The following is a 270,000-nucleotide window of genomic DNA, read 5'->3' on the forward strand; positions in this document are numbered from 1 at the left end:
GTCAAGTCATGTACCCAATTGGCATTATGGCATAAATGGACAAAGGAAGACCAATGCCCATTCCCAAGATGGGGCTCTTTAAAAGCCGAAATTATCAATAACTTGGCATGTCGATTAGAACAACGGACAAGTGATAAATTAAAACCAGAGCCAGATCTTGAAGTGTGGAAATTGTGGGAAGAGGAGGCCTTACAAATAAGTGAAGTAGCTAGAAATTTGGTGAAACAGAAACTATTAAAACTAGAAACACAGGTAAAAGAGATGCAACCACCAGTGATTGGAATTGCTCCTGCCTCGGTAAAAGCCTCTGAGATTGAAGTACAAGGACGGGAAGCTCAGGTAAATAATGAAGGTGATTCATCTGCATATGTTAATAACACACCAAGATTGTATCCGAACCTTGAAAGTATGGGGCTGATGGCCACAGCCTCTGCTTTCCCGGTTCAGGAAATAACTCCAGCGGGACCAGGGGTGCAGGCTCAGTCAGTGTACCGACCATTTAAAGAAATTGAATTAAGATCAATGAAGGAGAGAGTATTAGATCAGAGGGGAAATGCAGGAGCAGTAAGGAATTTAATAACGCAGTGGGTTGCAGCACATCGATGCACCCACAGTGACATTGGGGTGCTATGTCAAGCAGTGTTGTCTCCATATGTGTGGAAGAGAGCTCGAGAAGCTGCCGAGTGGACAGCAGACGAACCAGCAGTTTGCACCGAAGCAAATCGGCGACATAAGCGAGGGCGCCTGTATGAGGAGATTGAGAAGGCCTTACGACCACCAGCATTAGATTGGGATAAAATCTATGAAACAAAGCAACGTCAAGGGGAGCGGGCATTCGAGTTTATGGATAGATTAATGTTGACACTCTTACAATATGGGGGGTTTCAAGTTGAAGCAGACATACCGGAGCGAACGGTCACTAATTTCGTAATGGAAGGACTTAGGCCTCAAATTAAAAAACAATTGAAGTATGTACTGTTAGGTTGGCAGGGCAAGAAAGCAAGTGAGATTTGTATAGCAGCTGATCAATGTATGGACCGAGCGGAAAAACGGGAGAACGCAAAGGCAAAAATGAAAGACGAAGTGTTGCAGATGGTGTTGCTCGACAAAGTAGCAGACCAAAGAAAGAATAAGGGTTGGAGAAAGTGGGGGCTGGAGGGAGATGATTCAGATTCGGAAGAAGAAGAAGCGGCCAGGAGATGGGGAAGACGAATGAGAGGTCCACAAAGACCCCCACCAGCAGCACAGGATGGACGGCCCAAGAAATGGAGTGAAAAAAACAAAGGTTGGACGCGAACGCCACCACAGACCCGCTCGAGGACGGCAGCAACACAAGAACAGGAACAACCAAGTCAATCACAAGGATGTTTCCAGTGCGGGCAATTGGGACATTGGAAAAGACATTGCCCCCAAAGAGGACGACCGGAGATCCAACAGGAGGGAGGATCGGGACAACCGCAAAATCGTAAGTCATATTGACACACCGCGGGTGGACCTGTGTTACAAGGGGCAATGTTGACATTAACACCAAAAGAGGAGCCGACCTACTCTTTGGATGTTTCAGGTAAGACACTATCTTTTTTAGTTGACACGGGAGCCACCTACTCTACTATAGCAGCCAAACAGCTGCCACATGTTGAAAAATCCAATGCTGAAGTCCAAGTAGTAGGGTTGGGTGGTAGCATACAAACATTAAAGACAACAACGCAATTACCAGTAAGATGTGGACCTTTACAGGAAAAACATGCATTTCTTCTCACAACCACCACACCGGTGAATTTGTTAGGTAGAGATTTGTTGTGTAAGTTGGGATGTAAAATAGCATGTACGAACAAAGGGGTTTTTGTGGATATTCCCCAGAATAAAGCACAGTCAGCAATGATGCTGTTAAATGACATCGCACCCAGTTGTTTATTGGTGGAGGCTGAAAAGACAGCCGATTAGTGAGGCTTTGATATGTTTAAAGGAAGTCTTAGCCGAAAGTGAGGAAATGCAAATGTGGCTAGACAATGCACAAGTAATGACACACATCTACTATGACCCTCCACATTGTACAATCTATTATGATGCGAATGGAGATGATGCTGAATTTGCAGAGAAAATTGCTCCGTATTTGGGAACCTACAATGATCTTTTGATTTGCCGTTTGATGATTGGTAAGGAAGGTGTTGCAATGGAGGTAAAGCTCACAGAACAACAAAGGCATTTGACAAAGTATCCGCCGGGAGTAACTTCGCATGTGACAATAACCACAGCAAAAGATTATCACCCGAAGGATTTGGGCTTTATGGTTTATCGCCTACAGGGGGCAGTAGCGACCTGCACAACAATGATGTTGCATTGGCAGGTGCACAAGCTAGCGAACGATGAAGGGTGGATTTGTGATTTTGAGGAACAGGTGTTATTGGGGACAATTGAAGAGGTTGATTTACCACCTAAACATGAGAGGGTGATGAAAACGGTAAATGAAGGAGAAAACGCAGAAGATTTGAAAGAAAGAGTTCCACAAGAATTGTGGACCCGACATGACAATGATGTAGGCCGTATAATTGGGGCAACGCCCCTCGTGGTTAAACTCAAACCGGGAATGCCTTGGCCAAATGTGCGCCAATACCCCCTGCGAAAGGAGGCGGAGGCCGGGATAGCACCAGTAATTGAATCTTTGAAGGAGCAAGGGATAATTGTAGAAACTTCAAGCCCATGCAACACGCCTATACTGTCAGTGAAAAAGCCACAGAAAGATAAGTGGAGATTTGTTCAGGATTTACGGGAAGTAAATGAGGTGATTCAAAGTATCCACCCCGTGGTACCGAGCGCAGAAGGGGTGATGACGTCTATACCTGCAAGTTCCACCCATTTTACTGTAATCGATTTATGTTCGGCATATTTTTCTGTACCCATTGATAAAAAAAATCCCAGTTTTTATTTGCCTTCACGTATAAAGGCCGTCAATACACATGGACTGTTTTGCCTCAGGGGTTCGTGGATAGTCCAACATTATTTTCGCGTACCTTACATAAGGACTTAGAAGATGTTGTCTTCAAGGGTAAATCAGTGCTGCTACAATATGTGGATGATTTGCTCATTTGCTCCCCAAACAAAGCAGCGTGTGAAACAGATACGCTGCAGCTGCTCCAGGCATTGGCAAGAAAAGGCCACAAGGTGAATAAAGAGAAGTTGCAATTAGTCAAGGAAAGGGTTAAGTATTTGGGACACCACATTTCGCAAGGAAAGAGGGAATTGGATAAGGGGAGAATAACTTCAATTTCAGAAGTGCCATGCTCTCCTCGCACAAAGAAAGAGATGATGTGATTCTTAGGTATGGCAACCTACTGTAGACAGTGGATTGTTGATTATGCAATTCTGACAAAGGAACTGTATGTTGTGGTGGGCAAAAACCAGCCCAATGTAATTGAGTGGACTGAGAAGATGGGGGAATATTTTACCAAATTAAAAGCGGCACTCTCGACAGCTCCCGCGTTGGGGCTGCCAGATTATGAGAAACCATTCTTCCTTTACTCTCACAAAACTAGAGGATTTGCGCAGGCTGTGCTGACACAATCCCACGGCGACCGCCAGCGACCAATTGCATATTTTAGCCGAAGGCTGGACCCGGTCGAACGGGGGTTGCCTCTTTGTTTGCAAGCAATGGCCGCAGCGAGCTACGCAGTTAAGCGCACGGCAGAAATCGTGATGGGTCACCCCCTCACGCTAAGGGTACCCCACTGTGTCGCGGCTTTATTAACCCAAAAGCAAACACAACATTTAACCAACACACGCCTGATGCAGTATGAGACGACTCTCCTACACCAGCCAAATTTGCAGATTGAGAGATGTAATGTTCTTAATCCTGCTTCCTTGCTGCCAACGAAAGACGATGGCGATGCTCACGACTGCACAGAGGCAATACAAGAAGTATCCACCGTGCGCCCGGATCTCAAGGATCAACCCTTGGAACACCCGGACCTCACCTTGTTCATCGATGGTTCGGCCTATCGTGGCCGAGACGGCTCGGGGCATGCAGGATACGCCGTGTGCACCCATAGTAAAGTTATTGAAGCGAGACGCCTGCCTGCACATTTTTCTGCCCAGCAGGTGGAGCTGTGTGCCCTGATAAGGGCATGTGAACTATCTGCTAACATCGCGGTAAATATATACACTGACTCTAACTATGCTTTTGGTGTGGTATATGACAAAGGTGCGATATGGAAAATGCGAGGGTTTCTCACCTCTGCAGGAACACCAATAAAAAATGGTGATTTAGTTTCTGAGCTGTTAAAAAGTATCTCAGCACCAGCAGATGTCGCGGTAATTAAATGCCGCGCACATCCGAAACTCACTACGGATATCGACAAAGGAAATGACAAGGCGGATAAAACTGCAAAAGAGGCGGCTAGTCTGCCTATTCCTTTGATAATGCCAGCACGACTACCGAAGGAACAAATTAAGCTGCATCAGTATAGCTTGTCAGATATTATTGCAATTCAAGCTGCAGCATCGCTGGATGATCGTGACAAATGGAAAGCTGCAGGAGGGACAATGGATGCAGACGGACTATGGTCTAATAGGGGAAAGGTCATAGCACCTACTGAAATCCTACCGTGGCTTGCACGCATGGCCCATTTAAATGGACATGTGTGCAAGAGGGGGACTGTGAGACAGGTGCAAGAATCCTGGTATGCACCAGGAATTGGGGGGAGTAGTAGAAGGGGTGTGTAAGAGTTGCCAAATATGTGAAAAACACAACCAGCAGAAGGAGGGAAAAACAAGAGTGCTGGGAGCTCACCCAGCCCCTTGGGGACCATTCACGTACCTACAAATAGACTTTATAAAAATGCCTCCATCAGGCGGGTTCAGCAATGTTTTGGTAGTGGTAGACATTTTTACTAAGTGGGTAGAGGCGTACCCATGTGCAAAGGCTGATGCCGCTACCGTGGTAAAGCACCTGTTAAAAAGTTTTTTCTGCCGATTTGGCATTCCTCATAAAGTGTCTCACGATCAAGGAGGACATTTTACGAGGGAAATAACACGGGGGCAGCGTGTAAAGCACTGGGAATTAAACAAACATTTCATTGTGTTTATCACCCAGAGTCAGCAGGTGCTGTGGAACGGCAAAACGGAATACTGAAGAACAAACTGGCTAAAATAACAACGGAGACGGGGTTAAAATGGCCAGAGGCATTACCTTTGGCACTAATGAGCATGCGATCGACAGTAAACCGGAAAACAGGGTTATCCCCCCATGAAATACTAATAGGAAGGCCAATGCGGCTGCCTGTGACCGCCCCCACAAACATGAATAAGTTGGATATTACAATGATGGACGAGAACTTGCTGACATTTTGTAAACAGCTTTGCAGGATCGCAAGGGCGATACACACAAGGGTAAAAGAGGCCCTACCCGAACCAGTGGAAGAGCCGTACCACGCCTTCCAGCCGGGAGACTACGTTCTGATAAAACACTTCACGAGGAAAACAGCCTTGCAACCTCGGTGGAAAGGACCATTTCAGGTACTGCTGACTACTCCAACTGCGGTAAAGTGCGAGGGTAAGACGGCTTGGATACACGCCACACATTGTAAACTGGCTATACCAGCAGAGACAGGGACAACATGAACAACACCTATCTTACCATGACTGTATTTTTTGTGCACTTGGATGCACGTGGGCATTTTACAATACGAGCTGCATGCGTTATAATGAAGGAAAAACTGATGATGAGAGAACTATGGGTAAAAGAAAGAGACGAGAACTAATCCTACATAAAGAATTGACTGATCATCCACTGAACACTTACCTGGCATTATCCCTACAGTACGCTAGGACAATGAACAAAAGGGAGTGTTGGGTGTGTTCACACCTTCCACATTCCTCAAAACACGGATTACCCTTGTTTGCAGTTCCACTCCAGGGGGAGAACATGTGTGGGTACATAGTCCGTAGACAAGATAGACCAGTTTTAACTAAAGTAGAGAAGGCATCAGTGGAAGGTAGAATAATAGAAATAAAAAGTAATTGGGAGAAGGGGGGTTATAATTGCACGAACTATGAGCATTGGTATTACCCTAAGTACAGAACTATTAAGCAAAAGGCTGTGGGACAGGGCCCGGCAAGAGCAATAAAAGTAACGAATTATGATGGATTGAAGAAGGGGGAGGGATTAGAAAAGTACCCCCCACATTTTCAGCTCATGCACAAACAAATTGGATTGATTTGTCGAGTTAGAGGACACGGGGGGGGGGGACCCCATTTAGGAGAATCAACATGCCAGTATTATGCTAGACATGGGGATGAAATGGTGACCATAAAAGGGCGAATTAATGGAACAACCATACCTGTAAAAATCGAAGTAAATAACCTGCTTGAACCTCAGGCACCCCTAAATGGTACATATTTTGTGTGTGGGTATAAGGCATACTCATGGCTACCAGTGGGATGGAGGGGATCATGTATTTTGGGATTTATACTACCCAGGATTCGAATCACTGACCAATCACCCTTTGTACCACAGGTCAGATCGAAAAGAGCCATTTCAGAAGTTGAGAGGTTTTTCATGATTGCATTCCCCTTTTATGGAGCAGGCAAAAGTGCAAGGGAAATTATCAATTTGGCAGCATCTTTGGAAAAGCTTGCTAATACCACCAGCGAAGGATTTCACAAAACGAGTGCCGAGCTGGTAGCTATACGGACAACCGTGATGCAAAACTGCATTGCTCTGGATATGCTTTTAGCAGAAAAAGGAGGGACGTGTGCGGTTATAGGTGTGGAATGCTGCACATACATTCCAGATAATTCAGAAGAAATTAATAATTTGGCTGAAAATATTAAAGCTGAAGGTGCAAAATATCATGATTTTAACAAGGCATGGTCAATGGGATCTTGGTTGAAGGGAATATTGGGGAGTTGGGGAGCCTGGATAATCCATTGGTTGTTTATAGGGCTCATGATCTTCATAGCAGTGATTGTTGTCATCACTTGTATTAAAAATCTAATCAGGGAGTGCGTGAGACATTGTTCTTCTACAGCAAAGAAAACAACAAAACCGGAGACGGTCCTGGGGAAGCCTGCTGTGGTTGCTGTGGTCAAACCGCTGCCAACACCTCCGCCGTCTCTACCCTCCCCGATAATTCACTCTGGTTTTCCTCCCCAACCCATAGACCCTGAAAAGTACTGTGAACTTAATGGGACTGTTGACCCACTGCTTACACTCACATTGGATGAGTGTCTCGACTTGCTCACACCGATGACGAAGATGGAAAGAAATGTTATCTGAACATTGCCTTGTTGGAAAATGTTGGGACTTTTCTTTAAAAATTTTCTTTCACTCTGGCTTGCAGTTTATAAAACTGTTTATTTATAAAATAAACCAAGTTTATTTATAAAACTCTGGCTTGCACTCTTACTTGTTGTTTATAAAAATTATATTCTTGTTTGCTGATATTCTTTTTGTTGGTTCATAAAGAACACAATATATAGATTCTTACTTGTTGTTTATAAAAATTATATTCTTGTTTGCTGATATTCTTTTTGTTGGTTCATAAAGAACACAATATATAGATTCTTACTTGTTGTTTATAAAAATTATATTCTTGTTTGCTGATATTCTTTTTGTTGGTTCATAAAGAACACAATATATAGATTCTTACTTGTTGTTTATAAAAATTATATTCTTGTTTGCTGATATTCTTTTTGTTGGTTCATAAAGAACACAATATATAGATTCTTACTTGTTGTTTATAAAAATTATATTCTTGTTTGCTAATTCTGACTTGTTTATAAAAATTATATTCTTGTTCATAAAGAACCATAGTTAGTTGAAAATATATGTATCTTTTTGTGTGTGTGAAATAATTTTGTGTAAGTTGTTTTTGAAAGGTAATTTTTGCTTCCTCATGACCTATATTCAAGTTATAATTGTTGAAATGTATCCACTATTCTATAGAGGGGTGGGGTATTGATGGGCCGGTCGGGATGGTGGAGGGGGGCTTTTCTATGAAGCAAGAAAGTGCGGGCGGAGCTTTCGTGACGTAATGACCCACTTGGAGCTACTCATAAGAGTGGACCACTTCTGGACGAGACTCCCTTTTACCACCTTGCCGCTCCATCAAGATCCCATCTCTAAAAAATATTATAATTGTGGTGTTCCTTTTCCACTATGTTTCTAAGTAACAGAGGGGCAAATGTGGAGCTGTTGAACAGCTCCCAAGATGAAAGCAGCCATTTTAACAGGATTACCTTTTCTTAAAATTGAATGTAGCATTTAATTGAGGAAGCCAAAGCATTTAAGATGCTCTCAGTAAGCTACCATTTTTGACTGTTGGTAATCAAAGCCAGTCGGCTATATATATATATATATCTCTCTCTCTCTCTCTCTCTCTCTCTCTCTCTCTCTCTCTCTCTCTCTCTCTCTCTCTCTCTCTCTCTCTCTCTCTCTCTCTCTCTCTCTCTGTCTCTGTCTCTGTCTCTGTCTCTGTCTCTGTCTCTGTCTCTGTCTCTGTCTCTGTCTCTGTCTCTTTGTCGTGCAGCTGAACATCTGGCTTTCTTGTTGGCCCTTGTAACAACATTCTTTGAGCCTTGGGCTCAGAGAAGCCCAATTATAAATCAGCACTATTTTGGTATAGTTCAAAGGGGAACATCTTGTAGCAGAATGAGACGATAATATATATTGTGATAAAGATCTGCCTGATCAATAACAGATCTTCTTGCTTGTGAAAAGATAAATGCTTTGTCAGGCCAGGAGAGAATATTTGCTGGGGTGTTGTTACTTTCAAAGAAACCAGATGAGCAGGAAAAGTATATATAAAGTAAACCAAACTGCTTGCGGGCCAGAGTTTTGACTGAGCTGGTATACTGTAGGTATTCTGTGCCTTTCTACTCTCGTGTACACTTTTGATGCGCATTAAACGCTCTTCTCTACGACGATTGGTGTAGTCATTGCTTGATTGCAGACCCTGATCTCGACATATGTTTGTAGATTTCCACCACTCCAGTGTGCGAACGACCGCCTTTAGCTCAATTGCGGCCGTGCACGCCCACCAAACGTGGCAAACTAGTCGCAGCCTCCAGATCAATGCGGAAACCCAGGTATGGGTGTTTTTCACACACCATAAACCAGCCAACTCTTCTGTCCACGCGCTACAGGGTCGATCGCCGAATTGTCGATGTACCTAATTATTCGCGCGGACAGAAATGCCGGGAGTTTATACCTCGACGGAGCCTGCACGAAAACGAGCCACTTAAGCAGCTCGTTCCGTATGCGATTGCCGAGCGGTTTTATATCGCCAAGCCCTGTCGGACCAGATGTATGTTTTATCGGCTTATAATAATCAGCCAGTTAACATTCCGAACGCATCATGGCAGTCAATGGCAGAAAGTGACACAACGAGCAGGTTAACATTCAAAAAATGGGGTCATTTATTTTAAATGCACATATGCAATGAATGGGGGGGATGGGGACAAGACATGAGCAAAAACCTACAGCCGATGTCTATTTATTATGTACACGCACTTAACAGTTTGTTACTTATGGACAAGGCGCCACAGACTTTCATGCAAAACCCCAGAAAGAAAGAGCCGGGCTCGTGAGCCTTTATAACTGCTCGGAGCTGGGATGACCGAAAGGGCTCTGATAGACTGAGCGGGCTACCTGGCCACCCTCGTGGTGACTCGCTGGGTCCTGGTTCGGCGACCCTCGATGTCTGTGCCCGGACCCCCGAGCTCCGACTGGCTCCCTTGGTCATCCGGCCTCCACTGCGGCTTGGTCTAGCCAACGACGCGCTGGAGGAGGGAATGGGTCTCGCCTCAGGCCTCCTGGTTGCGCCGGCGAACCCCCAGCGAACCAACTGCCCAAATTCCGAACTCTCCGGCTCCCAACGGGGCGTCTCTCCACTCCCACCGCCAACCGCAAGCCACGAACTCCAGACTCCAGACTCCAGACCCTCTCCAACGGCCCAGCCCAACTCAAGCCCAACTTCCAACTCAACTCAACTGGCTTCTCGGCGTTCCAGCACGGCTCTTTATCTGGTTCGGAGGGTGCTCGCTCTTTCACCTTCGACCCTTCACCCCCGGCTGGCTCCGCCCCTCTCACTTTCGATTGGCCAGCTCCTTCAGAGGGTAACGCCGTTTTGATCCGATCTTGCCGTCAAACGCGGCCGTGTTAGAGATCATCGTCAAGACGTGTCCGTGTTAGAGATCACCGTAAAAAATGCGGCCGTGTTGGAGATCACCGTAAAACGCGGCCGTGGGTTGTCGTTGTTGTTGTTGTTGTTATTGTCGTTGTTGTTAAAATAAAAGATAGAGACAGAATAACGGCTAACTGAAGATGCACAGCCCGGCACACAAATAATTCCCGTTATATATTGGTGGGGAAATCTAACCTGGAACACACACTTACCGAAATAACTGACCTCTGGGGAACCTTTATGGTGTTCTGTGAATTTCCACAACCGTAACACTACCCCCTCCCCTTTTTACAGACTCGTCCCGAGTCGTCAAATTTTCATGTGCCTTCATGTGTAAGTTCTCCCCAAGTACGATTTACCTTCGGGTCCCTGAGTGCGACATTTGGTGTATCCTTGTCCCAAAAGTAAATAACCTATGGGCTGTGTAACTAACCAAACAAACTCACTCATACAGACGACTTAACTGCAATTGCCCGCGCTACAACAAACCCGCAGGGGGAGCAAAACTTATTTACAATTTTACCTTAACTTAACCTTATACATTTTACACTAAACCATGGCCCAGGACTGATGGACTTTGTGGGAAGAAGGGGCATGGCAAGGTTAGTCAGTATATGAGGGTGAGCGCTCCACAGCTGAAGGTCGGATGTCTTCGGGGCCTGTTCAAAAGGCCCCGTTGTCTGTCACAGAACCTTTTTCATGTCTTCAGCTGCTGGAGGCAACTCACCCCAATCTGGCATGCCATATGCCATCCCACAGGCCATTCTTGAAGCAGGGAGCCAGGCTGCCCAAATGCAGTCTCTGGCCCATGTAATAAATGCAGGAATGAACATAAGAAGGTAGCCGGCTGCCCAATGCAGTCCCAGGCTTCCCTCTTGAATTGAACTGGATGACGCAAGCAAACACAATGGTCGGTAGGGCTGCCTGCAGGGCAGTCCCAGCAACTTGCGCGATGATCCTGGTGCACATAGTGATGGATAGACACAGGGGCAAATGCAAACACAAGGGCTAGCAGGCATGGGGTCAAGGCAGAGGCAGGCAGACAAGGCATGGCAAGGCTGGAACAGGCCGCTGTAGCACAGACAGGCCGGCATACGAAGCTGGCCGGCCTCTTGTCTCGTTCTGGAGGTTTGTGGAGGGAGTGCGGCGGTGCCGGCCAATCTGAAGGCGGGCTCGGATCTATCCTACTGTCTCCCTCCCAACCTATCGCCTTTGCCTGTCTCTGTCCATACCCACTCCCTTAGTTTGCAAAACCAAATTTAGCCCATCTTGTTTTTTTAATCTTTCCTTTTATAATTGTCTCCCCAACCCCCTTTATTGTCTCTGTCCGGCTAACCTATCGTCATCCTAGCCTCCTCCCAACCCCTACGTTCCCTTCCTGGAGGGGAATAAGGGAGAGCTGGCATCCTGTCTTGAGGCTCAATAAAGCCTCAGAATGGCCTCCCCAGATTTCAGCGATCTAACCCAAGGTGGGTCCAGCGACCTAATGAAAGCGAAGGGATGGATGGTGCGGAGGGGTACATTTCCTATCTACCCTAACATTCATTAACCTTGAACTACCCCGGGGCTTTCAACAACCGCCTCTTGCTTAATCTATTGGTTCTACCAACCAAGATTCCCGTCGCCTGTGTTGGCATCCTCACAAATTTTGGCCTTGCCCTCCAATTTTCACTCGTGCCCTTGCACGGTCTCATGGCTGGGCCGCGTGGCTCACTTGGCAAAAACTACCCCCTGCCGATTCTCCAACCATGGCACCCCCGGGCCCTGAGACTGTCTCCGAGCCTACCAGCTCCCTAAAATCTGGGGAGTGCCCTCCTCGGCTACTCCCCCTCGACGCTCACGTGGCAGGCTGGCGCCACAGGCCCCTTTCCCCGGGTGTCCGTGCCTATGACACTGCCCACACAGCCATTGGCGCTACGGGCCCCGCTTCATGCGGGCCCACCCGTGCCCACTACGCTATCCCGGCCCCTCTTGGGCCCTTGGCCTACCGCGGCCGACTAGTCCGGTGCCCAGGGTGCCCACTAAGCGATACTCACCATTCGCAGCCACGCTCCCAGCCCATCAACAGGACTCCTGCACCCCTCCAAACGGGTTTCGAGCCTACATTCGCACCAACAGCAAAACGACCTCCATATTGTCAATTTGGCTAACCCACTATCTCACTTTACTCTGCCCCAGGGTCCCTTGGGTGGGAATCACTCCTCCCCCCAATCACTCATCGCACCATGCATACCACATTCACTCCATGCACACTCAGGCCCGCTGGCCCTCACTCACTCAACATGTTTCCTTTCAATTCTCATCTCTCACATCGTTGAACACTGCCATTCTTCTTCCTAAATCCCCTAGTTACCTCGTGCTCCCTCTTCGTCCCTTACACTATTGCACATCCTTTTAACTCTACGTAGCTAAGCTACGTCCCCACTACACATTCAATGCCTGTCCGTGTCTCCGAAAATCCATTTTCCCATTCTCTAAATCTAACCTAACATTCCCACTATCTAACCATTCCACGGGCCCCATGAGGACTTGTCCCTGCCCTATGAAGCCGGTCTAACTAAACTAACCCTTCCTGCTAGCTCGTGCCTTCCTGTGCCCTAAGCAAGGGGGTCTTCCACCCCCTGCCCAGGAATCCTGTTTAACCGAATTGGCGAGGCTTGCTTTCTCCCTTTTTTAAAATTTCCTTTTGCGCACCAGCGCGGCAATTCACAACCTGCGCTCTTTTCCCGTGACGTCATGGCAGCTGCTCGCGTTTCTCGTTCCTTCCTCTTGGATGGTAACATCCGGCAGGGATTTCCCTTCTGCCGGATTCCAACCATACGTGCAGCCACGACGTCACCCTGCGCATCCCAAGCAAGCCTCACGTTTCGAGGGGTTCCCCACGCGAGCACATGTGCTCTGCTCGCCCGTAACCCGTACCACGGAATCCCCGATGACGTCACTCGCACCCCGAAACCGCACGATTTCTCGCGCAAGCCAGAGCACGCGTAACGCATCGGGGAAACTGCTTCGCACGCTCTGCGAACAGAACGCGCGGCGCAGGCCACACGGAGCTTTACAAACACGCTCGAACGGAGAACCCGTCCGATCCAAATTCACAATCTCCAGCCTACCTTCTGTCCGTCCGCGGGATCGGCTTGTATCCACCGCGGGCGTTTCCGGACCGGATTTCACTTGCACAGGCGTGCACGTGGCGGCCTCGTGCGAAGCACAGCACGGACCCCACGCGCACTGCTGTGCGAATCCGGCACGGTCCTCGAAACGGCTACGGCCGCGACACGGCCCTTGTCTCTTGTCTGGCGCCGTCTTCGTCGCAATTCCACGCACGCACTCCCACTTGCTATGACGCTTACACACCTCGCTATGACACTTTCACTCGGACACGCGGTTGCGTGTTCCCACATACCAACCACCATCTCCCTTTAATACCGCGACCTCACACACGCGGTTCCTCTCACACACGGCCTTTCACCCATGCTATGCGCGCGTTTCAACACGCATTTCGCCACACTCGTAACCACACACCGGGACAATCACGCTGGGAATTCGCGCCACCACAAGCGCTCCAGGGGCCTCCATACCCCCCAAGCTCCGCGTGTACCCGTTCACAGCACTCGCCCCCCCCCAACCTCGCAAAGCTCAACCGGACCCACCTGGTCGTGATCCGCTTCAAGGGAGCATAGCGTCTCCCTCCGTTCCTGAAGGAGGCCATCCTGCTGCTCCTACCAGTTCACGGGACATTCCACAAGCTCAACCCCATTTTCCCCTATTACTCCCACGTGTGTGTGCTCGTCAATAGTTTCGTCCACTTCACCCCGTCTCCTCTGTGCTGTGTCACGTGATTGGGTTTTCGTATATCATGCCTCGCCCGCTAGGGGTGGCAGGACTGTGCTTCTGGTCGCGCAATAAAGCGGAGTAGATGGTGGCCCGCGTGCTTCTTGTGTCCCACCGCACCTAGTACACACTACTTGGCTGACGAGGATGGGATCATACGGACTTATGCCCGTTTTCGACGGGGACGACTTCGAATCGTTTTCAGAGCAATTGGAATGCTATTTCCACGCGAACGATGTGGTCGACGAGAGCAAGCAGAAGTCAATTTTGCTCGCTTCGCTTTCGCCGGAGCATTATCGGCTGCTGGGTGACTTAGTGGCGCCGAACAGGCCCCGGGATGACGGGCTGGCGTTTCGGGACATCATGGAGAAAATGAAAGCACACATGGCGGTTGAGCAGACTCGCGGGGATGTTCGAGCCATCACCGGCCACGCGGGGTTGCGAGCGCCCCGGGACGCGCGCACGACCTTCGATGCGGGTCGGACGTCGCCGCGCGGCCACGCGTGCGGCGGGGTGACACCGCGGACGTGTTTGGGATGTAGAGGTCGACACCTGCGCCGTGCATACCCGTATAAAGGCAACGTGTGTTTGAATTGTCACAAGGTGGGTCATTTGGAGCGTGTGTGCCGTGGGGCGTCGCCCACCGTTAAAGTCGTGGACGGCGATGTGCTACGCGACTCGGGGCGGAACCAGCGGCCGGTGTTGAGCCTGGGTTCAGTTGGCCCGACGACGGCGCGCCCGATGACGGTGGAGGTCGAAGTGAACGAAACGCCGATCACGTTCCAGGTCGATACGGGAGCAGCGGTGTCGCTCATCGGCGAACAGACCGCGCGTAGACTCAACGGCTTGAAGCTTATCAGGTCAAACCTCTCGCTGTTCACGTACACCCGCGAGAAGATAACGCCAGTCGGGATGGCAGACCTGTCTGTGCGGTACCAAGGCCAGGTCGCCACGCTTCGGGTGTACGTCGTACGGGGGAGGGGTCCGTCTCTCCTCGGCCGAGATTGGATGACCCGCATCAGGCTAGACTGGGCCACAGTTCACCTTGTGCAACCCGTGCCGAGCCAGTGGGAGGATCAGTTGGAGGAGATTCTTCAAAGACATCAAGGGTTGTTTAGAGACGACCTTGGGAAACTCAAGGGCATGGAGGCGAAACTCTTCCTGAAGGAGGGGGTGATTCCTCGGTTTTGTAAACCGCGTCCGGTGCCGTATGCCCTGCGGGACAAGGTCAAGGGTGAACTGGATAGGCTAGAGGCCTGTGGAGTGATCAAACGGGTGTCATGCTCGGATTGGGCCACCCCGGTTGTCACGGTGCTGAAACGGAATGGGGACGTCCGATTGTGCGGGGACTTCAAATCCACAGTTAACCCGGGGCTCAGCGTGGAGCAATATCCATTGCCGTCAATCGATGAGATATATGCGCGATTGGCGGGGAGTCGATACTTCACGAAGCTAGACCTGCGTGATGCATATTTTCACCTGCCGATGGATCCCGGGAGTAGCGAGCTTTTAACAATCAACACGTGTCAAGGACTCTATCGATATACCCGACTCTGTTTTGGGATTGCTTCGGCCCCAGCTTTGTGGCAGAAAGCCATGGATCAGGTTTGCATTGGCCTGCCCGCTCAGACCTACCTGGACGATGTACTCATTGCGGGGAAAACGGCGGACGAGCATCTTGCGAACATTGCCCGAGTGCTGACGAAGCTAGAAGCGTGCGGCCTGCGCTTAAACAGGAACAAGTGCGCGTTCTTCAAGCAGCGCTTGGAATACCTCGGGCACATCATCACGCCGGAGGGGCTGTTGAAAGGTCCTCGGAAGGTGGAGGCGATTCAGCGCATGTCACCGCCTCGCGACAAGACGCAGCTGCGCACGTTCATTGGTATGGCCCAGTATTACCAAAGTTTCGTGCGCGGGCTCAGCTCACAACTTGCGCTGCTGACGCGGTTGCTCAAGAAGGACGAGCGCTGGATTTGGGGGCCTGCACACCAGGCGTCGTTCGACCGCGTCAAGCGGCTGCTCACAGAGGATACGGTCCTCGTGCACTACGAGCCTGCGCGTCCGCTCCTATTGGCATGCGACAGCTCTGCATATGGCATCGGGGCAGTGCTCTCCCACAGGATGGACGATGGTTCCGAGCGGCCTGTTTGTTTTGCATCCCAGACCCTGTCCACAGCAGAGCGCGGATATGCCCAGATCGAACGGGAGGCTCTCAGCCTCGTCTGGGGTGTGCGGAGGTTTCATCAATACCTGCTGGGTCGGCATTTCATTTTACAGACGGATCACAAACCACTTCAATTCATCCTGAGACCCGAACGCGGAGTGCCGGTGGTAGCAGCCGCGCGAATACAGCGGTGGTGTCTGTTTCTGGGTGCTTACGATTATGATATTCAGTTCCGAAGCACCGAGAAGCATGCTAACTGCGACGGGCTCTCACGCTTGCCGTGTGCGGAGGGTCCACCTGCGTCTGAGCTGGGCGACCGGGTCGACGTGTTTGCGCTGGACCAGGTCCAAAGCGGGCCGGTCACGGCCAGGCAGGTCGCGGTGGAGTCGGCTCGTGATCCGGTGCTTGCCCGTGTCGTCCAGGCGATTTATACGGGGAATTGGAGCGATCTGCCTTCGACACCGGCATTTCGACCTTTCACGTCACGCGCAGCGGAGCTGTCGTTGGTCCAACGGTGCATAATGTGGGGAATGAGGACCGTGATTCCACCGAGGTTCAGGCAGCGGTGTTTGGAAGAACTGCATGTCAGTCACCTGGGCATCGTGAAGACCAAGAGTCTTGCTCGTAGCCTGTTGTGGTGGCTGGGGTTGGACAAAGACATTGAGCAATTGGTTAAGCGTTGCACCACGTGCCAGACAGATGCTGATAACCCGCGTCGAGCTTCGGGTCTCTGGCCTGTGCCAGACCGAGCTTGGCAGAGGGTCCATGTAGATTTTGCGGGACCGGTTAATGGCAAGATGTTTTTGATCGTGATTGATGCATTCTCGAAATGGCCGGAGGTGGTAGTAATGCAGCATACTTCAGCAAGCATTACGGTAGAGAAGCTGCGGACGATCTTTGCTAATAAAGGGTTGCCGGAGATCCTGGTCTCTGATAATGGTCCGCAGTTCATCGCGGGTGTATTTGATGAGTTTATGCGCCAGAATGGTATTCGACATCTAAGGTCCGCACCTTATCATCCTGAGACGAATGGCCAAGCTGAGTCGTTTGTCAAGATGTTGAAGCGGGCTTTGCGCAGGGGGGGTGTTGCACCTGTGCAGACGGTGGTCGATGTTTTTTTGCTCCATTACAGGAACGCAGTTCATCCTGTCACGGGTGATTCGCCGGCCATTCATCTCTATGGACGGGCTTTGCGGTCCAGGCTAGATTTGCTGCGACCTGGAGGGTCGGTGAGTGGGGCTATGTCGCGTCCGACGCGGCTGCGCAGCTTCGAGGTGGGGCAGCGGGTGATGGTACGCGATTATTTCCACGGTTCCAAATGGGTGCCGGCGGTGGTCTCTGGGGTGCTGGGGCCGGCGAATTGCATGGTGCGGACTGATGGTGGGGATGTGTGGAAGCGGCACGTGGACCAGATGCATGATCGCTGTTCAGCGTCACCCCCCCCCCACACCTCCCCGAGCCGAACGTTGCGGTGCCCCCACCGGTAGTCTCGCCGGCACCTGACGTTGTATCGCCGGGACTGGCTGGGCCGGCGCCGAGGGGGTCTTCGCCTGATGCCGTCCTACCCGGGGACGTCGGGCAGGCTGGGCAGTCGGGGGTAGCTGGTGTTGCGGAAAGTGCGAGTCCGGCGAGGGTGTCACCTCGACCGAGCCGGGAGGCATATGAGCCTGGACTGTCTGGTGGCGCTGCCCGTCCGAGGCGGGTCAGGGTGCGGCCGCGGTACTTGGAGGATTATGAGTGTTGATGGGTTTCTGATGGTCATGTTGTGAGTATCCGTTCGTTATGTGACGGGTCATTTTACGGGGGGGGAGTGTGCTGTGTCACGTGATTGGGTTTTCGTATATCATGCCTCGCCCGCTAGGGGTGGCAGGACTGTGCTTCTGGTCGCGCAATAAAGCAGAGTAGATGGTGGCCCGCATGCTTCTTGCGTCCCACCGCACCTAGTACACACTATCCTCTATCTCCCGTGTCTCTGTTATTTCTTTTAACTCCTCTGTCTCCCTTTGTGTCTCTGTTAATTCCGTAACCTCGTTCATTACCTCCATTTCTTCGCTTGTTATCCGTGTCTCCGTCACCATTAATTTTGGTGACGGTGACGAGCAACGTCACCGGTGACGGTGACGAGCAACGTCACCGTCACCGTCGTTGTCACCTCCATGTGTCTCGTCCTACACGTCTCCCGAATTATTGTGACGTTGCTCGTCATGACCTCGCCCGTCTTTATCGCGGGCCGGACAGCCGTTGCACTCCCTCTCGTTGGTTCGATTGTACTGCCACGTGGTGTCGCCATTTTGTGCTCCGTCGTTCGCGTTTCGCTACGCGCAATTGCCACGATTGCCTTTTGCCCAGCCTGGAGATTCAGCCCCATGCACTGCATCTCATCCCGCAGTGTCTGCATATTTGCATCCAAATTGCCGTTCATCTTGCACGCATTTGCATCCATTTTGTTTTCCATCACTTGTCTATTCGCATTCATCATTCTTATCAACATTTCCCCCAACCGGTTAATGTCAGCCGACCCCGACCCCGGTTGGAAATCGACAAATGATTAATTAATAATTAAATTAATAAATGGAAAGAACTTTTTATTTTCTGAGGCAAATGAAAGAATAAATTTCAAAGCAAAATCAATCAAAATGCCAGGAAAGAGACAAAGAGCAGATGCTTATCGGGGGTTGACTTGCTTATAGCTAAACACAGACATGGGTACCCAACAGATCATTCCGGGGGGGGGGGGGGAGGAAGAATCGTCTCGCTCACCAGAAAGTAATCGTTAAGTGAAAACGTCCTGAAATGCGTGCGTGCGTGTCACGTTCGTTGCCAGCACCCAGCTTTGCCGTGCACCCTCTCACAAACAGCCTTGAACGCCAGTCGAAGTCTGGAGGGCACCTGGATCGTCTATCGTGGGTTTAGACCCTGGTGTTGTTGGTGAGCGACACATTCCTCACTTGTTGGTGGCGCTGCTCACCTCCACACGCGCACCACACGCTCGCTTCCTTCTCCTATTTTGCACGCTTACACCCGCTTCTTGCTCGCTTCTCAAGCTTACTTCTCATTCTCTACTCCCTCCCTGGCTTTCTTTTGCCCCGCTTTCTTTCACCCCGCTTTCTTTCACCCCCGCTTTCTTTTGCCCCTGCTTTCCTCTCTCCCACTTTCCTCCTCTGCTTTTCTCCTCACAGAACGTACCTCCCGTTCATTTTATATCTCCGGGCCATCTCCGTGGGTGCAGTCCGCCCCAAGCTCACCCCGCCCCACTTGCGCACGGTTTCCATGACGACCAGTGCGCTCTCACAAAAGGCGGGCGTCTGAGCTTGCAAAAGAATGTTGCTGAGGAAGAATGAGGGCGGGCTTCAGAGCTCGTGAAAGAAATGTGTGTAAATGTGTCTGTCGTAAAGAAAAAAGCTTCCCATAAGAGAGGGGATCTATCCTTTACCCTTCTCAACGCATCACATTTAAGATCCCATGAGACATGGGGATGGGGCTAATCTGAACATGCATTGAAGGAAATAACTGTCTGAGGACCTGGATGTGTGGATGCATTCATCAGACCGGATTCTGAAATCCGTAACAATATATATATATATATATATATATATATATATATATATATATATATATATATATATATATATATATATATATATATATATATATATATATATATATATATATATATATGTGCCGCCTTCAAAACCATGAAACGAGTGTTTCTTGCATGTTCCAAAGGGTAGCACGGCAGATAATAAAAACAATCACTTTAAACCTTTTGATCAATTGAGAACCAACCAGGTGAACCAGCGACATACAATAGAAGGAATTTTAAAAGTGCAATTTATTTAAAACCCACTGTTAACATGCGCTAATATCTTTCAGTGAGAATGCAATTAAAATTCAATCACAATTCATCAGTCGCTGTAAACTTCCACTCAGGAAGCACAAGTCACGGTCAATGCTTAATCAATTCAAAGTTACACACACATATTTCAATGCAGTTTCAAATACCTCAACAATTCCTTGCAAAGGCAATTACTCTCTTGACAAAGGCAACTTTACATTCACGTGTTAATACACCCCCTTTTCCAGGATTCATGCCCTGAACCAACGTTAAGATCTTGCAGTGTCCGAACGTGCAATTAAACCTCTTGCCGTGTCAAACGTGTGCAGATCTGTGAAGCTTTTGCTCTTTATATTTTGATGAAGCAAATATGAACATGAATGGTCGTACAGAAACAAACCTTGCAGATTATTAGCAGTCAGCTATCAGTGTAGAGCATGCAAACCTTGCAGGAATGCTCATGCAGTATGGATCTCACCACGTCTCGAGCTGAACCGCGAGAAGGCGCGAGGTGGAGGGAGAGATGCCCTTGGCGCATGCTGTGTTGGCCCTTCGTGAGCACAACCGATCGGCCAGCAGGTGCTCAGTGCAAAAGCTCACGAGACCGTCACTGCCTGTCACCCACTGTGCCCAGCTCTCCACCATTCCAAAGCTCCGAACGGTGCTAGAGCTGGATCTTTGGGTCAACTCCAAGATCAACACCAAATCACATCTGCTTCTCCTTCCTTCGATCTTACTCATTTATTTCCTTCTTGCCTTCTCCTTGCCTTCTCCCAATCGCTCCTCACCTCACCTTTTTATGGCAAACTCACAAGGTCAATCTCACAGCAAGGCGACACTGTCTGAATCCAAAGATTAACCACAGCTTAACCATAGGCTGAGAGCGTCGTTTTCATCACAAAACTTTCACCCAATTCGTTCACGCCATGTAATTGACCAAAGCATTCAGCCTCAACACCGGTCATCTTCAAAGCTCTGTTGACCATCTCTCGTCCTTAATGTATGCCGATGTCTGTGCATGAATCCTTTGTCCCACTTTACATCTCATTTAATTAATTCACTGAAAATCGAGTTGACTTTTGTCCCCGAATTATTAGAATCATGTCTTTAACACAAAACTTAGCATTTCCAATCATATCGGATTTATTTTGGATTTACTAATCCATAACGATATATAACACATTGTAAGCAATAACGAACCTGCTTCCCCCATTGTCTTGGGTCGCTCACCTGCATTTATTTTTTAATTTATTTATTTTCATTTATTTCTACTTTCATTTGCGGATGCTTTTCGACGGTTCTGTGATTTTTCCCGGTGTATCTTCTTCTATATCCATACGCACGCGAAATAACCGTGCTTCCCCATTGTCTCGGGTGGCTCACCTGCATTTAGTTTTTATGCCTCCGCTGACAAAGTCACCGGAGGCGTTATGTTTTTGGGTTGTCCATCAGTCCACGTTAATTTTTTTCTTTTCATTTATTTTGTCAATTCTTTTTCATTTATTTATATTTTCATTTTCAGATGCTTTCCAATGGTTCTGTGATTTTTCCCAGTGTATCAGCTTTGATGTCTTTTGGTGCACAAAATTTCAGCTTTCTACGTCACCCGGAAGGTACCGAACATTAATGACATTCAGTCAATGAGTGATTGGAATTAAGATCTTTATATACTGTACTAGATATATATATGTATTACAACCATTTGGACCCAAGAGCCGATTTTACAAGTGATGTCCAAGAATACCAACTTCAGCCTTTTCCACCAGCTCCTCACCCTCAAATTATGAGATAGTCGTCGCTGATACGTTTTCATGCATGAAAACTGGAAATGTGTTTGAATAACTAATAAATATCTTGCATATATTTTAAATTCAACATGAAATGTCCCTGAAAGTTCATCACCCAGTTTCATGAATCAGACTTGACTGCATTTTTTGTGTACTTGAGCTGAATGTGCACTCATGCTGCATTTGTGTGATGTCATAATGTTGATTGATTAAGAAAATTTAATAGTGATTAAGTAGAAATATGCAAGTGGAGATTTGTGATTGAGTGTCCATAGTTGCTTCTGCAAAGTTTAATTTGGAACACAAATCGAGCTTCAGCAAAATACGTAATGGCAGGAGACAATCCAGTACTTTGTCAGATTATGTTTATGTGATAAAATTGACTTCTTTTTTTTAAAGATACAATAATGATACTTGTCAAATGCATGGTGGGTAAAAATAGCAATCCATTGACTTCAATCATTTATGATTTCCATTAATTATGAAGATTAATTTGTACTTTAATAAGCACAGATATGCATTAAGAAAATGAATTTGTATTTTAATGAGCAAAAATCTTTAAACGTGAAAAGACAAATTAAATAGTGGCGAAATATTTTGCAGTGCTTCGGTAATGTTATTGTTGCGGTTATGCAAAACCACATGCCTCTAAGGCAATGGCACCCAACATTCAGTGTTCCCCAGGCAGTTTTTTCATGAGTATTAAAATAGGTAGTCCTTCCCGTGTGTCGTGCGGGTAAATGGGACGAACTGTGTTGCATGGGACTCGTAGTTAGGTCTAATATATACCTCTTCAGTCCTCATTCTGACCTCAACATTAACCCTTTCCTTTTAGCCATTATACACAACACGCATGTAAGCACGCACGCCACTCAACAAACAATTTAGCCGGCACGCTGTGAATGCCTCCCATGTACTCAGATCACCTGCTTCGTTGCCGACAAAAGATCCTTCCTCGGGAGTTTGCATGTCATTTTTCCATACAAAAATACCTGCCAATTCTCAACCGACACCTCACTTCAATCCTCACCTCGCTCCACGAACCTCACCATCCTTACCCCAACCGCCTCCCACACACAGGGAAAACACTCTCGCGACAATTCGCACTTCTACCTTGCTACAATTCACCATTTTACTTCGAGTGCCACATGGCACCGGCCATTACCCTGCTGCCACATGGCACTCGACCATGCTACAAACACCACATGTCACCAGGAACGTCCTGGGTGAGCGTCATGCTCAATTAGTCATCAAACCATGGCAAGACTGCAAGGGACGAGGAGGACGTGGGAAGGGTGATCCAGGGACTTGATTTGGGTCCCGAATGTGCGTTGCGGCTCGTGCAAGAGCTCATAGGTAGTGGAAGAAGTCTGCTATATTCTACATCCAAGGAAGGATCAGCGCATGTTCGGGGCTGGGGTGTGTGCTCAGGGAGTGCAGTCCCATGTTAAGTGAGGAGCTCCGAGTTGTGCAAAGGTCAGTAGGCTTCTGAGCTGGTTTCTGGTCCTGGAGCCTGGTGGGGCATGGCTAAGACCGTTGTGGCCCAATAGAGAAGTCGGATTTGGGCCACAGCGCGTCGCTATTGAGACCTCACCCCACCCTTCGTGCGGAGCTAATAAAAGGCTTACAAAAAGCAGTGTGTGTGTGTGCGTGCGTGCGTGCGTGCGTGCGTGCGTGCGTGTGTGCGTGTGTGCATGTGTCTGTGTGTGTCTGCACACGCGCGCGTGACTGCCCTTCTTCGCTCCTTTCGTTCGTCTTTGCCACAGCCTGTACGAGAGCATGCGAGTGGGTCTCAGTGCCTTGCCATCATCGTGCCACCACTGGACCGCAGAGCCAGATGGGGTTGTCAACTGGCCGCATACGGTGGATCAGTGTGGGGCAGACGGTGACACGAGTACCTGCGATCCAGCGAGGAGAAGATAACACGCAGTATCATGAGGTGTGAACGCTCAGTCGGAGCGTCCCACGGAGGTACACATTTCACACATACAGATATTTACACAGTTAAGATAGGGACTTTCCTTCTCACACATCTATTCTACCATCTCTCTATACCCCCTTCTATTCCATCTACTGTGAACGCAATAGCCCGATTGTTCTTGGCAGGCTGGTAAAAAAAGGAATGAAAATACTGATACGCAATCACATTTTCCTCTCGCATGACACCGCACTCCTCATGTTGCATACATTGCACCTCCCACTCCCACATTTTAGGCACAAGTATCCTTCCCAACTGCCTCCCGCTAAGCGTCCTGGGCTGCATTTGTCAACCGACCACGCCAGGTATTTAGAGGGCGCTTACTCTCACCCTTTTCTCTCTTTCTTGACTATCTAATTGTGTGTGTGTGTGTGTGTGTGTGCGTGTGCGTGTGTGTGCGTGTGCGTATGCATGTGTGTGTGTGCGTGTGCGTGTGCGTGTGCGTGTGTGTGTGTGTGTGTGTGTGTGTGTGTGTGTGTGTGTGTGTGTGTGTGTGTGTGTCTGTGTGATGGCACCTGTCTCAGCATAAGTAAGACTGTAGAAGGTAGGTAGAATAACCCTGCTGTGTCCACTTTTGTAACATTGCTGTCTTTTGCCGCACCCCACAAATTCCTTGCTATCCCCTGCTGTACATACAATATAACCCCATTCACTGTGCCACATACCTTTCCTCGCTTTTGTATTAAATAAATGTACTGTATAGAAAAGTTCCCAGCTTGTTTTCATGTTTTCTTTCATTGGTCCGGCATGGCCCGCACCCTACTTTAGCTGGGATGTTATTCCCCAATGATGTTTCATCGCCGGTAAGTGCTTAGCAGTTCTGCTCGGCTGCATCTGATCTGGTAGGTGATCTGGTTTAAGCAAGTACGTGCCGAGGGCATGTTCCCTCATAATGAGACATGTGACCTAAAGGTAAACGGTCTTAGACGGAGGACCCTAAGTCACGCGGTCGAGTTATTGGCATTGGCGGTCGATCAGCGATCCACCTTGACACAAGGTTATTCGTGTGCAATGGCCTGCGATTCCGGTGAGTCTGGTGAGAACCCGAGGTAGTCCACCCATCGCGGTCTTCCCCCGACCCCGGGTCCAAAACAATTTGTCATATAAGTTTAGCAATGCGAATCTACCACTACTACAACTACTACTACTAATACTAATACTACTACTACTATTACCTATTTAATATCCATAAATAATCCTCTGATGTTGTTCAGCCCAAGTCTATCACAAATCAGCTGGCCAGGCCTGAAGTTTAACTGAAGGTGGCAGAAATTTGGAATTTGTTCAGAGTGCCGGTGATAACTTGCATACATCATAACACCTACCCTCATGAAAAATGCCTGCTGTCCAACAAACCTGCTCCTCTGCTGTTGCTCACCCTCTCTCTGTTCTATTCACCCTCTCATTTGCTCCAGGTCATCTGCCCTCTGCTTGGAAATCAGCAAACATTACCGCCCTATATAAAAAAGGTGCAAAAACAGATCCCTGCAACTACAGAACAATCAGCCTTCTCCCAATCATCAGCAAGGTGATGGAATCCATCATCGCTTCAGACATTAAATCCTTCGGCTTCTCCAATGGCTTGATTTCCGATCATCAATTTAGTTTCAGACCAGGTCACATGCTGCTTCTGCTCTCCCAACAATGGATGGAAGTCCTCAATGCCAGACATGAAATCAGAGCCGTATCCCTTGACATATCGCATGCTTTTAACACGGTGTGGCACCCTGCCCTGCTCACCAAACTCTCTTCCTATGGTATCCAAGGCCATCTTCACTCATGGCTCGCAGACTTCCTCTACTGTCGCAGCAACGTGTGGCCCTTAATGGAGTTCTTTCATCCTCTCTTCCTGTCCAGGCTGGAGTTCCTCAAGGTAGCGTTCTGGGCCCTGTTCTTTTTCTGGTTTTCATCAATGATCTCTCCGTCTCTCTGGAAAATCCTCTTTATATCTTTGCTGATGACTCCACCCTCTGCCGTACCATCTGTCATCCCTCAGACCGGCAAGCAGCAGCTTCTTCCCTCACTGCAGATCTGGGTAAAATCACAAACTGGTCCAACACATGAAACATGTCTTTCAATCCAGACAAATCTCACACTCTCAACATGTCTCTCTGAAAGGACCGTTTGGAACCACCCCCACCCTCATCCACTTTCTCAACAATCCTTTGGAAAAGTCCTTTCTTTCAAGCTTCTGGGTCTCACTATCTACCATGATCTTTCCTGGGAAAGCCACATTTCCATCCTGGCCTTCAAAGCCAGTCGCCGACTGGGAATCCTCCATCGTTCAAAGTCCTTCCTCGGCCCACTTGAGCTGCTGACCACATACAAAGCTTTCGTCCGCAGCCTGATGGAGTACTGTTCTCCCCTCTGGGCTGCTGCTCCTGCCTCCCACCTTTTTCGGCTTCACGCTGTGGAAACCAAGGCATTTCGGATCATTGGTGCCTCCCGCGATGAGGCTGAGTCTTTGGGCCTCTCACGCTCTCTCACCGCAAGCAGGTTGGTGGTCTTTCTGTCTTCTACCATCTCTTCTCTGGTCTTGCCCCCCCTTGTCTCTTTGTCTTGTCCCCTTCCTTTTACCTTTACCCTTGCTGTGTCTGCAATTTGTTCTCACCTTATTTCTGCAGGGTGCTCAAGGTCCACCAACAACCTCCTTCTGGTAAAACTACCAAAATCACAAATCACAGCTCACCTTCACTCTTTCATTCCTATTTTTCCCACCTTTGGAATAAACTCCCTCACTCTGTTCAATCCCATTCTTACCTCCAGGCCTTCAAAACAGCTGTTCACCACCACCTCTTATCGTCCCCCATCCAAATCCTCGATCAATTCTACCCCCGTGAATCCACCCCAAACCCACCTCCTTCAAATTCCCTGCTTTCCTTCCTGAAAGTCCCTGTAATGTCCATCTTGTATACCCCGTGTTCCCTGCCCCATCCCTCTCCCTTCCACAGATCTCCTCTTGTCTCTGTTCCCCACTGTTTTGTCCTTCCCACTCCCTCCCCTCTTGTCTCCTGCCCCCCTTGATGTGCGTTATGTGTTAGCTCTCATGCGAGCCTCGACAAGGTATACAAAAAAATGCAATGTTGATCTTTCAAACATCCACAAACTCATGATAGCAGAAGGGACACCAAACATACCAGCCCTCCGAAGGAAAACGTTTGTATAAATGTCTCCATCGTTAAGTCTGAAAAATCAGAACTACTCAGTCGATAAGGTCTTTGACCATAACATAATATAGTGGTACTCTCTCCTATGGGCTGGCGGCCCAGCATTGCATGTTTCATGTCACATGACCACCCCGCCCCCCACTCACCATCCTATGCACGATTTTTTTACACCCCTTTAATACAAGCAACCTCACTCAATGCTCTTGCAGGTTACGATGTCTCCTTTCACCTTCCCTGTCTTCACTCTTCTTCTGCATGCATTCCCTTGCTTATTACGTCCAAAAGTTGTCCCGCTTCCATTTTTTACCCACCGTCACCTTGTTCTTCTATGAGCCTCGATCTTGCAGAAAAAAACGTTTTATAATGAGCACAAAAAGAGAAAAGAGAGGAGTGAAGGAAACATAGTATGTAGATGCAAATAAGGCCATTGGATACGGTAGGGTTAATGGGGTTAGAAAAGATCATGGGTAGGAATGACAGATGAAATGGGATTGTGGTGCACTACCGACCCAAAGCCAAAGATAGATGCGTGTCATTGAACAGCCTCTGGAAGGCATTTCCACAAATGGAAGAAAAGACGAATGTCATCCTGGATTTTGGGAGTTTAACAAGTAAGAGAGTTACAAGAAGAACAAAGGAGCTGGGGAGGATCAGGGACTGAGAAAGTCCTGTCGATTCACTGATGGCAGTTAAACACCATAACCCATATATCTGACTATCTGATGTCCACAGGCAACGGGCTGAATGCCATACGCTAGGCGTTAGGATGACAGATTTATTAAGATGGCAGTGTAGCAAGACAGCGTGATGTCTGGGACGTCATTACGTCAAGGGCTAGGTTAGGTCTTTACAGTGGTGTGTTATTCATGACTCGATGAGAATTGCATTTTGCAACTTGAAAAAAAAAACATAACGTCTTGATCCCTGGGGACATAAAACAAATTAATAATAGTGTTACGGATTTCAGAATCAAGTCTGATGAATGCATCCACACATCCAGGTCCTCAGGCAGTTATTTCCTTAAATGAATGTTCAGATTAGCCCCATCCCCATGTGTAATGGGATCTTAAATGTGATGCGTTGAGAAGGGTAAAGGATAGATCCCCTCTCTTAAGGGAAGCTTTGTTTTTCTTTACGACAGACACGTTTACACACATTTCTTTCACGAGCTCTGAAGCCCGCCCTCATTTTTCCTCAGCAACATTCTTTTGCGTGCTCCAACGCCCGCCTTTTTTGAGAGTGCACGGGTCGTCATGGTAACCATGCACCAGTGGGGCAGGGTGAGCTTGGGGCGCACTGACCGGCGGAGACGGCCCGGAGATATAAAAACGAGCGAGAGGAACGTTGTGGGGAGAAAAGACGAGAGAAAAAGTGTGAAGAGAAAAGCGTGAGGAGAGAAAATCGTGAGGAGAGAAAATTGTGAGGAGAGAAAATCGTGAGGAGAAAAAGCGAGAGGAAAAAAAAAAAAGCGAAAGGAGAGAGGAAAAAGCAAAGGGCGAGAGAAGCAAGCAAGAAGCGGGTGTCTGACCAGCACCGACGAAACAATTCGTCTTTCCCAGTGCTTGGGCAAGCGAGCGTGTGGTGCACGTGTGGGTGTGAGCAGCACCGCCAACAAATGAGGCACGGGTCGGTCAACAACACCAGGGTCGAAACCCACGACGGACGATCTCGGTGCCCTCCAGACGTCGACTGGCACTCAAGGCTGTCCCGCGAGAGGGTGCATGGCAAGGCTGGGTGCTGGCGACGGACGTGACACGCACACACGCATTTCAGGACGTTTTCGCTTCACGGATTACTTTCTGATGAGCGAGACGATTCTCCCCCCCCCCTCCACCCTGAATGATCTGCTGGGTTCCCTTGTCTGTGTTTAACTGTAAGTAAGTCAACCCCCGATAAGCATCTGCTCTTTGTCTCTTTCCTGGCATTTTGATTGATTTTGCTTTGAAATTCGTTTTTTATTTACCTCAACAAATGAAAAGTTCTTTTTATTTATTTATTTTATTATTAATAAATTATTTGTCGATTTCCAACCTGTCCGTGTTTGACCTTTCCTTCTATTGGTCAAGCATTGTCCAAACCTAGATAGACTGGGAGGTAATTACCACAGATTTGACCAAAAAATCGTCGGCGCGCACCAGCAGTTAAAACGCTCGGCTGCCCTGATTAAAATATAATCAGATAACATTGGTGCTTTGCCGAGGGCGCGCTCCCCGCTCAGGTAACCACGTGACCTCTAGGTAAACGGAATAATTAGACGGCGGATACTGGAACTCATGGTTAACTGGGTGGCGTCCGTGGTTCTAAAACAACCCACCGTACCACAACGTTAATTGTGAGCGGTGGCCCCAGGTCCGGCTCGACCGAGGACAACCGGAGAATAATCCCCCTGAGTGACAAGCTGGTGTCTCGGTACCCCTGGCCGCAACAATATTGTTTTTGAGCGAATAAGTGTGCATAATACTAAAATTAATGCTGAAATGTTAGCAGTAAAGAAAATGTTTCTGGAATGAAAAGAATTTGCAAATATTGACCGTCAATAAACTGTATTCCTGTACTGTAAGCAGTGGGTTCATTGCTCGTATATATTAAAGAAGGCAGTAACTAAGATGAAGGAGAGATATCTGTGTGTGTTTGTATGTATATGGAAGACAAATATTGCACTTGCAGACAGGACTGTCACATCCTCACGTCTCATCCAATGGGCAACACACTCATTTATGCAATGCCTTGCCAGTGAAGCATCAGTCTAAAGGCTTATCCTCGAGTCAGGAATCAAACCCAGACGAGGCAGCTCAAATGCAGGTACGTTGCTTCTTAACTATCCTTTCAGCCCTCAGATGAGGAACCTCGGGAAGAGCTCTTCTGTGTCTGTAAAACACATGTTGGTGTTGAAAAGCTGTGAATACATTCTTTCTTGATAAACAGGTGCAATTTGTTATGTTCTCACTATAAGTGCTGTGAAGAGGGTGTTCTTGCCAAATAAACAAAGGGGGAAAAAGTAACTCCATTTCCACTTGGCTAATTTTTGACGATCAAAAATTTTAAATCATGATTTGCAATCTTAAACTGCTTATTAAAACGAAGTCGAATTGGGAAAAAGTCCCCTGTTAGAAAACATTCAAATTATGTCTGTTTTATCCAGGAATAATGTATTTTTTTGCATTGCCATCGTTTTTCTTTCTTTGTGGGTTGTTGGCAGGACACCCTAGAGGCCTTGAGGTTTGTGCACTTGCCCTCGAGCTGTCAAAACTGGGTTCAAATCTTGGCCCAGCTATAAACTGTCACCCTGGTGAGACATTAATGTCCATCAGAAAGATGTTAAGCCAGAGGACATGTCTGCAAGCACTAGTTGTTGTTGGACATCAAAGATCTCAAAAATTTTTGATAGGTGTCAGTAAATTATTGCCAGCACCCTGCACAAGTTCCTGTCGCCTTAATTCAAATGTCAGGCTTGGTCATTTGGTTCGTGAAAGACTTGAGCCAAAAACGTTCCCTGGCCAACCCGACAAGAAGGTGGAAATAATAGGTGCTGTTAAAATAATTAGTATTAATTTTTTTTTCAAGATTTGGCCTTAGACAGTGCCTCAAATGCAATCAATGACTGCAAGGATCCTTGACTTTTCGAGAGAACGTTTGGTGTCCGGAGAGAGGGCGGGGTGGTTTGGTAATATAGCAATTTCACAAAAAGTGTGGGAGTTGTGCAGTTTTGCGGTTTTAATTTTAAAAGTGCATAGTACATGCTTCTTGAGCCAAAGTGAGTGTCTGCACTAATGTATTATGCATTCAGTTAAGGCCCATCCATCTTTAATCATCAATTTGATGATGATGCAGATGGCAAATGTGGGCTCTTGGACTTTTCTTCCATTTCACAAGGAATGATCGTTTGCATGAACTATGGTAATTGTCATGAGAAAATATCTGATAAATGAACTTGCACTGGCCTGCAGTGCAAAAGGCCTTTTAGAGGAATTATCTCTGGAGACAACTGATAAGTATGATAAGGCTTGAATAAATTATTGTTGTGTAATATTTGCAGTGGTAGAACCAATCACAGCTGTGTTGTTAACGGAAAATCTAATGGATTGCAAAGCCTAATCCCAAAAGTATTTCTCTTCTCGATTTCAACTCCATAATCCTTTGATCAATTTGGTAATCTGAATGGCATTTCATAAATTTACGGCACAATATGCAAGGTAAGGACACCGTTCAAAATAATCCATAATATAAAAAGGCTTAACAACTAAACTATTCATGGAGTGATGCAGATGGATCATTTTTGGATGTGGTTTCTAACCCTAATAAGTCCAAATCAATGGATGTCTGGCACAAGCACTCAAGCAGCTGCTTGAGATACATAATTAATCCAAACCATAATTAGCTTTTCATGAATATGGATCTTGCTAATACTGAGAGAATTCTGATGGGAGGCAAATTTTTTTGGGGAATTTAGGAAGACTGAAAGGATTGAAGAGAATTTAGGGAATAGTAAATGTATCTGAGGGTGAGTTTGTGTTCCTCTATTGATTAGGAGCTAATTTTGTGGTTAAAACATGTCTTTAGTGTAATCAAAATTTCCAGTGGACTCTGGTTTAGGAAGAGCATAATTATTGGCACAAATAAAAGTTGTATTAAAACCCGATTTTGGGAAGTTTGTTCCTTATATAGATCCCTTTGAAGCTGAATCCTTCTAAAACCATCCAACATTTGTTGATTCCCTTGTGCCTAATCAAATGTGACAAATTTGATGAATACTTTGCAAAATATTCACAATAGTTTGTTTGAGTTTTACTCGAGTTACAAAGTCATTGATAAAGGACTGTTTATTTGAACTTACTTTTTTAATTGAGATAATTATCCGTTTTGAACTTTGTTACAGCTTGAAAAGTTATTAACATCCTCCCATATTTAATTCGGAACAGAATCGGAGCTTCGAGGTTATAACTAATACTTTTCATTCAATACTGTTGGTAGCATAGGCTTTCAAATAGAGGTGATCGAGGTTTTGTAATATAATTTAGAAAATAAAAAAACTGGAGAGATGTATTGAAGGTGAAGGCTGGAATGAAGGGTGGCGAGAGGTTGTTAAGCAGCAAGAAGACATTAATGTGAGAGGGAGGAAGGGCAAGACATCGTTGTAAAAGTAATACGTGTTCTCAAAAGTAAAATGAAATTTCTTAACATTAAGTGTGACTGACATTTCAATTCACTGCTGTAATACTACATTTCCTTTCCATCCTGCAGAATTGGTGAGTCCGTTGGCCATTCTAGGGGTTCCCTCTCGTGGAAGAACAAGGATGAATCAAAGCATCTATATTATTGATGGAAAAGCACTCGATGCTCAAGCAATACTGTCAACATGGTAAATAAATAAAGATTTTTCTCCAGTCTTAAATCTTGTGGCTTGTTTGCAACACACAAAAAGGTTTTTTTCTCGCTGAGGCTGCAAGTTCGAAAAAGTAATGAAGAGAATTGTACAAAACTATAATAGGAACAAACATGTAAGAAGGAGCCATACACACATTGGGGATGGAGAGAACTGGAGAAGTAAAGATATTGCAAATGTTGTATCTACATGAGTGACGCAAATATTGTGCAATTTTTTGCATACCGTTTACTTCCACTCCTGCCACTAGTTGTTGGTCTGTCAAAAATCTCAAAGAGATCCATTGAATATAACATAAGAGTGAAGTTTAATGAAAACAAACATGAAGCACTGGTAATTCAATGCCACTGTTCATTATCTGCATTCTTTGACAGATCTATCTCTATCTCTATCTCTATCTCTATCTCTATCTCTATCTCTATCTCTATCTCTATCTCTATCTCTATCTCTATCTCTATCTCTATCTCTCTCTCTCTCTCTCTCTCTCTCTCTCTCTCTCTCTCTCTCTCTCTCTCTCTCTCTCTCTCTCTCTCTCTTTTTCATTCAATCTCATCTTCAATTATCCTACCCTTCTTCCCGCCCATGGCACACTGAATCCTGTGGTGAGGCAGTTGCTCTGAAACAACTTGCCTTCTCTTCCTGTGAGGAAAATCTGACCGAAGGCAATCTCGGTGCATTCCAAAAAGTCTGTAACAAGTGTGTGTCCACCCTTAGGAGAGACAGAAAACAACATCTGTCCACTTTCAAGAATGAACATACAAACTTGTCTACCTCCTCTAAAACCTGATGGCACCTTGTGAAGTCCATCTCCGATGTATGCTCTCCTTCCATCCCTTCCCTCTCTAAAAATGGCACCACAGCCGACTCTGTTGGTGAGAAGGCCGAATGCCTCAATTTTTTTATTTGCTTCCAAATCTTGCATCCCCAACTCCTCACTCTCGGTACCCAACCTTGCCTGTCAAACTGAACTGCCCCAGACTCTGTCTTTTGCACCTGAGGTGGAGAAGGTTCTCTCAACCCTCAATTCTGATTCTGCAACTGGACAGGATGGCATCAGCTCACGTGTCCTACAAACCTGCTCTACTGCTCTTGCAAGTCCTCTCTTTGAATGAATGACAATATATAAACCCAGGAGGAGCTGTATTTAAAGTTCTGATATTAATGATAGAGAGGCAATCTTCAAAGAGAATGATTGGGTTTATTGCAGAACCAGAAACATTGCACACCAAGCAAAATGAATCCCCAGAATGCACTGTGCCCCACACCCTCCTTTACCAAACCACATGCCAGCTCTTCCAATCAAATGAACACAAAGTAAAAACAGCAAACTAATGTAATATTATTACATCTCCATTTTCCATAAGATGAAAAGTAAAGAAAACAACAAACTTTGATTTACATAGAAGAGGTCAAAGTAAAAAAAACAGCAAGCAAATGTGACACTATTACAACACCAGATAGCAAACTGAAGCCGTTAACATCATACAGACAAACAAAATGTTTATAGATGATTTTTTTTACAGCTCTGCTCCCTGTCAAGGCTGGAGTGCCCTGAGGCAGTGTCCTGGGACCAGTCCTATTCCTGATATTCATCAACGATCTCTCTGACTATGGAAAATCCACTTTATGTATTTGCTGATGACTCCATCATCTGACATCACTTTCCTCTTTCAGACAGGCATGCTACAGCCTCTTCTCTCTCTTAAGACCTTGACAAAAATCACAAGCTGGTCAGATGCTTGGAATTTGTCTTTCATTCCTGACTAATCTTACACTCTCACCATCTCTTTTTGAAAAGACCATCTAGCAACCCTCCTGCCCCCCTGCTCCCCCTCATCTACTTTCTTAACAATGCTCCTGTGGATGTTCAGTCATTCAAACTCCTGGGTCTCACTGTCAGCCATGATCTTTCTTAATCAAACCACATTTCAAACATGGCCTCCAAGGCAAGCCGCCGATTGGGCATCCTCCATCGTACAAGGTTTCCTTGGCACACTTGAACTTGTATCCACCTACAAGGCTTTCAACTACAGCTTGATGGAGTACTGCCCTCCCCTCTGGGATGACTCCCATGCCTTACATTTTGCTTAGCTTGATGCTGTGGAAACCAAGGCTTTCAAGTTCATTGGAATCTCCCACAATGAAGCTGAGTCTATTGGCCTATCACTTCACCATTGCAGACAGGTCAGTGGTCTCTCTGTCTTCTTCCGCCTCCTTTCTTGTCTTGCACCCTCTGCTTTTTCCGTGCTTTGTTCCCTCCAGGTTTCTGCAATGCACACACAGTCCACCATGATCAATGCCATTCTGGTGAAACGACCTAAATCCAGGATCACTGCTCACCTCCACTCATTTGTTCTTTTTTCCCACCTGTGGAACCAACTTCCACATCCTCTTAAATTTAATTCTTCCCTCCAGGCTTTCAAGACAGCTGTTCATCATCCCAAATCCAAAATCACGATCATTTCTACCCTCGTTAACCCCCCCCCCCTCACTCCAATCCCTCCTCCATCCAAATTTCGAGTTTCCCCTACTTGGAATTTCCTCCTGTATCCATTTTGTCCACCCCATGCATTTCCTCCCACACCCTTTGTTTGTCCAAGTCTCCCTCTCCAAGCATTATATTGTCATGAGTATGCCCCCTGGTGAGAGGGAACGGAAATAAAAACAGTGCATGCTGAGACCTCAAGCTAAAGAGTTCTTGTCTTTTGCACTTTTTTCATGGTGTCAGAAGGAAAAACGAAATGTCTGGATTAAAGTCACTGGGTCCAGCCACACAGGAGATACATGTGACAATGGCATTTTCCCCCAGAAGACCAAGATAAGATAAGCCTGCTCATGGACAAATTTCAAGCCTTCTGTGAGCCTAGAAAAAAACGTTTCCGTGTCCCGGTACCTGGTAAACTCCCATGCCCAGAATAAGAGAGAGAACTTTGATCATTTCTCAATGGACTTGCATAGTTTAGTGAAAGACTGCACATATGACTCACTGGAGGAGTCATTTATCATGGACAGAACTGGGTGTGGTGTCACGGATGACATCGTCTGTGAAAAGCTACTTCAAGTGGACAAGCTCACATTGGAGAACTGCATTGAACTTTGCAAGATAAGAGAACTCAGCAAGGAGAAAATGAAAACCATCACCCTGGCCATGTCTTCCAACGTCCATGAGGTCCACTGGACACGACCAGCTCAGAATGCTGGGTGATTCAGAGGCCCTCACCCTGGGGGCAACCCATGCATGTTGTTCGGTGATCGCCGACGACGCCAAAACTGCCTGCAAAGACCGATTGATGTGAGAAATGCGCCTATGAACACCTGCCCAAAAGATTCCCCACAGAGTTTGAAAAATGTTGGGCATGTGGAAGGACAGAGCATTTCATGAGGTTGCGTCGGTGCACTGCAGTAAGAAATGTGCAGGAGATTGATGCACAGTGTGATGCATCACTACACCATATCAACGCGGTCAGCCTCGATGATTATCGCAGTGAATAAGAGGAAGCAAGGTTCGATTTTGAGGACCTCTTTGTGGATACCCTCACCAACAGCAGAGTCAGTGACGTCAAGTGGATACAGACAGGATTCATTCGTGAGATCCCTGTAACATTTAAGATGGACTCAGGATCCCATGGTCAGGTCAGGTGTGGAAGCATGCGCCAGAGCAACGCATCACTGCATCCTCTTTCCGCCGTTACTCCAGGGACCTCCACCTGGTCATCCCCTCGGCAGATGCCTGGCCCATCCCCATCTCCTTGAGATGCCGATCAACCTGCTGCAACCATGAGGCATGTGGTCAGCCTGTTGGCCTCTTCCATTCACAAGGCTGCCTCGCTGAGAGAATCTGGTAAGCAGGATCTGCGTCAGGAGAATGAGCCACATGTCTATACAGCTGCAGCTGATGCTCGTGGACTATTCAAGCAACAAATCTCATCTGAGCCTATCTCAGCAACCGCTCGTTGGACACAAAGTCCGACCAGCAAGAGCCAAGGATTCTCCAAAAAGACCTGGTACTAAAGGAGTTAAGTCTCCATCTCAGATCCCTGGTTGGAGTCCAAGTCACACATCCGTAGAACAAGACTGAAATGACCAAGGACTTAAAGACTCAGACTTTCGTCCTCCTGCATAGATAATTACAGCACCACACCCCATGATCCAGTAAATCCATGACTACCCAGGCCCGACCTACACGTCTATCGACCTCTGGCTCGCAACATGCGGAGACATGAATATCATAGCCAAGGTAGGCGAATCTCTCCGTGACCTCAACATCCTTACCTCAAACAGGTACAGACAAAATAGCAGCATCCAAGATGTCATTGAAAGCCTGGATCTTAGTTTTAGCCAAGGAAACCCATAATCCTAGTGGCTCCGACTCCTCATTCAGCATCTCGAGGGCCCCCATAAGGATATCCAGCATTCTCGCAAAGATAACCATCAACTGCGAAATGAAGGTCAGAGATCTTGACATTCCCAAACAATGCAGCGCAGCTTGATCTCTCCGACATCCTCCCCAGAATCCAGTCCACACAAGCGCTGGAAAGTGTGAGGGCGAGTATGCACCCCAGACGAACTTCAGCAACAACTGGAAATAAGTAGGAGAAGGAACCACCACAACTCACAGCACTCTCAATACTAGAATATAGTTCAGAAATCAGATTGATCTGTTTTGGTGGCATACCACAAAGCCGAGAATCCTCTCGAGGGCATCCTGATTCAGTGACTCAAAAGCTTTGCAGAGATCAACATAGGCTGCAAGCAGCCCCTGCCAAAACTCTTTGCTGTGCTTAGTGAGGACCCAAAGAGCAAGGATACGGTCAATGGTTGACCTTTTTGGTGTAAAGACTGATTGCTCTGGGTGCTGTTGCCCAAACAGATGGTGGCGAGCCATATCAAGAATTATCCAAGCAAAGACCTTGTCTGGCACTGAGAGCAGCGTCACCCCCACGGTAGTTGTTGCATTTCTGGCGATCATGCTTCCCTTTCCAGAGAGGGACAGCAAGGCCCCTCTTCCAGTCAAGTGCTCTTCCAAACAGAGCACAGAACTGCATGCAACGACATGAGCACAGCATTTCCACCAGCCTTGAGAAGTTCATCATGGATGCCACAGATCCCAGGAGCTTTACCCCCTTTCAACTGGATCACCGCAGCCTGTATTTCCACAAATGAAGGCAGTTCACAGTTGATCGGAGGGTCAGCAATAGGGATAGTTACACCCGTGACATCCATCTCAACAAGTGGTGAATCAACCTGGTACAGATGCTCAAAGTAACCAGCCCAGCAGGCCTTCACTTCAGACTCCTCTGTCAAGAGTCCATCACCCAATGCTCTAACAGCAGCGCACCAAGGGACGGGCTTGGAGGAACGAAATGCATTAATTCCTCTGCAAGAAAATCACTTGACCAAAGATGATGCTCTAGCCTTTCATTCCTCACACATAGGCCTCCTTATCCACCCTCAGCACACGTACAATTTTATTCCTCAGCTTCCTGAACAGCTCAGCTTTGCAACTCTGGTTAAAGGTATCCAGTGTCCCTTATCATGGGAGTCAGCTTATTTGACACAGCCCTCAGCAACTCCTTGAGCAGGGCAACCATCAGAGCGACCAGACAGCAGAAGGTTTCACCACCCACCATGATTTCACCACTATCCGGTCTCCGAACCTCAGAGAGTGCTGCAATACCGATGTTCTAATGCTAGAGCTCAGATGATAGCAGAGACAGGTGATCATCCTCTCTTTGGGTAGGACATTCCAGGCACCCACCCGACGGGACCGCCTTATGTTAACTCAAAGAGACTGCTGTCTGGTGGACAACATCTCAGCACCACCCTGACACACATCACTGTAATCCGACCCAGGAAGGTTACCCCATGCTTTTCTTCCTGTCATCAAATAATGGGGGTCCTGAAAGCTTTGCCCCAATCCCATCATCCAGTAAGCTGCCCTGCATATGGCAGCTACAAAGAAGGTAAAGTGAAAGTGTTATAGAATAGAGCACTTCATTATCACTTCAGTGTTGATTTTTACATGTCACAAATAATTTTTCAATTGGAATAATGTTTAAATTGTTGTAGTTGTGCTGTGTCACGTGATTGGGTTTTCGTATATCATGCCTCGCCCACTAGGGGTGGCAGGAATGTGCTTCTGGTCGCGCAATAAAGCGGAGCTGATGCTGGCACGCTTGCTTCTTGTGTTCCACTGCACCTCGTACACCATAGTTGGCTGACGAGGATGGTTGAAAACGGACTTGTGCCCGTTTTCGTCGGAGACGACTTCGGATTGTTTTCAGAACAATTGGAATGCTATTTCCACGCGAATGATGTGGTCGACGAGAGCAAACAGAAGTCGATCTTGCTCGCTTCGCTTTAGGCGGAGCATTATCGACTACTGCGTGATTTGGTGGTGCCGAACAAGCCCCGGGATGACGGGCTGTCGTTTCGGGACATTGTGCAGAAGATGAAAGCACACATGGCGCTGGAGAAGTCATTACAGCTCGCTCGATACCAGTTCGATCGCCTCTCGAAAGGGGCAGAGGAACGCGTCGCTGAGTTCGTGGCGCGGATTAAGCATTCTTCCGTGGCATGCAAGTTCACGGCAGAGGAACGTCCAGCTCGGCTCAGAGATCGTTTTATTGCTGGTTTACAAGATGCGAAGATGGTTTCAGCGGTTTTACGGCTGAAGGGTGAAGCCATTACATTCGACTCGGCAGTCAGCGTGGCTACAGCGGTCGAGCAGACTCGCGGGGATGTTCGAGCCATCACCGGCCACGCGGGGTCGCGAGCACCCCCGGACGCGCGCATGACCTTCGATGCGGGTCGGACGTCGCCGCGCAGCCGCACGTGTGGCGAATTTGCCTCGCGGACGTGTTTGGGATGCGGAGGTCGACACCTGCGCCGTGCGTGCCCGTATAAAGGCACCGTGTGTTTGAATTGTCACAAGGTGGGTCATCTGACGCGTGTGTTCCGTGGGGCGCCGGCCACCGTTAAGGTCATGGACGGCGATGTGCGAGGCGACCCGGGGCGGAACCGGCGGCCGTTGATGGGCCTGTTTTCAATTGGCCCGGCGGCGGCGCGCCCGATGACGGTGGAAGTCGAAGTGAACAAAACGCCAATCACGTTCCAGGTCGATACGGGAGCGGCTGTTTCGATCATCGGCGAACAGACTGCCCGTAGACTCAATGGCCTGAAGCTTATCAGGTCAAACCTCATGCTGTTCACGTACACCCGCGAGAAGATAACGCCAGTCGGGATGGCAGACGTGTCTGTGCGGTACCAAGGCCAGGTCGCCACGCTTCTGTTGTACGTCGTGCGGGGGAGGGGACCGTCTCTCCTCGGCCGAGATTGGCTGGCCCGCATCAGGCTAGACTGGGCCGCAGTTCACCTTGTGCAACCCATGCCGAGCCGATAGGAGGATCAGTTGGAGAAGATTCTTCAAAGGTTGTTTGGCGACGACCTTGGGAAACTCAAGGGCATGGAGGCAAACTCTTCCTGAAGGAGGGGGTGGTTCCTCGGTTTTGTAAACCTCGTCAGGTGCCGTATGCCCTGCGGGACAAGGTCAAGGGTGAACTGGATAGGCTGGAGGCCTGTGGTGTGATCGAACGGGTGTCGTGCTCAGGTTGGGCCACCACGGTTGTCACGGTGCTGAAACGGAATGGAGACGTCCGATTGTGCGGGGACTTCAAATCCACAGTTCACCCGGGGCTCAGCGTGGAGCAATATCCACTGCCGTCAATTGATGAAATATATGCGCGATTGGCGGGGAGTCAATACTTCACGAAGCTAGACCTGCGTGATGCATATTTTCACCTGCCGATGGATCCCGGGAGAAGCGAGCTTTTGACAATCAACACGTGTCAAGGACTCTATCGATATACCCGACTCTGTTTTGGGATTGCTTCGGCCCCAGCTTTGTGGCAGAAAGCCATGGATCAGGTTTGCATTGGCCTGCCCGCTCAGACCTACCTGGACGATGTGCTCATTGCGGGGAAAACGGCGGACGAGCATCTTGCGAACATTGCCCAAGTGCTGACAAAGCTAGAAGCGTGCGGCCTGCGCTTGAACAGGGACAAGTGCACGTTCTTCAAGCAGCGCTTGGAATACCTCGGGCACATCATCACGCCGGAGGGGCTGTTGAAAGGTCCTCGGAAGGTGGAAGCGATTCAACACATGCCACCGCCTCGCGACAAGACGCAGCTGCGCTCGTTCATTGGTATGGCCCAGTATTACCAAAGGTTCGTGCGCGGGCTCAGCTCACAACTTGCGCCATTAACACGGTTGCTCAGGAAGGACGAGCGCTGGGCTTGGGGGCCTGCACACCAGGCGTCGTTCGACCGCGTCAAGCGGCTGCCCACAGAGGATACGGTCCTCGTGCACTACGAGCCTGCGCGTCCGCTCCTATTGGCATGCGACAGCTCTGCATATGGCATCGGGGCAGTGCTCTCCCACAGGATGGACGATGGTTCCGAGCGGCCTGTTTGTTTTGCATCCCGGACCCTGACCACAGCAGAGCGCGGATATGCCCAGATCGAGCGCGAGGCTCTCAGCCTCGTCTGGGGTGTGCGGAGGTTTCATCAATACCTGCTGGGGCGGAATTTCACTTTGCAGACGGATCACAAACCGCTTCAATTCATCCTGAGACCCGAACGCGGGGTGCCGGTGGTAGCAGCCGCGCGAATACAGCGGTGGTGTCTGTTTCTGGGTGCTTACGATTATGATATTCAGTTCCGAAGAACTGAGAAGCATGCTAACTGCGACGGGCTCTCACGCTTGCCGTGTGCGGAGGGTCCAGCTGCGTCTGAGTCGGCCGACCGGGTCGATGTGTTCGCGCTGGGCCAGGTCCAAAGCGGGCCGGTCATGGCCAGGCAGGTCGCGGTGGAATCGGCTCGTGATCCGGTGCTTGCCCGTGTCGTCCAGGCGATTTCTACGGGGAATTGGAGCGATCTGCCTTTGACACCGGCATTTCAACCTTTCACGTCACGCACATCGGAGCTGTCGTTGGTCCAACGGTGCATTATGTGGGGAATGAGGATGGTTATTCCACCGAGGTTCAGGCAGCGGTGTTTGGAAGAACTGCATGTCAGTCACCTTGGCATCGTGAAGACCAAGAGTCTTGCTCGTAGCCTGTTGTGGTGGCCGGGGTTGGACAAAGACATTGAGCAGTTGGTTAAGCATTGCGCCACGTGCCAAACAGATGCTGATAACCCCCGTCGAGCTTCAGGACTATGGCCTGCACCAGCAAGAGCCTGGCAGAGGGTCCATGTAGATTTTGCGGGGCCGGTTAATGGCAAAATGTTTTTGATTGTGATCGATGCATTCTCTAAATGGCCGGAGGTTGTAGTAATGCAGCATACGTCAGCAAACATTACAGTAGAGAAACTGCGGACGATCTTTGCTAATAAAGGGTTACCGGAGATCCTGGTCTCTGATAATGGTCCGCAGTTCATCGCAGGTGTATTTGATGAGTTTATGCGCCAAAATGGTATTCAACATCTAAGGTCCGCACCGTATCATCCTGAGACGATTGGGCAAGCTGATTCGTTTGTTAAGATGTTGAAACGGGCTTTGCGCAGGGGGGAGGGGGGGTTGCACCTGTGCAGACGGTGGTCGATGTCTTTTTGCTCCATTACAGGAACGCAGTTCATCCTGTCACGGGTGATTCGCCTGCCATTCATCTCTATGGACGGGCATTGCGGTCCAGACTGGATTTGCTGCGACCTGGAGGGTCAGGGAGTGGGGCGGTGTCGCGTCCGATGCGGCTGCGCGGTTTCGATGTGGGACAGCGGGTAATGGTGTGCAATTATTTCCACGGTTCCAAATGGGTGCCGGCGGTGGTCTCTGTGGTGCTGGGGCCGGCGAATTGCATGGTGCGGACTGATGGTGGGGATGTGTGGAAGCGGCACGTGGACCAAATGCATGATCGCTGTTCAGCGTCACCCCCCCCCCCACACCTCCCCGGGCCGAACGATGTGGGACCCCCACCCGTAATGTCGCCGGCACCTGACGTTGTATCGCCAGGGCCGGATGTGCCGACGCCCAGGGGGTCTTCGCCTGATGCTGTCCTACCCGGGGACGTCGGGCAGGCTGGTCGGTCGGGGGTGGTTGGTATTGCGGATGGCGCGAGTCCGGCGAGGGTGTCACCTCGACCGAGCCGGGAGGCGTCTGAGCCTGGACTGTCTGGCGGCGCTGCCCGTCTGAGGCGGGTCAGGGTGCGGCCGCGGTACTTGGAGGATTATGAGTGTTGATGGGTTTCAGGTGGTCATGTTGTGATTGTCCTTTCATCATTTGACTTGTCATTTTACGAGGGGGGGAGTGTGCTGTGTCACGTGATTGGGTTTTCGTATATCATGCCTCGCCCGCTAGGGGTGGCAGGAATGTGCTTCTGGTCGCGCAATAAAGCGTAGCTGATGCTGGCGCGCTTTCTTCTCGTGTTCCACTGCACCTCGTACACTCTAGTAGTGAAGTTTAAGCTCATTAAAAAAAAAAACACAGAATTTCACTTATCCTTTGCAGAGAGTGGGAAAATTATCGCAGGCATAATGCAGAGTGAGACATAGACCGGTGATCCGAGGTTGAGGTCAATCATGTGTGTTTTAATGAGTTTGTTTAAAAGGAACTTTTACCGCGGCATCTCAAATTGCATTGTTTGGATGTTGATGCGTTTCATGTCAGAGTTCCTTCGGCCTCGTGGAGGTAAAGAGGGAATTTGATTGAGGTGAGATTTACACAACAACAATGTGACTTGATGTACCAACCCATAAATACAACGCCGCATATTACATTACTTGTCACAAAAGGACACAGAGCAAAGGAGATTGGGCCGATGATTACGCGATTGAAGGGTTTGTCTAGACAATATTTATGTCAGGAATGGGTCCGAAAGTTGTATCATGTCAAACGGAACGAAGGGTGCATTTGGAAACAGCCTCGAGTGGATTCTATGAATGTTTTTGAATTGATAAATAAGCTACCATGTAGAGAGACTGATGCGAGTGCTGGTAACTGCCCCATTAACCCTGAAACAAATGTACATACACATTATGGGAAACAATGATTAGTTTCTGTGCTGCTCTAACAAAGGTTGTGAAAGAATTTGACTCGAAGGTCAAACAAGCATGACCAGACCTGGCTACGGAGGAACACCACGGCATCCAGCCCGGCAACTGGGTTGACATCAAGGTGTTCAAGTGAAGGAATGCACTGAAGGCATGTTGGACCGGATCCCACCAGGTATTACTGGTTACCCACATAACTGTCAAGTGAGAAGGTAAGCCAATCATGATCTCACTCATCTCACTACAAAAGGGGATACAGGAAGTCGTAAAGAGAAAGAAAGGCAATCTGCAAGTGGGAAGAATGTTACTGGAGGGTCATGACATATTGTTATGGATTTGGAAGCCTCTTGCACACAGACAGTCAGCAGTCCCAAAGTTTAGTTATTTCGTTAAGTATATGTGTATGTGTATAGTTAGAATCCATCCCCTGTGTCTAACGGGAATTTCATGTTTGCGATGCGGGTTTCTTTTAGAGTCAGGTTTTTTTACATCTTTAAATCTGCCTCCCAAACAAATCAAACCTTCGCGCACCGACTCAATTGCCCACGTGTTTTTGGCTGAAGTCATGGGCGGAGCCTCCATCGCCTCAGATCAAGGCTCCGCTCCGAAGAAGGGCATGGAGCGTTTCCTCCAGCCAATGGGAAGCCAGAATACCAGTACTCGCTTCGGCAGTACATATGCAAAAATTGAAACAACGACAGAGCCTCTTCGGGGGGCAGGCCACCGAGATGCCTTGACACACTCTGCTCCTTGTGCTCCCCTCCCCATCTTATATATTATTTCCGAGTTTGTGGTTTCGTGTCGCGCTATCTTCGACTTTGTTCTGCGCTCGAATAACATGATATTCGGCTTACATTATCTCAAAGACCATATGAGGTGCATGGGACAAAAAAAAGTTATATATTATTTTCGAGTTTGTGGTTTACTACTGATACTCTGCATCAGTTCCTTTCTCAATCACACCCACCCCAACATGTCGCACAGAGCGTGGGTTATGCTAGTGAAAAATAAACACCAATTGTTAAATGACCAGCTCGTTGTCTGTGCTTTCTTCCATTGACCAAGCACGGTGCGGGCTTGAGAAATAGTGAAGCCGTTTGTGCCGTAAATTGTTCATTTGGGTCCGGTGCGGCTTTGGTAGCTACCGCTCGGTTACGCCGGATCCGAGTTGGTAATAGCGATTCGGTTCGGACAAAGCCACACTGGGGTGTGGCTTCCCCGGTAGTTAAACGGCATGGGTACTTAAGTAAATTGGAATTAGACAAGTGGACCCTACCTCACGCCGTCGAAATATTGGCGACCATGGTCCTTTAAGCGACCCATCGACTCCGGAGTTATGACCTTCCATTCCGGTGTTCAGTGGGAGACAGCCCAACTGCTCCGTCTAGCGGTCGTCCTCGCCACCAACCCCCGGCCCACAACAAATTGGTGTCAGGAGTGCAATACGGACCCCTCCGCCTCCACAACGAAATTTACAGGACACCAATTACAACAAATTGGTGTCAGGAGCGGGATCGGACCCCTTCGCCTCCATAGAGAAATTCACGGGACACGGAACAGGGGTGTGTGGAGCAAACCCCCCCCCCCGTTCCCTCCAAATTAAGAGTGTTTTTAATTGTTCTCAGGATGTACCATGGCGGGCCAAGACGGGCTGAAGCAGGTGGGTTTAGACCTATGTTTAAGGGAATCCATGATCCAGGACGAAACCCCCATGAAGGAAGACATTTCCCTGCAGCCAAACCCAGAGGTTGTAATGAGCGCGGGAGGGGCAGCGTATAACCCCCCTCCCCCTCCGTCAAAGTCCCCACCTCCCCCCCCCCCCGATTCGATGCACCCTACATATAAGCCACTGCTAATAATACTACATGCTGCTAACTGGTGCTACAAGTCCCAAGCGGGAGAGTCAGGACATATGAAGCCATAACCACGTGACCACCACCATCCGTGACTCGGGGCTCCGCCCATACAATACATGCTCCGCCCATACACCACACCGCACACCATCATGGCAGATCGGCTCCGTCATTTGACATGAAACAAATGTTGGAGGTGTTGATGCAAAAGATTGACACGAATGCGCAAGTAGCGCAAGAAATGAATGCGAATGCGCAACGCTTGGAAAACAAAATGGATGAGATGAAGTATGATATGCAAACACAGCGAGGGGAAATGCAGAGCATGGGATTAAACCTGCAGGCGGGCATAAGAGGCACACTGGCGGCACCACGTGGAGGAACGACCTAGCCAACAGGGAGTGCAAAATGTGTCCGGCCCGGGATGGAGATGGGGGAGGTAGGGATGACGAGAGACGCCACCATAATTAAGGGGGAAACTGGTGAATTCGGACAGGGGGTGACAGAGAAATAATTATCAGAGACGGAAAACCAGGAGTCAGAAATTATAAAAGAGACAAAGGAGGGAACAACAGAGACAGAAACCCAGGAATTAAAAGAAATAGAAGAGACACAGGAGATAGAATGGGTAAAAGACAAAATACAGGAAATTAAAGAGCACGCACACATAGGATTAATAGGGCACAATGGGGTTGAACTCGTGGAATGTCTCGTGACCCAGTTCGAGCATCAAGTTAACCTCCCTCAGGAACAGAGGGAGATGGTAAGCTCCCTCGAAGCAGATCGCGACCATTTGGGTCCAGTCGAGCCATACGAGGTTGAGTGGGTGAATGATGCGAACGGGTCCATGCAGAGTTTGGGGGGGGGGGGTAGAGACCCCAGGACGCCTTGAGTTAACACGAATCCCCGATGTGATTGTCCCGGAGTGCGCGTCGAGGTGTGCGAATGGTGTGAGTGTCATGGCATGCGTGCATGGAAATGGACGACGGATGGATTCGGACGGGAGACGGGAATGGCGAGCCTAGTAGGCCACACGGAGTTATTTTGGAAACCGCGTCGGCTCCGCGGAATGCTGCGTATGAGGTCCGTTCCGTGTTTTAGGAACGGCCCAGGCGCGCACGACTCCGTGATCGGGAGCCGGCGCGGGAACGTCTCATGCGTGGTATGAAACCGGCACGTGCACGGTTAAAAGGAAGGTTGTTTGAATTCGGGAAGCACGGTCCCCATGTGAGCGCATGTGCGGGGCATCACGTGCTGCACACCGCGTGTTCTGTTCGTGGAATGCGCGGAGCGAGTCCCCGGGACGACATGCTCGGGGCGGGCCTGCACGGCAAGCCGCGCAGGTTCCGTGAGCGAGTGACGTCACCGGGGATCTCACAGCGTGGGCTGTGGGTGAGTGTCGCACGTTGGCTCGCATGGTGGACCCCTCAAAAGCGAGCGCTGATTGCGATGCGCAGGGTGACGACAAGGCCTCGATTATCGGCCAACGGAAGGGGATGTGCGTGTTGTAAACCGCCGCCCTGGCGACGCAAAGATGGCCGGACCTTGCTGCGAGTACACGATACCCCGGCCAGGATGTGGTGAACATCCTTGCCCGGGCAAAGGAGCACAAGTTAGTGGGAAGGGTTTAGTGCGAGATAGACCGGCTTCATGGGGCATGGGTAGTTGTCCATGGGGGCTGGTAACACGAGTTGGGGGAATCTAATTTCGAATTTAGAAATAGAAAGGAGACATGGACGGACATGGAACGTGTAGTGGGGACGTAGTTTAGCAGTAGAGTTAAAAGGAACGTGCATTAGGATAAGGGATGACGAGGGGCACAAGCTAGTTAGGGGAACGTAGCTAGCAGAGTGTCAGTGTGAATTGAAAGGAGAAACATAATGAATGAATGTGGGACAGCGGGCCCGAGTGTGTGAGTGGAGTGAATGTGGAATGCATGATTGGGGGGGAGGAGTGAATCCCACCCAAGGGAACCCGGGGTCAGAGTAATCTTAGTGAGTGGGTTAGTTAAATTTACCAAAAGGAGGTCATTTTGTTGTTGGTGTAGCACGAAGGCACGAAACCTTTTTGAAGGGTGCAGGAGTCCATAGACCGGCTGGGATCCTGGCTGTGGAAAGGTGAGTACTGAGTAGAGATCCACCCGGGCACCAGAGTGGTCAGCCAGAGTAGGCCATGGTTCAAGGGACCGAATGGTGTAATGGGCACGGGCAACCCGCGGAATGGGATCCGGAGCACCAAAATGCCATGTGGGCATCGACGGAGGCAATGCCAGGAAGGGTATCCCCCACGTTCATATGGAGTGGGTAGGCTCGGAGACAGCCTCAGCTGCCCGGGGGATGCCATAGTTTGAATTCGGCAGACGGGAATCCCTGCCAAGTGAGCCACGCTGCTCAGCCACGAAATTGTGCAAGGGCACGAGAGAAAATTTGAGGGCCAGGCCCAAATATATAAGGAACACCAACACAGGCGACGGGAATCATGGTTTCTAGAACCGATAGTCTAAAGAGACAGGAGTGTTGAAAAGCCCCGGGGATAGTTTAAAGTTTAATAAAGGATAGGACAGATAGGAAATGTGTACCCCCTCGCACCATCCATCTCTTCGCTGCCCGTAGGCCGCTGGACTCACTTTGGAAAGATTGCTGAAATCCGTGGAGGTTATTCTGAGGCTCCATTGGGCCTCAAGACAGATCCACCTGTCTCTTCCTTATTCCCCTCAAGAAGGATCTTAGGGGTTGGGAGTAGGCAGGTAGGATAGGTTAGCCGGACAAAGATAGTAAGGGGGTTAGGGACACTGGGAATTATAAAAGAAAAAAAATATATATATATATTAATCAAATAAAAATAAATTTAAAAAGGGGGGAAGTCTAAATTTTGTTGTTGCAAACTAAGGAAGTAGGTATGGACAGAGACAAGCAAAGGCGATAGGTTGGGGGGAGACAGTAGGGTAGGTCCGAGCCCATTTTCAGAGCGGCTGGCATCACCGCACTCCCTCCAGGACTTCATGGACCAGACCAGAGGCCGGCCAGCTTCATATGCCGGCCAGCTTCATATGCCAGCCTGTTTGCTGGTCCGCATTTGCCATGCCTTCACTTGCCTGCATTTGCCTTGACCCCATGCCTGCTCGCCCTTGTGGCATTTCCCCTGTGTCAAACATCTCACCATGTACGCCAGGACCATCCCAGCCAGTGTTTGCAAAGACTGCCCTGCAGGCAGCCACACCACAAGGACTGCATTGTGCAGCCCGTGCATCGTTTGTATCCCGTCCATTCTCCATCCATTCAAACGAGCCAGGGCCTGCAATGTGCAGCCCAGCTACCTCCTTGTTCTTCTTGCATAAAGGCCAGTTCAAATGGCTTGTGGGATGGCGCATGGCCTGCCGTGTTAGGGTGAGTTGCCTCCAGCAGCTAAGGAAGGAAAAAAGAAAAAAAAGAAGGTTCAGTGACAAAAGAGGAACCTTTTGAGCAGTCCCTGAAGACGTCTGACCTTCAGGCTGCTGTGCACTCACCCACACAAAACTGTTGACTTTGCTGTGCCTCTTTTCCCACAGATAACAGGTCCTGGGCCATGGTTAGTGTAAAAAGTTAAAAATGTAAATAATTTTTGTAACCCACTTGTGTGTCTGTCTCGTGCCGGCAATTTAGTTAAGTTGTCTGAGTGAGTCTGATAGTTTAGTGACGCAGCGCACTAGGTTATTTATGTTTGGGACACGTATAAAAATGTCACACTCAGGGATCCGTAGGTAAAATATACAAGGGGAAAAAACCTACACCTGTATGGCACACGAAAATTTGTGACTCGGGATGAGTCTATAAAAAAGGGGGGGTAGTGTTACGGATTTGGAAGCCTCTTGCACACAGACAGACAGCAGTCCCAAAGTTTAGTTATTTCGTTAAGTATATGTGTATAGTTAGAAACCATCCGCTGTGTCTAATGGGAATTTCATGTATGCGCTGTGGGTTTCTTTTATAGTCAGGTTTTTTTTACATCTTTAAATCTTCCTCCCAAACAAATCAAACCTTTGCGCACCGACTCCATTGCCCACGTGTTTTTTGGCTGAAGGAGTAGGCGGAGCCTCCATCGCCTCAGATCAAGACTCTGCTCCGCCAAAGGGCATGGAGCGTTTCCTCCAGCCAATGGGAAGCCAGAATACCAGTACTCGCTTCGGCAGTACATATGCAAAAATTGAAACAACTACAGAGCCTCTTCGGGGGGCGGGCCACCGAGATGCCTCGACACACCCCCATCCAACGAGGAGGCGAGTTACCTCAAGACGGACCACTTCCCACCTCACGTGAGGATTGAATAATAGTGGGGGCGATCCGGCTGGCAAAAAGGAAGAAGCCTCGTCGCCTTGTTTGCCCTCGTTTTGCCTGCTGGGATCGTCTCGCATTGCCTGCTGGCGTTCTCGTCTTGCCCGCACTTGCTCATCTCGTCTCGTCCGCTCTCGTGTTGGCTGGCATCCGTTGCGTCATTCCCGGTCCCTGGTGCTTGGTGCGGCGACGAAGGTGTGGGTTCGAGTCCCCCCCCCTGAACCAGCTCGTCTCGACCAGACCACACAGGGCGGAAAGGTGCCCGACCGAACTCTTACCCTCAGCTCGCCTTCCCTCCCGAGCTGAAGGGTCAAACAAAGGCCAACCGGCCCCATTTCGTGTGTGTGTGTGTGTGTGTGTGTGTGTGTGTGTGTGTGTGTGTGTGTGTGTGTGTGTGTGTGTGTGTGTGTGTGTGTGTGTGTGTGTGTGTGTGTGTGTGTGTGTGTGTGTGTGTGTGTGTGTGTGTGTGTGTGTGTGTGTGTGTGTGTGTGTGTGTGTGGTGCCCGTCCTGTAAGTAGAGACTGTTAAGTGCCTGTGTTCATTGTAAATTGCATTTCTTTTATTCAGATAACTCTGCTCCTTGTGCTCCCCTCCCCATTAAAAATAAACCCCAATTGTCAAATGTACCAGCTCGTTTTCTGTGCTTTCTTCCATTGACCCAGCACGGTGCGGGCTTGAAAAATAGTGAGGCCATTTGTGCCGTAAATTGTTCATTTGGGTCCGGCGCGCCTTTGGTAGCTTCCGCTCGGTTATGCCGGAACGGAGTCGGTAATAAGACTCGGTTCGGACAAAGCCGGCCAAGGGTGTGGCTTCCCCGGAAGCTAGACGGCGTGGGTACTTAGTTAAATTGGAATTAGACAAGTGGACCCTACCTCACGCCATCGAAATATTGGCGACCACAGTCCTTTAAGTGACCCATTGACTGGAGTTATCTAGGGTGACGACCTTCCATTCCAGTGTTCAGAGGGAGACGGCCCAACTGCTCCGCCTCACGGCCATCCTCGTCACCGACCCCCGGCCCACAACAATATGTGGCAGTGCTTTTGATTAGCATGTGCATAATCATGATAATATGGATAATAACAGATGGAACATTAATAGGAATGGAGGACATTATGGGAATGTCATAGAGAGCAGAATGTTTGGTAGGTCGAGAGTAGGGGAAACAAGGAAAGGGGTTGTGACAGGGTGCGCAGGATAGGAGAAAAGTAACCATTGAGGGACAAATTACTGGGACAAGGATAGATATAAGGAGATGAATGAATAATCTCCTGGAACCCCAGGTATCATTAAATGGTATATTTCTGTGACCTGGGAGGATGGAGTGATGGAGCACGAACCACTCGCTCAGGGTGACGGAGCACGGACCACTCGCTCAGGGTGACGGAGCACGGACCACTCGCTCAGGGTGACGGAGCATGGACCACTCGCTCAGGGTGACGGAGCACGGACCACTCGCTCAGGGTGACGGAGCACGGACCACTCGCTCAGGGTGACGGAGCACGGACCACTCGCTCAGGGTGACGGAGCACGGACCACTCGCACAAGGTGACGGAGCACGGACCACTCGCACAAGGTGACGGAGCACGGACCACTCGCTCAAGGTGACGGAGCACGAACCACTCGCTCAAGGTGACGGAGCACGAACCACTCGCTCAGCGTGACTGAGCATTTCACATTTTCTTGTGTATGTATGGAGAAGGAGGGACCACAACCTTACTTGCTTAAAGTAAATAGGTATATCGGCTTAGTTATAAGACTCATTATTTATTTAAATTATCAGATTTCACAACACATTTTGACACTTATTTAGTTCGAACGATATCCCATCCTCAAAACCGAAATAATATTTTGATGATATACTTTAGTCTGTGAGAGTAGATCGTGGAAAATCACATCATATAATGCATGAAATTGCTCCAAGCTCCTAATTTGAAAACTATAGTACTTAAAAAAACGATGTATACAGCGATTCGTAGCTATGATGAACAGGCATTCGATAATATGAGGGAAGAAAGTGGAAAAAAAAAGACTCGTTAAGAAATCGTTGTGGCCTGTTCCAAGTCGAGACATGGTTGAGCAGGCCAAAAAACATGGCGGCTTCAGACCTCAGCGAGGTTACCCAGGAAACGCCTTAAGACCCCAGAGAGCGAGGTGGCCGAGGATCGTCTGATGAAAGATATTATTGAATAAGGCGGTTAATTACTTAAAAAGGGGTGTTTCAATTAACCCAAACACCCAATTTTCACTCTTGCACTTCCTTGGAGTTTTCTTAGAATGCATGCAAAGTTTGAGGCTGCTAGGTTTTTTTTATAATTCTGGAGTTATGGAGACACACTGACTGACTGACACACACACACACACACACACACACACACACACACACACACACACACACACACACACACACACACACACACACACACACACACACACACACACACACTTATTCGTATAGATTTTACATCACATGACACAAATCTTAACACAGGGGATCCGTTTGCATTTCCTCTCCATCATTGACATTAAAGATAATTTTCACCGCATGTTCTGTGGGACATTTTCCGGAGGATTTGGGGGGTGATCCGATTAAAAGTGAGTGACTTCACACACTTCTTTCTACTTTTTCACATTTTTCTCTGTTGATTCAAAGTATTGCTTTTTCTTTTGTTTTATCTCTTTTACTCAATATTTCTCTTTCTTTATCTATCTGTCTCAGGAGAAGTGTATTCTTGCAGAATGTTTTCTGTAGGATTTACTTGGCTGTGCCTGGATGAGTTTGAGGATTGAGAAGCGGCTGAAACCCAAATCCTATCCAGGTTTTCCTCCTGATGACTCCAATGCAGTATTTGGTTTTCCGTTTGATTGGATTCACTCAATCTGAGAAAAGGAAAAAAGGAAACGAATTAACACTCTGCACACAAAGGCAACTTCACAATTTTTACAAGGGATGGCAAGACATTGGGGTCACCGTGTAGTTCCTTAGAAAACTTAGGCAAAATTTTGGCAGATGCAGTTTAACATGAGGAAATATAAAAGTGAAGCCGCAGGGAATGGAGAGTGACAGGGACAACTGACAAGAACACGAGCCACAGTCTGAGCATAAAGAAGTGGAGGAATTCCTGCCCTAACCTTAATCGAACGTCAGGCCTGGGCAGCGGGTTCGTGATAGACTTTGGACAAGGTTCCCCCAACCAACCACACAACAATGTGGGAATAATTGTGGCCGTCAAAGAAGAATGAAGAACCTCGGCTTGCTCATGAAGGCTCGTGTCGACCTGCGTCGGCGGACAAGTAAAACAGTGCAAGGAATCAACAAAACGTTCATCGAGGTATCCAAAAACCGCCATTGGAAGCAGAGAGATGCTGATGTTTCGAGCGTCGTTAACCCTTAAATAAATTAATACAACATGTTAATGTGTTTATGGGTGGACACAATGGGTCAAAAAGTCTTTTCCTTGTGTCTCGCTCGCCCTAAACCAGAATCCTCATCCGTGCCCCGAGCCATGAAAACACCTGCCTCGCAGCACAGCCTTTCGCAACGTCGTAGCACAGCCTTTCGCAGCACAGCCTTTCGCAACCTCGCCGCACAGCCTTTCGCAGCCTCGCAGCACAGCCTTTCGCAACCTCGCAGCACAGCCTTTCGCAGCACAGCCTTTCGCAGCACAGCCTTTCGCAACCTCGCCGCACAGCCTTTCGCAGCACAGCCTTTCGCAGCACAGCCTTTCGCAGCACAGCCGTTCTCAACCTCGCAGCGCAGCCTCGCAGCACAGCCTTTCGCAACCTCGCCGCACAGCCTTTCGCAACCTCGCCGCACAGCCTTTCGCAACCTCGCCGCACAGCCTTTCGCAGCCTCGCAGCACAGCCTTTCGCAGCCTCGCAGCACAGCCTTTCGCAGCCTCGCAGCACAGCCTTTCGCAGCCTCGCCGCACAGCCTTTCGCAGCCTCGCCGCACAGCCTTTCGCAGCCTCGCAGCGCAGCCTCGCAGCACAGCCTTTCGCAGCCTCGCCGCGCAACCTCGCAGCACAGCCTTTCGCAGCCTCCCGAGTCCCCCTCGTGGGCCTTGTTGGGAAAATCCGAACCCGCTCGTGCTTCTCTTTCAGTCATCACTTCCTCTCCCCCGTCCCCCACCCCCGCCATTTCCCCATATTTTCACTCTTGCTCGTTCTCTCTCTCCTCCCAGAGCGAGACTCCCCTACTATTTGACGTTGTCATTTAATCATCTCCGTGTCGTGCCTCTTCCTTTTCCCCCTCTCCAAACGGATTCCCTCTCCCTCCCCTACCATGGCTTCTTCCTCGTATAACCGCCATGAGAAGAGCCTCGGCCTACTCACTACCCGGTTCGTGTCTCTCCTACAAAGCGCCAAGGACGGCGTCCTCAACCTCAAGCAGGTACTCTCGGTCACGTGCACTGCCGTGCCGTGCCGTGCCGTGCCGTGTCGTGTCGTGTTCCGTTGATGTTTCACGCTTTGCGTCTGGCGGTGCCATGGCGTGCGTGTGTTTTGTTTGTTTGGGTTCAGCTACCATGCGGTGGTCGCCTGTTATCTTTTTGTCTTTCGTATCCTGTCAGATCATATAAGACATACAATATATGCCACAAACTATAATTTAATTTTAAATGTAATCCTTTTTAATAATCGCGTGGCACTCTGGCAACAAAAGACAATCCTGGTTTAAAAAAAAAAAGAAGATAATTTAACTGGTTTCGGTAACATTTACCTCAACGCTAGTTGCCTGTAAATTGAGCTCATGAAACATCCGTTAAAATAATCCAGAGCTTTACTTCTCTCAGTAAGAGGATAATAAAACACCACGTGGGTTGCAGTTAAAGGGCTCGTGCTATGCCGGTGATGGCGTTTAAATACGTTCGCTTGTACCGGAAGTGACGTCACTGCATGCAACAGGCCAACCCAATTCAGAGTCATCCTGAAACAGTAAAAATACTCATCTTGATATCCCAAATCTCAACCAACTATTCGAACGTTTCGGTGCAAAAATAAATAAAAATAGTACAATATTATTTTCACCAAATACAGATGTTATACAAATATGCTACATTGATCGGTTGGTACCTTACCAGTTGTATTTCTTTGTAATCTCGCACTGCTACTAAAAAGGCTTTTTGTACCCCATGATTTGAAGCATATGGCACATCCTTTTGTGTGCAGCGTTTTTAGCTGCTGGTTGCATCATTGGTTAGGGACACAGCTGTGCCGCTGATGCAGTGCCCCTATTACCAGTCCACTGGTGCTCATTTCGCCAACCTCAGAAGGATGACAGGCTGAGTCAACCCCCTGGTGTTAATTCAGCAGCCAACGGGGCTCAAACTCAGGACTCTCAGATCCCAAGCCACCACCCTAACTGCGAAGCCAACAGCAGGCTCATATGGCACATAGGCCAGAGATACAATTTACCAGTACAGGAATGACACACACACACACACACACACACACACACACACACACACACACACACACACACACACACACACACACACACACACACACACACTGCTTTAAACAGAGCATGATCAGTTATACCGAAGCAGTCTCTTGGCAAGGGAATAAAATCTTGGATGCACCCCTCCTCCACCCCTCATTCCCCCCATCTCCACGCAGGAATGTGGAATTTGGCCAGAATACCTGGCGATAGCTCGCCTACTCATTCATGATTGACACTGGAGGATCTTTAACGTCCATCAACTAATGCTGGCTGATGGGACACGTGGTTGAATGTCCATCCTTACCAGGATGACAGTTTATAGCTGGGTCGGGATTCTAACATATGCTGGACAGGTAATAGTCGAGTGTGTGAAACTCTAGGCTATGCTGCCAGCCCAAAAGCAAGATACTGGAATAACGAGGACGGCACTCAGAAGAGTGCATACCTCTGCCAAGTTGAACAGCTTAAGTTTTTGTATTCCACTGATAGGCCAGATCTGAATCCGGACCTCAACCAAAAACGAATCGAGTTCTTGTGACCTACCCAACTCATCCACGAAGGGTTTTTCTAATCTGTACGCAACTTTTTGAAATATCGTATGTATAGTTTTTGGCACCATATCTCAATGATGAAGAATCACTTTAAAATAAAGGAATGCGTTCGATCCGAATGCGGATTGAGATGTTCACCGAAATGTAATTAGTTCGTTCTTGTCGCACACTAACATGTCCACCAAATTTTGTCCGAATCCATCCACCACTTTTTTGAGATATTGTGCTCACAGACAGCCAAACAGACAAGGGTCTCTGTCTCTCTATCGAGTGCAGCCTGTACAGACAAGGGTGAAAATACAACCTCCGTCCACCTTTGGTGGCGGAGGTAATTAAAACACGTGTATAACTTTGGAAGCATGACATAATGAGTGAAGTCAATGGCATACCATAGCAAATTCCACGCTTCCCACCCAAGCAAAGTTGAAAAATGGCAAAAGGCTCCACCAGGAATGACCCAATATCAAATTCTGAGTTTAAAAAAAAAAAAATCGTTTTGACCCCTGTGACCCCAAATCCCTACTCGCTTGTGGCGTGAACCCGGGCGGTCAAATCCAAAAAATCGTTCCATGTTTCGTGTGTCCCCCAATGTTGATTGCGTACACGAAGTTTCATTTAAAAATGTTTTCAAAATGTGCCCATAATTGCATTTTTTTGGTATTTGAACTGTTAACCCCACCCCAAGGGGCAGGGCAAAAATGATACTACTCTCGCATCTTCTTGCCATGTGGTGGTCATAACTACCAAGCTTAATGAATTTCTCCCCAAATGTTTAGGACATAGCTTGACAAATGGACAGACAGACAGTTGGAGCCAATTACAATATCCCCCCGTTTTTTTTTTCAAAAAGCATGGATATAATAATGTGATGAGAAGTAAAGAAACAAAAAAAGTCCCATTAAATTATGAATATCACTTATCATATTTGGTAATTTAGTACATCTATAATGTCACCTTTTGAACTTGTGTTCAACAGTTCATTTTTATTGCTTCCTGAAATCTTCCCCAAGTTTGTGGATATTACTTATCATATCGAACCATTATTTTTGAAGTTATTTTCACTCTGCCATTTTTTTTATTTCCCGATTCAAAAAAATAAAACAAAATAACTTTTCACTTACATCCAACTCGGTAGAATGCATACCTCTGCCAAGCTGAACGGTTTACATTTTGTAGCTCACTGATAGGCCGGATCTGCATCCAGACCTGTATCAAAATCTAATCAGATTGTTATTGTCACCTACCAAACGCATCCACCGAATTTTGTTATAATCTGTCCACAACATTTTGAAATATCGTGTTATGTATCGTTTTGGGCTCTATGCCTCAATGCTGAAGAACGACTTGAAAAAACTAGAAGGGCACTCAGTAGAGCGCATACCTCCGCCCTGTAATGCGTGATCCATGAGAACGTATCTGGTCCAATACATTTTTGAAATATGCACTATATCATTTTTGAGCCCTATCTCTCAATGGTGAAGAATCACTTTAAAAATTCTAGTATCGGATTCGGATCTTCACCAAAAACGAATCAATTTATCATGGACACATACCCAACCTGTCCACCAAGTTTGATCAGAATTCATCCACAACTATTTGAGATATCGTGCTACATATGGGTTTTGCCCTATCTGTCAATGGTGAAGAATCACTTAAAAATTATCACATCCGGTTCTGGATCTTCACCAAAATTGAATTGGTTATTCCTTGTCACACACCAAACATGTCCACCAAGGTTTGTCGGAATCCGTCCACAACTTTTTGAGATATCATGCTATATATCATTTTTGGCACCATCTCTCAATGGTGAAGAATCACTTTAAAATTCCAGTAGTCAGATACGGATGTGTTTCTTCACCAAAATCTAATCAGTTAGTCTTTGTCACACACAGAACCTGTCCACAAAATTTCATCTGGATCCGTCCACAACTTTTTGAGATATCCTGTACACAGACGAACAAACAAACAAGCAGTCATAGACTGGTACTTACGAAATCGTCAACTTGACCTCTGAACTTGTCTAATAAAAGCTGTCTCTGGAGAAGGTCGCGACACAAACCAGAAGGTTCTACGATGATTCTGTACCAAACCATCAAAAATCGAATGTTTTAGATGTTTGACCTCACTGTGACCTTGACCTTTGACTGATTTTGACCAAAATCTAATCAGCGCTAGCCATCACCCTCCTGAATCACGTGGTGTAATTTGACATTGGTAGCTTCTTCCGTTCTCGAGTTATCTGTACCAAACCATCAAAAATCGAATATTTGCCCTCACTTATGTGGTTGTGATTTTTGGGGGTTTTTGTATAGTTACATGGTCTAACATCTAGTTGTTCTATAATGAGCATATAATTTTACTAAAATAAAAATTATACAACATACCAGTATGTTTTCTCACCTGTGATGTATTTGAGAATTCATAGATACCTGTGGGGCTTGAAAAGGGTTGGCATTTGCAATATGCAGAAAATAAATAATACTTGGCTGGCTCAGGGTTTTGTTCAAAAACAATTTTTTTGAAACTGTACACCATATTTATCATCATGGTGATGCGTATTGAATTTATTTGTGGATAACCGCAAAACCCATCACGTGCTGCATTTATTTGCAGGCGGCAGATACCCTTGCTGTGAGACAGAAGCGTAGGATATATGACATTACCAATGTTTTGGAAGGCATCGGCCTAATTGAGAAGAAATCCAAGAACAGCATCCAGTGGAAGTAGGTCTACAGACATGAAGTTGGCAAGTAATGTTAAAATAAGTTGTATTTGTCATCTTTACTTATTCGCCGTGTGTGTGTGTGCGTGCGTGTGTGTGTGTGTGTGTGTGTGTGTGTGTGTGTGTGTGTGTGTGTGTGTGTGTGTGTGTGTGTGTGTGTGTGTGTGTGTGTGTTTTATATATAGACCCACCCATATCTCTCACCTGTGAATAAAGGGAATAACCAATCAGCTCTCACCTAATCAATTAAACCCAGGTGGCTAGGATTATGTATATATAAATTGACTCCTCCCATGCTCTTATAGCCAAAGAAGCTGTATAAAGCAACCAAGAAGGGCTACCAAGGTAAGCCCTTTGCTGTTTCAAACCCTTCCCAGAGTTCCTCCACAGCTGTAAAGACATTCACAAGTACACAAGTGCTATACAAATGAGAATCCCAATGCTACACACCCCTCAGCTGCTGGAATGGTTTCGTCGCTTCTGGATGAATCATCAGCAACAACGCAGAGTGGGTCTTTCTTTATTACCTCCACCACTGAAGGTGGAAGGAGGTTAGGTTTTCACCCCTGTTTGTCTATAGTGTGCAGGATATCTCAAAATGTTGTGGACAGATTCAGATGAAATTTGGTCAAGAGGTTGGGTGTGTGACAAGGACGAACGGATTAGATTGTGGTGTAGATCTGGATCTGGATCCGGCTACGAGAATCTTTTATTTCATTCTTCACCATTGAGAGATAGGGCTAAACCGATATATAGCACGATATCTCAAAAAGTTGTTGACGGATTTGGATGAAACTTGGTGGGCACGTTGGAGTATAATATTGACGAATTGATTTGATTTTGGTGAAGATATGAATCCGAATCCAGATACAAGAATTTAATTTTAAAAGTGATTCTCACCATTGAGAGATTGGGCCAAAAACAATATGTAGCATGATATTTCAAAAATGTATTGGGCCCGATATGTTCTCCTGGATCAGGCATTGCGTGTCGGAGGCATGCACTCTACCGAGTGCTCTTCTTGGTACCTCCGCCACCGAAGGTGAAGGAGGTTTTTTTTACCCCTCTTTGTCTGTCTTCGATTTTTCAAGTTTTTTTAGTCAATCGATTTTGTGATTCTGTTTTTACTGTTTGGCTGTTTGTCTGTTAGTCGCCTACAGGTCACAATTTTAAACCGATCTTCACGAAACTTGACCACATGGTAGAGTTTGTCACAAGGAAGAAATCTATTGTTTTTGAGGTCAAATGGTTAAAAGGTCAACATAAGCCAAAGGCCAACAACTTAGGTGAGATTACTAAATTCCTTCATTTTCATCCGATTCACTTGAAATGTGAAGAGGATTTATATTTCAGGTCACTGAATTAAACCAGCCAATTATTTTTGAGGTCAACATAGCCCAAAAGGTCAACATAGTCCCAAGGTCAACAACTAAGTTGGGATTTCTAAAATCCTCAATTTTCATCCGATTGACTTGAAATTTGAAGAGGATATATATATATTTCAGGTCACTAAATTCAACGAGCCAATTATTTTTTATATCAACATGCACCAAAAGGTACACATCGGCCAAAAAGTCAACATAGGCCGAATTTCTAAAATTGCCAATTTTCATCCAATTCACTTGAAGTTTGAAGAGGAGTTGCATATATGGTCATTGAATTCAACCACCAATTATTTTAGAGGTCAAATTTGTTTTATGGATTTTGCAAGTATCGTGCTCTGCACGACATCTTCTTCTTGTTTGTTTCTTTGTTTGTCTGTTTGTCTGTCTGTGTGCAGGATATCTCAAAAATTTTGGACGGATCCAGATGAAATTTGATGGGCAGGTTTGGTGTGTGACAAGGATGAACTGATTCGATTTTGGTGAAGATCCGGATCCGGATCCGACGGCTAAAATTTTTTAGGTGATTCTTCACCATTGAGAGATAGGGCTAAACCGATATGTAGCACGATATCTCAAAAAGTTGTTGACGGATTGGGATGAGACTTGGTGGGCAGGTTGGGAGTATAATATTGACAAATTGATTTGATTTTGGTGAAGATACGAATCAGAATCCGGATGCAAGAATTTAATTTTGAAAGTGATTCTTCACCATTGAGAGATGGGGACAAAAACTATATATAGCATGATATTTCAAAAATGTATTGGGCCTGATATGTTCTTGTGGATCAGGCATTACGTGGCGGAGGTATGCGCTCAACCGAAAGCCCTTCTAGTTATTTATGTGATGACTGCTTTCGACGTTTGCACGTAGAACGTGCTTGGGAGCCTCGTTGGTTTGCATTTCTGTCTGCGCTGTCGCTGATGATTCGCCAATAAGTCATGAAACTGGTCTGGCAGCTGAGGGGGTGTTGAGTATTGGGATTCTCATGTGTGTGCTACTTGTGAATGTCTTTACCGCTCTGGAGGAACTCTGAGAAGGGTTTGGAGCAGCAAAGGGCTTACCTTGGTTGCCTTTCTTGGTTGCTTTACACAGCTTCTTCAGCTGGAAGAGCCTGGGAGGAGTCAATATATCTCACCATATAGAAAATGTGTTTGTGTGGTGTCTGCCCTCCTTCAAAAGGACGATTTAAGAACGGTTTTTAAAGGCTAATCTTTTTTACAAGACTGTGTATTCAGTACGGTCTATTTTGTCAGGATAAAAAAACTCAAAAAAACATTTTCCATTAAAGAGTAATTACATCTCTTCTTTTGGAAATGTAGACGGTGACTTGCAACCGGGCCTCAGTGGCGGTGTACAGAAGCATTTTATAAACAAGAAATCCAAGGCACAGGGAGGTGAAATTCGCTGTACGTGATGTGTAATGCGCGCAGAGTAAAACGGGTGTTCATTTACATACGTGTGGTGTCGAATAAATAAAGAAGATATAAAAACACCTGATGCTAGGCCGAGGCTTCAGGCTTTGGCACGCTCATGAAGCTGTACCCTTGAAATGAAAGGTCCCAGAAGATAAAGAAAATAGGGTAACATTTGTACATGTAGTGTTTTAAAGTCACACTTTTTCTTGCTGCAAAACATCATATCTTCCAGTCTCTGAATATTTTGAATAAAATAATTCCAACCCATCATTTTTGATGGGCTTTTATACTAATATATTGTTACAGAACCAGGGTTTGGGCTTCACCATGAAAGGGACTTCTCGGACTCTTTCCCGGACCTCCGGCCCTGTCACGGATAAGTCTGTGGCCCGTCGGGTTGTCAAGCAACTACGGACGCCGATTGATACCGCCAAGCCTGGCAGGGTCCTCGCTCTTAAGCACGTTACCTTTCCGGTGGTTTGGCAATGTGAAATAATGTACTTACCCTCAGTGCGCACCCATTTATTTATTACATACGGTCAAGCGGAACTGTGAATATGCACTGGCTAATTGCAGAGCCAATCAATGGGGCAGATCTTCCCTTGTATCTCGTCTTACATCCTAATCGAGGCAATGAAAAGAATGAGATGAAACAAATTGTATGTAAGGAAATCATTCACCAAAGTTAGAAAACACTTATTTACAATAATCATTCACTAGTGTGTACAATAATCACGTACAATGATCATTCACTAGTGCGTGGCCGTACGTGCAAAAAAACAAACAAAAAAACTTTCAAACCGCGTGCCAGAAACAACAACCACACAGGCCGTTCCTTTGCTCTCGCGTGCCCGTACGTGCGTGGCCATACGTGCGTTGCCGTACGTGCAAAAAAAACCTTTCAAACCGCGTGCCAGAAACAGCAACAACCACACAGGCCGTTCCTTCACTCTCATGTGCCCGTATGTGCGTGCTCGTACGTGCGTGGCCGTACGTGCGTGGCCGTACGTGCGTGGCCATACGTGCAAAAAAAAACCTTTCAAACAACTACACAGGCCGTTCCTTCGCTCTCGTAAACGACGACTGGATTGGGGCATTGTGTTTATCTATAAATGCACATAAGAAATCGAGAAATAATTATTAGAATACAGTAAGTCATCACTATCCGGAAGTCCGTATGTTGTAACCCATAATGGGGAACGCGCTCTAACTTGGGAATCACTTGTCCGATTAATTTCAAACCTTGAAAAGGCAAACAAACAGAGATTTCTGGAATTATAGATCGAAGATAGATACTGTGGGTGCAAAACTCCAAGCAACGTGTCCTGTCATTGGTAACTGAGGATCTCTTCTCCAACGGCCACGCCTATGCAGCAACTTATCCTGTCATTGGTAACTAAATGGCACCCTTTCCCCATCGGCCACGCCTACGCAGCAACGTGTCCTGTCATTGGTTTGGTAAATAAATGGCCATAACTTCGGAACCACTTGTCCGATTAATATCAAGCCTTGAAAAGGCACATACTCAGGTCCCCAGCAATATACCTGGCAAGTTTCAATTAGATCGGACCAGTGGTTGTCAAGAAACAGCGGTCATAGACATGCACGCACGCACACACGCACGCACGCACACACACATTGCTGGAATTATAGATAGATGGAAGGCACATATTCACAGGCATGGCAAACAGTCAAGAAAAGGCACGCAAGAACAGATTCTAACCCTAAGCGCTTATTCTCCTTCTACAATCTTAAGGCCCGGTCACACCTTGACGTTTTAGCCAACGCATGCCGATTTTTTAAAAATTTATTTTCTAAAATGCTGGCACACATTGAATACGTTATGGGTAAGTTTTGATAACATTGAGAGCACGCTGAAAAACACTGCCATACGTCGTTGTACGCTGGCTTTAAACGTTGTACTTTTTGGTTGTCCTCAAATTTTTTCATGCTTGAAATTTCACGACGTATGCCGGCGTATGACTCACACGTTCCGCTACGCTGGCCACAAGTTGTATGCACGGTCTGCGATCGTTGACAGACGTCAACACATGCTACTTGTAAGTTAATCATAAGTTGAGACACGCCGAGGTAATGTTTAGCGTACCCGAAACTTATTTCTAACCTATGATTAACGTGTTGTTGGCACGTTACGCGATCGTTGTCACACGTCGACAGACGTTACTTTTAAGTTACTCATAGGCTGAAAGACGTCGGTATAATGGATCGTCCTTGCGTCAGCGTCCACGGCCACGGCCAGGACACTTATTTGCAGCATTCTTCAAACTTTTCTTCGGCATGATGAGGATGTTCACACTTCGATGTCTAGCTTGGCTATGATTCCAATTGTCCATCGGCAGCGTCTATTTAAAATAGTCGAGTTTGAGCGTTTTAACACGTTCAGAAGAAACGCTTCAAATTTCCAAACCCCAGCGTCAAAAAACAAAGGCGAGTGACAGCAATTTAAATTGTTCATTGTAAACAATGAAAATAGCTGAGTGGTACCGTTTAAAAGTCGTTGAGTGTAAAAAAAATCCAATTGTTGAGCGCAATCGTCTACTTTCAATAGTGGAGATGCAGCCATTTAAATCGTTCAGTGGCAGCCTATGAATAGCAAACCCTACGTCACCGGCAAAGATAAACTGCCGCACGATATGGATAAGTTAGGCTATCATTGGGCATAGTGTGTGAACGCCGGCTTCACGATAATTATTCGTTGGTATATCGTATCTATAAGTAATCAAAGCGCTCTATGCACATTATTAGTTCATTGTGCATTTGTCCAACCCGTTATGAATAGACCTAAATCGTAAAAACAAGCTATAGCTCATTGTTGAAAAAGCCCCATAAAAAATTAGCCGCGAAGAACTTCGAACAATGGTGAAAAGATGTCTCCTACCCATGGACACGCGGACGCAAGGACGATCCATCATAACCCACACCCTCCCCCTCATACTCACCTACTACTGCCAACATGAACAAACTACTACTAATACTAATACTGATACTGATACTGTTACTGCTGACATGGACATCGACTCAAAAAGGATTCGAAAACACTGTTGGGTTCCCCTTTTATGAGCAGCATTTTTATATATCAATTCCCAAAACCGCTGGGAACACGTCTTTATATGGCAGTTGTTAGCTAGAAACATGTTAATTTTTTTTTTTTGTCGACCGGAAGACGTCATTGGAATACGTCTACATACGTCAATGTGTGTTGGAACTACGTAAAGAATTGGTTCAAAGCACGTCAAACATAAGTAAGAAATAAGTTTCGCGTAAAAAAGACATTACCGCGACGTGTTTCAACTTATGAGTAGCTTATAAGTAGCCTTTGTGGACGTGTGTAAGCGTCCGCATATCGTGAGTAAAACTTATCCCCATCGCATGCGGAACGTGTGTCATACGCCGAGTACGTCGTAAAATTTTGAACATGTTTAAAATTTCTTGACGTACTCTACTTACTACGACGTATGATAGCGTATTTAGCGTTCTACTCATGTATACCAAACTTACTCATACCGTATTTGACGTGCCCCAACGTTTTAGACACATTTTTCTTAGGTCGGCATACGCTGGCAAGATCGCCAAGGTGGGACTGCGATGTTGACACTTCCATTTCTACGGCAGTTATGATTCGAATCGTTGTGCGTCAGCCTTTTAATAGGCTACGTCACGACATCGTCAGCGATGCGTGCAACGCGCTATGCCTAAGTTATACTATCGTTGGGCATCGGTTGTGTAGGCCGACAACAGGTTCAGCATTCGTTGGTATAAGTTATCTATAACACAACGAAACGTTCTGTGTCCGTTACCAATGCGTTATACATAAGACCAAGTCGCTATGAATACGTCCGAATCTTTAAAAAAAAACATCAAAAGTTCAACGTAAGCCAGCGTTTTACATACATTTTAATACGTTGCCATCGCTGGCTAAAACGTCAAGGTGTGACCGGGCCTTTACCTTAATCAGCTACACACAGGACTTGGTGCCAGCAGAATCATACTGAGTAAATGGAGATAGGATGGAAAGAAGATTGGGATAGAGGAAGGCATTGATTCGGCCTTTGACTCACTGCGGCACATGTTGATGGATGTGTGCTAATCCTGAAATGGGAAACAAATGAGTAATAAGGAGGGGTAAGGAAAACAGAAGGGTGTGGATGCAAGTGAGACAATGTGGGCAATAGATGCTTCGAGGAAAATGTGAGGTGCATTTGTAAAGCCTCACCTGGAAGGGTCAAGAGGCAAGTCAATAACACCTTTCATAATTATAATTCTCTCCGTGAGTCTAGCAAGACGAATTAGTAATTATTGAAGGGATAGCAAGCCAAACAAGAAAAAGAGCAATCAGAGATTGCAGACCCTTGCCAGGACTTCTTTTGAGTGGTGTATTTTTATAGGTTTTAGGGTAAATCCAATATGGCTGCCAAACCATGTGACTTATGATATCACATGTGTAAACCTTTTGTTCCTCATGGACAGGTGGTCATACATGTAAAGTTTCACCTGATCTGTTCAGCCTCTGCAGATAGGAAGATTTTTGAAGGTTTTTTAATTTAATTTTTTTTTTTTTACAATAAAGCTGCCAAATCACGTCACCAATGACGTCATGATTTTTTTTTTCTGTGGACCATTTTATCCTTGCATGACCCTCAAAAATTTTCACATTGATCGGATGTGGTTCTACATATGCAATTATAACGTCATAACGATGGCACCTAAGACGTCATAAAAATTGCACTCCTTTCCCATGAGCAGTACTTGCTACATGCCAAGTTTCAATTTTTTCATAGGTGCGGTTTCAGAGATACAGAGGTCCAAAGTTTATCCGTTATTCCAATATGGCTGCCACACCACGTTGCCCATGACGTCATACTTATCATTAAAACATTCTCCATGAGCAGTCGCACCAATGGCGAAAATTTTGTCACAATCCGACAAGCGGTTGCAGAGAAAAACACGAAAGTTCTGTGTCGACAGACAGACAAATGGACCCAAATGCAATACCCTCTCCTCTGGCGAGGGAAATAAGTGTCGGTCAGTATGGAGCTAACTCCTCATGCTGGGGTCTTCCCGTTCGCTCTCGGGTCTCTGCCTTGTGCTCGATCAGCCAATGCGCCGTTCTCCCAGCGCCATCTGGTACAGCTCGTCCTGGCTTCAGTGCAACTGGTCCTGGCTTTAGTGCAAAATCCAATGGTGGTTTATCCTACCTCAGCACAAGCAGGTTGGCTCATGGTCCCCAGTGCGTTTCAACAGACATGATCCATCTTAAACTATGGACAACGTCTGGAACTATGGAACAACAGCAGGTTAGAGACTTGGGGGATCAGTGTTCATAGGAGGTTTTGTTCCCAGGAACAAAGGTTGTGGCTTTCCCTTTGACACACCATAGCGCCTTCTCATTGGTGCGCTAACGAGCCAACGCCTCCTTTTGCTGTCAATCATCCCTGAGTTGGAGTTCTCCCCCGAGTTGAATCTGCTTCTTTCTTAACGGGTTTTCCCGCCGAGCAGTCTTTCTCGCCCAGCACGTTTGCAAAGGCAGAGACATTCTTACCTCCTTCGTCGTCTGAATTGTGGTTTCTGTCGTACTTTGTTTCAGAATGTGGTTGTGCGTGATTCTGTATGAGAGGGTTAATAAAAGAAAGAAAGGGAAATTACGAATAGTGAGTTTTGCCTGATATATACTTGAAGAATGTTGGGAAGGAGAGTGAACTGAATTATACTGTTAGAGTAGTGGCCTTTCGGCATGCGATGTCAAACACCTCTCCCCATTACCCCAATCCGGTAAAACAAATCACACCATGGTGTTCTTAAAGGTTATTATATGGGATGACAGAAAAGTGATGGTGTAGTTGCTGGAATTGGTGGGGACTATGTTTTTTTCATAATGGTTTCCATGGTAACCCCCAAAAATTACTGTATTCACCTAATTAACATAAAAATGACCATGGCATTGTTCAATTTCAAGATAGAGAAGAAACTTTGGCATCAAATTGATTAGCATGGAACGGTCATCCGCTTGTAACACCACATATGCTAATTACCTCTTTTTCATATTGATTATTTGATGGAATCTGCATTTTTCTGTGAAAATAGAATTATACCGAACAGAATATCCCACGAGAGGAGCTAAATCTCCTTCATAAACAACAAACATTGCATTTTTGGAAAGATATGTATATAATGACCGTTTTTACAGCCATTTTTCCCTGCTGTGCAGGGGTTAGGCTTTTTCTTGAGGCAATGTTTTATGGCCGGATGCCCTTCCTGACGCCAACCCTGGTCGCCTCTTACGACACACAGGGATATGGTATACCTATTCTAACCGGGGCATACACCGGGACCAGTACACTGGTACTCACTTCGCCGACCTCAGATGGATGACAGGCTGAGTCAACCCCCTGGTATTAATTCAGCAGCCAACGGGGCTTGAACTCAGGACACTGGGATCCCAAGCCGCCACCCTAACCACTAAGCCAACACCAGGCTTGGAAAGATATGCATATACTGTATGTATATATATATATATATATATATATATATATATATATATATATATATATATATATATATATATATATATATATATATATATATATATATATATATATATATATATATATATATATATATATATAATATTTTCACACCTCTTGACTTTTGTCACATTTTGTTGTGTTACAGGTTGAATTAAAAATGGATTAAATTTAAATTATTTATCATCGATCTACACAAAATACCCCACAATGACAAAGTGAAAACATGTTTTTAGAAATTTTAACAAATTAATTAAAAATGAAAAGCTGAAATGTTTTGCATCAATAAGTATTCAACCCCCTGAGTCAATACTTTGTCGAAGCGCCTTTGTCAGTGATTACAGCTTCGAGGCTTCATGGGTACGTCTGTATCAGGTTTGCACATCTGTATTTGGGGAGTTTCTCCCATTCTTCCTTGCAGATTTGCTCAAGCTCTGTCAAGTTGGATGGGGAGTGTCCGTAAACAGAAATCTTCAAGTCTTTCCACAGATTCTCAATGGGATTCAAGTCTGAGCTTTGGCTCGGCCACTCAAGGACTTTCACATTCTTGTTCTGAAGCTATTCCAGTGTTGCTTTGGCTGTCTGCTTAGGGTCATTGTCCTGTTGGAATGTAAATCTTTGCCGCAGTCTCAGATCTTTTGCACTCTGAAGCAGGTTCTCCTCAAGGATTTGCCTGTATTTGGTTCCATTCATTGTTCCCACTGTCCTTGCAAGTCTCGCAGTACCTGCTGCTGAAAAGTATCCCCATTGCATGATGCTGCCACCACCATGCTTCATGGTAGGGATGGTGTTAGATGGGTGATGAGCTGTGCTCAGTTTTCGCCAGACGTCGTGCTTTGCATTCAGGCCAAAGAGTTCAATTTTCGTCTCATCAGACCACAGAATCTTTTGCCTGACATGTGCCTTTTTGCAAACTCAAGTTGTGCTGCAGGTGCCTTTTCCTCAGGAGTGGCTTCCATCTGGAGACTCCCCCATAAAGCCACTCTCGCATTGTGAAGTGCTGCAAAGATTGTTGTCCTTCCAGCAGGTTCTCCCATTTTAGCCAAGGAACTCTGTAGTTTTGTCAGAGTGATCATTGGGTTCTTGGTCACCTCCCTGACAAAGGTACTTCTTGCCCAGTTGCTCAGGTTAGTCAGACAGATGGCTCGAGGAAGAGTTTGGGAAGTTCCATATTCATTCCATTTCCTAATGATGGAGCTCACTGTGCCCTTGGGAACTTTCAACACTCTAGAAATTGTTTTATACCCTTCCCCAGATCTATTACTTCTCACGATTCTATCTCGGAGTTATAGGGACAGTTCCAAGGACTTCATGGTGGAGTTTCTGCTCTGACATGCACTGTCAACTGTGGGACATTATATAAAAAGGTGTGTTTCTTTCTAAATCATGTCCAGTGTATTGAATTGGCCACTGGAGGACTCCGATCAAGTTGTAGAGACATCTGGAGGATGATCGAAGGAAATTGGATTCACCTGAGCTCAATTTGGAGTGTCATAGCAAAGGGTTGAACATTTATTGACGCAAGACATTTCAGATTTACTTTGTCATTGCAGGGTATTTTGTGTAGATCAGTGACAATTTAAAAAAAAAAATTTAATCCATTTTAAATTCAGGCTGTAACACAACAAAATGTGACAAAAGTGAAGGGGTGTGAATACTTTCTGAAGCATTGTACTTTTAACCACCATTGGTCTGTTCTCTTCCCCTCTGCTCCTTTCAACTATCCCTCCTTTACCCTCATCAGTCCGTTATCCCCACCCCCCCCTCTGCTACTTTCAACAATACCTCCTTTACACCTGTTGGTTGTCACCTCTGCTTTCTCAATTCCCCTTCACCAAACCTCATCTCGCCAATCCCTCTTTCACCCCATCGGTCTTACCTTCGACTCCATGGCCATTCAGTCATCCCTTGGTCCGGTGGCGTTCTTTTCCATTTTCACTCCATTCGCGTGTTTTTTGGTTTGGCACATTCGGTTCGTCTGTGGTCATTAATCCTTCGGGCTGATCGAACGCAAACCAATCAGGAGGAGGCTTGCACGAGCCGAGACGGAAAAAGCCATATGAAGAAGAAGAGGACAGAAGCTCATGAGAAGAGACGGGACAAAGGCGAGATCCTGTGAGGAGAAAAGGAGCTCATACCTGGTCCTCATCCTTGTGAAAGAAAGCTTAGAAGGAGAAGAAGAAGACGTGAGTACAAGGGACGAGATGAGAGAAAAGCGATGTGCTGATGAGAGAAAGGTCCTTGTCCTTGTGGGAAAAAGCTATTTCTGAGGAGCAGAAAGGAGCTCAAAGCTTGTCCTTGTCCTTGTCCTGAAAGCTTGTCCTGTGAGGAGCAAAAGAGACTAGAGAAAGCGACATTCTTAGGAGGAAGAAGCTGAGGCAGAGGAGGGCGAGTCGCATATCTTGCACGCCAGAGAGGACTCACCTGCTGGGTCTGGACACCTCGGACATGGCTGCATGTCCCATTACGCCGCATTGCTACTGTCCATCTTCTCCATCCTTTCCCTTGCATTCTCTGACATATTTGGACAATGGCGCTGCCCCGTTGGGCTGTGTGAGGTGATGGAGAAAAGAATAGACCCTACTTTTCTTTTCTTTTCTTCTCAAGTTCTTCTTGATGTCTTCTACCCTGATTGAATGATGGCCAAGTCTCTTGTGCAAGTAAGATTGTATAAGAATGAATAAGTGTTAAGGAAATCTGGCCTCATGTACCTTTTGCTTTCTTCCTTGTAAAAACTCACTTTTGAATGATTACTTGTGTGTGTAAATTAATGTGTTTGTTATTTACAATATGTCTCGGTTGTCCTTTCCTTCATTGATCCGACACATTGTACAAGTATAGTTAGACAGGAAGTTGGACCCTACCTGATTTGCTCTGTTAGCCGGTGCTGCACCTATCTGGTCCACTTGGCAGAAGATCACCAGGCGTGACGCCGAGGGCATGGCCTCCAGTTAGGTTGCTGTGCCAATAGAAAGGTATTGCAGAAACATAACCATAACCCTGCGAGGAGGCGGGAGTCAAGTCAAGCGGCTACGGTTATGTAAGAAATACAGCTCGTTGGACCATGGAGTTATCTGGGGTTAGCAGCCTCAGGACAAGGTGTTCGGGAGAAACTCGAGTGTTCCCCCTCGTGGCGAGCCCCGAACCATAACAATATATGCAGACCCATCACCAGGATTTCCTGGGGTAGGGGGGTGCAAATCCAGGAAATTGAACAGTTTTATTGTCCCAGCAATACAGTGGGCCTGGATAGGGACATACTGGGGTACCCCACCCCCCACCCCGCCCTCCCCTGGAAAATTTTATATTGTTGGCTTCAATACAATCATTTCCTGCATTCTAGAGACTATATGGGATTGGAATATGTCATGGGCTTTGCAAATTTTCAACTGTCCTCGCAAGCTAAAATACAAACAATCCATCATCACATTCATGTCTGCATTTCTATTGTTACAGATTTACAAATTGTGATCATACCTACATTCATCAAAAGTTCTTTGTTATCTATAGTATGACCTTCATCCACAATCGGCTGCTATTTATATGTACTTGAGTAAATTTTCCTTGACGTTGAACATAATTAACTCTGCCACCGAAGGTGAACGGAGGTTATGTTTTTCACCCTGTCTGTCTGCCTGTCTGTCTGTGAACAGGATATCTCAAGTTATGGACAAATTCCGACGAAATTTGGTGGGCAGGTTGGGTGTGTGACAAGGATGAATTGATTAGATTTTGGTGAAAATAATTTTTTAAGTGACTCTTCACGATTGAGAGTTGGGGCCAAAAACGATATACAGAATAGCACGATATCTCAATAAATTATGGATAGATTCAGATAAAATTTGTTGGATGTCGCAGGTTAGGTGTGTGACAAGGAAGGATGTATTTGGTTTTGGTGAAGATCCGAATCCGGATCTGGCCTGGATACTTTATAGAAATAATGTCTATCCCCAGACTCCGTCCTTGCCAGCTCTTATGTTTATTCTGATCCACCATGTTTAAATTGTTGAATTTAATTGGTGTTGTTGAATTGTTGTTTTTGTTTTTTGTTGTTTAATTATAGTTCCCATTAATTTTTACGTTTGGAAATCAACATAAATTACACAATGACGATTGCTGGTTTTATTTTAACATTTGAATACACTGTGGGGTAACACACAAACAGGTACGGTACCGAAAATTTCACAGCACTGAATTCATAAAGTGCTTTCGCCTTTCATAAGTAACATCGCATAAGTAACATTTCCTCTGAATTGAACTGACCATATTTGCAAGCAGGTAAATTACTCTGTGATCATGACATACTTCACTTGTGCTGGGGAGAGTTACAACCAGCACACAAAACAAATCAGGACACAACATAACAAAGAGAACAGCAGGAGCAAGGGGAAATGCCAACAGTAGGGCAGAGGGAGAAAGAAGATTGAGATGGACAAACAAGGGATGCAGGTAATGATGAGGGGTAAGGTAGAAAGCAAAAGGTGGACAATATGGATACATAAGCAAAATTGTGTTTGTGATTTTTGTCAAGGTCTGATGAGAAGGGAGAGGCTACTGCCTGCTTGTCAGAACGATGAGAGATGTCACGGCACAGAGTGGTCATCAGCAAACAGATAAAGAGGATTTTCCAGAGATTCAGTGAAATCATTGATGAAGATTATAAATAATATAGGGCCTAGAACACTGCCTTGGGGTACTCCACCTTTGACAGGGAGAGGAGATGAAAGGGTTCCGTTGAGAGCCGCACGTCTATGGGAGTGGAGGAAGTCAGTAATCCAAGAGTGGAGTTGGCCTTGGATTCCATAGACAGACAGTTTAGAGAGCAAGCCGGGTGATGCCAGACGATAGCAAAATCTCGAGATAAGTCAAGAGAGATGGCCCTGATCTCATGTGTGATATTGAGATTGAGAGCCTCCACCATTGTTGAGAGAGTGGAAGCAACATGTGTCCAAGGTGGAGTGAACTGGTCTGAAGCCAAATTGGTGATCTGAGTTGAGGTTGTTGGAGAAGAGGAATGATTTTATGTCAACTGCGATGATGGATCACATGACCTTGTTTGATGATTGGAAGTACAGTAAGCTAATTGGGCTGCAGTTCAGGGGATCACTTTTTGCTGGTGGATATAGGAGCCTTTTTTATGTAATTCAGGTGGATATAGGAGACCAGTCCTGAAGTGTTTAAAACCAGAGAGTTGGTGTCAAAGCCACCCAATGCTCACCTGTTTATACATTTATCGTTTTTAAAAGACTCGTCTAATAATATTTTTTATAAAGCATTGCAGTGAAGTCTGATCCAAATAATTTTAAAGCAATATATGTATTTGTATATTGTAATCAGTAAGTTAGTACACATATTAAATGAATGGCAAGCGTCTAGTATAAACAGGCGAGCATTAGGTGGCTTTGACACCATCTTAGGTTGAAATTAAAAAAAAAATTAAAATTATTTTTTTAATTTCAACTTCACTACACCAATAGTATGCCTCAAAGGAACCTCCATGCCAAATATCAGCGTCCTAGTACACATATTAAATGAATGGCAAGCTTCTAAATAACTTGCACCAAAAACTTTAACGTCGATGTGCTTCAAAAAAGTTAAGTTCAAAACAGGTCAAAAATTTCAAACATTTGAAATTATTTTTTAATTTCAACTTCACTACATCAATAATATACCTCAAAGGAACCTCCATGCCAAATATCAGCGTCCTAGTACACATATTAAATGAATGGCAAGTTTCTAAATAACTTGCACCAAAAACTTTAACATTTTCACGCTGACGCTCACGCTCACGCCGGGGGTATTGCTATAGCTCTCTGTTCTTCGAACAGGCGAGCTAAAAAACCAATAATAATAAACTGAATACGTGAAGTGCGAATGTAGAAGCAGATCACACTTTATGACTGCGCATACGTGGGGTTCACGAATAGCAGGATTCTTCAATATTTCTCCTAGTATGGCCTTATCGTGAAGTGTGAATGGCTTTATATTCTGCTATACAACAGTAAAAACTTCATCTTAAAAAAAAAACCAGAACATCACAGACAAAAGGAGGGTCTGTTCGCACCCCACGCACTACCCCCTCACCCACCTCTTCCCGGCATCGGGCTAGTATACATTGCCTTCAGAAAGTATTCACACCGCTTGACTTTTTCACATTTTGTTGTGCTGCAGCCTGAATTTGAAATGGATTACATTAAAAAAGAAAAATTGTAACTGATACTTTGTTTAGGTTTTATGAGGAAATATGCAAATATGACAATAAATATAACATTTTTCATCATATTAAATCACCAAACCTCATTTTTACATGTTTGCACTTTATTCTCTTCCTTTATTTTTCTTATATTAATGCCATTATTGATTTTCCTGGACATTATCTTTTTTTCAAATTGTTCACCAAGTTTCTAACTAGAATGGTGTACGTGCATTGAGCAGGGGTTTGGGTCCTGGCTCAAACAGCCATGAGGTGTCAGAGCGGCTCGCGGCCTTGCAGGCTGAAATTCAAGAGCTGGAGAGACAAGAGGAGAAGTTGGAGCAGCAGCGTGGCTGGTTGCAGCAGAGCTTGAAAAATGTGAGCGAAGATCAAGACAACATGGAATATCCTTTATGTTTTGTATATAATGCCAAAGAGAAAGTAGGAGAGGGAAGTGGCATGTCTGAATTAATTATAATGATAATAATCTAACCACATGTGATCTCTTATTTAATACTTACTATTTGTGGAGCTGCTGCTTTTGTAGACTTGAAGAAGAAGTGCTATGAAGTAAGGTGCTCGATTGTACTATCGCACCAAAAGTCAAGGGACACATTATTTTATTGGGAACCTGTGACAAGCCTTGGTGTGCAGCCATTTAATTACATGTCGGGCTATGCTGTGCTCTTATCCTTGCTTTGACCCTTATTCTAACATCTGTTACCTATTTCTGATATGTTGAAAGATTCTCTGCCATATGCCTATCTAATATTGTATCCCCAAGTTGTCCTCGCCGAAGGAGAGGGTATTGCATTTGGGTCTGTTTGTTTGTTTGTTTGTTTGTTTGTTTGTTTGTCTGTACAGAACTTTGTTTTTCTCCGCAACCACTTGTCGGATTGAGACAAAATTTTCACCATAGGAGTGACTACTCATGTGGAATGTTGTGTTGATAATTATGCGTCATAGGTCATGTGGTGGGGCAGCCATGTTGAAAAAAACGAAAATCTTTGGACCTCTGTATCTCTCAAACCGCACCAAGGGAAAAATTGAAACTTGGCACATAGCAAGTACTCCTCATGGGGAATAAGTATGATTTTTTTTTTAATGACGTCAAAGGTGCCTTCGTTATTGTCATAATTGCAAATGTAGAACACTACATCTGATCAGTATGAAGATTTTTAAGGGTCATCTCGGGATAAAATGGTCCACAGAAAAAAAATTGATCATGTCATCAATCACCTGATTCAGCAGCCATATTGTTTTTAAAAAAACTTTTGTGGCTGAACAGATCGAGGCGAAACTTCACATGTATGACCGCCTATTCATGAGGAACAATAGGTTCACACAAGTGATGTCATAGTTCACATGGTTTGGCAGCCATATTGGATTTACCCTAAAACCTATAAAAAAATTTCTCCAGAACGGCTGGACAAATTGAGGGGAAACTTCACACAAATGTTCCCCAAGCCTTGGATTGTACAAGTTTGTTAAGGAATAATTTATAGGTCATTTGGTTTGGCAGCCATATTGGATTGAAGAAAAATATTAAATGATGTTTTTTTTTCTGCAACTGCTTAATCAATCTGCATGAAACTTCACAATTATGATCTCGTGCTGATGGGGAATGTATCTTTTAAATTTCAACTTGATCGGACGCATGGTCTGTCAGCCAGAATTATTTAACTTTTTTGATCTGGGTTCTTTTTTCTTTTTTTTTAATAAGGCTCACTTGGCTGTGCCTGGATGTGTTTGAGGGTAGAGGAGTAGCAGCTGAAATGTGAATCTTATCCAGGCTCCTCCTGATCACTTCATCTGTGCTTTTTGCTTGTTCGGGTTCCTTCTGATTACTCCAATGCAGGACTGTTCCTATTTGGTGTTCCATTTGATTTGAATGGAATTTATTTTAATCCCATTTTAAATTAAATTGAATAACAATAAACATCATAGGTCAAGGTCAGGTGTCCGATCAAAGCGGGGTCGCAACAAAGTGGGACGTCTTGGTACCCAGTCATCACTGCCAGCAGTTATACAGTGGCAGTTCTAGTTATCAAAATAAAGACCAATTACTGCACCGTAGTCCCAAGAAGGAAGCCACACATAATACACACACACACACACACCCCACATATCCACACACATACATACATATGCACACAAACACACATACAGTATATTACCTATTGGTAAGTACTTTCAAAAGCTGTTTTATTTGAAGTTATAACCTGCACTTCCAAGCAATTGACTGATTTCCCAACTGCTCAGATCATCAACTGAGCACTGTTTTTCATCGAGGTTTCAATTCATTCAGCCCAGAACCTCTCCGAACGGCAGATCCACAACCCTGGTCACAGGTCCACATCAGTAGATTACTTAACATTAATAAACCACAACCTCAAAGTTGAGTCAAGACAGTTGGTCAATACAGCAATGCAAAATCCTTATTCAACCTTATTTAATTATTTCTTTTATTTAAAGTATTACTACATATGAAGACCACAAGGGGAAAACCAGAGATGTCAGGATAAGTCAATTTTGAAGAAACTGAAAAACAAAGTTTCAAGACTTTGGTGCACTGTTTAATAACTGTCATATCGATTTCTTTTCCAGTAAAAGGAAGAGTGATCATTGGCCGATCAAATTAAGCATGTAGCATTTGCCAAGCTTCTGTGTTATTTAATTTAAGAGCAAAGAACGAATCAATGTTGGATAAACATTGGAGGAAACCGAGGATAAACCACCCCCGCGATAGCCTAAGTCACCTCATGTGACTCCCTCATATACCTAAGCAGGTTGATTGGGCGGTGGGTACATCGAATGAGGATGGGTACTCAGACGTGCTAACCATTAAGCCACGGCGTGGGTCCCATAAAAGTCACAATAAAGGTTTGACCAGGCTTGAACCACGATATGCACCAACTACGGAGCCCATGATATAACCAAATAGGCTAATGTAGTGCTCAGAGTTTATGCTGTGAATGTTTTATAACCTTTCATTTTTTAGTTTCTCAACTCTGAATATTATGGTGGAACAGTTAACATGAATGAAAGGGAGATAACCAGGAGTAAAGTACTGACAACTCTGGGTTTCTACTTGTTCAGCTTTGACAACACTTGTTTTTTCATTGCACGGCTAAACTTTATACCATATAAATTATGTGACACCCCTGGTTATTTGTTAAAGTAATATTGTGAGAGGAAACCTTATGTTGCCAACTATTGGCAGGTGCAATAACCCTGAAATTTATAAAAAGTGACATCTCTGGTTTTCCCTTTGTGGTCTTCATATGAATAACTTTAATTATACACCACTTTATATGATAATATAGAAAGCGATAAACAGTTTACCTTGTAGACATGTCCATTACACAGCACCTCCATCTAACCATAGACTCAAACTGTCATTCAAATATTCAAACTGTCATTAATAACCGATTTTAACATGCTTTTAACATTTTAACATGATATTAATTATGTAACACACCAGCACACAAACACGACACAAAATACACGACATGAAACTACACAAACACCACACAAAAAAAGTCCTGGGTCTGCAATCTCCGATTGCCCTTTTTCTTGTTGTTTCTTATTCAATTGAATTCAGAATGGGATTAAAATAAATTCAATTCAAATCAAATGGAAGACCAAATTGGTACAGTCCTGCATTGCAGTAATCAGAAGGAACCCAAACAAGAAAAAAGCAAAGATGACGTCATCAGGAGGAACCTGGATAGGATTCGCATTTCAGCTGCTGCTCCACTACCCTCAAACCCATCCAGGCACAGTGAAGTAAGCCTTATTTAAAAAAAAATATAATAATTTTTAAACCTATATCAAAAAATATAATAATTCTGGCTGCCATGTGTCCAATCAAGTTGAAATTGAAAACACGTATTCCCCATCACGACTCGATCACAACTGTGAAGTTTCCCCTAGATTAATTAAGCGGATCCAGAGAAAATATTATTTAATAATTTTCTTAAATCCATTATGGCTACCAAACCATATGACATCAATTATTCCTTAACAACCTAGTACACGCATGCCTTGGGGAACATTTGTGTGAAGTTTGCCCTTGATCTGTCCAGCCGTTCTGGAGAAGATTTTTATACGTTTTATAGTAAATCCAATATGGCTGCCAAACCATGTGACCTGCGCTCATAAGGAGGGGTGGGTGGGGTGGGGGGGATCCCCCTCAAAAATAGGTATTTGCTCTCTTCTCCGAAACTGCACACTATTTTGATAAACTTTGACCATAACCTTCATCACCCGTGATATACCAAAGTTTGTTCACAGCATTAAAAAAATCAGGGTCGAAGAGGATGTGTGGGGGGCATTGGGGGTTGGGGGGGGGGGAATGGGTTTGAGTAGCTGTTGCTCCTGATTCAGGTGAGCTTCAGGGCGCACGGGCCTATTATTTATTGTGTCCATGAAGACAATGTTTATGACTCGAAGATGTTCATGCGGCCGATTCTCCTTAACATATTTTTTCAACGCTTGCATATGTCACGTATGAAGACCTTTGTAGTTCATTTCGAGGTAAGTACGGCTTTTGGTTTTTTTTGCTCCCCTGAGCCATCATTCATCTGTTTGCAATTCAGGCTGTTGATGTCTTTGATTGGATATCATCATGCTATAAAGTATGTTTGGTGTATCAAGTGCCTTTTGAACGCTTTACACTTGCAGGTAATACGCTACTGGCTGTTTGTGGACCAGAGGGTACGCAGCTTGAGGTGCCATACCCAGAAATGGTAAGGACGGTTTTCAACAGTATCTTTTCGTGCTTAAAATATACAATTGTTCAGACTGAAACTGACAACCTCTCCATCTTCGCTTTTGAGTTTGACATGAGCATGCATAGAATAATACGGCGCTTTCAAAATGACGTAGGAATGCTAATCACCTTTAGCGCATTCGCTGGGTGCGTTTTCAGCAACTCACTTCTGCTGGCACTTTTATCCTGCCATTGCCAGTGCAAAATGTGTTATTAGCCACCTTTGGAATTATTTCGAAACAGGGGCTTATGGATTTGGTCTCAATTTTCGTGTCCGTGCGTTCATGTGTGCACTCACAACCATATCTCGGACATGTATGGACTGATTTTATTTGTACTTGGCAAAAAGACAACACATGTTGGTTTACCTATGCACGTCATTTTTTTTCGACATCAGATCCAAGATGGCCGACTAGCAGCCATTGTGGTTGTTAAAAAAAAAAAACCCAGTGTCAAACACGTCCTCAATCATTTCTCGGACATGCATTTACCGATGTAGTTCAAACTTGGCACACAGACAATGAATGATGGCTTGCATATGCACGTCGTCTTTTTTTTCAATCCAGAAATCCAGAAAGGCATGAGGCAAAATACAAGGCATGAGACCCCCGGCCTGTCTGTGATTGAAAAGTGATAGGCCCATAGACTCAGCTTCATTGTGGAATCTCCTGCGATGAAGCTGAGTTAATGGGCTTATCACTTCACATTGCAGCCAGGTCAGTGGTTTCTGTCTTCTCCCTCCTCCTTTCTCGTCTTGCACTCTCTGCTCTTTCCATTCTTTACTCCCCCCTCCCCCCAGCTTTCTGCAGGGCGCACACAGTCCACCATCAACCCCCTTCTGGTGAAACTCTGAAAATCCAGGATCACTGCTCACCTCCATTCATTCGTTCCTCTGTTTTTTTTTTTTTTCCCCGCTTGTGGAACCAACTTCCACATTTTCTTCAAACTTATTTTTTCCTCCAGATCTTCAAGGCAGCTGTTCACCACCTTCTCAAATAATCCCCAATCCATTGCATGATCTTTTCTACCCTTGTTACCCCCCATCCCCAAGCCCTCCTCTTTCAAAATTTACAGCTTTTCCTTCTTGAGAATTTTGTTCTGTATCCATCTTGTCCAACCCATGCTTCCTCCCCTACCCCTCATTCCTCCTCACACTCATCATTTATCCAAGTCTCCTATTTTGTCCTTCAACCCTGCTGTTGGTCTCCCCCCCCTCCTCCCTGTTCCTTTTGTTCTGTTGCCTCCTAATTCACTCAATGTTCTAGCTCTTCTATGAGTCTTGACTCTCGACAAAGAAATATTAAAAAACAAAAAAGGGTGGGGTCCAATTATCAACTTTCTGAATATTTATAGTTGATCTGAAGGGTATGCTCTTAATCGCTCATCATCGTTGTGTTTTCGCTCATCATAGGGGACTGCCTTTGTAATGCGAGACAGTCTTTTTTTTCCTTTCACAGTTCTTTCTCTTCCTATTCCTAAACATGTAAAATTAAGGCGAGGCGGAAAATGGTCAATTGCCAGCTTTTGCTGGAGTTCTGGCCTTGTACTTAATATCCTTGCTGCCTTTGTTGTCCCAGGGAAACATGAAAAAAAAGATCTATCAGATGCATCTCGTCAGTGTATCCGGTCCCATCTCCGTCTTTTTGGTGAACAAGGACACCGGGGAGTCGAGTCCTGTCATCGTTCCAGTGCCGCTTACGTCGGATGCTGCACCACAGGCAGAGTCCAATCAACCTTCAGCTCTCACTGACAGCGTTAAGTGTGAAGGCAACCTTCGCCTCTCTCCAGTGCGGGTCAAGGATGGTACCAGTGAAAATGAGACGACAGAATGCAAACTCAAAGAATATTCTGAAGGGGGTAGTTCTTGGCGAAGGGTTTCCCCTCGGACATCAGCATCAACAAGATCGCAACAGCAGCTGCCTTCAGCTGGATTTAGGCCATCAGAAATTGGAAAAGAAACAACAGGGGAGCTGTGCAGACGGTTGGAAAAAGGTGCGTTTCTCTCAGACATAATAAATTTCTATGGATTTCCTAATTTCATGAATGTCTGAGACATTTCTCAGATTCTCATAAATGACTGGTAATATGATACAAATTGTGATACAGCCTTTTGTATCTAACATTTGTTACCTTTGATTTGTGTAACTTCAATTTGGCTACATGAAAGTCCTGTTTTATACAATCATACTTATTTATATACCTGGTGTTGGTTTAATGGTAAGAGTGGTGGGCTTGGGATCCTAGGATCTGGAGTTCAAATCCCATGCGGCTGTTGAATTAATCCCAGGTGGGGTGGACTCTGCCTGTCATCCTTCTGAGGTCAGCAAAATGAGTGCCAGCTTGCTGGTGTCCTGTGTCGGAGTGGCAGCCGTCCAGGATTGTGCCCAATAGTCAAGGAGACTGCTGAGGCAGCACCAGTGCTCTGCACAGAGTATGGTCCCAATGGATACCTATTTATGCTGGCAAGCTGTTTTTTTAATGCCTCATGTGTGGCAGCTGCAAAATGCGATTGTAATTAGTATGTTTTGTCGCATTGTCTGGGTGAGTGATGATATGAGTCAGCAATGTCTAAACGGCCTTCAATTGCATAGTTGAAATACTTGCCAATCGATGTTGCACTGAGCATGGGCTGAAGTGTTCTTTCATTGCAATTGCCACAATTAGCATTTTTTTCTTCTTTAATCTCTCATTGTGACACAACATAATAATACTTTACTTTCATGAACAGTCCCTTGATAGCAATTAATGTAGTTGAGGTGGATCCAGAGTTAATGGATGTCGAAGAAGATTTTTTTTTATGGATCGCATTGTGCAACCCATGTAAATTATCATTTGACATTTAAAACATAGTATAAATTTGTTTTTTTAAATGACCGTTTTTACAGCAATTTTTCCCTGCTATGCAGGGGTTGGCTTTTTCTTGAGGTAATGTTTTATGGCTGGATGCCCTTCCTGACGCCAACCCTGGTCGCCTCTTACGACACACAGGGATATCGTACACCAATTCTAAAGGTGCTGTCACACCTTGACGATTTAGCCAGCGTATGCCGACTTCTGAAAAATTTGTCTAAAACGCTGGCACACGTCGAATACGTTGTGGGTAAGTTTTGTATACGTTAAGAGCACGCTGAAAAACACTGCCATACGTCGTAGTACGCTGGCTTTCATTGTTGTACTTTGTGGTTGTCCTCAAATTTTAGCATGCTTGAAATTTTACGACATATGCCAGCGTATGACTCACACGTTCCGCTACGCTGGCCATAAGTTGTTGGCACGTTATGCGATCGTTGACACACGTCGACACACGTTACTTGTAAGTTACTCATAACTCGAAACACATCGAGGTAATGATTAGCGTACCCGAAACTTATTTATAACCTATGAGTTACGTGTTGTAGGCACGTTACACGATCGTTGACACACGTCGAGGCACGTTACTTGTAAGTTACTCATAAGTCGAAACGCGTCGAGGTAATGCTTAGCGTACCCAAAACTTATTTCTAACCTATGAGTAACGTGCTTTGAACCTATGTGTAACGTACCTCCAACGCATATTGACGTATGTAGACGTATTTGATTGACGTCTTCCGGACGACCACAGAACTTACTGAACGTGTTTCTAATTTACAGCTACTGTATAATGGCGTATTGGCAGCGTTTAAAAAAAACAAAAAAACAACAATAACTTCCGATATTTCGTCACGTGCCGTTTCGTCACGTCCGATTGCCTCTTCAGTTTGCTCATGTCTTATTCTTAGTTCCTCCTCTGTGAATATTTCTGTTTGAGGATATTGTCACGTCGACGTCGAAACTTAAAAGCAAATGTCCGAATATATTTTAAAATTCGTGATAGACTTAAAAAAAAACAAATAATAATAATAATAATAATAATAATAATAATAAAAACAACAACAACAACAACAACTTCAGATATTTCATCACGTGCCTTCACGGAGCCAAGGAGAAAAAAGAAAATTAGCCTTGACGGAGAAAATAAGTTCCGGGTACGCCAAACATTACCTCGACGTGTTTTGACTTATGAGTAACTTACAAGGAACTTGTGTCGACGTGTGTCAACGATCGCATATTGTGCCTTCAACTTATTCCCAGCATAGTGGAACGTGTGAGCCATACGGCGAGTACGTCGTAAAATTTTCAGCATGCTTGAAATTTCACGACGTACTAAACGTACCACGGAATATGATAGCGTACTTCATCGTTTTTCAGCATGCTCTTAACGTATACACAACTTACCCATAACGTATTCGACGAGTGCCAGCTTGGTTTGGCAAATTTTTCATAGGTCTGCATACGCTGGCTAAATCGTCAAGGTGTGACTGCGTGGTTGACACTTTCAATCTTCAGGCGGTTATCATTTAAATCGGCGTGCGGCAGCTTTTTAACAGGCTACGCCACGAGTTCGTCGGCGATACGTGCAGTGCGCTATGCCTAAGTTAAACTATCGTTGGGCATAGGTTGTGAACGCCGACAACAGGCTAAGCATTCGTTGGTATAAGTTATCTATAAGACAACGAAACATTCTGTGCCCATGACTAATATGTTATGCATACGACCAACACGTTATGAGTACGACCAAAACTTAGAAAAAAAAAACATCAAAGTTTCAGCGTACGCCAACGTTTTACATACATTTTTATACGTTGCCATTGCTGGCTAAATTGTCAAGGTGTGACAGCGCCTTAACCGGGGCATACACCGGGACCAGTACACTGGTACTCATTTCGCCGACCTTGGAAAGATTACAGGCTGAGTCAACCCTCTGGTATTAATTCAGTAGCTAACAGGGCTTGAACTCAGGACCCCGGGATCCCAAGCCACCACCCTAACCACTAAGCCAACACCAGGCTTGTTTAAAACATAGTATGACGAACACATATTGCAACTTCAAGATATGTATTGTATCAGGTGTATCAGCCGATAATGGAAATATCGACAGGCCACTGCTCATTACCACGTGCGCGTGAGGTTAAGCAATTGGTTCAATACCGCACAAGGTATTGTGTTCTATGAACGCTCGAGTTACCTCCGCCACCAAAGGTGAAGGAGGTTATGTTTTCACCCCTTTCTGTCTGTTTGTTTGTTTGTTTGTCTGTGTGCAGGATATCTCAAAAAGTTGTGGACAGGTTCGTTGTGTGACAAGGACAAACTGATTAGATTTTTGTGAGGATCCGGATCCGGATCTGGATCCGACTACCAGAATTTTTAACATGATTCTTCACCATTGAGAGATGGGACCAAAAACGATATATAGCATGATATCTGAAAAAGTTGTGGACGGATTTGGACAAAACTTGGTGGACACAGGTGTGTGACAAGGAAGAATTGATTCAATTTAGGTGAACATCTGAATCCGGATCCGGATCTGGATCTGATAATTTTTGAAGTGATTCTTCACCATTGAGAGATGGGGCCAAAAACGATATATAGAATGATATTTCAAAAATTATCGGGATATGTTCTCATGGATCAGGCATTGCATGGCGGAGGTATGTTCTCTTCCGAGCGCCTTGTAGTTTATAATGTGCTTCCTTTAGAAAAATTTAACCTGCACTCGCTTGTCCTTTAGACTTGGTCGGCATGGTTTCATGGTTGGTTTATGAAAAACACGCAGTGGGGGAGTCTATGTGCAGCATGTTTTTGGAAAGAAAACTTTCAGTCATCAGTCATCACATGGTCGGTTTGTATGATTCAACCGAAGGAAAACAAAGATGGTGGATCTTATCTCGGTCCATCCCATAATTACCCTTGTAAACATCACGTGACATAATTGAAGGCTAGGGCTGTTACAACTCCACTGCTATTTGGCAACATTCAAATTGAAGAGCAAATGTGTAGGGTACATATCGGCTCGCTTTAAAGGTCAAGCTCTGGGCAATTGTTGCATGCTTTGCACAGAAGTTGTAATTGGCCAATTGCATTGAAGTTGTAATATTGTGAATTTGGGATTGCTTTGATCAGTAGTAGCATTTAATTGTTTAATACCTGAAATCTGGAGAGTAAACATTTCATGTTGTACCACAGTGTTTAAATATACAGTCCAGTCATGTAAATGTTGTGATTTTGAGCTTTGTAGGAATGTTATGTGCACATCACGTGCTGCCCAAGAGACGGCCATGCTTAGAAATGGTGAGGCCGATGCGTAGAGATACAGCCTGTGTTATCCATGCAGATCCATTTCATTCTATACAGAGACAGCGAAGCACAGGCAAGGGAAAGATGCTGACCCCGAACCTTCAGAGCAAACAATCAAAAGCAGCATCATCTCTCCCATGAACCCAAGCACCACTTTCCAGCCTATCCGCAACAACAACACCGAAGGTATCTTATTCCTCATCCTCATTATGCGTCTTCCTCCTGTCTCCTGCTTTTAATAATATGTGGGTCCATTAAGCATTGTCATTTTGGTGCTCTGTGATGCTTTTGCTCTCTCACACATTAATTCACTCCCGTTAGCTCTCTCGTGCTCGTGATGTCTGATTCGTCCTTCCACATAAGCAGTTGATATACTCAGTCATTAACGACGTTCCATTTCACTTACTGTTGACAGTTCTTCCAACATTTTGAACTTTTTTGTTATACTCTATGTTTTTTCTTTATTTTCATTCCAATTCCCTGTTTCTGGTTATGTTATTGAATAAAACCAATATACAGTGTTTTTCCGGTGTATAAACTGTGGTCTTGTATTAACCACACCCCTGTTTTTCACTCTCAAAAAAAAAAAGAAAAGTTTTCCGGTGAATTTACCACACCCATGTTTTTCACCCTAAAAAATAATGAATATATTGATCATTTTATTTTCTGATCTGCAGATCTTAGTACGTTTGTACATTAACTTTGTACAGAACAAAGTGATGGAGGTATCAACATGCTGACTCCCATGTCTGCTTAATTACAGCGCGGCGACATCTCGCTGTTATATAGTTGGCTACTCTGTCCTGTGTCTTCTGTCACGTCTTCTGTCACACTTATGGCTGCGTACGTCCCTTTGATCTGAGGGCTATAAATAGAAATTTGTCCAACGTCACAACTCTTCCCATCATGCAAGCTAATTCACCGTGTCTACATTTAAATTTTATAACTGCAAAATTGTTTCATCATTCTTAACCTAGACTTTTACTGCCCCCAGCCGCGCTATATCGAAGTATTCGCTTCTTGTTTCATCTTACAGTCTTATTCTCATTTTCAAGAAGTTAAAGAGAGAGGAGAGGATACCAAGAACTTTTTATTTTTCTTTCTTATGTTTTTAATGTTATGAAGATAATTTTTTTTGTTTGTTTCTAGAAAAAGGAAGAAAAGGGATTCATACTGGTATCATACATATTTATTGTGGATTTGTGGTGCTGAAAAGGGCTGTTTGGGTTTGATGAAGCTTTTCAGCGAAACCCGAGGAAATCCTCGTCATTGCTTTCCTCGTCGTAGATGGCACGTAGCTCCTTGTCCAAATCAGGGTAGAGCAAGTCCCCGTTGCTGTCCACATCGCTGTCACCATCATTTGCAGCCTCCTCCTCCCAAATGATGTTGTCCTGTGTGCCGTCCATGTTGTTGGAGATCTAACATTTCAGAAATGCTCGCTTGATGATGTCCAACAGTATTTCCTCCCACACCTTGATGATACAGACGGAGATCATCCGAAGGTCTACCTTTCTCATCCTCCCGCTCTTGGTGTCGGTCTTCTGCCCACTCATTATCCAGTCGGGCCAGTGGTGACATAGCCCGTCCTTGAACGGCTTGTTGATGGGAGATGTGTGGGCGGCGTCGAACCAACAGTTGATGGCGTGCCATGAACTTGTAAGCCCATAACGGGCTGGCCGTGAAGTCCCCAATGTCATCTTATATATTATTTCCGAGTTTGTGGTTTCGTGTCGCGCTATCTTCGACTTTGTTCTGCGCTCGAGTAACGTGATATTCGGCTTACATTATCTCAAAGACCATATGAGGTGCATGGTACAAAAAAAGTAAATAAAATGGTTCTGAAACAGTGAAATAGTATTCCACTTACTGCATTAAAGTAAAATTACTACTGATACTCTGCATCAGTTCCTATCTCAAACACACCCACCCCAACATGTCGCGCAGAGCGCGGGTTATGCTAGTCCAAGATTGTGTTGCAGTGAACACAATCGTGTTACAAGATTGGCCTTTAAAACCCTACTTAAATCGTCCTTATGAAGGGGGACAGACAAATACATAAACCTGCACTGTGTTTTATAGAGGTAGATATTGTTACGGTGCCGGGGTCAGCCGCTCTCCGACCACTCTGACGGAGCCGCAAGTCGAGTCGGCCCAACCGATCGCACGGAATATAGATCGCCGCCCGGATAAGTCAGAGTCGACGGGTCTTTGTACAAGAACTGAAATACGCCAATGGGCAGACCACGTGGGGTCGGGTCGATTGCCAATCTTCAATTTACCTAAATACCCATGTGATCCAACTACCGGGGTATTCCACCCTCGACGGAACTCGTACGGAACAAGCCGCCGAGGCGAGCCTGTCCCGTGCGCGATTCCGAGCGGCTTAATCGCCAAGAACCATCGGTCCAAATGTCCCCCTTTTACGGCAAACCAACGGCTTTCTAACTCCCAACACACGAAATTCTCAGTCAATGAAAGAATCGACGTGACGAGCTGAAAACATTTAACAATTGGGATATTTATTAATAATAATGGGGAACTAGGGAAGCATATAAGAACAGAACTATACCGACTATACGAAATGCAATGCAAACATTTACAACACACAAAGCACTTAACAATTTCCTACTTATTAGACGGGCCCACGGACACACGTATGCACACACACACACACACACACACACACACACACACACACACACACACACACACACACACACACACACACACACACACACACACACACACACACACACACACACTCTCACACACACACACACACCCAAGAAATGGTGGCTGAGGCCTTTAATAATGGGCTGCAGCTCGGAGGACAGGTGAGCTGAAACCCAGCACCTATCTCGAACCTCTCCACCTCGTGTGGTCTTCAAGTTGTTCGGACCCGGACTCCAGCGAGAGTGAGCTGGACCCAATTGCCGTGAGCCGCGATCCTTCCCGAGCTCCAGCGAATCCTCCCGCGCTTCTCAACACATGCTGGTGAGACGAGGTGCCGATCCTTCCCGTCGATGCGCCGCTTCCCCGAGGAACCACCTCCAAGATGAGGCCGATGAGTTGCACCAAGCCGAGAACCAAAACTGAGAACAAAGAGCTCCACTAACCAAGAAGAAGAAGAACCACCACCAGCAGCTCGAGCCGAGCAACCGGCTCAACTCTCTTCCAAACAAAGCAGCTCTCCAAAAAGTCTCCACCCGAGCCAAGCCGAGGCCGAAGCTCCCTGAGCCAACAACCCACTCGAACCAAGCAGGACCCGAAGGCCTGCTGAACAACCAAAGCAGAAAGCCTTCACAAAGCCTCCTCCCTAACCCAAGCCAAGCAGGACTCGACGGGCTGCTGAACAACCACTCCACCCAAACAAAGAAAGGATCTCCTCTTTATCCTTCTTCGCCCCCTCCCCCGGCGTGACTCATCCCCTCGTGCTCCATCCCCCGCTCAACCACGGGACGTCTCCATTGTTTCGTGAGCGCTCCCTAACTATTGAATTGAAAAGCAGCGCAACTAATCGATTTCTAAACATTTAAACAATGGAAGGTGAGCTATCTAGGGAACATGCACTTATCGACATAGCTGACTAAAGGAACCTGTATGTTGTGTGCAATCGAATTCCAAATTCGTAACAATATTAATGGTATTGTGTAGAGATATTAAATAGAGAGATCAAGTTTAAAGAAGATGGAGAAATTATAAAAGGGGACAGGGAAAATCCCCATTGAATTATCACTAAGACAGGGCTCACTATTTCTCCTTCAGGAGAATTCTTCTTCAATTGTCTCACAAAAGGTCGAGGAGACTTCATTGCAATTGCGATCTGTGGCTGCATCATTTTGCATTTCATGTTATAATATGTAAATATGTTTGAGCTCGGGTTGATCAGGGATTTTCCATAACCGGGTGCAACCAGAAGAGAGACAAGCAGGTTGTTCGGTCGCGGTTGGAATAAAATAAAGGATTGACTTGGATTCCGAACACCTCGGACGTCTTTTCCTTCCACGCTAAAGATCTGCCTACTTGGCGTTTTGGGTGTGAACGACCGCCATTTCTTAGTTTCTATCAGATGCACTCTACTCCACAGAGATCTTCTTTGCCTGGTGTTGTACTGAAAAGGGCAACCCTTATCATGGAGTTTCGCTGGCAACAATTCTTCACCTGATATTGGCACCTTGTTGTTGCTCCTGTGTAAAGAACCCTTCTTTGCCTGTGTGGTGCCTTGCACGTCTCGCATTGCCTTACCCGGGTTGGTGCAGTTCGTCTGAAGCGACGAGTTTGTCATGGGTTGGTGCAGTTCAACATTCCTGCCTTCGGCCTTGCCAGGTTCCAGAGGGATATTCAGCATAGTACCTCGGCAACTTTCCATTCCCTTGTGGCATTTGAACTCCTTTCAGACATATTCCCGTCACTTATATGTTCATGACTCCTACTGCTGGCCAGCAGCAACTAAAGAATGTCATTCTGTCAGAACGTTACTGGTTGATTTTGAGATCAAAAGTGTGTTTATATCACCTACAAGCTATCACACCTGTTGGAGGGTGTGTTATCAGATGACACAAAGAGTTTTCCCGACAGCACATATCTGTTTATATAAGTGTACCCCTTGCATTGTTTAGCATTTTGCATGTTTATTAGTTTAATACAATAATTTACCAGATTGCTTGGTATTTTGAGGACTCTTGGTTGTGTTGCTTATTTGTCTCTTTCTGCTTCAGCAACACTTTTTCCTGCCAGGTTTCCTCCTTTCGACCCCAATCTCCGTCTTTATTTTTAAGGGAGACCTGTAACAGTGGGTAAATAGGGAAATAGCATCCATTGTTGGAAAAAAAATTTCCATCACCTCCTATGAAATTCATGAAAAATACTGAAGTGCCAACCTTAAGGACCTGTCACACCTTCACGATTTAGCCAACGTATGCCTGACGTATGCAAAATTGGGCTAAAATGCCGGCACACGTCGAGTACGTTATGGGTAAGTTTGTATGCGTTAAGAGCACGCTGGCAAACGTCGTAGTTCGCCGAGCTGTTTGACAAATTTTCCATGCTTGAAATTTCCCGACGTATGCCAGCGTATGACTCACACGTTCCGCATAATGCTGGCCATAAGTTGTAGGCACTTTACGCGATCGTTGACACACGTCGACACACGTTACCTGTAAGTTACTCATAAGTCGAAACACGTCAATGTAATGTTTAGCGTCAGTGTTCCAGACTCCCTGGTTTTTTTTTTGTTTGTTTGTTTTTTTGCTTCGGTATGACGGTCATGTTCACACTTCGATTTCTAGTGCGGTTATAATATAATATAATATAATCAAAAGGCTGCCGCTCAACGATTTAAATCATAACTGTCATACCGAAGAAAAAAAAAACAAAAAAAACGGGGAGTCTGGAACACTGACGCTAACCATTACCTTGACGTGTTTCGACTTATGAGTACGTTACAAGTAAGGTATGTCAACGTGTGTCAACGATCGCGTAGCTTGCCTACAACTTATGCCAGCGTATGCGGAATGTGTGTCATACGTTGATTACGTCGAGAAATTTTCAACATGCTGAAAATTTCTCGACGTACTCGGCGTACAATGATGTATGCCAGCATACTACGACGTATGCCAGCGTGCTCTTAACGTATACAAAACTTACCCATAACGTATTTGACGTGTGCCAGCTTGGTTCGGCAAATTTTTCATACGTCTGCATACGCTGGCTAAAACATCAAGGTGTGACAGCGGCTTCACACTTCGATGTCTAGTGCAGTTAAGATTTGAATCGTCGAGCTGCAGCTTATGAATAGCCTACGCCACGTGATCGTCGGCGATACGCTGCCGCGCTATGCATAAGTTAGACTATCGTTGGGCATAGGTTATGAACGCCGACAACACGCTCAGCATTCTTTGGTATAAGTTATCTATATGTGATTAAAACGTTCTGTGTACGTTACTAATACGTTATGCATACGTCCAACACGTTATTATACGCCCAAAACTTTTTTTTTAAAAACATCAATAGTTCAGCGTACGCCAGCGTTTTACATACATTTTGATACGTTGCCATATGCTGGCTAAAACGTCAAGGTGTGACAGCGGCTTTACATTGCACGAAGCAAACATGTGATTCTGCTGCACACCATTACAAAACCTGATGTCTGTTGGTTGCGGTGAAGTTTGTGACCACATTGATACAAGGCCAATAAATCTTAACAAGGAACTGTGATGCAGAAGGAGGCCATTTGGTCCATCATGCTGATGCTGCACTCTCGACTTCGTTTCACTGGGGAGCAGAGTTGAGAAATGTGTGGCAGGCACAGAGACTAGAGTGTTATAAATGCAAATAAAATCAATGCTTTAGAGCTCATTACTTTATTACGACTTTTGCAGCTTTCCTTTGTACACATCCTTTGTGGTTAGAATTGGTAATTCTGCCAGTCTCTTTTTAGAGAACATTACCGATTTAACCTCCTCTGTGGATTTGCCATTAAAGATGATCCAAAATGGTTTCTCACATGGTAAACCTGCAATGGCCAATCACCACACCAAACGTGTTCTTACAGAATACCAGTTTATTATATAGAGGTACAGGATGAAAAAAAACAGAGAATCTGGGGGAAAAAAAAACAGAGGGAGATGAAAACAGGCAGAGAAATAAACATCTTGCAGACGACATATGCACCCCATGACCAGTGAATCCCTGACTCCCCAGGCCCGACCTAGACGTCTATCGACCTCTGGCTCACAACATGCGGAGACATGAATATCATTGCCAATGTAGGTGAATCTCCCCGTGACCTCAACATCCTCACCTGAAACAGGTACAGACAAGATAGCAGCATCCAAGATGTCATTGAAAGCCTGGATCTTAGTTTTTGACCCAGGAAACCCAGAATCCCAGTGGCTCTGACTCCTCATTCAACACCTCGAGGGCCCCAAAAAGGATCTTCAGAGTCTCTGCACTGATGACTGCATCATCTGCGAAATCAAGGTCAGAGATATTGACATTCTCCAATGACACACCACAGCTTGATCTCTCTGACATCCTTCCCAAAATCCAGTCCATTCAAGCGCTGAAAAGTGTGGGTGCCAGCACACACTCCTGACGAACTCCAGTAACAACTGGAAATAAGTCGGAGATGGTTTCACGACATCTCACAGCACTCTCAGTACCAGAGTATAGTTCAGACATCAGATTGATGTTTTAGTGGCACCCCACGAAAATGAAGAATCCTCCAGAGGGCATCCCAATTCACTGAATCAAACGCTTTGCATAGATAAACATAGGCTGCAAGCAGCCCCTGCCGAAATGCTCATCTGCGTTCAGTGAGGACCCGAAGGGCAAGGATACGGTCAATCGTTGACCTCTTTGGTGGAAAACCTGATTGCTCTGGGCGCTTGTGCTCAAGCAGATGGTGGTGAATCAAATCAATAATTATTCGAGCAAAGACTTTGCCCAGCACTGACAGCAGCATCACCCCTCGGTAGTTGTTGCAGTCCTGGTGATCACCCTTCCCTTTCCAGAGAGGGACAACAAGGCTCCTCTTCCAGTCAGTTCTGATGATGCCCGTGTTCCAGGCAGAGCACAGAACTGCCTGCAACAACGTGAGTGCAGCATTTCCACCAGCCATGAGAAGTTCAGCATGGATGCCACAGATTCCTGGAGCTTTGCCCCCATTTCAACCGGTTCACCACAGCCTGTGTTTCCACAAACGAAGGTGAATCACTGTTGATTGAAGGGTCAGCAATGGGGATAGTAACACCCCTGACCTCCAACTCAATAGCTGGTGGATCAGCCTGGAACAACCGCTCAAAGTAACCGGCCCAGCGGGCCTTCACTTTGGACTCCTCTGTCAAGAGACCTCCACGCTCCGCTCTAACTGCAGTACACTGAGATATGGGCTTGGAGGAACGCAATGTGTGAATTCTCCTGTAAGCAGGATGAGAATTACTTGACCGCAGGTGATGCTCTACCCCCTCACAGATTCTTTGCACATAGGCTTCCTTGTATACCCTCAGCACACGTGCAGTTTTACGCATCAAGTCCCTGAACAGCTCAGCTCTGCCATTTAGCCTGGCCTTGTAACTCTGGTCAATGGTATCCAGTGTCCCTTGAGAGACAAAATTCTTCTTTGCCCTGCGGTGAGCTCCAAGACATCCACCGGCAACATCAAGGACAGTGGTCTTGAAGGTGCTCCACAACTCTTCAGGACCCCCCAAAACACCCAGACCTCCCAAGTGTCCACTCAGCCTGTTCGCAAACTCCTCAGCTACTCTCTCATCCCTGAGCTTGGCAACATCCAGCCGAGGCTCGGACGGTACCATTCTCCCAAATGTAAGTGTAACTTTAGAGTTGCTGCCACAAGCCTGTGGTCAGTATTGAGGATTGTGCACTCCGGTCGACCCTGCAGTTCTTGATCATCCTCCAACGACCATCAACGAGCACGTGGTCAATCTCCTCTGCCACACCACCAGTGTTGGCATACCAAATTCAGCGATGAGCCTGTGGGTGCTGAATCCATGAACCAGCCACCCTAAGTCCATGACTTCTTGCAAAGTCAAGGAACTTAGTGCTATTCTGGTTCACAGTTCCAGACGCATGGGGACCAACACATGTCTCGTAACCATCTCTATCAGTTGTAGTCGATGCATTGAAATCCCCCAAGACTAGAAGAGTATCTCGCCTGGTGCATTGATCAACCACAGGCTCGAGCGTTGCATAGAATGCATCCTTCACAATGAGATCAGTCGCCTCAGTCGGAGCAAATACAGAGACCAGAGAAATGACACCCAAGGAGTGACGAATGCTTCGTCTCATCATTCACTCGTTGACCGGTGTTACCTCAATTATCATTGGAGTCAGCTTATTGGACACAGTTACAGCAACTCCTTGGGCATGGTTTCCTTCAGAACGACCCGTCCAATAGTAGGTGTATCCACCCACCATGATCTCACCACTATCCGGTCTCCGAACCTCAGAGGGTGCTGTAATACCAATGTTCAAACGCTTGAGCTCAGATGATAACAAAGACAGGTGATCATCCTCTCTTAGGGATAGGACATTCCAGGCACCCACCCGATGGGACCGCCTCAGGTTAATCCAAGGAGGCCTCGATCTGGTGGACAACACCTCAGCACAACCACGACACACACTACCGCAATCTGACCCGGGAAGATTGCCCTGTGGTTTTCCTTCTATCATCAAAGAGTGGGGGTCCCGAAGGATTTTCCCCAATCCCGTCATCTGGTGAGCTGCCCTGCGGAGAGTAGCTGCACAAGAGGTACTCCCACGGAGTGGATTTTCAGATTTCTTTTCGGTTTTCTTGTGTGTTGTGGCATGAAGGGGTTTACAGTGGCCGGAGTGCAAATCCTGTCATCAACCTCCTTAGAAAAGTAACCCAACTGCAGGAGGACGTCTGCAGACGCAGTTGGGTACTAGATATTAATGGCTGTTGGCTCACAAGGAGCTCCTCCACCCTTTGACAGGTTTTGTTTTTAATCCTGCTGGGTGTCCATATCCAAACACCCTCCTCACCAGGAAACCTGGTGGGGGAGACAGTTTAGTCACCGACAACCCGACCATGAAACAGGAACCTTTAGGTTTGCATGATACCTGTATCAAGTCACAGATCTGATCTGGCCTGACCTGACAATAATAACCCCAAACCCTCCTAATAAAATCTCGTTTTGCTTGTGTTACGCACAGCCTCCATACACAAGAGTGAGTGCCCCAATTACCCGAAGGGTAACGCAGCATAAAGTTAACACGATCACCATTAAATGTTCCGTCTATTGTTTGCCAGGTGAAACCAGCGTACGACATGAAATGGAAGAATATCTTATGTTGAATTTACTACTTCCCTACTTGCTACCTGCCAAATGTTAATATCATTTAATAAGCTTCCATCACAGTGATTTGAAAGAAACACTCAATGACTCTTAAAACTCCCTACAGTAATACATGCCACAGTCAATGCTTTTGAAAACTCCCCCAAAGTTACACACACATGTTTCAATGCAGCTTTGAATACTCTCAACTCTTTGGTCGGCAACTTCTCTCCAGCACCTCCTTTAATTCCATATCTGATGCATATATACAGCACTTCAGTAAGATACAAGTTGTTTGTCAAAATCGGTGTCTTTTCCTCCAGAAGCAGGTGTAGATGCACCGGATGGCGCACGAGTGCACACCGAGTGACGTATGACCAGCCATCATGTCCCATAACAAATCTTTCCCCCAGTCCATTCCACTTTAATGTAGGAGGGTAGCTGTCGTGTTATTCAAACATTTATCCACAACAAAGCTGTCCTCAAAGTTCTGTTGACATTCCATTCACTGTGCAGAGCGCCACATGGGTGTTCGGCTGTCTGCTCTAGTGTCCTTTCACGCAGTAACCACAATACATATTTAATTCAAGTTGCCTTTTACACACAACACCTAAGCATTTCCAATCATGTAGTATTCTTACTGATCCCTAACACTTAGTACTTTCGTTTTTTTCAAGTTCTTCAGTTTCATCCATGAGAGTGATCATGATTGCATCATCGGTGAAGTGGTATTCCAGCCATAACTGGTTGAATTGAAGTCTTTATCCAAAAATCTTAAACTTCATATACATATCTGATCGATGACCAGATGTGAGCGAAGATTTATTTCTGACATTCACAACCCATGCCAAGAAACGGTGTGACATAATAGGGTGTCTGGATGATACGGGTATGCTAAGTAGGTATCAGTACTCTTGACTGATAATAGCAGTGGGCAATAATAGTAGCATATTCAGTTAACGATTTTTGTTCATAATGAGCGCACGAGGCAAGACAACGCACTCCACGAATGCCATTCTAGTTTTGTTTTTTGTGTTCTTTACAATGGCTTGCTATTCTGACCCACCAATTCTACCCCTAATTTCTCGCTTTATTTTTCGAATGTTACAAGAGTGGATGAGTGACTAAGCATATGGTTATCGTGATTATTGGAAATTGTTCATGCCTTTTAATCTACCAAATTCTACGATAACCTCGCTCTTCCATGAACTTAGATACTATGATACAAAAAACAACACATTTTTAAATGTCCTGCTTTATTTATTGGATTTACATTGTATCCAAAATTTGTTGTTCACTTACAACCCACCATGTGCTCATCTTGGCTCCTTTTGTTGTTGACTTACTTTTAACAAGATATGTTGTCTATTACATGCCATTGAAGGTGATTACTTTCAAATGCTGTTACCTAGTAAAATATTTAAAGTTTGCTCTTACTAATTTCTTCTCTTTTCTATTTTTCAGACATCCTTGACTCAGACTTTTTTGAAGAGCTTATGTCATCAACAGGTGAGTTGAATATCATGCATCTCGAAGAATGATTAATTATTAAAGAAATGATCTACCCGGAATATCATGTTATGATTCATTACTGAAATCTATCTATCCGGGTTCTTCCCGACATCTTTGTTCTTTGTTCCTTTCACACTTCTTTCTACTTTTCACATTTCTCTTTATTCATTCTAACTCTTGCTTTTTCTTTTCTTTTATCTCTTTTACTCTGTATTTCTCCTTCTTTATCTATCTGTCTAAGGAGAAGTGTATTCTTGCAGAAATTTTTCTGAAAGGCTCACTTCACTGTCCCTGGATGGGTTTGAGGGTTGAGGAGTAGCGGCTGAAACCCGAATCCTATCCAGGTTCCTCCTGATGACTCCAATGCAGTATTTGGTTTTCCGTTTGATTAATTATATGTCTAATAGGCTAATGCCATCTGTCTGTCTGTCTGTCTGTCTGTCTCACTCTGAAACATGGGTATGCTCCTCAGAAACTATTATTTAAGTAAAAGTTGCTTCAAATTAATCCAAAGCTATGTAAAAATAATATTCAAAACAAAGTTGTACACAAGAGACTGCATCTTTATACACATATAAAGTGCAGATAGTGCAACATTTGGAACTGAGATGTACCCAATCAAATGTTATGAATAAATGAATAAGTTGTTAAACTCATTTTACTCTCTTCTTTTCTTTAAGTACGTTAAGATTTCTTTTCGGTTTTCTTGTGTTTTGTGGCGTGATTCTCAATTCTCACCTGCCAGTGATCACTCTGGCAGAGTCAACCCCAGAGGAGAGGTGGTAAAAAGAGGCTACAGCCTCTCTTAAATGTGAGAGTAATAAGCCTTGTGCTTTAGCCTCGCTCTGAAATTTGCCATTATAAAGGAAAATTATGCATGCGATTATAACTCAAGAAATAATTTCTTGAACCTCTCATTTTGAGTTCTTTCAACCAGCGCAAGGATAAAAGGCTTCCTTTTTATTTTTTCTATTCTGAGCACGGGCTTCCACTCGTATGTTTTTTTTTTTTGTATACACTGTCAAGGCTCGTATAAGAGCGAACACAAAGACTGGATAGGAGAGGGTAGAAGATAGAAAGACTACCGACCTGCCTGCGGTGTGCGAGTGAGAGACCTAAACACTCAGCTTCATCGCGGGAGATACAAATGATCCTATAAGCCTTGGTTTCTGCAGCGTGAAGTTGAACTAGGTGTGAGGCAGGAGCACCAGGCCAGAGGAGAGAGCAGTATTCCAGGCTGCAGATTCAGCCTTTGTATGAGGTTAGGAGCTCAGGTGTGTCAGGAAAGTACTTTGCACGACGGAGTATGCCCAGTCTGGGAATGGCTTTGGAGGCCAGCTCGGAAATGTAGCTTTCCCAGGAAAGATCATGGCAGATAGTGAGACCCAAAAGCTTGAAGATGGAAGAAAAAAAAAGGAAGAGGAGATGACAGAATTCAGCTAAGAGCCACGCATTGACTGCGACAGGAGAGGAAGTCTGCGAGCCATGAGTAGAGATTTCTTTGGATACCAGAAGAAGAGAGTTTGGTGAGCAATGCGGGGTGCCAGACCATATGAAAAGCTCATGATATGTCTGATCTCATGATTGGCTTTGAGGACCTCCATCGATTTTTGGGAAAGCATGTCGCATGTCGAGGGTAGACTGACCTGGTGTGAATCCAAATTGATGATCGGAAATCAAGCCATTGGAGAAGAGGAAGGATTTAATGTCAGAAGCGATGATGGATTGCATGACCCTTGCTGATGATTGGGAGCAGGCTGATTGGTCTGTAGTTGCAGGGATCTGTTTTTACACCTTCTTATGCAGAGTGGTAATGTTTCCTCATTTCCAAGCAGATGGCAGATGACCTTGAGCAAATGGTCATCTGCCATCTGCTTGGAAATATTTTAATAAATGTCCAACTCTGGCATCCCCTGAAAGTTTGTCAAGTTCCAAAAGCCTTTAGTGACTTCCCCGTGTCCAACAACACGTAGGAGCTGTGCCGAGACTACAATCGTCATGCCGATAAACCAAGTAGTTGAGAAGATTAAAATTTGAGCTCCATAATAATGCCAAAATGACAAGTCAACATTTTCGTATGGCATTTGTTTCATATCATCTATCTGTTTGCCGAAACAGATCAACATGAAGTTCTTTACCGAAACCTTGTATTAAGACTCCCCCCCCCCCCAATCACCCTTTTTCTTCTATACCCACCTTGTGCAATCTATTTTGTTTAAAATAAATACTTGCAGTTCGACAAAATTATATTTCCATGACTATTCACACTGCCTTTCATTTTCTGCTTTTGCTTTCCCAACAGCATTTGCACCTTTGCTTCGTCTATCCCCACCTCCTGGGAACCATGATTACCACTTCAGCTTGGATGTCAGTGAAGGCCTTTGTGACCTTTTTGATGTCCCACCACTTGACCTTTGAACCTCAACAACACCTTACATCACTTTGAACACGCCTTTCTGATGGTGCACCCTACTCGGCCTTGTGGGTCTGGACAGATATACCATGTACATTACACAAACCAAACTGACTATATAGGATGCCGGACCTTACTGCCTTCTAACAGCTGCCTGCTTTAACTACATGGTGAATACAAATATTTCATGATGAAAGCACTTTTCTCCCCTTGGTCTTTTTGTGCTTGTGAATCCTTTTTGTTTTCTTCTTTGTTTTGTTTTCATTTTGTCTTTTCGAACCAACCTTTTTATCTTCTCTTCTGTAATCCTTTTCCTCCTCTGTGCTTTCCTCTACCTTTCTCTTTCTCACTCTTTTTCTCTCGCTTTCTTGTTTATGAATACGACTTCAGAAAACGTTACTGCCTTTCAATTTTTCCCTCTATATATTCAACTCATTTCATTGCCTTTTCCATTGCTCACTGCCTTCTCCAATTTTTATATACAGGTGTCTAAGGTCGTAAAAATGCTGCACAATATAAGAATATGTGAGTTCATACTGACAATCGAAAGATGGAATTAAATTACGAAACAGTGGATAGAATATCAGAGTTGGGCAAAGGATTTCACATATAGTGGTGGACTGGTACCATAAGGGACTGAAGAAAAGAGGCTAACTGGGGCAGAAGGCTGTTGTACAGACAGGAAGAAACAGAGAAAATGGATAAATGTGATTGTACATTCTAGGTTTAATAAATCATGCACAGGAAATGGGTTGGTTGAAGAATGTATATGATCCAGTGGGTGTGGAGAGAAGGCTATGGGAATTTTTTTTAATTCTGTGAAATTAGATGTATGAAAATGGAAAATGAGCCACCATGTTGAACTGAAGCCAAAAAAAGCCTTTGTCCATAGCTCCACAGAGTACTACTCAAAAGTTGTATGTAGTGGGAAAACAGTTGGTCTTGTGCTTCAGCCTCATGTTATGGGATATGATGTGCAAAAGGAGACCTTAACTCAGAAATGCTAACATTCGAGGCCATCTACTGAGTATGTATAAAGGGGGAGGGTTGGGAGTTTCACAGAATTGTGGGAAAAATCTGAATAATGTAAGGGATATATATATATATATATATATATATATATATATATATATATATATATATATATATATATATATATATATATATATATATATATATATATATATATATACCGTATTGTACACATAGTATAAGATCATGAGGAGGCAGAGGGGAAAATGACAACGTGTACTAACAGTGGGGCCACATGCACACACCAGGCAATGGAAAGAATGAACAGGAAAGAAGGAGACAAACGAGGGGAGAAAACAATAATCTGCAAGTAAGAGGGTTGGGTTAGGTATCCATCCATCCATCCATTGGACCATACTCTGTGCAGAGCATTGGTGCTGCCTAAGCAGTCTCCTTGGCTATTGGGCACAATGCTGGATGGGTCACCACTCCAACACAGGATACCAGCAAGCTGGCACTCATTTTGCAAACCTTGTAAGAATGGCAGGCAGAGTCAACCCCACCTGGCATTAATTCAACAGCTGAGTGGGATTTGAACTCGGGATCCAAGGATCCCAAGCCCACCACCCTAACCATTAAGCCAACACCAGGCATAGGGTTATGTATGGTTAATGGGAATAGAAAATATTGAGGGGTAGGGATAAGGGATGACATGAGATAGGGTGCACCGCTTGCTTGAAACTGGATGGAACAGTCAATGAAACATTCTCTGGAAGGCAGTTCAACAAATGGGAGGAAAGAGTCAAGGTGGGTGGAAAGCCTGGATTTTGCGAGTTTAACCAGGAGTGGATTACTGGAAGAATGGGGAGAGGTTTGACGGGCTGATAGAGCATCAGGAGTTGCACCGACCAGAGGAGAGGTGGTAAAAAGAGGCTACAACCTCTCTTAAATGTGAGAGTAATAAGCCTTGTGCTTTAGCCTCGCTCTGGAATTTGCCATTATAAAGGAAAATATAGGATATGAGAGTTTAAATGGTGGGAGAGGGAGGGAGAAGGAGAAGAAAAAGGAAGAAAAGAAGGGAAACGAAACATGAGATATATGGTCGGAAGCGATGGGATGACATGGCATGGGTGCTCAAAAGTTCCTCCATTTAGTGTATGTAAAGGCCCGGTCACACCTTGACGTTTTAGCCAATGTATGCCGATTTTTGAAATTTTTTTCTAAAACGCTGGCACACGTTGAATACGTTATGGGTAAGTTTTGATAACATTGAGAGCACGCTGGCATACGTCGTAGTACGTTGCCATACGTCGTAGTACGTTGCCATACGTCGTTGTACGTTGGCTTTAAACGTTGTACTTTTCGGTTGTCCTCAAATTTTTTCATGCTTGAAATTTCACGACGTATGCCGGCGTATGACTCACACGTTCTGCTACGCTGGCCACAAGTTGTAGGCACGGTCTGCGATCGTTGACAGACGTCAACACATGCTACTTGTAAGTTAATCATAAGTTGAGACACGCCGAGGTAGTGTTTAGAGTACCCGAAACTTATTTCCTACCTATGATTAACGTGTTGTTGGCACGTTACGCGATCGTTGCCACACGTCGACAGACATTACTTTTAAGTTACTCATAGGCTGAAAGACGTCGGTATAATGGATCGTCCTTGCGTCAGCGTCCACGGCCACGGCCAGGACACTTATTTGCAGCATTCTTCAAACTTTTCTTCGGCATGACGAGGATGTTCACACTTCGATGTCTAGCTTGGCTATGATTCCAATTGTCCATCGGCAGCGTCTATTTAAAATAGTCTAGTTTGAGCGTTTTAACACGTTCAGAAGAAACGTTTCAAATTTCCAAACCCCAGCGTCAAAAAACAAAAAAAACAAAGGCGAGTGACAGCAATTTAAATCGTTCATTGTAAACAATGAAACTAGCTGAGTGGTACCGTTTAAAAGTCGTTGAGTGTAAAAAAAATCCAATTGTTGAGCGCAAGCGTCTACTTTCAATAGTGGAGATGCAGCCATTTAAATCGTTGAGTGGCAGCCTATGAACCTACCCGTGGACACGCGGACGCAAGGACGATCCATCATAACCCACACCCTCCCCCTCACACCCACCTACTACTGCCAACATGAACAAACTACTACTAATACTAATAGTAATACTGATACTGATACTGTTACTGCTGACATGGACATCGACTCAAAAAGGACTCGAAAACACTGTTGGGTTCCCCTTTTATGAACACCATTTTTATATACCAATTCCCAAAACCGCTGGGAACACGTCTTTATATGGCAGTTGTAACCTAGAAACACGTTCATTTATTTTTTTGTCGACCGGAAGACGTCATTGGAATACGTCTACATACGTCGATGTGTGTTGGGACTACGTAAAGAATTGGTTCAAAGCACGTCAAACATAAGTTAGAAATAAGTTTCGCGTAAAAAAGACATTACCGCGACGTTTTTCGACTTATGAGTAGCTTATAAGTAGCCTTTGTGGACGTGTGTAAGCGTCCACATATCGTGTGTACAACTTATCCCCATCGCATGCGGAACATGTGTCATACGCCGAGTACGTCGTAAAATTTTGAACATGTTCAAAATTTCTTGACGTACTCTACTTACTACGACTTATGATAGCGTATTTAGCGTTCTACTCGCGCATACCAAACTTACCCATACCGTATTTGACGTGCCCCAACGTTTTAGACACACTTTTTGTTACGTCGGCATACGCTGGCAAGATCGCCAAGGTGTGACCGCGATTTTGACCCTTCCATTTCTACGGCAGTTATGATTTGAATCGTTGTGCGTCAGCCTTTTAATAGGCTATGTCACGACATCGTCGGCGATGCGTGCAACGCGCTATGCCTAAGTTAGACTATCGTTAGGCATCGGTTGTGTAGGCCGACAACAGGTTCAGCATTCGTTGGTATAAGTTATCTATAACACAACGAAACGTTCTGTGTAGTTACCAATGCGTTATACATAAGACGAAGTCGCTATGAATACGTCCGAATCTTTAAAAAAAAACATCAAAAGTTCAACGTAAGCCAGCGTTTTACATACATTTTAACACGTTGCCATCGCTGGCTAAAACGTCAAGGTGTGACCGGGCCTTTACGTGAATGGATTCTAATGCCCTTGGCAAAAATACATCTGAGTAGAGCTTTCTTTAATTGGCACAACTTACTCTGTGTTTTTTGTCTTTACATATTTCACTCGTGTTTTTTAGAATTTGACAGATTCTTCTTTATAGAAGCTTGCCCAATGGAAATGATCTTCCTAATTTGGTGAAGCAAATATTTGCCAATTATTAACATCGATAAAAGGAAACTAAACACAGGAACAGATCAGAACAAAGGGTGTTAATAATGATGATGAGGGATAGGAACAAATTAAACCCTTATGCTTTGTTCATCATCATCACCATCGTTACTCTTTAACAAGTGTCACTGCTGATGCAGGCTCTTCGCAAGGGTGATGCTTGGTGGCACTGCCATTGCCATCGCAACAGTCAGTAAAAGCAACAATTTGGAATTTATTCAAGGGGGCTGGTGATACAATGGATGGAATCAATAGAATGTTCAGTAAAGTATGCTAACTGCCGGGAGAAGTAAGGAGGAGACGTTTTGGGTATTCGCCTTTCGTCAGAGCCACAACAAAAATAGAGAACTTTTTTGCACTGATAAAGTACTATCACTCAAAATCAGGCTATTTTTAGATCTTCGTGGAGAATATCTAAGTCTTACTCACGTTGTTGTTCTTCATCTTCTTCTTGTGGACTTTTTTGTTTCACAGCCTACAGTTTTCATCGAAACGTCCTGAAACTTGGCATATATATGTAAAAATACCCTGCGCAGACAGTAACAATCTCCGAGTTTGGAAATTCTTCCTAGAAAAAAAAGTTGACGTCATAATATCGCCGCTAATGGAAATCTCCGATACCATTATCTCCGAAACTCGGCAAGCTGTTTGAATTTTGCTTGCAAGAATCAAGCCAGGCATTAGCACAGATAATTTATCACAAACCTCATACATCACAATAACGTCATATTCGTTTTTATGACGTCATCATGAAGAGGATGAGGATCTTAGCTCATTTGAGCTTGTTGCTTCCCATGGCAGTTACCACATCTCGATCAAGGTTCTTTTGATTCCATCCTTTGATCTAGACAACTCAAATGTAAATGTGCATACTTTGAGTCTAAGCTGTCCTGCCAGCAGCATCGTTTTGCTCAATGACTGACTATTTAGTTTTTACTGTGAAATATTCAGATGGCATGTGTTCAAACTTTATGACAGCAAAAAAACAAAAGTTAAATGAATAATTATTGAACTATATATGGTTTTCCATTTCCCCAAGAATTTCATCCCACCAGTGAAAGTCTACCCATCATTGTGGTTTCAAACAACAAATTAAAACATGAAAACAACTGGTTGTAATCAGTTTGAGATATTTCTCGATGTGTAAATCCTTCAAGCTAATTCCATTTAGAGTGGATTTTTAGTCCATAATCATGTCAGACTAGCAGCAAGCCACCTGTTTACCTTCTCAATAATTCCCTGGCAGGAAATTAAACGTGATGCAGAAGCATTCTCGCGATAAGGAATTCAGTGGATAGTTTGCCATTTTCCAGGCTGCAGGCAAACTATGGCCTACTCTTTCCAAAAGGCACCATGGAACATCCATGAAAGAGTGATCGCAGATAGGATATTCAGTTTAACACACTTCCAAAATGGCGGCGTTGTCTGTGGTGCGGTGCCGGACCTTCGAAGAGCCAGAATAACAGCTCGTAGTTAAATCCTCCTCCATTTGGTTATGTGACAACTCAAAGGCCAGTACACCTGCAGGATGGTGAACTTAATTTGATCACTGTCCATCCACAAATTCAGGTGAATGGAAACTGTAAAGCTTTGGAAGTGTGAAGGTCATCCAGCTTTCGATAGCCACAATGAGTTGGACGTTAAATTTGTACAGTTCTCTTCTTTTATCACTTAAATTGCTGTAATTTCTTTATTTGTTTGTGTCCGTGTATGAAGACTACATATATTATGACCAAGTTGACAGTTGTACACACACTTTCAGTTTTGTAATATTCTGTGTGACGTATTTCTGAATTATTATTACTGCCAGCACCATTGCCATTGCTTTATGCAATGCTTTTCTGACGTATTTTGATATTTGCACAAATGTTTTGCCTTTTTAGCTGTAAATAATTTTACTTGAGGCACGTTGGTGTCTTTAAGTGTGTTTGTCACATTGTTTAAATAAACAGAAAGCTGACGTAGCATCGACTGCTGTATTATTTTGCGTGGTATTCTTAACTTTATCCACATCTGTGACTTTTTTATTTCCAACTAAACCGGTCCATATTGATAATAAGTAATGGATTTTATCAACTTGAAACTCATAAATGCATGCTAACTGTGGTGGGAAGTGAGGTGCAGATGAAGTTTTGAGTGTTAGCCCTTTGCAAAGGAAAAGAGGGAAGGTTGATGTCAAAGCTGTTTTGTGTCACATCGATTTTTCAATTACTAAAGGAAGCTTTAGTTCGACTATAAATTTGTCAGTGCCCACACAGAATTCTAAGCGGGGTACGGATGAAGGCGGCAAAAATGCAAATGGCGTCTTCTGCCATCGAGCCGGCAAGCTGGGAACAACAATTCACATGTACTGCCACACCTGATGCAATTTAAATGCTCTAATGGCGGTAAGCTGCTCCATTTGAAACTGTTTGTTCAATGTTTGTACCTTTTTAGATGCCTGGGGGTCCATAATTAAGATTTGTATTGGTGCCAAATAATAATAATAATAATTGGAACCATACTCTCTACGGAGAGTGTCGGTGCTGCCGAAGCAGTTTGCTGGGCTGTTGGGCACAATCCTGGACAGGTCGCTACTCCGTCGCAGGATACTCAAATGGCTCAATTATCCCAGCAAGCTGGTACTCAATTTGCCGACCTCGGAAGGATGACAGGCTGAGTCAACCCCCTGGTGTGTATTAATTCAGCGGCCAACAGGGCTTGAACTCAGGACCCTTGGATCCCAAGCCACTACCCTAACCACTGAGCCAACACCAGGCTTATTGGTGCCAAAGCCAGTGATCAATTGCAAATATATTGTGGAAAAAGGGAGTAAGGGTGCAGGAAAAATGGTGAAGGTTGTCAGATTTGCAGATTACCAAACCGTGCCCCAGATTGATGGAAGTTCCCCTGCAAAGGTTGGTGTAAGTTCTGAACCAAGTGTCGAAAGAATATGGAATGCTTATCAATGTGAAAAGGACCAAGATTATGAAAATTTCAAGGATTGTTGGCAAAGCTTGACAATTTTTATGGATTGAATTGAGTTTCAACAGATCAGTGAATTTAAAATGGTTTCTTCATAAGTATACTGATAGTGATTGGGAGATGCCATTGTGAAAGAAAGAGACCAATTGCATTGGGCAAGTCGGCTTTCAACAAGAGGAAGGAATTATTGCGAAGGATTTTGAATAACCAGCTGAAGAAGAAAATGTTGAACACTTTTTAGTTTGAAGGAGAGACTTGATGCTTGGAAAACATGATATCATGAGGTTAGAAGCTTTTGAAATGTGGTCTTGTCGACCATTCCATGCTTTCACTACTTTCTGAGTGACAGCATTCTGAGCAATTTTGTTTTTCACATTATCAAGGTCTGTGTAAGAGCAAGTACACTTACTGATCAGGATGCAACAGAACAAAAGGAACAGTAGAGAGAGGAGGGTGGGGGAAAGCCAACAGCAGAGATGAAGGCCAAGACAGAGGGAGACCAACAATTGGTGTGGGGAGGAATGGGGGCAGGAGAGCACCCATGGGGTGAATAAGATGAATACAGAAGGACACTCCAAGAAGAGAAAACTGGAAATTTGGAAGGAGAAGGGATTGGGGTTGGGTGGTTAACGAGGGAAGAAAATATCATGATTTTGGGTGGGGGATGACTTGAGATGGTGGTGAACAGCCGTCTTGAATACTTAGAGGGAAGAATAAAATTAAAGCGGATGTGGAAGTTGGTTCCACATGTGGGAAAAGAGAAGAACAAATGAATGGAGGTGATCAGTGATTCTGGATAGAGGGGGTTGATATTGGCCTGCAAAAGTATTCACTCTCTTCCATTAATGCCACATTTAGATGAGTTACGAATTATGTGGAAGCAATTTTTCCAAATGAGCTTTTTTATTTATAACCGAAGAGATCAAACTAAACACAGTTTTCGGTGAAGGAGGTTACCTGTCGGGAATACCTGCAAAAAACATGTAGAAATCAAAATTCACTGGTTGTAAAAGTATTCAGCCCCTGCGGTCAGTACTTGGTGGAAGAACCTTTTTCAGCAATGACTGCTATGACTCTTTTTGGGTCGATCTCTTCCAGCTTTGCACAGTGAGATGGTGAGATCTTTTCCCATTCTTCACGTGAAAATTGCTCGAGTTCTAACAAGTTTGATGGGGATCATTGATGGATTGCTGTCTCACCATAAATGTTTAATTGTTTTTAAATCATTACTTTGACTGGGCTCAAGAACATGTGTTCTGTGTGTGCAAGTGCATGAATGTGTGTTCAATATAACCTTTCTCTCACACACACACACACACACACACACACACACACACACACACACACACACACACACACACACACACACACACACACACACACACACACACACACACACACAGTTCGTGTCTTGTGTCAGGACAACCATTATTCAAGGAAAGCTGTAGGGATGGTTTCACATGATCATTTATTGTGACCATCCCTACCTTGTTTACATACATTTTGGAGGAACATCCCTACATCCTTTTGCATCAGAAAAATGCTTTAATTACTTGTTGAAATAACAAATACTGTACACAAGGTATCTTGAAATTCATAATCAAGAACACATCAGAGGGCATGATGCCAATCTTTCCAATTTCTTCAGCTACAGCTGAGCGATCATTCGGCAGGGTCAAACTGATCAAGAACCATCTTCGCTCCACAATGACTGGAGAATAACTTTCTGGGCTGGCATTGTTGATCGCGATTGAAAAGGATCTTGCATCAAGAGTACACTACTCATGGGTGATTGACGCAGCTTTGCCAGAATATGCAAAAGGTGGAAAGATTTCATGTTCAGGTGAGTTCAAAATTGATTTTGTATTTCCCGTGTAAATAATGCCATATCACACATCTATAGATTGTTCAGACATAGAAAATTTATAGACAACAAAATGAATGTGCAGTGCTCATTCCATCACAGTTTTATTTTCCCCCAACCAAGGTAGTTCATGGTTGAGAGCAAGGATAACATACGGCCAAATGAACATGCAATATATGCTTCCCGGCTGACACACGTACACAAGGATACACAAGGAAATTAGACCTCACCACTCCCTGCACCCTCACCACTGCCTGCACCCTCACCACTGCCTGCACCCTCACCACTCCCTGCACCCTCACCACTGCCTGCACTCACTGCAAACTCTCCACCTCCTGTATTTACTATTCCCTCCACTACCTATGCCTGGCCTCTCCACTGCATGCACTCACTGCGCCCTCTCCATTGCATGTACTCACTGCGCCCTCTCCACTGCATGTACTTGCTGCGCCCTCTCCACTGCATGCACTCACTGCGCCCTCTCCACTGCATGTACTTGCTGTACCCTCTCCACTGCCTGCACTCACTGCACCCTCAACACTGCCTGCACTCTCACCGCCACTGCACTCTCACCACTGTATGCACTCATTGCACCCTCACCACTGCACCTCCATCACTGCTTGCACTCACTGCTCCCTCACCACTGACTATGCCTGGCCTCTCCACTTCCTGCAATCGCTGTACCCTCACCACTCACTCCTCCCTCACCACTGCCTACACATGCTGCACCCTCACCAATGCCTGTACTCACTGCACCCTCACCACCTTTTGTACTCACCACCTACCCACCACCACATTGCCACACTCCTCAGCAACCTCACTCAACAATCGTAACCAACTATTCTCCACAAATTTCTCACCTTCTGCTTCTTCCTCCAAATTATCTCTCCATTCCTTTAACCTAGTAACTATATGGTATTCAAAGAATACTTACCCCATGCAGTCTTGAGAAGCACTTGGTGTGAGCCAACTCTTCTGGTGGCAAGTTTATAAGTAATCAAATGGAAGACCAAATAAAATAGGTGTACTGCATTGCATTCATCAGAAGAAACCTGAACAAGCAAAATGCAAAGATGAAGTCATCAGGAGGAATCTGGAATGACTCGGGTTTCAACTGCTATTCCTCTGCCCTCAAACTCATTGAGGTGCAGCCAAGTGAGCCTTATTCAAAAAAACCCCCAAATTCAAAAAATTAAATAATTGTGCCTGTCAGACCATGTGTCTGATCAGGTTGAAATTTAAAACGTATTGTTACGTATTCACGGAACCGTATGCATACAACATACAGTTGTCCCGAGTTAGTCATGCCATTAGTATACATGTAGTTAGATCCCTTCCTTGTGTGTTGTGGGAAGACACGGCGGTGCGTTTCGATGGGCGTTAGGTTATTAAATCATTTTCCCTTTTATTTCATCCCCACTCCATTTCATTTCTGAGACAAAATCCACGACAACCCACGGTACCCTCCCCAACGATCGCTTCTGAGGAAAAATCGCAACGTGCACCATGGAGTAGACCGACCGGCGCTTTGAGTATTCCACCGTCTACTCCAAACCAGACAGGGCGGTGAATCACGTTCGTTTTGCACCCAGGTGGGCGGGCCAAACTTGAGTCTGGCTGAAACCCCGCCCAGAAAGCGGACCACATGAAGGCCCGGTCCAATAAGGATGCTCGGATCGGACGATGACGTCGGTTTCGCCATGGCTCCTCCCCGAGCTCCGTGATCTATAAAGGACGGAGCAATCCTCAGAGTTGAGTCGAGTTGGTTTTGCTGGTCGTTGGAGAAGTCGAGTTGGTTTTGCGGGTCGTTGGAGAGGTCGAGTTAGAATTGCGAGTCGTTTGGTCGTTGAAGAGAATTGCAAGTTGGAGAGGTTGACGAGAATTGTTGTGAAAGTGTTCCTGCTGCCTAGCTCTGCCTACATCTCGCCTCGACGGCCCGCCTTCTGTACTGGTCCTCGCCCACACAACCTCGACCAAACCTCTTGTCTGGTCCTGCTACTGCTCAACTCTCACCATTTTGGACTCCACTCTCCTCCACTCAAGCTCCTGCTGGAGACACGATTACCACACGTGCGGCTGTGGACCAAACTGCACAGCTTTTGTCGGGTGCCGCACCACGGAGCATCCCTTCCCCTGAAACACTCAGGTACCAAAAACTGTGACCTCAACTCCCTCCCTGGCTGCAAAAGGGTCCCTTTCCTTTTCATTGGGTTTATTTTGTCTGAGTGTGTGTGTCTGAGTGTATTAGTGCCTGTCCGTTAGATAAGCCTGTATAAGATCTTCATTGTTGTAATTGTTGCTTTTATTAATCTCGTGTCAAGTCCGCACTGTGTCCATTTTTGTAAGTTGCTTGTAAAATTGCTGCACCACACCTCTCATCTTTTCCCTGCATTACATACCGAATAAACCTTTTTGTTGTGCCACATGATTTTCCCCCCTTATTGTAAATAAATAATTGTAGAAATGTTCCCAGCTCGTCTGTCTTTTCCTCCATTGGTCCAGCATGGTTCGGATCTAAGTTGAGCCGGGTCTTTATTCCCGATAATCCATTCCTTCTAGCCGATACATCCTTGGCAGTGCCGCTTGGCTGCATCCGATCCGGAAAGGTAGTTGGTAGTTGGTAGCGTAATCCGGTTCGGGCAAGGCGTACCGAGGGCGTGGTTCCCTGGTAGTCGAAACCGCGTGGTTAATAAGATAACTTGATTCTAGACAGGAGGACCCTACGCCACGCGGTTGCGGTATTGGCGTCCACGGTCGGTTAAGCGACCCACTGCGTCACCGAATTATCCGTGAACGACGGCCTACAATTCCGGGGAGTCTTGTGGGAATCGACGTAGTTTCCCCCACCTCGTGGTCTTCTCACCCGACCCCGCCGGCCCGCAACAATATATTCCCCCATCACAACTCAATCATATACTTGGTGTTGGCTTCATGGTTAGGGTGGTGGGCTTGGGATCCGAGGATCCCGAGTTCAAAATCAAATCCCACTTGGCTGTTGAATTAATACCAGGTGGGGTTGACTGCCTGTCATCCTTCTGAGGTCGGCAAAATGAGTGCCAGCTTGCTGGTATCCTGTGTCGGGGTGGCGACCCGCCCAGGATTGTGCCCAATAGCCATGGAGAGTGTTTAGGCAGCACCAATGCTCTGCACAAAGTATGGTCCCAATCGATTGATGGATGGAACTCAATCATAATTTTGAAGTTTCATGTCGATTAAGCCTTAAGGCAATAGTTCAAGAGAGAATTTAAAAAATATTTTCCTTCAATCCAATATGGCTGCCAAAGCATGTGGCCTATCAATTATTCATGAACGCCTTGGTATCCCCAAGGCTTAGGGAATATGTGTGTGACGTTTCTCGATCTGTCATGTCAGCCGTTCTGGAGAAGAATTTTAAAGGTTTTCGGGTAAATCCAATATGGCTGCCTATGACGTCATAGGAGGGGAACTTTTTGATCCTCATGGATAGGCGGTAATACGTACCTGTAAAGTTTCTCCTCGATCTGTTCAGCCATTTCAGAGAAAAAGATTTTTTGAAGGTTTTATTTAAAAATATACATTTATGGCTGCTGAACCACATGACTGATGATGTCATAATTTCTTTCCGTTCAGCAATTTATCCCGAGATGCACATAAAAAATTTTTCATGCTCATCAGATGTAGCGTTCTACGTATGCAATTATAACATCATAACGAAGGCACCTATGACATCATAAAAAGTCAACCTTATTCCCCATGGGGAGTACTCGACAGGTGCTAAGTTTCAATTTTTTTCCATTGAGCGGTTTTGGAGATTATAGAGATCCAACATTTCTCCTTTTTCCCAACTTGGCTGCCACACCATGGAACCTATGGTGTCACAATTACCATTACAACATTCTACTTGAGTAGACGCGCCTATGGTGAAAATTTCGCACCAATCCGACATGTGGTTCCAGAGAAAATGTAATAACAAAATGCAGACACGCACTTAAGTGCGGGACCGATCGCTTCACCCTACTTTTCGATTCGCATGCACGGGGTAATAACGATCCTCAAGGGGGCAATGGGGGTTCCTCACTCTTCCTGCAACAGTGAGTGTCCTCTGCTTCCTCTATTCCTGGTGTGGGACACATTAAGCATCCATCACATTTTGAGGACTCCTCTTCCTTTCTCCTTCGCACTTCAGTTCTACCTTTTCCCCCACAATTTCCCCCAAATGACTTAAACCCCAACTGACTCTTCCAATGAGGATCAGTTCGGCAAACCAAGCATCTCTCGGTCTTCTCGACTGAACTTTTTAGATCCTCGTGGAGGATCTCCAAGTCTTACTCACTTGTTGTTCTTCATCTTCTTCTTGTGGACTTTTTTTGTTTCACAGCCTACAGTTTTCATCGAAACTTCCTGAAACTTGGCATACATATGTAAAATACCCTGCACAGACAGTAACCATCTCCGATTTTGAAAATTCCTCCTAGAAAAAAAGTTATGACGTCAAAATATCTCCGCGAATGGAAATCGCCTAAAAATTATCTCTGAAACTAGGCAAGCTGTTTGAATTTTGTTTGCGGAAATCAAGCCGGGCATTAGCACAGATAATTATCGCAAACCTGATACATCACAATGACGTCATATTCGTTTTTATGACGTCATCATTAAGAGGACGAGGATCTTAGCTCATTTGAGCTTGTTGTTGTGTTGGCCCGAGAATGGGTAATTGAATTTAATCCTCTCGGATTCACTGTTTGCGTTCAAGGCGTTGGAATCCCTGCGAGATGGTGGCAGACATGACCAGGTCCTTGAAGTGCTGCATTTGGTGAACATAATGCGAGGTTGAGGGGGTCAGTGATCGACCTGTGCTGAATCCCCGCTCATGTGGGATTTGGTGGGAATGAGACTTTCGATTTGGTGGTGAAGCGAGCCCTGAAAAGTGATAAACTTACGGAAATCCTTCTGGGCCCATCAGCAGTCAGTCGTCAGTCGAGTGAAGACCGGATCATGAAAAAATGGCAAGTCCAGTGGGACACTGGAACGAAGGCAACATTTTGTCACAAGATGTGATGCTGCCAGTGGAGCTTCCCTGGCTTAACCTGAGATATCAGGTGACTTTAGGTCGGGTGAGAATCGGACACTGCCGCCGAAACTCTTACCTTCATCGAATAGGATGTCATTCTGCAAGGCATTGTGGGTATTGCAGGAAGCCTGAGGATTTGGTGCACCTATCTATCTATAATTCCAGCAATGTGTGTGTGTGTGTGTGTGTGTGTGTGTGTGTGTGTGTGTGTGTGTGTGTGTGTGTGTGTGTGTGTGTGTGTGTGTGTGTGCGCGCGCACGCGCGTGTGTGTGTGTCTGTGTGTGTGTGTGTGTGTGTCTGTGTGTGTGTGTGTCCGTGCGTGTGTGCGTGCGTGTGTGTGTGTGTGTGTGTGTGTGTGTGTGTGTGTGTGTGTGTGTGTGTGTGTGTGTGTGTGTGTGTGTGTGTGTGTGTGTGTGTGTGTGTGTGCGCGCGCGTGTGTGTGTGTGTGTGTGTATGTGTCTGTGTGTGTGTGTCTGTGTGTGTGTGTCTGTGTGTGTGTGTCTGTGTGTGTGTCTGTGTGTGTGTGTATGTCTGCGTATGTGTGTGTCTGTGTGTGTGTCTGTGTGTGAGTGTGTGTCTGCGAGAGTGTCTGTCCGTGTGTGTCTGCGAGGGTGGGTGAATCTGTGTGTGTGTGTGTGTCTGCGTGTGTGTGTGTCTGTGTGTGTGTGTGTGTGTCTGCGTGTGTGTGTGTGTGTGTGTGTGTGTGTGTGTGTGTCTGCGTGTGTGTGTGTGTGTGTGTGTGTGTGTGTGTGTGTGCCTGTGTGTCTGTGACCACTGTTTCTCGACAACCTCTGGTCCGATCTAATTGAAACTTGCCAGGTATATTTCTGGGGACCTGAGGATGTGCCTTTTCAAAGTTTGATATTAATCGGACAAGTGGTTCTCAAGTTATGGCCATTTATTGACCAAACCAATGACAGGACATGGTGCTATGACGTCACGGCAACGTCAATTCTTTTTTTTTTTTGCACGTACAGTCATGCACGTACGGGCCCGCACTAGTTTGTGAAATGTCCACTCTATGACGAAGGCAGACAGCATCTTCTCCGGAATATAACAGGGAGATCAAAGTATCAAATTTGCCGGAAATATTAAGCATTGCTGAACCAGAAGCACCGTCGACTCTTTTGGGCTGTGCTGAGATTTTTAAGAGAGAGTCCTTTAAAATTTGTGGGAAACATGATAGCTCCTTTATTATGTCGTCCAAGTTTGGTTGCGTGGCTTATATAGAGCTCTGTAGCTCTGAAAGCGCCATAAAACCCCCAAAGAAGTAGAAAGGTGTTTCATACGGCGAACTGTATTCATGTGAACATAATATTGTTGAGATGAAAGGAAAGCGATCATTGGGGGGGGGCTGCTTACGTCATCGTTACGTCATCGCGCAACAAAGTACGCTGCACAGTTGTGCGCATGCGCAGTCAACGTTTTCAGCTGTGTGAAATGGTGACCGCGCGGTATATTCGTGGTGTTTTAAACAGATGGGGATTTTGAGGTAACGTCGAATCTGATCGGGTTTTTTGTGCAAGTTGCTTGTTTGCGCTGTGAGTGGACTGTTGATGGTTCTGTGTGGATTATATCCGTTGATTATGCTCGTTGGAATGCGTGTTCGATATTACGTGCCGCCGTTGCCTCACGTACCGGTTTAGTTTTTCTGTACGAACGTACGTTTTTAATGTAACATTCTGTTTCAATGTTCTCCATCTTATCTTTTCGTTTCATTCACGGACAAACGTGGTTTTGTTTCGTCTTGCGGGGAAACGGCTGTCGTGGACTGCACCGACCTTTGGCCTATCTAGTCTTGGTTTGTTTCCCGCCCCCAACTTCGGGTTGTTGTCCACAAGGAAATTGGACGCAGGACGAGGCCATTCAGCTCGTCATGTCTGCGCCACATCAACACCAACACGATTTAGATAAAAATGTTAAATGTTTCCTGTTTGTTTTTTGTATGTTTTTTTAGCCGCGTTGTGTAGCGAACGGTGGCTCGAAGAGAGCTCCTCGTTGTTGTTGTTGTTGTTGTTATTCTCCTGGTGAAGACAAAACCTTTCTGGGGGTGAGAATAGGGAGTGAAGCAGGCAGGGAGGCTACATGGAGGTACCTGACGCCCTGGAGGCACTTGATGCCCTGGAGGCACTTGATGCCCATAGCAAGGAGATTGGTGGAATGACGCGGCTCTTGGACACATTTGTCCTTGTTTTCTTGGGGGAGGGGCTGGGGGTGGTTGGGCGAAGGCAGTTCTTGGGGGATAAATTCACAATATCAACCACACAACCCCCCCCGCCCTCCCCTCCCCCTTTACGAGATCCACAGCCAACACCACACATGCACACAATCACCCATCAATGCTCAAGCTACCTAAAAGTCTGACCAACATCCCTATACCCATCTATCTCCATAACTTCCAGGTACCTATCTAATTACAATTTAAACTTATCTACTTTTTCTGCTGCCACTACATTTCCAGGAAGACCATTCCATGCATTTACTACTCTCTGAGTAAAAAATCCCCTGCCTTACTACCGTCTTGACTCTCCCCTTCTCTACTCTCAGGCAATGACCCCTGGAACTATCATTCTTTTATTTGCTGAATAATTATTAATTGCTGGAATCCTTCAGATTTCGGCAATTATGTTGGTCGGTTGTGTGTGTCATTCTGTGTGTCTGTCTGTGTGTTTGTTTTCCCTGTAGCAGCCACACCATTTCAGCGATCATGACCAAACTGGGTACAGACGTCGGCCATGGTCCAACTTAGACAGTTGTTTTTAGTGAATCTAGGTCAAAGGTCAAGGTCAAGGTCACCGAAAATCCGAAATTCTTATTTTCGCAATAACGTCCGCTAAAATGGTCGTATCGACTTCAAACCAAATCCAAAAATGTGCATCTTCCAATACTGCATCCAACCATATGTCTCATTGTGGTGTCACACCAATATCCTTCTTAGCGATCGGGGGTCGAATGTCGGGGGGGGGACGGGTCAAAACTTTCAAATTGTGATAAAAAATGCCATTTCAAGTCCGATTGACTTCCAAGTTATGATCATGACCATGAAACTAAGTGCTATAACTCATTAAACGGAAGCACTATCAACTTATAAGAACCAAATCTATTTCCAGGTTTTTGTTTTTTCAGAGATCATGGAGATATGACAAAGTTATTCCGGCAATTCCTTGTATTGCTCAACGAGCAATTTCATTTTATTCTTATTATGTCCATACTCTTCATTTTCTTAAACATCTCAATCATATCTCCTCGTAACCACCTTCTTTCTAGTGTATAAAGACACTTTCTCCTTCAGCCGCCCCTCATAGCTGAGTCTAGTGAGGCCCGGAATCGATCTAGTAGCCCTGTGCTGAACCCTCTCTCTGGTAGCTCTGTCCTTCCTGAGTTGTGGTGACCAAAACTGCACACAATATTCTTGCTAGATGTGGCCCTCATTAAATTCCTGTACAATGTTAAAACCACGTCTTGATTTATAATTGATCCCCTTCTGAATACATCCTAAAACCCGATTGGCTTTACCTATAGCTGCCTGGCATTGCGCTGCCTGCTTACCTCCCGTATCTATTACCACCCCCAGATCCTTCTGCTGCGTGACACGCTCCAAAATTACCCCTTGCATCCTGTAACCTTTATTTTCATTACTATTATTACCCATCCTGAGCACTTTAAACTTGCTCAGGTTAAATTACATTTTCCAATCTTGTACACAATCTATGCAAGTATCAATACTTTCCTGAATATGATCACCACCCCCTCTGCTATCCACCCTACCTCCATGCCTTGTGTCATCTGCAAATTTGGAATTCCTGCTCTTCACCCCACTATCCAAACCGTTGCTGTAAATAATGAATATTAATGGTCTGAGTACTAACCCCTGAAGTACGCCACTACTTGCATCCTCCCAGCATGACATCCTCCCTCTCACAACCACTCTTTGCTCCCTACCACTAAGCCAGTTTGCAATCCATTTAGCGACCTGACCAGTCACTCCACAAGCCCTCACTTTGGCTAACAACCTCCGATGTGGTACCTTATCAAATGCCTTCTTCGTGATCCTAAAGTCGGTCGGCCCTTCGATGACTATTCTGCCCTTCAGAGGGGACGTTAAGTTTGGTGTCTCATCTGCTATCGTCAGTTGGTTGACATTAAAATGCCTTATGGTATATTTGTCAAAGAGCAGGCGAGCTTTTACCAACCTCGGTGGTGTAATCGTTGGAGCTAGAACATCCGCTCTGAGTCTGGTTTGTCGCCGTTCCACATCTCTGTAACTGTCACATGTAGTCTGCTCAAGATCGTTTATTTATTACATGTTCATGGGGGAGGGGGGGGGGTTATGAGGTGTGTTTTGAGCTGAGTGTTGTCTGAATTTCCAAGTTATTACCACTTTGCATTTGTGTATGTAGTAAATAGCTGAGTTACTGTGTGTGTGCTGCTTTTATATTTTTAGCTTATCTGGAATTTAAATTCCAGATAAGGTATTGCCTCCTGTCCATCCATCTCCTATTTTGATTTCTCTGGCAAAACTGCTGGGCCAATCCAGCTGAAATTTCGCAGCAACGTTCCTCTCCTGACTGGTAAGAGGGATTTCAAAGCTCGTTCCAGTCACATGACTTTAAGTAGGTCGAAATGATCGACTTCGTAAATTTCTTCAAAAATCTTCTTCTCCAGACCCACCAGTCAGAATGCTACAATTTGGGATAAAGACGCCGCACCATTATCATCAAAATTGTAATCATTGCTTTGAGGCGTGAGGAAGGCATGGGATAAAGACGCTGGACCATAATCATCAATATAGTAATCACTATTGTCAGAGGCGAGGAATCGTGAGGTGAGAAAAGCATGATCTAAAGATGCTGCACCGTAATCACCAATATTGTAATCACCGCTGTGATTGGCATAGAATGTCGATGGCATAGCTACAGCCACACAAGCTTTATCAGTCCCCGTCCGGTTTCACCGGAGGGAACTATAGGTTTGCTTTCCGTCCGTCCATCCCACCTGTGGTTTTTCAAACTCCCCCCCCACCCCATACCCTTTAATATATTCATATGAAACTTGGTACATGGCTTTATTATGATAAGTTGCAGAACAAGTTCGAGTTTCAGGGAGTTTCATCAATTTTTCACAGTTAAGCCCTTTTTAAACAGAAAATATCACATATTATACATGGGTCAGTGTTCAGCTGACCTGACTCCATCCCAATATAATCATGCACTGCCATTGCATGAATCAGGCCTTAGGCTTGGACGCCAGTCCTTGGCTCAATGCAATTGGAATGCTACCAGGTATTTTACCACGATGGATGTATTATATTATATATGCTTGTTTTTAGATCCTCGTGGAGGATCTCTAAGTCTTACTCATGTTGTTGTTCTTGTGGACTTTTTTGTTTCACAGCCTACAGTTTTCATTGAAACTTCATGAAACTTGGCATATATATGTAAAAATACCCTGCGCAGACAGTAACCATCTCCGATTTTGAAAATTCCTCCTAGAAAAAAAAGTTATGACGTCAAAATATCTCTGCTAATGGAAATCGCCTAAAAAATTATCTCCGAAACTCGGCAAGCTTTTTGAATTCTGTTTGCGGGAATTGAACAAGCAGAGATGAATTACCACACATATGATACATCACTATGACGTCATATCAATTTTTATGACGTCATTCCAATTTTTTGACATTTTTTGTTTCACAACCCAGATTTTGCATCGGATCTTTGTGAAACTTGCCATGTATATGCAGAATGCCCACGCGCAGGCAGTAACCAGCTCCGATTTTGGAAATTCTTCCGAGAAAAAAAGTTGACATCATAATATCGCCGCTAATAGAAATCGCCTATACCATTATCTCAGAAACTAGGCAAGCTGTTTGAATTTTGTTTGAGGGAATCAAGCTGGGCATTAGCACAGATAATTTATCGCAAACCTGATACATCACAATGACGTCGTATTCATTTTTATGATGTCATCATTAAGAGGACGAGGATTTTGGCTCATTTGAGCTTGTTTCTTGATGTATGTACATCGGGTTATTTTTATTGGATGCTCTCGTGTTCCGGGTGAGGGCAGCTCTTCCCTGTTTGGAGGAACGGTGGTCGTGTGGAGAAAGCATGGTTTTTACTATCTCACTTGGAGTGTTTTCAAATAAAGTAAAAGTGATTTAACCTCTTAAGTGTTGGTAAGCTGCCTGGAGCATTCTTTATTCAAAGCATCGGTACACGTAGGCTATTCCAGGATACGGAGTAAATTGCATAGATAGTTGTTTAATGTGTAGAATGGTGCTTTTGAAGAGTGGTTTCAAGGGGGCGGTAGATAGGTTTAATATAATATTTCAGAGGTAACGATAAGCAATGGGAATAGAAGGGGACAGTGATGTAGACAGAAATGGTAGATGGTCTGTTATCCTTTGCGTGCATGTGTTGTGTCGTGTCGTGCCGTGCTGACGGGCATTGAGATGTTCTGATTCTTTGAGGTGTGAATCCTTTTTTAGTAACAGTGTGAATGTGTTGTCTGTGCCAATTCAACCCGGATCAGACTGTTGTCCCTCCTCTCTATAACGCATCACCACCACTTGCTGCACAAGTTAGAGAGCACTGTTTGGGCATCAATTGTGGGCCCGTTGGGCCGATGGACCAAATTTTCATTGGTCTTCTGGTTATGGGAATTCTTCTGGATTATTTGTAGTTGAGTCCAACGGCCTTGTTTCACACTTGCCTGCTGTACTTCTGGAACATTACCTTGCTTTTCACAAAACCTAGATGTGCTTGGGCCAGGGTGGGGATTATTAGTTCGTGATGATTATTGCCTTGTGTTGGCACTATTATTATTATTATTCTTTTTACCTCTGCCACTGAAGGTGAAGGAGGTTATGTTTTCACCCCGTTCTGTCTGTCTGTTAATTGCCAGAATCCTTCGGATTTCGGCAATTATGTTGGTCGGTTGTGTGTGTCATTTTGTCTGTCTGTCTGTCTATCTGTTTGTGTGTTTGTTTACCCTGTAGCAGCCACACCATTTCAGCGATCATGACCAAACTGGGTACAGACGTTGGCCATGGTCCTACTTAGACACTTGTCGTTTTTGGTGAATCTCGGTCAAAGGTCAAGGTCAAGGTCACCGAAAAACCGAAATTCTTATTTTCACAATAACGGCCGCTAAAATGGTCGTATCGACTTCAAACCAAATCCAAAATGTGCATCTTCCAATTCTGCATCCAACCATATGTCTCATTGTGGTGTCGCACCAACACCCTTAGCAGTCGGGGGTCGAATGTCGGGGGGGGGGTCAACAATGAAAAATGCCTTTTCAAGTCCGATTGACTTCCAAGTTATGATGATGACCATGAAGCTAAGTGCTATAACTCATTAAACAGTAGCACTATCGACTTATAAGAACCAAATTGATTTTCAGGTTTTGTTTTTTCAGAGATCATGGGGATATGACAAAGTTATTCCAGCAATTCCTTGCTCAACGAGCAATTTCATTTGTTTGTTTATGTGCAGGATATCTCAAAAAGTCGTGGATGGATCTGGATGAAATTTTGTGGACAGGTTGGATGTGTGACAACGACGAACTGATTACATTTTGGTGAAGATCTGGATCCACATGTGACTACGATAATTTTTTTCAGTGATTCTTCGACATTGAGCGAAAGGGCCAAAAATGATATAAAGCACAATATCTGAAAAAGTTGTGGACGGATTCAGACAAAACTTGGTGGACACGTTGGGTGTGTCGCAAGGACTAATTGATTTGATGTTGGTGAATATCCGAATCCAGATCTGGATACGAGAATTATTTAATTCATAAAGCGATTCTTCACCCGTTGAGAGATAGGGCCATAAACGATATAATACTGTTTAGCATGATGCACTACATGGCTAAAAGCATGTGGACACCTGCTTGTCCAACATCTCATTCCCAAATCATGGGTATTAATATGGGGTTGGTTTCCCCCCCTCCTTTGCTGCTATAACACCCTCCACTCTTCTGGGAAGGCCTTCCACTAGATGATGAAACATTGCTTCCATTCAGCCACAAGAGCACTAGTGAGGTTGGGCACTGATGCTGGGTGACCGGCATTCCAATTCATACCAAAGGTGTTCAGTGGGGTCGAGGTCAGGGCTCTGCACAGGCCAGTCAAGTTCTTCCACACAGATCTCGACAAACCATTTCTGTATGGACCTCGCTTTGTGCAATGGGGGCATTGTCATGCTGAAACAGGAAAGGGCCTTCCCCAAACTGTTGCCACAACGTTGGAAGCACAGAATCGTCATGAATGTCATTGTATGCTGTAGCGTTAAGATTTTCCTTCACTGGAACTAAAGGGCCGAGCCTGAACCATGGAAAACAGCCCCAGACCATTATTCCTCCTCCACCAAACTTTACAGTTGGCAATATGCACTTGGTCAGGTAGCGTTCTCCTGGCATCCACCAAACCCAGATTCGTCCATCAGACTGCCAGATGTTGAAGCGTGATTCATCACTCCAGAGAACGCGTTTCCACTGCTCCATATTTCAATGGCGGTGAGCATTACACCACTCCAGCCGAAGCTTAGCATTGTACATGGTGATCTTATGCTTGTGAGCGGCTGCTCGGCCATGGAAACCCATTTAATGAAGCTCTCGATGAACAGTGCTTGTGCTGACGTTGCTTCCAGAGTCAGTTTGGAACTCAGTAGTGAGTGTTGCAACCGACAACAGACGATGTTTCCACACAACGTGCTTCAGCACACAGCGGTCCCGTTCTGTGAGCTTGTGTGGCCTACCACTTCGCAGCTGAGCTGTTGTTGCTCCTAGATGTTTCCACTTCACAACAACAGCACCTACAATTGACCGGGGCAACTCTAGCAGGGCAGAAATTTGATGAACTTACTTGTTGGAAAGGTGGCATCCGATGACGGTGCCACGTTGAAAGTCACTGAGTTCTTCAATACGACCTATTCTATTACCAATATTTGTTTACGGAGATTGCGTGGCTGTGTGCTTGATTTTATACACCTGTCAGCAATGGGTATGGCTGAAATAGCCCAACCCACTAATTAGAAGGGTGTCTGCATACTTTTGGCCATGTAATGTATTGGGCCCGATATGTTCTCGTGGATCAGGCATTACGTTACGGAGGTACTTGCTCTACCGAGTTCCCTTCTCGTTGTAAATATTATTCATGTTGTTTAATTTTTAAAATGTGCTTTGTTAAAACATTGTCATTGTTTTTGATATTAGGGTACCAAACCTTTCAGGCTGTTTAACCTATTGTTTTTCTTCCGCTTATTCTTTATTTGTTACCTCCCCCACCGAAGGTGAAGGAGGTTATGTTTTCACCCCTTTCTGTTTGTCTGTGAACAGGATATCTCAAAAAGTTGTGGATGGATCCGGATGAAATTTTGTGGACAGGTTCGGGGTGTGACAAGGACGAACTGCTTAGATTTTGGTGAAGATCCGGATCTGGATCTGACTACTAGAATTTTTAAGAGATTCTTCACCGTTGAGAGATCTGGCGAAATCGATAAGAGCACGATGTCTCAAAAAGTTGTGGATGAATTCAGACGAAACTTGGTGGACATGTTGAGTGTGTGGCAAGGACGAATTGATTCGATTTTGATGAAGATTCGAATCCGGATCTGGATACGAGAGTTATTTAATTTTTAGTCATTCTTCCCCATTGAGAGATAGTATAGGGCTAAAAAGGATGTATCGCATGTTATTTCAAAAATGTATTGGGCCCAATATGTTCTCAGACATTGCGTGGCGGAGTTATGCACTCCACCGAGTGTTTTTATAGTTCTTATTATTCCGCCGGCAATTTTCGGGCTTATTTCCCTTTTAAATTCATTTTCTTGGCAACTGTTAGTCTGATTGACATGAAATTTTCATTGTAGTGTGCCTTTTTCGTTGATTTTTTTTTCGTGATAATTATGACATTAGAGGTCATGTGTTACATGTGCCATCTTTGAAAAACCGAAAAACTTTGGACGTCTTCTCTCTGGAAGCAATTGCTGGAAAAAATTGAAACATGGCTCGTTAAAGTCTCCGCAAGGGTTATGTGTTGTTACACCATGACATCATCGGTTCCTTCATTATGACATCATTTGAGTGCAATGCTGTATCCTAAAAATTTGAAATTTCTGAAGCGTCATCAACACAACTTACCAGAGGGAAAAAAAATGTTGTGATGTCATCGGTCGCGTGGTTTGGCAGCCATATTGGATTGTAAATTTAAAACTTTAAAAACCCTTCTCCAAAACAGCTGAACAGATTGAGGCGAAACTTTACATTCATGTTCGGCAAAACTTTACACCCATGTTCACCAAGCCATGGGTGTACCAATTTGTTTATGAATACTTGATAGGTCACACAGTTTGCTGACCATATTGGATTTACCCTTCAACCTTTTAAAATCTTCTTCTCCAGTACGGCTGGACAGATCGAGGTGAAACTTCACACACACCTTCCCCAAGACTTGGGGATATGAGTTTGTTCACAAATAATTAATGTTACATGGTTTGGCAACCATATTTGAAGCAGCCAGTTTGAAGGAGGAGGAGATTGTGCAGAGCACACACACTGTGCAGAGCGTTGGTACTGCTTAAGCAGTCTCCTTGGCTATTGGGCACAATCCTGGACGGGTCACCACTCCGACACAGTATACCAGCATGCTGGCACTCATTTTGCTGACCTCAGAAGGATGACAGGCTGAGTTAACCCCACCTGGTATTAATTCAACAGCTGAGCGGGATCTAAAGCCCACCATCCTAACCATTAAGCCAACACCAGGCATATTGGATTGAAGGACAATATTAAATTTTGTTTTCTCTGGAACGGCTTATCCTATCAAAGCGAAATTTCACAAGTATCATCTAATGCCATTGCTGTATATAGGTTTAAAATTATGATGTCATAAGTCACGTGGTTTGGTGGCCATTTTGGATAGAAAAACTCACCTTATCCGATTAAGATGAAACTTCACAAGCGTGGTCCCCTACCCAATTAGAGACAGAATCTAAATGTATGCTGTCATAGGTCACATGGTTCGACATCCATATTGGATTGAAAATTAAAAACTTAAAAAATCTTCTCCTCCAGAATGGCTTCCCAGATCAAGGCAAAACTTTACACGTGTGACCACCGATCCATGACAAACAAAAAGTTCCCTACCCTTTTTGACAGGTCACATGGTTTGTCAGCCATATTGGATTGAAAGAAAATATTAAATCATGTTTCCTCTGGAACCGCTTCATCAATTAAAGTGAAACTTCAGAATTATGATTTAGTAGAGAAGGGGAACGTATGTTTTAGATTTCAACCCGATCGGCCACATGATCTGGCAGTCAGAATTATTTAATTGTTTGGATCTGAGAATGTTTTTTTTCTTTTTGAATAAGGCTCATTTGGCCACACCTGGATGGGTTTGAGAGTAGAGGAGTACAGTATTAGTTAAATTTATACCACCAATGGTCCCAGGAAAAAGGGTCAACTGCGTACGTAATAAATAGATGGCATGTGGCCTGTTTCCAGGTCCATAACTTGTTAATCCCGTGTCATAGAGAGATGTGTAGGGCCTCTGGACTTGGGTGAGTCCTGGCTTACCCTCTGCCCCCATGGTGTCAACATTTATTACTTCATGTTCAGGTTATTTAAACACCAATTCAATTCTTCTTGGATATGGCAGCTTGGCTTTCAGGTAGTTATCATTTTGTTGGGGCTCGATTATGCCGCTGATGCTGTGCTCCTATACCAGTACACTGGTACTCATTTCGCCAACCTCGAAAGGATGACAGGCTGAGTCAACACCATCTTGTGTTAATTCAGTGGCCAATGGGGCTCGAATTCAGGACCCTAAGATCCCAAGCCAGCCATCCTAACCACAAAGCCAACACCAGGCTTACCAATTCAATTGATACCGACTAAGTATTCAGGAAAAAGGGCTAACTGCACATGTAATAAATAGATTGAATGCGGCCTTTTTCTTGGTCCATAACTCATCAATCCCGCATCGTAGAGACGTGTGGGGCCTCGAGACTTGGGGGAGTCCCGGTTTACCGTGTGGACCCATGGTGTCAACATTTATTACTTCGTGTTATTTAAACGCCAATTCACTTGATACCGACGATGTCCCCAGGAAAAATGGCTGACTGCATACATAATAAATAGATTGAACACTTTGTGTTACTCGGTTGGCAGTTCCAGTTTATTTTGTTTGTTATTAGAATTCTAGTTATTAGAATGCCATGCTGTGGTAAAAGGACATATTAAGCTGCTCTAATCACCTTAACATGGCATGCATTTAAAACATGGGAGTTATGCATTTATTGTAGAGTCATTCCACCTCATATCACTGGAGGCCTCCCAGCTGACCCCTTCAGATTTACTTTAAACTTTCATGAAATAGTTCCCAGGTATCAAAATGAAGCTGCGTAAAATTTTAGGTCCATAGATGTGGTCAACTCCGAGATATTGAGGGTTGAAAATGTGGTTGTGGCCCTATTTTTATGGTCGTTGCGAGCATCACAAAATGAACGGCTACTTTTAAACTCCCACAACTTTTAAAATATTAATGCTGGAGCCTTGAAATTTTCAGAGATGATTCTTCTATAACTGCTCTGCAAGAAACAAACATAAAACAGAGTATACCTCGATTAATTTTTTATGACCTGATCAGTTGAAATCCAGAAAAAAAATGTTGGTTTTGTATAAAGACCCAACTTTGAGACCCCATATATTTTTATTGACCCATCCCAGAAGCTTGAATTTTTTCAGGTAATAACTATGGTAGTAGTATTCAAATATATGTTTACTTTTCTTAATCAGTCATATATAATAGTCATGATCCCTCAAAAATTGAAAATTTTCATTTTTCTCTGAAATTCAGGTGAGGATTGCAAATATATGACAAGGTATACCACTTCAAATTGTTCACCATTGGAAAGAGCATATTCAAGTTTAGAAAAGTGTCAAATATCAAAGTGGTATCATGTTTCTATCAATATTTTAAAAATATTTGAAGAAATGATGTGCTGCCAGTGCTGTGCGCGTTGTGTGTGCTATTTAATGGACAGTCCTTTTACATGTCGTACATATGTGTAGTACATGTATATACAATGTACATACATATTGTTATGAATTCGTGCCCGCCTGGCGTGCGAACAGCCACTTTAGCCAATGGCTAAAGTCATCCCTTAAACTCATGTACGTTCCTTTTAACACGACGTAGCAAAGCTACGTCCCCTCTACACACTCACAAGTCTGTCCTTGTCCTCAAGCATCCCATTTTCCATCCTAAATCTAAACTGACATCCCTCTAACTAATCCATTCCACGGGCCCCATGAGGACTTATCCCTGCCCCGTGGAGCCGGTCTAACTAACACTAACCCTTCCCCCTAACTAGTTCCATTCCTGTGCCCGGGAAGGGGGGTCTTCCACACCTTGCCCGGGGAATTCTGTTCACCCGAAGCGAGGCTTGCTTTTTTTTTTATGCGCACACCAGCGCGGCAACTCGCAACCTGCGCTCTTTTACCCCCGTGACGTCATGGCAGCTGCTCGCGCTTCGCGCACCTCGTCCCTCCTCGGACGGTACCATCCGGCAGGGATTTTCCTCCTGCCGGATTCCAACCATGCAGCCACGACATCACCCTGCACATTAAAAGCAAGCCTCGCGTTTCGAGGGGTTCCCCACGCGAACACATGTGCTCTACTCGTCGGAGCTTCACAAACACGCTCGCGTGGAGAACCCACCCAGTCTAAATCCATATCCAGCCTACCTTCTGTCCGTCCGCGGGATCGGCTGCATCCACCACGGGCGTTTACGGACCGGGTTTCACTCCGCAGGTGCGCACGTGGCGGCCTTGTGCGTCGCACAGCACGGACCCCGCGTGCGCTGCCGTGCAAACCCGGCACGGTTCCCAAAATAGCTACGGCCGTTACTCAGCCTTTCTCCACTGTCAGGCACCGTCTCCGTCGCACTCTCGCGCACAAACTTCTATGTGCCACGACGCTCTCACACCGCGCCATGACACTCTCACTTGGACATGCGGTTGCATCTTCCCGCATGCCGATTCCCATCTCCCTCACATACAGCGCTCTCACACACGCTGTTGCTCTCACACACGCCATTTCCCTCGCACACGTGGTTCCACTCACACACGGCCTTCCAATTGCACAGGGGGTTTCACTCACATACGGTGCTTCATACACACACGGTGCTTCATACACACACGGCATGCTGGGAGGCACGCATTCCGGCTCACTCGCAACCTCGCACACCATTTTACTCACACACGTGGTCTCTTTTACACAGACCTTTTCCCTCACACACGCTGTTCCTTTCTCAAAACGCCTTTCACCCACGCTATGCTCGCGTTGCAGCACGCATTTTGCCACACTCGTGTACACACACACCGGGACATTCACAATGGGTTCCGAGGCCTTCACACCCCCCAAGCTCCGTGTGCACCCATCAACAGCACTCGCCCCCTCCAACTCGCAAAGCTCGACCGGACCCACCTGGTCGAGATCCGCTTCAAGGGAGCATAGCGTCTCCCTCCATTCCTGAAGGAGGCTATCCAGCTACTTGTTCCGGGTCACGACACATTCCCCGAGCTCCCCTTCATCGTCCTCCACTACCTCCATGTCTTTCTTTACTTTACTTTCGTCTCTACTCGTCTTTACTTTCGTGTAGTCTCTCCACTACCGTTTCCATCTCCCGCGTCTGTTATTTCTGTCACCTCGTTTATTATCTCCCTCGTCTCTACGTGTCTTGCCGTACACGTCTCTGTCACCCCCATTTAATTTCTCCCTCGTGTCACCGTCACTTTCTCTGTCACCTGCTTGAGTCTCGCCCGACGCGTCTCCCGAATTACTTTGTCCTCCACCGCGGGGCCGACACAATCCACACTCCCCCTCAACTCGTTCACTCCAGCACGTGGCGCCGCCATTTTGAGCTCCACTGCCCGCGTTTCGCTCCTCGCAATTGCCATTCTGCCCGCCTGCAGGCATCGCTCCACGCGCTGCATCTCACCCCTCGTTTCTTTAATTTCGTTTGTCATATTCGCATTCATTTTGTTATTCATCCTGCATGCATTTGTTTTTATTTCATTTGTGTTTGTTTCCATTCTGTTATTCATTTCGTCCATTTTGCACGCATTTGTTTTCATGCCTTCCTCCATTTTGCATGCATTTTCATTCATTTTGTTGTTCATTTGTTGCATTTCTGCCAGCAAAACCCTGAATAACTGGCCCATGTCAGGTGGGTCTATGGCCGCCGCTTCGCCATCATCAGGCGTGGATTCGCCGGAGGCTGGGGAGGGAATTTGATGGAGGAGGGGAGGGGGGGTGTCGAAAGCCGCGGCCGCCGCCGCTGCGCCCATTTCGGACTCTGGGTTCGGTTGTGGGGGAAATTCAACCTGCATATTGGGAACGTCCTGCTCGGGGATTTCATCCTGGGCCATGGATTCTAACATTTCCAAATCTAAATCTAATACCCCCTGCTCCCGCTCACCTTGAACCGCCATCTTGCTTATCGGAAATAAATTTAAACAGCTCGTTTTTTTTTTAATGGAACCGGAGGGTCGCCTCGCACACCCTTTATCTGGTTCCGTTAATTTTGTTGGAGGGGAATGGATGTGAATCCCACTCCTGACACCAGTGTTACGAATTCGCGCCCGCCTGGCGTGCGAACAGCCGCTTTAGCCAATGGCGGCCGTCTCTCCCACCGGACGGACAATTCAGCCGTGACTTTCCGGAACAATGCCGAAAACCAGTCACGGGTGTGCTCCAAGCGCACACCACGGCCTAGTCAATATGCTACCCGCGCGCGACAGGGTCAATCGCCGAATTGTCGATATACCTAATTATTCGCGCGGGCAGCCTACCGAGAGACCGTACCTCAGCGAGGTCTGCTTGGACACGAACCACTTAAGCGGTCCGTTCCGTTCTGGGATAACCGAGCGGTGTATTATCGCGAGACCTCGCTGGACCCAATTCTTTTATCGGCTATTAAAAAGCCCGCTATTATTCCGAGAGCAATACGGCAGTTCGATGGGGAAAGAGGACAGAACGAACGGGTTAACATTCACACAAGGACATTTATTTATAATGCACATGTAAACAGGGATGCAGGTATGCAATCAATGGGGGAAGGGGCCAAGACACTTGCAAGGTAAAGCACGACAACCGTGTATGATTATTATTCACAAGCACTTACACAGTTATACTTGCAAGACACGGCACCACAACATTCACACAAATAAATCAAGAAAAGACCCCCTCAGAGACGAGGGGGTCAGACTGGACCCGTAGGCCTTTATTACATGGGACTTGGCGGACCAAAGGAGTCCCACGAAACCGTTGCAGGTTACCTCCACCCTCGTGGTGCCTCGATGGGGCGACCCGCGACGCTCTTTCCCCACGGCAGCAAGCGTAGCCGCGGTTGCGCCCAGGCCTTGCCAGGCAGCCGGGTGAGTCGGGCCTCAGCCGGCGACGCTCTGCGAGGAACGAACGGGTTTGGATGCTCTTTCAAAGTTGATGCTCTTTGCAAGAACCCGTCTGTTCCTCAGCGACGCTCGGACTGTCCCGAAGCCCGATCACCTCAGACCGTTTGGCACTGGCTGGCGATCTCTCTCCGGCTCTCCCCACATGAACGCGCAGGTCGACCCGGCACTGCAGGCTCAGCCACGCTCTCTGCCTCGCGCGTCCTCCGCTCCCCTGGACCTCGCCCCGCCTGTGTTCTTCCGGCTCCAGACTTCTCCGACTGCCTCCAGACTCCACCGACGACTCTTCCTCGAACTGGCGCTCCGTGCGCTGTTTTATAGGGTTGGCTAGACGGGATCTGACATCCGCTCTCTGACCTCTGACCTCCACAGGCCCCGCCCCTTTTTCTCCTGTGATCCGATCTCCGAGGCGAAGCTTTCACAGAGTGGACGTGCGTGAAATCACCGTCGCTGGCGCCAACAATGAAACCCCCACGTCAATTTGCAGCGACACTGTTCGCTGGGGACTCACCGCGGCTGGTGCAAAGATGGCGTCGCTTTGGGGATGAAGGTGAGGCGATGTTATTCGGGTGGGGGAGATGCGGTTTAGGAGATCGTGGGGAGATGTCGTTGTTATGAAGGCGGTGTGGAGAGGTTGGTTGGGGGTTGAGGCGATCGTGGTTGTTGTGGTTGGTGGTTGAGGCGATCGTGGTTGGTGTTGATCATGGTTGTTGTGGTTGACGCGATCATGGTTGGTGTTGATCGTGGTTATTGTGAAGTGGTTGGTCCAAAATAACGATAGCGAAAGAAAAACGGCTAACTGAAGATCACAGCCCCGGTGACACGAATAATTCCCATTAAACAACGGTGGGGAAATCTAACTGAACACGGACTTATCGGCATAACTGAACTAAGGACCTATATGGTGTTCTGCGAATTTCCACAGCCGTAACAATATCATCTGCTATTAGGATACCATGAACACAATACTTTGAAATTTGAATTTGTAATTCTTTGTTTCTCATTTGTAAATAGCAAGAACTTAACTCATCTGGCTGGGGCTTAAAATAGAACTCAGGAATAGTGGCTGATCTGCTGATGTCAGCAGTGTATATAGTTACATTCAAGGGAGAACATTTGTTTGGGTTCCTTTGGTCCATGTGATGAAAGTTATTGATGCTCCCCTAACGTCAACTGGGAGGCAGTACAAGCTCACACCTGACTTGGAAAAGCAGATCAAGCACCTATTCAAATCATATACGTGAAATGTTTTATTACATTATTATTGCAGTATGTGATATATTTTTGTATTATTAATTTGATTCATAGAACTAATCATTCATGATTACCATGGTGCCCATACCATGCACACACTTTATGTATTCACGACTGTGTTAACAACAGTTTTAAAAAAAAATAGAAAATATATTTTTAAAAAATATACCACTTTGATATTTGACACTTTTGTAAAGTTGAATATGTTCTTTCCAATGGTGAACAATTTGAAGTGGTATACATTGTCATATATTTGCAATCCTCACCTGAATTTTGGCGAAAAATTAAAATTTTCAATTTTTGAGGGATCATGACTATTATATATGACCGATTAAGAAAAGTAAACATGTATTTGAATACTACTACCATACAGTTATTACATGAAAAAATTTCAAGCTTCAGGAAAGGGTCAATAAAAAATATATGGGGTCTCAAAGTTGTGTCTTTATACAAAACCAACATTTTTTTTCTGAATTTCAACTGATCAGGTCATAAAATTTAATAGAGGTATACTCATTTTTATGTTTGTTTCTTGCAAAGCAGTTATAGAAGAATAATCTCTGAAAATTTCAAGGCTCCAGCATTAATATTTAAAAAGTTGTGGGAGTTTAAAAGTAACCGTTCATTTTGTGATGTTTGCAACGACCATAAAAATAGGGCCACAACCACATTTTCAACCCTCAATATCTCGGAGTTGACCGCATCTATGGACCTAAAATTTTACGCAGCTTCATTTTGATACCTGGGAACTATTTTATGAAAATTTAAAGTAAATCTGAGGGAGTCAACTGGGAACATTTTCTTAAATTTGGTGATTTCACATGGAATGACTGAGTTAATTAGTCTCATCAACTGAGCAGGTCATGACAATCATTTGGTGTATCAGAATGCTCCAGTAGACACACACACACACACACACACACACACACACACACACACACACACACACACACACACACACACACACACACACACACACACACACACACACACACACACACACACACACACACACACCTCATCCATTTATACTGAAGTCTTAAAGGGTCTTTTAGGACTTTATGGTGTTCGGGAACTTTTGGGTCCTTGTGGACTCTTTTGTGAACCTCGGGAATTTTTGGGACTTTTGGGTCCTCGTTGACTTGGGACTTTTGGGTCCTCGGGGACTTTTTGCGAATTTTTGGTCCTCGGGGAATTTTTTGGACTTTTGGGTCCTCGGGGAATTTTTGGAACTGTTAGGTTCTCGGTGACTTTTGGGTCCTTGGTGACTTGGGACTTTTGGGTCTTCAGGGACTTTTGGGTCTCAGTGACTTTTGGGACCTTTGGGTCCTTAGGGACTTTTTGGGACTTTCAGATCCTCGGTACCTTTTTTGGACTTTGGGTCCTTGGGTTCTTTGGGGTTTTTAGGTGTTAAAAGGGTCTTGGGGGTCTTAAAGTGTCTTCAAAATTTGAAGGGGTCTCAGCATTCTAAAGAGTAAAAAGGTACATTCCAATAGTGCGTAATTCAAGTTTTGTCTGAAATGAAATATAAGTCTGAAATGTCTTGAGTCCATAAGTATTCAACCTCTTTGCTATTACACTCCAAATTGAACTTCGGTGCACCCAATTTCCTTTGATCATCCTTGAGATGTTTCCACAACTTGATTGGAGTCGACCTGTGGCCATTTCAATTGATCGGAAATTATTTGGAAAGAAGCACACCTTTCTCTATACAATGTGTATAGAAAATCTACACCCCCTTTCAAACTTTTCACCTTTTTTGCCTTATAGCCTGGAATTAAATTGCATTAAATCAGACTTTTTCACCTTTATTTATACATTGTAACCCACAACTTCCAAGTGAAAAACAAATTCTATAAATTTCAGGAAATTAATTAAAAATACAAAACGAGAATATCATGGTTGGATGAGTGTCCATCCACCTGAGTTAATACTTGGTGGAAGCACCTTTGACAGCAATTACAGTTGTGAATCTGTTGGGATAGGTCTCTACCAACTTTGCTCACCTTGATTGGGACATATTTGTCCATTCTTCTGCATAAAACTGTTCACATTCAATCAAGTCACATGGGGAGTGTTGATGGACAGCAATCTTCAAGTCGATTGCATTTAGGTCAGGGCTCTGACTGGGCTACTCAAGGACATTTATCTTTTTGTTTCTTAACCACTCCAGTGTAGCTTTGGCTGTGTGCTTCGGGGCGTTGTCATGCTGAAAGGTGAACTTCTGTCCCAATTTCAGCTTTCATGCAGAGGGAAGCAGGTTTTACTCTCAGATTTTTCTGTATTTTGCTTCATCCACTTTCCCTTCTATCCTAACAAGTGCCCCAGTCCCTGCTGATGAGAAACTTCACCATAACATGATGCTGCCACCACCATGCTTCCCAGTTGGGATGGTGTTCTTTGGGTGATGTTCTGTATTGGGCTTGTGCCAAACATAACGTTTTGCATTTTGTCCAAAAAGTTCCATCTTGGTTTCCTTGGACCACAAAACTCTTTGCCACATGGCTTCAGAATCTCAAGTCTTTTTTTGCATTCCTCAAACTGGACTGAAGGTGGGCTTTTTGAGTAATGGCTTCCCTCTTGCAACCCTACTGTACAAGCCAGACTTGTGGAGTGCTTGGGATATCATTGTCACATGCACACAGTGACCAGTCTTTGCCATAAAGGCATGTAGTTCTTTCAAAATTGCCATTAGCCTCTTGGTGGCCTCTCTGATCAGTCTCCTCCTTACTTGGTCATCCAGTTTGGAGGGATGGCCTTATCAAGGCGGGGTCTTGGTGGTACGATACACCTTCCACTTCTTTGTGATTGCATTGACTGTGCTCCAAGGGATATTCAAGGCCTTTGTAATATTTTTATACCCATCCCCTGATCTGTGCCTTTCCACAACTTTATCCTGGAGGTCTTTGCAAAGTTTCTTGGTGCCCATGGTTGAGTCTTTGCTGTGAAATGCACTGCATAGCAGAGGAAACCTAAGGGAACAGTTGATTTTATTCTGAAATAATCAGGATCACGACAAGTTAACACTGGTGTAGGCCGATTAACTTGGTGTGTGATTTTGAAGGTGATTGGAAACACGAAAGCTAATTTACAATTGCTATTAGAAGGGGGGAAGGGGGGGGGGACACTTATCCAACCAATATATTGTTGCGGCCATGGAAATTGGCACTACACCATGGAGGTCCTCAGGTCAGTTATACCGATAAGTATATGTGTAGTGAGATTTCCCCACCGTTGTTTAAAGGGAATTTCCATGTTCACAGGGCTGTGATCCTTTGAGTTAGCCGTTTTTCTTTTCTCTATCATTATTTTGGACCAATCATCCCCCAACAACCAAATTGCCACCACCAACAATGCCCCCAAACAACTACACCAAACCACCACCACCTTCGCCCCTTCACCTCCACAACCCCACCCCGCAAATATCGCCTGACCTCCATTCTCAAACGATGCCGGCCAACAACCAAATCGCCACCACCAACACCATCCCTAAACCACCACAGCAAACCCCCACCACCTTCGCCTTTCTCCCTCCACTACCATCAACAAACACCACCCGCAAACAAGAAGTCGCCTTCATCCCAGAGTCAACACCGAAGTCGCGCTGTCCAAACCCCGTTCGGTGATTTTTACCACGTCCAGACATGATTTGAACAGAGAAATAGAACACATTACCGAACGTCGTGCCATTGGTCGTGAATGGGATCCTTTTGAAGGAGAAATCGGATCAGGAATCATACACGCCCACTTTTCATCCGTCCAATGGCTGAGCATCAGGTGGTGTAGCCCCGCCTCCAAACCCGATGTGATCCTCAAATTTGCATATGCATTACATATGACGGACTCAATGCATTACACGCATTGGTTTGGCGGGACAGAAGCCCCGGCGAAACCCGCATACACACATCGGCTGGTCCGGCGAAACGAAGCCGCGTGGCAGACGGACTCGATGCATTACACGCATTGGGTCGGCGGGACAGAAGCCCCGGCGAAACCTGCATACACACATCGGCTGGTCGGGCGAAACGAAGCCGCGTGGCGGACGGACTCGATGCATTACACGCATCGGTTTGGCGGGACAGAAGCCCCGGCGAAACCCGCATACACACATCAGCTGGTCGGGTGAAACGAAGCCATGTGGCAGACGGACTCAATGCATTACACACATCGGCTGGTCGGGCGAAACGAAGACGCGTGGCGGACAGACTCGATGCGTTACACCCATCGGCTCTTCGGGACGAAGCCCCGAAACACGCACACACATCGGCTGGTCGGGTGGGACGAAGCCGCGTGGGCGGACGGAGCTTGGTGCATTACACCACCATCAGCTCGAAGGGGTAAAGCTGAGCTGACAGGGCGAGGCTTTGGTGATTTCAACCACGTATGCTTTGCCAGGTCAGGGGTCACACTGACAGGGCAAGGCCCTGGTGATTTCAACCAGGTACGCTTTCTAGAGGTCGAAGGTCATAGGTCGGGGGTTGGATTTTTCCACTCCCCCGGCCTATATAAGGGCGAGCACAACGGAGCTCGTGGCAGACGGGGGACGGTCGATGGAGAGGAAGTATCTTCGGAACGAAGCTCAGGTTGAAGTTGAGGGGCGAGGAGGGTGAGTTGCTGAGTGGAGCAGGGACGCGGAGAAGGGCTCAGAGGCAAGCCAGATGGCTGAGTGGGGACCACCGCCGGAGAAGGGGCGTTGTGGAGGCCACAGCCAGGAGGAGTTTTGCTGGAGCCAGTGCGGTCCAGAGCGCCAACTCGATGAAGGGAGCGGCAGCAGTTCCCCTCTCCCAAACCGAGCTTTGCGCTGAGAGAGCACTGATAACCCCCGTCTCGCCAGGAGGGCATCGACATTGCTTGAAGAGCCTCAACAACCCTCCCCATACCGGGCATCAACAACCCTCCCCATACCGGGCATCAACAACCCTCCCCGTACCGGGCATCAACAACCCTCCCCGTACCGGGCATCAACAACCCTCCCCGTACCGGGCATCAACAACCCTCCCCGTACCGGGCATCAACAACCCTCCCCATACCGGGCATCAACAACCCCCCCCCCCATCCGCGCTGAGAGAGCACCGGTGACCCCGTCCTTTCCCCTCCCCAACCGTGGTGCCGACTGTGAAACACGTGCCTGCGCGGAGAACACCGGAGATAGCTCACCGGCCACGCCAGGGGCACGAAGTCATGCGCGGCTACGCTGACATTGCGGCTTGCCCGCCATCGCGCCACGAAGGCACGGGTAAGACCCTTCGGTCTCGTGGACCTGGCCGCTCATCCAGGTTCCACGTACATTTGGTCCACGGACCTGTCTGCCACCCTTGCCTTTGAGGGAGGCTTTTCTTTACTTTTGTGTAAGTGTAAGTGCATGTGGTGGTGCCGTCTTTTAAAGTAAAGCTGTTTAAGTAAATGTGTGAATAAATATTCGGTTGTAACTCTGCCTTTGCTTGCTTTCACTGTGTACGTGCATGATTTACTGTATGGCTGTAAATACGTGCCTTGTCTGAGTGTGAAATAAATGTGCTTGTTGAACTGTTCCCTGTTTCGTTGCGTCCTTTCCCTTGTTTGAAAGTTCCATCTTGCATCACGGAAGGAATTGGTAGAAGGGTGTAAGCACCCAGTAAATAGAATCATATCCATTGGGGTCGGCGATAACACCGCTCGGTTATCACTGAAGCACGGAACGGACCGCTTCAGCGGTTCATGTCCTAGGCCGGCCAGCAGCGAGGTACGATCGCCCGGTTAACTACTCGCGCAGGTACTTAGGGAGGTCGAGTTTAGCGAACAACCCTATCCTGCGCGGGTGGCCGATTGGCACGATTCTGGTGTGGTCGAAAGACCCACCCGTGACTAGCTCCTGGCAGTTGTTCCAAGGAGGGTCACAACTGAATTGTCCGTTCCGGTGGGCGACGCGGTCGCGATTCGAGTTACGTGGCCGATCGCACGCCGGGCGGACCGAAATTCGTAACAATATTCTCGTTTTGTATTTTTAATTAATTTTTTGAAATTTATAAAATTTGTTTTTCACTTGGAAGTTGTGGGTTACGATGTGTAAATAATGGTGGAAAAGTTTGGTTTAATGAAATTTAATTCCAGGCTACAAGTCAACAAAAGTTGAAATTTTTGAAAGTGGGTGTAGACTTTCTGTCGGCACTGTAAGGTCCCACAGTTGACAGTCCATGTTGGAGCAGAAACTCTACCATGAAGTCCAAGGAACTCTCCGTAGAACTTCAACATAAAATTATGAGGAGTGGATCTGGGGTTGGGTATAAAACAATTTCTGGAGTGTTGAAAGTTCCCAAGAGCACAGTGAGCTCCATCATTAGGAAATTGAAACAATATGGAACTAACCACACTTCCTAGAGGCGGCTGTCCGACCAAACTGAGCAACTCGGCAAGAAAGATGTTGGTCAGGGAGGTGACCAAGTTCCCAATGAACACTGACAGAACTACAGAGTTCCTTGGCTGAGATTGGAGAATCTGCCAGGAGGAAAACAGTCTCTGCAGCACTTTACAAATTGAGGCTTTCTGTGAGAGTTACCAGACAGAAGCCACTGCTGAGAAAAAGGCACATGACAGCACGCTTGGAGTTTCCAAAAAGGCACGTGAAAGACTGCGAGCAAGAGGCAAAAGATTCTGTGGTCTGATGAGTCAAAAATTGAACTATTTGGCCTAAATGCAAAGCACTATGTCTGGCAGGAACTGAGCGCAGCACATCACCCATCTAACTCCACCCCTAACGTGAAGTTTGGTGATGGCAGCATCATTCTATGGGGATGTTTTTCAGTGGCAGGGACTGTAAGATTTGTAAGGATAGAGGGAACAATGAATTGAGCCAAATACAGGCAAATCCTTGAGAATGTGCTTCAGATTGCAAAAGACTTTAGACTGCAGTGAAGATTTACATTCGAACAGTTCTGATTTTTTGACCCCAAGTATACAGCCAAAGCAACACTGGAATGGCTTCACAACAAGAATGTGAAAGTCCTTGAGTGGCCCAGCCAAAGCCCAGACTTGAGAATCCCATTGAGAATCTGTGTAAAGACTTGAAGATTGCTGTTCACTGATGATCCTCATACAATTCCACAGAGCTTGAGGAAATCTGCAAGGAAGAAACTCCCCAAATCAAGATGTGCAACTCTGATAGACATCCCCAAGAAGACTCAAACCTGTAATCGTTGCCAAAGGTGCTTCTGCAAAGTATTGACTCAGGGGGCTGACTGCTTGTATAAATGAGATATTTCTGGATTTCATTTTCAATAAATTTGTAAAAATTTCGAAAAACATGTTTTCACTTTGTCATGAAGGAATATTTTGCATGGATCGGTGCCAAAAAATTTAAATTTAATCCATTTTAAGTTCAGGCTGTTACAATAATATGTGAAAAAAAGTCAAGGGGTGTGAATACCTTCTGAAGGCACTGTATGTTCTGCCTACAAGGTTGAATCTGAAATTTTTTGGAATTGAGACCCTTTTATTGTTTTTGTTGTTGAATGTTGCCCTTTTTTAATCCTTTTATGGGAATAAATGAACTTGTAAATGTTCCTTCATTTTTTTTTCTTTCATTCTAGGATCCCAGAAAAGATGCTTTTGTGTGGTTGACAAGAAAAGGAGTGTTCATTCTTCTTGTCTTTTTTTAAGGCATTTTCCCATCTGGATTCTTGGTAAGAGGTATGATGTTTTTTAAATCTGCATCATCAGTTGTGATTGAAAGGTGATGTTATTTATCCAGAACTTCTTCTTCATAGTGTGTGTGGTAAAGCCAGATCAATAGTTTGGCCATGAAAGTTTGGTTTCCGTCATTTGAAAAATGAAGGAAAATATTTTTTGTAAATAGTGTAATTAGTAATTACAAGTGAAGGCTGCATTACAACTTTTGTTTTCAATAAAAAAATGCTTCACAATCAGTCAAATGCACTCTCATGTTTTGTGATACTCTGTCGTGCCACATTGACGCCAAGGTGTTGTTGTATTCGGGTGTTTAAAAAACATATGAGACTGTAAATTAGCTCAAACTAGAGTTGAAGATGTGGCTTGGTTTGACTGTAGTTTTTGGGGAGGAATTATCAGGAAGTTGGTGAACTATGCCATGTGTGCACAGGCGAAAATCACGTCAACCCACCCTCACCGGGACGGCGGGGGTGTTTTGTGCCCATGACCTGACTGGGTGCCTCCGGCATGTTTGTAAAATTTGGTGTGGATCTGCCAGGCCATTTTTGAGCCCATATTCAAAACAGACACGCCGTATTTTAATATGATTACAATATCAATGTATGCTCATCTACGAAGAAAGTATAGACGTGCCAGTATGTACATTGATAAATAAAACACCAGGGGTTTTTATTTTCATGTTTAAGCGGTGAAGCCGCTTCAATACTTGGCAATTTCCTTCCGTCCATCCACCCATTCATCCGTAAAAATTGAAGAAGAAGAACCTTTCTACTTAACGTGTTTAATTCTAAAGGGTAATTATAATGGGTTCTAATGGGTTTCGTTCATTTCTCGGCTTTGCCTATTTCATATTTAAAAATGCCAAACTGAACTACTTCCTTTGGACATGGGTACAATTTTTTTTTAATGTTTTTGAGAATTCTTTTTAACAATCTCATCAAGATGTCGATGATTTTTCTCCAAAGGTGCACGCATGCTCCTGTGATAAATTCAGTGAATATTTTCACTGACTATCGTCTTTTAAGGGAATATGTTCACCGAATTTTCAACAAAGCTGGGCAACTTTCAAATTGAATTTCACTTTGACTGGGCTCTTCAGAGATTGTTAGACTGAGTTTTATTCAGTACAAACAGGGTACTCGGCATGCCTAAAACACTCACCGGCACTCACTGATGAACCTCTAAAAATTTGACGAAGATCCGTTTGACCATCTGAGAAAAATGCCCCCCCCCCCCACAAACACACACGCACACCTCTTATGGTATACATCATGTGCCAGCAATCAAGATCACAGATTCACAGCAACGCTCGTCTGAAGTAGCTGTGATTGATTGGAGCATTCGTTGGATGTTTTCGTGTTCTGGACTGTACGGTATTCCTTTTGCATGACGTGCCTGTTGTTTTTTAAGTACATTGTGGGAATTGTCTATTGAGAATCAGACGTATTCAAATAGTTTCGTGAATATTTTATTTGTAATTAGACCTAATTTTGACTTTTTTCAGTAATTTACTGCATTCTTTTTTTTTTCTTTCCATGTCCGATTGTTTTCTGTTTCAAGACTGATTCCGGAAACTACTGAAATCACCGTGGTCTGTAAAAATACAAAAGGTGTTGGGGTCTGCGGTAATTTTTGGGGAACGTCGGGTTACCGGAAACTCAGCATCATTTTTTAAAACCTGAAAATGAAGTACACTTCCTGGTGTTGTCGTAATTAACGCATTGTTGTTTAGCTTAAGAATACCATTACTTATTGAAATTTGTTGCAGCGTCATAAGAAAATTGACATTAACATCATTCAACTTGAGCAACTGTCAATTTCTGCATCAGAAATAGACATTAGTGGAAAGAAATTGGCAGCCATCTTGCTATTGAAGGGGGATAACCTTTCTTCTTGGCTTTCCCAAAGCAAGCATGCATGCAAAGTTCCATGTTTGTATCATTAGTTGAGTTGGGCAAGGTGGTGCAAAGGCTCTGTGACTACCTTTGAGCTGTCTCGTCTGGGTCCGATCCCTGGTCTGAGTTTTCACCGTTGGATTGGTGTCTCATCGGCAGGGCGCTGCATCAGACCATCTGCCAGCAGTCATCGTTGGTGTCCATTAGAGATCACGCAGTGTTTTTCACAATCATGTTGAATAAATTTGAAATCCCTGTCCTGATACACTGCTATGAAGGCAATGGCAAACCACCGGACATAATGCTGGTGGCCAACCCAATGCTTCGGTTATCACTCACACTTATCAACAGAGTATGATAACAAAAGATCATCCAGACATTAATCTCTAATCTGCTGTGTGAAAGTGATCCTTTACTTGGGGTTTAATCAGGAATCAGATTTCAAATATCCCTCTTCCTTTGTGTGCAACACAAGGCTGCAGGTAGCATCATTGGCTGAGTTCGTGGCTGTGCCACTGATGCATTGTCCCGATTACCAGTACACTGGTACTCATTTCACTGACCTTGGAAGGATGACAGACTGTCAACCCCACCTGGTTTTAATTCAATGCTCAACAGGGGCTCAAACTCAGGACCCTAAGACCCCCAGCGAGCCACCCTAACTGCTAAGCCAACACCAGGCTTTGCAAATATACTCTGCTGACAATGTGAATGTTTCTTATTTTACATCCAGCCGAAGGAAAGTTTTTGTTGATTTAACGCAATCACAAATCTTCAAAAATGAAAATGTATACTGTGACTGGTTTAGTTTCACTAATTTTCAGCAATTCATGATTTTGCTCTTTGTATCAGATTCTGTATCTCCATTATTCTAATTTATTATTATTGCTGCCAATTGTGCATGTCTAAGTTGTAAATTTTTCACTTTGACACACAAAGCATTGGGCAGAAATTGCATTGTATTCACACGAGTCATCTTGACAGTCTGTTTTGATTAATTGCTGAAAACAAAATGTGTTTAAGTCTTCAGGATATGGAGACAAGACCTTCTTCCTGATCTTTCTTCCTGTGCTCAGGCCTTTCAACAGGGCTCGACTGAAAGTATATTCGCAATTGCTAGTCTTTTCCACCTGCCTTTGTATGAATATCCTAAACCTCACTGGCATGCGTGTAGCATGTGCCACAGTGTGTCGCTGCTTCCGCTTTCTGCCGGTACTCCAGGGGCCTCCGTCTGCCACCCCCTCCCCCCATGCAGATTCTTGGCCCATCCCAATCACCCAGGGATGACATTTCAGGCACTCACCCGAAGGGACTTCCTCAGGTTTACCCGATGAGAGCGCCGTCTGATGGACGACACCTCAGCGCCACCCCAACACACACTGCAGTGTTTTGCAGACTGAACTGTTTTATAGTGGCCGGAGTGATAATCCTGCCACCATCCTCCTTGGGAAGGTAAGCAACTGCAGGAGGACGTCTGTAGATGCAGTTGGCACCAGATATGGATTGTCTTTGGCTCACAAGGAGCTCCTCCGTCCTTCAACGGGTATTGTATTTAATCCCGCTGGGTATCCATGTCGTTCCACCCTCCACACCAAGGGGACCTGGTGGGGATGGGGGGGGGGTGGCGTTTATTTAGTCGCCAACACTCGACTATAAACAGGCAAGTACGGGTTTTTACATGATACCCGTAGCAAGCCACGGATTTGATCTGGCCTGACCTGACAATCCCGCTGCGTATCCATGTCCTTCCACCCTCCACACCAAGGGGACCTGGTGGGGATGGGGGGGGCGTTGGTTTAGTCGCCAACACTCGACTATAAACAGGCAAGTACGGGTTTTTACATGATACCCGTAGCAAGCCACGGATTTGATCTGGCCTGACCTGACAATCAGGGTTGGGTGCCGCCGTATCAGCCAGACTGTTTGTACCATCTATCAGCATGGCACAACGCAGGGCTTCCATCCTCAAGCAATCCCCAAACCCCAGCCTCCAAGTAGCCGGATCACAGGCACATGTCACTACGTCCAGCGACGTGCTCCTGGATAATGATTGCACCAAACCCTTCTCTCACATTAGTTCACTTATTTAAAAAGGGACAAAGCAGAGTAAAACTAACATCTCAGTAAAGTCTTTTTAAATAAAATTGAAACCTCGATCATGGTTCAATACACGATTTGACTGGAGGAGGAGTTGTATGGATGACTGTGGGATGTCCATAATGCTGGAGAGATTTACTCATGTTGAAAAAGCATGAGAAGTGGGTGAGCTCAATTATCAAATTTGGATTGATGTTTGAGTTGTCATGTTTGGCATATACTTGCATGAATGGTTCCAAAATACAAGAAATGTGATGGTATTTTGACCATCCAATATTACATGTCTCTTACACTGCCCAATGTGTGAACAAACCTCCACAAATGTTTGTGCCTCACTTGTGGCATAGTTTCCTATTGCAAGTGCCTGTATGCAGGGTGCTCCATCAACTATGATTATGGATATCCACAGTAATTGTACAATCGACTTCTGACTCTGACAAAACAATTGTCCTGTGCAAGTTTACTCCAATTCAAAATTATCTTGTATCTTTCGTTGATACTCAAGAAAACTGAACTGAACTCGGTGATTTTGAACTTTTTTAGTCCTAACTGCACTGTGGGAGTTGGGGGGGGGGGCTTCCACTCGACATTTTTGGCAACCGTTGGGGATTTCAGATTCTACTCCCATGACTTTTTTCTTAAGGGTCTTGCCCACATACGTCCAAAATCGGACTTACCGTTCAGGTGTCACATGATGACAATTAGTAGTCACATGTCCTAAAAAGAAAACTGCAATTTTTGCACATGTTTATGTTCAACAAACACATGTGAATAAGGGTTGCATGCATTGGGACACTGGTGGTGTAAATTAATTGGCCTGTAATTTATTCTGAGTGTTTTAGCATGTTGTCTGAGACATACAGAATAATTATAGGAAAACAATAAAATACATAAAAAAAAATAAAATTAACATATTTTGAAAAAAAGTCATTTTACCATCACGCTCATTACGTGATGATGTATGCATGTGCAAATTTTCAACTTCATTGGACCATCGACCGCTGGACCCAGTTAGGGAAAGCTCAAAATCACCCATTTCAGTTGACGTTAAGCAGAAGTTGCAGATGAAAAAAAAGAATCTTTTTTTTTGTACAGTTATGCAGGTTGTGGAATATATGAGTAAATTCAAGATTATGTGTTGCTGCACATTATCATTTGTGGGGTAGGGGAGTGAAGGGGAGATAGGGGAGGATATTTCTACGAAACAACCTTTTGGATTAGTTTTTTTAAATGTATAAATATTTTGCACAATGAAATGTGCTGACTTTGAATTCTTGTTTATCTCATAAAATGAAGGCGTATTTCAAAATATTGTGCAGTTTTATATCCTATCCGACGATGTTAAATAATTCAGTTTGTATGTACATACGTATGTATATAATGCATGTATGTACATATGAATATCATAGAATGAACCAGGGCTGCCTTGAATGGGGGTTGAGGCAAAAATGACACTGCAAGAACAATATTTGTGCCATGTGTTGATCATAACTACCAAGTTTGTTGAATTTCTGCCCAACTGTTTAGGAGACAGTCAGACAGACAGACAGACAGACGGAGCCAATTACAATATCCTCCCTTTATTTAGTTATTTATTTTTTGTTTGTTTCGATATAAAATCAGGCGGTAACATTTAAAAATCAAAACGAATGCTACTTGGTAAAGGCCTGCCTGCATGCAGTCCCAAGGGGAGAGGAAGGTGGGAGGCTAACAGTGATGTTAGTGGTGAAGTCCTTCATTGCACCTCCACTATTGTGACTGATGGATCAGTAAATCCCAAATTAAATGTTATTTGGGAAGTCAAAGACTGACAAAATGATTTCTTTGCTTCGTACTTGCGTACGGGTCTTCCAAGATCAGGGTGTGCATCGATGGTGCAATTTTGTAAAATTATTAGTTTGAGTTATGCTTGTGTTTATTGCTTTTTATCAACAGAACACATTATTTCCTTTATGGCACTCTTTGAAATGTTTGATAAGGATGCTTGATGCCAAAATTACAGTGTTCCAAAGTGTGCCTGTCAAAATCCAAATTTATCGGTATATGGACACTACAGTCATTAACACCAACAAACAACATGAACAAATCGCATGTAAATTGAATTATTTATTTTTCAATCTGCAAGGATCAAGTATATTTGCATTTATAATCAACATTAGTCTTGAAGTTAACAATTTTAACAGCTTGATAAACATGTTAAAGCATTTAGATCAGTCTCAAGTGAAACACCGGAGCAACGTTATGTACTGCATGTACTAATTTGTACCAAATTTGTCCTTATCTATGAAATATTTAATAGTATCAAAACTTTCAAATGTAGAACACCTTGTCATATATATATATATATATATATATATATATATATATATATATATATATATATATATATATATATATATATATATATATATATATATATATATATATATATATATATATATATATATATATATATATATATATATACATACATATGTTGTTGTTTGTCTTTCGGCTGCTCCCGTTAGGGGTCGCCACAGCGGATCATCCATTATGATCCGCAGACTGATTTGGCACAGGTTTTACGCCGGATGCCCTTCCTGACGCAACCCTGGTCGCCTCTTACGACACAGGGATAATGATTGGGTTTCGCCATGATTCCGGGCTGCCCTACACCCTCTCATATCGCGGCCCAGCGCAGAGCTCCCGTTCTCAAGCGATCCTCCAACCCAAGCCTCTATATATCATGTTTTTCAAACAATATTCACATTGGGCTGCGAAGAGCACATAGTATCAGAAATGGTATACGGACACGACATCACAAAGAATATTTTGGCTGTTTGAATAATAGAGATTATCTCGTTAATTGTCACGCCAATAACAGTCAATATATGTGAATATATACATGTATGATGTACAAGTATGCACATTTGTCAGTTTATGAAACCTCTGATGAATTTCTATATTAATTCTAACATTTCTAAGCCAATATATTAACATGTCTGTGTATTGCGCAACACCAATTTCTTCTTCAGACTGATTAGGCCTTCCTTCTCTTTTCGATTCCGGCTTTCTTCCCTCTTTCTTTAACACTCCAGTTGCTTTCTCCTGCGTTTTAAATCATGTTAAATAATATTGTCCCGACTCTAATGGCGAATCCAGCTGTTCCCGAGTCACTGCCTGTTCTTTCTTCTTTTGTCTGAATGCTCTCATCTCTCTTCTTTTCTTTTCTCTGATATCGTCCAGCTGCAGCGGGTCCTTCCTCACCTTTGCTCTGGCTGCTTGCTTTTGTTCTCTGTCACATCTTTTCATTGACTCATACTTTTCACTATTCTCCTTGCATTTGGCTCTATATCGTTTCACAATAACAGTTCTCTTGTTTTGTGGTTTGTCAACATGGTCAGGTTGGTTAATTTCAGTTTTTTTCTTGCGAGTATCCATGATTCTTGTGTTACACAGAAGTAAAATCTGCGATAAGAGAGAAATAGGTGAATTTTGGTATCTTGTGTAGTGTGCGTATACCACATGTATGAACTCGATAATTAGTCCGAGTGTTGGCCAGAAAAGTGTGCATTAGGGGTCCGTACAATGTTTTTTTTCTGCATTTTTGTGATCACCAGACCATCTGAATGAATATTCCGATTGATACCACTCTGGCACCCTTGAGCATTTTTGTAGAAACCCATTAAAATGCAAATTAGCGGTGGCCATTGTCGAAATTACTATTTTTCTTAATATCTCAAAAAGCATCCAAATAGCCTGGTTGAGGTGTCTACACCCATGTTTTTAGGGTCACTGGTCATGATAACCTCACTTAAAACCTAATAACATTTAAATTTAGCTCATTAATATGCAAATAAGCGGTCGCCATTATCAAAAAAATTTTTTTTTCTTAATATCTCCAGAAGTAAGCATCCAAACAGCCTGGTTGAGGTGTCCAAACCCATGTTTTTAGGGTCACTGGTCATGATAAACCCACTTACAATTTGATAACATTGAAATTTAGCTCATTAATATGCAAATTAGCCTAACCCTACCCCCTGAATTTGTCCGCTCTGATCGGCGTTTTTGCAGTGCAGTTATACAACAACAACAACAAAACTGTTTGAAAATAACTTGCGTCAAGCCGTTTATCCCCAGTACAGTTATGAAGAAATGGCTGACCTCAGAAGATCAACAGCATGAACTGTTTCTGATCAAGTAAGTTGAGGCTTGTAATGTAATGAAAGAAACATGGAGAACTGAGTTTTAAGTAAGAGTAATGTCTTCTGATACAGTAGAATGATCGATATTATTTGTAAGCAAGTTTTTTTTAATTTATTATTTAACATAATCTATCTGAAAGCAACTGTGTATTTTATTGATTTTTAAAAGTACATAGGGTGGAACCTGTTTCCTGAGAATTTTTTAAAATATGAACAAAGAAATTAAATGTTTACTGATGTTTATAATTACCTCTATTGTTACAGGTTGAGGCTCCATCACCATGGGAGACTGTTTCTTCAGTCCCTGTGATGCAACTAAAGCTGGAAAACCTCTGGTAACAGTTGGTCCAGACAGAGTGTGAAGTATCATCCGGTCAAGCAAAGCAAGACAAGATGGTATACATGAAGTGCTTGAACAGAGATTACAGGCAGACTAATCTATCGAGCTCAAATGCCATAGAGACTGTGTGTCAACGTACACATCATGCTCAAGGCCCTGTCACACCTTGACAATTTAGCCAGCGTATGCCGACGTATGAAAAATTTGTCTAAAACGCTGGCACACGTCGAATACGTATGGGTAAGTTTTGTATACGTTAAGAGCATGCTGGCATACGTCGTAGTACGCTGGCATACGTCGTAGTACGCCGAGCTGTTAGACAAATTTTCCATGTTTGAAATTTTTCGACGTATGCCAGCGTATGGCTCACACGTTCCGCATAACGCTGGCCATAAGTTGTAGGCACGTTACGCGATTGACACTCGTCGACACACGTTACTTGTAAGTTACTCATAAGTCGAAACACGTCGAGGTGCTGTTTACAATACCCAAAACTTATTTTTAATCTATGAGTAACGTGTTGTAGGCACGTTACGCGATCGTTGACACACGTCAACACAAGTTACTTGTAAGTCGAAACACGTCAAGGTAATGGTTAGCGTCAGTGTTTCAGACTCCCTGGATTTTTTTTTTCTTTCTTCGGTATGACGGTGATGTTGACACTTCGATTTCTAGTGCAGTTATAATATAATATAATTAATAGGCTGCCGCTCAACGATATAAATCATAACCGCACTAGAAATCGAAGTGTCAACATCACCGTCATACCGAAGAAAAAAAAAAACAGGGAGTCTGGAACACTGACGCCAACCATTACCTCGACGTGTTTCGACGTATGAGTAACTTACAAGTAACGCGTGTCGACGTGTGTCAACGATCGCTTAATGTGCCTACAACTTATGGTCAGCGTATGCGGAACGTGTGTCGTACGTCGAAAAATGTTCAACATGCTGAAAATTTTCGATGTACTCGGCGTACTACGACGTATGCCAGCGTGCTCTTAACGTATACAAAACTTACCCATAACGTATTTGACGTGTGCCAGCGTATTCGGCAAATTTTTCATACGTCGGCATACGCTGGCCAAAACGTCAAGGTGTGACAGCGGCTTGACACTTCGATGTCGAGTGCGGTTATGATTTGAATCGTTGAGCCGCAGCCTATTAATAGCCTACGCCACGTGATTGTTGGCGATACGCTGCAGCGCTATGCATAAGTTAGACTATCGTTGGGCATAGGTTGTGAACGCCGACAACACGCTCAGCATTCGTTGATATAAGTTATATGTTATCGAAACGTTCTGTGTACGTTACTAATACGTTATGCATACGTCCAACTCGTTATGAATATGTCCAAAACTGAAAAAAAACATCAATAGTTCAGCGTACGCCAGCGTTTTACATACATTTTGATACCTTGCCATACGCTGGCTAAAACGTCAAGGTGTGACAGGGCCCTCACACATAGAAAGACACTTGAAATAAATGAGTAATGTCTGTTTGGAAGATGCTTCAACAAGCAAAAGAAGCCGCTGTTCAAAGACGACACTATTTGACTTTAAAGAACATTGCATTTTTTGCGGAGAAAAGTGCATCATGGACTTTGATAAGAAGAATCCTAATCTTTGGCGGCGAGTTCTCCTTTGTAGGACTGCAGATCGTGTTGATCGGACAACTTTCAAACAAACTATTCTAGATGTTATCGATTCCCGCCAGGATGAAGAAGGACGCCAGGTCAAGATACGATTAATGGGCGCAATCAGCGATCTTCATGCTGCTGATGCGAGATATCACGATGACTGCAGAAAGTCCTTCATGGCACCCTGTTCTGTTGCAGCAGCAGCACACAGTGGCAGAGAAACTCAGGACATTGAGCCAGCTGTCAGTTCTACCATCCTATCGATGAAAAACGACATGTTGCGCATCTGGAATTCAGTAGAAGTCTACAATATGTACAAGGATCATGGAGGAAAGCTATACTCTCGCCGAACCCTGTTATCCAAATTGTTGGATATACTTGGCTCTGAGCTTCTGGTTCTGTCTGGTGAAGGTGTCGCAAGTTTAATCTTGTTTTGCAGCAGAGCGTCTACTGCGATCAACTTAGTGGCATCAGATGAAGATGACGCCATTGATGTTTCCATAGAACGAATTGCCAAGAAGGTTGCACACTAATCGAGTCAGTTGTCGTCCGACCCCAGTTCCTATCAGACTAGAATTAATATAGATATTGATAATGAAGCAGTGAGTTCTATCCTTCAATTGCTACTCTCCACAATATCAGCTAAACTGGACTGCACACTTCCCGGAGCTCTGATAGGAAACATGATAATGAATATGATCACCGATCGACCAACGACACTCCAAATAGCACTGGGAGTTAGTTGTAAAAGCCTCATCGAGCAGTTGTACAACTATCGTGTGACCTGTTCCTTTGATGAGTTTCAGTGTTTCAAGGGATCAGCAGCAAAGGCTGCAACTGTTCACTCTGGGATTAGGGGAACCACCAATGCTGAATGTGGCCTCGTTCAGGTTGTTACTGACAACTTCAACACAAATATCTCATCCCAAAATGGACTCGTTTCAACACATTATCTTGCAGTACTACTTACCATAAAAGATCAGGAGATATCTTCCACATCTGAAGATGAAGCCATCATCAGACGATTGACCCATGATGAAATGAAGACACCTGTTACAGAAAACATTTCGGTTCAAAGGTACAAGGGACCTGAGAATCCAGCGATGCCAGTTGAAGAAGCCACACATGTGGTGTTACCTCTTCGCGTATTGGCTCATCAAGCGATACAACTTGGGAGAATTCAAAATATGGATTTCTCTTTTCTGAAGCAAATCGCTTCTGATCAGAACACACCAGAGTTTGGTGGCTTTAATACGAAGCTCTGCAGAGAGCAAGGACAATCCATCCAACCTGCAACGAGGGCCATTTATACACCATACATAGATATGGATCCAGCTGATCCGGACACGATGTTTACAGCAATGGAGGAGGGAAAACGCTTGACCGCAGTGTGTGGACAAACCGTAACCATCTTCACAAATGACCAACAGCTGTATCGAGTGTCCGTTAATGTTAAATGGGTATATCCTGAGCGATTTACCCAGTTCATACCAAGGCTTAGTGGCATGCACACCCTTATGAGTTTCATCGGTTGTGTGGGGAACTTGATGGCTGAAAGTGGGCTGGAAGACATGATGAAATCTGCCTTTGGAGTTGTTGCTCATATGCTTGGTGGAAAAAAGTTTCCCCAAAACTTCAGGGCCCTGCGATTGGTGACTGAAGAGGTCCTTCGTTCCAACGTGGCTCAGGCAGAAAGTCATGAAGACTTAATGGACACTCTTGAAACCAAAGCAACAAAGAGCATGACCACACAACTATGGGTACAGAACCTTGTGAAACCTGTATTCATCATGATGCCATTTGTTCGTGCTGAGCGTGAAGGAGACTGGCCATTGCATCTTTGGGCTATGAAGGAGATGCTCTCCTACTTCTTCGTGGCTGGACATCATAACTATGCTAGATATGGGCTCTACTGCCTTCAATCGATGGAAAGGCTTCATGGAGACATTCTGGAAATGTTCTTAAAAGGAGATCATGTGATGTGGCACAAGAAGGGCCTATGGTCAGATATGTACATCGAGTCCACGTTCATGCGCTACGATCATGGCATACATGGAATCGTTCGCATTACACTGAAGCCTTCTTCACTGAAGAAGTGGCCCGATCGTATGCACACGTTTCGTCAGATAGTCCACAATCTCACAGATATGTCTGAGGGGCACATAGTCACAGAGGTGGCCATTCACAAGGAAGAGAAGCCATCACGCATACGATCTGATGCAGAGGGACGAGATAAGATAAGGAGAAAACTCCAGTCCTGTATCGACCCACTTGACCCATACGAACAGGCAGACAGAGTTGTCAACATTGTAACTGGCAGAATTGGACCGGAGAAATTGAATGCGCTAGGGGCAGTTGACATTGGCCGAGCACAGATGCATTCGTATGAAGAAAGCTGGCCAGCAGGATTCAACGCTCCCTTATCTAAACAAGTCATACCAATGCAGTGACACAGAAAGTCATGTGTGTGGGATCTACTGAGGTTTGTGATCTAAATCTCATCTAATCCAGGGTCATGGGACTCCAAAGTCGAAATATCAAACTATGTGACGTCTTGGAGTACGAGCTTGCACCTGTGCCAACATCAATGTTCGATGAAAAGGGGTAGATGAGAATAGCAAAGACCAAGTTGACATTGAAGAAGAATCTCCAAGTGGAAATCTCAACAAGACTGGGTCCACAACCTGAAGTCACCATCTTAGATGGTTGTGCAATCCTCTGGGTTATTCATTGGCCTAACAGGGGAATTGTGCAAGACTTTGTTGACAACTTCACGAACTACATCATGGCAAAGGTGGACAAATCAGATGAATATCTGGTATTTGACAGATATCATGATTTCAGCATCAACAGTGGAACAAGATGAGCAAGAGCTGGGTAGCAGGCTTGCAGGTGCCACATGTTGAACCGCCAGACTCCACTGCCTCCAGAGCTGGTGGTTCTGTCAGTAACTGAGAACAAAGTTCAGCTGATAGAACTGATTTGCCAGAATTTGATTGACGTTAGTCAACAGAGAAAGCAGAGCCAACACAGGCTCTTCATTACGGGACAGGATTCTACACCAGTGGAAATACACCACGGACTAAGGTGCCCAAAGGTGTCACACTCATTTGAAGACGACGCATGAGGAGGCAGATGTCATCATGATTCAGCAAGTCGCTAAAGTTGCCGAAGATGGTGCAAAATGCATCACAGTCATCTGTGATGATACTGATGTGTTCATCTTGCTTGTGTATCACTTCGCAGAACTTCATCTGCAATGCTGCGTAACAATGGAAGCAACATGTCTTGGCCGATCGTTGATCGACATTGGGGCCAATGCCAGAAAGCATGCCGGGATGGTGCAAGACCTACTAGCTTTACACACACTGACAGGTTGTGACACCGTTGCCCAGATGTATGGTAGAGGTAAACTGACTGGCAAGAAGACACTTGCAGCAGGCCATTCACTTCAAAAACTTGGGAATGTGGATGCATCTATTGATGATGTCATTGCCGAAGCCACTGTGTTCATGGCTGTTTGCTGTGGTAGCTAGGAGAGAAGCAACATGTCTTATGTTCGCAAAGAGGTGTGGTCTATGAAGATGGCGAAACCAAATGCCATCAAAGCACCAGACCTAAAGGCTCTGCCACCAACTACAGAGTCCTTTGAACAAAACGTGCGACGTCCTCATATCCAGAGAGCAATATGGAAGTCAGCTGCTGAGCTGCAGCCACCACCTCTGGATCCCACTCAGTACGGATGGAAACGTGATGAGGCATCAAGATCATTACTTTCAATTATGCTGCTGCCCAACGTTGCTCTTGCACCACCAGAGATCTTGGAGCTAATGCGATGTGGATGTTCCTCCGACAATCAATGCTACACAGCTCAATGCCGCTGCACAGCAGCCAAGTTACCATGCACAGTTTTCTGTACATGCCATAGAGATACTGGCTGCAGGAATGAGCACACCAAAACAGCTGCTGCATTTGCCCTTGATGATGACTCTGACACTGAATGAAACACCAAGCACTGAAGTACCCTTCATAAGGTTTACAAACCTGTTTTATTTATATATATATATATATATATATATATATATATATATATATATATATATATATATATATATATATATATATATATATATATATATATATATATATATATATATATATGAACATTTGATTTACACAGGAATGTCTTCTTTTGTTCATGTTGTTCGCTGCTTTCATTGCATACTGTCGAATTGTTGAATCTGTATGAATAATAAAGTGATCTATATTCACAAAGACTGAAGTGTTTTTTTTTTCTATCTATATGTCTATTTATCTACATTTTCAATAATGGCGACTGCTAATTTACATATTCATGAGCTAAATTTCAATGTTATCAAATTGTAAGTGGGTTTATCATGACCAGTGACCCTAAAAACATTGGTTTATCATGACCAGTGACCCTAAAAACATGGGTTTGGACACCTCAACCAGGCTATTTGGATGCTTAATTTTGGAGATATTAAGAAAAATAGTAATTTCGATAATGGCCACCGCTAATTTGCATATTAATGGGTTTCTACAAAAATGCTCAAGGGTGCCAGAGTGGCATCAATCGGAATATTCATTCAGATGGTCTGGTGATCACAAAAATGCAGAAAAACATGCGGACCCTAATTAATGCAAGGTCATCTTGAAAAATAGTGTTTGACATCCGGACTAAATCGCATGCTAGGTTTCTTTATGTCAACAGGATTTGTGGTCATGTTTAATATCTGATACTGATACTGATATTTGATATTTTTGATACTGATACCTATTTGATACTGCTTACAAATCAGATTCGTACACACCATTATTTGTATTGAATGAATCACATTAGTTATTGTATGATGTATGCATCTACAACTACATGCCTGTTGTGGACTTACATTTGCCTTGATTTGGGATCTGTTCATAATATAGTTACTTCTAATATAGGTCAATAACATGAAAAGGCATATTTACAAATAAACCAAAGTATAAAATCCAAATCATATTGATCATTTAATTTTAATGCCCAATTTTACCCAGGAAAACGCATGGTATATGGACACTACATTTGGTATACGGACACGACACACACAATATACATATATATATATATATATATGTATGTATATATATATATATATATATATATATATATATATATATATATATATATATATATATATATATATATATATATATATATATATGTGGCACAGCCAGTTATCGATGCATTGATAAATTAATTCTGAAATACCCATTATGGACCACTCCATCAGTGGTTAAATAGGAGCAACAATAGGAAACTTTCTCGATATCACAGCCAAAAATATTCAGCCATCTATACTGCTATACGGACACTACACAATTTTTCGGACAGACTGAAATGTTTTGATCAGGCTGTCTCGTTTCATTCAAGGTATTGCTTTTGAACTAAAATCAGTTTAATTTTTGTTTGTATGTATTATATGAGCAAACTGGGCAAAAATATATCAGTTGTACTTGTACATTTATCCATACAGAGAGGATAAGAATTATATTATTGAAATTGTACATTTTATAACATTCTATTATTTATATATAAAATGCTGTAAAATGAAGATGCCTTCATCAATCCGCATCTGGTTTTTTGTAAAGAGAAGGGAAGACATGATGTTAGATTATGCTAGATATATGCAGGGCCGGATTTATGTGTTGCGGTGCCCTAGAAGTACACGGGGCCCTCTCGGGGCCGCAGCAATTTTTACTTCATATATGCTTATAAAAGTATTCATATATAAATGCACCAACCTAGGCTGGGCAAAAGAAAAAACCACAGTTTATGGGTAAAAACATGTATTTCAGAAACTACAAGTAACAAAAGTTTATATACAAGAAACACCACTATGGATGAAAACAACGGAACAGAGAAAATAATCGCAAACCCAAAACGTGATGGTATCATCTCAAATCTCAATGTAGAAAGTTTTTTTTTTGTCGTTTTTGCAGATATGATTGCATTATTGCACCCTTTGGGGTAATTGCTACAATATATTTGCGAGATGTTAATAACCTACAGAATCTTTTAGCTTCTTCCTGGCTTTGATTCACGTAAAGTCCTCGATTGTTTCGCGTGTGCTTACTCTTCTGAATAGTTCGTGTTCAGCACTCAGTATGGCCAGCGATGCCAAACGATCTTGGCCGATCGTACTACGCAGATAGTTGTTGATCCTTTTCAATTTGGAGAATGATCGTTCTCCCGTACAGTTCGTGACAAACATTGACAGGTATACCCGCAAAGCTATCTCCACGTTGGCGAATGCTGCCATCATATCGTAGTTCTGGATTGTGGAAAACATAGTAGTTTCAGACAATTTTTCCGAGTCTTCTGTCTGCATCATCTTGAGAAATGCCTGGAAATGTACAATTTCCAAAACCAGAGAAGGTTCCAGGTCGTTCGGGTAACTCTTGACCAGGTCTGCAGCGGAGTCGTGGAGCTTATCCGTCTGCATGGTCGTTATTTCTGAAAAGAATGAGAAACGTTGACGGAGTGTTCCATAGGCCTTGAGGCGATCTTCTAGTGACGTTGTTAGCTGATCAATGATGGGTATGTAGGTGTGGTCCTGAATCTCTCTCTGGGCGTTTCGATGTTCATCCATTGCAAGATCGTCAAGTACCATGATATTTTGCTGGAATCCATTGGCCAGTGCTTCTACAGCATCTGCATGGGCCGACCACCGTGTATTTGACAAGCACTTGACGACTGGCATGTGTTTCAGTGCATCGCGATATTTGCGCCAACGATAGGTTGACATCACAAGATAAACATACAGCCGTTGAACGATACCAAACAGAGTCACAGCAGCCATGCAGCACTCAGCAGCACACGTCCCGATGAGGTTGAGAGAATGAGCCATGCAAGGAACAAACTGGGCGAATTCGCAACGACTTTTTAGGTGCGCCTGGATGCCGCGGTATTTTCGAGACATGTTGCTGGCGTTGTCGTACGATTGACCGCGACAGTCAGGGATCGGAATTTTGTTCGTTTGGAGAAAATCAAGAACTACCTCTGCGATCTCCTTTCCGGTATGATTCAGTAAGGGCACGAATGTCAAGAACCTCTCTACTGGCCCCTCTGGCAACACGCAGCGGATGGTTAGACATAGCTGGTCAGTGTGCGACACGTCCGGAGTGGAGTCCACCGATATGGAGTAATATTTGGCCCTCCGAACTTCCGCTACAATGGCACTCAGAACCTTTCTACCCAACACATTGATTAGTTCATTACATACTGTCGATGAGAGGTAGTTTACGTTACCGCTCCCTTTGTTGGCATGTTTCTGGAGATGTGCCGCAAGGAAAGTGTCGTACTTGCTCAGAAGCTCCATCACTCCCAGGTAATTTGTGTTATGTACCGAACCGATCACCTCGTCGTCACCTCGGATGGGCAGGCCACGTTCACATAGAAACACGAGGACATCCACACACCGTCGTAGCACTTCATGCCAGTAGTGCTGTTCTGACTCATACTGACGAACTAGTCCAGCGTTAACGCGGCCTTGCAATGATTTTCTGCTGGCCAGGCTTGACATTGCCTGTTTATGCTGATCTGAATTACTGTGTCCTCCTATCGACTCCCAAGCGTGTTTCCAATCTTGGAACCCGGATGTAAACCGACTTTTAGTGTTTGACATGGGTGACATCAGACGGCAAATAAAACAGAACAGACGGCCGGTCTCTTCAGAAGAGCACAACCAAATGAGATCGATTTCTTCTCCAGATAACGTGTGTTTTCTCCTGAACAAATTTTTTGTACAATGACGAGTTTCATTTCCATCACGGACAGCGGAGTTCTTGTAGTCACTGTCGACATTATGACATTGTGCACTATCCTTCTCGATCCAGTAGTTTCGGAACTTCTCTGGTAGCTGGTCTGGCCAAAGGCCAATGTCTTTTTCATAATCTTCAGCCGTTTCGCTGTCTACTTCTGAACCACATTCTGAAGCAGAATCGTTTGAGTTTTTATCACCGCTAGCATCAGCAGCACTGAAACAAGGAGCAGGGCCAACAGCAGATAATGCTGACGTAGTCGTAGCTATGTTTCCCTTCACGTTGTTATCCTGTTCATTGTATAACCCGACTGTGGCTGTTGTACTCTTAAGCCAACTTGTAATTTTGGGTAGCTTGTTCCGTTCACCTTCGGCTGCTATGCTTTCCTTCCGCTTGGCCGCACCAGACTGGTATTTTCTTCCTCGATCATGTTCACGTTCCGCCATGGCTCAACCAGGGCCACACAAAGGCAGTTCCTACAATAGAAAGCAATATTTCAGCAGTTGACACCGAACACACATTAATAATAATAATAATCGAGATATATTAATGTGGATTGATAAGAAGCCTTGGGCTTGTCGAGTATCTCTCCATGGCTCAGATTATTATTGCGAGGTGTGTCTCTCTAGTGGAGGAAACCGGAGAACCCGGAGGAAACCACCGTGTCTCGGCCATGACACATGATTTACATATGCCACCGGTAGTATTCGAACCCTCTCCGCCGAATCCACATTGAGGTGACCAGCCAGCAACCTCACCACTCTGCCACTGAGACACACCTTATAAATATAATAAAATATTATCCGGTGTGTAAACTTGAATTACACAATTATAGTATAACCACCCCAGCAGTACGCCTGCGCAGTACATAGCAAACATAGATTAAAGGCGGGCATGTAATTTTGCAAAAATGAAATCGAGACGGCCATAGCTTGCTGGGATTGGGAAAACCCTCACTTTTTTCGTGTGACCTATTTCTGTGGTAGACCTTAAGATTGCGCTCTTATGATCAGTGGAAAGGAAAAAAAGTAAGTTCAAAGATGTAAAATAAATGACTAACATAACCAAACAGATGCCAAATTCACAGGGATATTGAGTATTTGTTTCGTGATTCACTGACCATTTCCACAAACGAACTCGATTTTTTTCATAAACAAACAAAAGGGGGGAAATAGCAGAATTTCTTGTGATCTTTGCGTTTGCGCGGGGCCCCTGGGAGGTGCGGGGCCCTGGGCCGTGGCCCTGTGGGCCCTGCCCTAAATCCAGCCCTGGATATATGTTTCAAGTAATGTGGAATAGTTTGCAAAGAAATACACTGGAATATTATATGAGCTATTTTTGATATTGCTCTCATATAACATGCATTTCAGCATATTGTTGCGGATTCGCGCCCGCCGGCGTGCTGACGGCCACGTAACTCGAATCGCGGCACGTCGCCCACCGGACGGACAATCCAGTCGTGACCCTCTCGGACTAACGCCGGGAACCAGTCACGGGTGGACCTTTCGGTCTCACCACGATCGTGCCAATTGGCCCCCGCGTGGGATAGGGTTGCTCGCCAAATTCGACCTACCTAAGTACCCACACGGAGGGTAGACCGGGCGATCGCACCTCGCCGCAGGTCGACTTCGGACACGGGCCACTTTAAGCGACCCGTTCCGTACTATCGGGATAACCGAGCGGTGTTATTCGTCGGCCTCGACGGTTCGATTAATTATCGGGCATTTTAGCCCACGACCAACCCTTTACGTGAAGCAAGATGGAGATTCAATGAAAGAAAAGACGAAGCGAAGCGGGATAACAGTTCAACAATAAGCACATTTATTTCGCAATGAACGGAAAGCACACATATACAATTCCACCAAAAGCACATGTAAAAGAAGAAGACAATGCAATATTACACAAAAAGCAAATGCAACAATGCAGATCTAACCGACTACCGGACACACGGCAACACTTATACAATTTTACTTCACAGACGGCGCCGACAACACATATTCCCAAAGCAAAAGAAAAGAGAACCACCCTCCAGGATGAGGGGGGTAGGCGGGCCTGGGGCAGAGACCGTGTCGGGCCACCCGTCTGATGATGAGACGCGAAGTGGCGGTGGTGCCTCAACTCCGCGGGCCTCGCGGACAGTGTCTGGTAGGGGGTGGGAAGGGGGCCTCCTTTGTCGCACTATCTCAGCGCGGGGGGGAAACAGGAGGGGGTTGCTGATGCTCGGGGGAAGGAGGATATCACCCTGTTTCGGGTCCCGTGGCGAGCGTCTCCTCCTCGACCTCGGTCGCGTTACTGGCCTCTCCCTGTGCAGCTCCCGGCACCGACGCGAGCACCCCCTCGTCCGCCTTCGCCGCCGTCACCTCTCCACGGCTCCGTCTACTCGCCCTCTCCGTCTCCTCTCTTGGCTCGTCCCAACTCTTCTTTCCAGCTCCACCGACGACTCTCTTGAACTCCGCACAACTCCTTTTACTGACGAACGCAGCCGTTTATATAAGCCCCGTGGCTTCGCTCTTTCACCCTTGACTCTCTGCCTCCGACCCTTCACCTCTCTAACTGGCTCCCCATTGGCCCGAGGAAAAGTGGGCGTGAATGCTTTTTGATCCATGAATTTGCATATAGCGACCGCCCTCCAACGCCCTGGAGGCGGGGCCAAATCGCCCCTCGCTCACCGATTGGACGGAACAAAAGTGGGCGTGAGTCGTTTTTGATCCGTTTTCTGTGGAAAGTCCGTGATGTTTTTGAACACGCTGCTCGGTGCGCGCCCTACACGAGTCCAGTATCGGTGCCCACAAGTGGCGCGAGAATGGTGGGGGATGCGATGGTGGCGAGTTGTGACGGTAAAGGTCGTGGCTGTTGTTGTGAAGCGGCGTTGTGGTTGGTGGTTGTTGTGAGGCGGCGTTGTGGTTGGTGGTTGTTGTTGTGAAGCGGCGTTGTGGTTGGTGGTTGTTGTTGTGAAGCGGCGTTGCGGTTGGTGGTTGTTGTTGTGAAGCGGCGTTGTGGTTGGTGGTTGTTGTTGTGATGGCTGTTGAGACGTGGTTGGTGGTGGTAGTAATGGCGGCTGGTCCAAAATAAAGATAGTAAAAGAAAAACGGCTATCCTGAAGAGTCGCAGCCCGAGTGAATGACATTTATTCCCTCTAGACAACGGGTTTGGGCCTAACTACACATATACTTACAGAGATATCTCACCTAAGGGACCTGAATGGTGGTTTGTGAATTTCGTCAACCACAACAATATATTCGGTATGCGTAATGTAACTTTACAAGCCATATTTTCTCACAAAGTTACCAATAAAACCAATTATAGTTGTCAGACAAACCGTATCCTGTGGGATACCAGAAAAAGGGGCTGTGATGATTGTATACATTTATGAATAACAACTATAACAACAAGTACTATATGGCCACCCTGATCTTGGAACAGTCTTAAACTTTAAACTGAAAGAGATGACCACAATTTTTTTTTCTTCTTCTTAGTGTGCTACACCAATGATAAATGATAAATCTTGTAAATATGTTACTCAAAATGCTGAAATTTTATGCCTCCTCCGAAGTCGCCGGAGGCATTATGCTTTTGAGTTGTCCGTCTGTCCATCATGATAGGTTTTCGTTAGTGCGATAAGAACAGCTGACTAGATCTTAGTCAAACTTGGTACAAGTATGTGTAATGTTCTAAAGATAAATGGATTATATTATGGGGTCAAGAGGTCAAAGGTCAGAGGTCCCGGTAGGTAAAAAAAAAATCTGTTACCACGCTAACTTCTGAACCAGTGATGGGATTTTGACTAAACTTGGTAAAAGTATACATTATGATGCAAAGATGAACTGATTAGATTTTGACATCGAGAGGTCATGTCAGGTAAAAATGTGATGCTTGATATGAGAACCACTTGAGGGATTTTAAATCAAAGTTGGTGCAAGTGTGTATCATGATGTGATAATATGGGCAGAGGCATTTCTGTCAATGTCATGATGTCAGAGTGCTGTTCTGGTTATTCATCTCTTCATTCATCTCTGTTCTAGTTATTCATCTCTCCTCCCAACTACACCCTCTCTTTCTTGTCTTAAAATTAAAAAAATATTACAAAAAACACAAAAGCCCCTTCTCCCTCCATACCCATGAGTACCGATCCTTCTTCTTCCTCCTCCTGCCATAACACCATCTTCCTTCTATTTGAGCTGACCCACTCTCACCATTACCTTCATGATTTCTTCCTTCAACCCTCCATTCCCTAATCTTACCCAATCTTCAAAAATGCATCAAATTTTTTTTTTCCCCCTTGTGTCCTTTCGAACTATACATTAGTTCAGTCAAGAACCTCAATTCCTGACTATTCTCTGGCTAGTAAGGTTTGACCTTTTATAAAAAATTTAGCCCCCATGTCGCTCCCAAAAATCTGGCATTTTTTGCCAGAGGCCCAAATCCAAGATGGCTGGCGGCGCCATCTTGAAAAATTAAGTTTTGAACCAGAGCAGCTAGAATCATGTACAAAGACACTTTTTCAGGTAAGTCAACCACGAGGATTCCAAATCTGACATTAGTTTGACGTTACGACATCATTTTGACCCAGAAATCCAAGATGGCCACCATCTGGTAGAGCAAAAATGTAATTTTTGCAATTAAAGCAACTACCTCCATAAGGATCTCTTGCAGTAAAGTAAACTGATGAATAATCTATATATTAATACTGAAGGACCAATTTTGTGCTCCTCCTGGCAGTCGCGTCATGTTTTTCTCGGTACTGTGACTTGGACTGAAAGAAACTTCGTACCTGTAAGAGTGCATCGCACATAGTGGCAATAGTCAACCTTCAACTCTGAAGCAGAATAAACACTTTTCGTTTTACATTCGTTTTCATGGCGACGTGTGACGTCACCACTGAGAGGCGTCAGGACATCATGACATTATCGGTCATTCACTGACGTCATCATGTCTGTCGTCGACAGACCGTTACCGCTGAGAGGTGTAATTCCACTCCTCGAAAATAGCGTCTGCAATGTAAAACCCTCTTCTGCACATGCTGACTACCTCAGAATGTGAATTTGACACAAAAAATGTAACAAGAGACATTGTATCTTCTATATATTAATACTGAAGGATCAATTTTGTGCTCCTCCTAGTGGTTGCGTCATGTGTTTCTCGGTACTGTGACCTGGAGTGAGAAACTTCGTACCTGAAAGAGTGCATCGCACATCGTGGCAATAGTCAACTTTCAACTCTGAAGCAGAATAAACACTTTTTGTTGAGACGGGGGCGAGGAGTGAAGAGGCGGGGGCGGGGGATGAAGAGACGGGGGCAGGGAGTGAAGAGGCGGGGGGCAAGGTAAGCAAATTTTTGGGCGGGGGTAAGGAAATTGAAAGCGGGAGACGGGGGAAATGGGGCGGGGGATGAGTGGGCGGGGGCTGGGGTCAATTAGGCGGGATTGAGTGTGAAGGGGGTGGACAGGGGGGCGGGGCTGGGGTAATTAAATTTTTGGGCGGGGGTAAGCAAATTGAAGGCGGGGGGAAATGGGGCAGGGGTGGGGGATGAGTAGGCGGGGGCAAGCACGCCCTGTCCATTCCATGTCCCTCGAGTGTGGGTGAGCTGGTGAGGGTGGTTGAATGAATGGAATCCGTCTGTGACGGGGTTTCGGCTAGTATATATAATTGATGAATGCAGGACAAGTAAACTCATTACACCTCAAAATAAGTTATTTTCAATAGCTGTAACTTGAACAGTTTGCAAATTAAACTATTTAAAACATGTCAATACAAAATCATTTTACCCTGAAAATGGTACTTTTTGGCCATTTTCTGTAGAAAAATGACACCACAACACAAGTGAAACACATTTTTGAAAAAAACATATTTAGAAGTCACTAATTATGCCTTCGTGTCATACTTCACATTGTTATGACATTGTAACTGATGAATCAATATGACCTTGAGAGATATGATCAGTCCGAATCAGAGCATTCTGCCTCACTAGATTCTGAATCATCAGATTCCGATGAATCCCCCCTCCTCCTCTGTACATCATCATCTCCCTCCTCATCCTGCTAGCTGATCTCCATGCCCAGCTTGTAGTACGAGTCAACAAGCTCCTTGCTGCGAGTCATCCCGTTAAGGGTGACTGTGGCATTGATGGCGGTAGTGGTGGGTCGCTTTGTGATGTGCTGTGTGATGAGGGAGGCGAGAGAGAATGTGCTGGGAGACAGATCTACCCCCCTTCTTCCCCTGCAAAGCAGATAGCAGCTGGACCAGGAGAGGCAAGAGCACTTCCTCCTCTTCTAGCTCCTTGACTCTCGACGGCCACGGGTTGAGTTTGATTGACTTGACGTCATCCTTTAACCGCTCAGCCATGTTGCGCACCAGTTGCCCACTGCTGACACCGATGGCGGAGAGCGCTGCTTCGACATATGAACCACCCCCAGACGTGTCATAGACGAGATCACTCTGGTTCCTCTGAGGGCAGGAGTGGAAGCCGATCCTGCCCTCAAACTCCCGGGTCAGGATATCTTTGATAAAGAATGACTTGACGCCGGATGTTGGGAAGCCATATCGAGATATGATGGAGCTGTAGTCTTTGAGGAGGCTCTGCAGTGACCTTGGCTCATGTTCATCAAAAATAACTGTTCTGATGTGATCAAAGAAGATAATCTGAGCCTCACGGAGATTGACATTGTGCATGCGTGGGAGTTTGTCATCTTCACTCATTTTCTGGTAACCGCACATATTTCAACCAGCATTTGTTGTGATATCTGATCTCAATCGCGTAGGGGTCATCACTGGTTCCTCTGAGTAACTGTAACAAGAGGGGCATAATCGATCACACAGTTGATTCTGTCTCGCATTTTCTGATCTTCGAGGACCACCGTGTAGCTCTTGAAAGCTGCCCATGCATGATCGTACGATATCAGGGACAGCTTTGATTCAGGGTGCTTGGCCGACTCCGGTTTACAGCACCACACACATTTTGTTTTTTCATGTATCAGCCCTTCTACACTCGATCGCAGCCGCTTGGAAGGTGGAGCGGCAGCTGAGGAGAAAGCCTCAGACATGGTCGATGACTGAGATTGGTATTCCTCGACCTCTCGTTTTTCGATTTCGAGGAGAACGCCTTGTCCGATTAAATCCATTTTTGCAGTGTGTGTTTGGGCTGGGTAGAGGAAGGTTCCTTTCGATAATAATCAGTGCGATGCGATATCCAATATGGCTCGGGCAGCCATCTTGAATTTGGTTTCCGGACAATAACTTGAGAACGGCTTGACAGATTGATTTTATTATAATGGGGTGGTTAGAGGAAGGTTCCTTTTGATATACAACACAATCCGTTATCCAATATGGCGGCTAGCGCAGCCATCTTGGATTTGGTTTCCGGACAATAACTTGAGAACGGCTTGACTTATTGATTTCATTTTTGTGTGATACAATGGGGGTGTTTAGAGGAAGGTTCCTTTCGATAGTCAGCGTAATTCGATATCCAATATGGCGGCTGGAGCAGCCATCTTGAATTTGGTTTCCGGACAATATCTTGAGAACGGCTTCACACATTGATTTTATTCTGGCGAGGTATAATGGGGTTAAGTAGAGGAAGGTTCCTTTCCAAAATGGGCATGCTGTGAATTTCACTGTGGCCGCCACGGCAGCCATCTTGAAATTGTTTTCCGTCAATTTCGAGAACACCTTGTCCGATTAAATCCATTTTTGCTGGGTGTGTTGGGGTTGAGTAGAGGAAGGTTCCTTTCGAAAATGGGCGTACTGCGATTTTCAATATGGCCATCATATTGAAATTGGTTTGCGTCAAGGGGCTGAGGGGTTACGCCCGCTTTGCGGAGCTATTTTTATGTCTTGTCTTGGCCTGTTCCATTTTTCCTGGCATTCCATATGGTCAACATACATGATTTATGGACACATTGTACGCTGGGACCATTATCCCAATCGACCGATGTGTAGACATCTCCGAACTTGTCAAGATCACTCCATAACGGCCTTTTTCTTGAGATTTTCCCAACTCTCAACAGAGACAATGGCATCAATGGCTTCATTGCAAAGCGTGCCACACTGGAGGACTCACGGAACGGTGGACATTGTCTTGACAGCTATCTTCTCAATACTGTGCTTCTCAGTGCCGTCTCGTACGCTCGTACATTCTCTGGAAAGACAGAAATAAGTATATGAAGAATATGTGTGCGATATGAAATTATGCACACACATACAAAAAATAACAATTCACTAAGCAGGACCTCAATTCCGTGACCATTATAGATTTAGTAGAAATAATGTGTTTATTCATGAACCTAGGTGCTCCCATTCAAAAGTTACGTTTTCGCTCCACCGGATGGTGGCATTCTTGGATTTCTGGGTCAAAGTGTTGTCATCACATCAAACTAATATCAGATTCGGAATCCTCATGGTCGACTTACCCTAAAAAGTGTCTTTGTACATGATTCTAGGTGCTCTGGTTCAAAACTTAATTTTTCAAGATTGCGCCGCCAGCCATCTTGGATTTGGGCCTCTGAAAAAAAAAATGCCAGGATTTTTGGGAGGGACATGGGGGATAAATATTTTTTATACAAGGTCATTAGAAGTCAAATCAATCGTTAAACCTTACTAGCCAGAGAATGGTCACGGAATTGAGGTTCTTGACCGAACTATTCACCTCACGATTTTTCTTCAACCTTTCCTTGAAGTAATCTTCTGTAATATTTATCAAAAAATAATCATAATAATAATAATAATAAAAAACAGTCTTGTAATGCTTCAACTTGCTCTTTCACACGTGTGGTTCTCATTACTGTATCATAATTCACTACTCTTCTCCTATTTCAACAGACTGCTCTCAATACGATCTTTCTTTTATACCTTGCCTAAAAAATCCAACTGTTACAACGTTTCTTCTCTCCATTCTCTAAATTCGCCTTTATTGCATCCCTCAAGTAATATCTTTAGTAACATCTCTGACCTCATAATAAAAAAATAAAAATAAAAACATTTTGCAATACATGTTCATTTTACATCAATCGTCCTATTTTTTTCCAACTTCAGTGCCAATTCACCCCTCTCACCCCAAAGTTTATTCCAAAGGCAGGAAAAAAGTGGAATGAAAGAGTGAAAAAGAGGAATGAAAAGTAAAAAAAAGTGTCAGTGGCTTCCTTAACAGTGTGGACCTCAAACATCTGGGGCCTTCACTCAAATCTGACATCTTTCCATATAATGTAGTAGATAGTAGAAAAATCGTGCAAATTATGATACAAGCATCAAATTTGGCATTTCTGTTCTGCAGGGCTTTCTGATCAAATCTGCCCGATTGGCCATTTCATGGAGAGCTTGCTGTCACACCTCGAGTCGGATTCTGCAACTGGTCCAGATGGCATCAGCCCACGTGTCCTAAAAACCTGCTCCTCTGCTCTTGCTCAGCCTCTCTCTGTTCTATTCACACTCTCATTTGCTCAAGGTCATCTGCCCTCTACAGTACTTGGAAATCAGCAAACATTACCACTGCATAAAAAGGTGCAACAACAGATCCCTGCAACTACAGACCAATCAGCCAAGTTCATGGAATGCATCATCGCTTCAGACATTAAATCCTTCCTCTTCAATGGCTTGATTTCCGATCATCATTTGGTTTCAGACCAGGTCACTCTACCCTGGATATGCTGTTTCTGCTCTCCCAACAATGGATGGAGGTCCTCAATGCCAAACATGAAATCAGAGCCACCATATTCCCTAGACATATCATGTGCTTTTTGACATACTCTGGTACCCTGCTCTGCTCACCAAACTCTCTTCCTATGGCATCCACGGCCTCTCCACTCATGGCTCACAGACTTCCTCTCCTGTCGCAGTCAACGTGTGTCCCTACATGGAGTTCTTTCATCCCCATTTCCTGTCCAGGTTGGAGTTCCTCAAGGCAGTGTTCTGGACCCTGTTCTTTTTCTGGTTTTCATCAATGATCTCTCCGACTCTGGAAAATCCTCTTTATCTCTTTGCTGATGACTCCACCCTCTGCCGTACCATCTGTTATCCCTCAGACGGGCAAGCAGCAGCTTCTTCGCTCTCTGCAGATCTGGATAAAATCACAAACTGGTCCAACACGTGGAACATGTCTTTTAATCCTGACAAATCTTACACTCACTATGTCTCTCAGGCCCGTTTGGACCCCCCCCACCCCCCTTTCTCAACAATCCTCTGGAAGAAGTCCATTCCTTCAACCTTCTGGGTCTCACTATTTCCCATGATCTTTCCTGGGAAAGCCACATTTCCAACCTGGCCTCCGAAGCCAGTTGCCGACTGGGAATCCTCCGTCGTTCAAAGTTCTTCCGCGGCCCACCTGAGCTCCTGACCACATACAAAGCTTTCATCCGCAGCCTGATGGAGTACTTCTCTCCCCTCTGGGCTGGTGTTCCTGCCTCTCACCTTTCTCTGCTTCACGTTGTGGAAACCAAGGCATTTAGGATCATTGGTATCTCCAGCGGTGAGGCTGAGTCTTTGGGCCTCTCACTCTCTCACCGCAGGCAGGTCAGTGGTCTTTCTGTCTTCTACAGTCTCCTCCCCGGCCTACCCCCCCCCCGCTCTGTCTGCTATCTGTCCCCCCCCTCCCCCCATATTTTCGAGGGCGCTCAAGGTCCGCCAGCAACCCCCTTCTGGTAAAACTACCAAAATCATAAATCACTGCTCACCTTCACTCTTTCATTCCTCTTTTTCCCAACTTTGGTATAAATTCCCACACTGTCTTCAATCCCATTCTTCCCTCCAGGTCTTCAAAACAGCTGTTCACCACCACCTCTTATCTTCCCCCATCCAAAACCACGATCTTTTCTCCCCCCCCCCTTAATACACCCCAAACCCACCTCCTTCAAATTCCCTGCCTTCCTTCCCGAAAGTTCCCTGTCGTGTAAGGTCCTGAAAGTCCCTGTGGTGTCCATCTTGTATACCCCGTGTTCCCCGCTCCATCCCTCTCCCTTCCACAGATCTCCTAATTCCTCTCTTCCCACTGTTTTGTCCTTCCCTCTCCTGCCCCTCTTGTTTCCTGCCCCCCTTGTGTGTTGTGTGTTAGCTCTCATACGAGCCTCGACAAGGTATGAAAAAAACAAACAAACAAAAAACATATGTTTGTTGCATTTAATTCCTTCCACATTACTTCTATGTCCACCTAACCATCCTCCCTTTCTTTTCTTTTTTCCTGAAATTTCATTGCAACTCGTACCTGCCCCCTTTTCTGATTTGTCTATAAATATGTTGATTCTCTTGCAGTAACCTTGAGGTGCATGCCAGTTGATGAAGCCATTGTTTTGTAAGAAAAAAAACAAAACAGAAGACAGAGTAGTCCATATTTGTGATTGTTTTTGTAGTTGAAGTGAAGATGACCTGACTTACTGGAAAGCCTAACACTTGTGCAAAGAGCACTTGCATATGGTAGTGTTGTCCTTTTGCTGTTGACTGCCATTTGCAGCAATTGGTTCGATTATCTGTCCTTTTATTATGTTTTTACTTTTTCCTCTTTCCAAGGTTTCATGGCTGCAGTTATTGATGCTAATAACTTATTATGGAATTCCTTTATTCAAATTTCCTCTCCCCTTATGTCCCTCTCCCCCATCTATGTTTGCTCGTGTGTGCATGTGTTTTCCGGTGCGCACATGTACAATCCAGTATCGACGGAGTGCTCTATCATGGCGGTGATCATTCGAATGGAAGGACTACCCGATGCAGCAGGCCCAGTGGATATCCGCCGTTTCTTTACTGGTCTTGCTGTTCCCTCTGGAGGAGTGCAAATAATTGGAGGGCGGCTTGGAGAGGCGTACGTCACTTTTGAGAGCGATGATGAAGCTCGCCTTGCCATGATGCGCAACAGAGGCATGATAATGGCATCAAGGATCCGGCTGCTGCTTAGCAGCAAGTCTGAAATGCTGAGTGCCATTAAGTGGGGTCATTCAAGTTCTGAGGAAGGGTCGTCAAAGACAAGGACAACCCCGAGTGTTGAGGAAGATGGCCCAAGGATGCTTCCAGCAATTTCTTGTAATGTCTCTTTTTCTGGTGCGCATCATTTGCCAATTGGACAATTGGGAGAATCAGGTAACTCAAAACCAATGTTTTTGCCAAGAAATGACATCCCTTCTCCACCTTCATTGTCTCGACCTCCACTGGTAACTCAAGAACAGGTGCCCAACGCTCAGAGAATACTGCAACAGGGGCCCCAGCTGCAGGGGAATTTCCCAATGGGAACAGCACAGCATGGGAATCGAACACCAATTGACTCCAAATATCTGGACTCGAATACAAGTTCTAGCAGACTTGCTCATCTTGGAGTGGATGGTGTTGGTTCTACTTCACCTGAATTGACATCTGCATGGTCAAAAAACAGTGAAAGATTCCACTCACCTGGGGATAGAGGGATTTTGAACAATCTCAGAGAAAATGATATGAAAGCTTCTGCTTCTAATGTTGTCGGTGACCAGGAAAATCTTGTAACAAGGAGACAAAATGTAATTCCTGTTGAAAAATGGTATTCCACAATTAATTGCCCAGATCAAAAGTTTAAAGAAAGTACTAAATGGGATGTAAAATCAAGCAGTATGTCCAACCAACAGGCTTTTCTCAAGCCTGCAAATTTAAACTTGCAACTTTCCCTCGAGTCAAGTATTCGAAAAGATTTGAAAGATGATGTACTAAAAAGGAAAGAATGTAAGAGGAAGGAAGAAAACACAAATTCTAAGGATGTGAATCTGGATTATGGTAGAAGTGGGTTGAGCTATAATAAGGAGCACAGTCAAAGTTTAATAAGTGACGGTGGATATTCAAATAAATTAAAGGACTGGGAATTGTTGGATCACAAAGAAACTGAATTAACTTTGAAAAGCTCATTTTTATCCCTTAACGTTGCAGGTGATTTGTATATCCAGGTCTGTGCACTCCCATCAGATGTTGATGAAGATGATATTTATTATTTATTTGATAAGTTGAAAGTGGATTGCGTGATTTTAAACAAGGATCAAAAAGAGCAGTGTGTTGGAACAGCTTATGTATGTTTTGCAACACCAAGTGATGCAATTGCTGGATTGCAGCAACACGGCAAGTACATTTACAAACATGGAAGGAGGTGGTGCAAAGTAGAAGTGTATCCAGCAACTGAGAATGATTGGAGCATTGCACTTCAGAATGCATCAGCTCAACTGCAGTCCCGCTCATCGTGTCGTTCTCGCTCTTGCTCTTACTCATTGGACCATTCCCCACTTCACGACCATTCCCCACTTCGCGATCGTTCTCCACTTCGCGACCAGTCTCCACTTTGCGGCCGTTCTCCACTTTGCGGCCGTTCTCCACTTCGTGGCCGTTCTCCACTTCGTGGCCGTTCTCCACTTCGTGACCGTTCTCCACCTCGCGACCGTTCTCCACCTCGCGACCGTTCTCCACCTCGCGACCGTTCTCCACTTCGCGACCGTTCTCCACTTCGCGACCGTTCTCCACTTCGCGACCGTTCTCCACTTCGCGACCGTTCTCCACTTTGCGACCGTTCTCCACCTCGCGACCGTTCTCCACTTCGCGACCGTTCTATACTTAGCGACCGTTCTCCACTTCGCGACCGTTCTCGACATCGCGACCGTTCTCGACATCGCGACCGTTCTCGACATCGCGACCTCTCTCGACATCGCGACCGTTCTTCACTTCACGACCGTTCTCCACTTCACGACCGTTTTCCACTTCGCGACCGTTTTCCACTTCGCGACCGTTTTCCACTTCGCGACCGTTCTCCACTTCGCGACCGTTCTCCACTTCGCGACCGCTCTCCACTTCACGACCGCTTTCGACACCACAACCGCTCTCAACTTTGTGACCGCTCCGCACTTCGAGACCGTACTCCACTTCGCGACCATTCTCCCCATCACTCTCATTTGAGCTCTTATTCAAATTCACAACATCTTCACTCAAAGGATTTGCATTTAACAGGACCGAATGTCAAATCCACTTCTAAAGAATCGCTGTCATCTCTTGACCTCTGTGTTCATGTCACGGGTTTGCCCAGCTTCACTGATAAAGATATGTTATTGTGGTTCTTCAACAAACTGTCTGTAGTTGAGCCAGTTGTTCTAAGTAATTCAGGAGCATTTATTGAAGCATTAGTTGAGTTTTCCACATGTGCAGATCTTTTAATCGGTCTCAGTCGCAGCGGGCAGCACTTTGGCAATCAACAGATTTTTGTTCAGTCCATTTCAAACAATATGAAGAGACAGAAGATGCTAGAGTTTCAGATCAACAAACAAAATGAGTTGGAGAAGTTCAGTAAAAAGTGTCTGCTTTTGCAAAATCTCCCCAAAAATGTCAGCAAGAAGGAAGTGCAGATTTTTTTTGAAGGGTTTGGAGTTTCAGAGGATAATGTTCTAATAATCTATAAATATGATGACTGTGAAGCCTTGGTTGCATTCACCTCTGAAGAACTGGTTTCATATGCTCTACAACTCCAAGGCAGGAAACTGGCTGGTCGGCTCGTTAGCCTGATTCCAATGGTACACAATATATATAATAGGTACAGGTGCTATATGTGTGACAAGTCTCAAGTAGTATGCACTGATTTGGATTGCTTAACAAAAAGAATACATGCCCCTACTCTTATTACTGGAAATCCTCAGTTACAATCAAGTTCTATTTGTTTGCAACAACGTTTTATTTTGCCTTCTCCTTCATTGCAACAGCCTTTGGTAGTTCCACACCCTCCTTTTGCTGGAAATCCTCAGTTTATACCAAGTCCTGTTTTCTTGCAACCACAATTTAGGTTTCCTCCTCCTCCATGTCCTCCACCTCCTCCTCCTCCATGTCCTCCACCTCCTCCTCCTCCATTGCAACAGCCTTTGGTAGTTCCACATCCTCCTTTTGCTGGAAATCCTGAGTTGAAACAAAGTCCTGCTTTCTTGCAACCACGTTTCAGTTGGCCAGCTACTCCATCACAACAGCCTTTAGTAATATCACAACTTTTTGTATCACAGTTGTCTCAACAAATTAATCATGCACAGATGACTGCAGGCCAGACTCTTCAATTACCACATGTATCTGGCTCACGGCCACCTATGTTTCCACCAGGAACTCTAAAAATAAACAACAGCGGTGCAATCACAAATGCAGACTCCAGTGCAATGCCGAAGTTACTTGGAAAATTGGACAACAATAAAATGTTGACACCTCACCAGGAAAACATCCGTGAAGTAAAAGGTAATGCTCCTGGCAACTTTGTGGCGGTGCCCCATCGCCAAGTTTGCTTGCAAAGAAAGGAGAAACGACAAGGAAGAGAGAAAGTAGAAGGGAGGGAGAGACGAGATGGAAGGCAGAAAGAAGGAAAGGAGAAAGTAGAAGGAGGGGATAAACGAGAAGCAAGGGAGAAACGAGAAGCAAGGGAGAAACGAGAAGGAAGGGAGAAACGAGAAGGAAGGGAGAAACGAGAAGGAAGGGAGAAACGAGAAGGAAGGGAGAAACGAGAAGGAAGGGAGAAACCAGAAGGAAGGGAGAAACTAGAAAGAAGGGAGAAACCACAGGGAAGGGAGAAACCACAGGGACGGGAGAAACCACTGGGAAGGGAGAAACTAGAAGGAAGGGAGAAACTAGATGTAAGGGAGAAACTAGATGGAAAGGAGAAACTACAGGGAAGGGAGAAACTACAGCGAAGGGAGAAACTTGAAGGAAGGGAGAAACTACAGGGAAGGGAGAAACTACAGGGAAGGGAGAAACCAGAAGGAAGGGAGAAACCAGAAAGAAGGGAGAAACTAGAGGGAAGGGAGAAACTAGAGGGAAGGGAGAAACTAGAAGGAAGGGAGAAACTAGAAGGAAGGGAGAAACTAGAAGGAAGGGAGAAACTAGATGGAAGGGAGAAACTAGATGGAAGGGAGAAACTAGATGGAAGGGAGAAACCAGAGGGAAGGGAGAAACGGGAAGGAAGGGAGAAACGGGAAGGAAGGGAGAAACTGGAAGAAAGGGAGAAACTAGAAGGAAGGGAGAAACTAGATGGAAGGGAGGAGCTCGAGGGAAAGGAGAAGCTGATGCCCAGGCAAGTTTTTCAGGGAGGTAAAGCTGCAGGTGATTCTCCAATCATTAAAAATCAGGTTCCTGGTAATCATGCTGAGTGTCACAAGAATTTTCTATCTGGACCAATAACAGTTCAAATGGGAAATTTGCCTTTGAGGGTGAATATTCAGCAAATTATGGATTTCTTTAAAGACTATCACATTTTTTCAGATTCTATCCATCTACAACGACCTGATCCCTGGCATCCCACACAATCATGTCGTGCACTTGTTAATTTTGAAAGTCCAGAACAAGCGGCCCTGGTTGTTACAGTTCACGACAGAAGCACAATTGGTTGTCAGAAAGTCTTCCTCAGGCTCCTTCCTCATCGAGTTTTTTCTTCTGTTTTAAAGTAGCATAATGCCTCTTCTTACTTTTCGTCTGATAATACCTTTGTCAATACGGGGGATTGTTGTACGCTGCTTTCCCCCAATTTACCACATGCCTAACGGAGCAAGTTCAAAAATGGCGAACTCCATTTCACAAGGAAAGTTGTCACTTACTCGGTTTTGTCACGTTTAGTTGGGGTAAATTGAAGATTGTTTGATTTGAGTTGAGTTTGATGTTGATCCCGTTGAGTTGATCCCGTTGAGTTTGATGAAGATTGAAGTTCAAATAAACTTAATGGAAAACAAGACTGAAAAAAATGACACATTTTCCATTGGCATAACTACATGACTTAAACGTTTTTGTTCTTTTTAAAATATACTTGCAATCGGTATTTAGTCTTGACACAAGATTATTTTTCCTCAACTAAGCGCTGTGAAGAATTGTGCTGAACAGAAATTGTTGTTTTGTTTTTGTTTGGTTTTTATTCTCAAGCAGAAGTGTTCCTGTGTCTTATTCACCGTGATTGACTTATTCACTCTACCAAATCCATTCTTTGTTGTAGAATTTTGTTTATTTTGAATGAACCATTTGTGAGATTTTTTGGTTTTCATGCTAATTTTCTGTGCCTATTATTTGGTTTAATGATAAGGTTAGTAAGATGGTTTTTGGAAAATGGACTTGTGATGCATTTGTGTTTAATTCTTCTACATCTTTTGAATACACAACATTGTAAACGGTAATACTTATTTACCTTTTACGTTGTCCTTTTTTTTTAACACCCTTTTTCCATATGTTGATAAACTACTGTTCTATGGAAATAAAAAATGTACACTTCAAATGAAGGAAAGCTATACTGGAATATAAAGTGAGCTGTTTGTGATATTATTTACTTCATTGGCCACACATTGGCATTGTAATATTGATTAAATTTGTTAATTATAACCTGTTTAAAACTAAACTTTTGATGTTAATATTTTGATATTGAAATAAGTTTATCTTGTGTTAGTACAGGCCAAAGTTATTGTTCTTTTTCTTTATATGCTTTGCCTTTAGATCAGATGTTTGCTTTTGCAGTCTTAAAAAAAGGAAATTTGGACTGTCTGATTGTTGTTTCTGAGTTATATGTTTTTTTTCAAAATACAAATAAAAACGACAGGGTTGAGTCAATGTTTTTCCTCAAAGAATATATTTTGTTTTTTATCTCCCAATAAATAGGATGGTCTCATATCATATCATTTATAGTGATGTTATGAGGAATGTTCAAGTTTTCAATGTTTCTGCAGATTTCACTTGCCATTGTACTACATCACAGCCTCAACTGCTTTGTCACATGGTCTATCCAACAATCTTATTGGTAATATAGAGCTGATGAGACACTGGTCACTAAAAATATTAGCCCATGTCATGCTTTATTAGTAAAGCTTCCATATTGATGTTATCAATAAGTTTTTGGTGTTTGTACCTCCTGTGCATGGCAATTGTAATATGCGATTGTAAATTGGCATGTTTGGCGCAGCATCAGCATGGGGTGATTACTCGAGTTGGTGTCGGCACAATATTGAAAAACATTGGGCACGTATGGCTTTCCCTTTCTGAACTGATTTTTTTCTCCACCGCTTTGCTTGCCTCACCACACTCAAGATTCATGAACTTGAGGTGGATCCAAAGTGAATGGATAATTTGTCAAATACATTCCGGTAAATTCTTTGTTCTGATGTCTGCCCATTTACACTTTTCCAGATGGAAGAGGGCCGTCAAAATATTTTTATTTCCTCCCTTCTCAGCTGTCCCCTCCCCCCTCCCAAATTATTTATGATAAAATGAAAAGGGCAAGCTTTTGTTGATGTTTTGACCAAAGTTGGTATGAATATGCAAAGTTGGTGAGAAAAATAGTCCAGATATAGGTTTGAAACTGACTCATCTTGTGGTACAGAAACGGAAGCCCCACAAATCCATTGGGGGATTGGCACATGATATTCGCCACGTGGTGGTGATTGCACACTCAGGCTTGGGGGAATCTGCCTAAGAAAACCTGACCTGGGACTATTTTCTCCAAGCCCTCCCAGACTCGGACCTCAGAGTGCAACTGCTTGTTTGGCGCACATCTCCCCCCACCCCGCCTCTCCAATGAGCCAGGTGGCTGACACCGCAGCCTGATGGGAGGCGGCAGGGCTCCTGGCACAGGGGAGGGAGGGTGAATGCCATCCCATAACAGTGAAGCAGGCAGGCCCTGCAAATAACAGTGGGCCTAGGGATGGGTCCACCCATGATTGGGGGGCAAACCTGGAGAAACTGGTTCAGGAAATGGTGGGCCAACAGTTGGCAAGATCTGGGCCATGGCAAGCCAATCCAGAGATGGCGTCGGACAGGCCATCGGGAAGTAAGACAACTTAAAATGGCAGGGGTTATGGGGGGATTCAGAATTCCAGAGGCATACACCTTACCTGGTGAGGAGTTTTCATTGTGATTGCACGGGTTACCTGTCATGGGACTACAGGGCCCAGTACAGGGCTATAGTCCGGTACCCCCATGCTACCAACTCCGCCCAGAACGACCGGACTAGCCGGCCACCTCCCACCCCCTGCACCCCCCCCCCCCCGACCAGGAATTGTCCATGCCGACTGCCTATGGCCATACAAGAGTGACGAGACGCCCTCATGGATCGCTTCGACCTTCAAGGCAGAGGTAAGACCGAGCACTTTTGCAGATGTAGGGGATAGATGGTTATTAGGATAGGAGAGAGTATTAGAATAGGATAGAGTAGTGAGTGCAGAGGTGAGCAACCGCCCCACATGAGGGCATAGGAGCACTAGCCATAGGGGGAAATAGTAGTTAGAAGGGGGAAAATAGCCTTTGATGGGAGTGTAAGGAGCATAATTGGTTAGAGACAGATTAACTTGCAGTAGGGACATAGTGAGTTTTGCTGCGTAGTGTTTAAAGGGAGTGTGCATAGCGTACGGGATGACAATGTCAGCATGAGCTGGTTAGAGGGAAAATTGCTCAATAGATGGTGCCAAGATGAGTGAAAATGCGAGTGAATTTAAAACTGAGTGAATAAGGGAGAGCGGTCCGGGAGTTAATGTGTATCTTATATATTATTTCTGAGTTTGTGGTTTCGTGTCGCGCTATCTTCGACTTTGTTCTGCGCTCGAGTGATGTGATATTCGGCTTACATTATCTCAAAGACCATATGAGGTGCATGGTACAAAAAAGTAAATAAAATGGTTCTGAAACAGTGAAATCGTATTCCACTTACTGCATTAAAGTAAAATTACTACTGATACTCTGCATCAGTTCCTTTCTCAAACACACCCACCCCAACATGTCGCGCAGAGCGCGGGTTATGCTCGTATGGAATGATTGGGGGGAGTGAGTCTCGCCCAAAAAAACTTGGGGCGAGGTTACAACTTAGCTTGTGGGATCTCGTTAAATTGACTTGTGGATGTCATTTTGTGGTTGGTGCTGTGTGTGTAAATGTTGAATTTTACTGTGTGCAATGGTGTTTTTAACCAGCTATGAGTGTGGCTTGTGAGAGGTGCATATTGTTGAAGAAAGCATCCCGGGACTTGGGAGCCTGTCGGCCAGGGTAGGCTGTGAGCCCGGAGGGGCAAGTTAAATGTGAAGGCCCCAGGTACCCAAGGGGAGGGACCCAGAGCGCCAAGTGCCAGTGAGGGCATCAGGGAGGAAGCCAGAGAGAGCTCCACCCTCTGCCCTCCAGATTTTGAATCATAGAGTGAGTAAGCTTGTAGGTGGCCTCAGCATCCTGAAGGTGACAGTTTGATGATTAGACAGGTAGGTAAACCTGCCGATGGAGCCACACTGCCCAATATTGTGCTTCGGCTCGAGAGAAAATTAAAGGGACAGACCTGAACTTGTACTAGCACCAATGCATGGGACAACAGGTAATTTGGGTTGTTAGAGCGACATAATATTAGGAAAGACATATTGATGAGCCTCAGGAGATTTTAATTGTTGATAAAGGATAGGAGAGTTAGAAATATTGTGTTTTCCTTTTCGCACCGCACCATCTATCACTCGGATAATTGTCGGCTGCTGGACTTGCCCACCTGGAACGCTGGGGGACATCGCTTGTGTTGTGGCTGCACCACAACAAGTTCTTTCGTCCATCGTTTAGTAAAACCCTTTTCAAAATGAGATTTCCACCTATATATTCTTACGATATCACCAACTTTGAACTTAGGTTTTCTGACATTAATCTCTTTTTCATATTTTAATTTTGTAAATGTTTCTGATGGTTTCATATTTGTTGACGTGTGAATCGTGTCATTATACTTATCCACAATATCCTGAATAAAAGATGACCATTGTTGTGAACCGAGTTGTGTGAATTTTTTATATAGTCTCTCTTTTAAGGTACGATTAAAACGTTCAACAACAACTGCCTTCCCTTCATTAAAGGTACTGTATAATGTAATACTGTTATTTTTTAGAAAATTCATAAATGTCTTGTTTTAAAACTCTCTACCCTCATCAGTCCACAATTTTTTAGGTTTTCTCTTACTTTTATTAAATATCTGTTGAAAGGCTAACATAAGAGTATTACCTGTTTTGTTTTTTAATGGTACAACCCATGCGTATCTACTCCTCAAATCAATAACGGTTAAAGCATACTTGTACCCCTTATCATTATTGAGTTCAATAAAATCAGCACACCAGATATAATCAACTTCCTTGGAATAAACCTTCCTTCTCTGAAACTTTGTGAATATTGGTTTATGTAATTCATCAGCTAATTGCTCTTCAGTCTTAATGACATCATTAGAGCCTATAAGTTTTTGAATTTCCAAGTCCAAGTTTCAATTTAGCACTGATCATCTTCTTCACAATGAACCGATCAACTTTTTCTCTCAAGGTTGGATTTTGTATCAGAGACAAATTATACAACATTTCTCTATCGGCTTCATGCTTTTCTTCCAACGTTGTGGTATTCCCATAATCAATATCGTGTCTCATGCACACTTCATCAACTCTATTGATGGGTTTACTCCAGGATTTAGGATTGTCTGCCTCATCTAATCTTTTATCCAAGTTTGTGCCTGGACCACAGAAAGAATACCCTGGAAGATGTAATTCCCCTGGTATTCCAGTAGTTGTAAATTTACTTCCTGATAAAAACTTTTGTATATCTCTTCCTCGTTTGTGTTTGGAGATAAATTGATTTTTTTTTTGAACCACACACCGAACATATACCTTTTTGTATAACCCTGTTATTTTTACTTTTAATATATGAAATATTTTTAGTATTAGTTTTCTTTTTACATTTGAGACAATAACTCATTTATTTATGTGAAAAATTCCTGCAGAGTGCAAAAACCTTTTTAGTTTCCAACATGCACATTTGAATCTTAATTTTTAAAACATAAAGAATCCTTAGAAATGCCTTCACTCTCTCCTCCATTTATTTAAGAAAAAAAAATGAAAAATTTGAATTAAAATGAATAGCTTGTCGATGTCAATAGTCTTGTCGAAAATATTTCAAATAGACTTGTCAATTCTTTGTTTTCCTCCTTGGTGGGTTGAGTTATTTTCTGTAATACCACCAATCTTTTTTTAATCTCACTGGTTTCCATATTTTGATATTTATTTTGTCTCGCTCTTTCCTCCCTCTCTCTCTTCTCTCTCTCCTCCCTCTCCTTCTCTCTCTTCTCTCTCTTCTCCTTTTCCTCCTCTTTTTTTCTCCCTCTCCTCCTTCTCTCCCTTCTCTTTTTCCTCCTCTTTTTTCTCCCTCTCCTTCTCTCTCTTCTCCTTTTCCTCCTCTTTCTTCTCCCTCTCCTCCTTCTCTCTCTTCTCCTTTTCCTCCTCTTCCCTCTCTTCTTCAACTCCTTCCTCATCCCTTATTATCCTTGAATCGCTTACACCCCATAGAATATCATACATATATTCATCAGGATTTCTTGTTATTCCTGTATCCAAAATAATTTTTTTTACAACAGGAAACCAATAAAATTTCTTTTGAATTTCTAAAAGAGCCTTAACTTTTATTAACTTTATAATTTTTTCATTATTTAACATTCTAATTAAATCTAAAGTCGGTTTATCAACATCAGCATAATGCCAATCTTTTATTGAAAATACCTCATTCTTATGTTGTAGAACATATTTATTAAAATACCGAATCCCCTTTTATTGAAGGTATGCTTGGACACAGAAATGATAATTTTCTTGAAGCCTTCTTTCTAGCATTTATGTATCAGAAATATATGTTAGAATAATATTATGGCACAAAACACCTCCCCATCTTCCCTCCTTCTCTCCCTTCTCTTTTTCCTCCTCTTTTTTCTCCCTCTCCTTCTCTCTCTTCTCCTTTTCCTCCTCTTTCTTCTCCCTCTCCTCCTTCTCTCTCTTCTCCTTTTCCTCCTCTTCCCTCTCTTCTTCAACTCCTTCCTCATCCCTTATTATCCTTATTATTATTATCCCTTATTATTATTATACATCCCTTATTATTATTATGGCACAAAACACCTCCCCATCTTCCCATAGTTAAATCATTTTGTATTTCCTTACTTATTATATATAATCCTGTTTTTTCTGTTTTCATGATATAAACAAGGGCAAAACCATTATTATATTTACCCTTATTAAATTCTTTTATTTGTTGTTTACTAATCGTGGCCCCACAAAACTCATTCTCGATACCAAGTGGATAATATTCTTCCTTACGAGACTGATTTAATTGTGCCAGGTCTTCGAGGTTAATTTTAAATGACCAATTATACCCTAAATCATTCATATCATACCCCCATTGTTCTATTCTCATACAAACGATACGCCCTTCTTTATAAAAATTTATTTTAATTCGAACTGTGAATTCTGTATGACCTGGAGATAATATCAACACTTCTGTATCTTTGGAATACACGGCCGTTTTATTTAAGGATATATATTGTGATAAATCGCTTAATCTCACCAAGTCATTCGCGTCAGTCGGGCTTGGATAATTTTTTAATTTATAAGCATTTTTCATGTTAATATTTTTGGTTATATTATATTTATGTCGTTCAGCCTGTGCCTTTGTGTAATAATTTGATAAATCAATATCCAGTTCTTGAGATACACCAAAGATAGAATGATCTTTACCAACATAAGTCATTTATATTAGATTAAAAATAATATCATAAAATTTTTTTATTTTTGTTGAGTTGAAATAACACATAAAGACATAATTGACCACAACACTTGGAATTTAATTCTTGGACTTGAAATGTTTGATAAACACCATTCTGTAAGAATTTTTTGACTTCAACAGGTGGTGGAAGACCAAAACTATCAAAATAATATTTGTCTTGACTATTAAAAATACAAACCCAATGAGAACCGTTCCCATTATTATCTTCTAAGTTCATAATAATATTCTTTGTATGTTTCGGCACATTTGTTAATTCATCTCTCATACAAATAACCACATTATGAATTTTTAATTTCTTACAATATTTGACAAGTTGTAAATTTGATGTTGTATTCTTTCCAAATTCTTTAAACCACTCATCAATGCTCATTTATTTATTAGAAAGATATAATCCATTACCTCTTTTCGTTAATTTTACACCTGCTTGTGCTATAGAAGAAAGCATATCTCCAACTAACAATCTCGCTTTATCAGGCAGACCTTCAAGTTTTTCAACAAAATCTACAATTATACCACTTCCACTAATTTGTTTCTCCAACTCTTTGTTATGTCTTTCCAATTATTTTTGAGCCTGGAGTTGAGCCTTCCTTTCGTTGGCAGTTTTCACCGCTGTTGAAATACCACCCGTCAATGCTCCAACCGCACTTAAACCAGCAAATAAAGGAATTAGAAATGGGAGAAATCCTCCACTCGTCTCTCTTATTGAATATTTTTTCAACATTGGTTTTGTCATTTTAATTTTAAGTGAGCCAGTGTCATTCAAGATTTTAACCTGTTCTCTTGTGAGCAAAACATCAATTCTTACTGCTCCTTTTCTCTGAATTGTATTAACGTTAATCGTACAAGGCTTTTGATTTTGAACACTAGATGATAGTTTATGAAGATTGATTTGATTAACATATACCCCAGTTGGTACTTTGCCACTCATTTATTTAACAAAAAATTATGTGAGACTAATCATCACACCATTATCTGTATTAATCTGCAATTCTGTTTCTTCCAAAAGCAAACAATATGTATCAACTTCTTCACTCTCTTCTCTTTCAATGTAAAGGGAAGTATCCACTCGATTAGACTTTATAGTTTCCTTTTGAGCGCTCAGGTCAAACGCATAGATTGTATACAAACTTTTAAATGCTGTCATATCCAAAATAGGTTCTTTATTTCCATTACTTTCACACACCTTTTGGTAAGACTTGTATGCTTCAGCAAAATCATTTTTTTCCCAATTAATTTCCAATCTATCTCGTGGATAAAATGTTCCATCTAGAGAAACGCGAAGTTGTTTCACCTTAGCATTATCACTCAATGCATTATTCTTATCAATCGCAGTATCACCATCTGGCTTTTTAAAAATGATCCACAGATATCGTGGCTTTCCTTCCAGAACACCCAAATTCCACGTGTAAGTAGTTTGGTTGAGTTTAACGTGTTGACATCTTCTTTTGAGGTATGATACACTGAGTGGTTTCTTTGAGTTAAGTCTTCGATTCAACATCTCTTCTGTTTTAAGATTAGGAGTATATTCACTGATATACCAACTCATCTCCTCAATTACAAATTTATTCTGTTCACCAAAAGCACTACCAACACCAAAAAGCAATCTATTTTCATTATCATTCCTTTGTAGTTGAAATCTAATTTTAAGACCATACAGAACTTTATCATGATCACAAAATCCAAATATACCTTTAAGAGGCACTGCCACAGTAAAACTATTTTCTGCTTTTGTATCATCATTATACATTCCTTTCCTTTGAGTATATCCAGGGTCTGTGTTTGTTCCCGTTGACATATCAGGAATAAAACCTTCGACAGACCCCTTTCCCATTCTATCACTGAATGTATAGAGTGTAAATTTCATCATTTCAGATACAGCAGAGACATAATCAACCGCTTCAACTTCTTGTGTTCCAATATACAAACGCACACTATCAAACATTTTCCAGAAGAAATCATTTACAAGTGTAGCGTTTGTGTTATTCCCAGCTTTAGTGAATTTAAATTTACACAACAAGAAACTTTCGGAGAGATTCAAATAGGTTTGTTGATTATTTATTTCAAAACTTTTTGTACCATTCGTATTCCAGTCTGTTCCAGTTATTGCATTTACCTTGAAGTAAGTTCGCATATGTTCCTCCACTGAAATATAGTGATAATCTTCACCTTTTACTTCTCCAGGTCTTATTGCTCTAGTTGTTGTTGATGCAATGCGTATCACGGGGTGTTTTTAAGTAAATTTACAATATTCTCATTTGTACTACACAAGAACCTTGATTTATGAAAGTTTTTTTCCAGAAGCAGATTTACCCACAAGATTTACAATAATAGTTGTCATTTATATATGTAATTGTTTATAAAACAAAAAATATATCCCTTAATATCTCATCTTGTTTCACAACAATATATTTATATTTTTCAGTCGTGTGCTTCATGTAATCCTCAAATTTCTTTTTACTACATAATGTAGAACAATTATCTCTCCAACAATTATTGATATCTATTGAATTTAACTTGAATAAAATAAAAGTATTAGCATTGTTTCTGATGGAACGACGAGGAAGTTGAAAGTACGATTGACTAAGATAAATACAATTACAAGAAGAATGTCTCCCTCTTGTGTAGTAGCTGTCCATTACCGTTTGGTTTCTCTCATTAACACAATCATCAAAGATAACGAGGTTCTTTTTTGATTTATCCAAATCTTGGGGAGACGGTATATCATCCGTATTATCACTAAGAATACAAGTTATAGGATTTGATTTCTTTTTACATCTCTGTATATCACAAAATAGTTGAATTATATCTTCAATGTTATAATCATTTAGGTTTTTTTGACATTTAAATAAACCGATTATATCTTCTTTTTGAAGACCAGCATTAAAACCTTGTGAGAGTAGTTGATACTCTGGTTGAAAACTCGACTTTGTGAAAATTATTAAATTATCATAATCTAAAAAGTTGGGAGTGAGACAACTATGAGTGAGTGAGACAACTATGCGACATCTTAATGAATTTGGGAGATTTTTATGGTTGTTAAATTTTATCTTATTTTCCCAAATGGGTAAAAAATCATTCATTTATATATTTGGAAAACAGGTTATTTAATTTATTATTGGCTTTTTTAGAAACTCTATATTTTATCCTAAGTTCAGGTTTAATTTCAAGATAATCCATTATTTTATTTATACAATATCTTGTTTTGATATTTCCCTGAAAATTACATCCATGAATAATATATAACAACAATCCTTTGAACATTTCTCTTATACGTTCAGTTTCTTCCCTTGTAAGGAAAGGTGTGTTATCACCCTCATACTTTACATTCATTTCTCTAATCAATCTTGTAAAGTAATTCATTTTTGGTGTAAATCTAAAAGAATTATTTTCCTTTTTATATTTTTTATTATCATTAATTAGAAGATAATCACAGAATATACATTGTTTATAGGCTTTTGACTCTGTGTTTAATCCCCGTCTTTCACACGCAGGACAATTCTCAAATTTGTCATATGGAGAATCAGGAAAGTCTAGCATATTTATAAAGTAAAACTTTACTTAAACTGAAATTCATCTATACTTTCAGTTGTATATTGACTCATATTTAATAATATTACCATCGATATCGATATACTTTTTTTCATTACCAGATTCAACGACAACATTTTTTTATATTAAAGGTAATTTTAAAATGATTGTTAACTACTATTGAACAAAATGTCATTTCACCTGATATATTTACATCCTTTATTTCATCAGGATTTACATCTTTAGGGTTGTTGAAAAAAATACAAATTTCTCCTTGCATATTACAGATGGTCTTATCTTTTCTTTCTAAAGCTTCATCCATAAGGTTTTTGTTTTTTGATACTTTTTCTTGTTTCATTGCTTTTTCTAGTTTTGAATATATGACCAGAAGGAGAGGAGAAACTTTTGTTAGAGATACTTTAATTGATGTTCTACCAGGTATACGAAAAGCCCTTCCACTGAAGGAAATTGAAGAACTCATTATTTACCATAATTGTTTTTATCCAATAGTTGTTATATTTATCTTTGTTCAATTTTACATCCTTGACATATTTCTCAGTATCTTTAACAAATGAAGAGATTGATTGAAACTTGTCTTTTGTGTCTTGAAACATTGTATTTATTAAGTGAAAAAGTTGGAGGATAAAATGGTTTTAAGCACAGATTCACCTGTAAAATAAAAGAAATTTTCATCAAGAAAATTTTAGTTGAAGCAAAGATTTATTATATAAACATGGTGAATACAACATACTGCGATGTTTGTAATCACAAATATAAACATAGAAAACACCTCCGAACCAACAAACACACATTTAATCTATTTCATAAAATATCTCCTCTTGAGTTGGAAAGAAAACATTGTGATATCTGCTCAAAGGATGTTTTGAAGAGTCGTTATAATAGACATCTTCAATCACAAAAACACAAGAAAAATGAGTTTAAAGTAAAGGGAGACTATTATATTGAAAACACTGATGGGGCATTTAAAGGGCATATAAAAATAAGGATTTTTCAATTTGGAGAACTCGGTCCATCATCAATAGCTGAATCAATTGAAATAGTGAAACCTGATGTTGAAAAAGTTATTAAAAAGAAATGAAAACTTTAAAGTTTTATATGGGAGTGAAAATGAATATGAAAAGACAAGATGAAGAACAAACTCCTTATATGAGAACAGATCTTCATTTTATAACATCATTTCAAGATTTTTTGAATAGTGGGGTTTATGAAGAACTATCAAAACAAGAGGAGGATGTTGATAATACAGTGGTAGGAAGTGGATTCAATATTTAAAAAATCATCTTTTTAGATATACACATTCTAAAATCAAACCCTCTTAAAGCTTCTTCTTATATTGAATTACCAAAAGAAATAAAACTAAAGAAGACAGTTGTTAATATTAAGAACAATGATAATAAATGTTTTCTCTGGTCTGTTCTTGCTCACTTTCATCCACCAAAATGTAATTCAGAAAGAGTAAAACAATATATGAAATATGAGAATACCTTGGACATTAAAGATTTTAAATTCCCAATGCCACTAACAGATATTCCTAAATTTGAGAAAAAGAATAATTTTTCTATTAATGTATATGGATTAACGGATACAAACAAAGTTCAAATATTAAAAATTTCAAACAACTATAAAAATGAAGAAACACACATTGATCTTTTATATTTTAGTGTTGGAAATAATTCACATTACACATACATCAATAATTTATCAAGATTAATCTCTTCTCAGGTATTCAGAACAGCAAACAAAATATATCCTTGTAAGCGATGTCTTAATTCATTTCATACAAAAGAACGATTAGAACAACATTCAAAATATTGTAGTAATCATAAATCAGCTATAATTACAATGCCTAAACCTGGTGAAAAGATTTCTTTTGAAGATTATAATAAATCTATCATGCACCCATTTGTGATATACGCTGATTTTGAATGTAACCTTAAAAAGATAAATACTGCTTCTCCTAATCCAAAATAATCATATACAAATAAATATCAAAAACATATTCCTTGTGGTTTCTGTTATTATATCAAATCATCTGTTGGAGAAAAGTATAACAAACTTGAACATTATAGTGGAAAAAAAGCTTCACAAGAGTTTGTAAAACGATTAGAAAAGGATTGTATAAGACTCACTAAATTAATGAAAGAAACAAATGAACCGATGAAATTAACTAAAGAAGAAAAATTAGAATTTAGAAAGAACAATATCTGTCATATTTGTGAGGGGGAAATTAAGGAGTCTAAAGTTAGGGATCATTGTCATCTTCCTGGTAAATATAGAGGTCCCGCTCATTCCTGTTGTAATCTTAATTATAAATTACCTTCTTTTATTCCAGTCTTTCTTCACAACAGTGCCAACTATGATACACATCTATTTATAAATGAACTTTCAAAAACACCAGGGAATATTTCTGCCATAACAAACACAAGTCAAAAGTATATTTCATTTACAAAAATGATATTCACAAAACCTTTAACTCGTATTAGGTTTCTAGATTCTTACAAGTTTATGGGAACACCACTAGCCTACCTCGCATCAAATCTAAGCTCCACGGACTCTTTTCCAAATCTTAATTCATTCTTTCCAAAAGAGGAAATTCTCACTAAAGAGGAAATTCAGATTAAAGAGAGAATTCAAAGTAAAGAGGAAACTCTAATTAATGAGGAAATTAATGAAGAAATTCTAACTGAAGATGAAATTCTAATTATAAAGAAAATTCGAACAATGAATGAAATTCTAACTAAAGAGGAAATTCTGATTAAAGAAGCAATTCTCACGAGAGAGGAAATTCAAACAAGGAATGAAATTCAAAGTAAAGAGAAAATTCTTACAAGTAAGGGAATTTATCCTTATGATTATATGGATTCATTTATGAGATTTAAAGAAACACAACTTCCTTCAAAAGAAAGTTTCTATAATAACCTTTTATGAAGAAGAGATAAGTGATAAGGAATATAAACACGCACAAGAAATATGGAAAATATTTAAGATAAAGAACCTTGGAGAATATCATGATTTATATCGAAAAACAGATGTTTTATTGTTCGCTGATGTGTTTGAAGCTTTCAGATCACTCTGTCATAATAAAAAATTGTTATGGATTAGATCCTGCCCACTATTTCACAGCTCCTGATTTAGCTTGGAGTGCAATGTTGAAAATGACAAAACAAGATATAGATTTAATCAGTGATGTTGATATGCTTTTGATGATTGAGAAGTCCAAGAGAGGTGGAATATCACAAGTATGTTCAAAAAGATATGCTAAAGCAAATAATAAATATCTTCCAAATTATGATAGTGAAAAAGATAGTAATTATTTGATGTATTTTGATGCTAATAATTTGTATGGATGGGCAATGTCTCAATCTCTGCCTTATGGTAAATTAGAGTGGGTGGAAGAAAAGGATTATGAAAAGGCTTTGATGAATATTGTTATTTCTTCTCAAGAGGAATTGAATGACGAAGAAGAAGGTTATTATTTTGAAGTTGATTTGAGGTACCCGAGTGATCTTCATAATAAGCATAAAGACCTTCCTTTTGCATGTGAGAAAGAAACCCCAAAGAAAGAATGGTTCAGTGATTATCATAAAAGTTTTAATATTAAAGGTAAATCAACAGAAAAGTTATTAACAACATTCTATGATAAAGAGGGATATGTTTTGCATCAGAGAAGCTTAAAACAGTTTTTGAGAGAAGGATTGAGAGTAGCTAAAATTCAGAGTTTTAAAATTTAAACAAAGTCCTTGGGTGAAAAAGTATATTCAATTCAATACAGATATGAGAGCAAATACAAAAGTAAAATTTGAAGGGGACTTTTATAAATTAATGAATAATGCTGTATTTGGAAAGACTATGGAAAATGTTAGAAACAGGCAAAACATTAGATTCGCAACATCTTGGAAAGAAGCTTCGAGATTGATAAATAAACCAAGTTTTGAGAGAGAAGAGGTTTTTTCAGAGAACTTTTCTGCAATTCATATGAAAAAGGAAAGTATTGTAATGGATAAACCAATTTATATTGGAACAGCAGTTCTTGATTTATCAAAGATATTGATGTATGATTATTTGTATAATGACTGAAAGAAAGAGTATGGTGAAAATGTTTCATTGTTGTATATGGACACTGATAGTTTTATCCTCGATATAAAAACTGATGATGTTTATAAAGATATGAAGAAAAATATTGGAGTATATGATACAAGTAATTTCAGCAAGAAGAGTGAGTTATTTTCCAAAAAGAATGAAAAGGTTATTGGTAAGTTTAAGGATGAGTTGGGTGGAAAAGTAATGAGTGAGTTTATTGGATTGAGAGCAAAGGCATATGCTTATAAGTATGGTGATCAGATTGATAAGAGGTTAAAGGGAATAAAGAAATATGTAATAAAGAAATCAATAACTTTTAGAAATTATTATAATTGTTTGATGAATAAGAAAGAAGAATATAGGAAAATGAATACAATAAGAAGTTATAAACATAACATATATAGTGAAGAAGTAAATAAAAAGGCATTAGGAGCCTTTGATGATAAGAGATTTATTTTATATAATGGAATAGATTGTGTTCCATATGGATATTGTATGATAGAGTGTATAAAATAGATTGTGTTTTAATGATGGGAAGATGGGTTAGGGTTTTTTAAGGGCTACCGCCGTGTTTTTTTGCAATATATAAATGGTCAAACCAAGTATTAATCAAACTAAAGAGTGGAGAAAATCTCAGTCTTGGTATATAAATGGAAAACATAATGAATGTGAAAAATATCAAATAAGTCTTATTGAAAAAATAACTAAAACAAAGGTAAATAAAACAAATAAGCGAATCAATTTAAAAAGTAGTAAGTTAGAGGATGTAAAGAAAAAAATGAATATCCTTGAATGGACTGAAAACTTTGATGGTTATCAATTGAACAATGAAAAAACAATTTACTATAATCTCAAAATGATATGTGGCTCAGGAGGTGGTCAAACAAGAGCATTAAGAGAAGTTTATCATTTCGTAATGGCACAAAAGGGGTATCTTAAAAAATATAAAGATTAAAATGTTTTGTTTTTCAATATTTTAGATGGGGATTATTGTGCAAAGAAAATTAAACTATTGAAGGAATTTGAGAATGAACAAATCTTTATAGGTTCAATGAGTGAGCTAAACAATATGCATCGGTTATTTGATAAAGAGTGTCCCGAGGGTTAGACGTTTCAGATATTTCTTTCGAATCACCTTTAACAAATCACATTACCACTTTAGTACTTGAACAAATCTTTATCTTATTGTATGGATTATTTGAAAAAAAAGTGTCCCCAGGTTAAAAGGGGAGACAAATAAATATACCTTGGGATAAAAAGGGGGTTTTATTTTAGGGAAAAAAAATATGAATCGCTGAAAATCCCCCATTCATTTACATGGGGAAAAGTGAGCCAGAACCAGTATATTCACCCTACTCAGAACCTATCTCGAACCTCTCCACCTCGTGTGGTCTTCAAGTTGTTTGGACCCGGGCTCCAGCGAGAGCGAGCTGGATCCCACCGCCGTGAGCTGCGATCCTTCCCGTGCTCCCGCGAATCCTCCCGCGCTTCTCAACACGTGCTGGTGAGAAGATGCGCCGATCCTTCCCATCGATGCATCGCTTCCCCGAGGAACCACCTCCCGCGCTTCTCAACACGTGCTGGTGAGATGAGGCGCCAATCCTTCCCGTCGATGCGTCGCTTCCCCGAGGAACCACCTCCAAGAAGAGGTCGATGAGTCGCAACAAGCCGGGAACCAAAATGGAGAACAAAGAGCTCCAGGAACCAAGACGAAGAAGAAGAAGGCACCATTCGCAGCTCGAGCCGAGCAACTCGTTGAACTTCCTTCCAAAACAAAGCAGCTCGAAGCAAAAAGCTCTCCCGAGCCAAGCAGAAGCCGAAGCTCACTGAACCACCAAAGCAAAAAGCCTCCTCCCGAGCCAGGCCTCAGCCGAAGCTCACTGAGCCAGCCGAAGCAAAAAGCTTCTGAAGACCTTAACCCTAACGCAAGCCAAGCAGGACCCGACGGTCTGCTGAACGACTCCCCTCAACTCCCTTCTCCAAGTCTGCCCACGAACAAAAGAAACGATCTCCTCTTTTCCTTCTCCCGCCCTTCCCCCGCTCCCGGCGTGACTCATGACTCGTACCCTCGTGCTCCATCCCCTGCTCAGCCATGGGTGGGAGGGAGTTGTTGACATCATGAGTCACGGGACGGCAGGGTTCTTCTTGCTCTTCGCAGAACTGGGGGACGGATGTCTGCATTGTTCGTTCCCTAACTATTAAATCGATCCGCAGCGCATCTAATTGATTTCTAAACATTTAAACAATGCAAGGTGAGCTATCTCGGGAACAAGCACTTATTGACATAGCTGACAAAAGGAACCTGTATGTTGTGTGCAATCGAATTCCAAATTCGTAACACTACCCCTTCCCCTTTTTACAGACTCGTCCCGAGTCGTCAAATTTTCGTGTGACCAGCATGTATAAGTTTTCCCCTAGTACGTTCTACCTTCGGATCCCTGAGTGCGACATTTCTTTATACGTGTCCCAAAAATAAATAACCTAATGCGCTGCGTAACTAACTAAACAAACTCTCAGACTCATTCGGACAACTTAACTAAAATTGCCGGCGCTAAAACAAACATGCAGGTCACGTTCCACGTATTTACAATTTTCACTCAACTTATCCATTACTTAGCCATGGCCCAGGACTTGTGATCTGTTAAACGGGAGAAGGTAAAAGTCGTTTCATAGTCCATTGATGCAGGGGAATGGATGGAGATGGTCGCAAAACACAAATGAGCATGATGGATGCACGGGCTGCCTGCAGAGCAGTCCTTGCAAAACTGGATGGTCCTGGCGCACATGGTGATGGATGGACACAGGGGCAAACGCAAACAAGGGCTAGCAGGCATGGGGTCATGGCAGAGGCTGGCAAACTAGGCATGGCAAGGCAAGCCCATGCAGAACAGGCGGCTGCAGCACAAAAGGCCGGCAGGTGAAGCTGGCCGGCCTCTGGTGTGGTTCCATCAGGTCTGGAGGGAGTGCGGTGGTGCCGGCCGCTCTGAAGGCGGGCTCGGACCAAGCCTACTGTCTCCTCCCACTCTATCGCCTTTGCTTGTCTCTGTCCATACCCATTCCCTTAATTTGCCACACAACACAACAAAATTTATCCCCTCTTTATTTTTATTATTTTTATTTCCCTTTTATAATTGTCTCCCTAACCCCCTTTATAGTCTTTGTCTGGCTAACCTATCCTGTCAACCTAGCCTACTCCCAACCCCTATGTTCCCTTTCTGGAGGGGAATAGGGAGAGACTAGCGTCCTGTCTTGAGGCCCAACAAAGCCTCAGAATGGCCTCCTCAGAGTTCAGCGATCTACCAAGGTGGGTCCAGCGGCCTGCAACGAGCGAAGGGATGGATGGTGCGAAGGGGTACATCTTCTAACTACGCTAACATTCATTAACCTGAAACTACCCCGGGGCTTTCCAAAAACGCCTCACACTTTTAAACTATCGGTTCTAAAAACCTTGATTCCCATCGTCTGTGTTGGTGTCCATTATAAATTTGGGCCTTGCCTTCAAATTTTCATTCGTGCCCTCGCACAATTTCCTGGCTGGGCAGCGTGGCTCAACTGGCAGGAACTCCCCCTCTGCCGAACTCTAACCATGGCACCCCCAGGCCCGCAGGCTGCCTCCGTGCCTAGCTGCTCCCTACAACGCAGGGGGTTGCCCTCTCTGGCATTGCCCCCCTCCGATGCCCACGTGGCGTGTTGATGCCCTGAGTCCCTTTCCGAGGGTCGCCCGTGCCCACTACACTGCCCCCCCCCCCGTGGCATTCTGGCGCTACGGGTCCCGTTTCCAACGGGTCGCCCGTGCCCAGTACACTATCCCGGCCCCTATTGGGCCCTTGGCCTACTCTGGCCGACTCGTCCGGTGCCCGGTGTGCCCACTAAACAAAACTCACCTTTCCACAGTCACGCTCCCAGCCGGTCCATGAACTCCTGCACCCCTCCAAACGGGTTTCGTGCCATCTCTCGACACCAACAAAACGACCTCCTTAAAATAAATTTGAATAACCCACGAGCTAACATTAAACTGACCCCGGGGTCACTTGGGTGGGAATCACTCCTCCCCCCAATAGTCTCGGCAATATGTGACTAAACCTAGAACAAATTGCAACAGTTTCGCAATAAAGTTTTTTTTGGTACCTATACATATTATGAAAGACATACTAAAAGTATAGGTGAATATATTTAGTGGAACAATATTTGGCAGCCATTTTAAAATGGCCGCCGTCGAAAATTTCAATATTTTTATATTCTTATATTTGCTTTTGTAGGTCATTAAAAGGCCATATATGATTAATTTTGCACTGCAGCATATGAACTTGGGTTATTATCTTATGGTTAGAAGAATAAAATTTCATATTTGATCTTCCCTTCATCAGCATAAATCCAATATGGCTGCCAATTTTTGCCATTTTTCATGATTTTGCTCATAATTTTGCAACCAAATCATTGATAATGTTGCTTTTATCTCTACTTCTAGGGTTTCATGGAAGGTGAATATATCTAGATCAAAATTAACCCATTTCAGAACTTCCTTGCAGTCCAGTTGGCCCATTCACGGGTGGCCGAAGCACGGCAGTACTCGCGAGCGAAATCCAGCTTTTTCGACGACCGCTTTGAAGATATGTGAAAAATTGTGGTAAAACACCAAATTTGCCACAAATGAGCTTGAGGAATTGCTTAGGGATGATTGATATAGTACCAAGCGTGATTTTTTCCTCAAAACCCTTAAGTGCGAAAATCCAAAATGGCCGCCACGCAGATCAATTATTGTCATAACTTTCTAAATATTTGTTGCAACAACATAAATGAGGTGTCCTTCTGTATGTTTTCAGACCAAAGGAATCTCATGAGACCAATGTTTACTTCATAAAATATATGTAAAGCCAGCCAGATGATTCCCGCTGAATTGCTGTCACAGGGTTGGTCACCAACTGACATGGTGTCTCTGGATGTAGATGGCTCCTGTGTTGATTCGTCTGTGGGGATGTCAAGGCTGAGTACTTGAGCTATCAGAAGTGCATTGAAACCAGCGTCTACCAGGAGATGCCCCCTCACAGCTTGAGATACTGCTTTGCCAGAGAGTATATGTCCTACTGCATTGTCAGCATAGATTATTTGAAGAACTTCACGCAGCCCGGACCCTCCCATTAAATGACCAATACAACCTAAGAAGCTCATTTCAATGTGGAAACCTCCAAGACGAACTACCACCGAGTTTAGTGGACTTGTTTCGGGCTCACTTTCCACAATCATGTTCGCTTTCCACCACAGAGGCTGGTCAAATGTTATTATTGGGGTGGAGTTATACCTAGCTGCATGCAAACAGACAAACTTGAGGGTTGAATATATGCAAGACAAATCATTTGGATCCATGTCTATCATGGGCAGGAACATGACGGATGATTCTCCAGGGTGTTCACCTTTGTATACCATCTGCATAAATCCGGACCACAAAAGTGTTGCAGTCTTCAGCATCAGTCATGCTTCCCACAGTAGATCAAGCTTTGCATAGGGTTTCTCCAAGTCTGGATTTGTAAGGTGTTCGTAGTGCATTGATTCCATATTTCTGTTGTAGGTAAAGTGCTCTATGTTGATACCACCGACAGCTTTGATGTCTTCGTTGGTTACTTTGATCCTTCTGACTGGTTTGGTGGTGGTCGTTTTTGGTGTAATTCCTACAATAATGCCCATGCCATGGAATGTGTTTTTACCGTCAATGGTTCTGATGTTGTGATCAACATTATCCGCTGCATACTGAAGGAAATGCTCCGGAGTGCAGTTTTGTATATCTGTTCCCTGCATCATTGCTGCGCTCCTTTCAAACTTCTTTACTTCGGAATAGGAAAGGCAAAATCCATGTCGATGGAGCGTATCAGTAAAAAATTTGGACTGGAAATGATGATGCAACTGGACGCCTAGACCAACCTGGAGGGGTACTAAAAGCACACGTGGACGCGTGGCTTGCATTATAGCCTGTCCGATTGATGCCAGCTTGGGTTCATTGTGCTGTCCAACGAACAATGTGCTGAGAAAAGTTTGTAAAGGCTTAGGAAGGTAATCCATCCCCTCCTCGGCAGATGATATTTCACTATAAGTAGGATAGGTATCATTGGACTGCTTCACATCCTTGATATCCTGTTTAATTAGCTTTGCTGCGGTCTCAATGATGTGGATTGTTTCATCCAACACACGGTGTTTCTGTTGGTAATGGAAGTCCTGTAGGATCTGTGCAGCAGTGCTTACAAATGTGACTACATTGGGTTTTCCATTTATCTCTGAAGACAATCTTATCACCAAAGTGTTGCTTTATCTTACTTTTCATGTATTTGGAGCTGTACGGGTCGCATTCGCATTCTTCTGGTTCTGTGTATTCGTTCATTTTCTCAACCAGGTCGTTGACAGTTATCTGTTCATCATCGTTTTGCTCCAAATAGTCAGCTACTTTCAGAAAAGCTTCATTTCTGATCACATCTTTGGGTCGACCGCTCATTCGAGTGTATTTCGATGCTCGTGGACCATCCTTTGGCACAAAGATTTGAGGAACGTGTTTTCCCGTTCCAAAGTTGACGCTGCACAGTTGGTGATAGACTGCATCTGCTGCTGGTAAGTCTATTGCATACAGCACACGGGCACGAACCGTATCCACCCAGTCATTAGTGAAGCTGTCACATGCTGTAAGAACTTTGGCCAAAAAATCCATCGACCTGACTGGAATGAGCTTCCATTCTTGTTTGCGACCATCATATGGATCTGAACAACCGCAAAATAAACAGTCAGTCTTGTAGTCGAAGGGTGTCTCAGTTGATCTAAGGGCAGATTTTGGATCATCTTTACGAAGTAAACTGCCAGCTTGTTTTCTTTTGTATGCACTGATCACATGGGGGTTTATATATTCTCTTCAGCATTTAACGTGGACAATGTCTCCAGGGTTTACTGTAATGTCACTTTGACGACTTTCGCTTGCTCTGAGAATACTTTCACACCGTTTTGCTCCCAATGTCACAATGGGCTTTTCATCTGTCACTGACTCCTTGCAAAATACACATGTGCTCGCCATCCTGCAATACAAGTAAGCATAGCATAATATTATGCATATTGTGCAAGTAGATCTTAAGATTTAGTATCTTAACAGCTCTTAATTATAACAACAGTAAAATGCTGAAAATACAAAATAGTACCTTAAGTCTTCTTAACTATGTCCCGCTTTGCTCCACGTGGTTGGATCAGACTTCAGCACTCCATGAATTCAGTATGTCTTCTTGCACTCATTGTTATTGAGTAAATAATAAGTGAAGTAAAAAAAATGTGAGATGGTTGTTGGTTTACATAAATTTTATCAAGTAAACAATGGTTCCATGAGGTTCCTTATGTCTGAAAACATACAGAAGGACACCTCATTTATGTTGTTGCGACAAATATTTACAAAGTTATAACAATAATTGATCTGCGTGGCGTCCATTTTGGATTTTCACATGCTTGTTACTATATAAAAATTCACTAAGCCTCTCCTCAAACTCGTTTGTGGCTAATTTGGTGTTTTACTACAATTTTTCACATATCTTCACAGCGGTCGTCCAAAATGCTGGTTTTCACTCGCGAGTACTGCCGTACTTCAGCGCCCCCTAAATGGGCCAACTGTACAGAAAGGAAGGTCTGAAATGGATTAATATTGATCTAAATATATTCTCCTTCCATGAATACCGAGAAATAGAGATAAAAAGCAAGATTATATATGATTTGGTTGCAAAATTATGAGCAAAATCATGAAAATTGGAAAAAAAAATTGGTGGCCATATTGGATTTATGCTAATGAAGGGAAGATCAAATATGAAATTTTATTATGCTAACTACAAGATAATAACCCAAGTTCATAGGCTGCAGTACAAATTTCATCATATATGGCCATTTAATGACCTAAAATTGCAAATATAAGAATATAAAAAAATATTGAAATTTTTGACAGCGACGATTTTTAAAATTGCTGCCACATATTGTTCCACCAAATTTATTCACCTATACTTTTAGTATGTCTTTCAGAACATGTATATGTACCAAAAAAACTTTATTGCAAAACTGTTGCAATTTGTTCTAGGTTGAACCCCTATATCACTCAGATTGCCTGGACTACAACCAGTCATTCGCACCATGCATAACACATTCGCTCCACTCACACACTTGGGCCCACTGTCCCACACTCATCCCTCACACACTTTCTATTTCGCAACTCACACCAACACTCTATACTGCCATCCTTCCTAATTAAATCCCCTAGCTAACTCGTGCTCCCTCGTCATCCCTTAAGGCCCGGTCACACCTTGACGTTTTAGCCAACGTATGCCGATTTTTGAATTTTTTTTCTAAAACGCTGGCACACGTTGAATACGTTATGGGTAAGTTTTGATAACATTGAGAGCACGCTGAAAAACACTGCCATACGTCGTTGTACGCTGGCTTTAAACGTTGTACTTTTTGGTTGTCCTCAAATTTTTTCATGCTTGAAATTTCACGACGTATGCCGGCGTATGACTCACACGTTCCGCTACGCTGGCCACAAGTTGTATGCACGGTCTGCGATCGTTGACAGACGTCAACACATGCTACTTGTAAGTTAATCATAAGTTGAGACACGCCGAGGTAATGTTTAGCGTACCCGAAACTTATTTCTAACCTATGGTTAACGTGTTGTTGGCACGTTACGCGATCGTTGCCACACATCGACAGACGTTACTTTTAAGTTACTCATAGGCTGTAAGACGTCGGTATAATGGATCGTCCTTGTGTCAGCGTCCACGGCCACGGCCAGGACACTTATTTGCAGAATTCTTCAAACTTTTCTTCGGCATGACGAGGATGTTCACATTTCGATGTCTAGCTTGGCTATGATTCCAATTGTCCATCAGCAGCGTCTATTTAAAATAGTCGAGTTTGAGCATTTTAACACGTTCAGAAGAAACGCTTCAAATTTCCAAACCCCAGCGTCAAAAAACAAAGGCGAGTGACAGCAATTTAAATCGTTCATTGTAAACAATGAAAATAGCTGAGTGGTACCGTTTAAAAGTCGTTGAGTGTAAAAAAATCCAATTGTTGAGCGCAAGCGTCTGCTTTCAATAATGGGGTTTGAGCGATTTAGCACGTTCAATAGAAACGATTAAAATTTCCGAGCGCCAGCGTCAAAAAACAAAGGCGAGTGACAGCAATTTAAATCGTTCATTGTAAACAATGAAAATAGCTGAGTGGTACCGTTTAAAAGTCGTTGAGTGTAAAAAAAATCCAATTGTTGAGCGCAAGCGTCTACTTTCAATAGTGGAGATGCAGCCATTTAAATCGTTGAGTGGCAGCCTATGAATAGCAAACCCTACGTCACCGGCAAAGATAAACTGCCGCACGATATGGATAAGTTAGGCCATCGTTGGGCATAGTTTGTGAACGCCGGCTTCACAATAATTATTCGTTGGTATATCGTATCTATAAGTAATCAAAGCGCTCTATGCACATTATTAGTTCATTGTGCATTTGTCCAACCCGTTATGAATTGACCTAAATCGTAAAAACAAGCTATAGCTCATTGTTGAAAAAGCCCCATAAAAAATTAGCCGCGAAGAACTTCGAACAATGGTGAAAAGATGTCTCCTACCCATGGACACGCGGACGCAAGGACGATCCATCATAACCCACACCCTCCTCCTCACACTCACCTACTACTGCCAACATGAACAAACTACTACTAATACTAATACTAATACTGATACTGATACTGATACTGTTACTGCTGACATGGACATCGACTCAAAAAGGACTCGAAAACACTGTTGGGTTCCCCTTTTATGAGCAGCATTTTTATATACCAATTCCCAAAACCGCTGGGAACACGTCTTTATATGGCAGTTGTAAGCTAGAAACACGTTCATTTATTTTTTTGTCGACCGGAAGACGTCATTGGAATACGTCTACATACGTCGATGTGTGTTGGGACTACGTAAAGAATTGGTTCAAAGCACGTCAAACATAAGTTTTGCGTAAAAAAGACATTACCGCGACGTGTTTCGACTTATGAGTAGCTTATAAGTAGCCTTTGTGGACGTGTGTAAGCGTCCGCATATCATGTGTACAACTTATCCCCATCGCATGCGGAACGTGTGTCATACGCCGCGTACGTCTTAAAATTTTGAACATGTTTAAAATTTCTTGACGTACTCTACTTACTACGACGTATGATAGCGTACTTTAGCGTTCTACTCACGTATACCAAACTTACTCATACCGTATTTGACGTGCCCCAACGTTTTAGACACATTTTTCTTCGGTCGGCATACGCTGGCAAGATCGCCAAGGTGTGACTGCGATGTTGACACTTCCATTTCTACGGCAGTTTTGATTCGAATCGTTGTGCGTCAGCCTTTTAATAGGCTACGTCACGACATCGTCGGCGATGCGTGCAACGCGCTATGCCTAAGTTAGACTATCGTTGGGCATCGGTTGTGTCGGCCGACAACAGGTTCAGCATTCTTGGTAGAAGTTATCTATAACACAACGAAACGTTCTGTGTCCGTTACCAATGCTTTATACATAAGACCAAGTCGCTATGAATACGTCCGAATCTTTAAAAAAAACATCAAAAGTTCAACGTAAGCCAGCGTTTTAAACACATTTTAATACGTTGCCATCGCTGGCTAAAACGTCAAGGTGTGACCAGGCCTTTACATCAATGCACGTTCCATTTACTCTACGTAGCTAAGCTACGTCTCCACTACACATTTCCAGTCTGTCCATGTCTCCAAAAAAATCCAACAATTCCCATTTCCTAAATCGAAACTGAAATCCCTCGACCTAATCCATTCCACGGGCTCCATGAGGCCTTGTCCCTGCCCCATGAAGCCGGTCGAACTATTGCTAACCCATCCCCCTAACTAGTACTTCCTGTGCTCCCGGACAGGGGGGTCTTCCACCCCTTTCCCAGGGAATCCTGTTCACCCGAAGCGAGGCTTGCTTTTTTTTTTTTCCATGCGCACACCAGCGCGGCAACTCGCAACCTGCGCTCTTTCCCCGTGATGTCATGGCAGCTGTTCGCGTTTCTCGCACCTCGTCCCTTATCGGACGGCACCATCCAGCAGGGATTTCCCTCCTGCCGGATTCCAACCCTGCAGCCACGACGTCACCCTGCGCATTAAAAGCAAGCCTCGCGTTTCGAGGGGTTCCCCATGCGAACACGTGCTCTGCTCGTCGGAGCTTTACAAACTCGCTCGCGTGGAGAACCCATCCAGTCCAAATCCATTATCCAGCCTACCTTCTGTCCGTCCACGGGATTGGCTAATCCACCGCGTGCGTTTACGGACCGGGCTTCACTCCCGCAGGCACGCACGTGGCGGCCTTGTGCGTTGCACGGCACAGACCCCGCGCGCGCTGCCGTGCAAACCCGGCACGGTGCTCAAAACAGCTACGGCCGCTACTCGGCCTTTGCCCCTCATCTGTCGCAGTCGGCGTCGCCATTCAACGCGCACACTCTTGCGTGCCACGACGCTCACACACCTCACCATTACACTAGGACATGCGTTTGCGGTCTCCCGCATGCTAACCGCCATCTCCCTCTCATACCGCCACCTCACACATGCGGTCTCTCTCACACATCACCTTTCACTCACACACACCATACTACTCACTATGCATGCTTTCCAGCACGCATTTCGGCTCACTCGTACACACACACATACACACACACACACACACACACACACACACACACACACACACACACACACACACACACACACACACACACACACACACACACACACACACACCGGGACGACCACGCTGGGGATTTGCATCACCAAAAGGGTTCCCGGAGCCTTCATACCCCCTAAGCTTCATGTGCACCCGTCAACAGCACTCGCCCCCTCTACCTCGCAAAGCTCGACCGGACCCACCTGGTCGAGATCTGCTTCAAGGGAGCATAGCGTCTCCCCTTGTTCCTGGAGGAGGCTATCCTGCTGCTTGCACCGGGTCATGACACATTCCCCGAGCTCCCCCTCATCGTCCTCCACTAACTCTGTGTGTGTGCTCGTCTTTCACCCCGTCTTTATCGTGTAGTCTCTGCTCTACCGTTTCTACCTCCCGTGTCTCTGTTAATTATATCTCCTTCGTCTTTACGTGTCTTATACACGTCGCAGTCACCCCATTTAATTTTTCCCTCTGTGTCACAGTCACTCTCTCTGCCGTTACGAGTCTCATCCTACACGTCTCCCGAATTACTTTGTCCTCCACCGCAGGGCCGACACAGTCCACACTCCCCCTCAGCTCACTCGCTCCAACACGTGGCGCCGCCATTTTGAGCTCTGTCGTCCGCGTTTCGTTGCACGCAAATGCCATTATGCCCGCCTGCAGGCTTTGCATATCGCTCCTAAATGCCTTCGTGTGCGCATCCATACAATCCATCAAATCGCGCGCATTTTTTTTCATTTCTTGTGTGATCATCTCCACCATTTATGCGATGGCCGATGGCTCGAGCCGGACCGATCCGCCATTGTCTGTCGCGGTTTCGCTGGGGAGCGGGGAGGGATTTTGACGGAGGAGGGGAGGGGGGGTGTCATACACCGTGGCCGCCGCCACGCCCATTTCGGGTTCTGGGTTCGTTTGTGGGGGATGTTCAACCTGCATATTGGGAATGTCCTGCACGGGGATCTTGTCCTGGACCATGGATTCTGACATTTCTAAATCCATTACCCCCTGCTCCCGTTCACCTTGAACCGCCATCTTGCATACCGGTAATAAAAAAATTTGAAAGCCCTGGAATTTAATGGAAAGGGAGGGTCGCTCTACACACCCTTGGTCCGATTCCCGTTAATTTAGTTTGTAGGGGAATGAATCTGTTTTCCGCTCGCTGACACCAGTGTTGTAAATTTCCCTCGCCGACGTGCAAACGACCGCGTCTAACCAATAGCGGTCGCTTCGCCCACCGAACGGACAATCCAGTCACGGCTTTCCGGATCAACGCCGGAAACCAGCCACGGGTGTGTTTGTAACCACACCACAACCTTGTCCGCACTCTACCCGCGCTACAGGGTCCGATCGCCAAATCTTTGATTTACCTAATTATTCGCGCGGGAAGGTTACCGAGAGATTGCACCTCAACGGGACCGCTTGGAAATGAGCCGCTTCAGCAGCTAGCATCCTTTTGGGATAACCGAGCGGGGTATTATCACGCAGTCCCGTTGGACCCGATCACTTTACCGGCTATTTAAAAACCAACTATATTCCGAGTGCAAGATGGAGCAGTTCAATGAGGGAATGGACGCAATGAACAGGTTTACATTCACACAAGGACATTTATTATAATAAAGCATGTATGCAATTAAACAAGGCAAAAGACGTGTGCAATTATACAAGCAGCAAAAGCACAACAAAAGAACTACAACCGCCTACTTATTATGTACAGTCACTTGCACTTAACAGCAGTTCCTACTTATTAGACGGGCCCACGGACACACGTACGCACACACACACACACTCAAGAAATGGTGGCAGAGGCCTTTAACAACGAGCTCCAGCTCAGAGGACACGTGAGCTGAAACCCAGAACCTATCTCGAACCTCTCCACCTCGTGTGGTCTTCAAGTTGTTCGTACCCGGGCTCCAGCGAGAGCGAGCTGAATCCAATCGCCGTGAGCTGCGATCCTTCCAGAGCTCCCGCGAATCCTCCCGCGCTTCTCAACACGTGCTGGTGAGACGAGGCACCGATCCTTCCCGTCGATGCGTCGCTTCCCCGAGGAACCACCTCCCGCACTTCTCAACACGTGCTGGTGAGACGAGGAGCCGATCCTTCCCGTCGATGCATTGCTTCCCCGAGGAACCACTTCCAAGAAGAGGTCGATGAGTCGCACCAAGCCGGGAATCAAAATGGAGAACAAAGAGCTCCACGAACCAAGAAGAAGAAGAAGAAGAAGAAGCCACCATTCGCAGCTCGAGCCGAGCAACTGGCTCAACTTCCTTCCAAAACAAAGCAGCTCGAAGCAAAAAGCTCTCCCGAGCCAAGCAGAAGCCGAAGCTCACTGAACCACCAAAGCAAAAAGCCTCCTCCCGAGCCAGGCCTCAGCCGAAGCTCACTGAGCCAGCCGAAGCAAAAAGCTTCCGAAGGCCTCAACCCTAACGCAAGCCAAGCAGGACCCGACGGTCTGCTTAATGACTCCCCTCAATTCCCTTCTCCAACTCTGCCCACGAACAAAAGAAAAGATCTCCTCTTATCCTTCTCCTGCCCTTCCCCCGCTCCCGGCGTGACTCACGACTCATGCCCTCGTGCTCCATCCCCCGCTCAGCCACGGGTGGGAGGGAGTTGCTGACATCATGAGTCACGGGACGGCAGGGTTATTCTTGCTCTTCGCAGAAGAGGGGGGGGGGATGTCTCCATTGTTCGTTCCCTAACTATTAAATCGATCCGCAGCGCATCTAATCGATTTTTGAACATTTAAACAATGGAAGGTGAGCTATCTTGGGAACAAGCACTTATCGACATAGCTGACTAAAGGAACCTGTATGTTGTGAGCAATCAAATTCCAAATTCGTAACAATATATAGATATTGTTACGAATCTACGCCCGCCCAGCGTGCGAACGACCGCTTTAGCCAATGGCAGCCGCACGCCCACCGGACGAGCAAGTCAGTCGTGACTTCTCGGAACAACGCCGAGAACCAGTCACGGGTGTGCCTTCAATGCACACCACGGCCCAGTCTGTATTCTACCCGCGCGAGACAGGGTCAATCGCCGAATATCGATTATACAGTACCTAAGTATTCGCGCGGGTAACCTACCGAGGGACCGTACCTCGGCGAAGGCCTGTTTGGAGACGAACCGCTTAAGCGGTTCGTTCCGTTCTGGGATAACCGAGCTGGTATTATCGCCAGACCTCGCTGGACCCAATTCTATTTATCGGTATTCAAAAACCAACTAGTATTCCAAAGAGCAAGATAGCAGTTCAATTTGGGGAAAAAGGACACGACAAACGGGTTAATATTCACACAAGCACATTTATTATTTTACACATATGCACATATACAGCCATGCAATCAAAGGGGGAAGGGGACAAGACACGAGCAAGGTAAAGCACTACGACCGTCTATGATTTACCATGTACATTCACTTAACAACAGTTCTACTTGAAAGACTTGGCGCCACCACATTCACTCAAAAGAAAAGCAAAGAAAAGACCCGCTCAAAGACATAGGAGTCAGACTGGGCCCGTGGGCCTTTATAACGTGGGGCCTTGGTGACCGAAAGGGCCCCACGAGACCGGTGCAGGTTACCTGCACCCTCGTGGTGCCTTGCTGGGGCTGAGTCGCGACATCCCGTCCCCACGGCAGCTAGCGTAGCCGCTGTTGCGCCCAGGCCTTGCCAAGCGGCAGGCGAGCTCTCTCCGGCTCTCCCCACACGCACGCGCAGGTTCGCGCGACACAGCAGCGCTGCGCCTCCAGCCCGCGTCTCCCTCGCGACACCCGGACCTCCACCGACCGACCGCTCCAAGTTCCTGACTCGGACACAAGCCCAGATCTTCACGCAGCTCCTTGGCGCGATTGTCCTCCGCACAAGCAGCAACCACACCAGCAACGACCGCAACCCCAGCAGCAACAACTCGCGATTCTCCTCAGCAGGACTCTCTTCTGCCGCTGATCCGGTCCAGATTCTCCTAAGCAGGACTCGCTTCTGCTGCTGATCCGGTCCAGATTCTCCTCGGCAGGACTCGCTTCCGCCGCTGATCCGGTCCAGATTCTCCTCGGCACAAGCAGCAACCACACCAGCAACGACAGCAACCCCAGCAGCAATAACTCGCGATTCTCCTCGGAACTCGCTTCTGCCGTTGATCCGGTCCAGATTCTCCTCAGCAGGACTCGCTTCTGCCATTGATCCAGTCCAGATTCTCCTCGGCAGGACTCGCTTCTGCCGCTGATCCGGTCTAGATTCTCCTCGGCACAAGCAGCAACCACACCAGCAACCCCAGCAGCAACTCCTGAGAGAGATTCTCCTCAGCACAACTCCAGAGAGAGATCCAGCAACGACCGAGAGAGATTCTCTTCAGCACAACTCCAGAGAGAGATTCAGCGACGACCGAGAGAGCTTCAGCAACGACAGAGAGAGCGCGGCAGCAACCCCAGCGCAACTCCAGAGAGAGATTCAGCGACGACTGAGAGAGCTTCAGCAACGACAGCGAGAGAGCGGCAGCAACCCCAGAGAGAGAGAACGAACACTCCGTGCGCGCTTTTTATTACCCACGCTCCGCCCCTCTGCTCTCGCCCCGCCCTCCTTCCAGAACCTGCGGGAAACTTCCAGAACATGCGGGAACCTTCTCGAAGGAAGCGTTTTCCCGCCAAATCGGGGACGCTCCCTCGCCGCTGTATTTGTCTTCTTCCACACGCCGGGTGGAATTCACCGTGGAGACGCCATTTGTCCGGGGGAGGAGGGAACGGGGGCCGCCCGCTTTGCCTCGACGAAGGCCAGGCCTCTGGCAACCATGTGCCGAGGTGGAAACGCGGTGGTGTGGTTATGAGGGTTGTGGTCAAGGTGGTTGTGTGAAGCGGTTGGTCCAAAATAACGAGAGCAAAGAATAAAGGCTAACTCAAAGATTACAGCCCTGTCCACACAGATAATACCCATTAAGCAACGGTGGGGAAATCTATCTGAACACACACTTAGCAATATAACTGAACAAAGGACCTTTATGGTGTTCTGCGAATTTCCACAACCGTAACACTATATAGTCAAAAAAAAAATCAAAAAGTACCTGGATCAAAGAAATTAAATAATTCTGGCTGCCAGACCATGCATCCAATGAAGTTGAAATTTAAATCAGGTATCCCCTATCACTACTAGATCATAGTTGTGAAGTTTTGCATCGATTAGTTAAGTGGTTCAAGAGAAATAATTTTTTTTTAAGATTTTTGCTCAATCCAATATGGTTGCCAGGCCACGTGACTTATCAATTATTCGTGAACACCCTGGTAGCCAGAAGGCTTGGGAAACATTTCTGTGAAGTTTCCCTTCAATCCGTCCAGCCGTTTTGTAGATGATTTTTTCATAGATTTTAGGGTAAATCCAATATGGCTGCCAAACTATGTGACCTGTGATGTCATATGTGTGAACCGTGTGTTCCTCCTCGGTGGGCGATCATATGTGTAGTTTCCCCTCGATCTGTTGAGCCACTTCAGAGAGGAAGATTTTAGAATTTTTTTTTAACAATATGGCTACCGAATCACGTGACTGATGATGTCATCAATGGTTTTTTTTCTGTGGACCATTTTATCCCGAGATGACCCTCATAAATTTTCATACTGATCAGATGAGGTGTTCTACATATGCAAAATGGCTCTCTGGAAGGCTTTCCGACATGCCAGTGATGAGGTCATTACTGCACTTGGATCCCTGGGAACAACATCACACTTGAGTACTGACACACTGAACTCCATGGAAACGTTCATCTGCTCAGTGTATGCTCCTCCTCAACACTGCTCACTAAGATAGACAAGCTCAGATGGTGGATGTTTTCACAGAAACAATCCCAGTCTGAGAAACTCCCTCCAACACGTGATGCCCTCGAACAAGCCATCAGTCGTGCCCACTTCCAAGCCATCGTGTGGTTCAATGACACGACACCAAACCCACAGATTCCATCACCACAAAACTCTGGCTGGAAAAATGGGTTACAGTCATGACCACTCAACTCTCAGCACCAAAGTCTGTTATTCATTTCGTGAAATGCAACTGTTCCAAGTTGAGATGTCAAACAGCACGATGCACCTGCGTGAAAGCAGGACTCAACTGCACAGATATGTGTGGATGTTCCAGTCTGGAAGACAACTGTGAAAACTCGCACCACTCAACCGACGACGACGAGGATGAAGTAGCAGACGAACACGATAACGATGATGACAGCGACGAGCTCTTTGGATGAGAGCTGACTGCCATGGGACTTATGCATACGTATGAACTCGGGGGTAGGGTTACATTTTGAGGTATATCTCGTTGAATTATCAAGTGAATGATATGTATAAAATATCAAAAGAACTAGTGATAACATAGGTACGTTGCAATACTATTCATTCGCAGATTGGTGAGCACAATGTTGAGAAAAAGGTATTTTGGTGAACTGCGGACGGTGAAACCGGAGTCGAAATATGGTCAAAATTTGGATTTTTGTGTGATTTATTCATGATATGGCTCATATATTGATGAATAAATGACCTATGAGTCTGCAGAGGTTCACGCCGGTCAATTTGATACCAAACATGACAAAATTGGTGGTATATGGAGGGGTCAGGGTGACATTATGTCACTTTTTAAGCGGCGTAAAATAGTCCTTCAAAAAAATGTTAAATGTGTTCAAAATACACGTCCGCACCATTTCCCAGAGTGCCACCAAGCTTTTTATTAATTATCAAGGTCCACTTGAAGAGTCTAGCATGGTCGTTTGCATTCATACCAAAAATCCCATGGGACTTTATTTTGTGCAAGATTCTGCCTGACTATTGTAATCAGTTTGAGATATTTCTAGATGTGTGAATTCCTCAAGCTAATTCCATTTCGAGTGGATTTTTCATGCATAATCATGTCAGGCTAGCAGCAAGCCACCTGTTTACCTTCTCAATAATTCCCTGGCAGGAAATTAAAAGTGATGCTGAAGCAGAATCGTGATAAGGAATACAGTGGATAGTTTACTATTTTCCAGGTGCCATGGAGTATCCATGAAAGAGTGATCGCAGATAGGATATCCAATTTCACACACTTCCAAAATGGCGGTGTTGTTTGTGGTGCGGTGCCGGACCTTCTAAGAGCTAGAATAACAGCTCATCGTTGAATCCTCCTCTATTTGGTTATGTGACACAACTCAAAGGCCAGTACACTTGCAGAATGGTGAACTTAATTTGATCACTGTCCATCCACAAATTCAAGTGACTGGACACTGTAAATTGCTGAAAGTTATGATGTGAAACTTTCAAACAAGAAAGTTAATATAGTTGTTGGCATCACCATCCATTCAGCTATTGATCTTATAACATAATGTTTTTTTTTCCTTTAATGAATGTTTTATTTTCCTAAAGCTTTGGAAGTGTGAAGGTCATCCAGCTTTCGATAGCCACAATGAGTTGGACGTTAAATTTGTACAGTTCTCTTCTTTTATCACTTAAATTGCTGTAATTTCTTTATTTGTTTGTGTCCGTGTATGAAGACTACATATATTATGACCAAGTTGACAGTTGTACACACACTTTCAGTTTTGTAATATTCTGTGTGACGTAGTTCTGAATTATTATTACTGCCAGCACCATTGCCATTGCTTTTTGCAATGCTTTTTCACTGATATATTTTGATATTTGCACAAATGTTTTGCCTTTTTAGCTGTAAATAATTTCACTTGAGGTACTATGGTGTCTTTATGTTTGTCACACTATGTTTGTCACATTGTTTAAATAAACAGAGAGCTGATGGAGCATCAATCGACTGCTGTATTATTTTGCATGGTATTCTTAACTTCATCCACATCTGTGACTTATTTCCAACTAATCCGGTCCATATTGATCATTAAATAATGGATTTTATCAACTTGAAGCTCATAAATGCATGCTCACTGTGGTGGGAAGTGAGGTGCAGATGAAGTTTTGAGTGTTAGCCCTTTGTCCAAGGAAAAGAGGGAAGGTTGATGTCAAAGCTGTTTTGTGTCGCATCGATTTTTCAATTACTAAAGGAAGATTTTACTAAAGGAAATTACGAGAAATTTGTCAGTACCCACACAGAATTCTAAATGGGGAAGGGATGAAGATGGCAAAAATGCAAATGGCATCTTCTGTCGTCGAACTGGCAAACTGGGAGCAACAATTCACATGTACTGCCACACCTGATGCAATTTAAATGCTCTAATGGCATAACGCTGCTTCATTTGAAACTGTTTGTTCAATGTTTGTACCTTTTTTGATGCATGAGGGTCCATAATTAAGATTTGTATTCGTGCCAAAGCCAGTGACCAATTGCAAATATATTGTGGAAAAAGGGAGTGAGGTTGCAGGAAAAATGGTGAAGGTTGTCAGATTTGCAGATCACCAAACCATGCCCGAGATTGATGGAAGTTCCCCTGCAAAGGTTGGTGTAAGTTCTGAACCAAGTGTCGAAAGAATATGGAATGCGTAGAAATGTGGAGGACCAAGATTATGAAAATTTCAAGGATTGTTGGCAAAAGCTTGACAATTTTTATGGATTGAATTGAGTTTCAACAGTTCAGTGAATTTAATTATTTCTTCATGAGTATACTGATGGTGATTGGGAGATGCCAGAGAGAAAGAAAGAGACCAACTTTGACCATGACTTCCGGTTCCGGGTTTGCCGCGTCGGCAGGTCTCCTTCACGGCTCTCTGCTGACGATCTCAAAGTTAAGTTTCTGGTCGTTATCTGTCCCGTTTTAACTGTTTTTTTTTTCTCACCAACATGTTACTGTGTGTTCCTAGTTCGGTTTTGTTTCAAAAATCGTCCTATTTTGTGAGATTTCGTCGAACTTGTCTTTCCGGGTGCTTTAGGCCTATCCTTGAGGCTTGAGGCCTACCAGTTCCCCTCGGTGTACGATCGTGTTTATTTGTTTTGTCTCCCCATTATCTTCAATCTCTATCTTCCCCACTTTCCTAACATCCCCCATCCCTCCCAATTAATCTCTATTTCTTATCTTAAATCAAAAAAAACCATACAATCAAAAAAAACCCGCTACCTTTCTCTCCTTCTTCTTCTTCTTCTTCTTATTCTTCTTCTTCTTCTTCTTCTTCTTCTTCTTCTTCTTCTTCTTCTTCTTCTTCTTCTTATTCTTATTCTTATTCTTATTCTTATTCTTCATTTTCATCTCTTCCTCTTCCTCTTCTTCTTCCTCCTCTTCTTCTTCCTCAATTTTTTTCTACAACACTTCCATGACCTAATCTGTTGAAATCTCTCTCAAACATTAATAATAATAACAAAAACGATCTCCAATAATGCTTCATCTTCCTCTTTCACACATGTGGTACTCTTTACTGTATCATAATGCACCATTCTACTATTTAAACAGACTGCTTTCAATTCGACCTCTCCTTCATACCTTTCCTAAAAAAATCCAACTGTTACAGCGTTTCTTCCCTCCATTCCCTGAATTCGCCTTTATTGCATCCATCAAGAATTGTGTTAAATCGCATCTCTGACCTAAAACTTTTTATAAAACCCCAGTTTGCTATGAATGTTCGCTTTCCATCAACCATTCTTTTTTTTCAACTTCAGTGCCAACTCACCCCTCACTCTCAAAGCAACCATCCCACTCTTCTCCCTCCAAACCTCCCTCTCACCTCTCTCAAAAACTCCCTCCCCCCTCACCTTTCTCCCACCATTCATCCCCCTCACTTGTCCTTCTCAATGGCCCCCCTCCCATCCACAAAGCTGCCTCCTTCCACTGCCCTCTCACCTCCATCTCTTCACTCCACCTCCTCAAATCCTCAACTGCCTTCTTCCCCCTCTCTTGTCCCCCTCTCCCCCAGCACCACAGAGACTTTTCTCCTCCTCATTCAGCCCCCTCCCCGAGCTATTCTGCAATCCCCCACACTCTTTCATCAACCCTCCTTACCTCCCCCTCGTCCCTTGTCCTACCCTCCCCCTCCCCCCACCCCTGCACCAAAAGCCTCCTCCCCTACCTCTTCATTAAAAGTGTGGACCTCACATATCCGGGGCCTTTGCTCAAACCTTTCAGATCTCTCCATACAGGTTGCCACTGACAAACCAGACATAATCTGCCGAACAGAAACCTTCCTCCCCAAGACGTGTCTGACTCCCAAGTATCTCTCCCTGGTTACTCCCTCTTCCGGTTTGACAGACCTGAGCCTCGTCCTGGTGGAGAAGTTGCTCTCTTCATCAAAGACTCTATTCCTCACTCTCCATGCACTGCCCTCACTCCCCACACCCCCAGGAATACCTCTGGCTACGGCTTCCCCTCTACTCCCACCTCTTGTTTATATGTGTACTGTACCGTCCACCTAACAGTGATGACTCCATCTACACCTCACTATCCGAAAACATGGACCAACTTCTATCTTCTCATCCAAACTCTCTCTTCCTCATATGTGGAGACCTCAATTGTCATCATGCCAGTTGGCTGGGTGTGGGTACCTCTCTTAACTGTCATGGCACTTCAGAAAAAGACTTCTGTGACTCCTTGGGACTGACTTAATCGGTCAACTTCCTGACCCGGATCTCAACCAACGGTACTCTATCTCTTCTGGATCTGATTTTGACAAATTTAGCTGACAATATCTGCTGCTCTTCCTTCGCTCCAATCGGTTCTTCTGACCACGTCCTTGTCAAAGTGGACATCCCTCTGGCTATAATCAGAGAACCACCTCACCGCCGTCGAGACTGGCATTTCACTCAAGCCGACTGGCAGGGTCTCCAAGCAGCCATCAAACTTATAGACTGGTCTATCGCTACTTTCTCAAACATCAACTCATCCTGGGAATTCTTTCAAAGAAACTTGCTCTCCTTCATGCACAGATTTATCCCCTCTCGTCTTCAGTTGTCCGACCCTTCCTCCCGCCCTTGGTTCACTGAAGCTTGTGGTGAGGCAGTTGTCCTGAAAAAACTTGCCTTTGCCTCATGGAAAGCAAACCCAAATGAGGGCAATCTCAGTTCCTTCCATAAAACTCGGAACAAGTATGTATCTACCCTCAGGAGAGCCAGAAAACAACATCTTTCTAATCTCAAGTCTGAACTCTCAAACCTCTCTCCCTCCTCAAAATTCTGGTGGCGTCTAATCAAATCTGTTTCTGGTGTATGTTCCCCCTCCATCCCCTCCCTTACCTCAAATGGCTGCACTGCAGATACCGCACGTGAAAAAGCTTAATGCCTAAACTCGGTGTTTGCAGCGAAATATTGTGTCCAAAACCCATCACTTTCTCTACCCACCTTACCCAGTCGCACCCAACTGTCCATTGACTCTGTGTCCTTTTCTCCTGACAAGGTGGAGAGCTTGCTGTCAAACCTCGACTCAGACTCTGCAACCGGTCCAGACGGCATCAGCCCACGTGTCCTCAACGCCTGCTCTTCTACTCTTGCTCACCCTCTCTCTGTTGTAGTCACCCTCTCATTTGCTCAAGGTCATCTGCCATCTGCTTGGAAATCAGCAAACATCTCTGCCCTGCATAAAAAGGTGCAAAAACAGATCCCTGCAACTATAGACCAATCAGCCTTCTTCCAATTATCAGCAAGGTTATGGAATCCATCATCGCTTCAGACATGAAATCCTTCCTCTTCACCAATGGCCTGATTTCCGATCATCAATTTGCTTTCAGAACAGGTCACTCTACACTGGTTATGCTGCTTCTGCTCTCCCAACAATGGATGGAGGTACTCAATGCCAGACAGGAAATCCGAGCCGTATCCCTGGACATATCACGTGCTTTCGACACAGTCTGGCACCCTACCCTGCTCAACAAACTCTCTTCCTATGGTATCCAAGGCCATCTCCACTCATGGCTCGCAGCCTTGCTCTCCTGTCACAGTCAACGTGTGGCCCTAAATGGAGTTCTTTCATCCCCTCTTCCTGTCCAGGCTGGAGTTCCTCAAGGTAGCGTTCTGGGCCCTGTTCTTTTTCTGGTTTTCATCAATGATCTCTCCGACTCTCTGGAAAATCCTCTTTATCTCTTTGCTGATGACTCCACCCTTTGCCGTACCATCGGTTATCCCTCAGACCGACAAGCAGCAGCTTCTTCGCTCACTGCAGATCTGGATAAAATCACAAACTGGTCCAACACGTGGAACATGTCTTTCATTCCGGACAAATCTCACACTCTCACTATGTCTCTTCAAAAGGACCGTTTAGAACCCCCCCCCATCCACTTTCTCAACAATCCTCTGGAAGAAGTCTTTTCTTTCACGCTTCTGGGTCTCACTATCTGCCATGACCTTTCCTGGGAAAACCACATTTCAAACCTCGCCTCCAAAGCCAGTCGCCGACTGGGAATCCTCTGTCGTGCAAAGTCCTTCCTCGGCCCACCTGAGCTCCTGACCACTTACAAAGCTTTTGTCCGCAGCCTGATGGAGTACTGCTCTCCCCTCTGGGCTGGTGCTCCTGCCTCCCACCTTTCTCGGCTTCACGCTGTAGAAACCAAGGCATTTCGGATCATTTGCATCTCCCTCATCTCCCGCAATGAGGCTGAGACTTTGGGCCTCTCACTCAATCACCGCAGGTTGGTCGGTGGTCTTTCTGTCTTCTACCGTCTCCTCTCCAGCCTCGCCCCCCCCTGCTCTCTCTCTCTCTCTCTCTGCGATTTGTCCCCACCACATTTCCACAGGGTGCTCAAGGTCCGCTAACAACCCCCTTCTGGTAAAACTACTAAAATCACGAATCACTGCTCACCTTCACTCTTTCGTTCCTCTTCTTTCCCACCTTTGGAATAAACTCCCTCACTCTATTCATTCCCATTCTTCCCTCCAGGCCTTCAAAACAGCTGTTCACCACCACCTCTTATCATCCCCCATTCAAATCCTCGATATTTTCTACCCCCGATAATCCACCCAAGCCCACCTCCTTCAAATTCCCTGCTTTCCTTCCTGAAAGTCCCTGTAATGTCCATCTTCTATTCCCCATGTTCCCCATCCCATCCCTCTCCCTCCCACAGATCTCCTAATGTCTCTGTTCCCCACTGTTTTGTCCTTCCCACTCCCTCCCCTCTTGTCTCATGCCCCCCTTGCTGTGCGTTGTTTGTTAGCTCTCATACAAGCCTCGACAAGGTATACAAAAAAAGAAGTTCATTGGGCAAGCTGGCTTGCTGAGAAGGAATTGTTGAGAAGGATTTTAAATAACCAGCTGAAGAAGAAAATGTTGAAGAAACCACCGACCTGTCCGTGATGGTGAAGTGATAGGCCCAAAGATTTAGCTTCATCCCAGGAGATTCCAGTACTCATGAAGGCCTTAGTTTCTGTGGTGTCAAGCTGAGCAAGATGTGAGGCAGGTTATCCAGCCCAGAGTGGAGAGCAGTTCTTCATGAAGCTGCGGATGGAGGCCTTGTAGGCGGATAGGAGTTCAGGTTTGCCAAAGAAGGACTGTCTGATGGAGGATTCCCAGTCAGCTGCTGGCTTTGGATGCCAATTTTGAAATGTAGTTTTCTCAAGAAAGATCATGGCTGATAATGAAACCAAGGAGTTTGATTGACTTCCTCAAGAGGATTGTTCAGAAAGCAGGTTGGGTGAGGGGGGAGGGCGAGGGAGAGTGTGGGTTTGCCAGGCGGTCCTTTTGGAGAGAGATAGTGGGAGTGGGAGATTGTTTGGGGATTGAGACATTTTCCAATTGAATAAGAAAGAAATGTTTACATATGAATGAGGAAGAAACAATGTTTACATTGTGAACTAGAACAGTATTCAGTCGAGCACGTACCTCCGCAAGGCTGAACAGTTTACATTTTGTGTCCCATTGATAGGCCGGATTTGGATCCGGACCATAATCAAAATCGAATTGGCTTCTTTTCACATACCCTGCTCATCCCCAAAGTTTTGTCAAAGCTCGTCCACAACTTATTGAGATATCGTGCTGGATGTTGGTTTAGTCCCATCTCTCAAAGGAGAAGAATCGCTTTAAAAAAAAATTCTGATCCGGATTCGGACATTCACCAAAATTGAATCAATTCTTTCTTGTCACACATCCATCCTTTCCACCATATTTCGTCCAAATCCGTCCACAACTTTGTGAGATATCCTGTTCACAGACAGACAAACAAGGGTGAAAACATAACCTCTTTCCACCTTCTGTGGTGGAGTTAATAAGGAAGAAATATTTACATATAAATGAGGAAGAAATGGTCATAAACATTGAAGTTCAACTGAACATATAACTTTGTGACTACAATCATGACATAATGATTTTTTTTTTAATGCCTCTGTCACGTGTCCTTGAAAGCGAAGAATGTTTGGGTATTTAGTCAATATAAAGCATCCAACAAATTACACACGCACATCTCCATCTCAGTGATGTGAGGTGTCAAAGCAGAAAATAAACCAATGTGGGTGTGAACAACGATCATGGTGGTCATTGTAACAAGCCACCCACCAAATGAATTGTGACAGTTGTTTGGAAGATTTATTCCAGAAAAAGCAAAGCAACGGTGAGCTCAGATTTTAAGATTTATGAACAGAGCGTTTTTTTTCTTGTACAAGTGTTAACAAAGATATAGATTGAAGTTCTTCTTCTTCTTCTTCTTCTTCTTACTTCTTACTTCTTCTTACTTCTTACTTCTTACTTCTTACTTCTTACTTCTTACTTCTTACTTCTTACTTCTTACTTCTTACTTCTTTCTTCTTTCTTCTTTCTTCTTTCTTCTTACTTCTTCTTCTTCTTACTTCTTCTTCTTCTTCTTCTTACTTCTTCTTACTTCTTCTTACTTCTTCTTCTTACTTCTTCTTACTTCTTCTTACTTCTTCTTACTTTTTCTTACTTCTTCTTACTTCTACTACTTCTTCTTACTTCTTCTACTACTTCTTCTTACTTCTTCTACTACTTCTTCTTACTTCTTCTACTACTTCTTCTACTACTTCTTCCACTACTTCTTCCACTACTTCTTCTACTACTTCTTCTTCTACTACTTCTTCTACTACTACTTCTTCTACTACTACTTCTTCTACTACTACTTCTTCTACTACTACTTCTTCTACTACTACTTCTTCTACTACTACTTCTTCTTCTTCTCCTCCCTCCTCCCTCCCCCCTCCTCCTCCTCCCTCCTCCTCCCTCCTCCTCCCTCCTCCTCCCTCCTCCTCCCTCCTCCTCCCTCCTCCCGTTAGGTGTCGCCACAGCGGATCATCCATATGATCCGCATAGTGATTTGGCTTATATTAGTTTTTATGCCGGATGCCCTTCCTGACATCCGGTCGCCTCTTACGACACAGGGATAATATCGATTAAAGCTGTTGTGGAATTTACACTTTATCACTGGCAGACATGCTTGTGCAGTTAGGCCCTAATGTTGAAACAAATCTTCTATATGTAACATGCTTGATCGTCTGTCTGTCTGTGTAATATTCCATTCCACCCATTGGTTGGACAGTTAGTAGGGTCATATCCAGGACTCCTGTGACCATGGAGAGCATAAGTTCGTTTGAGGATGGATTTTGGTACTTTGGGGTATTTAGAAAAAAATGAGCTCCGATGCCCCTCCCAAAAGTGTGGGCTAACTCCACCAGAGGGCAAAATCCAAAATGGCCGCTGGTGGCCATCTTGGAAATTACACAATTACATAACTCTTTGAGTAAAATAACTTACAGACCTGAAATAAGTGTCGTTTTTTACTAATTGAATGACGAGGATTCCATTTCAGTGGTTATTTTCTCATTTTGCGGTAATCTTTAACATGAAATTCAAGATGGCTGCCAACGGCTACATTGAATATTTGAATATGTCCCACCTTCCGAAATTTTGTAGCTTTTTACTATTACTAGTGTATGCCCGTACGTGCGTGCCTGTACATGTGTGGCCGTACGTGCGTGGCCGTACATGCAAAAAAAAAAACTTTCAAACCACGTGCCAGAAATAACAACCACACAGGCTGTTCCTTCGCTCTCGCGTGCCCGTATGTGCATGGCCATACGTGCATGGCCGTACATGCAAAAATAAATAAATAATAAACTTTCAAACAAACTCACAGGCCGTTCCTTCGCTCTTGTAAATGACGACTGGATTGGGGCATTGTGTTTATCTATAAATGCGCATAAGAAATCGAGAAATTATTAGAATACAGTAAGTCCTCAATGAGAGGAAGTTTGCGTATCGCAGTTACGATTATTCGCAATTTCGTTTTAATGGCCAATTATTCAATTACCACTAATGTATTTTGCCTTTTCACAATGTCATAGCAAGCAAAAACACATAGAGAAGAGAGAAAAAAAAACGTATGTGCAAACCCCCCCCCCCAAAAAACAACTTTCAAACAACCACACAGGCCGTTCCTTCGCTCTCGTAAACGACGTGTGACGCCATTTTCTGGGGGGGGGGGGGAAGTACCAAAACAGCAACAAAAAACATCTAAAGGTACCAAAAAAAAACCTGTTGAACTTTTGTCTCCTACTTGCTTATTTTCGATCATAAGTTATCGCGTGTTTAAAATTTACTTCCTGGTTTGGAGTATACCAGCTAACTCTGATGTTACCGAAATTTATACACCATTTAATATTAAAACGATCATAACTTGGGGCATTGTGTTTATCTATAAATGCGCATAAGAAATCGAGAAATTATTAGAATACACGAAGTCATCACTCTCCGGAAGTCTGTACTTTGTAACCCGTAATGGGGAACGCTGCTGAGGTTCTCTTCCCCCATCGGCCACGCCCACGCAGCAACGTGTCCTGTCATTGGTTGGTAAATAAATGGCCATAACTTGGGAAGCATTGTCTGATTAATATCAAACCTTGAAAAGGCACATCCTCAGGTCCCCAGCAATATATCTGGCAAGTTTCAATTAGATCGGACCAGTGGTTGTCGAGAAACAGCGGCCACAGACACACACACACACACACACACACACACACACACACACACACACACACACACACACACACACACACACACACACACACACACACACACACACACACTGCTGGAATTATAGAAAGATAGTAATTATGCTGTTTATTTTGTCACAGGATCATTAGATTTCTGCTAGCAAAAGACCACCGACTGCCACTACAACTGATCAGTCATCACATCACATGCCAACTGTTGAGTAACAGAATTAACTGAGTTCAGACTAACATGTCTGAAGAATCAACCGGTAGCAGAAGTAGCAACCCCCCTCCTCAATGTGTGTTGCAATGTGGTGATCACATTGATCAGGAAGACTCACTTGATGGGATTTCCAGTGGAAAGTGGCAAAGCTTGCGTGAAAAAGCAGCTAATTGGAAGGGGCAAGATAGGTTTGGCATGGTGTATGAGAGTGTCAACTGGGAAAAGGGACACAAAGGTCTTTACATGCACAAGGAATGTTACCTGCCTATTTCAAGCAAGAGAAAGCTCCAGCAAGCTGAAAAGTGAAAATCTGCATATAGTGAATAAAACAGGTAACCCCTACAGTTGCAGTTCTACAGGCAGTCTTTAAATATTGTGTTGGCCTTGTTTTGCCCTGACCTTTTCTGCTATTTGTGCTTGGAGAACAGTTCCTGCTTATTTGTTCACACTAGTTCCAGCTCACTATTTTATTTCGTTGAGTTTGTTGGTTTCATGTTTTCTTTACACTTGCTCATTTTTATGCACAATTGGAGGTGCAAATTTTGACAATTGAACTTCATTTGTTGTGTCTGCATTTGCCTCTTTGATCAACCCTGCTGTTTTATTGGGTTTGGATTTCCTTAATTGATCTTGTGTTTGCTAGTTGCTACCACCACACATGAACTCAATACCTTGTTGTTTTTTTTTCCTGTGTGTACAGTGAATCTACGTCTGCGTCCGAGACCCCGAAATCTGCTGCTGCTGATCCCCTTCAAGCTGCTTCACCGAAACGTCAACGTTCGAGTATAGGGCATCGACATGATAAAAACTTATGTGTCTGGTGCATGCGTCCAGAAGACAAAAAGCATCCTGGATGGAAATTAAATACATTGCATCTTCTAAATCAAGAAAAGGCTCGGAACATGTTTAAACAGCATACGGTGTTACTAGACGACATGGACATGAGAGATCGCATTCTCAAACTGATTGACGCCACACCTGACCCATTTGCAGTTGAGATACGATACCATCATCGCTGCTGGCTCAAGTACATCACCAACAATAAGATTAATGATGAAAGGCATGAGCTGAATTATGAATGAGTTGCAAGAATGACCATAAAAATGAGTTAGAAACAACCGAGATTATATTTTCGGGTCTGATGATGACCTCAAAATGGGCAAGTAACACCTGGAATTAATTTGTAGTCAAAAAGACACTTCATAATTCATGCCTGTATGTTAATTTACTCAAGATTTATGTATTTAAAAAACAAATTCCAAGATGGTCACTGGTGGCCATTTTGGATTTCATCGTGAAGATGACCTCCAAGTCGACAAGTTACACCTGGAATGAATTTCCCGCCCTATAATTACTTGAAAACAATACCTTAATCGTCTTCCTACCTTAACTGGTTTGGAAGATGTGAAATATTCATATATTCAATATGGCTGTTGGCGGCCATCTTGGATTTCACATTGAAGATGACCACAAAATGAAAGAATATCCACTGGAATTGACCCTAGTCATTAAATTAGTAAAAAAACGACATTTCTTTCATGTCTGTAAGTTATTTTACTCGAGTTATGTAATTGTGTCATTTCCAAGATGGCCACCAGTGGCCATTTTGGATTTTGTCCTCTGGTGGTGTTTGTCCACACTTTTGGGAGAGGCATAGGAGCTCATTTTTTTTCAAAATACCCGAAAGTACCAAAATCCATCCTCAAACGAACTTATGCTCTCCATGGTCACGGGAGTCCTGGATATGACCCTACTAAGTTTCTGGCATGGAAGAAAAGATGTCCGAGGCGTTCTGATTCCAAGTCGATTCTTTTTATTCAAACTGCCACAGTCTGACAAGGATTTTACAAGGAATTAAGGCGCAGGAGGAGGCCCATCATGCCTGCGCCACACCAATACCAGATTTAATCAATCCGTTGATACCCCTTCCCTTCACGTGCAGCCTTTTTGTCTGCTACACTGGGACTCATTTTGCCGACCTCGGAAGGATGACAGGCTGAGTCAACCCCCTGGTGTTAATTCAGCGGAGACAGGGCTTGAACTCAGGACCCTAGGATCCCAAGCCACCACCCTAACCGCTAAGCCAACAGCAGTCTGACCCACTTGTCTCTCTTTCGACTCACCGGAAATCCCCTGATAACCCAGAGCTCAAGCATACTTACATATTATAAAATCAAAGGCAAAATTATGCTGCTACAAGTTTAATTGACGCCACCTGCAATTTATCCTGAAAAATCATATGGCTGCCATGTTGGTGCTTACTGCTAGCGCAGCTCAAGACAACTTCAGAGCTGTTATATTCACAATCGGCATTCCCTCCCGATAAGTTTTCCCTTCAATGTAAAATGAACAAAGCGACACTTAAATGGTCTTTGAGCGGATGCATGTCACAGCCCTTGTGAAGACAGGCTTCAGCGATCAGAGCCGCTGTCTGTTATGCAAAAACCACCCAAATAATTATGTAGCATTCTCTCAAGGCTTTTACCGCAGAGGTTACACAGGAGGTTGAAGGCTTGGAGTGGTGAAGAGAGTGACGCCTTCAGGTTGGAAGGGTTAGGGTGAGGGTCTGGGGTTGGGGGGCAGGGGACTCGGGGGTTTGTGGGGGGAGGTGAGGGTGGCAGAGTTGAGGACTTGAAGTCACAGCGAATATTTCCGAAGTGTAACTTCATTGAGTGCAACAAAAATAATTTGAAATCAGGCAAAAGCTACCGCGGTATGAGCAGTGGTGTGATGACTGCTGCTCAGTGGTCCATGGGGAAATCCCCAGAGTTTGGAAGGCAAAATAAATTAGGGGATTAGAATGAGTAAAACAAACTGAGTTCAAGAGAGTATTGAAAAATGTTTTCAGTGGCAACTAAGCAATGCATCGCCACTCAACGGCAGGATGCCTGAGAGGTACGCACACTCACTCGAAGCTGTCGGGTTTGGCTTTGAAACTCAACGCAGCCATAAACTATCATCCCAGTGTTTCACAGGAAAGGGTGATTAATCAATGTGTGTGCCGTCCCTCAAGTGGATGTTAAACTGGGCGTCGCATCTGCTGGAATTAGTTGGTGGACATTAAAGATCCCTTTGCAGTGTCCTTCCTGAATAGTAGGGGAGCCATCCCCAGCATCCTAGCCAAATTTCAAATGACCGATCTAACCTGCAGGGGCACTGCATTAGCAGCATTGACACACCCTCGGTCAATGATGCTACTCACAACCTTGTGTTGCACCGGAAAAAAGAAGACGAGCAGACCCCAATGTATAGTAATTTGTTGTAATAATAACAAGGAACAGCAATAACAAGGAGATCCAATATAGGAGGAGGCCATTCAGCCAATCATGCCTGTGCGAGCACCACACCAACCCATCTACACAAGATCCAAGGAAGTAAATGCAAAAAATGTTTTTAATGAATGAAATTAACAATTTTGTGAGTTTTTCTTTTTGGGGGGGGGGTTCCTTTTCTTCCCCTCAGAAGAGGGGGCATGGGCTTGGTTAAAAACACACATCAACCACACAACTCCCCTTGACGAGACCTCCAACAACAGCACTCCGTACACATGCACACAATCACCCATCAATGATCAAACTACCAAAAAAGTCCTGTTAACATCCCTATACCCATCCATCTCCATAACTTCCAGGTACCTATCCAATTCTAATTTAAACTTATCTACTTTTTCTGGTGCCACGACGTTTCCAGGGAGGCCATTCCATGCACTAACGACTCTCTGAGTGAAAGTCCCCTGCCTTGCTACCGTCTTAACTCTCCTCTTCCTTACTCTCAGGCTATGGTCCCTGGTCCTATCACTGTCTACTCTGTTGAATAATTCATCTGCACTTACTTTATCTATACCTTTCATTATTTTAAACATCTCTATCTTATCTCCTCGTAACCGCCTCCTTTCTCGTGTATAAAGTCCTGTCTCCTTCAGCCGCTCCTCATAGCTGAGTCGAGCTCGGCCCAGAATCAATGTAGTAGCCCTGCACTGAACCCTCTCTATGGCATCTATGTTCTTCCTGAACGGTGGTGACCAAAACTGCACACAATATTCGAGATGTTGCCCTCACTAAATTCCTGTACAATGTTAACACCTCCTCTTTTGATTCATAAATGATCCCCCTCCGAATACAACCTAAAACCCTCTTTGCTTTACCTATAGCTGACTGGCACTGTACTGGCTGCTCACCTCCCGTTTATTTATATTTATATAATATTTGATATAATATTTTAATTAATTTACTCTGAAAAATTCCACTCAATTGTGAAAATTTAAAAACAAGTGATTTTGAACTGTGTACTTATATTGTTGTTGAGAGAATGCGTTCCGATTGACAACAAAACAGATTTTGAATATCTTTATCACATAATCAACTATATGTGAGCTGCTCTGGAGTTTGAACACCAAACAATTTACATATTCTGGCCCTTGATAGAAAAATATTCAATATTGTCGATCCCAAAAGCATTACAATGATATGTTCAATTTTGATGATATTTCTGTTCAATATTTTTCAGCTTGATAACTGAAATGTTTGTTTCTAAATATATGCTTAATTGTGGTCGTCCAATAGATGTATGTTAGGTACCGGGCAACGCTGGGTACCTTTGTGGGAGAAGGCAGGGGAAGGGGTGAGATAGGAGTCTGGAGGAGGGGGGGGTGAGAGGAAGGAGTGGGGGTGGGGTGGTAGGAGGCAGGGAAAGGGGGAACGTGAGAAGAGGGAGGGGAAGGGTGGATATGAGAGGAGAAGGGGTGAGATAGGAGTCTGGAGGAGGGGGTGAGAGGAAGGAGTGGGGGTGGGGTGGTAGGAGGGAGGGAAAGGGGGAGGTGAGAAGAGGGAGGGGAAGGGTGGATATGAGAGGAGAAGGGGTGTGGTGGGAGTTTGGAGGGAGGGGTGGGGTGAGAGGAGGGAGTAGGGGTGGGGTGGTAGGAGGCAGGGGAAGCAGTGGGGTAGGAAGAGGGAGGGAAAATGTGGCGGTGTGAGGAGGGAGTGGGGTGGGAAGAGGGAGGGGAAGGGTGGAGTGTGAATCTGGAGGGAGGGGTGGGAGGAGGAAAAGGAAGTGCGTGAGAAGGGAGGGGTGGGTGGGTGAGAGGAGGAACGGGAAGGAGTGGGGTGAGAGGAGGCAGGGGAAGGGGTAGGAGGAAGGAAGGACCCAGCGTTGCCTAGCAACGCCTGTCGCTTTGCCAGGAGACACAAAAGGTGGAAAGGTTTCATGTTCAGGTGAGTTGAAAATTGATTTTGTATTTATTTCCCGTGTAAATAATGCCATATCACATATATATATATATATATATATATATATATATATATATATATATATATATATATATATATATTGTTCAGACATAGAAAATTTCCATAGACGGCAGAATGAATGTACAGTGCTCGTTCCCTAACGGTTTTATTTTACCTCAGCCGAGGTAGTTCACGGTTGGGAACAATGAGGGGAACAAATGGCCAAATTCACACGCATCCCGGGCTGACACACATAATTAATGCAGGATTTTGGAGGGATCGAGAGGGCTGCGAGGGCGATGGGTCAGCAATGTAGCGTCTCAAATGATGACTATTTGGAGAGTGTTTTCAAACCGTTAGTGCGTGCATGTTGACGTATTCTTGCGGAGGAAGGGAAATCGGTCGTTGGAGGGACGTGCTGACGTCATCGCGCACGAGGTTCGCCCCACAGTTGTGCGCATGCGCTGTGAGCGTTTTCAGCTGTGTGAAATGGCGACCGTGAGGTATGTTCGTGGTGTTTTAAACATGTGGGGATTTCGAGGTAACATCGAATCTGGAATCTGATGGGTTTTTCTGTAAATTGTTTGCGCTGTGAGTGGACTGTTGATGGTTATGTGTGGATTATATCCATTAATTCGGCTCGTTGGAATGCGTGTTCGATATTACGTGCCGCCGTTGCCTCACGTACCGGTTTAGTTTTTCTGTACGAACGTACGTTTTTAATGTAACATTCTGTTTCAATGTTCTCCATCTTATCTTTTCGGTTCATTCACGGACAAACGTGGTTTTGTTTCGTCTTGCGGGGAAACGGCTGTCGTGGACTGCACCGACCTTTGGCCTATCTAGTCTTGGTTTGTTTCCCGCCCCCAACTTCGGTTGTTGTCCACAAGGAAATTGGACGCAGGACGAGGCCATTCAGCTCGTCATGTCTGCGCCACATCAACACCAACACGATTTAGATAAAAATGTTAAATGCAGTTTTTTTTTTTGTTGTTGCGTATTTTTCCTCCTCCTCCTCCCCCTCCCCCTCCTCCTCCCCCTCCTCCTCCCCCTCCTCCTCCCCTCTTTCCCGGAGGGGAGGGGGTGGTAGTGGAGGAAGGCAGTTCTTGAGTGTAAAACACCCATCCACCACACAACATCCCTTGATGAAACCTCCACAAACAACAACACACAAACATTTTAAGGCCATTTTTCCCAGCAAAAGCAGAGGTTTGCCTTGCGGGTCCCATGATGATCTTCTATCATGGTTCCCTTTTTGAGGCAATGTTTTTATGGCCAGATGCCCTTCCTGATGCCAACCCTTTAGTCACCTCGACATGCAGGGATATTCCTATTCCAAATTCCAAATGTGTACCTATTCCAAATCGGGGCACACAACGAGACATCCCAGCTTCGCAAGCTGGTCCTCATTTTTGCCGACCTCAGAAAGATGACAGCCTGAGTCAACCCCACATGGTATTGATTCACTAGCCCAGCGGGATTTGAACTCAGGACCTAAGGATCCCAAGCACATCACACAAACCATTAAGCCAACACCAGGCTTCAAACAACACCATACACATCAACACGATCACCAATCCATGCTCGAGTTCCTAAAAGGTCCTACCAGCATCCCTCTACTATCTCCAATGCTTCCAATCATCAATTGGGACCATACTCTGTACAGAACATTGGTGCTGCCTAAGCAGTCTCCTGGGCTATTGGGTACAATACTAGACAGGTTGCCACTCTGACACAGGATACCAGCAAGCTGGTACTCATTTTGCCGACCTCAGAGGATGACAGGCAGAGTCAACCCCCCCCCCCCCCCTGGTATTAATTCAACAGCCAAGGGGGATTTGAACTCAGGATCCTAGAATCCCAAGCCCACCACCCGAACCATTAAGCCAACACCAGACATCAAAGAACACCATACACATCAACACAATCACCCATCCATGCTCAAATACCAAAAAGTTTGACCAACATCCCTACATTATCTCCAATACTTCCAGGTACCTATCTAATTCCAATTTAAACTTATCTATTGTTTCTGCTGCCACAACCTTTCCAGGGAGACCATTCCATGCATTAACTACTCACTGAGTAAAAAAACCTGCCATATAACCGTTTTAATCCCCCTCCTCTTTATTCTCAGGCTATCACCCTGCTCCTATCACTCTCCTTTGCTGAATAATTATTCTGCACTTATTTTGTCGATACCCTTCATTATCTTAAACATCTCTACCATATCTCCTCGTAACCTCTTCCTAACTTGTGCATAAAGTCCTGTCTTCTTCAGCCGCTATTCATAGCTGAGTTTAGCTATGCTCGGAATCAATCTAGTGGCCCTGCGCTGAACCCTCTGTATGATAGATGGCCTTTCTCAGTTGTGGTGACCAAAGCTGCACACAATATTCTGGATGTGGCCTCACTAAATTATTGTGCAATGCAAAAACCAGCTCTTTTGATTTATAATTGATCCCCTCCGAGTACAACCAAAAACTCTGTTTGCTTTACTCGTGGCTGCCTGGCACTTTGCTGTCTGCGTACCTACTGTATCTGTTACCACTCCCAGATCCTTCTTGGATCACACATTCTTGTACACAGATCTTGGATTCTTGGATTCTTGGATTCTTGTACACAGATCCTCTGTGTGACACACTCCAATTTTTGCCTTTGCATCATGTAATCTCTCTTTTCAATATTCTTCCCCGTCCACATCCTCAGCCCCTTACACTTGCTCAGGTTGAATTCCATCTGCCAATCTTTTGCCCAATCTATGCAAGTATCCATACTTTCCTGAATCTGATCCCCACCCCCTCTGCTATCCATCTTATCTCCAAGCTTTATGCCATCTGTAAATTTTGAAAGCCTACTCCACCCCACTATCCAAATCGTTGATGTAAATTATCGATAATAATAAATGTCAGTCTGTTCGTCCATCTCCTCCATAACTCGAAAACAATGAAACCTAGTAACTTTGTATGCATAGTCAGGGAACTCCAAGGTTGTTCATAAATGAAAATTGGGTGTTTGGGTTAATTTAAACACCCCTTTTGAAGATAATTTAGGGATAATTAGGGAAGATAATTAGGGATAGGGGGTGCTCATCACGAAAAATCTAAATATGCCTGACAAAGATGGCGGTGCGCCATCTTGGTCAGCCCCCGTCAGTTCACAAGTCTTAAGCCACCATTTTTTGTTCTGCTCAACAATGCCTCGACTTTGGAACAGGCTGCAACGATTTCTTAACGACAGTTTTTTTTTTCCTTTTCACTTTCCTCACTCATATATATATATATATATATATATATATATATATATATATATATATATATATATATATATACATATATATATATATATAGTCTCATAATCATACCTACAAATCGCTGCATACATTGCAATTTTGATAAACGCTTCCGGTTCTGGGTTTGCAGCAACAGCAGCTTCTCTCAAGGGTCTCTGCCGACTTTCTCACAGTTAAGTTTCCGGTCGTTATTTGTCACGTTTTAACTGTTTATTTTCTCACCTACATGTTTACTGTGTGTTCCTAATTCGGTTTTGTTTCAAAAATCGTGCTATTTTGTGAATTTTCGTTGACCATGTCTTTTCAGGCTTATTGAGGCCTGCTCATCCTTCTCCTCTTGGTGTACAATCGTTTTATTTGTATTCTTTTCCCAATTACCATCAATTCCTATTTTCCCCACTTTTCGCAACACCCCCTACCCCCCCCCCCCCCGTCTATCTCTCCCAAATACACAGTCTGTCTCTTGTCTTAAATTACAAAAACAAACAAAAAAAAAAACAACAACCCATTTTCCCTGCATTCCCATGAGTACTGATTCTTCAACTTCTCCTCCCCCTCCTCCTCCTCCCCCTCCTCCTCCTCCTCCTCCTCCTCCTCCTCCTCCTCCTCCTCCATACACCTCCACGATTTTACTTCAACCTTCCTTTTCCAAATCTTACACAAGCCTTATGGGACATTTTCACAAAAGCGGGTCAGGTAACGGTAAAGACTGTTCGAGAATTTTTATCAAGCATATATTGCCCAGTCAGTGCAGAGGCTTTATGGTGATCCCGCATTGCTGACATCATTTGAACATTTTTCTCGGCCTTATAAGGGGTTCAAGCACTATTTTGAGAATATCAAAGAAAGTTGATTTTTGAGTTTGCTCTTTACCGTTACCTGACCCGCTTTTGTGAAAATGTCCCTTATTTTATAATAAATAAATTAATAAGTTCACTTTTAACGATACACCTCCCATAACCACGTGATCTGTTTCCACCTTCTGCATTTACCGATGCAAATTCACCATTCACCTCACAATCTTTTCTTCAACCTTTCCTTTATCTAATCTTATGCAATCTCTATCAAATAATAATATAAACGATCTCTTATAATGCTTCATCTTCCTCTTTCACACGTGTGGTTCTCATGACTGCATCATAATTCCCAACTCTTTTTCTACTTCAACAGACTGCTCTCAATTCGACCTCTTCTTCATCTCTTGTCTAAAAAGTCCAAAGTCTGTTACAATTTCTTCTCCCCATTCTCTTAATTCGCCTTTATTGCATCCCTCAAGAAATGTTTTTAATTGCATTTCAGAGCTAAAAATAAAAAACCCAGTTTGCTTTGCATGTTTGCTTTCCTTCAATCGTCATTTTTTTCCAACTTCAGTGCCAATTCACCCCTCTCACCCTCCCTCTCAAAGCAACCATCACACTATCCCCCCTCCAAGCTTCCCTCTCACCTTTCTCCCTCGACTCTCCACTCCCCCTTCTCCCACCATTCACCCCCCTCACTTGCCCTTCTCAAAGTTGCCCCCCCCTCTCATCCACAAAGCTGCCTCCTTCCCCTGCCCTCTCTCCTTCATCTCATCACTCCACCTCCTCAAATCCTCAACTTCCTTCTGCCCCCTTTCTTATTACTCCCCACTATACCTCAACCCAGCAGCACAGAGCCTTTTCTCCTCCTCACCCGGCTCCCTCCCCAAGCTCTTCTGCAATCCCCCACACTCTTTCAACAACTCTCCTCACCTCCCCCCCTCCTCCCTTGTCCTAACCTCCACCTCCCTCCCCCTATCCTCCCCTGCACCCAAAGCCTCCTCCCCAACCTCTTTATTAACAGTGTGGACCACAAATATCTGATGCCTTCGCACAAACTTGACAGATCTTTCCATACAGGTTGCCATTGAAAAATCAGACATAATCTGCCCAACAGAAACTTTCCTCCCTCAAGACGTCTCCAACTCCCTTGTATCTCTCCCTGGTTACTCCCTCGTCCGGGATAACAGACCTGAGACTCGTCCTGGTGGAGAAGTTGCTCTTTCATCAAAGACTCTTCTTCACTCTCCATGCACTGTTCTCACTCCCCCACACCCCCAGGAATACCTCTGGCTACGGCTTCCCCTCCACTCCCACCTCGTGTTTATATGTGTGTTGTTCCGTCCACCAAACAGTAATGACTCCATTTACATCGCACGATCCAAAAACAAAGACCAACTTCTATCCTGTCATCCGAACTCTCTCTTCCTCATATATGGAGACCTCAATTGTCATCATGCCAGTTGGCTGGGTGTGGGTACCTCTCTTAACTGTCATGGCACTTCAGCAAAAGACTTCTGTGACTCCTTGGGACTGACTAAATCGGTCAACTTCCTGACCCGGATCTCAACCAATGGTACTCCATCTCTTCTGGATCTTATTTTGGCAAATTTCCCTGAAAATATCTGCTGTTCTTCCTTTGCTCCAATCGGTTCTTCTGACCACATGCTTTTCAAAGTAAACATCTCTCTGACTGTTATTAGAGAACAACCTCAGCGCCGTCAAGTCTGGAATTTCACTCAAGCCGACTGGCAGGGTCTCCAAGCAGCCATCCAACTTCAAGAGTGGTCTCCCAACACTACTTTCTCCAACATCAACTCATCCTGAGAATTCTTTCAAACAAACTTGCTCTGGTGAGGAGGGTGTTTGGATATGGACACCCAGCAGGATTAAAAATAAAACCTGTCAAAGGGCGGAGGAGCTCCTTGTGAGCCAACGGCCATCCATATCTAGTGCCCAACTGTGTCTGCGGACGTCCTCCTGCAGTTGGGTTACTTTTTTTATTAGGAGGTTGGTGGCAGGATTTGCACTCTGGCCACCGTAAAATCCTTCATTCCGCAAAACACACAAACGCAAAAAAATCTGAAAACCCACTCTGTGGGAATACCTCCTGTGCAGCTTCCCTTCGCAGGGCAGCTCACAGGATGACGGGATTGGGGCAAAGCCTTCGGGACCCCCAATCTTCGATGAAAGGAGGGAAACCACGGGGTAACCTCCCTGGGTCAGATTGCGGGAGAGTGTGTCGGAGTGGTGCTGAGGTGTCGTCCACCAGACGGCGGTCTCCTTGGGTTAACCTGAGGCGGTCCCTTCAGGTGGGTGCCTGGAATGTCCTATCCCTAAGAGAGGATGACCACCTGTCTTTGTTATCATCTGAGCTCAAGCGTTTGGACATCGATATTGCAGCACTCTCTGAGGTTCGGAGACCGGATTGCGGAAAGATAATGGTGGGTGGTTACACCTCCTATTGGTGTGGTCGCTCTGATGGTTACCATACTCATGGAGTTGCTGTAGCTGTGTCCAATAAGCTGACCCCAATGATAATTGAGGTAACACCGGTCAACGAGCGTATTATGAGACTAAGGATTTGTCACTCCTTGGGTGTCATTTCCCTGGTCTCTGTCTATGCTCCGACTGAGGTGAGTGACCTCACAGTGAAGGACACATTCTACGCCACGCTCGAGTCTGTGGTTGATCAGTGCCCCAGACAAGATACACTTCTAGTCTTGGGGGATTTCAATGCATCGACTGGAACTGATATGGATGGTTATGAGACGTGTGTTGGTCCCCATGGGTGAGGAACTATGAACCAGAATAGCACTAAGTTCCTTAACTTTGCAAAAAGTCATGGACTTAGGGTGGCCGGTTCATGGTTTCAGCGCGCACAAACTCATCGCTGGACTTGGTATTCCAACGCTGGCGGTGTGGTAAAGGAGATTGATCATGTCCTCGTTGACGGTCGCTGGAGGATGATCCAGAACTGCAGGGTCTACCGGAGTGCTCAGTTCCTCAATACTGACCACTGGCTTGTTGTAGCAACTCTAAAGCTGCACCTTAAATCCTGCAGAATGGTACCATCCCAGCCTAGGCTGGATGTTGGCAAGCTCAACGATGAGAGAGTAGCTGAGGAGTTTGCGAACAGGCTGAGTGGACATTTTGGGTGTCTGGGTGCTTTGGGGGGTCCTGAAGAGTTATGGATTACCTTCAAGACCACCGACCTTGATGTTGCCGGTGGATCTCTTGGAACTCACCGCAGGGCAAAGAAGAATTTTGTCTCTCAAGGGACACTGGATACCATTGACCAGAGTCGCAGGGCCAGACTGAATGGCAGAGTTGAGCTGTTCAGGGAGCTGAGGCGTAAAACTATACGTGCACTAAGGGTGGACAAGGAGGCCTATGTGCGAGGAATCTGTGAGGGGGTAGAGCATCACCTGTGGACAGGTGATGCTCGTCCCGCTTACAGGGGAATTCGCGCATTGCGTTCATCCAAGCCCATCCCTCGGAACACTGCAGTGAGAGCAGAGAGTGGTAGGCTCTTAACAGAGGAGTCTGAAGTGAAGGCCCGCTGGGCCGGTTACTTTGAGCGGTTGTACCAGGCTGATCCACCAGCTGTCGAGTTGGACGTCAATGGTGTTACAATCCCTGTTGCTGATCCTCTAATCAATTGTGGTCCACCTTCGCTTGTGGAAACACGGGCTGTGGTGAACCAGTTGAAACAGGGTAATGCTCCAGGGATCTGTGGCATCCATGCTGAACTTCTCAAGGCTGGTGGAAATGCTGCACTCGTGTCGTTGCATGCAGTTTTGTGCTCTGCCTGGAACACAGGCATCATCCCAACTGATTGGAAGAGTGGCCTTTTTGTCCCTCTCTGGAAAGGAAGGGTGATCGCCAAGACTGCAACAACTACCGAGGGGTGACGCTGCTCTCAGTGCCGGGCAAGGTCTTTGCCCGGATAATTCTTGATGGGGTTCGCCACCATCTGCTTGAGCACCAGCGTCCAGAGCAGTCAGGCTTTACACAAAAGAGGTCAACGATTGACCGTATCCTTGCTCTTCGTGTCCTCACCGAACGCAGACGAGAGTTTCGGCAGGGGCTGCTTGCAGCCTATGTTGATCTCTCTAAAGCGTTCGATTCAGTGAATCGGGATGCCCTCTGGAGGATTCTTGGTCTTCGTGGGGTGCCACCAAAACTGATCGATCTGATGTCTGAACTCTACTCTGGTACTGAGAGTGCTGTGAAGTGTGGTGGTACCATCTCTGACTTATTTCCAGTTGTTACTGGAGTTCGTCAGGGGTGTGTACTGGCCCCCACACTTTTCAGCACTTGTATGGACTGGATTTTAGGGAGGATGTCGGAAAGATCAAGCTGCGGTGCATCGTTTGGGAATGTCAAGATCTCGGACCTTGATTTCGCAGATGATGCAGTCATCTCTGCGGAGACTTTAGATATCCTTTTGGGGCCCTCGAGGTGCTGAATGAGGAGTCGGAGCCGCTGGGATTACGGGTTTCTTGGGTCACAACTAAGATCCAGGCTTTCAATGACATCGTGGATGCTGCTGTCCTGTCTGTGTCTGTTTGTGGTGAGGATGTTGAGGTCGTGGAGAGATTCACTTACCTTGGCAGTGATATTCATGTCTCTGCTGGCTGTGAGTCAGAGGTCAATAGACGTCTGGGTCAGGCCTGGGGAGTCATGGATTCACTGGATCATGGGGTGTTGGGCTGCCAGTACCTGTGCGGGAGGACGAAAGTCCGAGTCTTCATGTCCTTGGTGTTTCCAGTCTTGCTCTATGGATGCGAGACTTGGACTCTGACCAAGGATCTGAGACTGAGACTTAATTCCTTTGGTACCAGGTCTCTTCGGAGAAGCCTTGGCTATCGCTGGTCAGATTTTGTGTCCAACGAGCGGTTGCTGAGAGAGACTCTGATGAGATTTGTTACCTGCATGGTCCGTGAGCGTCAGTTGCGGCTGTATGGACAAGTGGCTCGTTTTCCTGACGCTGATCCTGCTCACCAGATTCTCTCAGCGAGGGAGTCTTGTGATGGAGGAGGCCAATGGGCCGACCACGTGCCTCGTGGTTGCAGCAGGTTGACCAGCATCTCAAGGAGATGGGGATGGGCCTGGCATCTGCCTGGGGGAATGCCAGACGGAGGCCCCTGGAGTACCGGCGGAAAGTGGACGCAGCGACGTGCTGTTCTAGCACATGCTCCCATACCTGACCTGATCTGTCTTGTTTCCAATTCACCTCCCTCATTATCTGGAATATGTATGACCTTTTTCATTAAATGGCGGGGGATTCCCCATCTCTGATGGTATATTTGAGATATCCTATACACAAACAGACAAACAAATAGACAGACAAACAGACAGAAAGGGGTGAAAACAACCTCCTTCACCTTCGTTGGTGGAGGTAAAAATTAAACATTCTGTTTTTAAATTTTCTTGAACCGTTTCGTTGGAGTGTTAGTTCGAATGGTTAAGGCACTTAGCGAGCGCTCTTTAAGCTTCGATGGCGATACGGCGGATCGGTTCCCAGTGAGGAGATTTGCGAAGAAAGGAAGGCAACATAAATTTGATGATTGCGATGATTAAACAAGAAAAATAGCAATTGGAGTTTGCAGAACTTCACCAGGACTTTTGTGGTGTGTGTGTGTGTGTGTGTGTGTGTGTGTGTGTGTGTGTGTGTGTGTGTGTGTGTGTGTGTGTGTGTGTGTGTGTGTGTGTGTGTCCTTAACTCCAAAACCATGAAACCTTGCAGCCTGAAACTTTGCATATATACTAATGGAGCTCCAAGGAAAGTGCAAGAGTGAAAAATTGGTGTTTTTTGAGATAATTAACGGTCTTATTTAATTATATACTTTTTCAGGCATATTCTCGGCCACCTCACTGGTATCTTAAGGCGTCCTCGGTTAACTCCCTGGGCACTTAATTCATCATTTTGTTCTGCCTGCTCATTCATGCCTTGGCTTGCAACAGGTCGCAATGATTAACACACACACACACACACACACACACACACACACACACACACACACACACACACACACACACACACACACACACACACACACACACACACACACACACACACACACACACACACACACACTCCAATCGTGTGCTGCCTTTTTTTGGCTGCTGGTTGCATTATTGGTTAGGGGCGCAGCTCTGCCGCTGATGCAGTGCTCCTGTTCCCATACTGGTGCTCATTTCGCCGAACTCGGAAGGATGACAGGCTGAGTCAACCCCCTGGTGTTAATTCAGTAGCCAACGGGACTCAAACTCAGGACCCTGGGATCCCAAGCCACTGCCCAAGTCACGAAGCCAATACCAGGCAAATATATATATATATATATATATATATATATATATATATATATATATATATATATATATATATATATATATATATATATATATATATATATATATATGTACTAGTAAAGGTGCCCGTCTTCGACGGGCGTCACTGGCAACATATGGTAAAAGACAGATAGCATGAATGTATTTTAAACAATATATTATATCATTTTTATCCATTGATTATCATTCAGGTTTTCCCCTTCGACTGTCCTGCAGTAGCTCCACTTCGATGACATTACCACATAGTTTAGTGACTACACAACGTGAACCATTCGTGAGTTCCGGAGGATCCATAGAGCGCATTAAAATTACAGGGCACCCTACTTTAAAGTGATCCAAATGTCCGGATCAGTTTCGTCTACATATTCATATGTTGTAGAATTTAGCTGATTCTGAAACTGTTAACAGCATGTCGATCGGATGGTTCTGTGATCTACGGTAGTAAACAGAAGTACGACTTAAGTCTGTACGCCACTATGCGGAGACCCGAGATTTTTATGTGCACGTGCTCAATCCCGCACCCACCCGGAAAAGACCCAAGTACACTGTCAGTACTCACCTCCACACTAAAACGATGATCATGATTTTGGGTTTAACCGTAACTGACCGGGCGATACTTTGTTGGCAGTTGGTCCGGCTGGGCAGCGGGTATCGGTCGATGAAAATTTCAAAACGGCAACCATGTATAAAAAAAGCAAAGAAATACTTTGTACTTAGTCAGAAAGTCATGGTTTTGTGAAGAAACTACGGCACATGGAAAGTGCAAATTCCTCAGGTATGAACTCAACTGTTTTCTCCCCAAATGGAGCGTGATTCTATGAGCCGAACTCATCTTAATGGTCCTCTAAAAAATGGGAAACATTTTAATTTCTTTTTTGTGCAATAATTCCTCACATTTTGCAAATGGAGTTTTTTAACTGTTTAACTATCATAATCATCAAAACGAATTTTGAGGGGCCTCTTAAGGAAGACTATAATATCATTACTATATATGTCAAAGCTTGTTTAATTTCATGCAGTAACAAAAATCTGATGGTGGAACAAAAAAAGGGGTGTACCGAAATATTAAAATAATATCGGTTTAACTACCATAATCATCAAAACGAATTTTGAGGGCCTCTTAAGGAAGACAATAATATCATTACTATATATGTCAAAGCTCGTTTCATTTCATGCAGTAACAAAATTCTAATGGTGGAACAAAAAAAGGGGCGTGCCGAAATATTAATATAGATGTGTGTATGTATGTATGTATGTATGTATGTATATATATATATATATATATATATATATATATATATATATATATATATATATATATATATATATATATATATATATATATATATATATACATATATATACATACACACACTCCCTCGGTTTTAGATTTTTTTGATTTCGGATTGGGGTTCCCCGAAGTCTTGCCCTGTAACTTTCGGTACCAGGAGATAGTCGGCATGGGTTTGAATCTCGGTTGGAACGTTCTTTTCTTTTTCAAGAGATGACCATCAGCCTACTTGGAGCTATTTTTTTTACTCTCGCCTTAGGAGAGGGTGTAGCATTTGGGTCCGTTTGGCTGTCTGTCTTTGTTTGTCCACATAGAACTTCCGTGTTTTTCTCCTCAACCGCTTATCGGATTGACAAAATTTTCACCATTGGTGCAACTCCTCATGTGGAATGTTTTAATAATTATGACGTCATAGGTCATGTGGTGTGGCAGCATATTGGAAAAACATAAATCTTTAGACCTCTGTATCTTTGAAACCACACTAAGGAAAAAAATGAAACTTGGCACATGGCAAGTACTCCTCATGGGGAATAGTGTGATTTTATTTTATTTTTATGATTTCGTCGGTGCCTTCCTAATGATGTCATGATGGCATATGTAGAACGCTACATCCGATCAGTATGAAAACTTTTGAGGGTCATCTCGGGATAAAATGGTCCACAAAAACATTTTTGATGATGTCATCAGTCAGGTAATTCGGCAGCCATATTGTTATCTTGCCAAAACGAAGTTTTTGCAAGATATGTTAGTCAGCTTGTATGTTTTTTTTTTTTTTTGTTGTTGTTTGTCTGTAATCACGTATTAAAAAAATTCTGCAGAACACAGTTATCATTCGAAGTTTTTGTAACTTCGCATATCAGAGGCCTATAGAGGTCCCTTTCAGCGCATAAAATTTTGAAGGTCAAGGTCACTTTGTCACAAATCAGGGGAGTCCACGAAACCCTTATTTTTTGAGTAATTTTGATCGGATAGTCTTCAAACTTCATGGGAATATAGTTCATTGTCTGGTGCTCAGCTGATTAATTTTTGGTGGCGATTGGCCTTGACCTTCATTTTTTTTGTCTCTAATCATGTATCGATCACTCTACAGAGCACAGTTATCATTGGAAATTTTTGTAACTTCGCATATCAGAGTCCTATAGAGGTCTCTTTCAGCACATAAAATTTTGAAGGTCAAGGTCACTTTGTCGCAAATCAGGGGAGTCGACGAAACCCTTATTTTTGAGTAATTTTGATCGGATCGTCTTCAAACTTCATGGGAATATAGTTCATGGTCTGGCACTTAGCTGATTAATTTTTGGTGGCGATTGGCCTTGACCTTCATGGTTAGTGGCTGAAGTCAAACATATTTGACCCCAACGTCAAATTTTCAAGTTTTAGGAACCATATCGTGTAGTACCTCAAATTGAACACCTCGATGAGTGCTTTCTAGATATGTCAAGCTTGAGACGTTATGACGTCATTTGGTGACGTTATGAGGCAAACGCATATTTTTCATGGTCACGCTGTAGAACGATTCTCATCGGAATCTCTCGTAGGCAGATATTCCTCAAGGAGTCGCTCCTGGTGGATAGCAGCTCTGTTCACCTCAGTGTGACCTTAAATAAGTCACACGTGGTCACCTTTTGGCAAGATACGGGTCACCCTGCGGGTGACATTGGTTTATTTTTTTGTTTTTTTAAACCTTCAAAAATCTTCTCTGAAATAGCTGAATATATCAAGGCAAAACTTGACACACATGACCACCTATCCACGAGGAATAAAAGGTTCACATATATGACATCATCGGTCACATGGTTTGGCAGGCATATTGGATTTACCCTAAAACATATAAAAAATCTTCTCCAGAGCAGCTGGACAGATCGAGGGGAAACTTAACATAAATGTTCCCCAAGGCATGCATGTACAATGTTGTTGAGGAATAATTGATGTCACATTGTTTGACCGCCATATTGGATTGAAGAATAATATTAAATAATGTTTTCTCTGGAACCGCTTAATAAATTGACGTGAAACTTCACAATTGTGCTCCAGTCGTGATGGGGAACACATGTTTTAAATTTCAACTTGATCAGACACACAGTCTGGTAGCCAGCATTATTTAATTTTTTGATGTGGATTTCTTTGTTTGTTAGTTTTTTCAATTTTTTTGAATACGCCTCACTTGTCTGCGCCTGGATGGGTTTGAAGGTAGAGGAGGAGCCGCTGAAATGCAAATCCTATCCAGGTTCCTCCTGATGACTCCATCTTTGCTTTTTGTTTGTTCTGGTTCCTTTTGATTACTCCAATGCAGGACTGTCCCTATTTGGTCTTCCATTTGATCTGGATTGAATTTATTTTAATCACATTCTGAATTCAATTGAATAATAATAAAAAACGTCATGGGTCAGGTGTCCAATCAAAGCGGGGTTGCATCAAAGTAGTACGCCTTGGTACCCGTTTATCACTGCGAACAGATATAAAGTGGCAGTTCTAATTATGTCTCTTATTAATGACGTAACACACTAGTACACAAACGCCACACAAAATACACCACACAAAACAAGTCCTGGTGAGGGTCTACAATCTCTGATTGCTCTTTTTCTTTTATAAGTTGTTTTCCTTCATTGGATTTTCTGAGGAATTCTGAAAAGGGTGTTTTCATTGTATCTGGTTTAAGCACTTCACTTTCTGCCAAAAAAAACCAAAATCTGTTTCTGGTGAGCGAGCCATGGATGACATTTCCACGAGATCAGACTGCTGCATCGCTGGAAAAATCTGCTAAGATATGGTGGGAAAAGCCCAGCTGGAAGGGCAGACAAACTAAACTGATCATTAGCAAACAGTCACGTTTGTGTTCACGACATTTTGACCGTGATCATATCGCGCCTCATGGACGCACCGCCAGAGATCCAAAGTATTTACCTTAGAACAAGAGGGGGAATTGTTTGGAACCTTGGAACCTGTGATTCAACATCGCAATGCAGCTATCATCAAATGGTCCATGGCCGCCGATAGTGCAACTCTGAAGCTGCTTCTCTCGGCTGCCCTTCTTCTAGTAACTTGCATCTTTCCTTGCGGCTCCTAACCGGTGCTGAGTGCTGCAAACCGGAACTTGTGTTTTCAATGGCTGTGTGGCCCATTGACACCCAATGGTCACATATGCGAACATATCTGCGTATGTCCTTGAGATGAGGCTCCCATACCACACTTCTCTTGTTCAAGTCTGCTCCTGTCCCGTCTTGCCCCTCTACACGTTGGTATTTCTGCTCCAACTCCTCGTAGTTGCAGCTTTAATTATGCTGTAACACGCCTCTGTTTTCGCCAATTGACTTAACAGTTTGTGTCATGATTTTCCCTGGCAAGGAACTCCCCTTTCAGTTTGGGTTCTTTTAAAGTCAGTCACTCATAGAGAGTGTGCGTGTGCGCGTGCACGCGTGCGTCTTAGTGTTAGTTACATCAGTGATTGAAGTGTAGCACAAGCAAGATAGATGCAAATGACAGAGCATTGATTGATGCTGCCATGGCACGCAAGACGTTTGATTCAGATTTTTACCCTTTGTTGGAATATGGGTACAGATTAACATGATAGCATGGTGATGAGATGGAGCACTGATGGTTAAGTTGTGTAGTCTTGGTTGAATTTGCTCTCACACGATTTGCCTTGACGAAAAGTTAACACCAAAAACATCAACTTCTTGCTTCCCTCCATGATTAGCATACCTCAATCAATGGATTTGTGGCAGCACCGAACCTGTTTTTGGGCAGAACACATGCACGCACCCATGTTAGAAAAAGTATATATATATATATATATATATATATATATATATATATATATATATATATATATATATATATATATATATATATATATATATATAGTGGGGAGAACAAGTATTTGATGCACTGCCGATTTTGCAGGTTTTCCCACTTTCAAAACACATCGAGGTCTGTAATTTTTATCATCGGTACACTTCAACTGTGAAAGACGGAATCAAAAATAAAAATCCTGAAAATCACATTGTATGATTTTAAAATAATTAATTTGCATTTTATTGCATGAAATAAGTATTTGATCACCTACCAACCAGGAAGAATTCTGGCTCTTACAGACCTGTTAGTTTTGTCTTTCAGTAGCTCTCCCATTCTCCACTCATTACCTGTATTAACTGCACCTGTTTGAACTCGTTATCTACATAAAAGACAGCTGTCCACATTCAATCAATCAGACTCCAACCTCTCCACAATGGGCAAGACCAGAAAACTGTCGAAGGACATCAGGGACAAAATTGTAGACTTGCACAAGGCTGGGATGGGCGACAGGACAATAGGCAAGCAGCTTGGTGAGAAGGCAACAACTGTTGGCGCTATTATTAGAAAATGAAAGAAGTTCAAGATAACAGTCGATCTCCCTCGGTCTGGGGCTCCATGCAAGATCTCACCTCGTGGAGCCTCAATGATCATGAGAAAGGTGAGGGATCAGCTCAGAACTACACGGCAGGACCTGGTCAATGACCTGAAGAGAGCTGGGACCACAGCATCAAAATAAACCATCAGTAACACACTACGCCGTCATGGATTAAAATCCTGCAGTGCACGCAAGGTCCCTCTGCTCAAGCCAGCGCATGCCCAGGCCTGTCTGAAGTTTGCCAATGACCTTCTGGATGAACTAGAGGAGGAATGGGAGAAGGTCATGTGGTCTGATGAGACCAAAATAGAGCTTTTTGGTTTAAACTCCACCCGCCGTGTTTGGAGGAAGAAGAAGGATGAGTACAACCCCAAGAACACCATCCCAACCGTGAAGCATGGAGGTGGAAACATCATTATTTGGGGATGCTTTTCTGCAAAGGGGACAGGACGACTGCAGCGTATTGAGGGGAGGATGGATGCGGCCATGTATCACGAGATCTTGGCCAACAACCTCCTTCCCTCAACAAGAGCATTGAAGATGGGGCATGGCTGGGTCTTCCAACATGACAACGACCCGAAACACACAGCCAGGGCAACGAAGGAGTGGCTCCGTAAGAACCATCTCAAGGTCCTGGAGTGGCCTCGCCAGTCTACAGAGCTGAACCCAAGAGAAAATCTTTGGAGGGAGCTGAAAGTCTGTGTTACCCAGCGACAGCCCTGAAACCTGAAGGATCTGGAGAATATCTGTATGGAGGAGTGGGCCAATATTCCTGCTGCAGTCTGTGCAAACCTGGCTAAGAACTACAGGAAACATCTGATCTCTGAAATTGCAAACAAAGGTTTCTGTACCAAATATTAAATTCTGTTTGTCTGATGTATCAAATACTTATTTCATGTAATAAAATGCAAATTAATGATCTAAAAATCATACAATGTGATTTTCAAGATTTTTATTTTAGATTCCGTCTTTCACAGTTGAAGTGTACATATGATAAAAAATTACAGACCTCTACGTGTTTTGAAAGTGGGAAAACCTGCAAAATCGGCAGCGTATCAAATACTTGTTCTCCCCACTGTATATATATTTTTTTAACTGGATGAACAAACTAGGTACATTATGTGACAGTAAAAAAGGACAGGTAGGACAGAAGAGAGTGTAGTGTGTGGAGGGGTTTACAGGGGGCAGTAGATTGGTTTAAAATAGTATTGCATCGGTTCCAATAAGCAATGGTGATAGAAGGGGACTGTTATGTTGGCAGAAATGGTGGATGGTCTGTTATTGTGTGCATGCGTGTGTTGTGTTATGCCGATAGACGTTGAGATGTTCTGATTCTTTGAGGTGTGGATTCTTTCAAAGTAACAGTGTGAATGTGTTGTCTTTATCAATTCAATCCCAATCAGACTGTCGTCATCCCTCCCTCTGCCACAACACCACCACCATTTGCTACACAAATTCGAGAGCACCATTTGGTATCAAGAGAGGGGACTTAATAGAGATGAAGTGGTCTGAATGGCCTTTTCTTGTGCTTCATTCACTGTGAAACTTCATGGTGTTAAAACTTTTTGCAAATTTGGCATGTATGTCCTGCCATAAACATCAGTTGGTTCTGGAAAGGATTATTTTGGGAATTGAGATCTTTTTATTGTTTTTGTTGTTGAATGTCACCCTTTTTTACCCTTTTATGGGAGTAAATGAAATTGTAAATGCAACTTAATTTTATTTTTCTTTCTTTGTTTCTTTCTAGGATCACAGCAAAGATGCTTTTGAGTGGTTGACAAGAAGAGGAGTGTCGTTTCCTTTTGTCTTTTTTTAAGGCCTTTTATCATCTGGATTCCTGGTAAGAGGTATGACATTTTAAAATCTTCATCAACAGTTGTGATTAAAAGGTGATGTTTGTTCAAAACGGTGTGTGTGCGTGCGTGCGTGCGTGTGTGCGTGCGTGCGTGCGTGCGTGCGTGCGTTAGTGTTAAAGCCCGCTCAATAATTTGCCCATGTAAGTTTGGTTTCCTTCACGTAAAAATTTAGGGAAATAATTTTAGTAAATACTGTATATTTGAATGCTGTGTACAACTGTTGTTTTCAATAAAAATGCATCACAATCGGTCAACCACACCATGTCATGTTTTTTCATAATCTGTCATGCTGCATTGACGCTGAGTTGTTGGTTGTATTCTGGAGTTTCAAAAATATCAGACTGCAATTGAGCTCAAACTATAATTCTGGATGTAACTTGGCTTGACTATACCTTTTTTTGTGAGGAATTATCAGGAAGTTGATTCATGATGCCATTTGTGTGCAGGCGAAAAACTCGTCAAATCCAATCCTTGGGGGGGGGGTGGGGAGAGGGAAGTCTTTTGTTCCCATGACCTGACTGGGTGCCCCCAGCATGTATATAAAATTTGGTGTAGATCGGTGCCAAGCCATTTTTGAGACCGTTTGCAAAACAGACTCGCTGTTTGTATTTTAATATGATTACGATGTCTCGGTATGCTGATGTACAAAGGAAGTTTGTAGATGTGGCAGACTGCCAGTGTTTACATTGATATAAAAACACCAGGGTTTCTCTGTTTTTTTTTTCTTTGTTTGTTTTTGAGAATTATTTTTGACAATCATCTCCAATTTGATGAGTTTCACCTTAAAAAAGTTTCTCCAAAGTTGCATGCTTGCTTATGTGATAATTCAGGGAATATTTTTGTCGACTGTCGTCTCTTTTTCGGGAATATTTTCAACAAATTGGGGCAACTTTAAAATTTAATTTCACTTTGACTCGGCTCTCCAGAGATTGTTAGACTGAGTTTTGTTCAATACAAACAGGGTACCCGGCACTGTCTGGTGCTGTTCTAATCCTGTTGGCATTTCAAAGAAATAAAATATTTTATTTTTTTATTTTTTTTTGTGGGTGGCCTAAAAAGGATAATTTAATATTACCTTTAACATGGTTACAAAAGCGTAGGCTCTTTAGCTTAGGTACGATGGTGATTTCAAAAAAAATTCTCACGAAAATTACACCTGTTATTGTTGTAATTGATAAGAAATTATAAATAGGAACATTGGATGTGTGTATATTGCAGAATTCGCTGCAGCATCATACGAAAATCAACACTAAGATTATTCAAATTGAGCAACTATCAATGTCTGCATCAGAAATGGGCAATTGCTGAGAAAAAGTGGCAGCCATCTTGGTATTTACGGGGGATAACCTTTTCTTCTTGCCTGGCCCAAATGAAACGTGCATGCAAATTTCCATGTTTGTATCATCAGTCGAGTAAGGAAGGTGGTGCAAAGGCTGCATACCTATGTTTGAGCTGTCTCGTCTGGTTCCGATCACCAGACGGACTATTCACCGTTGTATCCATGCCTTACGAGCAGGGCGCTGCATCACAATCTGCCGTTGCTTGGACAGACCATTTGCCAGCACTAGTTGTTGGTGCCCAATAAAGACCATACGGTGTCTTTCACCATCACGTTGAATAAATTACAAATCCCTGCCCTGATAGACTGCTGGATGGGCAACAGCAAACCCCCTGGCATAATGCTGGCCAAGCAATGCTTCGACATCACTCGCTCTTATCAGCAGAGTATGAAAACAAAAGATCATTTTAAAATTAATCTCTAATTCGCTGTGCTAAAGTGCTCATTTACATAGAGTTGCATAAGAAATCAGATTGCAAATATAGAGTGCTGACAATGTGAATGGTTCTTATTGTACATCCAGCTGAAATAAACTTTTTGGTTGATTTAACCCAATCTCAAATCTTTAAAAATGGGAAATGTATACTGTGACTTTGGTTTAATTAACCTAATTTCCAGCTATGCATTATTTTGCTCTCTGTATTGCATTCTGTATCTCTATTATTAGTCCCCAAACGGTACCCGAGGTGACTGTCGGTTTACTCTCCGTCTGCCCGTCCGTCTCACCTGTGGTTTTTCAGACTCCCCCCCCCCCATCCCCTTTAACAATTTTAACTGAAACTTGGTACATGGCTTTATTTTAAGTTATAGAACAAGTTTGAGTTTCAGGGTGTTTTGTTTGTTTTTTTCCCCAGAGTTATGCCCTTTTTAAAGTTTGAAAATATCACATATTATATATGGGTCAGTGTACAGCTGCCCTGACTCTACCCCACTGCTGTCTCGTCTGGGTTGTCCAACCCATTGGCTGTACAGCTGGCCTGACTCCACCCTAATAAAATAATGTGCCACCATTGCATGAAGCAACACAGATCGGCAGGCCTCAGAACTTAGGCCTGGGTGTTAGTCCATGGCCCAGTACAATTGGAATGATACCAGGTATGTAAATGCGATGCTTTATATATGCACTTCAGCCGTACAGATATTTTGCTTCATGTATGTACATGGAGTTATTACCTCTGCCACTAAAGGTGAATGGAGGTTATGTTTTCACCTCTGTCTGTTGGGTCGCCAAAATAGGTGACCCTTATTGTCAGTAATTCTGTCTGTTTGTTTGGATGTTTGTTCGTTTGTCATCAGCATAATTGGTTGTAAACGTGGGTGGATTTGACCAAACTCGGGTGGTAGGTACATCTTATGACCTCGTGCTTTGGAAATTGTGATGGTTGCTAGGGACACTGGTTCCCAAGCAACAACCGAAAAACCTTCAAAATCGGTACCGTTCACGCGAAATCAATTCCGAAAGCCATTATCCCACGTAGGGTTATAAAATTTGGCACAAATGATCTACAGGTGATGCTCTATCAAATATATTCCGTTTTTTGTGATATATGGAATACTTTACCCGCAGCGCCCCCTACAATTCAGGTATGCGCGAAAATTGAAGGCCCCCTAGCGACCAGGTGAGTGCATCGATACGAATGAAACCTTGCAGGTTCATGGTACTCAATGAGTACTACAACTTTGCCTCAGGACATATTGACCGATTTCGCTTAGGTCAGGGGTCAAAGGTCAATTAGTGCAAAAATCAATAATATGCAAGAGCTGGAGGTGCCTTCGTGCGAAATGCAACTCCTCCTCGGGTTCTGGTCGGATGGTCATGAAAATTTACACTAATCGTCTGGAATACATTGTGCACAAACGATTGAGCCGGATTTTCGATTTAGATCTTTGTTCACCCACAGCACCCCCTCGAACTTTGGGGATTTCCGATTTCAAACCGCATTTTCGGTACTTTTCATTCAAATGGATACCGAGTAGTTATCAGTAGATGGAAGTGGATGAGATTTGATATGCATAATCTTAAGGTGATTCCCTATCTGCTATATGACATCCATTTTGCTATATATCTTATAGTTTCCATGCTCGGCGACCCATCGCCGCCTACCGGCTTGTCTGTTTGTTACTTGGCGAAATCTTCGATTTTGTCAAGTATGTTGGTCTGTTCCGTTTGTTGGTTTGTTTGTTTGTCCGGTCGTCTACAACCCAAACGGCTGGACCAGTCTTTCTTAAATTTTTACACCTGATAGGCAATCCACCTGAGACGGTCCGCGTCCAAACCCCGTCTTAATCGGACTAAACGTCGTGACGTGACGTCACACAACGTGAAAACACATTTTTGGACATAACTCAGTGACTGGAAGTCGTAGCGACTTCCGGTTGACGCCAAATTAAACTTCATTCAAATGTCTAAATGATTACTAAATGCATCTTATTACAAATTACGCATAGTTTTCGCAAGCATATGACGTCAAAGTTTTGCCTATTGACGTCATTTAAAAAAAATATTTACGCTCGTGTACAGCCGAAACTACTGAAGCAATCGTTCTCAAATTTTAACACATGATAGCCAATCTTGCTGAAATAGTCTGGGATCAAATCACGTCATAAAAGCACTTAACGTCACGACGTTACGTCAAAAAAAGGTGAAAACAAGCATTTGAACATAACCCAGTAACCGGAAGTCGTAGCGACTTCCTGTTGACGCCAAAACAAACTTCAATGGAATATCTAAATGTTTTAAAATGCATGTTAGTACAAATTATGCACAGTTTTTGCAAGCGTATGACGTCAAAGTTTTTAGCTATTGGCTTGATTTTACAAAAATTCTATTCGTTCTACAGGTCACAATTCTTAACCGATTTGGATGAAATTTTAACAGCTGATAGACATCCACAGTGCAAAAAGATATGTGACTTTTGGTGATGTTCAAGATCAGGATCTGGATTCTGCATCACTTTATATTATCGCCCATTATAAACCAATGGGTAATTTTGTGAATTACACATGGCTATTTCTCACAGTTTTGCACTGATTATATTGAAACTTATACTGTCTATTTATGCATGTAATATTAACATGTGTACAAAGTTTGATCGAAATTGACCCAAGGTCAAGGTCAGGGTCATCCAAAACATGAAAAACACACATATAAAATATATATTTTTGTTTTACAACATATTTCAAACCTGATAACGGGATCGTAAAGCTGGTTGAAAAGCAATGTTCCTAGGTATTTTCAAATATTTTCTACGATCAGAATGAAGGCAACAAGCACCGATGATAAGTTGTTGAATGTCACATGGTGGCTTTAAATGAGTTGTGAAAATTTTCAATCTGCTGCCGTTACCAGGACAACGCGCGCCTGATAATTGTTATTTGTGACGTCGCGTCATTTTATTAATGTACGAACAAATAAACACCACACATTCCATGACATTACAGCTTGGACCACCACACGGAAAGGTCAACTAATTTGCCAAGTGTCGTGCTAAGCACGATTTTTCATTACTTATTACCTCTACCACCAAAGGTGAAGGTGGTTATGTTTTTTTTCCCCCTTTCTGTCTGTTTGTTTGTCTGTTTGTTTTGAACAGGATATCTTATAAAGTTGTGGAAGGATTTATACAAAATTTGGTGGAGAACTTGGGTATGCGACACTGACGAAATGATTCGATTTTGGTGACGATCCGGATCCTAGAATTTAAAAAAGTGATTCTGCACCATTGAGTGATCGGGTTAAAACAATATATAGTACGATATCTGAAAAAACGTTTTGGATAGATTTGGACAAAACTTGGTGGATGAGTTGGTTCGGTGACAAGAACAAGCTGATTAAATTTTAGTTCAGGTCCGATTCCAGATGCAGCTAATCGTAAACGAATCGTAAATGTAAACTAATCAGCCTGGCAGAGGTACGCAGTCTACTGAATGGCTGTTCTAGTGTTTTTTAAATATGAAATGGGCAAAGCCTAGCAACAAAAGAAACACGGTGGGTTGGAAAGGTTCTTCACTTTGGTTCCGGTATCGGCTTGAGCGTGCGTTAAACGCAAACATTTTTATCTCCCGAACATTCATTGGGACCGGTAGGGGACACATTGTAAAGCAATTGTTCACTTGTTCTCATTGGTTCTTTGTATCTCTAAGTCAGTTGTGAATTTTTAGCTCACCTGGACTGAGTTCTGGGGATTGTTGCACCAAATCCTTCTCTCATGTTAGTTTGCTTATTTAATAGGGGCAAAACATAGTAAAACTAGAAGGGCACTCGGTAGAGTGCATACCTCCACCACGTAATGCCTGAACCACGAGAACATATCGGGCCCAATACATTTTTGAAATATCATACGATACAATACTATATCGTTTTTTTTGTCCTATCTCTCAATGGTGAAGAATCGCGTTGATAATTAAATAATTATCGTATGCAGATACGGATTCGGATCTTCACCAAAATCAAATCAATTCATCCTTGCGACATACCCAATCTGTCCACCAAGTTTCGTCCGAATCCGTCCACAATTTTTTAGATATTGTGCTATATATCATTTTAGCCCTATCTCTCAATGGTGAAGAATCACTTTAAAAATTCTAGTAGTCAGATCCAGATCTGGATCTTCACCAAAATTGAACCAATTCTTCCTTGTCACACACCCAACGTGTCCACCAAGTTTCATCCGAATCCGTCCACAACTTTTTGAGATATTGTGCTATATATAGTTTTTGGCCCCATCTCTTAATGGTGAAGAATCACTTAAAACATTCTCATAGTCATCCGGATTTTCACCAAAATCTAATCAGTTCGTCCTTGTCACACACCGAACCTGTCCACAAAATTTCATCCGAATCCATCCACAACTTTTTGAGATATCCTGTACACAAACGGACAGACAAACTAAGAGAAAGGGGTGAAAACATAACCCCCTTCACCTTCAGTGGCGGAGGTAACTAACATGTCCGTCTTTACGAAAAACTGAAGCGTCAATCATGGTTCAATACATAATGTGATCGGAGGAGTTGTTTTATTGATGACTTTGAGATGTCCATTATGCTGGAGAGATTTAATCATGTTACAATAGCATGAGAAGTGGGTGAGCTCAGAATTATCAAATTTGGATTGATATTTCAGTTGTCATGTTTGGCCTTGCTTTGCATAAATGGTTACAAAATACAAGAAAGGTGACATGTTGTTTTCACTCTCCAATTTTCCATGATGTGTCTTTTGTACTGCCCAAGTGTGTAAACAAACTTTCATAAATGTTTCTGCCTCATATGTGGCATAATTTCCTATTGCAAGTGCCTGTACATGGGGTGCTCCATGAGTTATGATTATGGATATCCACAATTAGTGCAGCAGATAACTGCAAAATACCCCTAGAGTACTTCGGTTTGTGATGCAAGCATGAAATTTGGCACAAATACTCTCTTTGGTCTACTGTGTTAAAAAATGGTGCTGGCCATGAAAAAAATCAAGATGGCCACCATCCAAATTGAAAAGTATGATTCCAAAAGCAAGTATTTGGATTAAAGACAATATTTTGAGCGTATACCTAGGTTTTAGGGGTCAAAGAATCTAATAGGAATGTTGTCTGGGCTCCAGTACATAATCAAATGGTCAAAGCAAAGATGGCGTCCAAGATGGCCACCATGAAATCTATAAATCCTAATATTTCAGGAACTGTGCTGAAGATATTTTCTTATTTTCATCAGAATATCTTCTGATGCAAGCATGAAATTTAACATAAATGATCTCTAGTCTTCAAGGATCACTCTTTATGCAAAAATATTGCTCCTCCTGAAAATTAAAATGGCTGCCATTTTCAAGATGGCTGCTAAGCCGTATCTCCAGAAAAATCAAGCTGGTAATAATCATTTCTCATTTCACAAAATTTAGTGGTAAAATACTTTTATTTCTGATTTATTGCATAAATGTTCACTTGTTTGTCATATATTGCAAAATTACCTGTCACAACAAAGATGGCGTCCAAGATGGCTGCCGTAAAACTTAAAAATATTTCATCAATGAATAAACTTAGAAATACTAAGTACTATAAGTCGGCAAATAGGTAATAAAGATAATGGATTTCATTAGAATTATTACTTATTTTGTCAGATTGCATTTTAGAGGGTGGAGGAAAGCTTAGCATAATTATAATAGAGTGATGTCAGCGCACAACCAGGGCACACTGGTGATGTCACTGCTGTGTAACTCAGCATGGGGTTCAGTGTCAGCTGATCTAGCTTTACTAATGCTGTAGTAATAGACTAGTAGTTGTAGTATAGTTTAGTTTAGTGTCCCAAATGCTGTCTAACAGCCCCATATCCAGTAGATAGTAAACAGTAGTTTGTAGTTACTAGATTTAGTTAGATAGCCGCGCCTGAATTGACAGGGTGTGCCAGCGCGGGAGAGCCGAGCCAAGGGTAAGGGGGCTATACATGACTTGCTCATGTAGTTACCCGAATGGTGTACAGATCACACGGGACTTAAATGACACTGGATGAATGATCGGGCTATGTGTAGGTCACCTGAACCTAGTCGTATCCCATACAGGAATGTGTGTTGATTAAGGTGGTAAAAGGATAAACCCTCAGCCTTAATCAAAATGGCAGATGCGAATCCAATTTTATCCAGGAGGCAAACAGACTGGACTAGATGCTGTCTTTGCCAAAAAGACAAAAAAGAATGAAGCCCTGACTTCCCCTCCTACCCATCATGTCCCAGAACATGATGGGTATACTTTGCTAGCGACCAATATACCTCTATTCAATGAGATCAGTGCACTCCCATTGATTTTAGACCCAGCTAGACTGAATGAGGGTGGAGGTATAGAGGCAACGCTGAGAAGGAATGAGGCAAAGTACCACATGAGTTGTCAGTTGTTATTTAATAACACTAAACTCGATCGTGCCAAGAAATGTCGATCCGACTCTCGTGGTAGTGAAACAGATGAAGGGCATGTGAAGCAGCGAGGAACTAGCCATGATGGTCAAGTATGTATTATGTGTGAAAGCACATCACCTGAATCTGACCTTCGGCAAGTTATGACCATGAACTTGAACAAGAGGCTGCACGAGTGTGCTCAAACACTGAATGATGGCATGTTGTTAGCAAAACTGGGTGGTGGAGATGCCATTGCCCAGGAACTAAAATACCATCGTGCCTGTCTCACTGTACAACAGGGAGAGATACCATCTCAGAAGTCTTGAGAAAGACACATCAAACTAAGGAGGAACCAGATGTGTACCCACTGGTTCTTTCGGAATTGGTGAATTACATTGTTGAAACCAGTCTGAATTCAGACGGTCCCACAGTCTTCCCCCTTGCAGATATTTACCAGTTATACCAACAACGTGTGGCACAACTGGCTGTTGATACTCCCACTGTCAATACCACCAGATTAAAGGATAAATTATTGGCTGAAATCCCTGAGCTTGAAGCTCACAAAAAGGGAAGAGGTGTGCTTTTAGCATTCCAGAAAGATGTGGCTTTGTCACTATCAAAAGCATCAGAATACTCTGATGCACTTGTGATGGCTTAAGCTGCAAAAATCTTGAGACGACACATACTAGACCATCAATCAAGATTTGATGGCACATTTCCTGAAGGCTGTGTTAAAGATGCTATACCACCCATTCTCCTTCAATTCGTCGGGATGGTTGAACATGGTGCAGACATCAAATCACAGCTGAGATTTGGGGCTTCAAAGTCTGACCAGGCCATTTCCCAGCTGCTGCAGTATAACTGCTATTCCCGATACAAAGAGGGAGCAGCAACACACAGACACTCCAAAGACAGAGAAACACCATTCCCAGTGTACATGGGTCTCTCTATCTTTGCCAAAACCAGGAAGAGAAGCCTGGTGGAAATGCTACATGAGCATGGCCTCAGCATCTCCTATGACGACGAACCATCCATGGTTGATTTTCCCTTTGCAAAATTGGAAGAATTTTTCTGTCCATATCTGAACCATATTTGACAAGTTAGTAAACCTTAAAAAAAAATCTTCATTTTGTTCCAAACGCAAGTTCGTGAACAATGGTTTATAGCTATTGTGGCAGCCATCTTGGACTCCCATCTTTGTTTCAGCAGTATGCATGGGAACTAGGAATTTAAAACCATGTCCACCTGATTAGTTGATCCCAAAAACCTAGGTACAGATCCAAAAATTATGAGTCTATGTCTATTATTTCCTGAAATATGAGCATTGTTTTGGTTTTGCGGCAGACATCTTGGATGCCATCTTTGTTACAACCATGCTGTGAGGTGTTGCATTACAAAGAATAATCATGCTAAAATCTTAGACACAAAAAACTTTGGTTTACACCCTTAATGTTGTGTTTTGTTTCAAATATTTAGCTGCCACGCCCCCCTAACAAACGGACGCCAACGTTGTCAGACGGAATGAAAACCCGTCATTCTTGTTACAAAAACAGCTAAAATTGATGAAAAAGCGGCCGAAATTGAAACCAACACAGTAATTACGGTCGCAATAGCAGATATAATAGAAACCAACACGTTTATTCTACACGCAAGAACAGTCGTGACGGACACAAGAACGGTCAATCCCGAAATAGAACAGTGGGGAATGGAAGCAACATCGGTTATTTCCGTCGCGAAACGGCGGAGACCTAAGCGAAAGCGATTCATTCCGGTTACCAGAACGTGGGAAACATGGCGGCTTGAAAAGTTCTTGAAGTTATGGTAAGTTAACTTTAACGTAGTCTGCCTTGAATATATCACGTCTGTTAATGAAAACCCGTTTGTGGTACGGGATATTATACAAGCAGCGATAAATGCGCCCTCTTGACTGAATGTGTGGCTGACATTTTGTGTAATTTGTGCCCCCGTGCTGCAGCGATCAGTGACGATTGATCGTTTATATTTGCAAGAGGTAAAATTTGATAGTAATAATAAATTGCAAATTCCAATAAAATAACAAAGTTAATATGAAGTAAAAACTGTAAAAAGATCCCATACATGATCCCCTATGTTGAACTGGGCATACACAACTAGCGATCCTTCACTCGGGGCAAACCAAACATTATCATCACAACAAAATTCCGTTTAATAAAGTGTTAAAACTACATCAAGTACTACCCACAATATATTATCTATATTACATTTATGTTCGAGGCACAAGCACTAAAAATTTACATACCGTAACAGGTCGTTCTCCTGCATCTGCCATCTTGTTCGCACTACAGTAACCGGAATGAACCGCTTTTGTTTCGCGACGGAAATAACCAATCTTGCTTCCGTTCCCCACCGTTCTATTTCGGGATTGACCGTTCTTGTTTCTGTCACGACTGTTCTTGTGTGTAGAATAAACATGTTGGTTTCCATTATATCTGCTATTGCGACCGTAATTACTGTGTTGGTTTCAATTTCGGCTGCTTTTTCATCAATTTTAGCTGTTTTTGTAACAAGAATGACGGGTTTTCATTCCGTCTGACAACGATGATGTCCGTTTGTTAGGGGGGCCTGGCTGCAGAAGAGGAATTTTCTGTGCATATGGTGGCCATCTTGAAAAATGGTTGCCATCTTGGAATTTTGCGTGGCCAGTGCCTTTTTTGAAAAAAGTGGACCTCAAAGAGTATTTGTGCCAAATTTCATGCTTGCATCACAAACCGAAGTATTTTTGCAGTTATCTGCTGCACAAAATAATTGAACGATTCACCTCTGACTTTGTCCGATTCATTTTGCTTCTATTCAGAATTACCTTCAATCTTTTGTTGACCTTTTAAGTAGAGGTTGCAGATCAGAAAAAAAATCAAAAAATCTATTTTCCCACAGTTATGCAGGTTGCACAATATAGGAGTAATTTCTAGATTATGTGTTGCTGCACATTATCATTTGTGTGGGTATGCACAAATTATCACCTGTTTGATGGAGGTGGAAAACACTGTCTCAGGCATTGTTCCAGAATATCTCATAAATGCACGATTGGGTTCAGATGTGGTGACTGAAGACCATGACATGGATAACATCAGTGTCATGCTCATCAAAGCATTGGGCGACGTTCTCTGTGGATGGGGGCAGTGTCATCCTGGAAGACGCTTCCTCCCGGCAGGAAATAAATGCTGCCAAATGGGAGTGAAGATGATCACTCGGTTCCATTAAGTAGCTATTGGCACTGACCTTGCCTTCTGAGGGAATGACTACACCCAAACCATGCCAGGAAAATGTTCTGCACAACATTACAGAGCAACCAGAAGCCTTCACTGTTGGAACCAAGCGTTTAGGGTTGTGAAGGATGATTCATCTAACCATATCACATTTCTCGACTGCACGGTAATCCATTGCCTGTGCTCTTTGCACCACTAGGCTCACATTCGTGCATTGCCAGGTGTGATGTGTGGTTTGTGCACTGCAACCCGACTATGGTATCCCACTCATTGGAGTTCTCGGCGGACCATTTTTGATGAAACTGGCTACACGTGCCCCGGTTGAAATTTACAGTCAACCGATCTGCATTTGCTCGCCTGCTTTGCCTTCCTTGCACCTCAATTAATGCACTCAAATCACGATCCTGAAGTATGCGCTTCCCCGACCTTTGCCCTTTGCTGATGATGTCTTTCCCTCGGAGTTCCATGCCGGCATCACTTTAGACACTGCTACTTGTGAAACATCAGCAAGTTGAGCTGCCTTTTTCACTAAAGCTCCTACCAAACGTGCCCCAACAATCACCCTCTTTCAAAGTCATTAAGGTCTACTCTTGCAGCCATGTTAGCCATAATTATAGGCAACTTGGCCTGTGCAGACTTTTTATATATGATCTTGAACATGCTGGGATGTTATTTGCTTAATTAACACATGGGCCACACCTGTGTGGAAGCCATTGCTTTCAAGGTACTTGGTGTCCCTCATTTATCCAGGTGTTTGCTTCTCTTTTTTTTTGTCCACTACCTGTATCTTGCACGATGAAATGTGCTGACTTTGACATCTTGTTTATTATATTAAATAAAGACATATTTCAAAATTTTGTGCAGTATCCTATCCTGTCCTACTATATTAAATAATTCAATTATGTATGTATGTACGTAATGTATGTACTTACATCTGAAAATCATAGAAAGAAACAGGGCTGCTGGTTGGGGCCAAAAATGTCACTGCTCTTGCACCTTTGTGCCATGTGTTGCCATAACTACCAAGTTTGGTGAATTTCTGCCCAACCTTTAGGAGATATTTTGTGTGACAGGTGGACAGACTGACAGATGGTGCTGATTACAATATCCTCCCCATGTTTTTTTTCCAAAAAGAATGAGGATAAAAATCCACTCCCCCATCCCTCATCGCCGGGTCTTACAATTTTTGCCTGATCCTCCCCAAATTTTGCACACATATTGCCAGTATACAGGGTCATGTCATAGGCACATGGGGATGGTGTGGTTGGGAAGGGGAGTGTTGACAGCTTGCCAATAATCCCAAAGGGAGCGGGTGTTTCTATTGCTCAAAATTTGAGTAGAAGGGTATTCCTTAACCTGACTGCCAGATGTAATCATTCACGTCACTTGTGATGAAAATCATCATCGTCATCGACATCCTACAGTAGTTTGACTGGTATGCACTCCTGAATTGCTGGACAGAATAAGTTGAAGACTGATACTTGTACCAAGAATGTGTATGGGGTAGTTTTAGACTTTAGAGGGTTAAAATATTCCTAGTACCGGGGGTTCAGGATGGGGAGGGGATCCCAATTCTCTCTCTGTAAATACAGTACATATGGCATAGTGCCATTCCTGGTGCAAGCATGTGTGGAAGTAATTTTGCACATAGACATATACACATACATACACACACCCACATGCACTCACACATATACACACACAAGATAACGTGCACACATTTAGAGACACTTGTACTCGTACAAGTATAGACATACACAAACACCATAATATAAAGTAAAATATACAATCGTGAGCAAAAATATTGGCATCCCTGCACTTTTATCAAATAATGCAACATTTCTTCCAGAAAATTGTTGAAATTAAAAAAAAATATTTTGGTGTCAATATATGTATTTCTTTGGTTTGCAATGGAACAAAACAAAAAAACTCAAAAACTTACTAAATCTTAACTTATTCCACACAGAAGTCCTAAAATGGCTGGACAATATTCTTGGCACCTTTTAGAAGTTGTGAGAAATAATTAGATTTCAAGCAGGTGATTCTCCTTTACTTTGGAATTGAACTCACCTGTGGTGAGTTGCAGGTGCCTGTAATATAAAAATCATTCATTCATCCAGTTTGAATAGAGAAAAGGAGTCATTCTGTTGTTTTGTGTCACCGTGTGTACCTCAATGAGAATGGAGAAAAGAAAGAAAACCAGAGAATTGTCTGTGGAGGTCAGATACAAGATTGTAGCCAATCATGGATAATCTCAAGGCTACAAGTTCATCTCCAGAGACCTTGACGTTCCTGTCTCCACCGTATGCAATGTTATCAGGAAGTTTAAGGCCCATGGCACTGTAGCCAACCTCCCTGGACGTGGAGAAAGCACCTCGATGAACTGCCATACAGATTCAAGCTGACCTTCACACACAAGGTACGACAGTTTCAACTCGCACCATCCGTCGCCAACTCAATGAAAGGGAGTTCTATGGTAGGAGACCCAGGAGGATCCCACTGCTGAGAGAGACAGAAAAAAGCCTGACTGTAGTTTGCAAAAACACACCTGAACACGCCAAAATCCTGGGAGAATGTTCTGTGAACAGATGAGTCCAAATTCGAGCTTTTTGGGAAAGCCCATCATCTCAATGTTTACAGAAAACAAAATGAAGCCTTCAGATAAAAGAACACCTTCCCAACAAACATGGAGGAGGTTCAGTGATGTTTTGGAGTTGCTGTGCTGCTTTTGGCACTGGGTGCCTTGAATATGTGCATGGCATCATGAAATCAGGAGTTTATCAAGACATTTTGGAGCGCAATGTTCAACCCCTTGTCAGAAAGCTGGGTCTCTGTTAAAGGTCATGGGTCTTGCAGCAGGACAATGACTCCAAACACGCTTTAAAAAGCATACAGAAATGGTTCAAGACAAAATTATGAACTGTGAAGTAGCCGGCAATGAGTCCACATCTAAATCCCGTTGAACACCCGTGGGGAGATCTGAAAACAGCAGTTGGGAGAAGGCATCCTTCAAATCTGGGAGAACTGGAGCAGTTTGCACAAGAAGAGTGGCCCAAACTGCCAGTGGAGAGGTGAAGGAAGCTCATTCATAGCTAGAGGAAGCGCTTAACTGCAGTTATTTTGTCCAAAGACTGTGCTTCCCAATATTTATTTGAGGGTGTCAATAATTTTGTCAGTGCCATTTATTTTTATTTTTATGATTTAAAAGGATATATTAAGTTCTGAATCAGAAACAAAGGTTCTGTAATATTAACAGTGAAATAATGAATTGTAGAGACCAAATACTTTTGTCAATTTCAACTTATTTTTGAGAAAATTGTGCGTTATTTGAAAAAAGTGCAAAGGTGCATTGGCACCTTTTTTTTTTTTTTTTTAGTCGTGTCGTTTTATTTTTAAAAAAATATTTTTAGCCAATATTTTTGGCCACGACTGTAAATGGATGAGTGTGTGTTTGTGTGTGTCATACTTTTTATTTATTAATTACATACGTCTGATCATTAATTACGCATGATTGCAATGTAACTTTTGACTCTTTAGACTGCTGAGACCCCTTCAAACTTTGAAGACCCTTTAAGACTCTGAGGACCCAAAGGTACCAAGAGTCCTAAAGGTCCTTGAGGAACCAAAAGTCCCCAAGGACAAAAAACTTCCCGAGGACCCAAAGGTTCCCCCAAGAGTCCCCGAGGACCCAAAGGTTCCCCAAAAGAGTCCCCGAGGACCCAATAGTCCCCCGAAGAGGACCCAGTGGGCCCCCAAAGAGTCCCAGAGGACTCAATGGTCCCCCCAAGAGTCCTGAGACTCGACTCTACTACAAAAAAATCTGTTAGAATTCCCATGTTTTAAACGCACGCCACGTTAAGGTATCTCAAGCAGCTTAATATGTCGTCCAACCATAGCATGGCATTCTAAATACAAAATATTTCACAAAAACAATATCATTGCAACAAAGCATGTATTAATTTAAACTAATAATACTTACAACAATAATAAGAATAGTATCATATGGAAATAATAGAAACAAACATATACTCCCCATGCTAGCCCCAAGCACATCTGGGCTGAGAGAAAGGCAAGCTAATGCACAAGCATTACAGCAGGCTGGTATGCAACAAGGCTATGAAGACCAATGAAAATTTGGTCCTTTGGACCAATGGGCCCACTCATTTAAGGTATAATTATGTGTGTTCCTATGAAAATATAGTATGCCAATTGTTCTGATTCAGCTGTTATTTGCATGGGGACAATTGTGTAGGAGTAGTTGGCCACATCGTAGCCCGAAGGCTGGGTTTTGGCCTTGATTTTCAAATATATATTATCTTGTTTAACCTTCATATGCACATAAAATTGCACCTTTGTTCACTTGTGTGTATAAAAGGACCTTGGTTGAGGCACCCAGTTGGAGATTCTGTGCAGTTACTCTGTGTTTCTCTTCCCATGCATGCATGAATAAATGATTCAACTCTGTTACATTGAAACCTGATTAGAGACTGAGTTTTCTTCCATGATTTTTTGGCATAGTCGGCAGGATCACAAACCTCGGAGGAGATGGGATCGGCAGGCCGCGGCTGGGTGACAGCAAACATTGCCAGCTGAATCAGAGGTAAGGGAGCCTTTTGAAATTCGCTGTTTTGTGTTTGCTTTCACTGCAGACCGTATGCTGCTCGTCTCCAATTTACCGGATAACGCAATCCTATAATTTAACCTCAGTGTTCAGAGTTGAATCATCTATAGGGGGAATAGAAAACAGGTTAGAGTCCTGTTACATTCAAATGTTAAAAGGGGGTTCGAGGCCCCAATATAGAATAAGGGGTTGGAGTCTCCAAAATAATAATGAGTAAGAGTCCCCTTTGTGCACAATGTGGGTTAAAGTCTCACTGACTTGATGTCTCAAGTGTTGGTGAAATAGTCTTGTGTATAACGTTTTGTTGTGTATGTATGTAACAATCTGTATGTCGTAAATTGTGAAACTTAAGTATGAGCAATAAACTAGGAAAGTTGGGCCAGGCCGTTCCCCCTGATGAGAGAACTTGTGCCAGGTACATGTATGATGATTATGGGCCAGAGTCTAAAAGTGATGTAAGGAAATGGTGTGAGTGGACAACAGGCATTATAAAGTTGAATTTCCCAGAAGATGGTAGAACGGTTAGAAAATCTGAGAAAAGTATTGGAAAGTTGGGAACAAAATAAATAAACTGCTACCAAAGTGAATTGGAAGGTGTTCATGATGTGGAGTGATGAATGCAGGACAAAATGCAAAAAATCGAAGTTGTCCAATTTGAAACGTAATGTCGACAAGGCACAAAGTATTATCAGTGATGTTACAACTCAAATACCACTAAAAACTGAAAAGAGCAAGAAGGTGCAGAACGCCATAACAGCAGAATTAACTGTCGAGGAGGAAAATGAGGATGAAGACTGGCTGCCACCATACGCTCTGGCTGGGGTGAGTGCACCACTGTGCCCCACTGGAAGCGTCGAGCACAGCCGCGTCTCCTTGCGCCGCTACATCGCAAACGTTAAAACAAATAACCGAGGAGAAACAAAGGAAAGTTGTAAGCCCTGTGACGAGGAGGTCAACGACTGGATCCATGGCTCTCGTCAAAAGACAGAGACCAGGTGTCATGTGTGTATGTATGTATGTATGTATGTATGTATATATATATATATATATATATATATATATATATATATATATATATATATATATATATATACATATATATATATATATGTATATATTGTTACGGAAATGGCCCTTAATGGAAATATTAAGGATAGGATTAGCTCAGATCCCCCATTAAATTCATGTATAGATAGGTTGTTTGGTATAAGGGACGATATGTGTGTGTTGGGAGGTGCAACAGACTTTTATGTTCATATGGTGGTGGAACGAGAGAAACGAGAGATTATTCTTCTTCCTCTCCTGTACGAACGGGAGGGGAGTGGCCCAGAGCGAGAGGTGTGGCCTGGACAGGAAGTGACGCGAAGGGGCGGAGCCTTTGGTCACTGAGTCGCCTGGAGAGGGGGTTGGTAAAAAGGAAACGAAAGGAAAAAGGAGTTCTCAGTTGGAAAAGAGAGCCGAACGAAAGGAAAGAAGGGAAGCATCAAGTCAGTTTTGGCGGTTTTGAAGACAGCAGGCGGTTGAGAGGAGTGCTTGTATCTCGAAGCGAGCAAACAAAGGAGTGCTGTGTGTGAGGAACGGCCGGGTTCTCGAGGCGTGCTCGGAGTCGCTTCGAGGTGAACGAAGGAGGCACCGTGTTTTATCTGCCGGGAGAGACGCTGACCCGACCTGCACGTCGGTGATTCGACCGAGAGAGGCACTGAGAGGACGAAGCGGGAGTCGGGCTTCTAGGCGGGAAGGCCTGAGAGGAGACGCCGGACCTTCGGACGGTCCTTGCTCACCTCACGGCTCGTCACGTTTGCCGACCCGCCTGTGGAACTCGGACCTCGACTGGGGCCTCGTTTGGAGAACAGGCCAGGCCAGGATTTGTGTGCTGGACCGTAAGAGAGATCAGCTGGGGCCCATCTTCGACCCTACGCGAGGTCAGAGCGCACGGAAACTGCGCACGCGGTGACTTGCGCAGGAAAGGCACTGCGCCTCCATCTTGCCGCGTGGCATGTTCGAGCGGGAGTTCGAACCCGTGGACACCACCGCTTGTTACGAGCGACATTCGTGCCTTTTTGGACTCTGTCCTCTCGTCCATGAGCCATCACCAAGTACTCTGTGTGCATGCATGCTGTCTGTTTGAACGTGTTGTATAAGGCATATTTTGTAGAATCCCCTTGAAACCTTTAGCCATGGTCCCCTAGTTAAGAACGGGTTGATTGTTAATATAACCATTGTCGTGTATATTGCTTGTGTTGTGATCCCTGATGTCCCCAATAAATCTGGTTAATTCGTATGCAGTTGCCGCTATGGATTAATGCGTGTCGCGTCGAGGAACGATCCGTTCGATTGGCATATAAAACCAAAAAGTGGTTACAGACTGGTCGACTCCGCTCGGTCTCTGACAAAGCCAGTCTGTAACTAGGGGTTCTATCTCCCCAACTGGTAAGGTACAGGATTACGTTGGTATCGCGATTGAAGACACGTGACCCAAGGCCTGTGCCGAGCCGGCTGGCATTCTAGACTCTCAGAGATGGCGGTGGCGAGGCTGGCACCAAGGACCGGGTCAGATTCCCGCCACCCCGGATCCGCAACAATATATATATATATACACACACACACACACACACACACACACACACACACACACACACACACACACACACACACACACACACACACACACACACACACACACACACACACCGGGCGTAGTGGCTTGCGCCTGTAATCCGGCTACTCGGAGGCTTGGGTTGGAGGATCGCTTGAGGACGGGAGCTCTGCGCTGGGCCATGCTATGAGAGGGTGTAGAGCAGCCCGGGAATCATGGCGAAACCCAATCCTTATCCCTGTGTCGTAAGAGGCGACCAGGGTTGCGTCAGGAAGGACATCCGGTGTAAAACCTATGCCAAATCAGTATGCGGATCATAACGGATGAACCGCTGTGGCGACCCCTAAGGGGAGCAGCCGACAGATGCACATATGCAAGTGTATATATATATATATATATATATATATATATGTATATATATATATATATATATATATATATGTATATATATATATATATATATATATATATATATGTATATATATATATATATATATATATATATATATATATATATATATATATATATATATATATATATATATATATATATATATATATGAGGCCCCGCGAGGAGTGATGTTAGCGACATTTATTAATGATATGATGATGATAGGCTCGGATGATATGGTAAGAGTTAAAATAGTGCGATGTGGCATTATCTCCAAATTGGCCGATGTGTCCCTTACATCACTCCTCCTCGCGGCGCTTCATATGTACATACATATATATATATATATATATATATATATATATATATATATATATATATATATATATATATATATATATATATATATATATATATATAGTTTGGAATTTGATTGCACACAACATACAGGTTCCTTTAGTCAGCTATGTCGATAAGTGCTTGTTCCCTAGATAGCTCACCTTCCATTGTTTAAATGTTTAGAAATCGATTAGTTGCGCTGTTATGGTGGTGGTTCTTCTTCTTTTTGCTTCATGGAGCGCTTTGTTCTCCGTTTGGTTCCCGGCTTGGTGCGAGTCATCGACTTCATCTTGGAGGTGGTTCCTCAGGGAAGTGGCGCATGGACGAGAAGGATCGGCGCCTCATCTTACCAGCACGTGTTCAGAAGCGTGGGAGGATTTGCTGGAGCTCGGGAAGGATCGCGGCTCATGGCGATTGGATCCAGTTCGCTCTCGCTGGAGCCCCGGGTCCGAAAAACTTGAAGACCACACGAGGTGGAGAGGTTCGAGAGAGGTCCTGGGTTTCAGCTCACCTGTCCTCCGAGCTGGAGCCTGTTATTAAAGGCCTCAGCCACCATTTTCTTGGGTGTGTGTGTGTGTGTGTGTGTGTGTGTGTGTGTGTGTGTGTGTGTGTGTGTGTGTGTGTGTGTGTGTGTGTGTGTGTGTGTGTGTGCGCGCGCGTACGTGTGTCCATGGGCCCGTCTAATAAGTAGGAATTTGTTAAGTGCTTTGTGTGCTGTAAATGTTTGCATTGCATTTCGTATAGTCGGTATTGTTCTGCTCTTACGTGCTTCCCGAGTTCCCCATGATTATTAATAAATACCCCAATTGTTAAATTTTTTCAGCTCGTCTCGCCGATTCTTTCATTGACTGAGCATTTCGTGTGTTGGGAGTTATAAAACCGTTGGTTTGCCGTAAAAGGGGGACATTTGGACCGACGGTTCTCGGTGATTAAGCCGCTCGGAATCGCGCACTGGACATGCTCGCCTCAGCGGCTTGTTCGTACAAGTTCTGTCGAGGGTGGAATACCCCGGTAGTTGGATCACGTGGGTATTTCGGTAAATTGAAGGTTGGCAATCGACCCTACCCCACGTGGTCTGCCCATTGGCATATTTCGGTTCTTGTACAAGGACCCGTCGACTCCGACTTATCCAGGCGGGGATCTATATTCGGGGCGATCGGTCGGGCCAACTCGACTTGCGGCTCTGTCAGATCGGTCGGTTCGCGGCCTACGTACCGGCACCAAAACAAAATATATATATATATATATATATATATATATATATATATATATATATATATATATATATATATATATATAGTTGTGGAAATGGGTCTTAGTGGGTTATTAAATATAGGATTAGCCCAGATCCCCCATTAAATGCATGTTTCGCTAGGTTGTTCGGTAATTTGACGTTGCATGTGTCTCGGGAGGTGTCACAGGCTATTTGTTTGTGCAGTGGTGGTGGACCGAGAGGCTCTTCTTCCTTCAGATGTTCCAGGCAATAGACTCCGCCCAGCATGCTGAGAGGGGGAGTGGCCAAGAGAAGGAAGTGAAACTGAAGGGAGGAGTTTTGTCGGCTTTGTAAAAGGGGTGCGCCCCAAAAAGAAAAGGTGGTAAAAACTGAGAGGCGAGCAGTCGGCCGAAAAGACAGTGGTGATACTGAACGCCGGTGTGGCGCGATCGGCTGAATAGAACTGGCGGTGTGTGAGTCAGCAGTCGGCTTGGAGGTGAAGGAACGCCGAAAAGGAGGAGGGAAAAACTGTAGTCGGCTTCGAGGCGAGCGTGCGCCGGGAAGGCAAGAGAGAAACGACGAGTGTCGAGGCACGATCTGCTGAATGAGCAGTCGGCTTCGAGGCGAGCGTGCGCCGGGAAGGCAAGACAGAAACGACGAGTGTGGAGGCGCAATCTGCTGGATGAGCAGTCGGTTTTGAGAGGCGATCAGTCCGGCTGGTGGTGAACCTGAGTGCGCCGAGTCTGCGATCGGCAGAAGCTGAACCTGAGTGCGCCGAGTCTGCCATCGGCAGAAACTGAACCTGAGGGTCGAGTCTGCCATCGGCCGAGAAAGAAAAGCTGGACCTTGTGAGAAACCAGTTGAGACCCACCATCGATCTGACGGTCTTGTGCCGTCGACATTGTGCGGGGTCAGAACGCGCTGAGGAGGGCGTTGCGCAAGCGGTGCCTTCAGAAGAAAGAGTACGGCGCCGCCATCTTGCCACGTGGTGTGCTCGAGCTTGGGGCTCGAATCTGTGGACATCCGCTTGTCACGAGCCACATTCTTGCTTTTGACACTTTCCTCTCATCCATGAAACATCACCAAGTACTCTGTATTGTCTGCATGCTGTCCATGTCTTGTCTGCATGTCGTTTAAAGCTTATCTCGTTAGAGTTTCCTTCGAAACCCATAATCCGTAGCTCCCTAGTTAAGAACGGGTTATAGATTGATTATAACATTGCTGTGAATGCTTTGCTTGTGTCGTGTTTCCCCGATGTGTCCCCAATAAATCTGGCTGATTCGTGTGAAGTTGCCGCTTTGAATTAATTTGTGCCTCGTCGAGGAACGATTCGCTCGATTTGAATATAAAAACGAAAATGGTTACAGACTGGTAGACTCCGCTCGGTCTCTGACAAAACCAGTCTGCAACCGGGGTCTATTCCCCCAGCTGGCAAGGTACAGGTGTATTTTGGTATCGTGGTTCGAGATGCGTAACCGACAATTGTGCCGAACCGGCCGGCGTTATAACCCCGGAGATGGCGGTGGTGAGGGTGGTGCCAAATCTGTAACATTTGGCTGTCGAGAGTAGGCTGCGAAAACCTAAACTGGTTGCGGACAGTGATTGTCCGCCATCATCATCCGAGCCCCCCCCCACCCCTGGATCCGCAACAATATATTTTTCTATGTGAATATATATATATATATATATATATATATATATATATATATATATATATATATATATATATATATATATATATATATATATATATATATATATATATATATATATATATACAGTAGACTGCACGTAAGTCGGCAGCGTGTAACTCGTCACTTCGCCTAAGTCGGCAGCGTCAAAAAGTCCCGAATTTATCTAATGTTAAATCCCTTTGAATAAAATCTGTAAGTCGTCATCTCTAAGTCGTCAGATGTTGTCCGTTCCCGCGTAATGGAAACTCCAGTAAATTACCACGTCTAACTCGTCACACGGAACTGCTGCCTCGTGAGAAGCCAGATTTCATGGATTCGTGATCCTCGCTCATTGGTTTACACCGCCAGTGATAGGCTATTTATAACTGCGCTGCGTTCAGCTCAGGCAGTGCGCCGTCCCACATGCATCTGAAGAGGTAGGCAGGCTGCGCAATGCAGTCTCTGGCGAAGGAGTAAAGGATCGATCAAGCTTCGTGTTGAAGTCTGATCATGGTTTTATATTGGCTTGTTTTGTACATCACCGCACTCACTTACACATAGGCATTGAGTGGGAGTCATCACCACGATGACTGTGTGTCATGTAATTTGTCGATTGTATATGAGTTTTCATTCCATATGAAAACTCATTCTACATTCATTCCAATGAATGAATTCCAACAGCAATTCATTCCACATTTGTCGATGGTGATATACCATCACCGATGGTATACGAGTTGTCATACAGTTGTTCATTATCTTTACTTTTGATAAACTGATTCATGAATTCCATCTTTGCTTGATCACTTTCCAACTCACCAATGAACCGCCACCTATGCACCGAGGATTGTGTTTCCCTTTTGGTACAATAGCCGGCTTAGAGATTGTTGCTCCCTCTCACACGTACTTGTCCAGGCCACGCGCGACTTGCTCCTTCACTCCACAGTCATGAATGTTCGCATATGCGTAAGTTGTCACACGTCTAAGTCGTCACTTTTTTCTCGGTCCCGATGGTGATGACTTACGATTAGTCTACTGTATATGTATGTATATATATATATATATATATATATATATATATATATATATATATATATATATATATATATATATACATATATATATATATATATATATATATATATATATATATATATATATATATATATATATATATATATATATATAAATATATTCTTCTTCTTTCGGCTGCTCCCGTTCGGGGTCGCCACAGCGGATCATCCGTATGATCCGCATACTGATTTGGCACATGTTTTACACCGGATGCCCTTCCTGACTCAACCCTGGTCGCCTCTTACAACACAGGGATACGGTACACCTATTTTAACCGGGGTATACACCGGCCCAGTACACTGGTACTCATTTCGCCGACCTCGGAAGGATGACAGGCTGAGTCAACCCCCTGGTGTATTAATTCAGTGGCCCAACGGGGCTTGAACTCAGGACCTTTTGGATCCCAAGCCACTGCCCTAACCACTGTGCCAACACCAGGCTTTTTATATATATATATATATATATATATATATATATATATATATATATATATACATACATATATATATATATATATATATATATATATATATATATATATATATATATATATATATATATATATATATATATACACATACATATACACATACACATACACATACACATACACATACACATACACATACACATACACATACACATACACATACACATACACATACACATACACATACACATACACATACACATACACATACACACAGTAATCCCCCGTTTCTCGCGGGGGTTACGTTCCAAACCTCCCCGCGCTAAGTGAAAATCCGCGATGAATGGACGCCTCCCCAAAAAATCAACTCGTCTGGTTTGGTCGGTTTGGCAGTGATTGGGTTTGAGGTGCCGGAGATCGACTTGTCTGGTCTGATCGGTTTTGAGGTGCTGGGTACAAGCAGTGCTCGTCCAACGGCGGCAAACCTTTTTCCTTCCCGAAGCATATATCGAACACCTTTACCTTAACCTTCTCCTAGAGCGTCCCAGGACCTTCTTCTGGCGCTTCGGTTCCTTGCCAGAAGCCTTAGAAGGTGCAGGGCATTTGGGCGGCATCGTGGGGCTTGGAGAAAAAACGTAGAAAATATTCGAAGTTCACAAGCGAAACTTAGTCTCGTGCGTTGTGTGACTGGTCGAGCACCACGCGTTATAATTTATTGCTTAAATAATTAATATTTTAAATATTATTACCGGGGGAATCCGCAGAAAAAATTAGTTACGTTCCAAGGGAAAACCCGCGATGAACCGGGGGCGCGATAGGTGAACCGCGATGAAGCGGGGTTGACTGTATGTATGTATGTATGTATGTATGTATGTATGTATATATATATATATATATATATATATATATATATATATATATATATGTATATATAAAGCAAACAATGACTGTGTGATCTAAATGCTGCAAGGGGAATGTCCAGGACCAGATGGAAATATCGTACATGTATATAGACCTTGGTCGGCATCCGAAATAAGGGCAATCTTGAGTTCTCTGCCTTCTGTGCGAGACGATCCCCACACATTCCGCAAATAATTACAGGTTATTGTGCAGTGCCACAAGCCTACTTATATTGACATGAATATTTTATGAGGAATGATTGTATCCGAAGAGTTATTGCAACAGCTGAAACGAGATGCAACTTGGCCAGAAACGGAACCACATGACATTGATGCAGCAATAAACAGGCTGTTCATGTAAATAATTGAAAATGTACCCTCTGGGGTTGATTGGGGTAAAATTCAGACATGAAGACCGAAAATTGGTGAAGATCTGGCAGACTATTTCAAGTGATTGCGGGCAGTGTTTAGAAAATGCTCAGGGATGAAAAAAAGTGAAATGGCTCTGTCCCACACTTTTGTAAATGGGTTGAATGTGAAATTACAGTCAGATGTAAAGAAACTGTGTATTGATTGGGAGAGTAAAGATACAGCTGCCATCCTGCTAATCGTTTCGCATTGTTATCGGCAGATGGAACAAAAGTGTGTTGAAACCAACACAAAATTAATGCAGTTACAAGTAAGTTCACTGCAAGAGAGAAGAGGTGGAGGATACCATGGTCGATGGAGAAATATGCGAACATGGCGTTGCCGTGGATTTAACAATAGACCATATTTATGTAGAAATACGTGCCGTTCATGCGGCCAAGTTGGTCACTGGGCTAGCGAATGCATCGATAAATGATTCAACTCTGTTGCACTGAAACCTAATTGGAGACTGAGTTTTCTTCCACATGTATTCAAGTCGTACTGAAATGTACCAATTCTGGGAGAATAACCCATCTGTAAGGATCATTTCTTCGCTATTATTTAAACAAGAATGCACTCGTTGTAGGTGGTGCTGACTTGCTATTGTTTGTTTTGTGCATTACCACCACAGAGGGCACTAACCTATACTGTCGTGTGGTTTCAGTACAGTATAAATATAGTCCTGTACTAATTTTCTTTTTATGTTTTTATTTGTGAGCTCAAAGTTCAACTCGTCCGAGATGTGTCTCGCTACCTTTACTGCCCTTTCACCTTTGAGCACAAGCTGCAGTTTTAAACTAATTCAATTCACCGGTGCAAGAATGCATTTAAGTTAAACAAACAAACACCTCAATGATCATGATAATTTCCAATGTCTATGGTTTTCATGAAGAGAATCGACATGTGTTCTTACATTATGACTTGTAATAGCCACTAACACCAGGAATAGCGCTACAAGATAGTTACACTATTTAGCCTTGAGAACTTGGGCTAATTACGTACAAAAACCTTCCTGTACTATACAAACTACCAAATACAACCCGTCACTTCATTGACGGGAATATTAAGATAGGGGAGGAGAAAGGGGGGAGGGAGAGAGGACAGAGGGGGGGGGACAGGAGGGAGGGGTGGAGGAGCTAGGAAGGAGGGAAGAGTGTGGAGGGGGGTTCAAGGAGAGCGACGCCTCACCAAATGTCGCTATACACTCCGAGAATGGGAGGGGGGAGGGTGGGAGTGAAGAGGAGTGGGGTGAAGTGGAGATGGGGTTTGGGAGGAGGTAAGTGTGAGGGGAAGGGGTTCTGAACTTGCATTGGGAGGGGTACTTGAGGGGGAAAGGGAGGTGGGGTTCTCAACATGCGTTTGGTATTGGGACTTGTGGAGAAAGTGGGGGGGGGGAGTAGTACATGATTGAACAAAATGGGAGGGGAGTGGGAGAGGGGAGGATTCCGGCAGATGTGGCACCCAGTTTAACATATTCAAACCCAGGCTCGACAGCATAGAGCGAGCGTGCGTACCTCTCAGCTATCTTGCCACGATGTAGCGATTCATTGCTTTGTAACCACTGAAAACATTTTTTACTCATTGTAATCCTCATTTATTTTGCTTTCCGAACTTCAGAGATGTCCTCACGGAGAACCGAGCCACGGTATCACAGTGGAAGCTTGTTGAGATTTAAGCTTGTGGAGCGCTCACCAAGTGGCTAAAATACTCGAGCATACATGCCAACAAAACGGTTGAAGAAACTTTAAAAAACGAAACGTGTCAGTTTTATTTACCTCCGCTACTGAAGGTGAAGGAGGTGATGTTTTCACCCCTTTCTGCCTTTCCTTCTTTGTTTGCAGGATATCACAAAAGGTTTTGGATGTATCCGGATGAAATTTTGTGGACAGATTGGGTGCGTGATGACGATGAACTGATTAGATTTTGGTGAAGATCCGGATCTGGATCTGACTATTATAATTTTTAAAGTGATTCTTCACCATTGAGAGATCGGGCTAAACTAGTATCGGCACGATAACTCAAAAAATTGGGGACGGATTCGGATGAAAATTGGTGGGTATGTTGGGTGTGTGACAAGGAAGAATTGATTCGATTTTGGTGAAGATCCAGATCTGGATACGAGAATTCTTTAATCTCTAAAGTGATTTTTCGCTGTTGAGAGATTGGGCCAAAAACGATATAGTACTGTATAGCATGATATTTCAAAAATGTAATGGGCCTGATATGTTTTCGTGTATCAGACATTGCGTGGCGGAGGTGTGCGCTCTCCCGAGCACCCTTCTCGTTTTTATATGTATCTATTTATGTCAAAGTGACTGGTCATATATTGAATGCAAATCACATAAAAAGAGGAAACATTTAAAATATATTTGCACATTTTCAGTGGGTGAAACACAGGTGAGTGGGGCCTGAACTTTATGCAAGTCGGTCGATATATTCAGTGACGGTGCCAAGTGACTTAAGCACTCGAGCAAGCATTCCAACGGAATGCTTGATAAGGGACAGTTGGCTTCGCAAGCGATTATCGATGGCTGAATGGTCATATTAAACACCTCCAGAAATGTCAAACATTGTCTGAATTGGACAAATGAACACTTTTTTTTTTAGCAGTTGGAACTGCTACTACGTTAAATTCCGGAGTTTAAATTTTGAAATTCGGCTTAGTTTAAGAGATTCTGGAGGTTGAAATTCCAGAGGAAATGAAATAAAGCCATGAGTACTGGCATCTCCGAGCATTTGCAACATTGTGATATTATCCAGTGATTCATAGATATGATGATCAGGCATTCGATGTTCTGAGTGAGGGAAGTTAAAGAAAAGACTTAATCGTTAAAATAAAGAAACTGTTGCGGCCTGTTCCAAGTCGAGGCATTCCTGAGCAGGCCAAAAAAAGGCCAATTAAGACCCCAAAAAGGGACAGCGAGGTGACCAAGGTTGAGCCTTGTTAAAGCATAATTAAATAATGCCGTTAATTTTCTTCAAAAGGGGTGTTTAAATCAACCCAAACACCCCATTTTCATTCTTGCATTCCCTTGGAAATTCTGGTGTTGACTCAGTGGTTAGGGTGGCTGACTGAGGATCTTAGGGTCCTGAGTTTGAGCCCCCTTGGCTGCTGAATTAACACCAGGTGGGGTTGACTCAGCTTATCATCCTTCCGAGGTCAGTGAAATGAGCACCAGTATACTGGTGGAGGGGCACAGCATCAGCGTTACAGCCTCGCTTCCAAGAAATGATCGCTACCTAGCAGCCAAGCTGCCATACTTAAGAACAGAACTCTCTTGGAGTCCCCTTAGTATCCATGCAAAGTTTCAGGCTGCTCAATTTCATGGTTTTGAAGTTATGGAGGAGACACACATTGACATACCTACACACTGACTGACATACACTGACATTTATTATTATAGATTACTCATACCTTTATTTGAGTTGTGTATTGGCCAGATTACTGCCTTGATCACTCCCAAAAAAAACAAAAACAAACAAAAAAACCCACTTTCATACATTAAGCCAAAATATGTCCACTGCTGATGCGCATATATAATACATCAGGTTATGTAACTCGGATAATCCAAATTGTGAATATGAGACTTCCAAAGACGTCTTCGCCTGACCAGAAAAGCAGCATGACGGACGCATGATTTTCCTTGCTGACAATTGTAGGTTGAGTCAAGCCAGCTCTCCAGCCATTGGGTGTTTTTTATAGCTTCATATGCCTGCAGCTTCATTACATTTTTAATATACTGGATGAGATACATACAGCAAAAACTTAGTTATTTTCACTTTTGTTGTGGTATTTTCATCCCATTAAACATTTTTGTGAAGTTAGATGTATGCAATGTCGGTAGATAATTCAAATTTCTGTGAAAGTCAATATAAAAAAGTTTGGGTGGCATCATTGGTACCCAAACTTTAAACATCACTGGTAGTGGGGCAGATATCAGCAATTTTTGAGAGGAATCGTGCAAATGATGATGCAAGCATCAAGTTTGGCACATTTGTTCTCCAGGGGATTCTCATCAAATCTGCCTGATTGGCCATTTGAAAATCCAAGATAGCCACCAAGTTAGCCTCCCGAAGTTGACTTTTTGCTTCAAAGTATTTGTAGTTGTCCGATTTGCATGCTCGAGGTGTGGATTCCTATGTTTTCAAACCTGCTGGAGTGGATTTTCCTGTTTTTAAACGCACCTGACACACACTTTTTCTGATTTTGCACCACTTTAATGATTGTCATATGAAGCTAAGGCCTTTCTGCAACCAGGCCCTGGCTAGTAAATGTTCAAAGTTATGCATACCATGCGAATGTTCCTCCAGCTGTGACTGTCCACATATGCAGCTGCAGAGTGCTGTGCAGTGGAGCCCTGACTGAAAGCACTTGCATCTCCGGTTGCAACCTTTCTTACAGGAACACTTGGTCAGTTCCTGACAGCTGGCTGCAATAGGGGGTAGTGTTGTCCAATATATCTGCCACGTCTCTCCTTTCTGTGTCCATCCCCATTCAGCGGGACTGCTCTTGTCTGGACTGGAGATGGTTGCCTGGTCCCAGATGATCCCAGCCTGATAGGCTGCAAGCTTTGCATGTTCTCTGAGGGCTGCCTGTGTTGGTGGAATTGAGTTGTACGGCCTCTGCTTGCGGGCAAAGAGATCCAGTCTTGCTCCGTCCACACCAGTGACTGTGCTTGATCTGTCATACATGAGGACAACGGATCTCTCCAGCCTCTGCAGGTCAATATCACGAATCAATGTTGGATGCTGGCTGAGATTGGTGAAAGTTTCAGAAACATCATCAAAGACGTTCCAAGTCTGCCATGCAGTTTTCTTCCCTTTACCGTGGAAGGCAGACACGACGTCACATCCAGTGAACGCATGGAAGTATGGGATCCCTTTAGCTTTCTCAGGCCCTATTTCAGAAACTACCTCATGGACTGGAATCCATCGTGCCTTGGCTCCTTGGCCAAAGGCAATCCACATGTTCTCAAGCCCTAGTTCCTGTAAGAATTGCAGTACAGATATTGCTATGACTAGTACGTCCGTGTCATTAGCCTTAATGACAATGGACTTGCTACCATCCGTCGTTGCATCCCTGGCGTGTACAAATATTTGAGTGTCAGGTTCTTCATGAGAACATGGAGACACAGCATCCAGTGACTTCCTTGTGTTGCTAATGGCATCTTCTCCTTTTGTGACAATGACTGTGCTTGTCGTCTGTGCTTCACACATCTTTTCCACAAGGAAGTGAAACAGCTCAGTCTTGTTGCTGTCATCTCGAAGAAAGCTTCTCCAGTGACTTGGGGTCTTACTGGTTCCTGTCACTCTTCTTCTGATTCCTTGCCCCCTTTTCGACCTTGCCTCGGACTTCAGACTTGACTTCTTGTACACATCAAACACTACGTCCACCCTCTCGTACCTGGCACCATAGGATTCCACCTTTGGGATGATGTCTTCTTTAGCATAGTCATCAAATATCTTTGAAGTGCGTGGAGGTAGGGCATTGATAAGTGCTGAGCATCAATGATGACTGCATCTCCCCTTGGTTCTCTGTCTGAGATGTTCACGTGCGGTTCAAGAATTTCAGCCAGCTGTGACTTCTGACATGTATGAAGCTTGCCGCTGTCACTGAGAGATGCAGGGTGTGACTGATTCTCATGCTTGAAGAATTCTTGCAAGTCACACTGCCTGTTCTGACATGAGATGAACAGTCGTGAGAACAGCTGACAGTCGTCTTTCAGGACTTTCTCCTTAGAACTTCCCCCAGCTTGCTCTTGTTTGAAGAAAGAAACAATGTTTTTTCTTGATTGGATGATAG

The 270,000-nt window shown here is 44.0% G+C and overlaps 3 protein-coding genes and 1 pseudogene across 40 annotated transcripts in view; 3 read left to right on the forward strand and 1 right to left on the reverse strand.

Moving 5' to 3' along the window:
• Window positions 1-33,507: 33,507 nt before the first annotated feature.
• On the reverse strand, window positions 33,508-54,274 carry LOC147023349 (uncharacterized). Of its 12 annotated transcripts, none has more exons than XR_015060149.1 (6): window positions 53,261-53,389; window positions 53,058-53,154; window positions 52,670-52,815; window positions 52,297-52,417; window positions 47,854-48,631; window positions 33,508-34,595 (listed from the first exon to the last, which is right to left on the reverse strand). XR_015060149.1 is itself a non-coding variant. In XM_085888662.1 (6 exons), the coding sequence occupies exons 1-5, from the start codon at window positions 53,675-53,677 to the stop codon at window positions 48,506-48,508; spliced, it is 981 nt and encodes a 326-aa protein (XP_085744788.1). In that variant the 3' UTR covers window positions 33,508-34,595; window positions 47,854-48,505. The 12 variants fall into 12 exon arrangements, 8 of the variants coding, with proteins under 8 accessions (XP_085744788.1, XP_085744792.1, XP_085744790.1 ...); XM_085888662.1 differs by adding an exon at window positions 53,555-53,677 and having other exon boundaries at window positions 53,054-53,518; XM_085888666.1 differs by having other exon boundaries at window positions 53,054-53,141; window positions 53,286-53,677.
• On the forward strand, window positions 53,664-217,418 carry E2F4 (E2F transcription factor 4). 17 transcript variants are annotated; one of them, XM_085888653.1, is made up of 13 exons: window positions 53,664-53,929; window positions 58,144-58,253; window positions 74,031-74,192; window positions 78,284-78,327; window positions 78,475-78,539; window positions 80,140-80,554; window positions 84,773-84,901; window positions 95,998-96,042; window positions 98,348-105,154; window positions 107,380-107,574; window positions 137,947-138,039; window positions 174,982-175,061; window positions 216,591-217,418. In XM_085888653.1, the coding sequence occupies exons 1-9, from the start codon at window positions 53,822-53,824 to the stop codon at window positions 98,461-98,463; spliced, it is 1,194 nt and encodes a 397-aa protein (XP_085744779.1). In that variant the 5' UTR covers window positions 53,664-53,821; the 3' UTR covers window positions 98,464-105,154; window positions 107,380-107,574; window positions 137,947-138,039; window positions 174,982-175,061; window positions 216,591-217,418. The 17 variants fall into 17 exon arrangements, with proteins under 17 accessions (XP_085744779.1, XP_085744783.1, XP_085744778.1 ...); XM_085888657.1 differs by lacking the exon at window positions 174,982-175,061 and having other exon boundaries at window positions 84,753-84,901; XM_085888652.1 differs by lacking the exon at window positions 174,982-175,061 and having other exon boundaries at window positions 137,947-138,046.
• Window positions 217,419-221,387: 3,969 nt separating this feature from the next.
• The window catches only part of LOC147023351 (uncharacterized), a 188,104-nt gene continuing 139,491 nt past the window's right edge, over window positions 221,388-270,000 (forward strand). For 3 of the 11 annotated variants that reach the window (XR_015060155.1, XR_015060157.1, XR_015060158.1), the window contains exons 1-3: window positions 221,466-221,618; window positions 238,990-239,082; window positions 255,075-255,156. The gene's annotated coding sequence lies outside the window, so the exon portion shown is untranslated. Of the gene's footprint in view, window positions 221,619-238,989; window positions 239,090-255,074; window positions 255,157-257,612; window positions 257,869-264,420; window positions 264,469-270,000 lie in introns of those variants that run through there. The other 8 variants (XR_015060156.1, XM_085888678.1, XM_085888681.1 and 5 more) reach the window with 7 other exon arrangements.
• LOC147023352 (signal recognition particle RNA) lies at window positions 257,867-258,008 on the forward strand (annotated as a pseudogene).

This window comes from Eptatretus burgeri, chromosome 7, assembly GCF_056783735.1.
Source record: "Eptatretus burgeri isolate ZD-2024b chromosome 7, Ebu_testis_v1, whole genome shotgun sequence".
In the NCBI taxonomy this organism is placed as follows: domain Eukaryota; kingdom Metazoa; phylum Chordata; class Myxini; order Myxiniformes; family Myxinidae; genus Eptatretus; species Eptatretus burgeri.

What these genes read in the sequence shown, in the direction of transcription:
- LOC147023349 (XM_085888661.1), bottom strand. Translation starts at nt 53,677, where the DNA reads ATGGCGGGGGTGGGGGACGGGGGAGAGGAAGTGATGACTGAAAGAGAA. An exon ending in AAGGCTGTGCTGCGAGGCAG is followed by an intron (nt 52,816 to 53,053) that starts GTGTTTTCATGG and finishes CCGCCGACGCAG; the next exon opens with GTCGACACGAGCCTTCATGA. An exon ending in AGGCCTGACGTTCGATTAAG is followed by an intron (nt 52,418 to 52,669) that starts GTTAGGGCAGGA and finishes TCCTTTTCTCAG; the next exon opens with ATTGAGTGAATCCAATCAAA.
- E2F4 (XM_085888639.1), top strand. Translation starts at nt 129,590, where the DNA reads ATGAAACCCCCACGTCAATTTGCAGCGACACTGTTCGCTGGGGACTCA. An exon ending in GCGTCGCTTTGGGGATGAAG is followed by an intron (nt 129,678 to 137,946) that starts GTGAGGCGATGT and finishes CTTTCATTCTAG; the next exon opens with GATCCCAGAAAAGATGCTTT. An exon ending in TTTTCCCATCTGGATTCTTG is followed by an intron (nt 138,040 to 167,648) that starts GTAAGAGGTATG and finishes TGTACAATCCAG; the next exon opens with TATCGACGGAGTGCTCTATC.